This window comes from Taudactylus pleione, unplaced genomic scaffold, assembly GCF_031769625.1.
Source record: "Taudactylus pleione unplaced genomic scaffold, aTauple2 ptg000290l, whole genome shotgun sequence".
Lineage (NCBI taxonomy): Eukaryota > Metazoa > Chordata > Amphibia > Anura > Myobatrachidae > Taudactylus > Taudactylus pleione.
Window position 1 is genome coordinate 9386432 of NW_028284692.1, and position 288358 is coordinate 9674789.

General features: G+C 44.1%; 1 protein-coding gene and 1 pseudogene across 2 annotated transcripts; both read right to left on the reverse strand.

Moving 5' to 3' along the window:
- Positions 1-7936: 7936 nt before the first annotated feature.
- ABCC3 (ATP binding cassette subfamily C member 3) lies at positions 7937-150217 on the reverse strand. Of its 2 annotated transcripts, XM_088482664.1 has the most exons (31): positions 150032-150216; positions 82379-82555; positions 77707-77832; positions 75179-75316; positions 72881-73003; positions 72733-72794; positions 69532-69660; positions 68856-69074; positions 64896-65073; positions 61818-61979; positions 61045-61137; positions 59569-59772; positions 53052-53198; positions 49529-49616; positions 43659-43725; positions 42782-42908; positions 40878-41054; positions 37815-37982; positions 36046-36229; positions 33940-34045; positions 33691-33841; positions 33179-33386; positions 32763-33073; positions 28236-28435; positions 24253-24379; positions 24042-24143; positions 18325-18471; positions 16030-16188; positions 14128-14294; positions 13173-13367; positions 7937-8356 (listed from the first exon to the last, which is right to left on the reverse strand). In XM_088482664.1, the coding sequence occupies exons 1-31, from the start codon at positions 150077-150079 to the stop codon at positions 8248-8250; spliced, it is 4599 nt and encodes a 1532-aa protein (XP_088338790.1). In that variant the 5' UTR covers positions 150080-150216; the 3' UTR covers positions 7937-8247. The 2 variants fall into 2 exon arrangements, with proteins under 2 accessions (XP_088338790.1, XP_088338791.1); XM_088482665.1 differs by lacking the exons at positions 7937-8356; positions 13173-13367; positions 14128-14294; positions 16030-16188; positions 18325-18471 and adding exons at positions 18490-18814; positions 19358-19450 and having other exon boundaries at positions 150032-150217.
- Positions 150218-164158: 13941 nt separating this feature from the next.
- On the reverse strand, positions 164159-164277 carry LOC148511887 (5S ribosomal RNA; annotated as a pseudogene).
- Between the last annotated feature and the right edge of the window lie 124081 nt (positions 164278-288358).

Sequence of the window (288358 nt, forward strand, 5' to 3'; positions counted from 1 at the left end):
CACCTCACACCCCACAATAGTGTTTTTATGTCCAAAAGGTTGCACCGATGTAGCTGGATGACTATGCTAAGCGACACGAGTGGGCGGTACACACATGTGGCCCATCTAGGAGTGACACTGCAGTGGCAGACAGGATGGCAGTTTGAAAAACTAGGCCCCAAACAGTACATAATGCAAAGAAAAAAAAGAGGTGCAAGATGGAATTGTCCTGGGCCCTCTTAACCACCCTTATGTTGTATAAACAGGACATGCACACTTTAGCAAACCAATCATTTCAGCACCAGGGTCTGCCACAGAACTGTGGCTGAACTGATTGGTTTGTTTGGGTCCCCACAAAACAAGCTGGCAATTAATCTGTCCCTGCACAAACTGGCTCTATGGAGGCAAGATGTCGTCATCCTCCTCATCCACCAATTCCTCACCCTCTTCAGTGTTGTGTACATCCTCATCCTCACAATTCGTCCCCGCTGGAATCCACCACCACAGGTCCCTCTGTACGTTCTGGAGGATGGTCTCCCTGGAAGAGTTGATAATTCATTTTTATGAACATCATCTTCTCCACATTTTGTGGAAGCAACCTCCTACACCTTTCGCTGACAAGGTTCCCGGCTGCACTAAACACTCTTTCGGAGTACACACTGGAGGGGGGCAACTCTGGTAAAATAGAGCCAGTTTGTACAGGGGCCTCCAAATTGCCTCTTTTTCCTGCCAGTACAGGTACGGACTGTCTGACATGCCTACTTGGATGCTGTCACAGATGTAATCCTCCACCATTCTGTCAATAGTGACAGTATCATATGCAGTGACTCTAGACATGTCAGAAATTGTTGGGAGGTCCTTCAGTCCGGACCAGATGTCCAAACTTGGTCCTGCCTGCTCTGCATCACCGCCAGCGGGTTGCTTAGGATACCTAAGTTTTTTTCTGGCAGCCCCAGTTGCGGGAGAAAATGAAGAAGGAGCTGTTGACGTGTCATGTTCCGCTTCAGCTGACGGTGTTTTCACCAGCAGGTCTTTGCACCTCTGCAGGCTTGTGTCGGACGGAAACAGAGACACCACATAGGCTTTAAACCTAGGATCGAGCACGGTGGCCAAAATGTAGTGGTCTGATTTCAACAGATTGACCACCCTGGAATCCTGGCAAAGCGAATGAAGGGCTTCATTCACAAGTCCCACATGCCGAGCAGAATCGCTCCATCTTAGCTCCTCCTTCACTTTCTCCAGCTGCTTCTGCAAAAGCCTGATGAGGGGAATGACCTGAATCAAGCTGGCAGTGTCTGAACTGACTTCACATGTGGCAAGTTTGAAGGGCTGGAGAACCTTGCACAACACGGAAATCATTCTCCACTGCGCTTGAGTCAGGTGCATACCCCCTCCTTTGCCTATGTTATAGGTGGATGTATAGGCTTGAATGGCCTTTTGCTGCTCTTCCATCCTCTGAAGCATATAGAGGGTTGAGTTCCACCGCGTCACAACCTCTTGCTTCAGGTGATGGCGGGGCAGGTTCAAGAGTGTTTGCTGGCGCTCCAGTCTTCGGTACGCAGTCGCTGAATGGCGAAAGTGGGCAGAAATTTTTCGGGCCACCCAAAGCGTCTCCTGCACGCCCCTGTCGCTTTTCAGAAAATTCTGCACCACCAAGTTTATTGTGTGAGCAAAACATGGGACGTGCTGGAATTTGCCCAGATGTAATGCCCGCACAATATTGGTGGCGTTGTCAGATATCACAAATCCCCAGGAGAGTCTAAGTGGGGTAAGCCACTGGGCGATGATTTCCCTCAGTTTCTCTAAGAGGTTGTCGGCAGTGTACCTCTTACTGAAACCAGTGATACACAGCGTAGCCTGCCTTGGAATGAGCTGGCGTTTCTGAGATGCTGCTACTGGTGACGCTGCTGTTGTTGCTGTGTAAGGTGATACATCTACCCAGTGGGCTGTCACAGTCATATAGTCCTTAGTTTGCCCTGTTCCACTTGTCCACTGACACTGAGGACACTTTTTCTGACGTTTCTGTACAGTCTCGATATCGCCTGCCTAGTGAAGTGGAATCTAGATGGGATTTGGAACCGGGGACACACTACCTCCATCAATTGTCTAAATCCCACTGCACTAATGGCGGATACCGGACGCACGTCTAACACCAACATAGCAGTCAAGGCCTCAGTTATACGTTTTGCTTCAGGATGACTGCTGTCGTACTTCATCTTCCTCGCTAAGGACTGTTGGAGGGTCAATTGTTTAGTAAAAGTAGTGGTGTTCCTACTTCCTCTCTGGGATGATGAACGACTCCCAGCAGCAGCAACAGCAGCAGCAGTAGGCGTAGCAATGCAGGATCCTCCGGAGGAATCCCGGATAGGAGAGTCAGTCATGCCAGTGACATGGCCTGCAGGACTACTTCTGATCCTGACTAAGGAGGAAATTGACGAGGAGGGAATTGACGGTGTGGTTTGCAAGTGCTAGGATACAACAGGACAACGGGATTTAGGTGTCCCTGGACTGCTTACAGTCTTAGCCAAAGTTTCTGAACTTGACAGTAACTTTTTATGAACGCGCTGCAGGTGCCGTATAAGGGAGGATGTTCCTAGGTGGTTAACGTCCCTACCCCTACTTATTTCACCTTTACATATGGTACATATGGCAAGACAGTTGTTGTCCGGATTTGGATAGAAATATTGCCAGACCAAAGAGGTGGAATGTTTGGTCTTCTGCCCAGGCATGACTGTGATGGGCTTTTTCATCCCACGGACAACAACTGTCTCCCCCGGAGCCTGATTTAAACAAACCGCATCGCCATCAGAATCCTCCTCGCCAACTTCCTCCTCAGCGCCAGCTACACCAGTATCCTCATCCTGTTGTACTTCAACAGTGACATCTTCAATTTGCATATCAGCAAGTGGACTGTGGGTGCTCCTTTCAGCACTTGCAGGGGGCGTGCAAATGGTGGAAAGAGCCACCTCTTCCTGTCCAGTGCTGGAAAGGTCAGGCATCGCAACCGCCACCATACTTGGACTCTCCTTGGGGAATTGCTATATCTTCTTAGAACGCACAGTTCTTCGCTGTGCTTTTGCCAGCTTAACTCGTTTGATTTTTTTAGCGGAAGGAGGGCTTCCATCGTCATGTGAAGCTGAACCACTAGTCACGAACATAGGGAAAAACCTTAGCGGTTCCTTGCCACTCCGTGTCGTAAATGGCATATTGACAAGTTTACGTTTCTCCTCAGATGATTTAAATGTTTTTTTTAAGGTCATTTTCCTGAAATTTGTCATTTGGGATTGTATGTGCCCTCTACTATGACATTGGGCATCGGCCTTGGCAGACGACGTTGATGGCATGTTATCGTCTGTGTCATGACTAGTGGCAGCAGCTTCAGCACTAGGAGGAAGTGGTTCTTGATCTTTCCCTATTTTATTTTTATCGGAGAAAGTTTGGTCCTCCATTTATGTTATATTGATATAAACGTGCGGCTAAGGCGCGCACAAACACAGAAAATAATTTTTTATTTTTGTTGGAGACTAGTGCACTTTGTGGGTTACACCACCCTTTAAGAAATGAGCCAGCCGGCTCTTTACTTATGGGACACAGGCGCATGCTTGGCGCTGTTCCTTTGTTGATGCACGTGCAGCCACAGTGCACACAATTCACAAAGACAGAAAAAAAAAGAATTTTTTATTTTTTGTGGAGCACACTTTGAGGGTTACACCACCCTTTAACAGACAGATGCACCCTTGTCGCTGCTGCTTTGAGGATGCACGTACAGTGCAGACAATTCACAAACACAGAAGAAAATGTTTAATTTTTGTTGGAGTGCACTTTGGGGGTTACACCACCCTTTAACAGACAGACGCACGCTTGGCGCTGCTGCTTTGAGGATGCAGGTGCAGCTACAAGCCCACACAATTCACAAAGACAGAAAAAAAGGAGAATTTTTTATTTTTTGTGGAGCGCACTTTGGGGGTTACAGCACCCTTTAACGGACAAGCCAGCCGGCCCTTTACTTATGGGGCACAGGCGCACGCTTGGCGCTGCTCCTTTGTAGATGCACGTGCAGCCACAGTGCACACAATTCACAAACACAGAAAATATTTTTTTATTTTGTTTGGAGTGCACTTTGGGGGTTACAGCACCCTTTAACGGACAAGCCAGCCGGCCCTTTACTTATGGGACACAGGCGCACGCTTGGCACTGCTCCTTTGTTGATGCACGTGCAGCCACAGTGCACACAATTCACAAACACAGAAAATATTTTTTTATTTTGTTTGGAGTGCACTTTGGGGGTTACAGCACCCTTTAACGGTCAAGCCAGCCAGCCCTTTACTTATGACACAGGCGCACGCTTGGCGCTACTTTGTTGATGCACGTGCGGCTACTGCGCACACAATTCACAAACACATAAAAAATATTTATTTTTTTTGCACTTGGGGGGAGCACCCCTGAAGGACAGAGCACCCCCTGGACAACACTACAGCACCCCTTTAGGACTGGGACACTGCACAGAACTTTGGAGTGGACACAGCCCCTATGGACAACTGACTGCACAACACAGTCCAGCCAGCCCCTATGAACTTTGGAGGAGTGGACAGCCCCTATCGACAACAGCAGCACAGCACAACACAGCCAGCCCCTATGGACTTTGGAGGAGTGGACACAGCCCCTATGGACAACAGCAGCACAACACAGCCAGCCCCTATGGACTTTGGAGGAGTGGATACAGCCCCTATGGACAACAGCAGCACAGTGCAGCACAACACTACACTGCACTACACTACACAGCCCAACCAGCCCTAACTCCCACCCTCCCTCTTCACTGTCCACAGCCGAGTGGGAAAATGGCGCCGACGCGGGTACCTTATATAGAATCCAAAACCCGTGAGACCCGGAAGGCGGGATGATGACGTTTTGCCTCGATTTCAGATCCGAGTCAGGCGGGAAAAGTCGAGCCTGACTCGGATCGGCCTCGGATCGGGGGGGCTCGGGGGGGTTCGGATTTCAGAAATCCGAACCCGCTCACCCCTAGTATTAACATTGTTTGCATTATGAATATAATGATGTATTTTAGGTTTAATGTAGTAAATGCTGTGCTCAGTGCTTTGTTCTGATGGTACTCAGTGGTACTCAGTTCTAGCACCTTCTTTGGTAGGATATTTAATTCTTAGAACAAGAATAAAGAAATATCAGTGACAACATAATCAGAAATGAATAAAAGAAGCATCTTAAAACTTGCTCTGTGTATGGCGGCTACTATAAGTATTGTATCAACTTAATGCTTTGCAAGGTGTTTGAGCAAGATTGCGTGGTTTATGCTACTGGAATTTATATTTTTCTGTAAAGGAAGAGAGGGCATTAGAAGGATGGTCAACATTTTAAGATACAGAGGATATTTTAAATCTGGTGTCCGTGCACTTTGTAGCTTTGTAAGTGTACATGTAGGTGGTAACAGACGTACAGGCAGTGTAGATACAGTGCATGTTCACAATTTAAGTGGTGGAGATCGTGTAGGCTCCGACCCTGTATTGAGTTCCATTTTTTAAGAGCTATAACTTTAATCTATTTAAATCAGGCTTAAGGGGACATTAGATGGAAGGAAATTATGGCACTCACCATGCACGAGTGCAGAGCGCACCCCAACTGGATGACAGAGTGGAATGCAGGGTAACACTGATAGAGTGCAATGCAGGGTAACACTGATAGAGTGCAATGCAGGGTAACAGAGTGTGGAATGCAGGGTAACAGAGTGAAATGCAGGGCAACACTGATAGAGTGCCGTGCAGGGTAACACAGAATGGAATGCAGGGTAACTGATAAAGTGGAATGCAGGGTAACACTGATAGAATGGAATGCATAGGGTAACAATGATAGAATGATATGCAGGGTAACACTGATAGAATGAAATGCAGGGTAACACTGATAGAACGGAATGCAGGGTAACACTGATAGAATGGAATGCAGGGTAACACTGAGAGCGGAATGCAGGATAACATTGCTAGAGTGGAAAGCAGGGTAACACTAATAGAGTGGATTGTACTGTAGGGTGACACAGAGTGCAATGAAGGGTAACATTGATAGAGTTCAATGCAGGGTAACACTCGGAAATTTCTTTTTTCCTTCATAGTTTATAACTGAATATTTGGTTTTCCTTTAATGGACTACCTCCTTTGGTGTCTGTCAGTTAATGTTGTGTGCCCCGTGGCTAATTATCGCGCTGGTTGGAATACAATTAGCGGGGATTGCACGCGCGGGTGTCCCCGAGTCCCCGCTGTCGGGCTTTACCTTGCACCGCATGTAGGTGCGAGGTAAAATCTGCGTGAAGCCGCCCTAATCGGCCTTGTGCGAGAGGAGGAAACAGTGTGTTCCCGCGCTCGAGAGCCGATTTAACGGTGTGGGGAAAAAGCTATTTTATTGAATAGCTTAACCCCGCGCCGTGGGACTTTCAAGCCTCAATTACTCGCGGGAGAAGTCCCGCGGGTAATTGGTTATGCCCCTTTGTATTAACCAGTGGCAAAGTTGAACTATGGCAAACATAACTAAATGGCTGGGTCACCTAATTCCCAAAGTTGTATGTATTTTTTGATAGGTTTGAATACATTTAGCCGTAATTTTAGATGCTTTTTAAAACTAGTTAAAAATATACAAAATGACAAAAATAAAGTTATAGCACTCGATGTGTATTTTGTATTTGACTGAAGAGTACTAAAAGCATATCAGGTGATGTCTCTGCGTCACCCAGCTCTCCCATGTCACACACATAGGGGGGACACAGACACACACAGCTAGAGAGACAAAAATACAGTATGGGCACACAGATAGACATTGATGGAACACACAGCCAGCCACACTTGGGACACACAGATGCAACATACAGGCACACAAATGATAGACACATAGGGGGGAATTCAATTAGCCGAAGAGAGAATAACAACAAGTATACAGAAATCTGTCTCTATCAGTATAGTATCTGGCTGTGGCATATTAGCAGGGCTGGCAACAGAAATCTCGGGGCCCGGTATGCACATTTTTTTATGCCCCCCCCTCAAGGCCTCTGTTGGAGGGTATAAAAGTTGTTATTTGGGTTGGAAGGGCTTACTGGGACGAGAGAGAGGGAGAAAGAGAGAGAGAGAAATACTGTTAGCACTAGAGTGTGACATCAGGCCCCCGGCAACTACAGTGAGTGTCAGAGAGAAGAAGAAGGTGAGAGGGGGGAGGAGACAACAGGGGAAGAGGGGGGTCGGATCACCTCCTCCTTCTTTGCTACAGCCCGCATCAGTGTCACGCAGCAGTGTACTGTAAAGAATCAGTCTGACTCATTACAATACTGCTGTCAATGCCACCTATATGATGGACCATGCAGTGATGGGGCCCTCCGGGGCCCCTAGAGTCTCGGGGCCCGGTACGGCTGTGCCCCTAGTCCCCCCCTGTCACCAGGCCTGCATATTAGTAGAACTCCAGGTTCATTCTGCTGAGGGAAAGCCAGGACGTTAATAGAGTCTTGCCATAACATCAGTTTGAGGTGAATTAACTTCCACTTTCAGTGTGCCCCTATTACTAACTGAGCCATACAAGTGGCAACCATTTTCCCGGAGGCCAAAATGCAAAAGATCTAGGTACCTGTATCACCTTGGCTTCAGCATTAATCTTTACAAGTAAACAACAAGTGGTTAGTAGGAGTAAGTGCAAGAGAGTTCTCAGAGATGTGCCAGTATAGTATTCTGTTGCATACCTGACTGCTTCAACCATTGTTATTAACCTAAAACATATTACGTAGCTCAGTAGTACATAGGTATGTATTAATGTCCAGTTAATTTTTCTTTGAGGTACATGTTGACAATGAAGATGTAATAACAGCATTATACCTTATTTGACCTTGCTCTTACTGTGTCACAGAAATTAAAAAAATGATAATGTCTTATTTTGCAGTTACACAGTCAAATAAATGGAAGACAACAAAAGGTAAAAAAAAGGTGAAAATAATTTATTTGGCCTTTTGTAAATGGATCTGAAGGAGTACAGTATTTTGTACCACATTTAAATAAACATAGATTTGCAAATTTGCACTGATCAAAATACAAAATAATTGTAAAAAAAGTGTTTTCTGTAAATAAAAAATACACACTCCATACAAAATATTTATAGCTTAAAGCTTGCAATACAATTGGAATGTACAATGTGTTACAAAAAAAACATACTTTTAGATTTTCTGTACATTGTGAGTTGTACTTAAGGCAGTCTGTAACATAATAAAATATATATAAGAACATCATATTAAGCTAATCCGGCATCCTTTGCCATTCCATAAAATATTCCTCTTGATGCTATGAGATTGCTTGGTGTATCAAATTCAGCTATTTGTCCTTTGTCAAGAACAAGAACTCTAAAACAGAGGAAAAGAATGGAGTAATAGATAACAAAACATTACATAGATAAATCACTTTTACATAGTTACTTGAAGGATCCTTTAAGGCAGGCATCGGGAACCTCAGGCACGGGGACCGTATAAGGGGTATGCAATCGGGAAGCTGGCGGACGTAAGCCCGACAGTCGGCTTCCCGACTGCTTAATCCCAGCGAGGGTTAAATGGCAGGCGTCTAAATCTAGACGCCTGTCATTTTACCAACGCCGGGAGTCCGGCGCCTGGTATCCAGATCGAAGGGACGCCGGGCGCCGAGCGCGGATAGCTGCGGGGGGGGGGAGGGTTTGGGTTCCCGGGGGTGGGGACTTAGGGCTAGGCACCCCCCGAGAGGTTAGGGTTAGGCTAGGGGGAGGGAGGGTTAGGGTTAGGCACCCCTGGGGGGGACTTAGGGTTAGGCACCCCCCGGGGGACTTAGATTTAGGCGGTGGGGAAGGGGGGGGTTAGGTTTAGACACTTAGAGGGGGGGATTAGGGTTAGGCACTAGGGGGCTAGGATAGGGTTAGGCATCCCTAAGGGAGGGTTAGGGGGTAGAATAAGTTAGTGAATACTTACCTGGGGACGATCAGGATTTTAATCCTTGTCGGGCTGCCGCTGTCGGGATTTGAACCGCCAGGCATGGGACCGGCGGTAAATCATACCGATTCCGTATAAGGCCCGCGCAATCATTTGGTCTGGCCTTCTGAGCTTTTTCTGCTAGCCTCATCTGGCCAGCAGGGTGCCTGGAATTTCACATTGCAGCCAAAATCTATGCAGCAGTGCCGTCTGGAGCGTCCTGAGGACGCTCCAAAGGGTCACACCGCTACCCTTACAACTCCTCCGAGGGGGCGTGGCTTGCACCGGGTCCGCAAATAATGTTATATATATCAAGAAAAAAGGTTCCCCACCCCTGCTTTAAGGTAAATACAAAGTGCGAAAGGAAAGTAAAAACACAAACTAACAATATGCACTAAATTCTCATAACGAGTGTCTAAGGGCCTGATTCCCAGATTTATGCTAATGCAATTGGAACTGCATTCTCTCACGGATGGCAGTTGCTAATATAGCCGAGCATAGGGACACCCACTGCTGCTTGCTCATAGCCGTCCGATGACGTGCAACAGCATAAACATTGGAACCATTGATGCATTGTGTAGTCATGCAGCATGTAGTCTGACCAGCCGCAAACACTGCAGCTCTCCTAACACGCAGAGAGCTCTCATGCTGTGAAGGAGATTGCAATGGCTAATATATGCACACCCATGAAACTGCGTTTAAACAGTCTTGACGCGCCTGCGTTTTTCTAACCACCCCTCCGTTACAATCCCCAACGCTGACTACCTGTCACTCACTTTGTGAGTGGTGATATCTGGCCAAGTACTAAGATTATGGCATTCAAAGTTTGGGGTCTCTTACAAAAGATGTCCAAATGTCAGTATATAATGTGGTATTTGAGGGAATATAGCTACAGTATATTAACTGGAGGAAGCAGGGAGAGAGAATAACATTACAGTGTTTTATAATAACCCTTTAAATCAGGGGCACACTAACGTAGCATTTTGCATGCAGATATAACCGCAGGCGCACACAGAATATAGGAATTCCGCATATCAATTTAATCAGCAGAAGCTGCGTGTGCGTCCTATTCTCATCTCTTTGCAACTAAAACGCAATTAAAAGTTAAAAAGTTGCACGAAAAGAGGATTGGCACTACCGAGTCTACGGTGCTCATGCACTATGTTTAACCAGGGCCGGTGCTACAATTAGGCAGCTTTAGGCGGCTGCCTAGGAACGCCAGCCACTGGGGGGCGGCACAGATGCCCTGATTCAGAGCGCTCACTCTGAATCAGGGCCGGGCTATTTTTTTTTTTGAACGGCCTCCTGGCCGCTTGCATAGCTGTGGGTGACCACAGAATATAGTCATGCCACATATCATTCTAATCAGCAGAAGCTGCTTGTGCGTCCTAGTCACATCACTTTGCGAATAAAATGCATTTGAAGGTAAACTGTCGCACAAAAAGACGCTCAATGCTACGGAGTTGCACGGCACTCACATTTTATGTTTAACGCGACTTGTAGCACACGGAGGTAAGATATTTGTGGACACATCTGTACATCTAGGACTACATATGTGTCCTCGTACATCTTTGCTGCAGTCGCGCCAAACAGCCTCTCTCGTAGCGCCAGGTTCCATGCGACTCTGCTAGCACCGGGCATCTTTTTTGCTGAAAATGTATCTAAGTCGCAATGTGATGTACTAGGACCCACCAGGAGACTGTGCTGGTTAATTTGATATGCAATACTTGTATATCTGTGTGCACCTGAGTCTCAGAATCAGCATATGAAGTTACGAAGTGCTACAATGCAGCCTAGGTCCATCAAGTTCGCACCAACTTCCGTTTACAGACACAGGGCCTGGTTGAGACCCACTCGCAAGCGTTGAGTGCTCGCAAGCGGGTCGATGTTGGCCCAGTGCGCATGCGCACGACGGAGGCGGCTCCGTCGTGCGCATGCGCGAGACCCGGATAGCGACGGGCAAGCCGTTGCTCCGGGTCTCGCTACAAAGGGGGCGTGCTGTCGATGTTGAGTGACAGCACGCTCCCTTTGGTGGGCGGGCCGGGGGCGTGGCTGCCCAGACGGAGGCGTTCCCATGGGAGCACACAGAGGTTACCGTCCGGGAACGGCTACCGTCCAGGGCTGGCCCCACTGACATCACAAGTGATGTCAGTGGGTGAACTTCTTGCTCTGTATGAGCAAGAAGTCCACTGGGACTTGTAGCAACGAGACCCTACCACAAGGGTCTCGTCGCAAGTCCGATGGTCACGATGGTCTTGATGGTCCACAACCATCATCCTGGCCGCTCGCACTAGCTGTGGGTGGTCACCCACAGCTATGCGAGTGGACAGGAGGCCTCTCTAAAAATACAATAGGCGGGCACTGATTCAGAGCGAGCGCTCTGAAAGAGCGTCCGGCTCTGAATCAGGCCCACAGTTGCACAGAGATATACAAGTGTCGCATATCAAATTAATCAGCACAGTCTCCTGATGCGTCCTAGTTGTATCGCATTGAGACTTAATCTGGGTACACACCTGAAAGATATATATGCAGATGATGCTAGTTCATACATACTGAACAACCACTGCCATCTGGCCAGGGGTTGTCGCGCCCCCCCTTCCCGTCGGCGTCTGCAGCAAGTGTTACTCAGCCGATGTGATATGTCCTGTGAAAAACGTAATTCACAGACATATTGCTGGTACACAAATGATATATTGTCCGTTGTAGTCAGCAGTGGACGAGTTTTCGTACACCCGACGCTAGCGGGGTCGCATGAGACCTGGCGGTTCACTTTCTTTTTCCAGTCATATAATTGTATTGGGAAATCAATAACAGATAGACGAAAAACTATACAAAATCAATCCCCGAGAAAGATTAACGGGCAAAATAAAAAGTAAATAATATACATACAAATATAGATAACATAGATAACTAATAACAAAACACAAAACAATTTACTAACATTAATAATTTTTACCAGAATAAAATTAAATCAAAATATTTTTTAAAAAAAGGGGGGCGAATGGGGATGTAGATGAGTACTCATAAGAGGAGGATGTGAGAGAAAACTAGGGAGGAGTTACTACAATAAAACAATATGTAGTAGTATATAGATTATGGAGAATTGTCCACTAAAGTCCCATTGGGGGGAAATAGTTGAGAATGGGAGGAAAAGGATAAAAAAAAAAGAGAATATAAAGAAAATGGGTAGGGAAAGGGAGAGCGAGCTGGGGGAGAGAGAAGAAGTGAAAGGAAGCTATAGAAATGAGGGAAAGAGAGCAAGGGACAGAGGGAGGAAGAAATGAGATTAGAAAGCAGGTAATTAGGAAAGGCCAGGAGGGGTCCCACCCTGTGTTCTGTACCAAGGAGACCAGATTGAATGAAACTTGTCTCCCATGTTGTTTTGGAGACTCATATATTCCATATTGGCCACAAACCAGATGCGGTTGAGAAGCTGTTGACGAGTAAGGGGGAGTGGTTGCTTCCAAGATCTAGCAATTTGATATTTAGTGGCACAAGAGATGTGTAGGGCCAATTTATTCTCATGTTTGGATAGTTGGCAGGCCGGGACACACAGAAGCAACAAGGCAGAGGTACGGGGTGTATCAAGGGAGACCAATGATGATATAGTAGATTGGACCAAAGACCAAAAAGGGGCAGATTGTGGACAAGTCCTCCAGACATGGAAAAAAGAACCGATTTGTCAACATTGTCTCCAACAGAGGTTGGAGGAGTTAGGGTATATTTGGTGAAGATGCTCTGGATCAAAATACCAGTGAGTGTATACCTTATAAGAGTTTTCCCTAATAGAAACGCTAATCGAACATATCGATATATTAAGACGAATTGCCTCCCATGTATCTTCCCCTAGAGAGATACCTAAGTCTGACTCCCAACAGCGCTCATGAGTCTCTAGGAGTGGGGTATCCTGGACTAAGATAGAATGGTAAATTTGAGATATGATACCCTTGTCCGGGGGCCTATAGATACAAAGACGTTTCATGGCCGTGGAGTTTCGTAAAGACTCTAGAGAAGAAAGGGATGAAGTAATAAAGTGACAGATCTGGAGATACTGATAGAAACAGGACTGTGGTATAGAGTATTTCTTCTGTAATTCAGAGAAGATTGTGGGGCAAAGCCACCCAGGATGTGATGAAAGCAGGTGATGCAAGCCGCCGACCATGTAGAGACCATGTGACAAATGTATTTTTTATTACTAAGAACCACATATACATGATATACATACCTGGTATAATCCATGATGGTGTTGAGCCGATGTGCAATGGTAAGCACTGTACAGTCCTCAAACTGTGTTCGGATGGTCATCTGTATGAGATCATCGGTTTCTAAATCTATGGCAGCTGTGGCTTCGTCAAGTACGAGGATGCGAGTTTTGCGAAGAAGAGCCCGGGACAAGCACACAAGTTGTCGCTGACCAACGCTAGGACATAAAAAGCATATATTTTCTAAGAATTGTATTAAGTGATGATAGGAGATTTGCTTAGTATATTTGCTAGTAGACTTGCTCAGTATATTATGAATAGATGCATTTACTTAGTAAGGTGCATAAGTATATTATATCATTGTTACACTTTTGGGGAATGTGATGAGACAGATTAATGTCTGCATTCTTCTTTATGATTGTTTTACATGTAGGAGTAATTAGTTACTTTTTGAATTTATCTGCTTGTATTTAGATAATTCATTATAAAATACTTTGCCTCAGAATATATCACTGCATTGATTCCAAGATAGACCGAGGTATGGGACTTTTTAATCACAGCTAAAGGTGCCCACACACATACCGATGTCCTCATGATACGATTTTATAGCCAATTTCCTCATGAACTTTCACGGGAGCTCCCTTGCCGTCGTGATCACGATTTGGAGTTAAAAATGTCCAATCTGACTAAAGATCTATCTTGCAGCCAATGCATTGTATCCCAGATTGGCTAATCTGCCCTACAGCACGGCAGATCAGAAGATGCGATATACGACGAGCGGGAACACGCATCGGCATCGTGCTCGTGAGTATAAACTCACGATTTGTACTTTTTTTACCCGATTCGTCGTCACGATTCGTCGAAATCGGCCAAATCGTGTAAAATGTTGCTATGTGTGTGGGCACCTTTAAGCACCAAAATTGATGACCTCCCAGGGAAGTACTACTGGGGGCACTATATGTCCTGTCATATTCATACCTTAAATTTTCTCCACCCTCTGAGCATTCATAGTCCAGCTTAGTAGGCTGACTGGACACAAACTTCTTCAAGTTTGATAACTCAAGCGCTTTCCATATCTCATCATCTGAGTATTTTTCAAATGGATCAAGGTTCATTCTCAGTGTCCCTGAAAAAAGTACTGGGTCCTATGAGGAGGAAGCACGCAAACAGTTTTACAAGATATACACAATACTATAAATGTTTTCTTATAAAAAAAAAAATATGCTTCTTAAAACTAACTGAACACAAGATTAACCGGATATACTACGTGATGAAACAATGGGAAAAGCAGGAAATGTTACCATCCAGCTTTGAACAATCAGACAATATGCAGATTGGTGAAAAGCCTTCTTATTTACACCTATACCTTGTTTATATTAGAAGTGTTTGAGACAATGTGCTAAAAGATGATAGACTTACTACAGTTTGATGATATTACAGAGAGTTTCTCAAGAGGACAGTGATCACTGTACACGTAAATTGTGTTCAGGTTGCTGAGGTATATACATCAATTTGTTAGTGTAAGTGGATCCTTATTTGTATTTGTCTGCACTAATCAGGGGCATAGAGAGCCACGCCGGGCCCCGGTAAAGAGGGGGCGTGGCCTAATTTCTGAAGGCGTGGCCACGCCCCCTTGTAAAAAAAAAGAGTTATTGCAGCGGCGCTAAGCGCCGGGGGCGCTGTGAGCCCCTCAGCCCGGCGCAAAGCCAGTGGGGGGCGCGATCAGTGTGATCGCTCCCCCCTTCAGGCATAGGAGATTGCTGTGGCTGCTACTTAGCAGCCGCAAGCAATCTCCCGCTGCAGCAGAGGGAGGGAGGAAGTGAGGGGGGGTGGCGCCAGACCGGGCCCCTCTGGAAGCCCGGGCCTGGGTAAACTGTAGACTACTACTACTGGGGGCACTGCATCTGGAGGGGAGACCTCTACTGGGGGCACAACTGGGCGGGGACTACTACTGGCGGGCACTGCATCGGGAGGGGGGACCTCTACTGGGGGCCAACTTCTGGGGGCACTGCATCGGGAGGGAGGACCTCTACTGGGGGCACAACTGGGCGGGGACTACTACTGGGGGCACTGCATCGGGAGGGGACCTCTACTGAGGACTATTACTGTGGGGAGGACTTCTAATGGGGGATTATATAAAGGGCTTACTACTAGGGACACTGCACTGGGGGGACCACTACTGGGGGCACTACATTGGAAGGACCTGGACCACTACTGGGGGCACTATATAAAGGGCACTGCATAGGGGGTACCACTACTGGGGGCACTGCATAGGGGGAAGGCTACTACTGGGGGCACTATATAAAGGGCACTGCATAGGGGGTACCACTACTGGGGGCACGGCATGGAAGGGAAGTACTACTGGGGGCACTATATAAGGGGCACTGCATAAAGGGGACCACTACTGGGGGCACTTTATAAGGGGAACTAATGGGGGGGCTGCATAAGGGGGACCACTACTGTTGGTACTGTATAAGGGGCACTACTAGGGGCCTGCATAAGAGGGACCACTACTGGGGACATTGCATACTGGGGGTACTGTATAAGGGGCACTACTGGGGTAAAGTTGCATATGGAAAGGAATGTTCAGAGTGATGAGAAAGGGGTGTGTCATGTTGACACGCCCCATTTTTAAGTGACCACGTCCCTTGTGACCTGCACATTTTTTGGCACGTGCACATAGGGTGGGGGTGGGGGACTCCATTTTAAAATTTGCCCTGGGCTCCAAATACCCTATTTATGCCACTGCCCCACCCTCCAATATAACAAACAATAGGAATATAGAAATAAAAGCATTCACAGCATATATGGTAGTCGCTTCTTTCTTCTCCTATGGGATATATTGTCTATATATGATCATTTACAAATAGATAAAGTCACCTGTGGGATTATAGTGAGCATAGACCTGAGGTCATGCAGACCAATCTCTGATATATTTATTCCATCAATTTTGATTATTCCCTCTGCTGCTTCCAAAATCCTAAAGAGACAAAGTGTCATTGACGATTTTCCAGCTCCCGTCCTTCCAACTATTCCAACCTGCAAAATGCATTTAGCAAATCATTAGAGACTTTTTAACTGTCAACCTCGCCCATGAGAGTTAACCCTCCAGTCATTTCCCTGTAACAAGACCCAGTTAGCTAGTATGTGAGCTCTAACATTATTAGAATTTATTGATCACCCATTGTGTAAATAAGGCATATAGGGGTAAGCCTCCACATTAACATACAATTCATAATGATTTCATTGTTTGCCATAGTTAAAGATGTTTATTACACTGAAGTAGAGTAGTGTCTGTCGCACTAGGAAAATTCTTTATACATTGAGCATTATTGTTGACCACTGCATCTAACAGATATATATATCAATTCAAAATATTGTTTCAGAGCAGGGGGTGCTATCACAGAGAGGATTCAATCGGGAAATGCAAGAAAACATGTCTGGAAATTGTGAATTGGAAAATTAAAAATGTGCTTTTATTAAACAATACTCGTATATTTAAAAACAAACAACAATTATTTTTAAATGACAGAAACTGTGTATTGAAATGAAAAAGAATTGTGAAAATAAAAAATGTATCAGCTGTGTGCCTGTCTTGTGTCTTCTCTTTCTTTTTTAGTTTATGATATGCTATGTTTGTAATAGGATAGCTGTACTCTATACTGCTACATAAATATGTATAGAAACACTCAAATGCGCTGTATCACAAATAAAATGGATGGGTATACTCTCCTGACGCTCTCCTGCGACGAAGAGAACACAGATTACCTTTGAGGGCTCATGCCATATGGAGAGTATACCCATCCGATTAATTTATGATTAATTTATGATTAATTTATGATACAGTGCATTTGAGTGTTTCTATACAAATTTATATAGCTGACTGTTTCCTATTTGTTTATTAGGGTGTAACCCATAGAACGTTCGAGTTGTTCTCCAGAATTATATTTTTATATATTGAGAAATCTGACATTAAGCTATCCACATATAGGGCCTCATTCAGAGGCGGTCGTAGGATGCAAGCGGTCACTCAGAAACAGGGCGGCCGCTTGCATCCTGAACGGCCGCCTCCATGTCGGTCGTTAAACCACAGCCTAACACCCACAGCTCTAACGACCGCTAAGGGAGATGGTCGCGATGGTCAAGACCATCGCGACCATTGGGGCTTACGACGACACCCTAGGGTAGGGTCTCGTCAACCTTAAGCCCCAGGGAGCTTCCTGCTCTGTTTGAGCAGGAAGCTCCCCACTGACATCACTGATGTCAGTGGGAACGCCCACAAAACGGCAAGCGTTCCGAAAGGAACGCCTCCGTTTGGCCGGGCACGCCCCCTGCCCGCCCAGCAAACGGAGCGAGCTGTCAATCAACATCGACAGCTCGGTCTGTCTGCTTCGAGCCCGCTAACGACGGGTGATCCGTCGCTAGCAGGGGCTCGCGCATGCGCACGACGGAGCCGTCTCCATCGTGCGCATGCCCTGTGGACCAACATCGAGTCGGTTGCGAGCGCTCAGCGCTCGTGACTGACTCTGAATAAGGTCCCTAGACTCCATTTTGTCACAAGATGGATGGTCAGTGCCTGCAAAGTTGTTCATAAAGTTGATCCTAAATATTATAAAGGAATGATTTTCTTAGTAACCTTCAAGTTTCAGAACCTTGGAATGTGCAGATGGTAGAAATGTTCAGACAGATAGTAGCATGAATAGACTATTGGGCCCATTTATCAAAGTGTATTTGAGGTAAAATCCCTGAAAACACTAGTGTTCGGGGGTTTACCTCAAATACTAAGTATCCCACGGATGTATTAAGGAGGGACCACAGCAGGTTTCTCTGATACCTGCTGTGATCCCTCTCATGCCGCTGGCAGCCGCTTCCCCCCTAGGGTTCTATGGGGGAAGCGATGCTGCCAAATGTATCAATATCCGGAATGCGATGCAACTTTTTATTTTTAGTGACGAATAAAATGTATGTGAATCAATTTGCCAAGCATACACTATTAACCCAGCATTGTGAATTGTCCCAAAACTTTACTTTCAGAATTTATTTTCATTCTTCTCTAGCTATGATAATGCTTTCTCACAGTTTGTAAGTGGTCATATTTATTACTGAAATCTGTTTTACCAGGCATAAGTCCGACAGAGGAGCAGCAATGAATGTCGTCTAAAGTGTTAGATTTACCTTTTCTCCTCCTTTCACTTTAAGGCTTAAATTTTTCAGCACCAGATCCAAGCCAGGTCTGTACCGGACTGAGTAGTTGGACAACTCTACTTCCCCTGTGTCTGGCCAATCTGTAGGAGGTTTCTTATCTTCTATGGTCCATGGAGCCTGAAGACAACACATTTTATAATCACAGGTACTTACATACATTTTGTGGAAGTGTAAGGGGTTAAAACGTCTGTATTCTGCTTTTGAATTATGAATTATTATAAGCTAGGGGTGTGCACCGGCCACTTTTCGTGTTTTGTGTTTTGGTTTTGGATCTGGATCTTTCTTCGTGTTTTGGATCTAGATTGGTTTTGCCAAAACCACCCTTCCGTGTTTTGGGTTCTGGGTAGAGATGTGCGCCGACCCTCGTGTTTTGGATCTGGATCCCCCTGGTTTTGGATCTGGATTGATTTTGCCAAAACCACCCTTCCGTGTTTTGGGTTCTGGGTTTTGTGTTTTGGATCTGTATTTTTTGGAAAAAAAAGCATAAAAACAGCTAAAATCACAGAATTTGTAGGTTTTTCTGCTCCTATGCTATTATTAACCTCAATAACCTTAATTTCCACTCATTTCCAGTCTATTCTGAACACCTCACAATAGTGTTTTTATGTCCAAAAGGTTGCACCGAGGTAGCTGGATGACTATGCTAAGCGACACGAGTGGGCGGCACAAACACGTGACCCATCTAGGTGTGAAACTGCAGTGGCAGACAGGATGGCAGTTTGAAAAACTAGGCCCCAAACTGTACATAATGCAAAGAAAAAAAAGAGGTGCAAGATGGAATTGTCCTTGGGCCCTCCCACCCACCCTTATGTTGTATAAACAGGACATGCACACTTTAACAAACCAATCATTTCAGCGCCAGGGTCTGCCACACAACTGTGGCTGAAATGATTGGTTCGTTTGGGCCCCCACAAAACAAGCTGGCAATTAATCTGTCCCTGCACAAACTGGCTCTACGGAGGCAAGATGTCATCCTCATCCTCCTCATCCACCGATTCCTCACCCTCTTCAGTGTGTACATCCTCATCCTCACAGAGTATTAATTCGTCCCCGCTGGAACCACAGGTCCCTCTGTACGTTCTGGAGGCTGGTCTCCCTGGAAGAGTTGATAATTCATTTTATGAACATCATCTTCTCCACATTTTGTGGAAGCAACCTCCTACGCCTTTCGCTGACAAGGTTCCCGGCTGCACTAAACACTCTTTCGGAGTACACACTGGAGGGGGGGCAACTCAGGTAAAATAGAGCCAGTTTGTACAGGGACCTCCAAATTGCTTCTTTTTCCTGCCAGTACAGGTACGGACTGTCTGACATGCCTACTTGGATGCTATCACCGATGTAATCCTTTAACAGACAGACGCACGCTTGTCGCTGCTGCTTTGAGGATGCAAGTGCGGCTACAGCCCACACAATTCACAAAGACAGAAAAAAAAAAAAGAATATTTTTATTGTTTGTGGAGCGCACTTTGAGGGTTACACCACCCTTTAACAGACAGACGCACGCTTGTCGCTGCTGCTTTGAGGATGCAAGTGCGGCTACAGCCCACACAATTCACAAAGACAGAAAAAAAAGAACAATATTTTAATTGTTTGTGTAGCACACTTTGAGGGTGTCACCACCCTTTAACAGACAGACGCACGCTTGTCGCTGCTGCTTTAAGGATGCAGGTGCGGCTACAGCCCACACAATTCACAAAGACAGAAAAAAGAAGAAGAATATTTTTATTGTTTGTGTAGCACACTTTGAGGGTGTCACCCCCCTTTAACAGACAGACGCACGCTTGTCGCTGCTGCTTTGAGGATGCAAGTGCGGCTACATCGCACACAAGTCACAAACACATTAAAAAAAAAGTTTTTTATTTTTTGGAGCACTTTGAGAGTTACACCACCCTTTAACAGACAGACGCACTCTTGTCGCTGCTGCTTTGAGGATGCAAGTGCGGCTACAGCCCACACAATTCACAAAGACAGAAAAAAAAAGAACAATATTTTTATTGTTTGTGTAGCACACTTTGAGGGTGTCACCACCCTTTAACAGACAGACGCACGCTTGTCGCTGCTGCTTTGAGGATGCAGGTGGAATCTAGACGGGATTTGGAACCGGGGACACACTACCTCCATCAATTGTCTAAATCCCACTGCACTAATGGCGGATACCGGACGCACGTCTAACACCAACATAGCAGTCAAGGCCTCAGTTATACGTTTTGCTTCAGGATGACTGCTGTCGTACTTCATCCTCATCGCAAGGGACTGTTGTAGGGTGATTTGTATAGTAAAAGTAGTGAAGTTCCTACTTCCTCTCTGGGATGATGAACAACTCCCAGCAGCAGCAATAGCACTAGGAGGAAGTGGTTCTTGATCTTTCCCTATTTTATTTTTATCGGAGAAAGTTTGGTTCTCCATTTATGTTATATTGATATATACGTGCGGCTAAAGCGCACACAAACACAGAAAATATTTTTTTATTTTTGCTGGAGAGTAGTGCACTTTGGGCCTGATTCAGACCCACTCGCGAGCGGCTGTCCGCTCGCAAGTGGGTCGATGGTCTGCACTGAGCATGCGCACGACGGAGGGAGCTCCGTCGTGCGCATGCGCCAGACACGACGAGCGAAGGACTTTCCTTCGCTCGTTGTGTCCGATCAAAGAGGGCGTGCTGTCAATGTTGATTGACAGCACGCCCCCTTTGGTGGGCGTGCCGGGGGCGTGCCTCCCTGACGGGGGCGTTCCCACGGGAACGCCTCCCGTCAGAAGCCGGCCCACTGACATCACTAGTGATGTCAGTGGGAGTGATTTTGGCTCTGATAGAGCCAAAATCACTCCGGAGCTTGCGGTTGAAAACCTCAACCGCAGGCTCCGGCTCGCAATTTCGATGGTCGCGATGGTTACGACTTGGCACTACTTTGTTGATGCACGTGCGGCTACTGCGCACACAATTCACAAACACAGAAAATATAATTTATTTTGGTTTGGACTGGAGTGTACTTTGGGGGTTACAGCACCCTTTAACGGTCAAGCCAGCCGGCCCTTTACTTATGACACAGGCGCATGCTTGGCACTACTTTGTTGATGCACGTGCGGCTACTGCGCACACAATTCACAAACAGAAAATAATTTTTTTTTTGGTTTGGACTGGAGTGTACTTTGGGGGTTACAGCACCCTTTAACGGTCAAGCCAGCTGGCCCTTTACTTATGACACAGGCGCACGCTTGGCACTACTTTGTTGATGCACGTGCGGCTACTGCGCACACAATTCACAAACACACAAAAAATATTATTTTTTTAGCACTTGGGGGGAGCACCCCTGATGGACAGAGCACCCCCTGGACAACACTACAGCACCCCTTTAGGACTGGGACACTGCACAGGACTTTGGAGTGGACACAGCCCCTATGGAGAACTGACTGCACAACACAGTCCAGCCAGCCCCTATGGACTTTGAAGTAGTGGACACAGCCCCTATTAACAACAGCAGCACAGCACAACACAGCCAGCCCCTATGGACTTTGAAGTAGTGGACAACAGCAGCACAGCGCAGCACAGCACAGCACAACACTACTCTGCACTACACTACACTACACAGCCCAGCCAGCCCTAACTCCCACCCTCCCTCTTCACTGTCCACAGCCGAGTGAGAAAATGGCGCCGACGCGGGTACCTTATATAGGATCCAAAACCCGCGAGACTCGGAAGGCGGGATGATGACGTTTTGCCTCAATTTCAGATCCGAGTCAGGCGGGAAAAGTCGAGCCTGACTCGGATCGGCCTCGGATCGGGGGGGCTCGGGGGGGTTCGGATTTCAGAAATCCGAACCCGCTCACCCCTATTATAAGCTGCTTTAAATCTGCCCCAATACAGCAAGATACTTAAAAAAAAATGAAATGAAAGTGAAATTAAACTACTGTAGTTATTATTGGTCGCAAACAAAATATAATAGCTGCTTAAATATTGTTTAAACCCTCCCATCTGCCTTTAGGTGAGTCCTGGATAAATTGACATAAGGGGCTAAATGTAATAGGGTACGAGTTGTAAAAATTTTTGAGTTTAGCGCTAAACTCACATTTCTTTACAACTCGCACAAGTAATAGGGTGTGAGAACATGCAAACTCGCTTGTTTCTCGCATTCTAGCAACTCGCAATGGACAAACTCACATCCAGATGTTTTCACATGGAAAACATACAACTCGGCCAATGTAATAAAGTGCAAGTTTTAAACTCATATAAAATTGCTTAAATAAATTTGCAAAATAATATACCTGATTTAGGCTAGCGGGTAGACTGAGCAGGTGTGAGTTAGACAGAAGCATGCACAGATCAGTGAGATCCGTACATGCTTCTGTCTGTAAAAGCTATTAAATAGTTTAAATAAAATAAAAATTACGTGGGGTTTCCCCCTAAAAGCACAACCAGCACCAGGCTTTATTGAGCAGATCCTGGTTCTGAAAATACATGGGAACAAAGACTTGGGGGTCTCCCGTATCTTCATCAACCAGCACCAGGCTTAGTGAGACAGTTCTGGTTGTGGAAATACGGGGGGGCAATATGAGTAGGAGTCACCTGTATTAGCCACAACTAGTACCGGACTCTTTCTAGTGGGGATGTAATGCCGCAGCCATGGGACCTGCTTCACGGGGTCTGCCGGCCACAGCATTCATCACCCCATGCTAGTCAGTCCAGGCTGGGGATCACTGAGTTGGGGACCCCCCAATAAAGGCATCCCCTGGGGCTATCCCCGACACACCAGGTGAAGCTGTGTTCCACTTCTGTTTTTCAAGGCTACTACTTCCTTAGTGACTTATAATCAGGGGCGCCGAGAGGGGGGGGAGCGGGTAGAGATTACCGGGGCCCGGGCTTCCTGAGGGGTCCGGCGGGGGCCCGGGTCCGGCGCCGCTCCCCCTCCTTCACAGCAGCCCAGCACACAGCGTGTGCTGAGCTGCAGTGGATACTGCTTGTGGCTGCTGAGCAGCAGCCACAGCAGTCTCCTAAGCCTGTGGGGGGGAGCGATCACACTGATCGCGCCCCCCCTGGCTTTGAGCAGGGCTGAGGGGGCCCAGAGCGCCCCCCTCCCCAGCGGCGCTGAAAATCTTTTTTTTTTTTTTCCGGGAAGGGAACATGGCCACGTCTCCCGCGATTAGGCCACACCCCCTATTACCCGGGCCTGCTTATAATGCCAAAATTACATTAAGGAAATTAACACATAAACCAGTGGTTCCTAAACTTTTTCAAATCACGGCACCCCAGAGTATCAGCATTTTTCCCACGGCACCCCTGGGCCACAAGTCTCTTATTGAGAATTTCAGAAAAAATTAAAAGAAGTAAATTGTGCTTTTATGTCACCCTTAGGTTATGTGATGGTTGACAGGGCTGCGCTTCCTTTTGTCCGCATATTTTTTTATTGACAGTCATTAGCACTGATTTTGCCTATCACACTGACTAAAAATAATTTTATTTGGTACTGGACCACCAACCCGAGGCACCCCTGCAAGGGCCCTGAGGCACCCCATGATGCCACTGCACCCAGTTTGGGAACCACTGACATAACCTATTAGTCATATTTGTCTTTTGTAGATATGCTGTTACTGAACTTTGCAGTGATTGTTTCCATGGAGGCCTATTCCCAGGAATTCAACTTCTGTACAAACATTGTTATCTTTGCAATTTGTACTATTTATAGTACATAAGTCACCTCAGTTTCCGTCTCTGCATATTCCTTCACACGCTCCACAGCTACAATGTTTGTCTCCAGGTCAGAGGTCATTCTCACCATCCAATTCAATGACATGGTCACCTTAAAAACAACACAGTAATGAGATGGGATGTAGTTGACGTACATTGAAAAACACATCCATTTTAGAAGTAGAGTTTCATTTCACTTAATATACTGAATATAGATGTACCTGTAATGCATAAGATACAGAGAGACCCACGAGTCCAGGACTAAGAGTCTCTCTGCCAATCACAGCAAACAGAGCAGCAAAGAGGACGACACAGTTTCCAACAAACTCAACCCGGATTCCAAGCCACCTGTAACGCAAACAAAATCACCCTCAGTTTATGTTTAGATTTGTTTTCCTTTGTGGAAGGTATGTTTATTTCCTATATCTGTACTGTATTTGTGAGGCGAGAGTGTTAACAAAAAGTTTTATATGCTATTGACATGTAAGTACAACAAAATATTTGCCAGGTATAAGGAGACAGTCTCAAAAGCTCATTATAGAGGGGAACTTAGAACCACATATGTTATTGGATGAATTCAATCTCATAGTAGACTCTAAAACCATTTCTTCTATTACAGCGGACTGCTTATGCATGATACTGTATCATATTTACCTTCTGGAATGTCAAACAACCAGATATCGGGGGGCACAGATAATTTGTCCAAGAGACAATGAACGAGTTGCAGAAAGAGAGAAGCAGATGCGACAGGTCCCTCACACAGAGCAAGAGACAGAAAAGGCTAAACAGCAGCAAAAAAGAGAAAGGATTACAGAAGTCAGGAAAAGAGAAAAAAAAAAAGAAAAATAATATTTTATACAATGTAAAAGTAAATAATAATAATAATAATAATAATAATAATAATAATAATGAAAAAAAAAATAAGCTGAACAAGCAAGTGTGTAATATATATGGTACAAATGCACCCTGCTATGAAACATAATGATAGTGGAAGCAACGCAGCTTTGTTATAAGAGGTACAGTAGTACTGTAGAGCAGTGCTCTGCATGGAGGAGGGGCTGGAGATGGGCCGGTGATATATGTTTTGTTGCCAATGTAATATCCAGTCGAGGTGAATTTGGAAAGTGGTGGAGCACAGAAGCTATAGGTCTGGTTCGAACTTCACACACAGTATATGATGTGTTATTTTGTCTGGAATAGATGAAGTATGTCCTAAAATGGACACTATGGCAAAAATATTATTTTTGATTTCTAGTGATGTCAGAATAAAAACGCCAAGAATATCTTTCACAGCTACTTATATACAGTAAGTATTCAGAACACTCATATATTATATTAGCAGATACAACCTATATAAGGATGCCTACATGTGCAATCCATGTAACCACCTAAGTGTTAATGTTAAGTTTCCCAAATGACCTAAAATATTAAATAAAAACTTTGAATACTACACAGCAAGGATTAGTTGCTTATTACCTAGTTGTTAACTTGCGTAGAGGTGTTTATGAGAGGTCACTCCAATACAATAATACGAAAAGCACAGAGATTTTCTTTAATGATCTCTAGGGTCTATTTACTAAGCAGTGTTAGGAGACAGAGTGAAAAGTGATAAGTATGTGATAAGGTGCCAGCCAATCAGCTCCCAACTGTCATTTTTCAAACACAGCCTGTGAGATGACAGTTGGGAGCTGATTGGCTGGTACCTTATCACAGACTTATCACTGTCTCCTAACACTGCTTAGTAAATAAACCCCCTAGAATCATAACTCAAAGGCCAAATCTCTTTTATGGACAGACATAGCCAGACTCTTCTATATCTAGAGTACCATCCAAATAGATATAACATATCCCACCATGGAGAAAATAATAAAGTCCTCAGCTTAACAAATTTCAATCAACTAATAAACCAAAAGGTACAATGTCTATGGCAGGGATGCAGTTATTATGCCGGTGGACGGGTTGCCGTCAGTCGAAATACCGCCGCCGCAATATCACCTCGTGGGCATAGTGTTGACGCCGATATCCCGATGGACATCAGGATACCAGCGTCGGCATCCTGACCACCGGAATCCCGAACGTCGACGGGTAAGTATGAAGGTAAGCCGAGGATGTGGGTGGTTAGGATTAGGCACCCCCGGGGGGATTTAGGGTTAGGCATTCTCCCGGGAGTGTTAGTGTTACGTGCGGGGAGAGAGGATTAGGCACCCCTGGGGGGAGGTTAGGGTCAGGCACCCACCCGGGAAGGTTATGTTTAGGCACCACTAAGGGTGGGTTGGGGGCGGCAGGGTAGGGTTAGATAACTCACCTAGTCGTGTCAGGATCTCCTGCTGCCGGGCTTCCGATACCATTCCCTATGGCAGTATTCTGTTTAAATACTACTGTATATAGGCTGACCTAAATTCTTATGATTTAATTACAATTTCAGATCTGAACTATAAAGATAACATACATTGTTCAATGTTGCACTGACATTCTGCAGCAACTTTCATATACAGTAAATGATTACCTCCCCATTCCATTGCAAACAGCTGAAATTGTTTATATGGCTTTAGGTAATGTCCGAATGGTAGTGCCCTGTGGGAAAGAGAACACTAGCGCCCTCCTACATCTTGAAAGGTCAAACGGCTTACAGAAGGGATGTTCCTAGCCCGAAGACGATTAACTAACCTGAAACTGCCAAAGTGTGGTAAAGCACCCTCTAACATCTTTCTTGGCCCCTCTGATTCTCCCTACTGTGTGATCTTAATGCACTTTTTGCACTCTGGAGGGGTAAATTGCTAAAGGTTGATTTTAGATCAATTTTAAAATGTCTTCCTGCTATTTATTCCTGCTTTTTCGAAATATAAGTCAAGTAAATGAGTAAATACATCCTTATTATAGTCGGTAGTTCTCCAAGTCACGATCCTCAATTCAGTGTAATAGTACCATACTTCTCCAAGCAAATGGCAGTTTACAGTTTCAACTTTTTCTTCTCCTCCTTCTCCTCAGGAAGTTTAACTCCCAACATGCAAAAGAATAGAGACTAGGTAGCCTCTCTTTTCTTTTGCATGTTGGGAGTTAAACTTCCCGAGAAGAAGGAGAAAGAGTTGAAACTTTAAACTGCCATTTGCTTGGAGAAGTAGGGTTCTATATATCCAAAATGCTACTATTACATTGAATTGAGGATCGTGACTTAGATAATTACCGACTATAATAAGGATGTATTTACTCATTTACTTGAGTTATCTTTCGAAAAGCTCCTATATGAGTTGATACCATTATTGTGTTTGTATATGTATTATCTGGAGTAGTATTGGTGAAACTTCTGGTTTTCATTTTGTGCTGGCTGCTTTTGCGTTAACTGAGTACTATACCTCTGTTTTTTCAGTTTTATTTATGGCTCTGGGATCTGACAGTTCAAAAACTGGGACTCAGCTGCTTTGACATCACTATGGGACATATTTATTAAATACTGCGATAAAGCCATGAAAATTAGCATTCCATCAGCGCAAATCACTGCAATTGGAAGTGTTTATTAGTACTAATTTAGTAGTAGTATAAATCATATTAATTTAATGAAATTATTATTTTTCAAATGACGGAACTCAATGAGATCATTTCTGGAACTGATTGAGCTAATGGGCATGTGCAAGCAGTAAATACCTAAAGGGACCCGAAGGATCCCTCTCTGGAAAAAAGTAGAAATCTAGAGTAGCTCATAGAATTCCCATAAAGTAGGCTAAAACCTCCTAAAGGAAGCATAAGCTAACATGGCCACGTTCTGCTTAGCTAAGCTTTTTAGAGCTAGGTAAATGGGGCAATTTTTCAGTCCCTATAGAAACCTAAAGGAACTGCTTTTGATAACAATTCTCAATAGCCATTTAAGGAAGATTGACCCCATTTTGGGCTTAATAAATAGGCGTTTTGAATTATGAAGCCTTAATATTACTAATAAGTTTCTATACTATTAGAGAGCATGAGCTGTTTGGAATTACATCTGTGTCTTTGTTCTCGGTTATCTGCCTTGTTTAAGTATAGTGATACAAACTGAAGTATCTTCTTGCAGGTTGCACAAAGGGAAAGTCTGGGGTACATGTGAAGCCATGTTTATCTGGAAATAACTAGTTGTGCAAACATTAATACTCAGAAACGTTATCAGTTGTTTAAAATAAGACAATGTTTAAATTTACTTTACTGGTCACCTAATAAACATCAAATCTCGTACCTGTTTGATACAATTCCTGGATAATAGCTTTTTTGATTTTCATCCACTTTTCTGTCACTAAGTAAGACAAAGCTGTTTTGCCTTCCATACGCCCGGATGATACTAGCGCCCGTGATTGTTTCTGAGAAATGAGAGTATATTGGAGACCTGCTGACTGATTCCAGTCTCTTTAGTTGCCGGGATGTGGCCACATAGAACCTCTACAACAATAAGAATAAACACAGATTGCTTTGTATTTAGATCATATTAAACAATGTTTTCCTTATGGCTGTGCTGGGGTTCTATCAGCATAATGTATGCATGACAGTGCACATAGCACAAATACTCACTTATAATACATTACAGCTAGGCAGCAATACTGCTCTGTATACAACTGTTATTATTATTCTATAATAAAATACAAAGTGTTTTTATATGTTGTTGTATATATTTTGGTTTGCTTTGAAAAAAATGAATGTGTCTCTTAGCTGCTTCTATACATGGGCTACCAGTTAAAAAATATATGACCCCTGAATAATTATATAAATGCACATGTAAGGCCTGATTCAGAGATGCATGCAATTCCAACTGCGAACAGATCTCGTGATTTTTAGAAAACTGGACGTGCGTTGTGTGCATATGTAACTTTGCACAATTACCGGACATTCTGAATCATACAGATCTAGGTCAGAGGTTGTTATTAGGAGATAACTGGGTGTTCACATTTGGATTAAGTGTGATATGGCTGTGTAAATGGAATTGCAGGTTATTAGGAAGTGACCGGATGCAGAGATCTGTCTGACTTCCGATGGAGATCTTGCGCAAAAGATTGGGCTGGTGCAAATGTTTGTTGATGACCGTTGCTTTCACCGTTGGATGGATAGGGGAGGCCAACTCTAAATAAAGGCGGAGATTTACATTTACTTTTCAGCACGGAAATGCTTCTGCTTTTTGTGAAACTCTGAATCGGGACCTTAATGTATGGGATTTCTCCTTTAAGGCACACAGGGTAATAGTTATAATATTATTAATACCATAGTCATTCAAGATTTTGTAAATCAGGTGCAAAATTTCAAATAACCACTAGATGTCATCGGAGGATGAGTGCATTGTAAATTATATGATCTTTATGTATAGTATACAGGAACAGCCACAATGCTAAAAGTGACATGGATAAAACTGATGGACAGAAACTTGTATACAGTCATAATCATCTGCATACAATATGACACAGCATAATATGAATAGAATAGATAAAGCATCAAATATTGTTTGTGTAAAAAACCATCTGGATAAAAAATTAGCTGGGGCTGGTTTATTTGTGCCATAAAACAATGATGCTTTATGAAGGGTGGACTGTAGGGAGCATCATTTTTGCTGGGCAACCGTTTTCTTTACGGCCCGGCCATTACAAAATGTTTAAAAAATCAGTTTAGCATAGACAATACTTCCATAGCTTTCTGGTTACACCACCTCCTTCCTAACAGTAACATGCAGCAATGATAATTTGCCCTCTCATTTTCCAATGGTGCAATGGTGACTCAATAAATACAGTATCTAACAGGAACATTTATTTCTAATTAACGCAATTTGCAAAAACGACAGAGTTTATATGATATGAAGTATTACTCTGCTGGAGGGAGCTGCACAGATTCAGTCTTAAGCAGTGTGAGATGCTTTACTGCATGGTGTTTTGACTTCAGGTACCTGGGTTCTGAGGAGGAAGACACCCTAGGTGCTGCATGGTATTGATTGGCCAAAACGCTTCAAAACCTTTTACATACAGTCCAAATTGGATTGACTATGAATGTTACCATGGCCATGGAACTGGTGGGCAAAGCAAATCTGCCTCTAATACCCCTTTCAGACATGCAGAGAATCCCGGGAATTTGGCCTGCCTCAGCAAAATTCCTGGGTTGCCGCGTATGTCTGAAAGGTACCCTTCAATCAACCAGGGAATTCCCTGGGACTTAAGTCCCGGGAAATTACCCTGCTTATGCCTTAATGGTGCTACCCGGGTATTTACTATTCCCGGGCTGCACCAAGCAGCTTTTACATTGAGTTGGCAGCCAAAGCGTCCTATAGGACGCTCAGCGCTGCTACTTTGAGTTGGCATCACGGACGTTCAGCACTGTTGCTTTGAGTTGGCAGCGCAGAGCATCCTATAGGACGTCGGGAACACCCGCCAGCGCTGGAGACTGCCGACAGGTCTCTGCCACAGCGGGCCACCCGCTGGACCACCAGGGCAGTACATTTACGGAAGGGGTTGTATCTCTTCCCCATTGGGGGGGTGGATGGCAAATAGGGGATAAAACAAATAATTTCTTCATTAAAAAAAAGGAAAAAAAAAAGCTGGATTGGGATTGGCCGGCTGCCTGCTGCATTTTGATGACCTCATCAGTGGCAGCCGGAGAGGGGATAGGCTAGGAGGGGCAGACGGCAGAGGAGACGCAGGTAATCTAAAAATCCTGACTTATGTCTGAAAGGGGTCTACCTGTAGTGTGAAAGGGGGGTCTCGACCAAATACCCAGGATTTTGCACAGGATAAATTCCTGCGTCTGAGCAGGAAATTTTCCGAGTCGTATGTCTGAAAGGGGTATAAATCTCCAGCATACATGTTAATGGGAATATAAAGGTGAGTGCACACTAGACGATTTTTTGCACGATTTGGGCGATTACATCCCATTGGATCGTCAAATCATGCAGTGTGTACAAATGATAATTATGCCAATGCGCATTCCTGCTGGTCGTAGGTCGCATCCTCCGATCTTCCCTCCATGCAGGAAGATCTGGCAATCTCGTTAACGACACTTTATCTATAATGACCTATATCGTTAGGTCGTTGGTCAGATTGCAGTGTGTATGCATGATATTGTTGACGACATTGCATCGTTTGCAGGCCGTCTAGTGCAGGCATGTCAAACTCAAAATACCAACCGGGCCGAATGTTCAAGGTCTTAAGAGTGTGTGGGCCGCAACAAAAAAAAAAAGTCTTATATTCAATTTTGAAAGGTTTATTATTAATAAAAACCAATGCAGTGCCCCCTGTAGTAGTGTCCATTATGCAATGCCCCTTAAGCAGTGTCCCTTATGTTGTGCCCCCAGTAATGTCCCTAGTAGTGCCCCAGTAGTGCCCCTTATGCAGAGCCCCCAGTAATGTCCCTAGTAGTGCCCCTTATGCAGAGCCCCCAGTAATGCCCCTTATGCAGTGCCCCCAGTAGTGCCCCTTATGCAGAGCCCCCAGCAATGCTCCTTATGCAGAGCCCCCAGTAATGTCCCTAGTAGTGCCCCTTATGCAGAGCCCCCAGTAATGCCCCTTATGCAGTGCCCCCAGTAGTGCCCCTTATGCAGAGCCCCCAGTAATGACCATTATGCAGAGCCCCCAGTAATGCCCCATATGCAGAGCCCCCAGTAGTTCCCCTTATGCAGAGCCCCCAGTAGTGCCCCATATGCAGAGCCCCCAGTAATGCCCCTTATGCCGAGCCCCCAGTAATGTCCCTAGTAGTGCCCCTTATACAGTGCCCCCATTAATGCCCCTTATGTTGTGCCCCCCAGTAATGCCCCTTATGCAGAGCCCCATTAATGCCCCTTATGCAGAGCCCCCAGTAATATCCTTAGTAGTGCCCCTTATGCAGAGCCCCCAGTAATGCCCCTCATGCAGAGCCCCTTATGTTGTGCCCCCAGTAATGCCCCTTATGCTGTGCCCCCTCCCAGTATAGAACAGGCCCCATTCACCTGTGCAGGACTTACCTTTCTTCAAGATGGCCGCTGGGCACCGCTCCAGCCCATGCCATCTTCACTCCCATCGTCCCGCGTAGACGCTGCCACTGACTGGATCTAATTAGATCCAGAGCGGCAGGTGCAGACTCCTCTCACGAAGTCGCCCGGACGCTGCATCACTGTGAACGCTGGTCTCTGAAGCGATCAGAGGCTTCTGATCGCTTTAGAGACCAGTGTTGCCAGCTTTAAATAAAGTAAACACTGCCTGATCAGAGCTGAGCTTCGATCATGGCAGGGGTGTGGGCCGCATATTATATATTTGTGGGCCCACAATGTCGGGCCCCACAAAATGTTTATTCGGGTCGCATGTTTGACATGCCTTGTCTAATGTGTAGGGGCCTTTAGATATATATAGTGTCTGAGCACATTAATGTACTAAATCCTTGACTCTTGTTTTCCTAGATACACAGTTTTGAAATGGGCAGGGAAGTATACTCATAGTAGCACAAAGCATTTCAGAAGATGGCCTGCCCATTTGTGTGGTGGTTAGTCAGGACAGAGCTGCATATGCATATGTCATGAATGATGTGAGGATGGGAATATAGGCAAGAATGAGGTCTCAGACTGAGGGTTATAAAGGAGCAGTGTAATCCAACATCAACATAGTACCGAAAGATTGTTGTTGGGTGATGTGAACCTAAATGAGACAAAATTCAACTTGTTTGACACAACAATAGACCCCGAGAAGTGAACAGAGTCTTGTTTGTATGCCATAGTAGCAGGCAAAGTTATCTACTTTATTACTAATTCAATGAGTCTGCAACTTACCTGTACAAATACGTAGATGAATGCTAGAGGTATTATAACCACAGCAAACAGTGGTGTGCTAGATACTATGACAATCATTGTGGAGATGGATGTGAAAAAGGTAGCCAGGAACATGAGGATGGTTGGTGGTATCACTTCATCAATCACGTAAATGTCTTTGGAAAACCGATTGATAATACGACCAATAGGAGTGGTGTCATAGAACGACTGTGGTGTGTGCATCTTATTGTCCAGGAGCGCTAAGTGCAACTTGCGGGCAGCAACAATCCCAGCCATTGCTAGCGTAAATGAGGATACCATTACTAAGACACCTGTTCAATAGAGATCCATATTATAACATCATACTGGGTGAATAGAATGCATAAATTCTAATGCAAACATTTACAAATTACTATATTTTCCCAATATCTTCTGACCTTGCAATAATCCCAGTGCTGCATAAACTCCAACCCGCTTCTCTGTGTTCTGCTGGGTTCCATTTATTATAGGCTCATTTGTCCAATCACTGAGCCAAACGTTGGCCCCAATGGCTGAAGCATTTTGACAGCAGTACAGGAAACAAATGAATAATGACACTGCAATGCCGACTGCCTTAATATATTGCCAGAATACTGTCATTTTTACCTTAAAAGTAAAAAGCATTATTAGAAGTGTTGAGAAGTACAGTACATTACAATACACAAATACCAAATTCAACTATGATACTATAAATAACAATGTAAAACAAAGAACAAGAATAATGATATTAGTTTCATTTTGTTCTAAAAACAATAGTCTACAATTAATTTAAACTTTTGTTGTGAAAAAATTCTGACCCAAGCGAAACAGCAGCAACAGGGGCTACAAATCCATGAGCTCCATAGGTTATGACTAGGGTAGGCAACAGCCGGCACGCATGTGACTGGCAATAGTCAGTAAATGAGCATACCCTGCCTGTCTCCGCTGTTTCAGTTTGAATGAGTTTGTCCACTGGAAGCTTCTTTGCTGGCACAGTCTCTGACATCTTCCTTTCACAGAATTTCCTGCGTGTTGACATTGCGTGTGATGGTTCTGTATCTGAAGAGAGAACGCTAATTTGCCTGAGAGAAGAAAAAAGTAAATTGGTTATTTCAAGAGCATATTATATGATTACACGCTGGTGATTGGTGCTGTGGAAAGTTTGCATGATATCCTTTACCTAATAAACTTTTTGCGCGCCTCATCAGCTATGGGCTCATTGTCAACTAGATCTGTGTGGTTACTCAATGTCTCCTCTGCCAATAAAACTTCTTCCTCACTTAGTACTGGAAAAGATATAAAACATAACAAAATGATAAAAACTGTGCTATCTTTTAAGTATAAGATATAATATATCTATGTGGCTGTTTATTTATTTTAATAGGCAGCATATACAGATCTATGTAGCAACTAAAGTTTATACTATTGTTACCTAAAACATTCTTACTAACAGCAAAACTAGACAGCATAAAAACAATACATGTAAAAATATATTCAGCCTCACTAAAACAATGAATAGCGTTAGGAGGGGATAAAAGCTGCTCCATAGGCCAAATATACAAATTCCTATTAATATTCAGAACAGACTCATGGAAAATGTTATTCAAATGACATTATTTTTCCCTCTACAGTATGCAAAGCATGGCACAGGCCAGTGCAGAGATAAAGTTCCCATGGATAGATACTTCAGTTGGAAATAGAGTAAAGCCCCCTTCAGCTGATCAGGCATAGGTATGAGATAGGGGACAGCTGCCAGCAAATAGCCAGTCCTGCCAGCAGAGTAAAGATGGGTATCCTGGTATTGTACACAGTAGTAGTCAGCAGAGGTTCATCACTATTGGCTGTCAGTGAGTAAATCATATGCACTGCACACACACAGCTACGGTAGTGAGAGAGAGAGCTGGGCGGCCATACCGATAGCAGGCCGTGTTACCTGCACTTACTAGCCTCATGTACTGTACACATACAGCTACAGTATAGTGAGAGAGAGAGCTGGGCGGCCACACCGATAGCAGGCCCTGTTACCTGCAGTTACTAACCTCATGTACTGTACACATACAGCTACGGTATAGTGAGAGAGAGCTGTGCAGTCACACCAATAGCAGGCCGTGTTACCTGCACTTACTAGCCTCATGTACTGTACACATACAGCTACGGTATAGTGAGAGAGAGCTGTGCAGTCACACCCATAGCAGGCTGTGTTACCTGCAGTTACTAGTCTCATGTACTGTACACATATAGCTACGGTATATTGAGAGCTTTGCAGTCACACCAATAGCAGGCCGTGTTACCTGCACTTAAAAGCCTCATGTACTGTATCGCTAATGCTCTCTCATTATCTACCAGACTGACTAAAGAGTTGGGGGAGAGAATAGTTTACGGCACTTATTCAGACAAAGTTGAAAACTGGTATATTGACATATGATCACACAGTAAAGTAACTATTCAGTTTTGGCTTCTGATAGCAGAGATCCATAGGAACTATTCTGCATCTTGGGTTAATATATTGTTATCTCTAAAAAAAAACGAAACAAAAAATGAACACTCAGGAGGGAAGAGTGTTATATTCACGTGAAATACTTACCTTACTAAGGAACTACAACCGGACTTTTAGAACTTAGTATTAAGGAGGATATCTACATTGATATATTGTTATTATTTATGCATGATGTTACTGCATTGTTCAGATAAACATATGTATGTCAATGTACAATACAGTATACTGTTATGTCATGTAATGAGGTGAATGTATGTTCTTATTTACTTGGAATTTCATCAGTTTAAAGAACGCTATATCTATATGTAATTGTGTTTACTTACCTGGAGGTGTGATGCAAGCATCCAAAAAGAATAAGGAACAGATGTATTTGTGTTATAATATTGTTTTCAACTAACATGCCCCTTCTACACACTACACTATAGGGAGTAATATTAATACTTAAGTGTATCCTTGGGCTTACACAGGCAAGTCCTTTATATATATAATATGGGTTTTCCCAAGTAGGCCCATACCAACGACCAATACTTGGGTGGAGGCACTGATAAAACAAAGGTACACCACTTAATATGAGGTTACAAGTGGGTACACTAAGCCACGAGGGATTTAGTAACCTGGTGACCCTTTACAGAGGTAAAAGGGGAGTTACAATATATCTACAAGTGTGTACCCAGCTTAAAAGCTTCCTTAGATGCAGAAATGCCACTGAAGACAACACAAGTTTTAATATTGAAAAAAAAAAAAAAAAACCTGTTTCTGGATCAGGCGATTAAAAGAGTAAATATTTACTTGTCAATTGTTCCTCTTCCACATCATCATCAATAGCGTAGTTCCGTAGAAATTCGGCAAAAGCTCCATTTTGTTTTAAAAGTTCCTGGTATGAGCCCATTTCTGACACCTTACCATCCACAAAAACAACAATATGATCAACTTGATTCAAGAAACTGATACCATGTGTGACCAAGAGCCGTGTCTGGAAGGAACATAGAGATGTGTTCAGTATCTAAGCTTCTCTCATTTTTGGACATGAGACAATACAGCGGGATAGCATTGCAACCACAACAGCATGTGTACACATCTTAAGAAAAAAGTCTGTTTGTGCTGATAAGACACCATTAATTTATAAAGTAGAATAGAATAATCAGGGGGTCTGATGTTCAATAAAAAAATATATATATTTAATGATATATTATATATGCAATATATATTTATTCAGACTAGTATATGACTAGCCATATTGCAAACATTTATATTTGAACATGTAACACATACATACAGTATGTACCAACAAATACTGCATATAAAAATCCATAAAACTAATTGAACAACAATAGTGATCACAATGACTCCATGGAGATCTCCAAGTCTAATCTATAAATGACACTGCTATTAAAAGTCCATATATTCATAAAATATCGCTCCTGGTTTTAAGCCACAAATCAGATGCAAATGGGAACATGAAAACTTGTAAAGTCACCACGCTCCACTAATGTCAGTAGTCAGCACTCAGTATGCTGTGCGGGATTAGGCAGTCCTGAATAACTCCCGTGCTGTAAAGAGTGGTGCACGCCGCCCGTATATCCACCTGCGGGGGTCCGTCTGGGCCACAAATGCTGACGATAGAATTGGACATCAGTAGCCTTTATATTCCAGATGGTATGGAGGATTCCCCAAGTGGACAGCAACAACAATGGAAAGTGTATGGCAACCAGTCCCAGCGATGGCGAAGGGGTGAATGCACTAAGATAACGATTGTCCAGAGGTGCATTCACATAGGGCTTTGGAAAAGCTCCCTCTATACCGGAGCGAAACTGGTTAGAGATCCAAATCCCTATGTGAATGCACGTCTGGACAATCGTTATCTTACAGCATTCACCCCTTTTGCATCCATTTGCATCTGATTTGTGGCTTAAAACCAGGAGCGATATTTTATGAATATATAGAGTGAGTCCTTTTAATAGCAGTGTCATTTATAGATTAGACTTGGAGATCTCCATGGAGTCATTGTGATCACTATTGTTGTTCAATTAGTTTTATGTATTTTTATATGCAGTATTTGTTGGTACATACTGTATGTATGTGTTACATGTTCAAATATAAATGTTTGTAATATGGCTAGTCATATCCTAGTCTGAATAAATATATATTGCATATAGAATATATAATTAAATATCTATATTTTTTATTGAACATCAGACCCACTGAATATTCTATTCTACTTTATAAATTAATGGTGTCTTAGCGCAAATAGACTTTTTTCTTTGCATGTCTTTGTTACACCATAGTATGTGATGGTGTAGGTGTGTATTCACAAGCACACATGTCATTTTGCTGCTATTAACAAAAAATATTTTGGTCATTTGACTGCAAGATTATATATGTATATCTTTTTATTCATTAGCGACTAATCTCTTGTTTTTATAATGTGTACACATCTTGTAAACATTATGTTTTTGTGTATACCTCTAGTTGATTGCATGTATTTGAGACATGCATAATTAAGTGGCTCAATTATCTCAAGAAGCATTTTAAATGGACATACAATCAACAATACTTACTTTCCCTCTAAGCAAACCATCGGGGCCAATGACATTGTCAAAAATGTGTTTGGCAACATGAGCGTCCACAGCGGAAAGAGGATCGTCCAGTAGGTAGACATCTGAATTACTATACACTGCACGAGCAAGGCTTACTCTCTGCTTCTGACCCCCTGACAGATTGATACCCTGCAGTGTGAAGAGAAAGTATGTTTTGAATAAATGTCACATGATTCACTATATACAGGTAACCAACTATACTGTTATTTCACTTACTATTTAACATACTGTATAACACTCTTGCAAATTAAATCCTTTATTTGATTAAATTTAGAACTGGACAAACAAGTATATTTTCAGAAATCTGATTTTTTGCCATATTAGTTTCTCTACCTATTAAATAAATTATAGTACATTACATCTTTGCATATTTCCATAAATTGAAATATAAGCTGTAAGTGTTATTTTATTAGCTCTGTAGGGTAAAGTGGCTTCATGCAGAAATAACATAGAACCTCCTACTGGTTGTTTCAAATAAACAATCAAAGAAATATTGCATTACAAAGCAATTACTTTTATCAAAGCATCTTTCACAAATGGGATTTTTCTCTTTTATTAAACAACATGAGTAATGCAAAACATAATTACGTCACAGGGACATTTTTGAAAATATGTGTAAAGGAAGAAGTCAGTGTTGCCCATAAAAATCAGATTGTAACCCACATTTTTTTGTTTGCAGAGAAAATAAGCATGCCATTGGTTGCTATGGGTAACATCTTCTTGTCATTTGCACCAGTTTCCACATATAGTATGTCTCATGTTGTTAAAAACTAATGTTACAAAATAAACTGATTGGGCATGCAGACTTGAACAATAAATATTACATACTGTATTATTTCATTACGGTGATAAACCTAGAATTATGGCATATAATAATGAAATAATAACCAGGACACGTATTTCAATTTCAGACTGTGTTTTATAGACGGTGTAATGATTAGCATTACTGCTTCACATCACTGAGGTCATGGGTTCGATTCCCACTGTGGCCCTAACAGTGTAGAGTTTGTATATTCTCCCTGTGCTTGCGTGGGTTTCCTCCGGGTACTCCGGTTTCCTCCCACTCTCCAAAAATATACTGGTAGGTTAACTGGCTCCCAACAAAACTTAACCCTAGTGTGTGTGTGTGAGCATATAGTAGGGAATATAGATTGTAAGCTCCACTGGAGCAGGGACTGATGTGAATGGTCAAATACATCTGGATAAAAAACAGATTTATTTGTTACAGCTGCGATCCCTCTACATGTATTATGGAGGGATCGCAGCTTATGCGAAGCATTCTGAAACTTGGTCTCCGCAGCTTACGCCTATTGTCTACACATCGCAATACTAGCGACATGTGTGGTCTGTAGAACGCATATGCGCAGGATCCTTGGCACAGGAGTGAAGAGGCCGCTGACATGTTAACTTCACTCCCAGCACATCGCATGGAAGGGCCCGTCACTGCGTGTGTCCTTTAGTACATTCGGGCACTATGATCCCATCCTGCAATGCGATCATGGGTGCTATTATCGTGCCCAGATCGATCATTAAAAAATGGGCCTCTGAGACATATACAACTTATTTTACTTTTATATCAATATCTCCCTTACAAAAATTAAGCAATAATTTATGGTGTACAACATTCTAATTATTTACATACTGTATATTTCCCTTGATCTGGGGATACAATATGATATATCATATATGGGGAACATCTTCACCTTCTCTCACTACATATAGTATGTTACTCAAATATAAGAGCTGGGAGGCAGGTACAAGTGCACAGTCATTTTAATAATCACTTCTAGATTTTTCTATCACTCATTCTCTATTACTGTCTGATTTTATATTGCTATTTTTATATATGTATATGACACGAAGGGGCCTATGTGTCAAGCCATTTTTTACATAAAATTATGCACAAACTGCAGTTTCTGCTAATTTTATGTATCGATCCTATTTACTAATGGTACAATTCAGGAGATTTCACAGAAATCTCCTGCAAAGTGTTAATCAGCACTTCAGATCGCAGTCCCCATTATTATCAATGTGAACTACGATCTGACCCCTACAGTATGTACTAAACTCCAAAAACCAAAGCTTTTCGGAGTTTAACCACGGTACTTTACACCATCTTCAGATGGTGTAAACTACTGTTAGCCTATGGAGGCTCCAGGGGCAGGAGAGAGATCTTTTGATCTCTCCCCCGCAGCCCCCCGGACGGCCCTGGAAGCTGACACTGTGCGCATGTGCAGTGTCAGCTTTCCCCGGGGAAGTCTTTCACTCCTGTGAAAGACTTCTCCTACATGCCGGGGATATAACTCGCCGGGACAGCAACCGCTGGCCCTGCGAGTACACAGCCGGGAAATTATCACGGCTAGTAGGAGTGTTAATAATTGCGGCAGTACTGCGTTTATTAATACATAGACCCCCTAAAAGTTATTATTTATGTTCTACAATTTATGTATGTGCGCCACATTTGACAATATTTTTCTCTTTAGTTGGAATCTTTTATTACTTATAAAGCCAGGTACACACTAGAAGCTGTGTGTATCCAGCGACGGCAGATGTGATGGCACGATATATCAGGTGGTCCACACACACTGCACAATCTGGTGTACGACCGCTCGATATCTTGTTCCTCCGCCACACCCAGAACCATGGTGTCGGCCGCCAGATCTTCAGGTTGGCCTGCACTGCAGGCAGATATGAAGATGCGACGAACAGGAGCACGCAATAGTGTGTACACACTGGACGATGGGGACGAATTGTTGTTCTGATTCGCCTCAAAACAACAAATCATCTAATATCATCTAGTTTGTACCCAGCCGAACTGTTAGTAGTAGTAACCCCCACATTGTACAGCAAGCTTAAAGGAGCATTATGTGATACATACTGTATTAGAGAAATATTTGGTATATGTGTGGCACAAAATTGATACATATACACCATTTCAAGATAATACCTTTTCTGATGGAACAGTTTAAGGTAAAGGTATTTCAACATCTGCAACCACCCCAACTAGAAATTTGCATACTCTACCTTTTCCCCAATCTCTGTTTGGTCTCCACCAGGCAGCACCTCCAGATCAGTAAGTAAAGCGCAGGCTTCCAAAACTTTTTTGTAGTTTTTCTCATTTCCTATCTTGCCAAACAAGATATTATCCTTGAGAGTTGAGTTCTGTATCCAAGCCTGTTGCGGTACGTATGCAACGGACCCCTTGAAATAACAAACACACACAAAAGTTCTTACAATACTTTCGTTATCAGATATGCTACCGTTTTAGAAGCCTATAAAAATATTTTACAGCAATCTACTCCTTGGTTGTACACCCCAGAATTGGATTTTTTGTTTTTTGTGTTTGTGTGTGTGCTTACAGATAAATCTTTATCTCTAATATTGTAGTGGTGCACATAAATTCTAGGTTACTGTACTTCCCTTACATAGAAGGAGAGAAGGCCCACTGCAAAGGCAAAGTAGAACATCACAAAAGAAAATGATTTATCAGTAAGTACAAAAAAAAAATCTCCTTTTTATTCTTCTGCTTTAGGAGGACACAGATGATCGGATGTCCCATATAGAAGGGGACCGATGCCTTAGGAGTCCTGGGATTGCCACCACTGGATGATGTAAAAGCTATTTATTTTGGCTGGAAATACAGCACTGTGCAGAGTACTGCCTTGTGTTTGTGAATTACTAACAGCCATATTTATTAAACACAGGGAATCCCCCGAAAAATTGAAAGAGAAAGATATACATGAATAATGAGAGAGGTATGAGGGAGCAATGGGAATGATATAGAGCAGTGAGAACGTTATAGAAAGGAATGTACAGCACAAGATTATTGGTTCACCAATGCAAGTGACACAATAGGATAACTTTGTAAGTAAAGCATTTATAAGTGAAGAAAAAAATGCATTACTTTCTCACACTGTATGTTAGCATTTTAAATACAGTACATATTAATTTCCTATATATTTAAATGTGGTGGTGGATCTCATTGTGACTGCAAAACCTGAAGGCTCTTAACTACCCTTTGATCCATCACCACATCAAAATCTGGTTACGCCACTGATCTGAAAGAATCAAAAACTTTTGAAGATACAGTAGTCAGACAGTGCTCCCAAGCTGCCTGAAAGACATGCACAATAACCACAAGAGTACACCTTGAATGGCTTCCAGAGTAGAGACCATGATCTATACTACATATATGCAGTACAGGATAGTTAAAAGTAAGATATTGTCCTGAGAGACACTAGTTGGAGAAGTAGCCCAGGAACTTCATTGAAGTCAATAGCACAATAGATGACTTTGGTCTGTTGATTAATCCAGCCTTGAACAAGGTTTGGAGGGAGAGTTTGACTGGCTGTGATGCTGAAGGACCAGTCTCCTGAAATGGTCCTTCACCAGCAGAGCTATAGAGAGCCTAAAGTTCAGTGCAATCATGAGGCGGAGAGGGAGACTTCTGCTGCTCAATGGCAGCAGTCTTCCTGGACCTTCCACTGCTGTGTGCTGGGCTGGGTCAGAGGCTGCTGCCGCTGACAGGTATGGAGTGTTACAGGGGAGCGGGTGCGTGGACACGGGCCTCTCCAACAAGGCAGGGGCCTGGTAATTAGTACCTGCTCCCCCACCTCTCAGCGCTCCTGTTCACCAGTATACTGTCTAGATAAGAGTCAATCAAGATACCCTGAAGATGGACAAGAGCCAACATCGAGGCCATGATCTTGATGAAGGTCTACATTAATAGTTTGTTAGTTTAATTTAACATCATAGTTTGCAATTTCCTGCTTTGTTTTATATTTTAATTCATGATTATTTGGAAAATTATAGAGAATAAGTATTTTTATTTCCACTCTAAACAGTTATAAATAAAATGAGGATAGAAAATGGCAATATTTTATGCAAACTGGTTTTTTATTATTAGACATTGTAGGAATACTACCAACCCGCACTGAGACCTCCCCATCCAGTTTCTCCATTTCCCCGAGAAGAGCTGACACCAGAGATGACTTTCCACATCCAACATGCCCAACAATGGCAACCAGTGATCCAGAGGGGACCAGCAAATTGATACTGAGAAAGAAACAAACATTTATAGAATACAGTATTATTAAGGCATACTTATCAAGCTTATCAGCCTGACATTAATGATAAATTGCCCATTTAATTACTTAGCAGCAATAACAAATATTATTAACTTTATGCTTCATATCTGTAGATGTTAATATACAGGTTTATTGATCCTTTATTAAAAATCATATTACAGAACATTATTAGCACTTGGTTTTCCTATTCCGTTTAGTTGGTTGTTTATCAATAACTCCAAGTAGAATCACCTTTATGTTTCTACCTCTTACAAGATAACAAAATATTAATATTACAGGAATAAACAGCATATGAGCTCCAAGATCTCAGAAGCTTCTAAGACCATAAATGACTCAGATATTTGTGATCCTGACAGGTTTAAGCTTTAAGTTACCTTTTTTTATTTACATTTTATAGCTATACCTACATAATTTCACTGCACCATGGAGAAATTATATGAAAATTGATTTAAGAATATAATAATAAAATTAGGATTTATTAGATTATTGGTCATGATTGTGAAATTCTGAATTAGTTAATTTTTTACTCTGATTCTACAAATCCAGTATATACCAATATCTTTTTGCATATCAAATTGTTACACATATTGCACACTAATCCAACTTTTCCACAAGTGCTCATTTTACCTGCCAAAAATATAGCTAGAAATCCATGAAAACATATATGCATAGAAATTCATGCAGGAAATATGCCAGAACATGTTATGAATGCCCTTACTTTTGTAGAATTGGTTCACTCTTTTGTGCCCAAGTAAATGTCCCGTTCTGTACTGTGATGGCATTGCCTGTCAACGACAAAAGAAAAATCATTATGTACTGTTAACCAGTCCCTGCAAGAGAAACTAGTATATTGTGTTAGCAGTGACTTATTTGTAATTTACTACATGTTTCACAATTTTGATTGTCATAAAATATTCCACTGGTTATAGTTTAATTAAGTAGCACTAGGTGCTAGCACATCAACTACACTGAAATACTTTTTTCTTCTTTGGGTTTCATAGGGTCCACAGGAACTATCTTGGGGGTATGTAGTTGGAGTAATCCATTGCACCAAACAGCTACAGCTTTTCAAGCTCCTAGCATGCACCTGACCTCCTCCCTATGGGCTCTATTTATTAACCTTTTCACTTATTTTTAGTATCACCTATATTTACTAAAGGACAATTGAAGTAGAATTCCTAAAATTCTACTCCAAGCCCTAATTATCACATTTTCCATAATTGTTATGGGAAATGTGATCTGGCCAAAGTTACTGAAAATAAAATGTGAAAAAATACCAGGGGAAACCCTGTGATAATAACGCCACGTGGAGGTGGCGTTATCCAGGGTCTCCCCCGGTTACCGGACTCCTGCTCTGCTAATAGGCAAAGCAGAGCCTTAAGCCGGCCACAGTGGTCAGCTGTTAAAAACAAAAAAAAAAACTTACCTGCATCCAGGGACTGGAGATCAGGGCTCCGGTGATGTCATCATGGGCTCCGGTCAGCTGGTCTCCCATCCTGTACTGTGACCCGATCACTTGCATTAAACTGACCTGACCGGAGGTAAGTAGAAGTAAGGGGGGGTCGCACAGCGACGGCCGGTCGGCGCATGTGCGGTACCTTGTCACTATATTTTTTCTGAAAAGTCCTAGGCTTTTTTATTTACCTTAGTTTATATACTGAGTTGTGTTAGTACTAAGCATCCAAAAGGATGCATGTGCTACGACTCCTACTACCTCTGCAGATGCCGAAATGCCAGCTCCTGAACGGGCCTTGGGGATTCCGGCGGGTCTCAGCGAAGCTTAGCTAGCAGCGACGCTGGGGCCCGGACTGCAATCGGATCCAAGGAGATGACAAGGTAAGACAATTCCTCGCTTGTCGGGGAATCGTGCGCTGCAGTCCTGGCTTCCGGTGTAGGAGACACACCGGAGGCTGCTGCTAATGAGGGCCCGCGAGCCGCGTCCTCACTAAAACCTCCGGGGTCAAATCGTCTGATGCCGGGGATGGGTAGTAGACGCAATAGCAGCGCACTAGTCAGCGTCTACTACTGTGAGGCCAGCGTACCCGTGCCGTTAATGCAGCTTAGAGGAGATAGGCGCTCTCCCGGCTGCTCCTCCCCCAACCCAGATGCAACTTCCTGTGTAGTGGGTTCCCGCGTCTGGTTTGTTATTTCTTATCACCTCGTGTGTTGAGACTCACAGTCCATCTATGGTGCAATGATGAAAGCTGCTGGTTCTCAGAAGGTTTGGGTCAGTCTCCCTGTATACCTCTGCCTTGGGTCAGGTATATAGTGCTCGATATCCTACCAAGCCCCCAGGGGTTTGGTCAGTTGATTCAGCACCCATTTGCATTTGAAATTATATATGCATTGTATGTGACTTTAATGCTAGCTGCTGTTATTTCTAAATTGTCAGATATCTCTATCACTGTGTTTCTTCTCATCCCTCTGTACATGTGTGTGGGGCCTTTCATTGTCTTTTCAAATTTGCTTGTGAAGACTAACACATTGCATTTATACCTTATATGTCTAAGGTTAAGGTCAGGAGGCTGACCCCCTGTGCTGGTATCATTTAAATACTGTTCAGCAGGCCTGTCGGCTCAGGATTTCATGCAAGATGGTTTGGTGCAACCTTTTATAGGAGACAGCTACCTCACCAATCCAATACACCAGCTCCTGCACAATGGGGTTCCCACAGCAGTTACATCCTGCTATGTATATGCCCCCCATGCGCAGAGTATGGTTAACCGTCTACCACTGCTCGGCAGATGGGCAGACGATTAGACCAGTTACTTGCAAGCATAGGCATAAGGGAGTATCCCATCAGGCGCAGACTGGGGATTCTATTGTTTAACTATCACTGCTATTGCTCCATTTTTTACACTCAACTACCAGGTGTGTAGGGGTTAAAATGTATTTCACATTTACTTTGTGAGGGCTTAGCTGCCCAGCCCCCTCTCTCCTAATTAGTGGGAGAAGCTCAGCTGCAGTGGAGTGTTTACTGAGGGGAGATTTGATCTCTTTCTGTTTATACCTTTTCTTCTAGGATCAAAGTATATAGCACTAGAATCCTACTAATTGTTTGGTTTGTATAAGCCGATTCTGTGCTGATTTGGAAGTATATTTGTGTGTATTACACTTATATCCTACCAATGTGATAGTGCCCTCTTGCAAATGTATTTATAGGCATGTGGATCCTACCAAATTTAGGTGTTTAGGTAGTGGATTTTAATGGCCTTTTGCAAATGTATTTATATGCATGTAGATCCTACCAAACTTAGGTGTTTAGGTAGTGGATTTTAATGCCCTTTTGCAAATATATATGCATTTTATGTGACTTATGCTAACTCTGCTGTGGAGAAAGGAAAAAAAATATATTTGTTTTGTTTTCTTTTTGTTTTTTCCTAACCCCCAACTACCTGGTGTATAAGGGTTAGAGAGTACTTTACATTTATTTTTATCTGTGAAGGGGGTCACATTGCATCGTTAACACTACACTTGTTGTAGGTTACTTGCAAAGGTAAACAGGAGACAGTGTCCCTGTGCTGGTTTCATGTAAATAACGTGCAATTTGAATAACTCACTGAGCTTATGGGGGAAGCATGGAACACTCCAGGCAAGCTGTTACAGAGTCCAATAAGGACTAATGTCTTTTTTCCCTCTCCCACAGGGAGAGTGCATTAGGGGTGCAATCCCCAGAAGGTTGTTGGTACAACTCCCTCATCAGGTTCTTTCTATGGCCAGACTTTCCTATGGAGACCATTGCGACAATCAGACTGGCAACAGAATCTGGGGTTTTCAGGGCTCCCTGGACATATAGGATGCATATCTGAATGTACCTATTGCACTATTCCACCATAGGTTTCTGAGGTTTGCTGTGGGTCAGCAACAGTACCAATTTCAGACTCTGCCCTTCGGGATTCCACAGCCCCTCGGGTGTTCACTAAGCTAATGGCAGTCGTGGCGGCTCATCTCAGATGACAAGGAATCAGGATACAACCATATTTGGACAACCTCCTGATATTGGCGCAATCTCCAGAGGTTTTACAACACCATCTCCAAATGACCATTGCCGATCTGCAAGAGCACGGCTGGATAATCATTTGGAAAGTCTTCTCTTTCTCCAACTCAGCAGATGGTACATTTGGGGGTGCTGCTGGATTCCCTGGGGCAAAGGATTCTTCTACCAGTGGAAATTGCTGCCCTGCAATTACGGGTGCACAAACTGCTCCGCAATCAGAGAGTGTCGGTTCACTTAGCAATGCAGTTACTGGGGTCCATGGTATCCACCTTCGACATGGTGGCTTATGTCCAGTACTATTCCAGGTCTCTGCAACGATGGATTCATTGGGGTGGTCAGTATCATCTGATAAAGTCTCAAACGATCCGCATCTGGCCAGAGGTTCGCCTCTCCCTTGCATGGTAGCTGCAGATGACTCATTTAGACAAGGGTCATCCGTTATGGATCCAAGATTAGGTACTCGTCACAATGGATGCAAGTCTGTGAGGATGGGGTGCGGTGACAGGTCATCACACCTTTCAGGTCAAGAAAGTCACCTGCCCATAAATATTTTGGAGCTTCGTGCAGTGCACAGGGCGCTCATTATGGTGCAGGGCCTCCTTCAGGGCAGGCCTGTCCAGATTCTGTCCAACAATGCAACCTCAGTGGCCTACATCAACCATCATGAAGTCCGGCAGCCAGAAGGGAAGTGGCGACAATCTGGTTTGGGCAGAATGCCATCTTCCAGCAATCTCGGCAAAATTCATTCCAGGAATCCTCATCTGGGAAACGGACTTTCTAAGTCATCAGGACATACATGCCGGAGAATGTGCTCTTCATCTGGACATCTTTCAGCTCCTGGTGGACAAGTGGGGACTACCGGACTTAGACCTCATGGCATCACATCACAACCACAAGGTCCCCCAGGTATGGGTTCAGAACAAGGGACCCCTCAGCTGCATTCATGGAGACTCTGGTGGTGAGGTGGGGCTTCAGGTTGGCATACCTGTTTCCTCCAATCTCCCTCCTCCCAAGGGTGGTCAGAAAATTGAAGTAAGAGGGCGGCAGGATGATACTAATAGCTCATGCCTGGTCCAGGGGACATGGTTCACCGATCTGACAAAGACAGTCCGCTTCCACTCCCTCTATGGTTGGATCTACTAGTGCAGGGTCCCTGCCTATATCCAGATCTACCCCAGCTGGCTTTGATGGCATGGCTCTTGAGTCTTCCGTCTTAAAGACCAAAGATTTTTCTACTTCCGTGATTCAGACGATGCTTAGCGCAAAGCAGCTTGCTTCAGCCCGCATCTATCACAGGATTTGGCATTCATTTCTTCTTTGGTGTTCCCACAGAAAATATGACCCTAAGGTTTTCATGGTCTCCTGAGTTCTAGCTTTTCTTCAGGCTGGACTAGCCTTAGGTCTTCGTCTGGCTACCTTGAGGGTTCAAGTTTCTGCATTGTCAGTTTGGTTCCAGCGCAAAATTGGCAGCACATTCTACTCAGTCTGTGGGACCATCGTGGGCGTTTAGATATGGCACCTCTACAAAACAGTTGTGCAAGGCGGCGACTTGGTCTTTGGTCCACACTATCATCAAATTCTATACATTTGATACTTTTGCCTCCCAGGATAGTTCCTTTGGGTGGCAAATTCTCCCCTCTGCTCAGGAGCGTCCCCACCCTTAAGGGAACTGCTTTAGGACATCCTCAAGGTAGTTCCTGTGGACCCGATGAAACCCGAAGAAGAAAATAAGAGTTAGGGTATAGCATACCTTTGTTAACTTTTTTTCTTCGAGGTTCATAGCGTCCACAAGACACCCACCCTGATGCACCTAGCCTCAGTTGGGATCTTTCTTATTGTGTCACTGATTCCCTCTTCGTTTTTTGAGAGTGTTTCTTGTGTATATTGTACTTCCTTCTCCACTTTCCGTCTCTGGCCGTTAGGCTTGTTTACAAACTGAATGCTTGTGGCTGGGGTCGGGATATATAGGGAGGAGGTCCTGTGCATGCTGGGAGCTTGAAAAGCTGTAGCTGTTTGGTGCAATGGATTACTCCAACTACATAGCCCCAAGGTAGTTCCTGTGGACCCTATGAACCTCAAAGAAAAAGAGTTAACAAAGGTATGTTATACCATAACTCTTATTATTTTCCATGTTCTTTGGAGCACTAACTCAACTAGCTCATTAACCATCTCAGCTGGAGGTGCTATGGGTGCTGGCAGGGATAGACTGGTGCCCAAGTGGCTGATCCTAATGTGAATTATTGTCTGCTTTGGAATAAAATAGAGAATAAGACTGATTAAGAGCATGTTATGTCCACGTCACGTGACCAACTCCAATGCAGGGAAGTTACACAGCACAACCAATTTATGTTGAAGGGGGGAGTGCAGTCTACTCTCACTCCTTCATTTGCACCACAGAGTCTGCAGGCTCCAGCTGTAAACATACAGTAAATGGTAGATGTTTGAGAATGCATATGAAGGAGGTAAAAGGCATGGGAGAGGGTCTGATGAACATGTGAGGGGCATGTTAGGAGGTCATATGAGCATGTAAGGGAATGTAAGTGACCTATATGTAAAAACAAACGTACGTACATTATATTTTATGAACTTACCAGGTATTGTTTTATCTTTATTCACTGCGCTCGGGTCTAACTCATCGTTAGCCAAGAAATTCTGGATTCTTTTAATGGAAACACTGGCCTGATATAAAAGCAATGTGACAATTTGTTACATATTACATAATACATAACCATTACTATCTATAATAGTGTATAACACATTGTCTCTTTGGGTTAGATTCATTTACCTTGTGTTCCATGCCCTGTGCTCACAGATGAACACTGCGCACATTTTACGAGATATAATTTCATGAATCGCATTTCCGATTCCTACACTATTCAATAAAAAATACTGTTGTAAGTCGCGGATGTTGCGCATTACACTATTCAATAAAAAATACTCTTGTAAGTCGCGGATGTTGCGCATAAACTCTGCAATGTGTGACTTATGTGAAGAACAAGAAAAAGCGGGGAAATCATGCCGAGCCCCCCAAAAGTGGCAACTAAGATAGCAGCACATTACAGAGAGCTGACTGTTAGTGGCCATAGGCAAAGTAATGGAGACAGTCACACGGTGTCAAACGTTTGTGTATTTCAGCAAATAAAGTGTTTTGGAGTACAATAAAATGTCTTTATAGAGATTTTTAAGTGTGTAGTTTCAAGTGGTAAACAGTAGTAACTCCCATCTGCAAAATGAAAAAACCCTTTCCTATCAATACAACACGTCAAAAGTAGTGTGACTGCAGTGGGTACAGGGGGTGCCGTTACTACGGGGACCAGATTGCCCCCGGGTCTGCCTCACACCGCCTTATTCTGCTGGGAGAGACACCCACCTCCCTATGATTAGTCATGCATTTTGCTAAGACATTGTTTACTAGGACGCGGAACCTTTATTTTCTACTTCAGGCAGGCGGAACCTTTGTGCAGAATTTGTTTCCCAGACTGGGTACTGTGATTCAATGTTGGCATGTGTGAGCAAGAGTAGTGATGGCCATAGAAGGCTGTGCCATCGATTGTTGATGGTTTTAAATCATTGTAGGAAGCCATCAATGATTTAGCCAATGGCAATGAAAAAAACACTTCCTATCGGCCATAGACCATAGACGGTTGCACAACCATCGGTAGTTGACAGTCATCCTAAGGAATATTGAGTCATATTCAATTCCACACTGGAGAGGAGATTCAGAGACTTCAATCAGCTGCCATGTGCTTTGAGACTTCAGTTACTATACATCTTGGATTCCATCTTAACACCAAAAGTTACTTTAGTGCCCGAAAGCTCCTACTAAATACCAGTGACATGCTGTTTACAACTAACCGCCTTTCAGTGCATGATACTAATATATACAAATATAGGCACACCAAACTGTTGCTACTAATTAATACTATTAACAACAGAGCTTGGTTTAGTGCCAGTATATAATCTATTGGATTTCTATATCATCTGGTTCATGTGAAACCTCTGCTTTTAAGAGCAGTGTTGCCAGATACACACTCTTTACATTTCTCTGGTATGCAGATTAACTTATTTATATATCATTTATATCAAATACACTTTATATTATGTTTGACACCCCTGTTCTTTTGTTGTCTCTACAGATCTAACACAATAAAAATAGGTGTATACACACTTGTAGGCATAATGAGAGCTGGGGGCACTGCATTGTGGCATAATGTGAAGTAGGACACTGGGGCATACATTTAACTACGCCACTACTAGGGAAGCCAATCCCCCATCATTTTTTCGATCAGTAAAAAAAATCTAAATCCCAGGATTCCTGGGATTGAGTTGATCAATGAAAATGGGCCCTCAAGAAGAATATAACTGGTGGGAAAAGACTGGAGACAGATGGGACGGGATGGGGAGACAGATGGGATAATGGGACCACGAGGGATAATGAAAACAACAGGCAGAGGCACTCATGGAGAGCAGGGCAGATGCACATACAGGTGGTGATGGGCACACATAGGGGAGCAGATACATACTGTACATGGGTGGATCAGAGGCACACACCTACAAAACTAGAAAGACAGGTTAGAAGACTGAGATAAATGCATAGGGTGGAGGAAGGGGCATGAACAAAGACAGTGAGGAGACAGTGGGGGTGAGTGTCTTTTGATATGTACTTACATGGCCACATCTTCCCTGGACTGTACTGTGCAGTAGCAGAACAACAAAAGACCTGACCCCGCCAAACGAGACGAAGCTGGGTAAGCACTAAGCAGAGCTAGTAGAGGAGGGGGTGGAGTCCATAGACGGAGGCACATTGGGAGGATGGAGTGTGCTCTGCTGCCTGTCCTAAACAGACAGTGTGTGTAGCTGGCTTGGCGGCCCCCTCGCCCATACCTTCCCTGATGGCGGCCCAGCTGCCCACACACCAGCCTACAGTACAGGCATGGCTGAATAAGGAGCAGGCTGACGTGCTGCTGCGTACAGCAGATCCGCAGGAGGCCTGAGGGCGGTTTAATCCCAAAAATCCCAGGATTGGAGGCACCAAATCAAATCGCAGCATTTTTCACGCTAAATCCCTGGATATTGATCCCAGGATTGGCTTTCCTGGTCACTACTATGGGGCACAAAAGAAACAACTGCCAACTGCTGCAGAGCGGGGTGTCCCTCTAGAAGCATTGGGTTGGAGCCCCTTCAAAATGTTGCTATGGGGCCCACAGAGCTCTAGTTAAGTCCTTGCACCTCAACATACATATCCCAAATCATTTAGGCCATTTTACTGGTTTTTAGAGAAAATTACATGCATTTTTTCCGATTTAAAAACCTGTAAATACATTATTATTAATTGCGAGATCTTTGGTACTGCATTGTGTCCTATAATTTTAATATTAAAATAAGAATTTTCCCTACTTTTCACCGCCAGGAGCTGCAAAGTAAAATCTACTTTAACTCCCATTGAGACCCACGTTTACTAAACACAGATTTATAATTGAATAGCAAAAATTTGCAGCCGCAGGTTTTTAACCCACGTTAAGCAATTTTCGGACAACTCGCGGCTAACTGAATCTCTTCCTTTGACATGAGTTTTCATTAACAACTATTATCAAGAACTCACATTGTAATATGTTAAAACAATTACACATAATAGCCTTAGGGTTAATATTTAGTGAGCAGTGATTTTATAAACCGATGATATTGGGTAGTTTATCAGAGGTTTTACAGTTGGATTTAAAGTAAAACTTTTATTTTTAATCCAATGCATGGCAAGTATTGCTTTTTACATTATCTCTGCTTCAAATCCTGCCACATAGGCTTTTGTTTTTAGAACATTTACACCACCTTCAATTTTAGGTATGGTATACTTAAGCTGAGTACACACCATACGATAGATCGCCTGATATATCGTTCCGACGATGATCATATATCGTACACATGGTATAGTGTTTATTCGTCATTCCCGGCTGCATCTACGGGACAATTTAATGAACGACGCGGTATAGTTACATGCAGCATAGTGTATAATGTTACATTGTGCCGACGGACGGTGGATCCTGCAGTGTGTATGGGGCACGAAAAGTGTGTACTCAGCTTTAGAATGGAAAACAGACACAAACTGTACTCTCTTACCTGTGCTAAGTTGCTTATAACTTGAGGAAGCATATTAAGGGGGAATCTTAGAATATTGAATAGAGAGAGGGAAACAAATGCCTTCTCTGCATCCAGAATATTTTGGTCATCAACAGTGACATACACAGCAAAGGTAGTCAGGGCCACCTAAAAATGTGAAAATAATATAATAATCATCATTAGAGAACTTAACAAATATTAGGTCTCTTTTTATGCATACCAAATGACTTTACAATTGTGATAGCTCTTAATTAAAAAGCATGCATCCCAAAGTCAAGTATTTACAGAGAAATAACCAGCTATTCAGGGGTATAGGTTAGTAAGGGTTGGGTATGAAATCCTGGCTGTCGGGATACCGCTGTTCAGAATACCAACAGCGGCATCCCGACAGCCAGAACCCATAGGAAGGGACGTGAGTATTTTCCCTACCACTACCCTAAACCTCCCTCCTCGGTGCCTAAACCTAACCTCTCCTTCCTAGTGCCTAAACCTAACCCCCCCCCTCCCCGCACCCTAAACTTAAGACCCACTCCCCGGTGCCTAAACCTAACCTCCCCCCTAGTGCCTAAACCAAACCTCCCCCTCCCTGCACCCTAATCCTAACACTCCCTCCCCGGTGCCTAACCCTAACCCTCCCCCTAATGCCTAACCCCGCTAGCTAACGCCAATCCTTTCCCTTACACCCCGATACTTACCTTCAGGATGCCGACGGTTGGGATATTGGTGCCGGAATCCCAACCTGTCGGGATTTCGGCGCCGGCATTTGGACTGTCGGCACTACATCCAGTTAGTAATATTCCCGATAAATTAAGCAGTCTGAAAAACTATATAAGGATAGCATGTCCTGAGATGGAAATTTGCAGAGGGAGCAGAGGCACACCTCCTCCCCTCCAACAGCAATGACTCTCAGTGCCGTCATGGAGATGAGACAACCAAGGAAACGAGAGAACAATGCAGGCCCAGGCCTGGCACAGGGTAAGTATAGCAGGGCTCAGATGACTCAGCACATGTCCGGTCCATATTACTAGTTTTTTAATAAACATTTTTATTTGATTAAAACAAAATCTGCTCTTGTTTCAACAATGATTAAATGCATATTTTGATTTTCTATCAATTGCTGTAAGTGGGAATACATTCTTAAAAGCAATAAAGAGACAAAGAGTGGACAGGGCTGGCGCTGCCGTAAGTCAGCTTTATGTTGTTGCCTAAGGAGAATTAATTTGGGAGTGGGCGCTGTAGAAGTGTGCTTTGCAAAATTGACAGTGAAAAGGTCAACTTTCAGAAAGTAAAAATCAAAAGGTCGATTGGTTCTGAATGTAAACAGTCAATATGTTAATATGGTCGAAATTTTAGGACCGTATTCAATTAGGCTGCAAAAAGTCGGAATCGGCTATAAATTATCGCCGATGACGTCATTTTTGTCTGTTTCAATTATCCCAGTATTCAATTTCAAATACTTTGGCAGGTGTGAAAAGTCTTTGAGAAAAAACGGTGTTTAAAAAATGCGGGTGGTAGCGGCAGGTGCATTTTTGAACTATTTTCAAAATGCAATTTAGGGACTTAAAACTATACTTGCACCCATTTAGATGTACCCCAAATTTGATGGGAATAGTTATTTTCCCCTCCAAAAAAATCTAAGTGTTATTCTTCATCACTTCTTCATAGCCGTAAATATGCACCTGCCGCGGCTATTAGAAACCCAGACTTCCTTCAGCAGGTAAAAATGGGGGTACCCATAATGATCCGACATGTCTAGACATCTTTAGGGGGGGCCCCTGGAATATTTCCCGAAAATGCCCGTTTTTTGGCGATACCTTTCCACCGGCTCCCGTTTTCGAATTCAATACGGGGATAAAGCGGGCACGCACCTGATACTTTATCCCTGGAAAACCTGCGATGTGGAGCGAAAAGTCCACCACGGACTTTTCTCTCCCAAATTTAATATGGCCCTTAGTGTTAACATGATAAATGTCGTCCTTTTGAAATAGTCGACCATTTAATCCTGTTAACCTAAATACATGTCTACAGAATGATGGTCGACCTAATGACCATGTCAACCTTTTGACTGTGGACATTCAGAATGTGTCGACCTTCTGAATGTTGACCTTTTTAGTAGAGCTGTGCGGGTTCGGATTCTGCAATCCCGAACTTAGAGGTTACAAGTCAAACCGAGGAGAGTCTCGGGTCTTCACACCTTGTTCAGATCGCAATATGAGGCAAAACATCTTTCCGGCTTCAGATCTCACGCGGTTTAGAGTGCATGTTAAAGTCCTTCCCTTGTGAACAGGCACCATTCCACACTGGAGACCAGAGGGAGAGGGTTGTGGGTAGTATAGGGGCACTTAGTTTGTACTAAATAAAAAACGATTAGGAGCACTGAATGCAGTACTATGGGCTGGCTGCAGCACTCTGTGAGGTACAGAAAAAAAAACTCTATAGGAGTGGACTGCAGCACTGTTGTTGTTTGTTACTAAAAAAAAGAAAGCCTACTGGGGGACTTTTTTTCTAAAAAAGAAAAAAATATTGGAAGCACTGTATTTAATGGGCACTGTAGAGGCATTGTGTGCTGTTGCTGCACTGTGAGGTACACAAATTGCCTTAGGTGTGGACTGCAACACTGTGTTACTTAAAAAGCCTACTGGGTCACTTTGTTATAAAACAAGAAAAAAATATAACGTCATCATTACTATTAGGGTGCCACCTGGCTTATACTTGGGGCACTGTGAGGCAGTTTGTTGCGTGTTTAGGGAATTCCGGCCCTGTTAAAAAATTGTAAGAATATAAAACTTTTGTGTTCAAAAATATGTCATTAGGGTGTCACCATTACTGGGGGCACTGTGAGGCACTGTGCTGTGTGTTCAGGCACTGTTACCAAAAATGTAAATGATAAAAATTGTGTGCTAAAAATACAAAATCATCACTATTACTAGAGGCACTGTGAGGCAGTGTGGTGTGTGTTTAAGCACTGTTATAAAAAAATAAAATGATAACACTTGTGTGCTAAAAAATATGATGCCATTAGGGTGCCACCCTTATACTAGGAGCAGGGGGACCAAGGGGGGGGGGGTCGGGTACTAATTACCCGGATAAGCCGCCCCCCTGCCTCCTACCTGTCAGCAGCCCAGCACATGCCGGGCCGCTGAGCAGCAGCAGCTGCTATCTCCTCTGCCTGTGCCTGATTACGCACCCATCCGGATTTGCGCCTGGCTGGGGGGTTCACAGTGCCCCAGTCCCTGGAGTGAAAGGGGCGTGGCCAGACTTCCCACAATTAGGACACCCCCACTTCCCCAGGGCTGTCTCTCTACTACCCTGACTAGAGCGCTGTGAGTCAAATTGGATCAGTCGATCAGAAGCTGCCAGCAGTCGTGGTAGTACTTCAACATCTACTAAAGGTGGTCCAGGGCAAATAGTTTAAGAAAAAGCACCTGAAATCTAAACAAAGTTTCACAATGTTAAAAAAAACATCACCTCTAATAAGAAAGGGAAGCTTTACTGCCGATAAACGTAAAATTGCCAACATTGATGCCTTTGCTGTAACTCATTCTGAACACTAAGCATCAATAGAATGGTGGAGAATTATTTTAATGACAATGTACAAATAAGCATGTCACAAAGTCCCTTTGAATACTGGGAGGAAAAAAAGGCAATTTGGGGTCCCTTGTAAAACTAGATTTGCTTTACTTAAGCTGCCCACCCTCTAGTGTGTACTCGGATACAGTGTTTAGCACAGCCAGGAACTTTGTGAGTGATTGACGTAGGAGGATACTTGCTAAAAATTAAAAAACTGATGTTCATAAAAATTAACAACAAATAATATGAGGAAGACATATGACCACCAATTACATCAAAGTACAGACTTCTGAAATGGTGGATTCCAGTGGGGATGATGATGTTAACACTGATGAGGGTGAGGAGGATGAGGATGATAATGGCATCTTCCAAGTGGGGAGATGATTAACAATGATATTAGCTGCATTAAGCCCATTGGTAGCTTGTTTTGTGGGGGCCCAAATAAATCAAGCACTTCAACCACAAAAGTCGCAGTCCCTGATGCAGAACTGCTTGGTTTGTTAAACTGTGCATGTCCTTTTAAATATACAACATAAGAGTGTACCGCTTTACATAATGGGTTGCATTTTTGGGGGACATTGGTGACAGACTTTTTTGCATAGACAAACATTTTTATTGGTTATAACACATGACTAATTTGCAACACATTTTCAACCACAAATAATCTGGTGCCATACAAAATCTAAAATAAATTAACAGAATTTGGAGAATATTTAGTATTATTTAGTTATATGAACAAGAAGATACAAGGCCACGACTCAATGTTAATTTTTTTAATTAATCAATTCATCATTCTTTTTCATCTGACTTGAACTACATACACCACCTCCATTTCCCTGTACTGCCCTCGAGCCTCTAAGCTAGTTCCCCTCATACTCAGACTCTCTGGTGCACCTCATAATATACTACAGGGGTTGTTACTTGTTACCCAGTTAGGATGGAGCAGAGGGTAGTATGCCCAGCTTCTCTTGCAACCCTTGTCAGGAATCCACAACAACATTGTATTCTTTTATGGCCTTTTATCTTCTTAGTTGCTTCAAAACAGATCTCGCAAGGCCACGTCTCAAATTAAATTTTCTAAATCAATCAACCAACGCTTTACCTGCCTTCCACTACATACTCCAACTCCATTTCCCTGTACTGCCCTCATGCCACTGAGCTAGTTTCCCTCATACTCAGACTCTATGGTGCACCTCATGAATGTACTACAGGGGTTGTTACCCAATTATGAAGGAAGGAGGGTGGGGTAGTATGGCCAGCTTCTCTTGCAACTCTTGTCATGACAAGAATCATGGGCTATATTAACAACAACATTGTATTCTTGAGGATAATAATACAGTAGGAACAAAAGCAGGCCCAAATTACATGATTTTAGCTGTTTGTTTAAAAAAAATCCAGTTCTAAAACCAAACACGTGAGGATGGTTTTGGGAAAATCAAAACCAAAACATGACGATGAATCAGAACCAAAACTAAAACACGGGGGTTCGCGCACATCTCTACTTTTTATTGTCAACCAATCCACCGGATACCCTACTGAAAGAAACACTCTCTTTCTACTTCATGTTGGCGACAGCTGCAAAATTATAAGCCACTGACATTGCACAGCTTAATGCTCACTTGGGTCTGGCCATTCAGTCAAAGGATGCTCTGGATGGCACTGCTGCAGTAATACCAAGCAACCTGCTAGCCAGAAGCAAGAGCTGTGGGTCAGTGACAGTGCCACTAACAGGGAGTCAGTATGACTTACCGGCGAATGGGATGCCGGCGATCAGAAGACAGACAGTGGCATTCCGATGGTGAAGATCCCGACAGAGGCCGGTAAGTAACCTAACCCTCCCCCTCTCTCCCCCTATCCCTAACCCTCCCCCGGTGGTGCCTGACCCTAACCTCCCCCTGGTGGTGCCTAACCCTAACCCCCCCCCCGCAGCCTGACCCTAACCCTCCCCGGGCGGTCCTAAACCTAACCCCCCCTTCTCGCACCCTAAGCCTAACCCTACCTTAAGCATTGCCTGACCATAACCTCCCCTCGGTGTTGCCTAACCCTAACCCCCCCCCGCAGCCTAACACTAACCCTCCCCGGGTGGTGCCTAACCCTAACCCACCCCGGCAGGTCCCTAAACCTAACACTCCCATCCCCGGCCTAACCCTAAGCTTAACCCGCATACTTAACTAATGGATGCCAGCTGTCGGGATGCCAACATCGGTATCTTGATCCCTTCGGGATGACGACGTCAGCATTCTGACGGAAGGCATCTTAACTGGCTCCCACTCACAGAGCTTTGTGCTCAGTGCGGTGGCACAGCTCGCACACCCCTAGTTACAGTCTTGTAAAATACGTGGTAGCTAAAGAAAGTGCTCACTCAAAACATTCAATGTATATCATGGAATTCATGAATTAAGAAATAAAAAGATAACATATGCAGAATTAAACAAATTTAAATAATTGACTGACTGATCACCCCAATCACATAATGATCATATAAGTGGAGTGACATAATATAATGATGATCATTGTGTGGTCTGACTTCTCCAGTAACACTGATCCTATGGGCTGTGTTGAAGTGACTTTTATCATTTTTCAATAGATTTGTAACACTCATATTAGGCAAATCATGCTCACAGATTTTTGGTAAGGCCCATTTTTTAAATTACAGCACTGCTAGGAGAGACTATATGACACATACTGTAGTCTAGAAGTGTCCTATCATCACCTGCGTTCCCCTTGGAAATTCATATGAACCAGAAAATTTGTACAAAGCCTGAACAAGGTTCAGTTGTCCCCATGTGATACTCCATATAACCAGTCTGGAATCACAGCTCTTCTTTAGTTTTACTTTTACTAATGTCATAATATGCTAATTAAGATAACAGTATAGGCAGTTCTCTTGCATCAAGTTTGTCTAATGTTATTTTTGATTGAGTGATTAGTAAATAGATCATCTTACCAAGAACGGTGCACTGGTCCATGCGAAGGTCGATAATGCGTTGAGATACGCTGATTTTTTAAGGACATTCAATTCCTTACTACGTATTTCCAAGACTTTCTGGGCAAACGATGGCTCCCAAGCATACAGTTTTAGGACCTTGATGCCATTTAAAATTTCATTCATCAGTTTAATTCTAGAATCCTTGTATTGCATTTGCTCAACCTAATGAAACCATAACAAAAAGCATTAGCCAAGAAATTTAAAGGCATCACAAAAATAATGTCATTTTATAGATATGCTGTTCAATTAGCCTCACATGTAAACATAGTCATACTTATGCATACATTAACTTAATTTACAGTAGTTCAATTCTGATGTACTTCATTAGAATAAAATTGAACAGTGTATTTTTTATTAAGCATTTAGTGCTGATGCCTTTTCCCTTATGATGTTGCTATCTACTATTCATTTTTCCATTAACAAGCTATGTTATTTATATCTCAGAGAGAAGGAGAAGCTTTAACGTTTTCTCCTTCACTCAAGTCTTAATATACCTAAAGTTGGAGTTAATAGCAAATTTATAAACACTGAAAGTGTAACTTGCTGATCTAATCCCATGACCACATTTAAAGATAGAATAGGATACATTTGAATAATGAGTTGAAGGTTAATGAAAGATGTAATAGCCAGCTTGTTCTTATTGCTCATATTTCTCTAATCATTGAATTACTTCCTGTCCCATTGCTGCAGGCGAACTCATTAAGCAGAGGCTTTAGGGTGATGGGTCGTAGCTGGAGATGCTCAAATTTCGAAGTGGTTCTCAACGTGTTTCCTGAATTAAAACTTGAAAACTTGCCGAAACTCCTCAGGCTTCATATAAACTACTGTAAATCATTAGCTACATTTAAGCAAGGTGAAGATGTGTATCCATGTTTAAAACTGTTAGTGCTTAAATGACTATGAATATCACCTGCACATGTGTGGCTACCTACCTTGCATGCTCCGAAGGGTATTGGGGCCTCGTCACCACAGACCAGCATTGCCGGGCATGACCCTAAATATTGCTATAGCGTGTACTGCCCCTTATGGTGCGTACACACTACACGATATGCTCCCTGAGCGATATCGTGTAGTGTGTCCCAGGCAGGCTGTGCTCAATGTCGTTCATGACATTGTGCACAGCCGCTGAACGATATCATTAACGATATCGTTCAGCGCCGGGCTCTCTCCCCCATTCCCCAACATGCAGCAACCTGACAAGGTCGTCAGATTGTGCTGCATGTTCAGGCGATGGACAATGTCGGAAACGAGTGCGCATCGCTGGTCGTTTCCGACATAGAAGTGCACGATTTGTGCACGATTACTGAGGGATTGCACGATTACGATGTCGTAATCGTGCAGTCGCTCAGTAATATCACCCAGTGTGTACCCACCATTACTGTATTTTATTTATCTCCCCAAATTTGAGACAAGTCTGTACATTTTAATTCTTACTTGAAAAGCCCTGGTTTTCATGGCAATAAAGGCATTAATTGGGATCAGCAGAACCATTACAGCAACGCCAGCCAGCACGGAAGGTCCCAGAGTCTATATAAAATAAAAATAAAATTTTTTTTACAGCATAAAACAGAAATGGCTAAAATTTAGAGAGGCATGTTTACTAATATTCACCTATTGATCCCAATAATTATAATTTCTTTTTGCTAAATACAGTATCATGGCAATAAGAAATTACTTATCGTCAGACCGTATCATTAATCATATGCAGTGACAGGGACTCTGACAGGAGCAGGTCCCTGCGATGTGTAAAAATAATCACTAATGTGATTGGACCTTGGTACAGATACTGCGCATGTGCGATCATTGGATCCCTCTCCCAAAAAATTTAGAGCAATGAAGCCCATAGGCTACATAGTGTTCGCTATCAGTGCCAATTATCTGGGTAAATGTCACAATTTAGCTTACATGAAATTAACCTATGGGGGCTGCTTTTGAAAACGAAAATGGAGGAACCGCACAAGATATTGGAGATACGTGCTGTGGTCCCCCTACTTAAATCCTGGTGCAAAAATTGTTTTTGTAGGTATCCTCCAAAAAAGGCTGTTTTCAATGATTTCCTGCAAAACACATTTGATAAATAAGCCCCATAACCTCAGATCTGATATTTCAAACAAAGACAGAATTAAAATGTTGTTGGTCCAACAGGTGGTGGGATGAGACCGATTGTATGTGACAACATTGTATTTGTGTTTAAGAACAATTTTTACCTGCCAGAGAAAATACAGTGCCAGGCAGATCTGCAGGGGGGCCGACCATAACATGTTGAGAAAGGTTGTCAAGTCTTGGAAACGTTGAGCGTCTACTGACATCAGGTTAACAACTTCCCCAACTGTAGATGAGCGCTTTGCTGCATTGGTAATCACCAAAGACTGAAGAGAACATAACATGAATATTCTAGTGAGGCCACAGGTCATTTACATTTTTTTAAATCAGTAAATCATTAAATATGTTAAGTCCAATAGGTGAAACATAAGTGCTATGCAATATGAAATAGTTATAATGGCCAATATTGTTCCCATTTCTAATAAATACAGATATATAGAATCTTGTATCCATAAACCTGTCATCTTGGAATATCTGAAAGTAAAGAATTGTTGTATATTAGAGGTCATGTTACAAGCAGAAACATTATGAGCTCTAATTACTACAATCCACATTTTGAATGCAGATTGTAGTGTGATATTACCGACTGAATTCGCATTGCGAATTCAGCCAATATCACAGGCATTTACTAAAAATCCCATGCAGGGACAGAGCTTGCCATAAAGCACTGTCCCTGCGAATCCCCTCCGCACACTTATCATGGTATTTTCGCAAAAAATACCATGACAAGTGCCCACACATGCGCCGACCAGCCGCCGTGAAGCCCCACCCCCCGCGCCCCTACCTCCGTTAATTCAACTTACCTCCGGTGATCGGGACTCCGGTGATGTCCTCCGTGACTCCAGTCGGCTGATCATCCATCCTGCACTGGGACCCGGTCAGCTGACCGGGTCCCAGTGCAGGATGGGAGACCAGCTGCCCGGAGGGAGGACATCACCGGACACCGGAGCCCCGATCTCCGGTCCCTGGACTCTGGTAAGCTTTCTTTTTACTATTTTTTTTTAGCAGTGGCGTTATTATCACAGGGCTTTCCCCGGTATTTTTTCACAATTTATTTTTAGTAACTTGCACACAGATCACATTTCCCATTACAATTATGGGAAAAGCGATCTGATTACTAAAAATAAGTGATAATTAGGGCTTGGAGTAGAATTTTACGAATTCTACTCCAATTGCTCTTTAGTAACTTCAGGTTATACTAAAATAATGTGAAAAGTGTGTGAAAACACCTTTTTTCACTTTATTTTACTAAAAATAATGTTAATAAATAGAGCCCTATGTCTCTTACTACAGGCACTGTGGCCAGCTGCAGCTCTACTACACAAATGTCAAAGACTGGCCCTAAATGTAAACCCAATTTGCAAATGGTCATTAGCATTGGTTCACCCAGGGATGGAATCTAATGGGCACACAGGTTTCTGTAAGGAAGTGATGAGCTTTACCATTGAATGCCCACGAGTTGTGGCTCCCACTTCTATCTCAACACACAGCAGCTGACAAATGAGAGAGGAGGGGAGATGTACTAAGCCTTGGGGTGCCAACCAGTCTGCTCCTGTCACTTTTCAGACACAGCCTGCAAAATGACAGAAAGGAGCTGATTGGTTGGTATTTTATCTCTCCCCTCTTTATCTCTCTCTCCAAGGCTTAGTACATCTCCCCTAGGGACCGATAGGTGTAGGTAAGGAGGACAGTCATTCAAAATTACAAGCTAAAGGTCAGGTAAGACAGAAAGGATTTAGGGTTAGAGGTTAAGCTAAGGTCAAGGGCACTAGCAAATAATCATATACAAATGGTCATGCTGGGCCATGCAGAATGTATAGCACAGAACACAGAAGTAGAAAGTTCCATAGAAACATATTGCTCAGGCATTTAATAGTAGATGCAGTATGAACTTCCCAAGATGCTCCTAATTGGATGGGGTTTTCCCATACGCAGACATCATCACTTAGCGGGCCTGATTTAGAGGTGGACGCACTGCTGAATGTTGCGCATGCATCTAAGTCACGCCGCTCATGCGTCCCGATGGTGTCTGTGCAATTGTAATTTCAGGTGCACACACGGAGAAGTGTACTGAAAATTTAGTGAGTTCCTAGGCGGCGACAGGGAGCGCATGCACGGAGATGGTCCATGTTATAGGATTGTCACAGGTGTCTCTGTGAAAGTGGCTGTGCATACAGATGCTCGACCACTCACATAGGAGGCCATACACGAATAGAGAAAGCATGGAGACATAGGGCTGATGCCGAAAGTAGTGTCTAAGGACGCACCAATCGGTATTACAGAGTACAGACGCTGAAAGTGAGTGTCTCAGCCTGAGAACATCCAGATGCGTGGATGTACACAAGAAAATAACTAAGTAGCGGCCGTTGTATAAAGTAGCAGGTGGGTGGCCGGCAATAGACACGGCTGTGGGCACTCCTATGTCAACCTCTGAATCAGGCCCAGTGCCTTAGTCTTTGTAAGGAGTCCTGCGACACATGGTAATAAGCAGAAGAATGGCAAGCACATAAACCTGATCAACAAGTTCTCCTCCAACAGGCACTGTGAGGAGCACTGCTACACATGGCAACAAGAAGAATGGCAAGCACATAAACCTGATCAACAAGTTCTCCTCCAACAGGCACTGTGAGGAGCACCTCTACACATGGCAACAAGAAGAATGGCAAGCACATAAACCTGATCAACAACTTCTCCTCCAACAGGCACTGTGAGGAGCACCTCTACACAGAGAATGTCTTACGTGAAGATATAATCCATGACTAGATCATCTCATAGTTGCTTTGAGGAGTCTTGCAAAACAGTGCAGTAAAGAAGGGTATGTCAGGGGCAGTAAGGGAAAAGAGACTGGTCATATTTATATTTTATATAATTTAGGTATGGTGCACTAATTTACAAATAAAATAAATAAATCTTTTCAGAAAACTATACTTTCCAGGAATTCTGAATATTAGATCCCAGACTACCTGAATGTTATTTCTCTTTTATTATAAATACGAAGCCTTCAATATCATGATATGGCTGCCATACTGTTACACACATAAAGCATGGGTTAGTTTAACCACTACTAATTTGGGTTGTATACATTGATATAAAAGAGGTGACATGAACCCAGCAAGAATCAGCACCACCCAGTGCCCATTGTTGTGGCCATACAGTCATCATTCCCTGGTTGTAGAGCATACCTTTCTGTATATTATGCCAGTGATTGCACTCCTCAGCCTCATCCCTGTCACAAAGCAGTACTGGAAGTGCTGATGAAGGATTAATGTTTGGGTTACAGATGAAACGAACATCAATACCGCAATGCTGAATCCCCACCAAGATGGTGCTTTGCTGTTTTTGATGAACATTATCAAAATGCTAAAAGACAAATGAAATCACACAGATTTTTAATTTATATTGAGAAAAAGCTTATGACATGTAACAATTATCAAGATGTAACATATAAAAGTGGAATAATTTAACACATACCATAAACAAATGCCTAAGGGGCCTATTCATCATCGAAGGCCGTATGGCCTCCAATGATGAAGTACTGAAGTCGCTGTGAGGGATACTTAAGTATCCAACTCGCAGCGGGGGAAACGTGACACTGGATCAATTCATCATTGCTCTGGTGAGGGGACAACTGCTCCGAAAGCAGTTCTCCCCGTGGTTAGTGTCGCAGCTACTGCACTTCTGTAGCTGCATTACTTACCTGCTCCCCGTTGTCCCGGCTACGCATGCATGACCACGGGTCACATATGCGCAAAGCTGCCGGGGAGGTAGTGAGGAGGCAGCGGAGGGATCCGCTCGGACACCTCTTCATATTCCCAGAAATCCTTCCCATAGGAAGGAGCGGGCTACGAGAGCAAGCACCGTCTGAAGATGGCTCTTGTATTCACAAACAAACTTTCAGTTTTCGGAATTCGCTGAATACCAAGGGGGTCCTATCAGACCCCTAATGATGAATGGCCCGGTAACTTAAATATGCGGAAACTAGCGTTTCCGCATGGTACCGGGCTATTTATCGTTTGATGAATAGGCCCCTAAATCCCTTATGCTGACTACTGTCTTGCAAATCTATAATCCTACCGTGAAATCTTAGATAAAAACATAAAATATATCCAGGGTAACCACATGACTTGAAATGGATTATATGGGGCATTACAGAAAAAGGTGAATTATGCACTGGACAAGAACTGTGTCATTGACTTGTACACTGTAACATTATGGGGTCTATTTACTAAGCAGTGTTAGGAGACAGACTGAAAAGTGATAAGAAAGTGATAAGGTGCCAGCCAACCAGCTCCCAACTGTCATTTTTCAAACACAGCCTGTGAGATGACAGTTGGGAGCTGATTGGCTGGCACCTTATCACTTTTCACTCTGTCTCCTAACATTGCTAATATATCCTGTACTGTTTGTGTACTTCTGCACCAGAATTCATCAGTGAATACATGATGGAAACACAATTTAATTAATTGTTTAAATATTCTCATTAGGCCAGTGTTTATCAAACTCAATGCACTCTAACAGTCCAGGTTTTAAGGATATCCATATTTTAGCACAGATGGTTAAATTAAAATGACTGAGGTACTAATTATGTCCCCTGTTCTCAAGCATTGTTATCCTGTTAAGGTGCTTTGAGGACCAAGTTTGGGAAACACTGCAGTAGGCAAATATCTATTGTTATATAAAAATGAATGTAGGTGCCCAATCTCGGCGACCTAAGAAGAATTAGTGGGTTTCCCAAATTAACCCAAAAGGAATAGAATTGAAAACAGGAGAGTATCTTCAGCCAGGGGCATAACTAGACCTAGGGGGGCCCCATAGCAACATTTTCACGGGCCCCCTAGGTCAATCACACCCCCCACACACAGCTCTCCCCGATAACTCAGATCACCCGCACACACATACAGTGCTGCACCCTTAGAGATCCCCCCTCACACAGATATTCCCCCTTACTCAGATCCCCCTCACACAATCTCCTCACTGAGGAGCCCCCACACAGTTCTCTGCTCCCACCTCACACACAGTGCTTCGCCCACACATAGATCCTCTCGCGCCCTAACACAAAACACATTACCTCTTTACACCGATGTCCCCTCTGATGCTCACTATCGTAGAGCTCACCAAGCCACGCGCTGAGGGGGTAATGGAAGCGCCTGCTGAGCTTGCAATACATTGAGAGATCAGTGCCTCCATACTGGGGGTGAGGTGTGGGCGTGGTGGGAGCAGCGAGTGTCGCTCCGCCCACACCACACCCCCTGCCTGAGAGCACTGATCTCTTAGTAGTGTTTGCAGGCTCAGCAGGTGATCCCGTATTTAACAATGTGTGTAAATGCGGCCGGGTCAGATACATCTGCAATATGACTAATGTGTGGTCCGGTGCACCCCCCAGGCAACCCCATAGCTTTGCCAGTGTAAGGAGGGCCGGGCCCCATAGCAGCCGCACCCCCTGCACTAACGTAGTTACGCCATTGTCTTCAGCGCTGAGTAGGGTACTTTATAGATCAAAACTTCATTGTGACACTTCCGCTATGCAAAACTAGTCCGTTACAATAGAAGACTGTTAAAGGCAGTGTCAGCACTACTTTTAACAGTCCTATATTTCTAGGCTCCAATTTATGGAGAGTAAGGGACTAGTTTTGCATAGCATAAGTGTCACAATGAAGTTTTGATCTATAAAGTACCATACTCGGCACCAATTAAATACCTATTGATGTCTGAACACAGCCCTTACCCATACCAATGCTGCTTATCTCCGACCATTTAGCGAATAAATGTGCTGCAACAACCATGCCCATTTATACCCAGGGCCCCCCTAGGTAACGGCATCCCTACCCCATTTCATTGTTTACATTAACAGGAGGCGGAGGAGAAAGCATCCTCTGCTTCTGGGGCTGGAAGTGTAGAGCTTGGCTGTGATAGCAGAGCTAAATTTCCACACTTGCAGTCACTCACATGGAGCAGCAGCAGCCAGAAGCGTCACATGTAAGAAGTTGCTGACTGATTCTCCTTCATGTCAGCAACCAGCGCTCCATGTGGGGGCGATGTGGAGTGGTTGAGAACACTGGGTGAGTGATATTATGGCCCTTATTCAATTTGAGCTGAGCTGCGATACTTTATCGCCTCCCGGACTCTTCACCTACACCGCGTGTTTTGCAGGCGGAAAAGTATCCCGCGTGCCCACGTATCGCCGTATTCAATTTGAAAGTCGATGAAAACGGGACCCGGCGAAACTTAAACAAGCGGAAAGTACTGTGAGATTTGGGGAAATCAGCCTGACACCCCCCAAAAGATGCTCTGACATGGGGGTTAGCTATGGTTACCCCCGATTTGGCTTGCTGAAGGTATTTGGTGTTTTTAAATGGGCTCAATAGCTGCTAAATAGCGTTTTTGTATAAGTGGTGAAGAATAGTATTCTGGGGTTTTTTTTGCAGAAAATAAGTTATCCCAGCAAATTTGGGGTACTTGAAAATGGGGGTCAGCATATTTTAAAGTTGCTAAAGCGAAGTTAAAAAAATCGTGAAAAATCCACCTGCAGCTGCAGTGAAAAAAACACCTGGGGCATACTTGGGGACCCCCCCAGAGTCCAGTTCGCTAGTTTTTAACTTTGTCCCCCAACATTTTTTTTTTCGCCCCCGAATTCAAAGTGATTTATAGGGGTGTTCTCAAGTGTTTTTTTTTTTTTGACACTGTTTACCTTTGGGGGTCTGTCTGAAGCTGCACGGGGGTTCCCGCAACGTTGCACCCCAAAACCTCAATTCTACACTTTTTTCCGCCTGCTATTCATAGGCGAAACTTTTCCGCCTATTACATTGCATTGACTTTCTGCCTAGGTGAAAAGTCTTCCAAATTGAATACAGAGTTAAATCAAAACAGGCGAAAATGACGTCATCGGCGAAAAGTTTTCACCAAAAACACGCGAAAACGGCTTTTCGGTCCAATTGAATACGGGCCTATGTCATGTAGCCACTGTCTCTCTATACAACTGCCTAGATTCGCTGAGGGTAGCTCTTCTTTGCTCTTCAAGTATACTGTAAATCCAAGTTCGGATGATTTAAAAGAAATGTTCTTCATTTAAGAAAATTTTACTGAACGGCCCTTTGTCTTTTTTGTAATCATGCAAACCATGTACGTATGCGATAGAGCATTACCTTAGTAACTGAGGATTCACAAAAGACAGTAGATCCTGAAAAAGCTTGAAAATTGACCCAATTAAAAAGTATGGTCCAAAACTCTTTATCAAAACTTTTAGGAAGGATGGCTCTGACTTCTTTTTGTTGTTCACAATCAGGACATCGGTCTCAGTTGGCTTTTCATCAACATGATTAAGTTCTGCTTCTTGAGTCTTAATGTATTGTACTTCCCTGCTCCTGCAATACAGCATACAAGTTGTACATGTTGTATAGTGAATAATATGGATAATTTGCAACTAACCACTAAATGAGGACAACAATAATAAAATGGGAGGTCCAAACCAAGATCTACTACTACATTTGTATTTTTACATGGAATTTTTCTAACACATACAAGAATCTGTACATATAAATCTATCAATTGGCACTTTAGTATGGCCAGAATAATTATAAGTAGAGATGAGCGGCTCGGTTATGTTTAGATCTCATAAATGGCAACTTATTGGCTATCCAGCTCTCATGTGTTTTGGATAGCCAATAAGATAAATCCGAACTTGCAATAATTTGGTGAAAATAACCAAGTAGAACTGAACCGCTTATCTCTAATTATAAGGTAACATACATTAATTAGTCTCCATTAAAACTGTGATCACTCAACTTGCAAACAGGCTCAAAAATACTATATAAAAAGTACCTTAACTTGCTTTTTTCTTTTTCCCACTCTTTCATCAGTTTAGACACAACTGACTTAGATGAATCGTCTTCATTCAGAGACCATAGGTCCTTATCTTCAAGAGGTCTTTTGTAGCCCAATATAGCCAATCTGTATAGATATAACATAAGTCATTGCTCCATTTGAAGTCCATAAAAAAAAAAAGACAGAATGAACATATATTGCCAATATTCTTACTTCAGTGTTTTCATAAGGTCATGGGAATTCTTGTCTATCCAATAAAAACTATTTAATCAAATACTTTAAGGATCATTGCCAATACTAAAATAAGCATACTAATGCATACAAAAATGCCATTTATTTTTTTATTACACATAATAAAATAATGTATATATTTCCCAAATATTCTCAAATAATAATATTTATGTTTCTTTGTAATGTATTTCAACCAATGTGTGCAGATGTTGCAAATGTGAAAATGATAGCTGGCACGTCACAATGTAATGAGCTGTGGCAGGGAAATGAAACATACTGCATCATGCAAAATGTTTTGATAGCTAGATAGACAGATATATAAACAGGCATATAAATGTGTGGACATCTGAGAATCACATCATGTGCTTGTTTAACATCTAATTTTACAGCGCTAGACCCCCGCGCCAACGTGGAACTCCGGAGAGGTAAGTAATATTATGGGTGCAGGGTGTGCGGTGCGGGGCCCCCCTGGATCCAGGGGCCAGTGTTCCCTGCACCCATTATAGATACGCCCCAGGCATCAATCCACAAATCCAGCCACTTGCATGCTGTCTGCTCCTTCAAAACATTGCCAGAATACGCAATTTTGTATTCTCTATTGTATTCTCTTTCTGACATCTCCTGCCTTAACTACCACAACCACCTCGTATTTGGCCTTCCTCTCACCCATCTATATCCACTACAATCTGTCCTACATAATGTGTGTTTCCTAACGTTTCACATCTGCTTCACAACTCTGCAAATACCTACAATGACTGCTCATAACCTTCACAATGCAAGCTATTCATCCTAACCTTCAAAGCACTCACCATACCAATACATTTCCCCCTCATACATTACTGACCACAAGATAACCTCTCTTACACCATCTAAGGTCTGACATGAACCTGGCCTTCACACATCTAAGGTCTGACAAGCACCTGGCCTTCACACCATCCAAGGTCTGACCTGCACTTGGCTTTCACACATCTAAGGTCTGACCTGTACTTGCTTTCTCTTTGCTTGTCACTTGTACTCCTCTTCTGGGGCATCTCTTGTCACTGTCCAACAGTAGTGATTCACCTACCCTGATATCTTTGTTCCATTGCTGAAATGTCTTTGTGGAATCGCTCACTATACTTGTCACTCAGTGCACCACAGTTATCTTGTGTGGGTAATCCCATGAATCGCATATATTTGAATAGGGGAGGGGACAAATAATTGATTCATGTAATTGGGTCATTAGGCCCCGCCCCCTCTGCGCGGAACGCAGATTACTGTTAAGATTCTCTCCATTCTGCCCACTTCACTAGGAATACCCCTACATCGTCATAAATGGGCTATATCTCGGAACTCAGAGCTAACTGAGAGTTTTAAATGTCATATTCATTCTTTGCATGCTGAAATCAATTAGAAGTTAATATTTTCACATCGGAAACATTTTCATTGTTGTGCAGTGATAATTACCCTCTCCCTCTAGATTGTAATCTCGCATGAGCAGGGCCCTTTCTACCATCTGTCTCATATCTGCATCTTTCCATCAACTCATCTGTCCTTTTTCTCTATCAATGTGTGGTTTATTTTTTATTTTTTGTAAGATTTTATCAGCCAACTGCACATAGCTGCTGGTTATGTGGCGCCTTGGAAATAACTGATGATAATGAAGATATAGATTTTGAAATATCTAACGTTTAGCTAATTGTTCTGCAGGATTGGTGAAACTATGACTGCAGTTCCATTAATGTGATGCATTCAACATGTAAGAAATGCAATATGTAGTCAAAGTGTAATATAGGGGGGTATTCATGAAAGCTTGGAGAGATATAAAATTGTGAAAGATAAAGTACCAACAAATCAGCTCCTAACTGAAATTTTTCAAACACAGCCAATAACGTGACAGTTAGGAGCCAATTGGTTAGTACTTTATCTCACACTTTTATATCTCTCCAAGCATGCATGAATAGCCCCCTAAATGTATACTGAAACTTGTGTTCCATATGCAGAGATAAACCCATTGCATAGGATTATTAATCTCACCTCTTCTCAGACGCAGTGTTTCCACCCGAGTCATATTCTGTCTGTGAGGTTGTAGCATTTGGACAATATTCTACAGTCACATGCACTAAAGTGGCTAATAATGGCATGTACAGTAAATACACATGATAAAGATAAGTATGGAAAGACCAAGGGACAAATAGGCCGTAGGGAAATGAAACATCCAAAGCAGTTTCTCAAAATTGATATAAAGATCAGGCAGGGTTACATTTATTACTTGTGGAAGAGCTAAAGCTCAAGATGCAGCTGTGAGGCCACACACGGGTTACAGGGGGTTGGAAATTAGGATGGCCAATATAGAGGTTGGGGAACAGGAGCTTCGCCTCTTTCATCTGGACAGTTTTAGTGCCTGTGTGTGAGTTCGCTGGGCTTGTCTTGCGTGGTTGGGGTGGTAAAGCACAGAAAGTTGTAGTTAATAACTATTGGGCATATTTGGTCGAGTGCACGTAGACATTTTATTGGGCCAAATTCACCAGTAAGAAGATTGCGGATACCACCCGCATGGGTAGGTCCAGTTCCAGTCAGATTTCTGGAGGAGTAGGCACTCAATGTCAACCATGTTGCAAAGGGGTGAGTGTTAAGACCTCCCTGTTATATAGATATTGATGATGAAATAACACCTTGGGTCATTCCGGCTTGCTTGTGCTTTGGTTCGCCACCAGTCTGTTTTCTGTTTTCTATTTAATTTAACCAATTGGACATCACAAATTTAAATACATCAGCTAGTACAAAATACAAATTTAAATATATCAGCTATTACAAAATTCAATACAACAGTATTCAGACCAAATAAATCAGTTCAATTCGCCATACTTATGTCTCCTGGCTTTTATTCATTTTAGTCTGTGAAGTATATTTTAATTGTGGTCAATTTTAATTGTGGTCAATTTGGGAAATGTGCTGATGGGGGTACATATACTATTATTAACTTACTTGGTAAACCACCAAAATGTTAATCTTGAAAGAAAACCAGCATCGGATTCTGGGCAGGGATTCTGAGATGCAAAGTAACACACAGTTAGAAGTGTTAAACTACTCCACATTTTACAGTGGGATATACATTAACGGTGATCCTACTCACATGATCAGTGTTGGCGAGAGAGAAGAATGGGCGAGCCTCTTTCAAACAGGATAAAATGAGTTCCACCACGAGTAGAGAGAAATAAATAAAAAATGTAGTGAACCTGAATCGATCTGTAACAGCCTGAACATGAAACAGAGAAGTGCAAAAAATCATGTTAAGCCTTAGAGTATAATTTGCTATTAACAACACTACTGACCTCATAGGATCAAATCAACCTTTACTCCTACCAATAACCATGCTGGAAATGGCTATAGATGAAGTGAATTTAATCAACACAAATGGTTTATGTGCAGTGGAGTAGAGAAAATGCATTGTGTTGTACCCTGACTCATTCCATTCACATACAGTGCGGCTTATGATGAGTTCTAAGCAAGTCGTCCGTAATTGTTCGCACATAGAACTAAGGACCTCATTCAGAGCCGCTCGCAAAATGCAAGCGCTCGCTCTGAATGAGGGCGGCCGCTTCTCTGTAAAGAGCCGGCCTCCTGGCCGCTCGATAAGCTGTGGGTGACCACCCGCAGATTTAGCGAGCGGCCAGGTTGATGGACCATCGCGACCATCGGGGCTTGCGACGAGACCCTTGTAGTAGGGTTTCGTCTGCCGCAAGCCCCAGTGAGCTTTCGGCTCTAATAGAGCCGGAAGCTCACCACTGAGATCATGAGTGATGTCAGTGGGGCCGCAAACAAACGGCAGGCGTTCCTTCGGGAACGCCTCCGTTTGGCCAGTCACCCCCCCACCCTGCCTATAAAACGGGGCGAGCTGTTGATCACCATCGACAGCCGCCCCTTTGCAGTGAGCCCTGGAGCGAGATAATTTTCCTCTTGCTCCGGGGCTTGCGCACGCACAGTGCGGCCGCTGCGCGTGCGCCGGGCCTCAACATCGACCGGCTTGCGAGCACTCAGCGCTTGTGAGCGGGTCTGAATGAGACCCTAAATGCGTACATTCACCCATGTATACTCGTCTGTGTGTACAGTTTTATGCAGCTCTGCGAGCGGACCGCCCTTATCTGTATGCTGGGTTTCATAGCCAACATCATTATTCTACATCAGTGATTCCCAACCTCGGTCCTCAAAGCACACTAATAGTGATGTCCATGCTTAAACACAGATGGTTAAATCAAAACAACTAAGGTACTAATTAATTACCTGTGCTCAACTATGGCTATCCTTAAAACCTGGCCTGTTAATGTGCATTGAGGACCGTGGTTGGGAACCCCTGTTCTACATAGCCTGCAATTATGTAGACACGCTCTCACTGGACATTGCCTAAAATAGAATGACCCACAGCAGCAGGGGACTTTTGCCTCACTGCACCATGTAGCCAGAACATGTGATGTCATGACATCAAAAAGATGGGACTGGAGGGAGGGTTAGGGTTAGGCTAGGGGGAGAGAGAGTTAGGGTTAGGCACCCCCGGAGGGACTTAGGGTTAGGCACCCCCCGGTGGACTTAGGTTTAGGCAGCGGGGAAGAGGGTGGTTAGGGTTAGGCACTTAGAGGGGGGATTAGGGTTAGGCACTTGGGGGGGAAGTTATGGTTAGGCACCCCTAAGGAGGGTTAGGGTTAGGGGGGTTAGGTTAGGTTAGTATATACTCACCTATCCACGATCGGGATTTCCAGCGCTGTCGGGCTTCCGCTGCTTCGAAGTCTGCTCTTGTCGGGCTGCCGCTGATGGGAATCGAACCGCCGGCCATGCGGCCGGCGGTATTTCATACCCATTCTGCCCTGATATGCCCCTTCACTTGCAAGTGGATATGAGTCTGAGATGTGTACGACAGTGCCCCACCTGTTGTGGGGTATACTGTACATCACTTTGGAGAATGCACTGTGTAAAACATGCAAGAAACTCTGTAAATGGACTCACATTCAACTCTGCATTAGGCCCATTGTGTTTGTGACAATACATTGTTTACACTATAGCTCAATTTTCTAGATCTATATGTGTGAGTTTGGATTTAATATCTACACCCAATGAAATATTATTAACGCTTTTTAACTGACTGATGATGGAAATAGAGAACAAGAAAATTATTTTGGTAATAGTAAGGGTTATTCACTAACATTGGTCAAAGGTGCAAATCGGCACAAAACCATAGCAACAAATAACCCTAAATGTGCACTACAGTATATCACAGTATATCATAAAATCCTTTCAGAGATATACAAGTATGGAGAAAGTTAGCATGCCCACTAATATCAGTCTGATAATGAACAAAAAGTAGTATTTATTAATGGGTGAAGCTCATTGTTTGGATGAAGTCAATATAATGACAATATAAAATGGGCAATGAGCTTACCTTATTTACAGATGACATGACCTTAGAGCGGAAGGGAATTATTGCACAAAGTGTTGCTAGGAACCAGAAAACGATTAGGACACCTGAAGACTGTACACCCTTCAGTCTTTCATACTGTAGAAGTATTGTCGCCATAATCTGCATTAATAATTATTAAAAATAAAACCAAACATGTAAATGTAAAGAGAATAATAACAAAAAAAAAAAAACAGTTTTGAAAATTCACTCATTAATGTCAGTGAACACTGCTAAGTACATCGACAGCAGGGATGTATCATAATGGTTACCGGGTACGTGACACACACACACACACACATGGATCAAGGGGGACTCACATCACACAAGCAACACACAAGAATAAGGTCCGATCGGGCTGAAGCTGGGGCCACTTTTTCGGTAATTTCTTCAACAATATGAAGAAATGCTGTAGAAATCACCTGTAATATGGTGCATGCGCAGAAGATAGCAAGGTTCTGTCCCAGGGCCTTTGCTATCTCCCCAGCATGTGCCACTACCATATTTACGATGGCCCACACCAAAACTTGCACAAGTCGTCCGTAATGAAGAGCCCCTTCATTAGTTAATACATCACTGCTTGACAGTGCGTTTTTTCACTTTTTTAACAGTGTATCTGAGCAATATGTCAGTACGTCACTCATCAAAGTCCTCTAAATAATGTACTTGACTGTCGTTGCCTTTCTAGCAACATTACTGTACCAGGGAGGTGATTCAGCTTAGGATGGAATTGCTGCACGCAGGCAGCTTTGCTATTCCGTCCTTGCCAATATGCAAATGCAGCAGGAGGAGTATGACACTCTCTGCTGCATTTGCGATCCCAGCACCAAGGTCGCAGGCTGGGATCACCATCGCAACCATCGGTCGCGATGATGGACGGTGCCAGGCTGCCGGCCAGCTGAGTAATCTGAGGCTTACTCAGACTGGCCATCTTGCAAGGCCAGGAAACTGCATCCGTAGACGCAGCCCCTAGCTTTGCCACTCCCGGAAGACGCTGGGCGTTCCCGCCCTGCACTGCCCCTTAAATGCCTCTGCCTGTCAATCAGGCAGAGACATAGAAAGGTATGCGTGCGATCACGCAGGACCCGTTCTGCCCATTTGCAGAACGGGTCCTGCGCAAGCGAGATTCCTGATAATTGGCCCCTAGTTACAAGTTTTCAGATCATTTTGTACATTAACAGCAAATTTAACAAAAATGTAACGGGCACCAAAATGTATCTTTAAACAAGTAATTTGATCAAAGACCATGCAAACAAATATTGAATTTGTGTTCACAAGCATAAGTTTATCTAATTTAAAATTTGCTTGATTAGGGGTAGTTGTTTTGAGACAGTAAATGAAGGTCCACATGACACATTGTTTGCACTCTCTATAATTGGCATTTCTGGTTTTATTTTGTGTGCCAGGTATAACACAAGATTTATAGGTGACCAGTCACACAAATCCTTTTGATCTGGATTTGTGAAAAGCACAAATTATTTGAAAATAAACACTGCGAGATCTGGTGGAAAAACGAAGTGTGTTCTTGGGAAACTGCGCATGATTCCTGCTCCGATACACTAAACATTAAAGGATGATTACAACAATTATTTCAAATTAGTTTTGGTGGAGTTAAATAAAGTCCTGGGGTGCAGCATTCCCTAAGTCACCCCAGAGGCTTCCATGGTTCAGCACTCCTCTTCTCCCTGACACTACTCGGATGTTTTGTTGATTCCCCTCCCTGAGGAACTGCTCTTAATGCAAATGAGAATTTACAGGGGAGAAAAAGAACTTTGGGCCTGATTCAGACCCACTCGCGAGCGGCTGTACGCTCGCAAGTGGGTCGATGGTCTGCACTGAGCATGCGCACGACGGAGGGAGCTCCGTCGTGCGCATGCGCCAGACACGACGAGCGAAGGACTTTCCTTCGCTCGTTGTGTCCGATCAAAGGGGGCGTGCTGTCAATGTTGATTGACAGCACGCCCCCTTTGGTGGGCGTGCCGGGGGCGTGCCTCCCTGACGGGGGCGTTCCCACGGGAACGCCTCCCGTCAGAAGCCGGCCCACTGACATCACTAGTGATGTCAGTGGGAGTGATTTTGGCTCTGATAGAGCCAAAATCACTCCGGAGCTTGCGGTTGAAAACCTCAACCGCAGGCTCCGGCTCGCAATTTCGATGGTCGCGATGGTCACGACCATCGCGGCCATCAAAATGCACACTCGTATAGCCTGTGGGTGGTGACCCACAGCTATACGAGCGTCCAGGAGGACGCTCCATGAAAAAGGAGCCCGGCCCTCATGCAGAGCGTGCGCTCTGCTCAGAGCGTACGGCTCTGAATGAGGGCCTTTGTTACCTCCACCAAAAACTAAATTTAAGTTTTTAAGTATAATTATGTAATATGATAATGCTACTGAATTAAAGGATTACATTTCACGACTTACCATTTTTTTTAACAGTTTGATCTATATAATTATATATTTATAATGATTCCATGTTATGATCATTTAAAATAGTATAGATTTGGGTGATACAAACCATTGTTATTCCAACTATAAGAGGTGTGACGAAGAACACTGGCGGAGGTGGATCATTCTGAACAAGTTTATGGAAAGAGTAAAATAGGTCTGCCCAACAGACGCACCAGAGCAATACACCAAACACCTGAAAAACAAAGCAATGGGTTTGTAAATAAGGTCTAATAGGATAATAATAATAAGCAAATGAATGAGACAATATAGGATGCACAGGATTATGCAACACCCATGTCATATGTGTCAGCTGATTCTAAGTCAATATATAGGGGACTGCTTTCCTGGGTGACATTCTGTTGCCCATGGAAAAGTACATAGACTGAATTACTTACCATAATTACAGATCCTTTTCCTGGAGCTGCAGATAATAAGCTACTGTTAGAGACAGTGCAATGTAAGAATAGAACTCAACCTATGCTATCTCAACCCCTCCTATTTCCAAGCATTACATAGAGAAATAAAAAGAGTGGTAATAGATTTAGGAAAATAATTCTGAGGAGATAAAGTACAAGTCCCAAATGTTCTGTATGGGTACAGTAGGTCTGCTTAGCCCATTGACGAGAGTGGAACGACTGTACGATTACAACATTGTAATCATTCATTCGTTCCTCATTCTGTGCAGTGGATAAAGTGCCCACACTGAACAATATGTCGTACAGTGCAGGCAGACACCCTCCCTCATCCCCGAACATGCACAACCTGTCAATATCGGCAGGTTGGCCTGCATGTTCAGGCGATGGCAGAAACCAAAAATGACCAGCGTGCACCGCTGGTCGTTGCCGGCATGTTCACTGCATGATTAATGAACGACTGAACGATAACGATGTTGTAATTGTTCAATCGTTCATTTTTCTTGTGTAGTATATATGCGCCTTAAGTTAATAAATCCCCTTTTCACCTTCAGGTAAAGGCCTCATATCTGTAGGGGAGGAAAGACCAGGCATCCCTGAAGTATCTTTCTCATTGAGACTGTGGGGTAAATATACTAAAGTATAGTTTTTAGTAGTGAGTTTTAGAAGAGATGTTGCCCATAGCAACCAATCAGATTCTAGCTATTATCTTCTAGAAGGTGAAAGTTAAATAGAATCTGGTTGCTATGGGCAACATCTCTTCTAAAACTCACTTCTAAAAACTCTCACTTTAGTAAATTTACACCTGTGTCTCCAGAAGCAACAATATTCACCAAGGAATCTTAAGAAGGTATGTGTGCATGAAACCCTTGGTCATTCTACCTGTTCAACTTATTTATTTTTTATTTATTAATAGTTTCTTATATAGCGCAGCATATTCCGTTGCAACATTAACAAAACAAAACTGGGTAATAACAGACATAGAGTTAGGAAGGAATTTAAACCCATTTGCCACCATGACTAAGAAAATCCTGCAGCTCAGTGGTATACAGAGTTGTAACTAGACTTTTTGGTGCCCCGTGCCAGAAAGATCATTGGCGCCCCCCCCTATGTTTTAAATAGGAAGATAACACACCTGAAAAAGAGCCATTGCCTCATGGGGAAGGGCCAAGGAGGAGATAGGGGCGGACGGAGAATAAAATAAGAGGAAACTACAAGTGAGAATGATGATAAACAGAAAATTGACAGGCCCAAACAGCGCCCCCTGCCCTGCGGTGCCCTATGCCATGGCACAGGTCGCACTACCCTAGTTACAGCCCTGGTGGCATATTAGTGAGAAGATGAGAAGAAGCTTGCCTAATAGTGCATAACCTTGTCCTGTATAATGGTTGCATGCACCATTACAAAAAAGATCAGGTACATTTTCTATTACTGTTCTATAAAACTAGTGGATCGAGGGGATTATTTATCAAGCCCATTCTTCAAATACAGAAACAGAAGTATCTGCATAAATGTATGTATTCTCACTAAGGCCCTCATTCAGAGCCGCTCGCTATTTGCGGTCGTTCGTTCTAAAACAAGGGGTGGCTATTCAAATGAACCGTTCGCTAATTGCGGTCTGTTCACGCCTCTAAGTCTGAACGAGCGAGCAAAACTTGCGGTTGTAATTTTGAAAAATACGCCCCCTTGCCGCTCGCACCATACGTCATGTCCGCTATTTATTAGATTAATCGAGTACATCGAACAGCGTATGAACTGCTCGCTATTCTTGTGGCTGGTTTGTTCAACCGCTATTTTGCGAGCAGTTCTGAGTAAAAAAAAACCAAGTGACGTGGTCAATGACGCTGCTGTATTAATTATGCACACCCTTAAAACGCCCGTTTTGACCTTTAAGCACGCCTGCGATCTAATTCCACACCTCCGTTTTCAAGCACCTTCCCCTGTTACCACCCACATACGCCTCTTTCTGTCACTCAAAATAGCAGGCATTTGCTATATAGCGAACAAACGATTTTCGGCCGCACTGACTGGTTCGCGCATGCGTATTAAAATCCATACGCATGCGCAGATGTGCGAACATCGGTCAGAACGAACGAGCGGCCGCTTACGAGAGGCTCTGAATCAGGGCCTAAGTACTAACAGCCTAATGCAGGTAATTTCACAGAAATCTCCTGCAAAAGGCTAATTAGTGCTGCTGACCGCAGTCCCATTATTAGCAATGGGAGCTACGATCTGACCCTTAAGTACAAAACTCCAAAAAGCTAAGCTTTTCTGAGTTTGGCCCCATAGGTTTAACCGTTCTTAGCCTTTGGAGGCAATCCATCCAGTTCCGGAAACTGACAGTGTGTGCATGCGCTGTGTCAGATTCTCTGGAGGAATCTTTAAAAAATTTGAAATACTCCTCCGATATGTCGCAGATGTAACTCACATTTACAGTGGTTACCGCTACCGCTGTCCCTGCCAGCTAACTTTAGTACATAGTGGGGATATTTTAGTTCAAAAAGAAAATATCCATTGCGACACTGACTGTTAATAATCACGTCAGTGACGCAATTATTTATACATAGGCTCCTTACATGAATACATAAACTTAGAAATAATGTTGGCACAGCTTCCTAAGATGAGCGGTTCGGTTTTGGATGTCCCCACCAAGTTCGGATATCAGAATACGGACAAACGTCATCTTCCACAAACAAAGCATCATCTTTGTCCGTGAAAGATGATATTATTTGTCTGTGAAAGATAACATTTTTGCCTCATTCTGAGATTAGAAGATCCCAACCACTCATCTATACTTCCTACAACAAAATGCAGAGAAGGACAGAAGACCTCTAGACTTGTCAGGTTGCTAAGAAAATGTATCAATGATTTCATGCAGTGGCTGAACTTCATTGCGGTGCCCAGAGTAAGGTCTGCTTCAAAGCACTCTGAACCCCCCTTCCCCGGCAACCCATTCTAAAATTGAAGTGCAGGAGGGAGCAGGGATGTACAGCGTAAATTGCAACACACTGCCTCCCTAAAACTACAGGCATTGCACGGCCCAGACTAAAGAGACCAGGCAACCAAGACTGTGGGTCTCTGTATTCAGAGGTGCCATGCCCCCTCTCGGTGCCACTTATAAGTTTAATCTGTAGTGCCCCCGCTTACATTGGCCTTGAACAATAAGCTACTGGTTACATGTGCATGAAAAATTCATTAGACATCCAGCTAAAACAGGCAGGAAATACATACAGTATACAGAACTAGCGACCCGCCCCAGCTTTGCACGGGAGCAATTTAATCTCGCCAAAGCTCCCTGCATCTCATAACAACCTAAGCTATGTCACTGCGGTCCCCTGCATCTCACCACAACCCCGTTTCTCACTCCTGGCCCTGGCAACTCATCAGTGTCGCCACCACCCACACTGCTGCTGCCCCGCAGCTGGCTTGGGCCCGGCCACTGGAATGTGCTGAGAAGGGCAGGAGGATCATGGATGAGAGATTTGTATTGCAGCTACTGTAAACATTATCAGCAGCACGTCACCGGGGCTGGGGACACTGGAGAGGGAGTGCTTCACGGTGGAGGAGTGGTGGCCTGAATCCGCCTGCAGGTTCAGCATAGGGATGGACACTGGAATCCCATGGTTACTAACCATCAATGTTTTTGCTCCGATGGTAGTGTTTTTACTATTTGATGGCGGTCCAATGTTTGCCACCATCATTTGATGGTGTTCTGATAGTTGTTTTTTTTTAGTTTTTTAATTCCTGATAGCTATGCCTCCCCTGACTTCTTCTTGGCTACAGTGTTTGCAATCGGGGGTCTTCATGGGTTTGTTGGAGGCTGTCTCTCATTTTCTGTCTGCCTCAGATGTGACCCTGCTCAGACCCTGACTCCCTCCCCTCTGTAGGAAGCTGCTAAGTAACAGGGCACATTGCTATCTCTGATTGGCTCTCACTGTCTCTTGCTATTTCAGCACCTTGGTCAGCCCCTATACAGCAGCTTGGTGCAAGATTTTCTTTTCTGTGACTTTGCTTCACTAAAATCAACACGCTAGACTCCCTTTTGTCACAGATGTATGGTTCATACACCAAAACATTCATCAGCCAATGCTATACAGAACAGCGAAATCCCCATCAAAATCAATCCATTAAGAGCTTACCCCGAACAAATAGACAGACCCCAAAACCGGAGACTTTTATTTTATATTAGATAGATATATAGACAGATAGATAGATAGATAGATAGATAGATAGATAGATAGATAGATAGATACTGTGGAAAAAGTATAAAACAACAATGCTGAAATATATGTACATACAATTAACAAAAAAAAAAAAAAGCCTTACCGTTTTGGCCTTGCTTAACATAGACAGCACAATGTATCCTCTCTTGTTATATTTTAAATAAATAATATAAAACGGCAGCATGACCCAAAGATAGATACAGGGAATCCAGGCAATAATTGTATTTTGGAAGCATTGAGTTAGGTCTGGGTTGTCTGTATATAATGTGATATTGGAATCCTGTAATAAAATAATAATAAAAAGAATGTTAATTTAATATTTTCAATACATAAATGTACAGCCCATGAATATGATAGAAAGTTATCACAAGTAGCAATTTAACCGGAAATATATATATTTGCAGTATCTGACTGGGACATGAAGGGCTCACCAGGGATTGCAGTGGTAGGGGCCCACACTTAAGGGGTGTGGTCAGCCACCATAGAGTTACTTAAGGCCCCAATACATGGTGCGATTCAAAGTTGGTAAGATGTGTTGTAGGAATGCCCTTGAAATTCTTCATACGATGTGGTCAAATGGTCTATGATTGATCGTTACGATCATAGGATAAGATACATAGAAGTGTATCACATTGTACTCAAAATATCGTAGATCTCTCTGCAAAACCATCTGATCTGCGATCCAACTAGACGACGGCGGGAAGGCGCATCGGGGTCGCAGAACACACAAAAAACACCTATTTTAATACGATTGGTCTGTACAACGCGTCGAAACTGTCCATATCGGGTAAAAAATCGTACCATGTATGGGCACCTTTAGCCAACTTTTATAGAAGACATGCAAAGAATAAAGAATAATATTGTGTAACTTGAGTGCATGGTCTGGACCCTGACTCCTAGAGGAGAGGATGGGGCCCTCAGGCAGTGGAGCCTATCAGGGATATCCTCTGTACCACAGTCCAATGCAAATGAAAAATTTTACTTGCATATAAGCTTATGATGTGTAAATTCAAGATGTAACCTGGGTATAGTACAAATACTAAATTCTTATTTAAAATAACAATTGAAAATGTGAACAGTTTGCATATAAAATACACCATTCATCAGCACTCAATAAACTCAGCAATTTTGCAGTTTGAAATAATATTAAGAGCCAAGCCTATCACACAATCCAAATGGGACAGACATTGTAATTTGTTTTGAGAAGCTGGGTTTTTTGTGCCAGATACAATATCAAAGTCATAGCAGGTGGTTCTGGGACTGGCCAAAATTTTACCATAATTTTTCCACCTACAATATTGGGAGATATGTAATTCATTAGGATCCAGTCCCATAAATGAGGCATATCGTGTTCTATATTTATGAGGCACAGGTACAGTACTAGCCCATGCATAGGCTGTATTCTCAGTGATGTCACTCTTACTTGGGGAATGTATAGGTTGTGTTCTTAGTGATGTCACTGATTCTGAGTGAATTGGCTGAATTCTCATTCTCATTGGTTGGCTGTGTACGAATAATGCTGTGCTACACGTGTCCACATACACCTATTCTCAAATTGCACCATATAGCCCCATTTGTCACGCAAAGGAATTTGCGACTTATTCATGCCATTTTCTTAATATATACGTCTTTGGGCCGGATTCAATCAATGGCGAAATCATCCGTTTTTCGACAAAAAAAAGGTGAAAACGGGCGTTTTTCGACAAAAAAAAAACAGGCAAAAAGTTTTCTCCACCTAAGACCAGAAGAAAAAAAAAATGGCAAAATCCCTATTTTTACTAAATTTGTGGGGATTTCTTTCAGAACCCTTTGGACACTCTCTCCTTAATGATAAATTACCCAAAATTTTTTTTAAAGTTGTGCAATTCAGCGAAAAACGACTGGTCAAATTTTTGGGGTAAAAAAATAAATATTGTTGAAAATGGGTTTAACGTATTGGTCTGGTTTTTCCGTGGGTGGTATGGATGCATCGTGTTTTTAACATCGCACATGGTTGCACCCATTTTAATGAACCCCCAATTTACGTGGAACAGTTATTTCCTGGGGAAAAATAACTTTCTATCATTTTTTAAAAAAAATCTGTATATGCAAATTACCCCCAACCGATGCAATTTAAGTCCAAAAATACTTTTATTATGGCCAATCGTACACTTCTAAAATAATTTCCGTTGTACATCAGCCATCTATTGGAGTACAAATGCAAATTCCTAACTTTTTCACCTATTTTCACTTAATTTTTATTGCCCCCCCCCCCATTTTCGCCTGGTATTTTTTGGCGATTAAATCGGCCAATTTCGCCTCGATTTAGTAAATGAATGATTTTAGTAAACTATTTTCGTTCATTTTTTCAAGGGAAAAATAAACGAAAGTCGTTTACTAAAATCGTTCATTTACTAAATGTAATGAACGATTTTTTGGGACTACAACCGATTTTTGCATATTCCCTTACTGAAAATCGTTGAGTTGGTCAGTCTGACTGAACTACAAACTACAAACGTGAACGCGCATGAACGATAATCGTTCATCGTTTAACTCAGAAAGTGAACGATTTTTTTCAACGATTGAACGATAAACGATATCGTTATCGATAATCGTTCAAAAAATCATTGTGTGTGTATGCACTAGCTACGGCCCTGCTAAGTACTTAGTATGCTATTAGCAACTTAGGCCCTGATTCAGACCCACTTGCGAGCGGCTGTCCGCTCGCAAGTGGGTCGATGGTCTGCACTGAGCATGCGAACGACGGAGGGAGCTCCGTCGTGCACATGCGCCAGACGCGTCGAGCGAAGGACTTTCCTTCGCTCGTTGTGTCTGATCAAAGCGGGCGTGCTGTCGATGTTGATTGACAGCACGCCCCCTTTGGTGGGCGTGCCGGGGGCGTGCCTCCCTGACGGGGGCGTTCCCAAAGGAACGCCTACCGTCAGAAGCCGGCCCACTGACATCACTAGTGATGTCAGTGGGAGTGATTTTGGCTCTGATAGAGCCAAAATCACTCCGGGCCTTGCGGTTGAAACCCTCAACCGCAGGCTCCAGCTCGCAGTTTCGATGGTCGCGATGGTCAAGACCATCGCGGCCATCAAACTGCACGCTCGTATAGGCTGTGGGTGGTGACCCACAGCTATACGAGCGTCCAGGAGGACGCTCCATAATTATGGAGGGCGGCCCTCATTCAGAGCGTACGGCTCTGAATGAGGACCTTAGTAAACTATTAGCGAATTAGCAAAATTGAGGAAAAAGTAAGTCAGGGTGCAAGCGCCACCCAACGTTATGCTTAATCTGTATCAACTGCTTTGCGACAAAAAACACTTTATAATAAATCTAGTACATAGGACCTGATTAAGAGTTGTATGTAAACCCAATGGCTTACGCACATCTCCGATGTTTAATGATTGGCACATGCGCGTGGTGTGTACTTGTGCTGTGATTTGATAATTGCTTAAACAACTGTGATATATTTTAGAAATTTCTGATATTAGTGCCAGGCTATTTGTGTAGCGTTATTTCTTGAAAACAAGGGACATGTTGACCCCGTCTTCAAGGCCAGGGTCTGCGCCTTCTGAGGCAGAGTACTTGGCCCCAGCAGAGTAAAAACACCGGCCACCCTGCATAACCTGAGGGTTACTCAGACGGCCTATGTTTTCACAGATGATCTGATGCTGCATCCTCAGACGCAGCAGTGGCTGACAGAAGTTGGTAGGAGGCGTCTGTTTACACAAGATGCCTCCAGCAGAATTAGAATATTTAGATATAGCAGTGTGGGTACTGCAACCATCTCTGAATCAGGCCCTTAGTACTCTATTAACAATTTAAGATGCACAATTAGGGGGAAATTTACTCAAGCACAGGAATATCTATCCGTGGTGGAGTGTCTAAGTCGCGTCTGGTGTCTCAAGCTACATGGCGCAAAAAGAATAGGTGTATGAGGACACATCTGTATTCTGTTGAGAGACATTAGCCAAACACAAACTCTTCATATATACAGAAGTATCAACAATGATGCAGGTAGCATATCTGCCAATAATCCCAATATTCAGTGGCTAAAAGGGGCATGGCACGTCGGCAAATCATGATCACATCCAAAATGGGTGCTGCTGGGACAGATCTTTGTGTGGTTTTGGAAGATCAGGGCTGTAGCCTACGTTCTCTCTTCTTTTCCAATAGGGCATTTGTAAGGTAATGTGCAGTATGCAGCTGTTTGTCAGAACAGACCAACACAAACAGAAAGAGCATCAAAATGCTAAATGTAAAATTTCTAGTGACGTTAATCTGGATGAGATGAAACATACTTCATTTTCTCAAGACCCACTACTTCATCAAGGCCTTCCAGCTCTCATCCTAACCCACTTCATGCTCTTTCCTCCCTATCTTCCCCTTCTGTGTCGCGCCCGTCTGTCTGCCCCTCCCCTTTAGAATGTAAGCTCTCACGAGCAGGGACCTCATCCCTCATGTGCTTCTCATTACATTTTCTTTGACTCTTTACTCCCCATAAGGGCACCTAACACAGGACTGCCAGCTCCCGGCTGCTTATTGAGAGTGTTTAATCGCTATTGCAGCAAAGTATCTAAATCGTGTCCTTGTCCTGCACTGTAATGTACTGTAAGTTACTTGTTTCTTGTTCACTTATTAGTTCTATGTACGATGTAAGGCGCTGCTGAACACTTGTGGCGCCATATAAATAAAGGATAATAATAATAATAATTTTAAATAGCAAATTAACTATTATTAACAGTTTAATTTTTACGATTATTTGCTTTTAAGGAAATATTAAAGTCTTCATTTTATCCTTGAGGGTACAGAAATACTGTATGCTGACACAGTGACTGTTTGCATTAGCATTCAGTCCCAGACAGTTTTACATTTTATAGGAATATTTCTAGTTTTCATAGCTCCAACAACTGAGAAGAAAAAAGAACAGATCCATTTAAAAAAAAAAAAAAAAAATTAATTTAATGCATAAAAAATGCAGTTCACTTAGAGTAACGAAGAACAGAGAAATGATGTCAGTAAAGTCAAAAGGAATTTCTATTAATCCACAAAGAACCGCAACGTTTACCAGTTAGATTTGTTACATATAACAGACCCAGAACAATCGAGGTACAACAATTAACAGTTCCCTAAATCAAATACTTGCCTACTTTTTAGTTCTCCTCTCCGGGAGAAGCCCTGGGAGGGGAAGCAGGTGGGTTGCGATGGGGGCGGGGCCTGACGGCTAGCGTCATTAAGCACGTCTTCTTCACGGTAAATTGCAGCAAATTTAAATAGGGGTCGGGGCTAAATGACACGATTCATGAAGAATCATGTCATTAAGCCCAACCCCTATATGGGGAACCGCGATCGCCGCAAAGATTCTCCCCAACTGCCCACTTTACTAGGAAGTTACGCGAGAAATCGGGAGAAATTACTACTCTACCGGGAGTGCGGCGGGTTACACGAGAAATCGGGAGCCTCCGGCGACTTCAGGGAGAGTAGGCATGTATGAATTACGCTTGATCACCCACTGCAATACTACTTACTGTTCAATGTCCCTAACTGGTCTATCTGCCACTGTTTATAAGCTATGGTGCAAGATCTGGCCAGTGGAGGGGCTAGTTAATGCACACATGTCTACACACTTCATTTAGTATAATAGTGCAACTGTAACCTAGGACTGTGCCGGCGTCAAGAGAAGAGGAGCAACTTAGGTAATTGTACAGGAGGAGACTATTTAAGAAATTAACTGAAAGGCAAAAACTGTCTGCAAGCCAGCGCATACACGCCACATCTGCAGACACTGGCCCGGAGACAGTATTTTTTTTGTTAAATTGCAGATATAAATATTTTTTTGTTAATGCTGGAATAGTAAACAACAAAGAATTAAACTGTCTCCATGATCAGACTCTAATGATAAATAGGCGCCATTAGTTCTACTTTGCTGTACTGTACATAACAGCTGACCAAAAGAGACAGGAACAAAGTGATTCATCTTTCACAGCAGGATACATTGCTCTAGAGCAGTGTTAGGCCGTAATGATGTCGCGTATGCGAGTCATCGCGACAGCAGCTATTCCTTACAGAAGCCCGAAGTCACACAAAAGTACTCGCAGGCCCAAAGGGCTCCAAGCAAAATTGTGCAAATTCGGGTTCGGAGCGGGCCGCGAGATGCAGTGCCATTGCCGGCGTGTTAATGCCGTGGCAACGGCAACTTGCACCCTTCGCTGTTAATTGGATTGAGCCCATAGTCTTCAGCTGTGGAGGAGTGCTTACAGCCTTACAGAGTTCCACCGGACCTGGATTGTCACTGTTTGCTTTAGGGTGATGTAAATTATTTTAGTGTGCAGCCATTTATTCCGTGTGACAGGACAGGGAAATGTATATACTTAGGGGAGAATTCAATTAGATCTGTTAACTTAACGGGTGCTAATTGAATGCTGGACCCAATTTAATTAGCCCCGCTTATCAGGGATTTATTTTCGAGTCTCCTGCGACCCGAAAAGAAATCTCCGTTAACAGAGCACTTATCACGGATCCTGTGTGTTAACAGCCAATAATTAACCCCTGTTAACACCCGTTAACACATTCAGGCAGAGAAGAAGATACTGCTTTTGCTGCTCAGCGGCAGTAGCCTCCCTGGTCTCCCAGTGGAGCCCAGCACACAGCAGCGTGTGCTGGGATGCTGACAGGTAAGAGGGAGGGTTGGCGGCATCAGACTCGGGCCACCACTGGGCCCCTCCAACATTCCCGGGCAAGTAGTACCCACTCCTCCTGTATTGGAATATTGCTTAAGAATATATCAAATTAAAGGAAAAATTAAGTATCTATAATGTTTTATTCAACAGAATTAACCATATAGAATATTATTTATATTTTCTCAGTTTAGTATACCTTTCAAAAATATAAATTTATGTTGATTTGTTATTAATGATCTTCATACATAATAATGCCACTATTTCTGTATACACCTGTCTGGTACATACAGTGGATGCAGCCATTTCTCTCCTGAACCTTTATGACTTGCACTCTATCACTCCACTAGGAATGTGCCTCCTGAATTTTAGTGTCGTTACTGCATACCTCCCAAGTTTCTTTCAGTGGAGGCCGTGACCTTTGTGCAGGCTGAATTGGGTGTGCCCTCATGACCATGGGTGTGGTCTCATGGTAAATGCTATGCCCATGATCCGCTTCCCCCATTAAATGCTATGCCCATGAGCCGCTTCCCCCATTTTCATCATGGTTGGGGTATGCCCAGCCCTGTGAGTTGGAGACAGACAAACTAAAGCAGTGATGGTTATGGGTATATATCAAAGGTAGTACTTGGCTGTATTTCACTGCACTGGCTTAACTGTGAGGAACTGCAACTGCCACCTAGACTAACGTCAGACATGTCTTGATAATTACATAGGTCTGCGATGAAAAAGCTTTTTTAACAAATTTATGTGATACTTATAGATTTTTGGCTTCTGAACACGAAAATGACTCCCGAATTTGCATATCACATTACGTTTTTCTGCAAAATGTGTATTTATGAAGAAGTAATTTTTTACATATTCTTTAAAGTAATAAATGTATTTTGCCTACATTTATTATAAAACATTGGCCCTCATTCAGAGCCGTACGCTCTGAGCAGAGCGCACGCTCTGAATGAGGGCCGCCCTCCATAATTATGGAGCGTCCTCCTGGACGCTCGTATAGCTGTGGGTCACCACCCACAGCCTATACGAGCATGCAGTTTGATGGCCGCGATGGTCCATCGCCACTGCGAGCCGGAGCCTGCGGTTGAGGTTTTCAACCGCAAGGCCTGGAGTGATTTTGGCTCTATCAGAGCCAAAATCACTCCCACTGACATCACTAGTGAAGTCAGTGGGCCGGCTTCTGACGGTAGGCGTTCCCTTGGGAACGCCCCCGTCAGGGAGGCATGCCCCCAGCACGCCCACCAAAGGGGGCGTGCTGTCAATCAACATCGACAGCATGCCCCCTTTGATCAGACACAACGAGCGAAGGAAAGTCCTTCGCTCGTCGCGTCTGGCGCATGCGCACGACGGAGCTCCCTCCGTCGTGCGCATGCTCAGTGCAGACCATCGACCTACTTGCGAGCGGACAGCCGCTCGCGAGTGGGTCTGAATCAGACCCATTGTCTTAAATGAATCCTGTCGGTAGTATAGAATGTTGCAATTCAGTTCTCGTCATAAAACTTCCCCCCGCCCAGTGCCAGATTAAGGTCCACATGTTTTGGAACTGATTGGATATGCAAGACACCACTGGTTAATAAGTGGAGATCTTAAAATTTTATGCATGGCACTTGGCCAGCAACAAGGTTACACTAAATTCCCATGTTTTCTCTGTGAATGGGATAGCAGAGCTAACAATTTACATTGGCAAAAAAACAATTGGCCAGCTCGAAAAAGTTTAGAAATTGGAAAAAATAATGTAATCAAATCCAGTTTAGTAGATCCAAATACAGTTTTACTTCTATCTCTACATATAAAATTAGGACTGCTGAAACAATTTGTAAAAGCACTGCCTAAAGATGGAGAAAATGTAAAATATATCTTTCCACCAAATTCCCTAACTTATCGGATGCTAAACTTCAGGAAGGCATTTTTACAGGCCCTGACATTAGAAAGTTAATAAAAGATTAACATTTCGGGCGTGTAATGAATATTGTGGAACCTTCAGTGTGGACTTTGCCCTGGTTCAGAGCCGGTCGCTATTTGCGCTCGCTCGTCCAGAAAATAGGGGTGGCTATTCAAATGAACCGTTCGCTGTTTGCGGTCTGTTCACGCCTCTAGGTCTGAACGAGTGAACAAAACTTGCGGTCGTTTTTTGGGAAACTACGCCCCCTGGCCGCTCGCATCCGACGTCATGTCCGCTATTTATTAGATTAATCGAGTACATCGAACAGGGTATGAACTGCTCGCTATTCTTGTGGTTGGTTTTTGCTACCACAATTTTGCGAGCAGTTCTGGCTAAAAAAAAACCCAGTGACGTGGTCAATGACGCTGCTGTTTTAAATATGCACACCCATAAAACGCCCGTTTTGACCTTTAAGCACGCCAGCGTTCTGATTTCCACTCCCCGTTTTCAAGCACCTTCCCCTGTTACCACCCACATACGCCTCATCCTGTCACTCAAATTAGCAGGCATTCGCTATTTTGCGAGCACATGAATTTCGGCCGCACTGACTGGTTCGCGCATGCATATAACAATCCGTACGCATGCGCAGTTTGGCAAACATCGCTCGGAGCGAACGAGCTGCCGCTTACGAGTGGCTCTGAATGAGGGCCTTTGTTCAAACAAGTGATTTCAACATTTTTTTGCAATGTCAAGGATACAAATAAATTGTCAGGGAAATGCTTAATAGTTACAGAAACCTTAGCTGCAATATGAGTTTAAAGGTACATTTTTGAATTCCCATATTGAGCATTTCCCAAATAATCTCGGAGACTACAGTGAAGAACAGGGTGAATGGTTCCAACTAGACGTTAAAGATGTAGAAAGAAGATACCAGGGTCGTTGGGACGTCAGCATGACGGCTGACTACTGCTGGATGATACACAGAAACGACACAGAAAAAGCTTATAAGCGAAAAGTGACAAAACAAAGTTTGAACACAAAAAAAAACACAAGATATTAACAATTTTTTTCAATAATTATGGTTTGATTTCTATTATTGTTTGATTTTTTTGTTATTTTATTATGTAATTAAGACAAAAACACAGTGATATCATCTACACTTCTTCGTATTTCACAATAAATATGTCAAAAACAATTAAACTTCTTGTTTTTTCTTAAAAATGTATGTAACCCTCTTATAGGTAAATGTGATGTGGTAATTTTTTTTAATATACTATTTCTTGATGTACACAGGAGTATAATTAAGAATATAAAAGTGTTATTAAAAAAGCTTTCAATACCTTACATTTCGTAGACTTGTGTTATCAAGTGTCCAATCTAATGGGTAGAATGGACAATATAATTTTGGATTTGCATTTACTGTATCTATTTTTTCATTTTCCTAAAATAAAATATTTAAATAATATGCAAATAAGTTGGCTGATAAAACAACTCCAATTTCATTAGAAAAACAAACACGACAAAGAAGTCCTAGCTGAGCAAACATCACTGAGAACATTGATAATTTGATCAAAAATAGTACAAAATAATTGTATTTTAGTGATCATTTATGAAAACATAGAGGCCTTTTGGTTGGAATACTCTAGTAAACAGAGGAACAATCAATGATTTCACCACTGTATTGTTTATTATTTAGTGTTTGTGCTGCCCCTATAGTGTGAAAAAGGGTAATATACTTCATCAATTTATTGTTGTTGAAAACACAATGCCATCCTGAGATGGCATTAGGTTTCCTGCAAGGCTTGCGGCGTCCAATTATTACCAGATATTTATTACCAGATATTTTATATAGCGCCCACATATTCCGCAACGCTTTACAGAGAATATTCACATCAGTCCCTGCCCCAGTGGAGCTTACAAAATCTATATTCCCTACAACATCCTCACACATATACACTAGGGTTAATTTGTTGGGAGCCAATTAACCTACCAGGATATTTTTGGAGTGTGGGAGGAAACTGGAGTACCTGGAGGAAACCCACGCAAGCACAGGGAGAATATACAAACTCCACACAGTTAGGGTCCAGTAGCATCTTCACCGCCTTCTGTCACATCTGTGCCTTTAGCAGCCTGCATATGCATCATGCACAGACCAAAATGATCTAGAATGTTTTGGGCACATGTGGGGCCTCGCTGGCTCGCACAAGTGCAGTTTTTTTGTGTGCTGATGCCAGTGGGCTTAAACTGCAGCGCTGGAGATGGCGAATGCTGCCGCAGTCAAGTTCTGAAAATATTGTAGAGTATGGGGACAGCAGGCCACATCAGGAGTGAAAGGTTATGTGTTTCCTTTATGATGAATGGCCCCAAAATAAAAAATTTCTTCAAAAGTAGGTTAAAATATTAATTTTCACCTGCTTTTGTAGAAATTAAGTGATAATGAATAGACCCCTTAGTGTATTCTACTGTTCCTGCTCTCCAGCTATTAATTTCCACCCTGGATGAACAATTATCAGTGACTAAAGTCAGCCTTTCTAAAATGTAAAACCGTTCAGTTTGGTACAGTTCAACCTCTACCTGTATGGCACACCCATTGCCTCTCCTAAAGACACACTGGATAGTACATCTACATATCTGAGAAATACATGTAGAGTTGTTAGCTTGCATTTTGTTTCCTCCATTGATTGATATATACCCTATGCTGCAATCCAGGATGTCACTACTCCTGGCTGATTTAGCAACAGTACAGTACAGTATTGAAATCGCAAATAAATATTACCTCATCCACTGATTTCACTCTAAGCTGCACTATGACTGACCCTAAAGCTTTTGCTAATGTGCCCCAGTTCAGTGCCTTTTTCTCATGGCGCACCTAATTGGAAAACCTCCTCAGGTTTCTAGAGTTTACCAAGCACTCACAATGATATCAGAAAGTTTCTTTTATCTCACGCCTTAAAAGTAATATAACTTCTCCTCCCTTTTTGCTACTCTATATCTTATGTAAACAGGGTGTAACCAGGCATAACTATGTCCTAGTCAAGGTTATCATTGTAATGTGACTCAGCTACAGCTACAAGAATTAAAACTATCTTTGAAATGATTGAAATCACTTCAGGAAGTTTATTTCCTAAACTGAACACATTTCTTTACATAATAATTAAGATAATACAGCTTCTCCTTAACCTGTCACCACTATGACCTTAGACAGGGATAATATCTTCCACTCTGCCCCACATAAACTGCCAACGGAAAGACAGACAGCAGCCAACAACCTCCCTACAACCATCTTATCCAGTATGGGCTTCGTGTGGGTGCTTCCCGTGTCTTATTCCGGAAAGAGGGATAGGTCAGCGCCCATCGCTTATAGCTGTATGCCAGGCCATGCCGGGAATGCAACTCTTACCTTCTCCTGCTCCCATACACGCTTCCTAGTCTCACAATATTGGCTCAGCCTAACCTTCCACTTAACCACTGCAAAACCAAGCTGCATAGAAACTAAACACACAGCAGGACCGTGGCTGGCTCCCTCCTCACCCCCTAACTAGATGCAAGCAGCCGTTTTCTAACAAAGTTGTTACAGAACAATGCAAAGCCTTCATCTTGCATGGTTCCTTTAGCTAAGTGTTAATGTATCTGACAGGAATCTTTCCCACTGGCACAGACACTGAAGACGCTGCAGAATAAGCTCCTTTCCTAAGACATTAAGGAATCGAGTACACAGATGCAGCAGAGGCGGCATAAGCAGCTATACAACTCTGAATCAGAGCCTTAAGGGGTCTATCCATTACCCGACTTTGTGAACAATCCGACCAAAACCAGGAGGTTTTTGTCGCATTGTTCACAAAGTCGGGTAATGTGCAGCCGTCAAGGACCAGCGATGCGCATGCACGCATGCTCCTTGCCGACCCCGACTATCTACTGAACATGCCTGTCAACCTGACGACGCTCGTCAGGTTCAGCATGTTCAGGGATAGGAGGCTGGGCTCCTTCACTGAAAGACGTTCAGTGAACACCGTTCAGTGCGGTGCCCGCACCTCGGCGACCTGAAGGTCTGAATGCTAGACGTTCGGTCTTTCAGGTCGCCTAATAGATAGGCACCTTTAGCATGTAAAGGAGTTTGTATAAAGTCACAGATGAAGCACAGTGATGTGTGGTGGGATGCATGGCACTGCTCACCTCTACTGGGCATAGGTCTTTTGTATTTTTACCCAAGTTAGTGTCTGAGTTGCACACAGCAGCTGCATGTAATGCCAGTGCCAGTGTCCTGGTTACTCGTCCATTATACTTATGTCGAATTAATGATAAGATGCATATTCGGTACAAAAGTGTGTGGTAGGATGTATGGAAAGGTATGGTCACAAACTCTGTAGTAGGGCTATTAGGCATGATTTGAGGATAGGTGTACAGTATGTGGAAGTGGCTGTCTCGGTGGTCATCTCACAGCAGTCTGTAATTTGCTTTATAGTAGCCACGTGTCTGTGCACGCATGGAAAAAACTACTGTGATGTAGATCAAAATTGCATAATCCTTGGAGGAAGGGAAGAGTAGAAGAACGTTCCATGTGTACTCTGGATTAAGGAAAAAGTACCCCTCTCCTGCATGCACATGTCCCCTCATTTTTTTCCATTGGCAAGTAGTTTGGCATTAAGATATTTTACCCTATTAATAATGATTAGTTGTATTCTTGTACATAACGGGGCTGCCTCTAAGTTGGGAGCACAAAAGAGAAAGAAACTTTGCACTTAGGTAAAATCATGTTGCACAATGGCTAGAGAGTGGTGGGCCCAGGTGAAACATTCAGTGTAAAGCCCGGTGTGCTTTACACTGAATGTTAGTGCCCTTTAAGTTTTTAGTTACAAAGTGCAGACAAGCAGCTGCTGTCGCTTAGTAAATATAGCCCTTTGTCTTTTTTCTCAGATATATAATAAGCCAAACAGGAAAAATTACATAATATGTGTTGAAGCCACAGTGAGTCTGACATAATTTCACAACGTCAAGACGTCAGACTCAGACATTGGACACTCAAGTATTATTTTAGACTTTAATGCTGCTACTGCCTATCCAGTGCCATCCCCCTGCGTCTCTCCAGCTTACCCCCGTGTCACCACAGTTCATCCCCCTGTGGCACTCCAGCTCAGGCCACTGTGTCACTCCAACTCACCCTCCTGTGTCACTCCAGATCACCCCACCGTGTCACTCCAACTTAGGCCATTGTGTCACTCCAGATCACCCCCCATCTGTCCAGATCATGCTCCCTATGTCTATCCAGCACCAGCCAATGTCAACCCATCACTGTCCCACCGCCTTTTGCATATTTATTGAATTTCTGTCTCCTTCTTGGTTACGAGATATAACCGGCCACAGCGTGTATAATGAGTCAGTCCAAATCATTATTAGTACTGTTCTAATAATGACACCGGCCGCGTGCTCCTTCATTGAGGCGGGTCCCGGGGTGATTCACCAGCTGACCGCCAATAGTTTCACCCCTGATGTTGCACTACAGGTGGGGCAGATTTAAAATGTGCACATAATTACATTTGAGATGGGGATGTCTAAAATCAAATCTAATTGCAAAAATAAAGCTGACCTGTTTTTGTGGGCTACATGCAATAGCAGCCTGTATTTTACCTTACATTCCAAAATATTAAATAAATGTATCTGCACCCCTTGTATTACAGCATGGTTTATTAAAGAAACAAAGGGCTTGATTCAGAGGTGGATGGAATAAAAACATTAAACACAAGCTCCCGATTTTTTAATTCTGTGCATATGTCCGAGACGCACTGCACATGCAGCCTAATGGTTACCACCGTGGGATGCAGATTAAAATTGCATAATCCGATGGTCTTTCCTTAACAGGGACTGAGGGTGTGGCTATCGGCGGCAGGCGTGTTGGTGTCAGGGACGCAGATCCACTGTGACCGGTGGCCATGTACTGTTAGACATTCTGAGCAACCATAGGGTTGCTCTAATGTCTGATGCTGTGGCTGATGTCCAATCAATGGTGCGACTATTTGCGAACCTCATCGGATTAGAGCCACAGCCAGTAGGAAGCCCTCTGAATCAGTCCCACAGTTACTTGCTTTCTTTACTTTGCTCCAAACTCAGAATCAGCCCACAGCGTGCAGTGCTGTACATACAGTATGCCCCTCAGAATTATCCCCACAGCGTCAACACTGTACATACAGTGTGCCCCTCAGAATCAGCCCCACAGTGTGCAGTGCTGTACATACAGTAAGCCCCTCAGAATTATCCCCACAGCGTCAGTGCTGTACATACAGTATGCCCCTCAGAATCAGCCCCACAGTGTGCAGTGCTGTACATACAGTATGCCCCTCAGAATTATCCCCACAGCGTCAGTGCTGTACATACAGTGTGCCCCTCAGAATCAGCCCCACAGTGTGCAGTGCTGTACATACAGTGTGCCCCTCAGAATTATCCCCACAGCGTCAGTGCTGTACATACAGTGTGCCCCTCAGAATCAGCCCCACAGTGTGCAGTGCTGTACATACAGTGTGCTGTCTCTGTGCTTTCTACTCCATCCCCAATGTCTTCAACTAAGCTGTATTTCTAACGCCATCTGAAGATTTTGTTAGTTATAGCAATCACGTTCTGAAAAAAGCTATTCAAAACCTGATACAATAAGAAAGCATTGTACTAACCATACGCTTCTATGATTCCGGCAATGCTAAGCAATAATTTAGGATTTGTTTGCTAACGCAGGAGATATTTATGATACATATGGCGATACTTAAAAATCCAGAAAAACCCTTCATACATTGGGCCATTAAAGCTCTGTCACGGCTTGTACATCACCATTAGTAACAACTTACCCATAACACCTACCTCTCCATCTTACCATGTACCATCTATATCTCTACGCTCATTTAATCTTCTTATTTCCTTCATGACCAACTCATTGATGAATACCTCATATACAATAGAATCCTTTACAAAAAGCTGTCTACATTCAATGCACTCTTCTTGAAGGACATTACTGCTTCCGGAACCAACAACTACATTTTTGCCTATACATAGCAAATAATATGGCTGCCCTTACAGGTATTTAAAGAAATGAGGTTGTCCGGATAAAAAATGTCATATTCATCTCTTTCTCAGTTGTGCAGTATAATCTCAATCAATCTACTCTACCTCTGTTCTGTTTCCAATGATTTGCTATTGAAATAAATGAGTTTTTATTACTCATAATCCAAGAATTATTGGCAGAGCTCCTATTTTAAGAAACACATTTTCCTTGCTTGCGTCACTTTTAAACTGAAATAATATTAGCCTATAAGTAAAACTAGACCAATGGCAGAATGCCCAAACTACAAATGATGAATATACCTGACAACATGAAAGAACCACTCAGAGTTACCCTATTGTCCACCACAAATATGCAATTTGGAATGCACAGGTCTTTGGGATTTTAAGTCCACCTTAATTGGCTGCAATGATTGGAGGCTCCTCTTGTGTTTCTGACAGCACTTTCAGGATATGCCGAAGATATATACATGTTCAACCTCATAAGTTGCTCCCCAATATAATAATGTTATACATTAACGCGTTTCAGACGTAATTGTCCTTCGTTCGAAACGCGTTAAGCGTGGCTCACTTTCTGTTTTGGACTCCTGGTGGAAGCAGTGCTGGTGACGTATCCTGAGTGGTGGACCCGATTATCCGGATGGAGGTCCATCTTTTACCTTTGTGTCATCTGAGACTCGGATCATTTATTCATCAGATGACTGTTGCTGCGGTGTGCCAGTGGGGAACAGTTATATGCGTGTGTTTTTCTTAATCTTGTAAGTGCTACTTGTTATTAAAAATGACTGTTTGTTAAAGGAAATCTCTTCTGTATTGCTGTCGTGTCTCTATATGCCACATGTGGATTATCAAGAGCACAAAGGCTGGAAGGTACAGATGCATTGCAGATCTATTTTATACTAGAAGAATCCAACTGTAGGAGAACTAGAACTCTCACTGAGGGAATAGTGGGTATTGATGTGTATTGACCATCTTTATCAGATTGGAACTATGATTTGAGGGTGATTACTTCAAACAATTAGATGTGTTTTCACCTTCTGGTGCTTATGTATGTATTCATGTTAATTAGAGAGCGCTTGTAAGTTTGTACACATTTTTCTCTCTATTGTTATATATTTGAGTATATTCTGGGTGTATACTTTGTTTGTACTCACTTCAGCTGCACTCTACATTTTATTGCGCACTATCTAAGGATTTTTTTCTTGCACTTTTAAGAACCCATTAGAAAAAATTATATTTGTTTGTGCAGTAAACTTTGAATGCAAAAGGCATCCAGAGCAATGTATTGTAATAAACTACATCTACACTTCTTACCTTGTAGATAAAGTTGCCATCCATGTGACATTGCTAGTACACACTAGGAAATATTACAACATTTACACCTATTTGTAAAGAAAACAGAGAGAATATTTCCATCCTTACTGCACATTGCAGTAACTAACTTTAAGAATGACAAATGCAAATTACATTAGTATATGTGAGGGTGTCTATATACCATGACAGGAATTCAGATGTTTGCAGACATGTTATATACCTATATAATTGTATGTGTATGCTATCATTAGAAATGAAGGAAACCTTTGATTTATTTCAATTTGCCAAAAGTTCAAATTAACTTTTCCATGTTGTTTTGATACATTTGTTGCTATAGTTGGATTGCATTGCTATACACACACAACCCAGGAGTGATATTAACCCTATATATAATCACTTGAATTCCCAGGGGCAAGGAGAACAAAATAATAAATACATTTGTAATATAACAACAGATCTGTAAATCGCCGAAAACACATGTTCAGATATATCCCAGGACACATTTAGCATGAATGTTTCTAGTGTTAGCCAAGTAAAAAAAAGTCCTGTAAAAGAGGAAGTGTGGTAATAGTAGGTACATAGTCTTATCTATGATATTTGATTAGGGCAGCTGAGTAAACAAAGTGGCAAGTCATTGTGGGTATTATAACATGTTAGATGAAAAACAGCCTTGGTGATCAGGATAATGATATACTGAGTGGTTTTTCAATGACATATACTGTATGATTAAGTATACATATGACCCTGCACTCCTGAAAGTTTATCTCACAGGACAATTAGTGGAAAAACATTTTAAAGGACATATCTTTAGAAGTATATCTTATTTTATTTTAAAGATAAATGTGTTTAGAATTTCAAAATGTTTTCAATGCAGCATGAATTTTCTGGACAGAAGCCACTGTCATATGAAAACTAAAATATGCCAAAAGGTTCTTTTCATCTCAGCTTAATACATTTTAATAAAAGGACGTTAGCTACATCTGGGATGGGTATGGGATGCCGGCGTACAAGATACCGGCGTACAGGATCCCGGTGGTCAGAATCCCGACAGGGTTATAATACCGACACTTTGTTGGTCGGTATCCTAACCCTCCCCCCTACCCTAACCCTCCCTGATGCCTGAACCTAACCTTCCCCCCTAGAGTCTAAACCTAACCTCCCCCTCCCCAAACCCTAACCTAACCCTGCCCCTTAGTGCCTATCCCTAACACTCCCCCTAGTGCCTAACCCTCCCCCTTACTTACCTTTGGGATGCCGGCGCCGGGATTCTGACAGGTGTCTGGATTCCGGCGCTAGAATTCTAAGTGCCGTCATTCCCTGTGCCGAGATACTGAACGTATCCCAGGCTGTATAATGTTGCAGAAGATGTGTGTGAGCAGAAAAGCCAATCAGAAGCCACAATCTCTGTGACTCTTGCTAATGATTGGTCTTCAAGCTCCCCCTACCAGGAACACAGTCATTTTTGAAAATTGCAAACTTGAGGTTTTGGTTGTTCTATATTACAGTCTAGAGGGATCCTAGCAAAAATATAACTACTTTTATATTCAGAATTTAATAAATGCATTTAATTGTAAAAGTCTTTCTTTATCAAAATATGTAAAAAATATTTTAAGTTAAGTTCAATAAGTCAATAAAGGTCAACATTTAAGTCACTAAGAAGATATTTCATGAGGCACAGAATATAAAAAGATATGCTGCACATTCACTGCTTGACGGTTTTCAGGACCTGTGAGTTTATGCAGTTATTTTTCTTTGGGATAGTGTTGCTGTAGTAACTGTCTGGGGTGTTTAACGTTTCACCCTGATAAATGTTTTGTTACAATTTAGTGACATTGCTCAGGGAAAAGTATCAAGGTCTTCAGAGAGAAAAACCAACATTTTTCTTTAAATTTTAATTAAATATATGCATATACATTTATGCATGTAATATAATAACTAATCATGGTATAAATTGCTACCAGATTTTTGAGACTGAAAATGTGGTCAGACCTGGATTAACAATTTTTATTTTTTACTCTTTATGGCTGATTTTCTTGGACTGGTCCCTCTCCTTAGCCACAGTGCTCAATGTCTATCACTCTACATGTACCATGCTCACTTTATTAATATACAAAATTATTTTTAATAGTAATTAAAAAGATGACAGATTTTCATTTAATTCTGTTATACTGTATGTTGGTAGTTTGCTATTTTCTTAGTAATTATCTATCTTATTCAGATTGTCTACTGTGCAATCATGTTGCAAATGGCAGTGAGCCTGGCAGGAAACTAATTTTTCAATTTTTTAAATTTTTTATTTAACTGCAGCACATTGTAAATATTTACAATTGCAAACAAATTGTACAGATCGGTTATATTTCATTTAAATGTGTAGCAATCACAAACTTTCAACTGTGTTAAAAATATTCTATTTGGATTTTAGGAAGGAAGGGATTTATGACAGGCGTCGAGATAACGACGCCTGTCATAATCCCGACGCTGGAATCCAAAACGTTGCGGGCCTGAACGAGGTGAATACGAGGCGCCCGTCCTGTTAGCCGTGGGAGGGAGGGGTAGGTTTTGGGCACCCAGGGGGGGACTTAGGGCTAGACATCCCCCCGGGAGGATTAGGCTAGAGGAAGGGGGGTTAGGGATTTGATCCCCTGGGGGGAGATTAGGGTTAGGCACCCCCCCAGGAGGGTTAGGTTTAGGGTGCGGAGAGGGGGGGTTAGGTTTAGGCACTAGGGGGGGAGGTTAGGGTTAGGCACCCCTAAGGGAGGGTTAGGGTTAAGCACTAGGGGGAGGTTAGGCACCCTAAAGGAGGGTTAGGGGGGGGGGGTTAGGGTACTTACCTCAGACTGTCGGGATTTCTATCTGTTGGGCTCACAGTGTTGGGATTTGAACCGCCGGTATTACAATCCCATTCCCCCAAAAATATATACATACACAAATAAGCGTGGCCTCAATATTCTGACATGAAATACACTACAATTGTAATGTGTTACTTTGGAGCCTATTTAACATGCGTGTTTGTAAATGCAGCTGTTTTTATAGATAAGCTTGTGGATTTACATCAGTGGGGGATGAGTCAATGAACCAATGAACATGCATACCAAAAGAAACAATAGATCAGCTTATCTGTAGAATATATATATATATATATATATATATATCGAAATTAAATGGCGGCACTCCGGAGAAATAACAAGTGATGTTATTTCTCCGGAGTGCCGCCATTGGATCTATACACATCAGTGTTTTTCGGCTTTAGAGTCACATTGTGGAGGGCACCTGGACCACTTATTTTCTACGTACCTAAACAGTGCCGGAATTTGGACGTATATATGTATATGTATATATATATATATATATATATATATAATTGTATATATATATATATATATATATATATGCACATATTCCAACAAAAAATGTATGTCCCTTATAAAATACCGAATAGCCTCTACATAACATTTCAAAGCAACAATTTAGTTTACAGATCTCCCTTCACAGAAACTATCCACTGTTTCACCTCTCCAACTCCACTTTACTTAGACAACCCGTCACCTCAGGCTCAGATCTTTCTTTCCGCTATCCTTGCATTGGCATCTTGCACATTACTGAATCTCCCACTCTTTCTGTTCTCTGCAGTGCTTGCTGCCTGGGCTTGGCTCCTCCCCACGAGTGTGGCGGTCTAGCAACAGTAACAGCACAGGGGCTGCAGCATCAATCAGCCTGTACTCAATTGCCTTGCAGGCCGCATCAGGCTGTTTTTTGCCCATCCCTGACCTAAGGTGACAGCGACTTGGACAATTTCACTATGAGCTTTTCTGTTCATACCAAAGTAGGCACGGCTTCAAATACTATGAATTATTCATTTTTATCTTATTTTTTCTTTATGTTCTTATTAACATTTATGTAAGCACCAGTGTATTCAGAGATGAACACAGTAATAAAACTGTGGGCAGCATGGCTGGCATAGTGGTTAGCATTACTACTCCACATCACTGAAGTCATAGGTTCAATTCCCGCCAAGGCCCTAACTTTGTGGAGATTACATGTTCTCCCGTTTGTGCGACTTTCGTCTGGATACTCCAGTTTTCAGTTTTTGTGTACTCCAGTACAATGCTTTGTCTTTATATTTTTTAAATGTCACAAAATCTCTATGTAGAATTGTAATAGCTTTCTTAATATACTTCTATCTGCCTATCGGCCGGATTCAGAGCCGTCCGCTATGCCGATGTCTTTCCCGTGGTGCGAATATATGCTGTCTGAGCATGTGTCTGAGCCACAATGCGCATGTATCAAGGTACATTACCGTAGTCACTCGCAGCTACTATTTATTTACAGTGTGATTGATGGTCAGGGAGTGTTTGGGGGTGGTAATGGGGGAGTGGCGGTTATAAACGCAGGTGTGTTGCAACCATTTCGGGGGCATGTCACATCCTGCATTTGGGATCCCGTATAGGCTCTGGCATCTCAGTTCCCTTTCTGCGTGACCATAGAGTTACTTAGGATTATCTGCGAACGATGCTGCATCTTTGTACGCAGATGCTTGGATTTACAAAGACGCCAGTGGCGTCTCAATACATATCCTGGCGTATGCACAGTGGCATATACTCGCATAGCGGCTGTGTATGGGATCGCAGCTGTGGAGGCAATAGCTTTTATCTATGAAACAAGTCCCTTGATGTTAGAACATAAATAAGTCTGTTTAAACTAAAATTTATCTTTATTTACTTGAAATGTAAGTTTGTGTAACATTCACAATATTGATTTACAATATGCTAAATTAAACATAAAACTGTTCCCATGTCTTTTTGAAGGTGTATGGCAGTCACTAGCTGACGTTTCCTGGAAAATATTTTACAGGTGAGCTCTGTGGACTCAGGGCCTGATTCAGACCTGTTCGCTTGCAAGCGATCACTCGGAGCGAGCGATGTTTTGCAATGTGCGCATGCATCGCAATGCGCGTGTGCGAACTAGGCTGAGCAATCGGGAAGCATTCGCTCGCCCAGCAGAGACAGCCCAGCTGAATGAGTGACAGGGCAAGCCGTTTGTGGGTGGTAACAGGGGCAGGCCACTGGAAATGGGGGAGTGGAGGTGCGAACGCAGGCATGCCTGAGTATCTTAACACTGTTTCAGAGGCGTGCATAATTAATAGCCAGCATCATAGTATACGTCACCTGGTTGAATTATACACTGAGTGCAGTGCTTGCGGTAGGGTATAGTCAACCTCAATTGCTGCGTTTTCTTCCGATGGTACCCGATGTACCGATAGTTGCATACACTTCCTGGAGATGATGTGTGCTAGTGGGCGTCTAAAGACAGGCTGGTGGGCGTCTGCTTACACACCGCCATCACACGCCAAGACATAGTAGGCACATGCCTTGCTGTACGATCACCTGCCTTGCGGTTGCTTAGCCGAATTTGCATACGCTGGGAGCGAGCGTACGCATCTAGCGAACGGGTCTGAATCAGGCCCTCAGTGCCTTATTTAAATGAAACAAACAAAACCCCTAGCAATATATTTTAATTATGTTGTTTAAGCAATGAGAGACGCCAGGAGCTATATTTTTGGAATTAAGAGGGCACCACTACTGAGGCTTCAGTATAGGATAATTTTCATCCTAATTTTGCCTTTTTTTTTTTTTTTTGGGGCAGATCACACTGCCTTTCACAAGACTGTAATACTCATCTCATGAAGTGCTCTGTGCAAATTTACAGAAGCCCACTTCAAAACTGGGGACACACAGACAAGTAGGAGAAGCATTTATCAAATACCCCATGAAAAAAAAGCACTCTTCATTATTATCAAGTTGTTAGTTTACAGATGGATAGATAGATAGATAGATAGATAGATAGATAGATAGATAGATAGATAGATAGATAGATTGATAGATAGATTGATAGATAGATAGCCCTTAAAGCCAAACTAATTAAAGTAGTATTTTCTTCTTTGTATCTGACACTTTGCCAAAATTGTAACATTCTTGGCTATAGTTGAGATGTATAATAGTTTGAGTTACTTAGTTACTGTTTTATAGATTTACACATGGCTGATCAGCACTGTTCAGATCACAGCATCCTCTTCCAGCATTCTATGCTAAGTAACCTCAAGTGTCTGCAGTCTAGTCAGGCAGATCCATGGCACCAGACAGGAAAATAATTTAATTGTGGCGACAATAATCTATAATAACATTTAAAGTTCATGTACTGTGCAACACATTACAACTTCTTTCTATTTGCACCCTAACTAGAGATGAGCAAAACAAGTGGTACATTTCCATCATTGGTCATTTCAGGTGCTATTTTGTGGCTCAAAGTGTAATAATTGAAAATTTCTTAAAATTGTAATAAACAGATTTTTTTATTTCAGAAAAAATATTTGAAAAAGTTAAAAAGGCATAAAAAAAAGGACGTTAATCTCCACAGCTGAAATGTTCAGACACCATGAAGGTAAAATTCAGTGTGAAGCGGACAAGCAGTACAGCGATATTAAAAGCTATATAAAAAATAAACAAAATGTCCTCCCCACTACACTGCCACAATTAAACACATTCAAAGCTCTAGGGCAGTATCCTGATGACAACTCATACAGATCAAAATGCAGTCATCAGTGGTACCATGACATCATTGTTCCTACAATCCAATTAGCACTGTGCATTTCTTCACATAACTCTGCAAAGCTGTCACTCAAACTATGGCCCTGATCCATAGCCCACAGCTATTGCGAGCGGCCAGGATGATGGTCAAGACCATCGCGACCATCGGGCTTGCGACGAAACCCTAGTGGTAGGGTCTCTAATAGAGCCGGAAGCTCTCTCACTGACATCACTGGTGATGTCAGTGGGGCCGCCCACAAACGGCAGGTGTTCACATGGGAACGCCTCCATTTGTGAAGCCACCCCCACGCCACGCATCCAAAACGGTGTGAGCTGTCGATCAAAATCGACAGCCGCCCCCTTTTGGTGCGAGGCCCAGATCGACGGAGCACTCGTCGCTAGCCGGGTCTCGCGCATGCACACGTCGGAGCCGGACTAACATCGACCCACTCGCGAGCGCATAGCGCTTTGGGGCGGGTCTGAATCAGGCCCTCTGTCTGCTAGCAATGCAACTCCCACCTCACATGGTAGAAGGTGGCTTTGTTTTTTAACACTGAAACATTTTGAAATTACTTTTTTGGATGCGTTTGTCTAGGATCAGAGGGTCTGATTCAGAGAAGTACACTATGCCAATGTTTTTCGCAGATGAGCGATCATCGGATGTCTGCGCATGCAACTAAGCCGCACTGCTCATCCGTCAAGGTACATTACCACAGTTCAGTGGTTCCGAATCTGGGGTGCCCCCAGGGGGTGAGAGATGGCATTTCAGGGGGTGCGACAATGCTTTGTTGGCTGGCACTAGCTATGCACACCCCGCCAGTACTGCTGGCCGAAGCCATCCAGCCAGCGAGCCAAGGTACAGCCGCCAGTTACAGTATGCATTTGTACATCTGAGAGTGAGGTGAGTTATCCGACTCTCGTGCTGCAATCGGTGTCTTGCAGTGTGCCACCATTTAGATAGTGTTTTAAATTGTGCTTTGGGTAGTAGGTCATCTTCTTTATTATTGTGTTGTTAACAATGTTTGGACATTAAATTTGTCCGAATGGGCTTTATAATTAGGTCAATTAGCTTGTATTTTTGCAGATTTCACCCCTTCATCATGTCCAAAAGAAGGAGATGGAATTATTAATATGTGCACTTCGGGTTCAGTTGCGCAAACAGAAATTATGTTGTGCAAAAACCCCAGTGTATTCTTTGTAGTGTTGTGTTTTGCAACTCAAATCTGAAGCCGTAAAAGCTTCAGGAGCACTTCAACAAACAAGCATGGCGGAACTGATGTTGAAGGATCATTGAAAATTAAAAGAGCTTGTTTTAATTTTCAAGGAACTCTCTCAAAGATGAGTTTTGTTTCTGTAGAAAAAACACTACTTCTTGTTTCATACCAAGTCGCATATAAAGTGGCCAAATTAAAGAAGCCTCATACAGCTGCAGAGATCTAATCAAGTGATGTGCACTGGAAATGGCTTCAAACATCCTGGGCAAAGAAGCAAGAATTTTTTTTTACTTAGCACTTCTAAATAATGTAATATACAACCGCATCAGTGATTTAAGTAAAGATATTTTGGACCAAGCCATCTCAGATATCAGAGGTAGTTTCCTTGAAGATCTCCAGTTAGTTGGATGAGTCAACTGATGTTTCCACTTGTAGTCAGTTCATCACATTTGTGAAGTACGTCAATGACGGTGCTGTGAAGGAAAATTTCCTGTTTTGTGAGGACCTACAGACAACAACTGCAAAGGATATGATGCAGCAGGTGAAAGACTTCTTGGCTAAACATGATTTAAATATCAAAGTCATTGGTTCTGTGTGCAGTGATGGGACACCTGCAATGCTTGGAAATAAATCTGGATTTTGTGTATTGATAAAAATGGCGATTCCAGACGTACACATTACACATTGTTTTCTTCATCAGCATGCTTTGGCAGCAAAAACATTGCCTCCAAATTTGAAGACAGTCCTTGATACTTGTGTGAAGATCATCAACTGGATCAGGGGGCGTGCTTTGAATCATCGCATCTTCAAATCATTTTGTGAAGATCTCGGAGGTGAGCATTCGGTTTTACTTTTCCACACAGAACTCCATTGGTTGTAAAGAGGAAAAGCTATAACACGCTTATTTGAACTGCATGAAGAAATCAAAGTATTTCTGCGTGAGAGTGAATGTGATCTGATTGAGGCATTGGAATAACAGGAATTCAACCTAATGGCTTACTTGGCTGACAAGTTCATTAATATAAATGATCTGAGTGTTTCTTTTCAAGGACAATGGATGAAAATATTGAAGACTTGTGAAAAATGTAACGCCTTTAAAGAAAAGTTACTCCCTTGGGGTTGAAGAATGGAAGGAGGCTATTTCTCAAATTTCCCTTCACTTGAAGAGATAGTTGGTGATGCTGCAGCCATAATTCCTACTTTGTGTGAAGTAATTGTGTCTCATTTGGAAATGCTGTCAGAATCGTTTGAGGGCTATTTTGCTGCTTGAGACTTGACAAATTCAGAAGAATGGATCATAATTTGGAGAAAATGTCAGATGATGAATAGTTGAAGGAAGATCTTATTGATTTGTGGACAAATCACGCTCTTGAAATGCAAGCTTAAAGCAACACTTTGGAGAAGTTTTGGTGTTCAGCACTAGATATGTTCCCAAGACTTGGTGGAAAATCATTCCGTGTCCTCATTCCATTTGCCACAACATACATATGTCAATCAAGACAAAATTCAGGAATAGACAGAATCCAAAGGCAGACCTGTGGCTCACAGCCAGCAAGAAAGTTCCACATTTTGACAAAATCATGAACAACCAGCAGGAGGACTAAAAGTAATTTAATTTTCACAATTGTGATTGATTTCACTGTTAACCATTTTTGGTAAATTGCTCACTTTGTATTTGCATTTTATGCACTGAATTAAAAGTAAAATTCTAGCTAAATTTTGGACTGCTTACATTTTTTGGTAATTGCTCATGCTCAACTTTTATATGCATTTTATGCAATGAACTTGGGGGATATTTAATAAACATAAATTATCTAATTTTTCCAGCATAATAGCTGGAAAATTTGATATTTTTGATTTCTTCAAATTTAAGTGCAGTGAAAAGTATGGAGAAATCACAGATGTCACAGACTTGACACTCCCTCCCCCTTAGAATCTAATGGGGGGTTTCTCCTGGAGATATTTATATAACTGGAGAAGAGATATTTATCTCTTTTTTTAAAACAAACTTATCTCCATCTCCAGATGGTGAAAAGTAGCCTTTGCCCTCAGTACCTGAGCTGTCAGCACTACATTCCCATACACATATAATGGGACTCTGTACCAGATGGTGATAAGTAGCCTTTCCCGTTCAGTACCTGAGCTGTCAGCACTACATTCCCATATACATATAATGGGTCTCTGTACCAGATGGTGATCAGCACTACATTCCCATACACATATAATGGGTCTCTGTACCAGATGGTGATCAGCACTACATTCCCATACACATATAATGGGTCTCTGTACCAGATGGTGATCAGCACTACATTCCCATACACATATAATGGGTATCTGTACCAGATGGTGATCAGCACTACATTACCATACACATATAATGGGTCTCTGTACCAGATGGTTATCAGCACTACATTCCCATACACATATAATTGGTCTCTGTACCAGATGGTGATCAGCACTACATTCCCATACACATATAATGGGCCTCGTTCAGAGGTGGATGCAGCATCGGATGCAAATGGCCAATGTATTACATCCGCGCGTGCATCTGAGTTGCAATGCGCATACATCCCGATTGTTACTGCCAGTGGACGCAGAACGAATTTGGGCGCAGAGAGAGGCAATTTTGGGGGCATTCCTGGGGTGTAACGGGGGTGGTTTATCAGATACAAGCATGTCACGGCCAGTGACTGCGTCCAAAGATGCAGTTGCATTGGCATCAGTGGCCGTGTTCCAATGGACATACTATGCCTGCACAGGGCTGCTACTGTGTCCGACATTGCAATCGATGGTACGTTGGAGCAGGATTTTCCGATACAGCAAGTGTGTGTCTCAGTAGGAAGCCCATCGTTGTTGCATTAGCATAAAGTTGCAGTCCACCTCTAAATCAGGCCCAATATAGCTATATCAATATATTGGAGCCCATTTATCAATGAAGCATAACCCCTTTAGTGCACGCTAAAGGGGTTATGTCATCCTTTCTTTATTCAACAAACAGCGGTAATCTAAGCTTAGCGCTGTTTGTCACTGGATCTCTCTCGTCATCTTTAGATGCATTGCTTTCCCGGCTTCAGTGAAGCCTTCCAGGCACTGCTGGGTTCCCACCTGCTAAACGCATCATGCACATGCACAGACGGACCATTGCACATGCGCCTTACACACAAGCCCATCGCTGGCAGCATTAGGCTGTTAGCAGTTGAGCGGAGGACCTCACAGATGAGAACGTCGCTGAACCTCGCCAGAGGGGTAAGTATTGATGAATACCAGTGTATTTTTCATTTGTATCACTGCAATACTAAACAAAATATGCCACTGGTGTTTAGTTTTGATGGTAACTTAGATAAATAGATAGATAGATAGATAGATAGATAGATAGATAGATAGATAGATAGATAGATAGATAGACCAAGTACATATTAAGATATATAATTATTATTATCATATATATATATATATATATATATATATATTGTGACACAGTTAGGTTAGGGGGTCCCTCTCCTGGGTAGAGGACTCCTTCCTTACACACACACACAGCAGCAGGGAAGCAGCACACCAGTCTGGATGCAAGTACAAGCTGGTCGGCGCCAGTCTTTATTGTACAATGACAGAAATATAAAGAAAACATAAATATAAATCCTAGCCCTGTCGGGGCACTAACTTCACAGGTAGTTCCCTCACTACCAGAACCTGGCAGGGCCTAATGCCCTCGCCAGCAACAAAGCACAGCACAGTACTCACAAATAGGTTTTTCAAGTGTCTCTGAGCAAACTCCCTGCCTGCTCTCCCAGGTGAAACAATCAGCCCTAAACACACTAGGCTTATATTGGCCACTCTCAGGTGGAAAACTAACAAGCCTGTTACCAGGCTGCGAGAACCAAAACCTGGAGTGGCCGTGGGTGGAGCCCTCCCTCTCCTCTCACCCACAACCCCCAGGTCCCAAACCGGCTTTTCAAAAAGCCGAAACTCAAGCCTGCTACACTGCAGACTTTCTCCTGGGGGTTTAAAACACAAAAGACAGGAATCTGGGACAAATGTACCTGCCACAGACCACTTTACCAGTGATCCTATCACATATCCCCCCCCTTTGTTTCGACCTGTGGGGCGGAACAACTGAAGCCCCTAAACAATGAACGCATGACAACGCGTCAGCATTGGCCAGCTGGCTTCCTGGCCTGTGTTCCACTGAAAATTTAAAAGTTTGTAACGCCAAGAACCATCTTGTAATTCTCACATTACTGTCCTTATTTTCAGACATCCACTTCAGAGGGGCATGGTCAGTGATCAATTAGAACTTTCTTCCGACCAAGTAGTACCTGAGAGCCTCTAACGCCCACTTTATGGCCAACGCCTCCTTCTCCACTGTGGCATAGTTTCTCTCATGTACATTCAACTTTCTGCTAAGATAGAAAATAGGGTGTTCCTCACCCTCCTTGTTCTGGGACAGGACCGCTCCTAAACCTACTTCTGATGCATCGGTTTGTACTATGAATTCCCTTTCAAAATTAGGAGTCATCAGGACTGGTTGGGAACACAATGCTACTTTCAACTCCTGAAAAGCTTTCTCTGCCTCAGGACTCCATTCTACCATGAGTTTTTGTTTGCCTTTGGTCAGGTCAGTCAGTGGGACTGCCATGGTGGCAAAGTTGGGTATAAACCTCCTGTAGTACCCCGTAATTCCCAAGAAGGCTCTCACCTGCTTCTTATTCAGAGGCCATGGCCAGTTTTGTATGGCATCAACTTTATTAAGCTGAGGCTTTATCAGGCCTCTGCCAATGGTGTATCCCAGATATTTTACTTCCTCCATGCCTAGACAACACTTTTTTGGGTTGGCTGTCAAACCTGCCTTATAGATGGAGTCCAACACTGCTTGTACCCTGGGTAAGTGAGACTGCCAATCAGGACTATGAACGACCACGTCATCCAGATAAGCAGCCGCATACCGTCTATGGGGCCTTAGAATCCTGTCCATCATTCTTTGGAAGGTAGTAGGTGCCCCATGTAGCCCGAAGGGCAACATCTTTTACTGAAACAAGCCCTCTGGCGCTGAAAAAGCTGTCTTTTGTTTGGCGCTCTCGGTTAACGGTACTTGCCAATACCCTTTGGTTAGGTCAAGAGTGGTTAAATACTTGCCGTCCCTAGTCTCTCAATCAGTTCATCCACTCTTGGCATCGGGTAGGCATCGAATTTTGAAACACTGTTCAACTTTCGGAAGTCATTGCAGAAACGCACACTCCCGTCGGGCTTTGGAATCAACACAATGGGACTTGACCATTCACTATGTGATTCTTCAATAACCCCTAACTCTAGCATATTTTTAATTTCTTTCAACACCGATTCTCTTTGTGCTTCTGGTAACCTAAAGGGCTTTAGATTAACTTTAACCCCTGGGTCAGTGATGATGTCATGTTTAATGACGAGGTTTTCCCAGGTACGTCAGAGAACAGCACCCTATTTCTAATCAGAAACTCCTTGACCTCTTGTTGTTGAATTGCCGACAGGGTTTTTGCCACTGTCACTTCGGGAACTAAGGGCCCTGGACTTACTGGAGGGTCTCGGACGGCCAACAGTACCGTTCCATCTTTCCAGGGCTTTAACAGATTTATATGGTATATCTGTTCCGGCTTTCTTTTCCCTGGCTGGTAAACTTTGTAATGGACCTGCCCCACTCTTTCTAAGATTTCAAAGGGCCCTTGCCATTTAGCCAAAAGTTTATTTTCCACAGTGGGAACCAATACTAACACTCTGTCCCCAGGAGCAAAGCTGCATAACCGAGCATTGCGGTTGTATACCATCTGCTGTGCCTGTTGAGCCTGTTCCAGGTGCTCTCTCACTATCGGCACTACCGCAGCAATTCTCTCCTGCATTTGAGAAACATACTCAATCACCGTTTTGTAAGGACTAGACTGCCCCTCCCATGTCTCTTTGGCAATGTCTAGTAACCCCCTTGGGTGTCTCCCATACAACAAGTCGAAGGGTGAAAACCCGGTGGAGGACTGGGGAACTTCTCTTATGGCCAACAATAAATACGGCAATAAGTAGTCCCAATCCCTACCATCCTTGTCGACCACTTTCCTAAGCATGTGTTTTAACGTCTTGTTAAACCTCTCGACCAGCCCATCGGTTTGGGGGTGATAAACCGAAGTTCTTAACTGTTCGATTTTGAACAGGCGGCATAACTCTTTCATGACTTTGGACATAAACGGTGTACCCTGGTCAGTTAGTATCTCCTTAGGTATACCCAGCCTGCTAAAGACATGAACTAGCTCTCTGGCAATGGTCTTGGTTGACGTATTGCGCAACGGGATCGCTTCCGGGTACCTGGTAGCGTAATCCATTATGACCAGAATATACTGGTGTCCCCTGGCAGACTTCATTAAGGGTCCAACCAAATCCATCGCTATTCTTTCAAACAGCACCTCTATGATAGGCAATGGAACTAGTGGACCCTTAAAATGTGGCCTGGGAGCATGATACTGACACAGGGCAGGATGCGCAAAAGTCAGATACCTCTTTATGAAGCCCGGGCCAGAAAAACCTCTGCATTATTCGCTCAGTGGTTTTCTCTACCCCTAGATGGCCTGCCGTTATATGACCATGGGCCAGATCCAACACTGTTCTTCTGTAGGCTTTAGGAACTATTAGTTGTTCCACAACATCTTCCCCCTTCTTAGTCACCTGATATAACAAATCCTGCCACATTGCCATGTGGGGATAGGACAAAGGACTATCAGGGTCTACGGGTTTACCATCAACTACTTTTACATTCTTCCTGGTTTTTACCAAAGTAGGGTCATTCAACTGCTCCACGGCAAAGACCTCTCTTCTGACCTCTAAATCAGGCAGACGATCACCTGGCCCAACAACACTTCCCACCTCAATGGGAGGCACATCAGTTGGCGGGCCACCGTCACGCTCCGCATTCTCTAGTTCGCCAATCATAGTAGAAAAAGGGAATAACTCTGACTCAAAAGAAACTCCCTCCTCCACTACATCGACAACCTTCTCAAATGGATCGGGGTTGTTCACCTCTGGAACAAAACGGCTTTCCCACAACTTCCAGAAGTGAGCAAAGTCTCTCCCCAATATTGCATCGTACATCAGACCATGTACCAAACCTACAGAAACTATAGCAGAACCACATGGTGTCTCGATGTTCACCTCGGCAGTAACATAATATCGAGTATCCCCATGTATGCAGGTCACACCAACAGTTTTCCCCTCACGCCGCAAGGGGTTCACCAGCTCAGCTTTTATAAGTGTCACCAAGCTACCAGAGTCTAACAGTGCCTCTACTCGGTTGCCATCTACAGTGAGTACACACATGTGCTTATCAGTCACAGCCTGCCGGTCAGCCGTACAGGCTATCTGTGCAAAGAAAGACCCCCTGCGGTAGACATGAGCAGTATCACATTGCATAGGTTCAGTTGTAAGTGCACAATTAGCGGCAATATGGCCGAAGCCACCACATCGGAAACACTGAGTCATATTAATGTCTAGTCGTTTATGGGGCAAGAACCTTCCCGGCCTGGCAGGCCTGTCTCCAGGTTCTACACCCTCAGTCTTAGGTACATTCCACCGCCCAGCACCCTTCTCCCCTGGAACAGTCTTACCAGTGTCTGTGGGAGTTCGCCAGTGCGCCATCGGGGCTCGGTGGGGCATACTCATCAGCTCCTCAGCCGCCACGAACCTCTCCACCAGCTCGACCAACTGGTCCGTGGACTTAGGGTCTGCATGGCTCACCCACTTGCGCAGAGTCACAGGTAATGATCGCAGGTACCGGTCCATCACGACCCTTTCCACGATCTGTGGTCCCGTCAGCGTCTCGGGCTGTAGCCATTTTGAGGACAGATGGACGAGGTCATGCATCTGTGAACGTGGAGGCTTGTCCTTATGGAACTCCCAGCGGTGGACCCGTTGGGCACGAACAAAGGTGGTGACCCAAGCGAGTTAGGATCTCCTGTTTTAGTTTTTTATAGTCCTTGGCATCAGCCAGGCATAAGTCAAAATAGGCCTTTTGTGGCTCCCCAGACAAAAAAGGTGCCACCAGACTTGCCCACTGCTCCTTGGGCCAACTCTCCCTTTCGGCCGTTCTTTCAAATGCGGCGAGATAGGCCTCCACATCATCGCCCGAAGTCATCTTCTGGAGGAAGTGACTGGCTCGTACGGAGTGAGTGGTGGTGGGAGGACCAGTAGTAACATCTCTGGGCCGGGCGACCAGGTGCTGTACCACCTCTCTTATGGCCCGGCTGTTTTCCGCTAAGGCCTGGCGGGTTTCCTCAATGGCGACCTGTTGTTGCCTCTGGGCTGTCTCCAAGGCCAACAGTTGCACCCTGGTGGATTCCTGCTGAGCTGCTGTAGCTTCCTGCTGAGCCCTGGTAGATTCCTGCTGAGCTGCTGTAGCTTGGAGCAAGGCCTTAACAATTTCCTCCATTTTGTCATAGGGTGTAGCCTGGAAGCTGAACCTTGCCTCTCTGAGCATTGGCTGACGCCTCCTCTATGGCACTCCAAGGACACAGCGTTATTTCCACACTCACAAATTGGGTGTCTGTCCCTTTAATTTTTAAACGTAAAAATTTTTCTTGCTGCACCTTTCAGTGTGTAGATGCCCGCATTCTCCACCAAATTGTGACACAGTTAGGTTAGGGGGTCCCTCTCCTGGGTAGAGGACTCCTTCCTTACACACACACACAGCAGCAGGGAAGCAGCACACCAGTCTGGATGCACGTACAAGCTGGTCGGCGCCAGTCTTTATTGTACAATGACAGAAATATAAAGAAAACATAAATATAAATCCTAGCCCTGTCGGGGCACTAACTTCACAGGTAGTTCCCTCACTACCAGAACCTGGCAGGGCCTAATGCCCTCGCCAGCAACAAAGCACAGCACAGTACTCACAAATAGGTTTTTCAAGTGTCTCTGAGCAAACTCCCTGCCTGCTCTCCCAGGTGAGACAATCAGCCCTAAACACACTAGGCTTATATTGGCCACTCTCAGGTGGAAAACTAACAAGCCTGTTACCAGGCTGCGAGAACCAAAACCTGGAGTGGCCGTGGGTGGAGCCCTCCCTCTCCTCTCACCCACAACCCCCAGGTCCCAAACCGGCTTTTCAAAAAGCCGAAACTCAAGCCTGCTACACTGCAGACTTTCTCCTGGGGGTTTAAAACACAAAAGACAGGAATCTGGGACAAATGTACCTGCCACAGACCACTTTACCAGTGATCCTATCACAATATATATATATATATTTTTTTTTTTTATATTTATTATTAAATAATTATTTTATCATCATTTATATTGCAGCTGGCAACCCCCTCTTTCCTCAGTACACGTCAGCCGTCCCATCTGACCCCTCCACCCGCAGCATACATATGGATATAACAGCCGTCTGATTCCACCCTCGGCAACTAGCACCCTTCACGGCTAATTGGATTGAGCCCACGATACATAAGAGAAAAAAACTGATAATTACATCACACTTGTCTCTTCTCCTGAAATGTCTGGAAAAGACCTGACTTTTGGACAGTCTAAGGGGAGCAGATGACCCTCCCGCATCCAGCCAAATTCCTAGTGAAATGTGCAGCATGACAGGTATAATGACGTAATTCTCTGTGAATCCCACCATCATGGCCTTTCCCTCTCTGCACAATGCCATGATTTGCAGCAATGTGCTGCAGAGGGCAGGTCCATAATGACATTATTCGCCCCACTTCCCAAAGAGGCCCCTGCATCTCACCTCTGAACTCTCCCAGTATGAATTACATCAGCAGATACCTTCTGGATATTTTTAAATAAAATGCTAGGATTCTCAGCTTCTCTGCCAAGGAGGTCAGTGATTACTAAATTCCATCCTCAAAGTACAGGTTTAAGGATATCCATGCTTGAACACAAGTAATAGGGTCTGTTTAGAGATGCGTGCAATGACTGCCACTGCTACAATCCCGTATACAGTGGACTTCCGAAAATATGCAAAAACATCGGAAACATTGTTTGAACGTTAAATCTCTGAGCAAACCTATGCGGTCTCAGAATAAGTGGCTCTCCTAAGATGACGGTGCTTCTCCAGCTGTATACAAATTTGTAGAGGCTCACTAGGACACGCCCATAACACGGTCCCGAGACGACTGTGGTTTTCTAGCCACCCCGTTACCTCCCCCAAAAACTGACTACCTGTCACTATCTGCAAATAAATCCTCTCTGCGACTGCATTCACTAATCAATCACTGAGTGTGTGCAGTGTTGCTGTGGTGCATGCACAGTAGCAAAAAATTGCTCCACTGCATCAGACATCGATATTGGGCTCTTAGGGCCCAATTCATTACGGATCGCAACTGTGCTTGCAATAGCGATTACGCACACGCAGTCTCGCTGCGATAGTATTGCGATCTCTATGCCGTTGCAGCACAACATAAGGGTGCCCACTTTACCTTACACACATCCGTAATCCTTAGCAAGACTGCGAAACCATCAGTAACATTGAGTACCATCGCAGCCTCACGCACACTTGCACAAGCTCTGACCTTACTCAGGAATTGCTAACCTCGTTGCACGCTATGAGTAATCAAGCTGCGTACAGCATCACAGTGGATAATTTATGCACACCTATGCAACAGCTACAACTAACTTAATTTCACACATGTTAAGGGTTACATGGGAAGAATGCTGCCATAGAAATACTGCAGAGACATTTACTAGTGATGACATTATTTAAAACGGAAAAGTCTTTAAGATACAGTTAAACTGTACAGATCCTTTGGAGCAAAACAAAGCAGTTACATATACGATATTTGGTATTTTAAACCTTGACCAGTTTATCTAGACCTATAAATATGCAGCAATCTTGGGACAAATAGACCTAAATGTGTCAAATTAGCTGACAAACTGTCCTGTATATGACTTTACTTGTATTTATTTTGTAATTCAACAAAATTATCTCCACTATGACTGAACCATCTCCACTGAGTATCTCTGTACATTTCCATCTTTACTAAAAATCTCAACCTTCTTTTCCAAGCGTATCTGCCTTCTTTCAATATAAAGTGGACTTCCTTTTCCCTAGCTACCAGGGCCTGATTAAGGTATCCGGCAACCCTAGGCTAGTAGACTTGTAACACCCCACCCCCACCCCTCATCAAATACCACATTTGCGTGTCTCCCCCCAGCCACATAAAAGTATCTCTTCCTGCTCTTATTCCTCTTCCTCCTCCTCTTGTCAACATCTGCCACCACCTCTGGCAAAGCGAAATTAGATCTTGAAGTCAATATACAACAAGTGTGAAGGCCACTGTACAGTTGTACAGTCTTCCAACCTCTTTCAGCTCCTCTACTTAGAAGATGTCTGAGACCTGAAGGGTGTCAGCTCTCGCCCCCTCCTTGGCCCAGCACACAAGGCAGCTGACTTAGCCTAATGGTTGATTAGGCAATGCTAGTTAACAACTCCTTCCCCCCATCAGTCCCCCCCCACCCCGTTGTGCACTCCCATACCCCCCTGCACAGTCCTGCCCTCTCGCTCCATCCTGCTCCCATGCTTACCTTGTTCCTTGCGGCGCATTCCTCTTCCTCTCCTGGCTCTTGCTAGGCTAAGGTGTGTCCTATCTCCCTAGCAGAGGGAGTCGTTGGGGCAAGTACTTGTTGGAGATGGGTCAGACCTTGCACAGTTATAATATAAATAAACATGCAATATAGATTTTCTCCTCCGTCAAGTACTATAGAGTCAAACTCTCATTTCAAGTTTTTTTAAAAGGTCCAGGAAAAAATGGTGTAAGTTATGTGAAAGCAAGTCAGGGATGGAAAATGAAGGTTTGACTGCATGCCAATATTTTCAAAGCCGTCATATACATTTACCATGATTCTTTCTCCAACGTTCTATTTTATTTGATGTTTTACTGTAGATTAAATTTGCCTTTGTTCTTGAATCACCAATATTTGAAAGATATAGCTCTTCTTCTACACATCTTCATCAACCTCTGACATATCTACAAAAACCTGTCAAACTAAACACCAGCATCGTTTAGATATGAGCTAAAAAAAAATCCTGCAAAGAGCGATCCTTTGAGAATTTTGTTATCTAAAGTAAAAGGAAAGTAAGTCAAAATCCTATTATCAGTTTTTTCTCTCTCCTACTTTCAATCTTTACAGCTCCTTCTAATTCCTTATGTGATGGCAGATACACGACAATAGATTTCAGAAATCATATGCATATGCTGTGATATATACAGTTTCAGTGTGATTATTCCTTTCAGCCACAGTACACTTAAGCTATTCATGGCAGATGCTTGAAACCTCAATGAAAATAGATGAGTGACACAGACGGGGGTGTCTATATTCCGTGTTCTTTAGAAATGTTTGTCTGTGTCATCCTGAAGAAACATTGAAAGGCAGTAAGCTGTTTTCTCTCACATAAAGCAAAATAAAAATGACCATCATATATAGTAAAGTGGCATGAGATGATACTCAAACTATTCAAGTCAGATCAAAATTTGTCCAGATTTATCAAATTCAAGAAATTCTTGAGAATCTTGACAATTGTTTTATTTTTACGCTCAGCCACCAATGATATGTATTTCAGAATAACTAAACTGAACTCCGAAATTTGAAGTTTAAGTTTAAAGTTTGGGTTTGCACACTGCAGTTAATAGATTTTAAAATAAACTAAAAAATGTTTCCTTTTCTGTTTTTTTTATGTAGCTTAAGTATTTTAAAGTATTTGTTTTTTTATTTAATAATACTATATAGCTCTTTAACTTTGAACATGTTCGGTCCTGTTTACCTTACTGGAACTTAGATCATATTATTTAGACTGCCTAAAGTTTGAGAATTTACCATGAATTTACGAAATTAGAAACTTCTAATAAATACCATTCCTTGCCTAAAATATTATTTTGGAGGTGATTGGTACCATGAGGGCCCCAAACATTTGCTATATTTAGCATTTGCTCATGCAATCGGAAGCCAACTGTTTGTACAGCAAATTTGGTAGTATTATTGGCACATGAAGCCTCCTGGAGATGCAGCTTCATCACTTCCACTGTTAGTGTGCACTGTACTGAACAACGGTTGTGTACCAACATGTTTCTATTGCATAATAAATTATAATAATACACGCTAAATATATACAACAATTAGAAAAGAAAGTAGGGTATATTGTACTGGAGATGTGCTGAACACACAATGGTATATAATTATAATTCATTCACAAGCAGGTGAGGCACTTACTCTATTATTAGTTATATTGACAGAGAAAGGCAAATATAAAAACTCAGGATATGTAACATCTACTAGTTATAAACATAATTGCATTAATGGTGACATTTTCTGCCCAAAGTGTATTTCCTAGAACGCCCTTCGGTAATTATATCCATGGTAATGGATGCAGTGAGACCACTTATGGGATAACATGATCGTTATTGGTTTTAATTTGTTGCCTATTAAGGGCATGTGATATTTCCATTATAAGTGCAGGAACTTGAAGTAAGCAGACTTATAATTAAGTAAAAGGCAGTTGGTGAAATAATTACAATAATGACATAGGGGTTGATTCAGCTGTGGATGGAATTGCAAAGTCGCACACAAGAGGCTTTGCAATTCAGTCCTGCTAAAATTCTAATGCTACAGGAGGCGTCAGAAGTGAAGAGACACGATCCTAGCACTGCGACCGAGATTGCAGCCTGGGTTCACTATTGCGACCATTGGTGTTGTGTGGCATCGGCCAGCCGAGAAAACCTCAGCTTACGCAAGTCTGATTCATAGTTGTACGATGCTAACATATGCTAATGCAGCTGGTTGCGTCTGGTGTAAATAGGCGGCTCCTGCATTCCTGTATGATCAGCATCTGCGTCCTAGGACACAGCCATCAAATCTCTTGACAATCTGAGTAACCCAGATGACCGTCTTAGAACTGTAGTCAAGACCAGGAAATCTGCGTCGGTAGACACCGACTCTGGCCCCAGCCCTTCCAGAAAACAGGAGTGACTTTGGAAAAGCTGGTTGGCCTCACCCAATCCCTGCCCCCAAACGGCCGCAGCCCGTCAATAAAGTCTGTGGCTTGGGGGCACTGCGAGTGATCTCACAGGACCTGTTCTGAACATAACGGGTCCTACAAAAGCAGTCCCCTCGCCACAGGACATTTGGTTTGCATAAAATTCTGAACTACTGTAGGCCCGCTGCTCATATGCAAACTAGGATGAGTGTTCCTAACCAGTAGTCTCGCTATTAGTGCTAATAGGTTTACTATTTACAGTATGATGCTTTTATTCCAATAGAATGAATATCAATATCACAACATTAGAATGTTAAGAGGGTGATTCAGTAAATAAGGTAACAAGACCTCTCATTGCATAAATGTATTCTATTCGTACTGTACATATTTGTATAATCAATAGTATGGCCTTTTTTAATTTTTCTACATACTTTTCTAAGCATTTGTTCCAATGGAACACCAAGGCATCTCTCCGGCCATTGAAGAAATCAGTGTCAAGCTCCTGAAGCCAGGACATGATGGCTTGCTGCACTTCACCATCAGTTGCGAATCACCTTCCTCTTCAATGGTCCAAAGAGATGGACCAGCTCAGGGCTGTAAGGAGGATGGTCTAGTACCTTCTAATGGTAGCGCCGTAACAGCTCACATGTGCAGTTGGCTGAGTGTGGCCTGGCATTATCGTGCAGCAATAAGATGCCTGTTTGCAGCAACCCAGCTCATTTTCAAGTACTGTAATTGCCCTTCGTAACCAGCTCAATGTGTCACAATGGCAGACAGCATTCACAGTATATCTATATATATGCTTTATCGCGTGTGTATTGCTTTGGGGTTTCAGTTGTTCCAGCCCACAGGTCAAAACAAAGGGGGGGGGGATATGTGATAGTAGCACTGGTAAAGTGGTCAATGGCAGGTACGTTTGTCCTAGGTTTTTGGCCTATGTGTTCTAAAACCCCCAGGAGAAGTCTGTTTTGTAAACAGACCAGAGTATCGGCTTTTGATAAAAGCCGGTTTGGGTCCTGGGGGTGTGGATGTGAGGAGAGGTAGGGCTCCATCCATAGGCCACTCCAGGTTTTGGGCCTTTCAGCCTGGTAGCAGGCTCATTAGGGCTTACAGCTGGAACTGGTGGATATAAGCTGTGTTCAGTTGTATCTGAGTGTCTCACACCTTGGGAAGTATACAGGTTAGCATGTCCAGAGACACTGTTATGACAACCCTGTAAGTACTGTGCACGTGCTGTTGTTGACGGTGTGGGCAGTAGGCACTACCATCCTGCTTGTAAGGGTACCTACTGTTTAGTTACTGCCCAGATGGGCTAGGATTTTAGTTTATGCTTTTTATATTCATTTGGCACAATAAAGACTGGCCCCGACCAGTTTGTACGAGAACCCCAGACTTGTGTCCTGTTTCTACGGCTGCTGTGTGTGTAAAGAGGGAGTCCATCTACCCCAGGAGAGGGACCCCTATCCCGACTGTGTCACATTTGGTGGAGAATGCGGGTATACACACTGAAATTGCAGCAAGGAAAAATTTCTATGTTTAAAATTTAAAGTGACAGACACCAATTTTTTGTGGTGGATATAACGTTGAAGCCCATGGAGGTGTCACCCACAGATGCTTAGAGAAGCCAGATTTTGCTTCCAGCCCGCACCTAAAAGCAGCATGGAGGACATTGTAAAAGCCTTGCTTCAGGCTATGGCCGCTCAGCAGGAAGCTACCAGAGCTCAGCAAGAGTCCATCCAGGTGCAGCTGTAGGCCTTTGAGACAGCGCAGAGGCATCAACAAGTCACCATCGAGGAAACCCGCAAGGCCTTAGCAGAAAACATCCAGGCCCTAAAGGAGGTGGTACAACACCTAGTAGCCCGGTCTGGAGATGCTCTCAGTGGTCCTCCCACCACCACTCGCTCCATACACGTCAGTCATTTCCTACAGAAGATGACTTCGGGTGATGATGTGGAGGCGTATCTCCCCACGTTTGAGAGAACAGCAGAGAGGAAGAGTTGGCCCAAGGAACAATGGGCAAATCTGGTGGCACCTTTCCTGTCTGGAGAGATTCTAACTCACCTAGGAGTAACCATATTCGCTCACGCCCAACGAGCCCACCGCTGGGAGTTCCAAATGGAAAAGCCTCTACGCTCACAGATGCATGACCTTGTCCATCTTACCACCAAATGGCTGCAGCCCAAAACGCTAACAGGACCACAGATTGTGGAAAGGGTCGTCATGGACCGGTATCTGCGATCGATACCTGCAAATCTGCGCAACTGGGTGAGCCATGCGGACCCTAAGACAGCAGACCAGTTAGTTGAATTAGTGGAGAGGTATGTCGCGGCTGAGAAACTGTTGACTGTGCCCCACCGAGCCCCCGTGGCGCAACGGCGATCTCCCATGGACACGGGTAAGACTGTTCCCAGGGAGAAGGGTGCTGGATGGTGGAATGTACTTAAGACTGTGGGTTTGGGACATGGAGATAGGCCCGCCAGGCCAGGAAGGTTCCTACACCATAAAAGACTAGATAATAATGTAATTCAGTGTTTCCGATGTGGTGCTTTGGGCCATATTGCTGCTAATTGTTCACTTACCTCTGAACCCATGCAATGTGATACTGCTTATGTCAATCGCAGAATGTCGTACTTTGCACAGCCAGCTTGTTCTGCTGGTCGACCGGCTGAGACAGATAAGCAAATGTGTATGGTCACTATAGAAGGCAAACTAGTGGAGGCTCTGTTAGATCTGGTAGCCTGGTTACACTTATGAAAGCGGAGCTGGTGAGCCCCTTAAAGCGTAAGGGAAAAACTGTTGGAGTGACCTGCATACATGGGGATACTTGGTATTATGTTACTGCAGAAGTGAACATAGAAACACAATGAGGTTCCGCGATAGTCTCTGTGGGTTTGGTGCATGGTTTGATGTATGATACAATATTGGGGAAAGACTTTGCTCACTTCTGGAAGTTGTGGGAAAGCCGATTTGTTCCAGACGTAAACAACCCCGACCCATTTGAGAAGGTTACTGATGCAGTAGAAGGGGGAGTTTCTTCAGAGTCTGTGATGTTCCCTTTTTCTAGCATGGTTGGCGAACCTGAGAGTGATGGTGGCTCACCAGGCGGTGTGCCTCCCACTGAGGTGGGGAGTGTTATTGAGCCCGTGGATCGCCTGCCTGATCTTGTGGTCAGAAGAGAGGTCTTTGCCGTGGAGCAGTTGAATGACCCTACTCTGGTAAAAGCCAGGGAGAAAGTAAAAGTAATTGATGGTAAACCCATAAACCCTGATAGTCCGTTGTCATATCCTCACATGGCAGTGTGCCAGGATTTTTTGTATCAAGTGACTAAGAAGGGAGAGGACATTGTGGAACAATTAATAATACCCAAGGCATACAGAAGAACAGTGTTAGACCTGGCTCATGGTCATATAACGGCAGGTCACCTAGGGGTATAAAAAACCACTGAGCGGATCTTGCAGAGGTTTTTCTGGCCCGGGGTCCATAAAGAGGTGTCTGACTATCCTATCCTGAATGTCAATATCATGCTCCGAGGCCGCATTTTAAAAGTCCACTTGTCCCGTTGCCTATTATTGAGGTTCCCTTTGAAAGAATAGCTATGGACTTGGTTGGACCATTAATGAAGTCTGCCCACTGCCATCAATATATTCTAGTGATAATGGATTACGCTACCCAGTACCCGGAAGCGATGCCATTGCGCAATACGTCAACAAAGACCATTGCTAGGGAATTAGGACCTTATTCAGAGGCGGCCGTACGGTCTACGACCGCACGGCTGCCTCGATGTTTTGCCAGTGCACATGCGAATGAGGGAGCTGGCTCCCTCGTGCGCATGCGTGAGACCCGCTACGACCGACAGCGCCGGTCGTAGCGGGTCTCTTTCCAAAGGGGGCGAGCTGTCAATGTTGATTGACAGCTCGCCCCGTTTGGAAGGTGGGCCGGGGGGGTGGCAGCCCAAACGGAGGCGTTCCCGTGGGAACGCCTACCATTTGGGGGAGGCCCCACTGACATCACTAGTGATGTCAGTGGAGAGCTTCCGGCTCTGACAGAGCCAGAAGCTCTCCAAGGCTTACGACAAGTGAGACCCTACCCTAGGGTCTCGTCGTAAGCCCCGATGGTCTCTGACCATCACGACCATCACCCGAGCGGTTGTTAAAGCTGTGGGTGTTAACCCACAGCCTAACGACCGCAACAGAGGCGGGCAGTCAGGATGCAAGTGGCCGCCCAGTTTCTGAGCGACCGCTTGCATCCTCCGACCGCCTCTGAATGAGGCCCTTAGTCTATGACTGACCAAGGTAATCCATTTATGTCAAAAATCATGAAAGAGCTATGCCGCCTGTTTAAAATTGATCAGTTAAGAACTTCTGTGTATCACCTCCAAACCGATGGGTTAATGGAGAGGTTTAACAAGACTTTAAAACACATGCTAAGAAAAGTAGTGGACAAAGACGGTAGAGATTGGGACTACTTATTGCCTTATTTGTTGTTGGCCATAAGAGAGGTTCCCCAATCATCCACTGGGTTTTCACCTTTCGAATTGTTGTATGGGCGACACCCCAGGGGGTTACTAGACATTGCCAAAGAGATGGGGGAGGGGCAGTCCAGTCCGTATAAAACTGTTATTGAGCATGTTTCCCAAATGCAAGGAAGGATTGCTGCTGTGGTGACGATAGTGAGAGACCACTTGGAGCAGGCCCAACAGGCACAGCAGAGGGTGTACAACCGCAATGCTCAGTTACGTGTCTTTGCTCCAGGGGACAGAGTGTTGGTTCCCACAGTAGAAAGTAAACTTTTTGCTAAGTGGCAAGGGCCCTTTGAAGTCCTAGAAAAGTGGGGGAAGTTAATTACAAAGTTTACCAGCCTGGGAAAAGAAAGCCAGAACAGATATACCATTTAAATCTTATAAAACCCTGGAAGGAGAGAGCAGCTCTGTCAGCCATCCGAGCCCCTCCAGTAAACCCAGGGCCCTTGGTTCCCGAAGTGACAGTAGCAAAAACCCTGTCATCAGTTCAACAGCAGCAAGTTAAGGAATTTCTTATCGGAAATAGGGTCTTGTTTTCAGACATACCAGGGAAAACCACTGTCATTAAACATGATATAATCATGGACCCAGGGGTTAAGGTAAACCTAAAACCTTATAGGTTACCAGATGCCCAAAGGGAGTCAGTATCTAAAGAAATTAAAAAATTTTTAGAATTGGGTGTAATTGAAGAATCGCATAGTGAGTGGTCAAGCCCCATTGTGCTTATTCCAAAGCCCAACGGGAGTGTGCGTTTCTGCAATGACTTCCAGAAATTGAACAGTGTGTCAAAATTCGACGCTTACCCAATGCCTAGGGTGGATGAATTAATTGAAAGTCTAAGAACAGCCAGATATTTAACCACTCATGACTTAACCAAAGGGTATTGGCAAGTCCCGTTAGCTGAGAATGCCAAAGAAAAGACAGCTTTTTCAGCACCAGAAGGGTTGTTTCAATACAAGATGTAGCCCTCTGGGTTACATGGGGCACCTGTGACCTTTCAAAGAATGATGGATAGGATTCTAAGGCCCCATAGGCAGTATGCTGCTGCTTATCTAGACGATGTGGACATTCATAGTGCTGATTGACAGTCTCACTTGCCTAGAGTACAAGCAGTGTTGGACTCCATCTATAAGGCAGGTCTGACAGTCAACCCAAAAAAATGTTGTCTAGGGATGGAAGAGGTGAAATATATGGGATACACAATTAGCAGAGGTTTGATAAAGCCACAGCTTAATAGAATTGATGCAATACAAAACTGGCCAAGACCCCTGAATAAGAAGCAGGTGAGAGCCTTCTTAGGGATTACTGGGTATTATAGGAGATTTATACCCAATTTTGCCACTGTTGCAGTCCCACTGACTGACCTTACCAAAGGCAAACAGAAAGTCATGGTGGAGTGGAGTCCTGAAGCAGAAAAGGCTTTTCAGGCGTTAAAAACAGCAATGTGTACCCAACCAGGTCTGGCAACTCCTGATTTTGACAGGAAGTTTGTGGTGCAAACTGATGCATCAGAAGTAGGTATAGGGGCGGTTCTGTCCCAGAGCAAGGAAGGTGAGGCACACCCTATTTTTTACTTAAATAGGAAATTCAATGTACATGAGAGAAACTATGCTACAGTCGAGAAGGAAACGTTGGCCATAAAATGGGCATTAGAAACTCTCAGGTACTATTTGGTGGGAAGAAAATTCAGGTTGATCACTGACCATGCCCCTTTGAAGTGAATGTCAGAGAACAAAGGGAGCAATGGGAGAATAACGAGGTGGTTCTTGGCATTGCAAAACTTTAAGTTTTTGGTAGAACACAGGCCAGGAAGCCAGCTGGCCAATGCAAATGCTTTATCGCGTGTGTATTGCTTTGGGGTTTCAGTTGTTCCAGCCCACAGGTCAAAACAAAGGGGGGGGGGGATATGTGATAGTAGCACTGGTAAAGTGGTCAATGGCAGGTACGTTTGTCCTAGGTTTTTGGCCTATGTGTTCTAAAACCCCCAGGAGAAGTCTGTTTTGTAAACAGACCAGAGTATCGGCTTTTGATAAAAGCCGGTTTGGGTCCTGGGGGTGTGGATGTGAGGAGAGGTAGGGCTCCATCCATAGGCCACTCCAGGTTTTGGGCCTTTCAGCCTGGTAGCAGGCTCATTAGGGCTTACAGCTGGAACTGGTGGATATAAGCTGTGTTCAGTTGTATCTGAGTGTCTCACACCTTGGGAAGTATACAGGCTAGCATGTCCAGAGACACTGTTATGACAACCCTGTAAGTACTGTGCACGTGCTGTTGTTGACGGTGTGGGCAGTAGGCACTACCATCCTGCTTGTAAGGGTACCTACTGTTTAGTTACTGCCCAGATGGGCTAGGATTTTAGTTTATGCTTTTTATATTCATTTGGCACAATAAAGACTGGCCCCGACCAGTTTGTACGAGAACCCCAGACTTGTGTCCTGTTTCTACGGCTGCTGTGTGTGTAAAGAGGGAGTCCATCTACCCCAGGAGAGGGACCCCTATCCCGACTGTGTCACATTTGGTGGAGAATGCGGGTATACACACTGAAATTGCAGCAAGGAAAAATTTCTATGTTTAAAATTTAAAGTGACAGACACCAATTTTTTGTGGTGGATATAACGTTGAAGCCCATGGAGGTGTCACCCACAGATGCTTAGAGAAGCCAGATTTTGCTTCCAGCCCGCACCTAAAAGCAGCATGGAGGACATTGTAAAAGCCTTGCTTCAGGCTATGGCCGCTCAGCAGGAAGCTACCAGAGCTCAGCAAGAGTCCATCCAGGTGCAACTGTTGGCCTTGGAGACAGACTAGATGGGCCAAGTGGTTCTTCTTATATGCTGTCAAATTTGCTTCTATGTTACATTCTAATATTGGTAATTCTAGGTGTCATGTGGGTGTTTTTCTTGTTTTATCTTCTCGTGCAAGTTAAGATCAAATAGACCACATTTTATATTTTATTGTAAAGCGTTCCGTTTAACTTTGGCTGCTGTGTTTGAATTCAAGCAGAACATACCCACACATCATAATTTGACAGAGATTCATTTTGAGGTCCTCAAATCAGACAACTTCTATAACATTTCAAAATGGTTGGAACACTTTGATAATTTATATGCAAGTATTAACAAGTATCCATTCATATTCTTGTAACACAATACCACAGTGTTGGAATATATGGGAAATAACCAGGGTACGTAGAGTAAGATATAGGGGCAGATTACCCATTAGGCAACCATGGTCCCAATTTGGGGTGCATGTAGACCTAGGACAACTAGCGCGTGACCCACATTACATTGCTGACCATCTTCCGCTGGCTGGCCACTAACCCGGGACCAGCCACCAATTGCACCACGGAGCAAATATTATTATCATCAGCCTTTATTTATAATGGCGCCACAAAGGTTCCGTAACTCCTTAAAAGGTACATAAACAAATGAGCACACAAGAAAAACAGTTATTAAAAGAAGAAAACAAGGCAGGACAAGGACATAGTAAAATATCCATTTTATCTCTTCCTTCTACACAACAACAGCACATTGCCTAAATCAGTTCAGCACACATGACTTCTCAGTGCTCATATACCGTGAGGCAAGCAGCCTCGCTGGACTTGGCAGGCCCCACTTGGCCAGCACTTAAATGAGCACTCACATGACTAAAAAATAGATGCATAGGGGTAGATTTACTAAAGTGAGAGTTTTTAGAACTCTGTTAAGTAGAATCTGATTGGTTGTTATGGGCAATCTGATTGGTTGTTAAGTAGAATCTGATTGGTTGTTATGGGCAACATCTCCATTTCTAAAAACTCTCACTTTAGTAAATACACCCCATAGAGTAACCAGATTTCCCTAATCAACCAACAGCCCAGGTATGGCATGTGGAAAACAAACTCCTAGGCCATACTTGCCAGCTCTCCCTGAATGTCAGGGAGACCCCCCAGAAATAGTAACAATCTCCCCGACTCCCCGAAGAGCCCAGCAATCTCCCTGATTACACCTTACCACCATTATGTAGCTGTACTTGGGAAAAAAAGGAAATCAAAAATATATACATTCAAATGGTATAATCAGTGCCACTTCCTTGCATGGGCAACATCTCCACTTCTAAAAACTCTCACTTTAGTAAATTTACCCTTAAAAATCAGTCTGCACTCAGCACACCCTCAATGGGACACGTGTACAGTATACTGTACACTCATAATGGGCAGGTGAGTAACGAGGGTGGTTCCGGTGGAGCAAAATGGACAGAGGGTGCCGTCTAGGGGTCTGGAATTTATGGGGCACTGCACAGTATGATAGCCACCTGTTAGTTTTATCTCGGTTTGTTTGCTCTATATCCTACATAAGTTATGGTTCTGAGATCCGTTTCTACATTTAATGCTCCCTCAAGCTGCCCAGATTTCCTCCCCTCCGGCCCCCCCTCCTCTGTGATCATCTTCTGTCAGATTGATTACATTCACTTCTCGCCTCTTTAATTCCCTCCCTTATCTACCCCGTGATCAGCTCTTTACCCCTGTCCACTCCTTTCTTATTGCCATCTGTCACCACCCCTCTCTGATAAACTCTTTGCCCCTCCCCTCTATTCTCTTTGATCCCCTCCCTCCTTCTCACCTCATTCATTCATTGTGCTTCAATGGATTTAAAAGTGACACATCTAAGGTAAAGTCCTAAACTTCAATTAATTGGTATGAGATTAAGCAAAGTCACTGCTGTGCTATTTAAATAATGAGGTGTTCCCAGGCATGACGATAAAAAAGTGTTGTTTGAAAGGTGTTTTAAAAAATATTAGGAAACCTGAAATAATAATAATGGTGGTAGACAGAACATGATTAGTAGTACTCACATTAATATAGGTGCAATGTATATTTGAGAGGTAGGAGCATAGCTGAGAAGGGAGCTTCCCATATGTGTTACCATTCCAGTGAAAAGGTGCTTAGTGCAGTAACTGCAGTCATATGCTGTGCACCCTAGGGAATTTCACTCTAGCACATGTACTCTGTCAATTTAAGTTAAATGTTCAGAATATATAATACAATCTCCTCTAATGACTAATAACAATGATTCAAAGTAGCAAAAGTCAGATCCTAGGTGCTATACATAAATAAAGCAGTGCCAAAGGAGCTACCCCTTAATGTCAGATAGTGTATCACAGAAGCATTCTATTCCCCTAGTGGGACCTCAATGCCCAGCATGATACTGCCACTGTTTGCTGTATTCACCTGCAGGCTGGCCATACCCCAATGGCACAGTTCAGTACAGGCCGGAGGGGTGGGGGAGGTGCTAAGACATGCACTTTCTTCAGGCGCTATGGTCCCATGCTACTCCTCTGATAATGGAACACAGACATACTGTATACAGAGGGGACAGAGATCTGGGTCAGTAACTAAAATGTTTATAGTACTGCCAAATCCCCCAGTGTCATGCCATGAATCATCAATAGCATTGAGTAATGTAAAAGAAATAAACTAGAGGACTCTTGGCCTTGTTCACCTTACGGTGAAGTTCTTAAATACCCCCAGAAGATCAGGTGAGTTAACTTAACTTACAGTGTGGGGTATAAATTTAAAATCGATGAAAATCAATCAACATCGATGTTTTGTTTGTGTCTGGGGCTATATCACACATTTACTAACAGACAGTGTTTTTATTTCGATTTTTAAGTATTAGTAAATGTGTGATTTAGCCCCAGAAACATTGATGTTGATCAATTTTCATTGATTTTAAATTGATCAAAATTGACGAAAATCTACCATTAGTAAATATATCCAGAAGGTATGAGATAGATATAGATAGGTATAAGTATATAGATATATAGTCAGTTTGTGTTGGGAAGGAAATGTGAAGGGCTCCAAGACACTACTTTGCCTATGGCCTATATTACATCTGATAGCATTTGGAAAGCACAGAGCTCTTATTGAGCAATGCTAGCTTACTCCTAAAAGTAATCAACATATGTTTATAGTATTTCCATGCCTAGATGACTAAAACATCCTAATGTCAGAAATGACTGCCAGTTTTCCACTATTACGCTTTCAGACTATTTACAAGAGATTTGTTTATAGTTAAGTGCAATAGGCGCAGATGTTTGTCTGCAAGGTTTATATGGGGGCCTTGGTGGGGCTGATGATAAGTTCTGTAATGATAATACAACATTTTTGTTTTTACAGATGTAGGATTATTGTGATGTAGTTGAGCTGTTGTAATCTTGGCATATATTACGGGTAGGGAAGGTCACCAGTGGAGTACCCCGGGGATCTGTACTTGGGCTGGTGCTTTTTAATATCTATGTAGGTGATATTGCAAATAATATTAAATGGAACGTAAGCTTTTTTGCAGATGACACAAAAGTATGCAACAGGGGAGACACACCAGGAGGGGTAAAACAAATGACTGAGGATCTGGGTAGACTAGATGAATGGGCAAGAACATGGTAACTACAGTTTAATGTAAAAAAATGCAAAATCATGCAGTTGGGTCTCAATAACCTAAAGGCTAAATATAGTATCAATGACACTATAATGGAAAATACAGAAGAGGAAAGGGATTTAGGAGTCACCATTTCAAATGACTTAAAGGCAGACAAGCAATGCACCAAAGCAATGAGGAAGGCAAGTCAGATGCTTGGTTGCATAGGGAGAGGAATCAGTAGCAGGAAAAAAAGTAGTGATAATACCACTGTATAGATCATTGGTACGTCCTCATCTAGAATACTGTGTTCAATTCTGGAGGCCATATCTCCAGAAGGATATAGGGTCTCATTCAGACCCGGTCGCAAGCGCCGATGCGCTCGCAACCGGGTCGATGGTCCCCACAGAGCATGCGCATGACGGAGCCGGCTCCATCGTGCGCATGCGCGAGACCCGGCTAGCGACGGGCGCTCCGTCGCTAGGGGTCTAGTAGCAGACGGGGCGAGCTGTCGATGTTGAGTGACAGCTCGCCCCGTTTGCTGGGCGGGCCGGGGCCATGCGCGGCCAAACGGAGGCGTTCCAGTCGGAACGCTTGCCATGTGGGGGCGGCCCCACTGACATCATTGATGATGTCAGTGGGGAACTTCCTGCTCAAACAGAGCAGGAAGTTCCCTGGGGCTTACGAGAGCCCAGACCCAACCTTAAGGTCTGGTCGTAAGCCCCGATGGTCGCGATGGTGATGACCATCGAGACCATCACCCTGATCAAAGCTTAGCTGTGGGTGGTAACCCACAGCTTAGCTTACGACCTGGAGGCAGCACTTCAAAACAAGAATTGCCCGCCCTCATTCAGAGTGAGCGATCGCTTCTTGTGATCGACTCTGAATGAGGGCCATAGACACATTAGAGACTGTACAAAGAAGGGCAACTAAAATGGTGCATGGCCTACAGCACAGAACTTACCCAGAAAGGCTAAAAGATCTTAATATGTATAGTTTGGAACAGAGAAGGGACATGATAGAAACTTTCAAATACATGAAGGGTTTTAACAAGGGACAGGGGGGAAGCATTCTTCAAAGGAAGAGATGTACAAGAACACGAGGACATGCACTGAAACTGGAGGGAGACAGAGATCTGGGTCAGTAACTAAAATGTTTATAGTACTGCCAAATCCCCTCAGAGCAAATTTGAGGAAAAATTACTTCACAGAAAGGGTAGTGGATAAGTGGAATAGCCTCCCATCAGGGGTGGTTGAAGCTAAAACGGTGGAACAATTTAAACACGCTTGGGATAGGCATAAGAATATCCTTAAGAGAGCTGTAAGGAGCAAATAGGGTTGAAGTTGCCTAAAGGATACATGAAAAGGGGCAGACTAGATGGGCCAAATGGTCTTATCTACCACAAATTCTATGTTTCTATGTTTCTATTATGGCAGTCTTATTTTTTTAAGTTATACTACTCTGCAATAAGGAGGTAGCTACAGTCAGTATATGCACACTACTATTTTCCTTGTTTTTTTTTTACTGATGACTCAGATAAACATAATTGAACTCTGGGGTGTGGCACAGTCATAGTGTTCACAGATGTTATACCTGAGCTGATGACAGAAGATAGAGCATGCATTAGCCTCCATTTAATAGGGAAGTAGAAATGTGAAACAAAATTCTCAATACTGCCCAGCACTTTCAGCAAGTTCGGTAATTTATTGGATATTTATCCTATTCATTTTTGGGAAATGTATCAAACCTTCCAGAGAGAAAGTCCAGAAGTTACCTAGAGCAACCAATCAGCTTCTCACGGTCATTTCATAGACTGTGCTAGATAAATTACAGCTACAAGTTGATTGGTTGCTATGGGCAACTTCCACACTTTATTGCTCTCATTGCTACTGCTGGGTACACACTGGCCAATATATTGGGCGATCAATTGATCTGTCAATATATATCGGGTGCCTGTCGGCCAGGGTGTACCAGCGATATGACTGAACGACATTGTTCACAGACATATCATGTCGGCTCTGCTGCACAGCCGATGGCAGATATACCTGCAGATATATCTGCTCGTTGTGCTGTGTGTATGGGTAGTCTGCTGACTGCCCTTACACTTGCTGCAGAGGCCACGGGGAGGGGAGTGCGACATGCCCCCTGGCCAGCGGGATCCGCTGCCAGAACACAGATGATGGTTGTTCAGTGTGTATGAACAACCATCATGTCACGCTCTGGCTAAAATGATTCTCCAGCACGAGATTAGAAGACGTGGACCCAGGTTGAGGGGGGAACAGGAGGCGAGGGGCCTGGATTAGTGTCTTCCTCATCCACCAGTACCGGATGTTGGTGAGACCTGACTAGAGGCGGAGTCTAACCTACTGGGAGGTGTTCACCAGTGATCCCTCCAAACGGGATTTGGGCTTAAGCTGCACCCAGTAGGCAGGTCGCGGCCCTTTGGTCAGGTAACTGGCACTAGTGGGAAAAAAATTAAAGAACACTATACCACAGGACAAGCACAGGGGAAAGATATTGGAGGATTGTAGTGAAGTGATGTACACTGGGCCTGATTCAGACCCGGCCGCAAGCGCACGCAACCGGGTCGATGGTGGCCCAGAGCGCATGCGCACGACGGAGCCGGCTCTGTCGTGCGCATGCGAGAGACCCGGATAGCGACGGGCAATCCGTTGCTCCGGGTCTCGCACCAAACGGGGCGTGCTGTCGATGAGAACGCCTACCGTCTGGGTGCGGCCCCACTGACATCACTTGACCATCGCGACCATCATCCTGGCTGCTCGCATTAGCTGTGGGTGGCAACCCACAGTAATGCGAGCAGCCAGGAGGCCGCTCCATAAAAAAAAAAAAAAGACGCCCTGATTCAGAGCGAGCGCTCTGTCAGAGCGTCCAGCTCTGAATCAAGGCCAGAGTACACACTCGGCTTCAGATGCAGAGTTGTCCCTGGAGAATTATATTTAGGAGGTAGTACTTGGATAATGTACTAGGTACACACACTGTGGCATCAGACGCAGCACAGGAGAATGGTATCACAAGACGGTACTTGAATGATGAACACACGTTGAGGATTCAGCAGCGGAGCTAGCACAGAAGATGACTCTTAATAGATTGTACTCAGACGACGTTCTGAGTACACACACCGTGGAAAACACTAGGAAAAAAGTCACTAGAAGAAAAGGAGCTTGGAACCAGGAACGTTGCAACAGCAAGTCAACACTGGAAGTAACAACATTGTATAGGCAACTACCGGTTGTACAGAACCCAGTTATATACCCTAAGGTTTCAGTCCATTGGAGGACGCTACCATTGGGTAAAGGGCTAGTCAAATGAAAACAGACTGTCATGGCTGTGTCCATGACGGTAACCGCAGAAACCAAATCACAGAGCAAGCACATGGATGTCCTAGCAGACCCCAGGTATAATCCTCAGTGCGTCACTCGCCGCCGCACCTGGCGTCTGACCGCTCTAGAAATCAGAGGAAGAGTAGGCAAACATGGGGGAGATGTAATAAGCATTGGAGAGAGATAAAGTGGAGAGAGATAAAGTACCACCCAATCAGCTCCTAACTGCCTGTATGTATGATATGAATTTTTACATAAATTACATTTTCCATTGCAAGTCATTTTATTTCTTCTTCTGTTGCGCGATGACTTCTGATGAGAGGCAATGTGCAATAACATTTATACAGCTGCTTAGTGAGTGGATAACATTAGCTTTATTGTAATTTGCCCTACATTAATAAAAAATAATCTCTAGTTGCTAAAATATCTGTTCTGCAAATATTTGCTTAATGAGCATATAATTGCTATATGCCTTTTAATGTAAATATTTTTATAATGTAAATGACAGCTATGCTCTGAGTCAGCCCACTAGACTACATGAATTTACTAGTGTCTCCTTACAGTGAAATCATGTACCTCCCCACTAGCCACACACCCTGCACATTCTACAAATGCTAAAGGGGAACTGTAGAGGTCATGATTGAACTAATCTGAGAAATGTGCGCCCATCCAGATGAGTGCCCTTTCAAAACCGTAATGTACAACCAGACATGTCCGCACAGACTCTGGGGTCACCGCTGTGCTGTGTATGTCATTACTTTCCATGCACGGCAGCCGCAGAGAGCAATACATCCAAAGTCGCTGCCAATGGAACTTTTCTGTGTTGTACTCATGTTGCAGGGATTTGTAATACAACACACAAGTGCTTCCTGAGAGGGAGGTGATCCTGTGCTTATACCATACATGGCATTGCAATTTATATTGCAACAGACAATGCAATTTATCCTGCAGTTTTCTCATGTTGCATGTCGTTCTGTTTGGATGAGTCCTGCCATTTTTTTAATAATGTTGAAACAGCTGTTTCTTATGGTGTATACACACGGGATGATCGTCATCGATAACTATATCGTTGAACGATCTCCCAGGTGTGCTGGATGATCGATAGCATATTTTCACAGCTGGTATGTGTACATAATCGCAGCTGCGAACGCAATAGCGATCCGTAGTGAATCAGACCCAGAGTCAGCTTTCTGGAGCCTCCACAAGCTTAAAGCAGTTTACACCATCTGCAAATGGTATAAACTACCAGGGCCTAACTCGGAAAAGCTTCACTTTTTGGAGTTTGATAGAAGTCAGATTGTAGTCCCCATTGATAATAATGGGGACTGCGATCTGAGTGCTAATTAGCACTTTGCCATTAGTACATAGCTACAATACATATAATTATGCAGAAACTGCAGTTTCTAAATAATTTAACATAAAAAAACAGCTTGATACATAGGCCCCTATATGAAGGAGAAGGCAAACTGTGGAACTGCACTGAAAGAGGCAAGCAGACTTATACCCCTTTCAGACATACTGAGATTCCCGGGATTTTGGCCTGCCTCGGCCAAAATTTCCGGGTCTCATGTCTGTGTGAAAGGTACCTACCCGGGAACACGTTCCCGGGTAGCCGTCCCTGCAATCGACCAGGGTTTTTCCTGGGACTTAAGTCCCGGGAAATTACCCTGCTTCTGTCTGAATGGTGCTACCCGGGCATTTACTACTCCCGGGCAGCACCAAGCAGCTTTTGCATGTAGCTGACAGCGCAGAGCGTCCTATAGGACGCTCAGCGCTGCTGCTGTGAGATGACAGCGTAGAACGTCCTATAGGACGCTCAGCACTGCTGCTTTGTTTGAGCTGACAGCGCAGAGCGTCCTATAGGACGCTCAGCGCTGCTGCTCACCACCCCCAGCACCGGCCGGCTGTGCCACAGCGGGCCGCCCGCACTCCCGCTGGACCACCAGGGAATTAAAATAAATGCTAAAAAAATGATAATAATAATAATAATAATAAAAAAAAAAAAAACTTCATTATGATTGGCAGGCTTTTGGCTGCTGAATGATGACGTCATCATCATCAGCCAGAGAGGGGATAGGCTAGGAGGAGCAGACGGCAGAGAAGAGGCAGGTAAACAGAAAATCCCTGCTCTTGTCTGAAAGTGGTCTACTTGGGAATTTCCCAGGTAGACACTGTAGTGTGAAAGGGGGTCTCGACCAAATACCCGGGAATTTGCACAGGAGAAATTCCCATGTCTGAGCAGGAAATTTCCCGGGTTGTATATCTGAAAGGGCTATTACAAGCACTATCATAGGAATACGTTTGAAATCAAGAGCATTTGTATGCAGTCATTCCTTAATATTTACATTAGATAAAAACAATCGGAAAATAGCGCCATACATAGAGGATATAACATACAACAAAATTACATAAATACATTAGAATGTTACAGGCAATTATACAAATTTACAAGTATATTTACATAAATGCAACTTGCAAGTTAATTATGTAGACATACCTCCCAACTTTTGAATATTATGAAGCGGGACTTCTTGCGCGCCCCTGTTTCTCATCACACTGGGTTCGAACCCAGCATTCTGGCAGCTGCTGGGATGCCCAAGTCTCTCCTGGCACTAAATCAGGGGTGGGGAACCTTTTTTCTGCAGAGGGCCATTTTGATATATATCACATTATTCGCGGGCTTGGTGCAGATCAAATCCCCTCTGTGTGATTTCACACCAAGGGACGGGGCCACAATCGCCGGTGATTACAGCAATGCCCGGAGCATGCTGAGGATGCTCTGGGGAGCTGTAAGGGCAGCGGTGTAACCGTCTGAAGCGTCCTAAGGATGCTCCTGGCGGCACTGCTGCATAGATTTTGGCTGCAGGGTGCTATTCTGGGCACCATGCTAGCCAAATGAGGCTAGCAGAAAAAAGCTCTGAGGGCCAGACCAAATGATTCCGGGGGGCCTTATACGGCCCCCGGGCCTGAGGTTCCCCATCCCTGCTCTAAATGTAAGCCACACACATGCACGTGCCATCCATTCACTGCTGCTCTGCAAATTGAGTCGTGACAGAGTGGCACCCCCTACCTCCCCTCCTCCCCTCGTGAGACACTGCGGCCTGCTGGTGGGACAACAGGACAGTGCCTAAATGCGTGACTGTCCTGCTGAAATTGGGAGGTATGTGTAGAGGATGCAATAACTGAAAGAGGTCTCTGCTCACAAGAGCTTACATTTTAGAGGGGATGTGGGTGGACAAAAACTGAGATGGGAGCAGAATAGGGGAATGCAGTGGCTGGGGAGGCTAATCTATGGTCTGCGTCCCTTTTAATGAATTACAGCTAAAGATTTCAATGATTACAGATTGTTTTACCATCAGTAAATCCATCATAGTACTGCTCACCAAGTGATAAATCATCTTAATTTCAGTCCCGAGACAGCAATAGCTTAGGTAGTATAACTGGGATAGACCTTTATATAGTAACCATCAATCATTTCAATTAATAAATGAACAGAAGCCTCTGATGAGGTTTTTTTTTTTAAGTGCACCAATTCACAGGGAGGCAGACATATTGTTATCTGAACCAACATTTATGGTACTGCAGACTATGGGGCCTATTCATCAACACTAAAATAACGTTTTTAAGGACATTTTCCTTAAATAACGTTATTTTGGTATTCATGAACATACTTAACACAGGAGATATCACAGATATCTCCTTGCTAAGTTCACCTGCGTTAATTTCCACACTCCCCATACATTAGTACATTAGTATGGGGATGTGGAAATTATGGTATTCATCAAATTCCGAAAATTATCAATTTTCGGAATTTGATGCAGTTACTATTCGCCACTGTGAGGTGGCGAATAGCAGAATCCACTTACCTGTATCCGCGTGTGCAGGTCCCCCGACGAGTCCCTCCGGCGCTCTGCTCCGTCCTCAGGCTCCAGAGGCTGGTCGGACATGTGTGCTCCCCAGCAGAGCACAAGAAAGTTTAGAAAAAGAAAAAAAAAAATATTTTTTTTTCTAATCTGTCATGTGGTCTGCTGGGAAACCACATGACAGACCAGCCGGAGGCTGCTGCGCGGACAGGTAAGTCAGGGGGGGGGAGGTGAGCGGAGGGGGGAGGGGGGTATCGGGGGGGGGTACGAAACTTAATGCATTTGTAGCCAGTGCTGCGCATGCGCTGGTTTTACAGATGTAACAGCGCATGCGCAGCACTGTTTCCAGATGCGATAAGGTAGTGTAGGCAGGGAAAAGTATCTATTTCCCGAAAAGCTATCATCGCAAAAATGACAGCTTTTCGGAATAGATACTTATGGAGAGGTGGAATGATGAATGCCACCTATAATTAGGTAGAACTCCATGAGAGTTCTAAAGCTAATTATCTCCATTGAATTTTTATGTTTAATGAATAGGCCCCTATGGGGTAAATGTAACAGCCTGCAGGCATCGTCGAGTTCCGTGCGAGACTGCCTGATGTTTTAAAGTACCAGTCACTTATAATGCAAAATCAACTTGGTATTGCCTTTTAAATGACTGCTTCTTTAAAACATCAGACAGTCTCGCACAAAACTGGATGATGCCTGCAGTCCACAGGCTATTACATTTACCCTTTACATATGCCAGAAAGCAGTGCATTCTGTACATGCAAAAATCTCTACCATCAATGGCTGCACCAGCGATGCTTTTCTAAAGATGGTTTAAAACTATTGGCCATCAATGGTACAGCTGTTGATGGCCATCACTGCAGTATTCCATAAAAATTGCTAATGGTATACCGTGTTTAAAAATAAAAAAAGCCAATTTCTAAGCAGTTTTTAGAAAATATATTAGCCAGTTAAGTAGTTACGCTTCACTGCGTTTGTGTCGAGGTGATGGATGGTACTGGCACTGGCAGAAAACCACCATTGTGAAATGTGTCCCGGTAATGGCCTCCGGCTCAACTCGGTACCCTAATCACAGCACACAATGCAAAGGTGTTAGTTCCGCCATTGAGCACGTGTTAAATTTCGACTTGTTTAAAGGATTATTTTTCACTTAGTTATAACTTAATTGTAAGATTAGTCTTAAAGTGCGTATCCACTACGCGACCTTACAGAGCGATTGCACGATTACGACATCGTAATCGTGCAATCGCTCAGTAATCGGCAGCAAATCGGGCATTTAAATGTCAAAAACGACCAGCGATGCGCGTGTCCGCTGGTCGTTTTTGACATCTATCATTCCTCATACATGCTGGTCATCCGGACGATCACGTCAGGTTCAGCATGTACGGTGATGATGGACATGCCTACAACTGAACGTTCAGTGTAGGCACATCACAGACGGACAAACGACAGCAAGATCACAATGTTGTAATCGTGCTCTCGTTTCTCCGTCTATTAGTGGATACGCACCTTTACAATATTAATTGTTAATACGGGGTATGGACAAAACTAATTTTAAGATTCCCCAAACTATTAATGTGCACACACACAGGCAACCAAATAAGACCAGAAACCATGTATACAGCTAATAAGCTTTTTCCCTACTGTCCCTTATTTCTCACTATTTCTATTGCTTGAACATTTGTGTTGCATTTGGATCAGTCTGGAAGATGGAGTTTGCTTATAGCACAAGTAAGATTGGCATAGCTTCAATATCTATGTATTATAACTAGGGGTGTGCACCGGCCACTTTTCGTGTTTTGTGTTTTGGTTTTGGATCTGGATCTTTCTTCGTGTTTTGGATCTGGATTGGTTTTGCCAAAACCACCCTTCCGTGTTTTGGTTTCTGGGTTCTGTGTTTTGGATCTGTATTTTTTTTAAAAAAAGCATAAAAACAGCTAAAATCACAGAACTTGTGGGTTTTTCTGCTCCTATGCTATTATTAACCTCAATAACCTTAATTTCCACTCATTTCCAGTCTATTCTGAACACCTCACAATAGTGTTTTTATGTCCAAAAGGTTGCACCGAGGTAGCTGGATGACTATGCTAAGCGACACGAGTGGGTGGCACAAACACGTGGTCCATCTAGGAGTGACACTGCAGTGGCAGACAGGATGGCAGTTTGAAAAACTAGGCCCCAAACAGTACATACTGCAAAGAAAAAAAAGAGGTGCAAGATGGAATTGTCCTTGGGCCCTCCCACCCACCCTTATGTTGTATAAATAGGACATGCACACTTTAACAAACCAATCATTTCAGCGCCAGGGTCTGCCACATGACTGTGGCTGAAATGATTGGTTCGTTTGGGCCCCCACAAAATAAGCTGGCAATTAATGTGTCCCTGCACAACTGGCTCTACGGAGGCAAGATGTCGTCCTCATCCTCCTCATTGACCGATTCCTTGGATAAAACAGGAAAAAGGGATTTAGGTGTCCCTGGACTGCTTACGGTCTTACCCAAAGTTTCTGAACTTGACAGTAACTTTTTATGAACGCGCTGCAGGTGCCGTATAAGGGAGGATGTTCCTAGGTGGTTGACGTCCCTACCCCTACTTATTTCACCTTTACATATGGTACATATGGCAAGACAGTTGTTGTCCTGATTTGGATAGAAATATTGCCAGACCAAAAGAGGTGGAATGTTTAGTTTTCTGCCCAGGCATGACCGTGATGGGCTTTTTCATCCCACGGACAACAACTGTCTCCCCCGGAGCCTGATTTAAACAAACCACATCACCATCAGAATCCTCCTCGCCAACTTCCTCCTCAGCGCCTGCTACACCAGTATCCTCATCCTGTTGTACTTCAACAGTGACATCTTCAATTTGCATATCAGCAAGTGGACTGTGGGTGCTCCTTTCAGCACTTGCAGGGGGCGTGCAAATGGTGGAAAGAGCCACCTCTTCCCGTCCAGTGCTGGGAAGGTCAGGCATCGCAACCGCCACCACACTTGGACTCTCCTTGGGGATTTGTGATATCTTCTTAAAACGCACAGTTCTTCGCTGTGCTTTTGCTAGCTTAACTCGTTTGATTTTTTTAGCGGGAGGAGGGCTTCCATCGTCATGTGAAGCTGAACCACTAGGCATGAACATAGGGAAAGACCTTAGCCGTTCCTTGCCACTCCGTGTCGTAAATGGCATATTGGCAAGTTTACGTTTGTCTTCAGATGATTTAAATGTTTTTTTAAGGTCATTTTCCTGAACTTTGGCAATCATTCAGAGCCGTTCGCTATTTGCGGTCGTTCGTTCAAAAACAAGGGGTGGCTATTCAAATGATCCGTTCGCAAATTGCAGTCTGTTCACACCTCTAAGTCTGAACGAGTGTGCAAAACATACGCTCGTTTATTTGTTAAAAACGCCCCCTGGCCGCTCGCACCATACGTCATGTCCGCTATTTATTAGATTAATCGAGTACATCGAACAGCTATGAACTGCTCGCTATTCTTGTGGTTGGTCTTTTCAACCGCTATTTTGCGAGCAGTTCTGAGTTAAAAAAAACCAAGTGACGTGGTCAATGACGCTGCTGTATTAATTATGCACTCCCTTAAAACGCCCGTTTTGACCTTTAAGCACGCCTGCGTTCGAATTCCACTCCCCCGTTTACAAGCACCTTCCCCTGTTACCACCCACATACGCCTCATTCTGTCACTCAAAATAGCAGGCACTCGCTATATAGCGTACAAACGATTTTCGGCCGCACTGACTGGTTCGCGCATGCGTACTAAAAACCGTACGCATGCGCAGATGTGCGAACATCGCTCGGAACGAGCGTACGGCCGCTAGCGAGCGGCTCTGAATGAGGGCCTTTGTCATTTGGGATTGTATGTGCCCTCTACTATGACATTGGGCATCGGCCTTGGCAGACGACGTTGATGGCATGTTATCGTCTATGTCATGACTAGTGGCAGCAGCTTCAGCACTAGGAGGAAGTGGTTCTTGATCTTTCCCTATTTTATTTTTATCGGAGAAAGTTTGGTCCTCCATTTATGTTATATTGATATATACGCGCGGCTAAGGCGCACACAAACACAGAAAATAATTTTTTATTTTTGTTGGAGACTAGTACACTTTGTGGGTTACACCACCCTTTAAGAAATGAGCCAGCCGGCCCTTTACTTATGGGACACAGGCGCACGCTTGGCGCTGCTCCTTTGTTGATGCACGTGCAGCCACAGTGCACACAATTCACAAACACAGAAAAAATATTTATTTATTTTGCACTTGGGGGGAGCCCCCCTGATGGACAGAGCACCCCCTGGATAACACTACAGCACCGCTTTAGGACTGAGACACTGCACAGGACTTTGGAGTGGACACAGCCCCTATGGACAACTGACTCACAGTCAAGCCAGCCCCTATGGACTTTGGAGGAGTGGACACAGGGGTCTATTTATCAAGCACTGAAAAGTGTGGAGAAGTGGACCAGTGGAGAAGTTGCCCATAGCAACCAATCAGCTCCTAAATACTATTTTATAGACTGTACTTAATAAATGTTACTTGAAAGCTGATTGGTTGCTATGGGCAACTTCTCCACTGGTTCACTTCTCCACACTTTTCACTGCTTGATAAATAGACCCCACAGCCCCTATGGACAACAGCAGCACGGCGCAGCACAGCACAGCACAGCACAACACTACACTGCACTACACTACACTACACAGCCCAGCCAGCCCTAACTCCCACCCTCCCTCTTCACTGTCGACAGCCGAGTGAGAAAATGGCGCCGACGCGGGTACCTTATATAGGGTCCATAACCCGCGAGACCTGGAAGGCGGGATGATGACGTTTTGCCTCGATTTCAGATCTGAGTCAGGCAGGAAAAGTCGAGCCTGACTCGGATCGGCCTCGGATCGGGGGGGCTCGGGGGGGTTCGGATTTCAGAAATCCGAACCCGCTCACCCCTAATTATAACACAATCACGTGTTTTGGTTTTGGATCTGGATTAGTCTTCGTGTTTTGGTTTTGCAAAACCAGCCTTACATGTTTTGGTTCTGTATTTAAAAGAAAAACAGTCCCGCACATCTCTGTATACATACTACAATCTCACCCTAACCAAGCACATCCTTGTGAGACACTATTTTCTTCTCACATACTAACAAAGCACTGAAAACAATAATAGTATTGGTGAAGTAGGTGAAAAAAAAAGTCATTCTAAATGGAGCGGACAAACGTCATACTTAAAATTTTGCTTGGTCATACGGGAGGGGGAAATCCTCTTCTTATAAAGGTTACTATATAAAAGCACACGGGACACAAATTCATGGTGTGCTTATTTACATGCCCCTACCCGCATCTCCCAGAGGCATGACCTATATCATGGTTTTGAGTATAACCAGTTATGTAGCTCACTGGAAACATATTTTGTATTTTAAAAGCATTTTATTAATAGACCATAAAGAAGAATGATACAAATAAGAAAGTCACGGCGATCACCAGAAAACCCTAAAATAGCAGATTGTAATTTCACGTGTGAGATACTGTATACATAAGGGAAAACATGCAGAAAATGTATTACAGTACGGAAACTCAAATATTTGAAATTCTTAAATGAACACTTAACCAGGTATATATAAATATTTCAACAATTCAAATACACACAAGATTAGAAACCGTTTTGCTTATGTGTATACACAAAACTCCAATCATTGGTAGTTCTCCTAAAACACAACTCGCTATGTACAGCTACAAACACCACAAAATAACTAATTGGAGTAAACAATTTTGACTCGCTAGTAAAAGCATATAAATGTGTATGAGAATGGATTATAGTCTTTCCAATGACCTCATACCCACTAGGCTAGCATTTGCACATGCAGATGGGAGCATCTACATTGTATCGCCAAATATCAGTGCAAGTTGCCAAAACAGACTGTCACCGCAAGTTAAAAGAACTGATTAATCACTGAATGTTAAACGCAATTGGGTCGACATGCAGAATCAGTGGCAATTAATGCAAAGTCAGTGACTAATCAGCCAAGCACGCAAAAGTTAAAAGTGTACATTGCGTAAAGTGCAAGCTCAGGTGAGCTAAAGCAGCCTTCTAGGGCAGGAAGTTTAGTGACTGTGGACTGAATTTTGCTGTACTGCATACAAATCATATAGCTAAGTATCTGCATTTCCGAGTATATTAATGTTTGAAGAGGAAAACTTAAAGTTAGACTCCTGTAAATATGTGTACATTTATCAACATAGAACTACACAATAGGTTTTTTAATTCAGTACTCAGGCAATATGTATCTGTCCGTGTCACATGCACATTCTTGATGAATTTTACATAAAATATATATATAGGTATGCATGTGTATATGTATATATATATATATATATATATATATATATATATATAGGCAGCACAGACTGTGTAATGGTTAGCATTACTGCATCACAGCACTTCAATTGCCACTACGGCCCTAACTGTGTGGAGTTTGCATATTCTCCCTGTGCTTGCGTGGGTTTCCTCCGGGTACTCCGGTTTCCCACACTCCAAAAATATACTGGTAGGTTACTTGTCACCCAGCAAAAATTAACCCTAATGTATATGTGTACGCGTGTACATGTAGTAGGGAACATAGAATGTAAGCTCCACTGGGGCAGGGACTGATGTAAATGGCCAAATATTCTCTGTAAAGCGCTGCGGAATATGTGTGTGCTATATAAAGAACTGGTAATAATAATAAACATGCCAAATTATTTTCCAGACATTCAAATAATGTTAAAATTAGTCACTAGTTTGTACAATTAATAACTCTTTTCCTGAGTACACACTTGGCAATTTATCGCTCGTTGTATCAGCGAGCGATATATAGCGATTGCATCGGCGGGTGTGTACACCCGATATCTCTGTAAATTACGTCATTCACAGACATATCAGGTCTGCCCTGTAGCACAACCGATATATCGGTGCATCTGTATGCGTGTACGGGCAACCCATCGACCGCCCGAACACTTGCTGCAGGGACCACTGACATTGACATCTCAATTGGACGGACAAATTTATATGCCTGCCCAGTTGTGATGTCAGCCCAGACATATCGAGCGGCCATTTGGTAAGTGTATATAGCTTACCAATCGGCCACTCTGACGGCCGATCTGCCAACCAATCCATCGTCTCAGTGTGTACCCAGCATAACAAGTAAGCAGAGTGTGCAAGTATGAAACCAGTGCTAGCTACATTCACAGAGCAATATAAAGAATTCAGGGCCAGTAGTATTGGAAAAGAGATTTACATCTGGTGATCATACAATCTATATGATCTATTGCAGCATCAATGTTTCCCATTGCCAATTTTAGCAATTGCATCTAGCTTCCAGCACCAGGGTCGGCACACGCACCCTGTGCGCCTCTATGTAATTCCCATCATGCACTGCCCTGCCCCCGCCCTCCCTGTTTATCTTGTATTAAGCAGGAAGGTTATGACAGCATCTTCTGCTCCTGTCACGCTAGTAATGTTGCGCTGAGCTGTGACATCATAGTGCGCCACAATTCCAGCTCATCACTGACACTGAGGAACAGTGCTTTATCTCTTTGGCAGTGGCTTGTGCTCAGTGTAGATGCAGGGACAATAATGACACGGATTAAGTGGCATTATTTGTATTTAATTACATAGTATATGTTAAATGTGCCTTTCAAATTTTCCTTTCAAATTTACTAATGATGGTGAAGACACTTTTTACTTTCTAGGGTATATGACACTTTATTAAATTATTATATTGTGTTCAAACTGGCACTCTCAAACTACAGTTCTATGGGCCTGAATCAGAGCCAGACGCTCTGACAGAGCGCTCGCTCTGAATCAGGGCCAGCCCTCTGTTTTTTTAGAGCGGCCTCCTGGCCGCTCGCATAGCTGTGGGTGACAACCCACAGCTATAGTGAGCGGCCAGGAAGATGGTCGCGATGGTCAAGACCATCGCAACCATCGGGCTTGCGACGAGACCCTTGTGGTAGGGTCTCGTTGCCGCAAGCCCAACAGTGCTTTCGGCTCAAACAGAGCCGAAAGCACTCCCACTGACATCACTTGTGATGTCAGTGGGGCGGGCCCCAGACGGTAGGCGTTCCCATGGGAACGCCTCCGTCTGGGCAGCCACGCCCCGGTCCGCCCACCAAAGGGGGCGTGCTGTCACTCAACATCGACAGCACGCCCCCTTTGGTACGAGACCCGGAGCGACGGCTTGGCCGTCGCTATCCGGGTCTCGCACATGCGCACGATGGAGCCGGCTCCGTCGTACGCATGCACACTGGGCCACCATCGATCCACTTGCGAGCACTCAGCGCTCGCGAGCGGGTCTGAATCAGGCCCAATGTACTCCGTATCCTGTTGTGCAGTTTAAGCATACACTCTTGAGCAGCGATCGAGCAGAAATCTGCTAGTTGTGGGTTTATTGTGCGGGTAATTGAAAAGCTCTAGGCACTTAACCCGGGATCTGTCCACACGAAGATGATTTAATTCCCCCCCATTATCTCAAATATCTTCAGTTTGATAAACTGCTGAAATATTTACATATACTGTCAGGGCCGGTGCAAGGTTTCCGGGAGCCCTAGGCAACATTTCACCAACAGCCCTTGCTCCCTCCAATTCATAATATGCCACGCATCAGTCTCCCCAGTTAAATAACATGCCACACAGCAGTGTCCCAAATTCATAATATACTATATAGAATATTAAACAAAGCAGAGCTCCAAAATCATAATGTACCTCATAATACTGCCGCAAATTCATAATGCGCCACACAGCTGTGCCAGAAATTCATTATATGCCACTTAGCCATGAATTAAGCCATTCATTTTTTTTTGTGGACTCAGTGGCGCCCTCCAGTGGCCGGAGCCCTTAGGCGGTTGCCTAAGGGTGCCTAATGGTAGCATCGGCCCTGTATACTGTATATTGTTAGTCTGTTCACCAACTAGTATGTGTATTAATACAATTCAGAACTCTGCACCACATTTGTCATTTGTATGTCCTTTGTCTAAACCGTCTTTGTATAGTGACTGATGGTACTGTAGCTTAACTCCGGTCATGTCTGGAGATGTTACTAAATATTCATCTGTCAAGCTGTGAAACTCGAGCAAAGCATTTGTTGTATAAAGTAAGATTTCTGGTTCTACCACAGCAATATTACAATACAAAGTTATACAGGTGGAGTCTCCCATATCCAAATTGCTTGGGACCAGTGGTATTTTGGATATCGGAATATTCCGTATTTTGGAACATTTGCATACTGTAATGAGATATATTGGGACTAGGACCCAAATCTAAACACAGAATGTATTTAGTGTTATATACACCTTATATACATAGCTGAAGGTAATTTTATACAATAGTTTTGAGGTTCAAACAAAGTTTGTGTACATACATGAAATTAATTTATGTTTCATATATACCTTATACACACAGCCTGAAGGTAATTTTATACAATATTTCTAATAATTGTGTGCCTTAAACAAAGTTTGTGTACATTGATCCATCAAAAATTAAAGGTTTCATTATCTCAGTCATGCTAAAAAAAAAATTATCTGTATTTCTGGCTGCCCTTTTAATCGGTGCAGAGGGTAACGCCAGAAAAACCTGGCGTTACCCTATAGAAGCCTATGGGCTTCTTACTGCATCCCACACCAGACGATTCGCCGCCCATCACTGGCCTCCCTCACCTTAATGTGACTGGTCGCCGGCTCGCGCTCCTCCTGGGTCCTCCATCTCCTCCTCCTAATCTTCTTCCGGGTGCAGGGAGGAGGAGGAGGAGCCTGGGGCTTCCTGCACAGGTGACCAGCAGGAAGGTCCCGGGGCTCGGAGGGGCCGGGGTCCCACGAAGACCCCCTCACTCGGCATCGGCTGCTTCGCAAAAGGGCAGTTCTTATCGCAAGAGCTGTCCTTTGCGATACTAATCGCATATGTTAGTATATATGCGATTACTAAGGTTGTGGTGACTGGTGGTAAGTACACCGCAACCTTAGTACATCCCGGCCTATGGGTCCTATGTACTAATAATGGTGGTACTGCCGTGATTATTATGTACCTAACTCGCTGGGGATATTTTCATTTCTACTAAAAATATCCCTGCTATGTACTATGGGGAACTCGCAGGGACAGCGATTGTGGTAGCCGCTGTTCCTGCGAGTTCTGTCCTCGGCATTTAGGAGAAGTCTTTCACAGAAGTGAAAGACTTCCCCAGGGGAAGCTGACACTGCGCATGCACACAGCGTCAGCTTCCGGAACTGGTCGGGGGCTGCGAGGGAGAGATCAAAAGATCTCTCTCCTGCCCCTGGAGCCTCCATAGGCTAACAGTAGTTTACAATCTACCAGTGCTAAACTCCGAAAAGCTTTGCTATTTGGAGTTTAGTACATAAGAGTCAGCTCGTAGTCCCCATTGATTATAGTCCCCATTGATTATAATGGGGACTGCGATCTGCAGCGCTAATTAGCACTTTGCCAGAGATTTCTGTGAAATTTCCTGCATTGAGCTATTAGTACATATGAGCGATACATAAAATTATGCAGAAACTGCAGTTTCTGCACAATTTTATTTAAAAAAAAATGCTTGATACATAGGCCCATATGTATGTGTGTTCTAAAACATTTTAACATTTATATATATATATGTATATATATATATATATATATATATAAATAAAACAAGGGTGCACTCAGACTTAGAAAAACGCAGCACAGTTTATTAACAAATATATATACACATATATATATATATATATATACATACACACACACACACACATCTGTATTTTGGTAAAATACATGCGTCTTGCATGTATCATCTATTACGATTTTAAGGAAAAATAAATAAGCCACATGGGAAAATAAAGTTACATTACAGTAGACCTAAGGTATAAGTCAAACAAATGCTTTTAGGGTTTCTTCAAAAGCAATAAAACAATGAAGATTTTTATAAAATTGCTAAATCCTTACCCAGAATTTGGAGCCCAGATTCCCACTGGTACCACAAAATGTGTCCATGTTGCCTCAGACTCCGTGGATGATGTGTAGTGAAAATTGGTCCCCACGGTGTACACACAGGCAGCTCTACTTCTAGCAGACAGTATATGTCTCTGCCTAAGAAGCTGCACAGACTGTGCTGAAACAGAATGACATTCTCTTCAGTGGAAGGTAGTGAGTGGGTGGGTGTATTTTTTTTTTTTTTCAGCTTTGGTGATGCGTGATGACTGCTGAAAGCTCCAGGCAAAGAGGAAGGTCTTCCTGACTTCTGTTTTTATTTTATTTTTTTTGTAAAGCTCGTTATGGGAGTGCAGAGGGTGCAATTTCTGCAAGCATTTCCTGGTTTCACTAACCACCCTCCCCCTTCTCAACCCTTAAATTAATAGTCAGAATTTTGTAGTGTTTTACGCTCCTCCCTTTGTATGACATTTTTCCACTCCCTGTTACACACACATTCAGGCACAAACTGGAAACACATAAAATACCAGAAGCGGAAGCTGGCAAAAATTCTTCTCTTTTCCGCTTTCAAAATATTTAAGAATAGCTTATAAAAATAATTTTAAAATGAAATTGAACTGCTGAGCTTTGTAGGAGCAGATGCTACATGTAGAGTTTACAGCAGATGGTTTAACTGATTAAATAAGTTTATCAGTGTATAGAGATAAGTTAAATAGTATAATGCTGACCATACACCTACACGACCAGCATAAGATAAGATTCATCATACGATTTCCCTTCAATTCCCCGGAGCTCCCTGGCAGTCCCAGCCACATGATTGACACATGATGTACATACGATCTCACAATACGATGCATCGTGCGTCCGTCATGTGAGCGGCTTCATTTGTTAAAATAAAAAAGACTGATACACGCACGGGTAGATCCGTAATGCATGCATCTGTCTGTAATAAAATAAGTACAGATGCGGGGATGGTTCAGTGTGAACCATCCGTGCATCTGTGATAAAAAAAAAAAGTGTTTAAAAAAAAAAAAACAGCGTGCAACTTATTTTATTACAGACAGATGCATGCATCACGGATCTACCCGTGCGTGTATCAATCTTTTTTTTCTTCTTTAAATGAAGCCGCTCAGACCCACGATGCATCGTATGCTGAAAAAACAGGGCACGATGAGCATACGAACACGACGGACAAGAAGTGCTGCACATCTGATCATACGATCCAATATAGGAGCTGCGGGACCGAGCATCGGATTGTATACGGGAAAAAAAATGCACGATTTTCTACAGGATTGAGCGTACGGCGCGTCGAAAATCGTACAATCGGACAGAAATCGCGTAGGTTTATGGCCACCTTAACACAGCTGTCCTCTTTTCTCAGCCTTGCTGCCTGTTTAGACAGAGAAAAGGAATAATCTGAGCATCATCTGCAACTTGTGAACCATGCACAGTGCAAAGCTCTTTTCTGTAGTGTACATCGCTTTGAATAGGTGCGCCCATTTGTGCTAAATCGCATGGGTTTATTACAGAGTAACGTTAAAGTGCATGGTGAGGACCAGAAGTTGGCACTGGGATGAGAGGATTTGGGCGGAGTGCAGGGGCTGGCTGGCAACTTTCAGCCATGGGGGCAAACCAGAGCAAGCGGCCCAGCTTTTCTACAGGCGAATGCAATTTTAAAAATTGGCGTGACAATAATGTTGGGAGTGTGTACCACGGCCTGATGACAAAGTAAACTACTACATGTCTGATTTTTGATCCTATATGGTACGCATAATAATTACTTTCTTTACTTCAATGACATTGAATATATTACACTATAAGGCGCTTGTTTTCCACCTCTTGTCAAATATATATATATATATATATATATATATATATATATATATAGTGCTTGTATTTCATGCCATCACTTCGGCACCCGTCCAGCACTGGGACTGTCACTGTCCCAGTGCCAGTCAACAAGCAGCTGCTCTCTGTTTGTTTAAATTTGATTTTGGCCCGCAAATCAAACATGTCTCGCGGAGCGGCAGCCAATCAGGGGAGGCCAGCACTTGGACTATCACTGTCTCTATGCCGGTCACCAAGCAGCTGCATGTCTAAATTTGGCTGCCAATCACGGTTAGCAGACCGGCAGCCAATCAGGAGCGGCCACGTGGCCGCCCCTGATTGGCTGCCGGTCCGCAAGCCGTCATTTGCTCACAGCCGGCACTGAATTCAAAATGCTAGTGCCACCAAGGACAAAGATTGGTGGAGGGCCCAGGGACGAGAGCACGGTCACCAGAGCAGAGCAGGGTGAGGTGGGCAGTGTGAAGTATGCTATGAGCTATGGTGTGTGGTGTGCTGTGTTGTGACTGTGAGGGAAAGTGTGCTATGGGTAGGAGGAAGTAGGGGTATGGAAGTATCAGGGGGCTCAGGATTTAGGCCTACCCAAGTAAAGCCCCCCTGATATTTCCATACACCCACTTTGACCACATATATTATATTATATATATATAAATATATATATACACACACACAGACACACACATTTTAAATAACAAAGCAATGCAAACTTTATGCCATGGTTACTCACTAATATAAATGATATATAAATATATGTATATATATATATATATATATATATGTCCCACTCCACCCTCCACTTACCTGGTATGGGCAGGGGCGTCGAGAGGGGGGCGGAGCGGGTACAATTTTGGGATGCAGTGGGAGATTGCTCACGGCTGCTAAGTAGCAGCCACAGCAATCTCCTATGCCTAAGGGGGGGAGCAATTACACTGATCGCGGCCCCCCCCTGGTTTTGCACCGGTTCCCCCCCGGTGCGCGGCGCTGCGAAAGTATGGGCTTCTGTTGTTGTTGTTTTCAAGGGGGCGTGGCCACGTGTCCCACGATTAGGCCATGCCCCCTCTTTACCGGGGCCCGGCAGCGCTCTCTACGCCCCTGGGTATGGGTGTAGAAGACAGGAGGCAGGAACTCCCATTCTCTGCCCTCTCTCCTCCATGGGTGCCATTCAGCTCCTTTTAGGCTCTTCCCACTCCCCCGATAAGCCACACCCTTCTCCCATTCTCCAGCCTCTTGGAATTGTGGGTAGGGAAACCTGGCTCCCCATTGGTCGACAGCAGCCATCTTTTTGTAGCCTGATATGGGGGCAGCCATTTTCATTTAGCCCCTGTTATTTGAATTAGATCTCTCTCTGGGCAGCAGCACGGGAGCAGGAGCATCGCATCCTCAGCCTGCCTGCCGCAGCCTGGCAGCCCTGGAACACGAGAATTGTACCGGCCTGGGGGGCAGATGGCACCCTGCCCAGCCCGCCACTGGCGTAGTGTATTTGTAGCAGAGTACAGAGAAGGTACACCAGTGCACTGAATTTTGTGGAGCAGTGAAAAATGGTCTAAATTTGCCAACGTTGGGGTTGGCCACATTTGGCTTTTGGGGATCCAGGAACATTGTGGCCCTGTTTGGAGGGAAAAAAAAAGAAAGGATTAACTTTCTGGTAAAACAGAATAATGAGGACTCCCTCCTCCTGCCATAATGACTTTCCCCAAGCCAAATCTACATAAAATTAATACCTTTTTTTTTTTTTTTTTAATAAATAGGCCTCCTTTCCCCATCCCAGCACCCAAATTACTAGCATTCACATTACCAAAACCAAAGGCAATCACCGTCATTCTCTAACTACTGTAGTCCCAACATACTGTAACTTACAGCGCAAACTTCTTACCTATTTCCACTACAGCACTAGATTTGTCTATTTGCAGGTGGTAGAGAGAGTATTCATGACATATGTATCTGTAGGTAACCTGGGTACTCCAGCTGCTGTGGAACTACACATCCCAGCATGCTCTGCCACAGTTTTGCTGTTAGGGAATGATGAAACAGTGACAGGGCATACTGGGATATCTAGTTCCATAGCAGCAGGAGTGCCACAGGTTGCCTACAGTACCTCTGATGCATACTTGCCTACTTTTGAAAGAGCACTGTGAAAGAAACAGCTATGAGTGCAGCGGTAAAGTGGACGTGTACTGCTACATCTGAGAGGCGCGTCATACAATTGACTTACATTTGCATTTGGGCAGCACAGATGGTGTAATGGTTAGCATTACAGTTTGAGTCTCCCATATCCAAATATTCAGAAATACGGAATATTCAGAAATACAGAATTATCTTGGCATGACTGAGATATTGAAACCTTTGATTTTTGAAGGTTCATTGTACACAAGCTTTGTTTAAGGCACAAAATTATTGAAAATATTGTATAAAATTACCTTCAGGCTGTGTGTATAAGGTGTATATGAAACATAAATGAATTTAATTTCTGTACGCAATCTTTGCTTGAGCCACAAAATTATTGAAAATATTGTATAAAATGACCCGCAGGCTGTGTGTATAAGGTGTATATAACACATAAATGCATTCTGTGTGTATATTGGGGTCCCATCCCAAAATATTTCATTATGATATGCAAATATTCCAAAATACGGAATATTCCGTTATTCAAAATACCCCTGGTCCCAAACATTTTGGATATGGGAGACTCAACCTGTACTGCCTCACAGCACTGAGGTTGTGGGCGTTCGATTCCCATCATGGCACTAACTATGGAGTTGGTATATTCTCCCTGTGTTTGCGTGGGTTTCCTCCCACATTCCAAAAATATACTGGTAGGTTAATCGGCTTCCAACAAATTTAACCCTAGTGTGTGTGCGCGCGCATGTGATAGGGCAGTGGTTCTCAAACTTGGGGCCTGATTCAGAGCCGGACGCTATTTGCGCTCGCTCGTTCAGAAAAAAGGGGTGGCTATTCAAATGAACCGTTCGCTCTTTGCGGCCTGTTCACGCCTCTAGGTCTGAACGAGGGTACAAAACATGCGGTCGTTTTTTGGAAAACTACGCCCCCTGGCCGCTCGCATCCTACGTCATGTCCGCTATTTATTAGATTAATGGAGTACATCGACCAGCGTATGAACTGCTCGCTATTCTTGTGGTTGGTTTTTCCTACCGCAATCTTGCGAGCAGTTCTGACTATAAATTAACCCAGTGACGTGGTCAGTGACGCTGCTGTATTAATTATGCACACCCATAAAACGCCCGTTTTGACCTTTAAGCACGCCTGCGTTCGGATCTCCACTCCCCGTTTTCAAGCACCTTCCCCTGTTACCACCCACATACGCCTCCTCCTGTCACTCAAAATAGCAGGCATTCGCTATTTAGCAAACAAACGATTTTCGGCCACGCTGACTGGTTCGCGCATGCGTATTACGTTCCGTACGCATGCGCAGTTGTGCAAACATCGCTCGGAACGAACGAGCGGCTACTTACGAGCGGCTCTGAATCAGGCCCTTGGTCCTCAGGACCCCACACAGCTCACATTTTCCAGGTCACCCAGCAGATGCACAGGTGCATTCATTACTCACCGACACATTTAAAAGATCCATAGGTGGAGCTAATTATTTCACTTGTGGTTCTGTGAGGAGACATGGAAAACATGCACTGTTTGGCCCCTGAGGACAGATTTTAAGAACCTGTATGATAGGGAATATAAATTATAAGCTCCACTGGGGCAGGGGCTGATGTGAATGACCAAATATTCTCTGTAAAGCACTGGGGAATATGTGTGCGCAATATAAATAACTGATAATAAATCTAAATGTAAACAAGCCCCAAAGCAGTTAGTAAGATGATACTTTCCAGGGCTTGCTCAAGTATTGTTTATTACAAGGAGTTCATATAAGTGTCTAAAGTTGGGTACACACTGGCAGGTATATTGGGTTTCAATTGATCGGCCAATATATTTTGTTCCCCTTGACCAGAGTGTACCAGCTATATGTCTGAATTGACGTCGTACACAGACATTTTGCGTCATCTATGCTGCACAACCAATGGCAGATATACAGTACTGTACAAAAGTTTTAGGCAGGTGTGGAAAAAATTCTGCAAAGTAAGAATGTTTTCAAAAATAGAAGTGTTAATAGTTTATTTTTATCACTTAACAAAATAGAAAATTAGAGTTATGGTAGACTTACCTAGATAACTCCTTTCCTTCAAGGTCCATAGGGTCCACAGAGATACCATGGGGATATTGTGGTCCTCCTCTCTATATATCTCGCTCCAAGCTGCAGGCATTTAGTTTTGTTAACAAGCCTCAAGGCAGGAGAAGGAAAGAGGAGAAGGAAGAGCAGTTGTACACCAGAAACACACTTACACAAGATGAGGGTATCTGTGACCGAAAGAAAAAATTACCCATGCAGCCAGGTGCATCTAGGTGGGTGCCCTGTGGACCTAGAAGAAAAGAAGTTATCTAGGTAAGTCTACCATAACTCTAATTTTCTTCTTCAGGGTCCATACGGATCCACATGGATACCATGGGGATGTCCTAAAGCAGTTCCCCTAGGGTGGGGGATGCTCCTGAGCAAAAATGAGAACTCGTCGCCCAAAGAAAGCATCCTGAGAGTCAAAAGTATCAAAGGACCTAAGAAAAGTGTGGACAGAACACCACATGACTGCCTTACACAACTGTTCAGCCGAGGCACCACGGCTAAATGCCCACGATGGCCCTACAGACTGAGTAGAATGTGCTGTCGCCGTGCTTGGGACAGGGAGATCAGCCTGTGTGTACACCTGAGAGATAGTCATGCGTAGCCATCTCACCAGAGTCTGCTTGCTAGCTGGCCATCCTCATTTGTGAAAACCATATAATACAAAAGAGCATATGATTTTCTAACAGAGGTTGTACGCTCCACATAGATACGGAGAGCACAAACTACATCCAGGGAGGCTTCACCTACAGAAAGATCTGGAGCCTGAAAAGCTGGAACTACAATCTCTTCATTCAAATGAAAACGGGACATTACCTTAAGAAGGTAACCCTCCCTTATACGAAGAACAGCCTTATCCTGGTGAAAAATAAAAAATGGGGAGCGACAAGAAAGCACTGCCAAATCAGATCGCTGTATCAACTAGCTGGGTATGGTGGCCTCATGGCAGCAGAATTGCATCTGTTGCCGATCCCCGGCGTCAGACGATAAGGCCCTGGCGGTTTAGTGAGGATGCGGATGCTGTCAGGCCCTGACTGCAGCGGCTACCGGTGCGTCTCCAGCGCCATAAGCAAGGACTGCTGCACACAATTCCCTGTAAGCAAGGAAACGCCTTACCTGACATCTCCGTGCTTCCGGTTGCTGTCTGGGTCCCAGCATCGCTGTTTGCAAACTCATCCGAGAATCAGCCCTGTTACTGGTGTTGCGGCCAGGCAGAGGTAGATGGAGTCGCAGTATACTCGTCTTAATTCAGATTCTTAGTACTGCCAACCCAAAAACATAGAAATAAAATAAAACAAAATAAAAGCTTAGGACTGCCTGAGTAGTCCCCTGTTACAAAGGTGCATCTTAATTCTGCTGCACCAAACGAACAACGGAATGCGTGTGGCTAGGGGCGGGGTACAGGGCCGCCATCAGGGAGGGACCGTCGAGCCTGGAATCCCGGGCCCGGAGAGAACAGAGACAGAGGGGGGCCCGGGTGGCTGCGGTGCTGCACCGATGATTTAATGCCTGACAGTGCCTGCTGTATTACAGTTACAAATATGGTGCCGGCCGTGAGTCAGCCAGAGCTCGCGGACCGGCAGCCAATTAGGAGCGTCCAATCCTGATTGGCTGCCAGTCCGCGAGCTTTGATTGGCTCGGGCTCGGGCATCATACATGTGCCACTCTACATGTATGATTCCGGCTGCCTACTGAAGAAGCGCAATCCAGGTACTACATAGTGCCTGACTTTGCCCTGTGCTCTCCCTCCTGTTCCAGCCAGCCCTCCCTGCCCTGTCCCCCCTCTCTACCCTGAGCCTCCCCAGCTAGTCCAGACAGCCTTCCCTGTCCCTCTCCTAATCTTAACAGCCTTCCCTGCCATGCCCCACCACCCTGGCCAGACAGTCCTCCCTGCCCTGTGCGTTTCCCCTCTAGTTCTTTCAGCCAGCCATCCCTGTCCGACCCCCCCCAGTCCAGCCAGCCCTCCCTACCCTGTCCCCCCCTCTCTGCCCTGAGTCTCCCCCCTAGTTCAGCCAGCCTCCCCTGTCCCCTCCTAGTCCAGCCAAACTTCCCTGCCCTGTGCGTCTCCCTCCTAGTACCGCCAGCCGTCACTGTCGTGTCCCACTTCTCAGCCCTGAGCCTACCCCCCAACCTCCCCCCCCAGTCCAGTCAGCCTTTTCTGGCTTTTATGTGGGTCTAGCTTTTTCAACATATCTTATGTGGCTACGGCTTATTTATGTATAAATCCATCCCCTCCCTCCCCTGGGGGAACCCTATGTACTTTGTCAGTACCGGGCCCCACAATTTCTGATGGCAGCCCTGGCGGGGTATATATGGAGGAGGACCGAGGCATTCTTGGAGCTGAAGCTTTAACTGTTTGGTGCCTGGATCTCCAATTTCTCCGTGGATCCTTATGGACGCTAAAAAAGAAATCTAAATCAAATCAATATTTGGTGACCACCATTTGCCTTCAAAACAGCATCATAATGAGGGTAAAGTACAATCAAGGAGATTGCTACTATTTCAGGGAGTCTCCCTGATAATTAGGAAGTGTTGGCAAGTATCCCCTGATGTACACAAACAGACATGACCAGGGCAGTTACAGTTCAAGGTAGTCTCCCAGTCACAAGGTTGTGAGCTACTTGCAGGTGTCAAATCTACCACACCTAACCACCGCCATTGCTATTTTTCTACAAAAGTGTGTTTAGTTGAGTGTTAAGTATAAAAATAAATGATTAGATGTTAAAAAAAAACACCTAATATGTTTTACAATAATGTGCCCCTGGTTCACATTATGCCACAGTGTTCCCATACACAATATTCCACAGTGCCTCCAGTACACAAGATGCCACAGCGTCCCCTGTTCGCAATTTACCACTGTGCCTCCTGTTTACAATATACCACAGTGCACTCTGGCCCTGATTCAGAGACAGACGCTCTTTCAGAGCGCTCGCTCTGAATCAGGGCGTTTTTTTTTGTTTGGAGCCGGCCTCCTGGCCGCTCGCTAAGCTGTGGGTGACCACCCACAACTCTTGCGAGCGGCCAGGTGATGGCCAGGTGATGGTCACGATGGTCGCAACCATTGGGCTTGTGACGAGACCCTTGTGGCCTTGTGGTAGGGTCTCATTCCCGCAAGCCCCAGTGAGCTTCCTGCTCTAATAGAATGACCACCAGCAGCTCATGTGTTGTACCATAAGCAGAAACCTGCTTGAGTAGGGAGAAGTTTGTGAGAACTCACGTCGTGTAGATAAAAAGTGGGGGCCCCCCTTGTTCTCCCTTCCTCCTTATAGCGCGCTGGGTTCCGGAGCGTTTTCTCCCACCATGCTGGATGTGGAGGCTGGTCCTTGGATCACGACAGTGCTCTTTGTAATGTACGTGTCAATGCGTGGACCTGGATGGAGCGCTGGATGGTTCAAGTGGCAACAGTGTAGCAGTGAATAGTTTGAGCGTCCCGCCTAACGCGTTTCATTACTTGGCATGTGACTTTATCATCATTATGCCCAAGCTGTATGGTACTTACCTGATCTACGTTTTTGCCATACTGCACTTTTAAAGTTGTTTGCAAGGGCTTGATATTCAGCTGGGATGGCCGATTACATATGAGATGTGAATCTACTACCAGGAGCCTATACATTGTTTCAAGTATACAGAGACTGTTACACAGAACGCTGTAATATTATGACAATATATTTATTGTGTCATTTATGTTGCTGCTAAGAGCCTGATATCTAGCAAGAACAGCTGAAAGCATACGATATACGATTCTGTCATCAGGAATCAGTACATGACTGTGGTTTAAAATATGGAGATTGCTACACGGAAGGCTACAATAATAATCCAATTGTCATTTGTTTATGGGCAAACCACCACTGATATCAGGATATCCCTGTATAAATCAGCCAAATCCTGCTTGCTACATCACTCGCTGCCAGGAGTGGTTAGTAGCCTAATTTGAGTGATCATTCTACAGCCGTACAATAGAATCAGTCTCTGCATTACTTGCAAAAAGAGCACAGTGGTCAGTGTACATTTTGTTGTCAGCCATATGGCAAATTAATCATACTTACATTTTATACATTGTTTGTTTATATATTCAGGTTATTGTATGTTATATGTAATGTTTAGTCATTATATGTTTTTGTCTAGTCATTTGTCTCTTTATGCCTAATTTATGCCTAATGGCTATTAAATAATTGTTTTTCTATATATCTATTACACATCTCATTGGTATTTTTTATTTATTGATCACACTGATTGTACTGTAGTGTCAGCGCGGAGTATCGTTCCTTTTATTTTATCATTTCTATTTTGCAAACGCACACAGTTTGCTTACTCCGCTGCATCACTTCAGTCACATATCTTAATAGGTTCCAGCGCCAGATATCGATTGTTGTACATTTTCCTGTAACTATCTACAGGACTCCAATGTTCCGTGGCCCGTCCATTCACCTTCTGGCCAGCCACTCCGAGTTTTGAAGCCCCGTTACTCAACCTCCCTCCCCCTCACCAACGGGCTCCACCCCCATGCCATCTGAAGCCCCGCCCTCAGTTGCTCTAAGCCCTAATTCATGGTCCATCCGCAATTGTGTCCCTGTGCATGGCAGCAAAGCTTCGGTCGTTTCCCTGCTCATTCACCCCCCCCCCCCCCCAGAGATTTATATGTCTCACAGTGGTGACCACTCCATGCTCTCGTCCAGGCTCCACCATCAAGAGGTACTCGGTGGCAACAATAATTAGGTACTGTACTGTTAGAGGGGAGCAGAACATCAGGAGAGGTAAGAGATGGGGGAGTTGTGAGCTGTAACCTGTGACACTGAAACAGACCAAAAGAAACAAAAAAAAATACTTTAATGCTTCTGTGTTTGTACCTGTGTTCATGTGTGCAAAATGTGTGTTTGTTTGTTGAGTGCAAAATGTGTGTGTGTGTAGCTACCTCCTGCGCTGGGATGAAAGAACATTGATAAAGAGTTCTGAAACACTAAAGACTACTTTTGATATCCTGTGTTTGAGTACTAGGGGTCTGATTCAGAGATGAACGCAATGGTAATTACAGGCACAGATCGAGCGATTGTTTGCTATTGCGCATGCGTGTAAGCCATACATGCCTACCCCCCCGGTTTTCGCGGGAGGCTCCCGATTTTTTCAGGGAATCCCTGCACCCCTGGTAGGGTAGGCATTTCTCCCGCATTCTGCCCACTTCCACAGCGATAGCGGGTCCCCGTGTAGGGGGTGGGGCTTAATGACGCGATTCCATGAATCTCGTCATTTAGCCCCACCTTCTACTTAAATTTAATCCATTTGTGGCAATTTCCCGCAAAGGGGCGGGGCTTAATGACGTGACCCATCAGGCCCTGCCCCCATCACAGCCCACCTGCTTGTCCTCCCCAGGCTTCTCCCGGGGAGGACAAGCAAAAGGTAGGCAAGTATGGTATAAGCCGCACTGAGCGTGCGCAGAGACCGCACTGCAATTATGGACACACAGTGGAATCCATCGCACAGTGAGTGACAGGCAGTCAGCGTTTGGAGGCAGTAACGGGGGGTGGTCAGAAAACGCAGGCGTGACTGTTTAAAAGCTGTTACATGGGCGTACATAAATTAGCCCCTGGGACCTCCTACGCAGCATGAGAGCTCTCTGCAACCCAGGAGAGCTGCTGAGTTTGCGGCTGGTCATACATGCCGCAATGGCAAGATAGGCGCTGGATATGCGTCAATATTACTTATATTTATGGAGGTGAGCGACATCGTACGCATATGAGAATGCAGCAGTGGGCGTCCTCATGCTTGGGTGATCTTTGGAACCATTAGCATAGCTTAGCGTCTATCTCTGAATCAAGCCCTAGATTTCCAGAGTGGTGCTCTGTGCCCCGGACGTGAACCCCTTAGTGTAGGGACTGCTAGTGACAGAGAAGCCGTGACGAGGCCTAGCAGATTCTCATGTATTTGCAAATGCATGCAACCAATATCTCTGAAGTTCTATTACCATATAGTGTTCATATATTGTTGCAATTATAATTCAGTGTGCTGAGGAACAATAAGGGGTTAAACCCCCCTCCCTTTTCTGCCAGCCATCTATTCCTAATATATTATAGATGTTATAGATCTGCCAGCAGTTTGCTGTCTGATTTATCCAATTCCATGGGCCATAGTGTGTGGCAGTGAGGCCCTATGTACTTTGTGATGGTCATTGGAGTCCCATCCCCTCCCCCCTCACTAGTCACACAGCTGCAGCGCTTGTCACAACCCCCTGCAGCAGCACACAATAAGCCCTTCACAAATTTCAGCTCCAGGCCCATGTGGACATTAATCTGGCACTGGGTATAAACTGTTTTAAGTCTATGGAGGCTCCAGGAGCAGGAGAGAGATTTTTCGATCTCACTCTCGCAGCCTCCGGCTGGCTCCTGAAGCTGACACTGTGCACATGTGCAGTGTCAGCTTCCACAGCAGAAATGAAAATATCTCCTCCTCAGACTGCACGAGATTGTTTCATGATTTTTCTCGGGTGAAATAAAGTGAAAAGAAAAAGACACGCTCGCCTCTAGTTCCTTGCCCAGCTTTTTCTTTCATTTACTGTAAGCTAATCTAGCTATTGTTTTTTTTTTTTAAATAGTCAGAATTTATAATTAATTTTAAATAAAGAATTCATAAAAAACAAGTAGATATTTAATTTAAATAGAATTTCAATTTCAAATTAATTGAACATCTTGCTATGTGCCTTGTGTTGGAAATGCTTGTGTACAGGTGGGGTGGTGTGGCAGAGTTATGTGCTCACCATCAGAATGCCTTATCACTACAGACAGCCCAGTTGCTTAACAAGTAGTAACACGTTTATTAAAGGATAAGTGGTGTACAGCCGTCCTCCCTGTGAAACACTGGTTTAGATGGAACGGAGCTTGTACTGAGCGGGGTGTGATACAGATCACCAGACAGTGAGTGTATATAGCTTACAGGTAGCGATGAAGAATGCTAGAACAGTGGTAAAACAGCTTCACAGAACTAAAGAGTAGACGTTTGCAGTGGAGGTTCCAGAGGTGGGGCTGCAGCGCAGTCCAAAATTCAAATATAGGAGCCACACCAACTGTCACCTCAAACACTGCCAAACATAGCTGGCCAGGACTCACTGGCAGTTGCTGTGGTTCCCCTATTTGAATTTTGGACTGTGCTGCAGCCCCACCCCTGCAGCCGCCACTGGACGTTTGTCTCCTAATTGTGTCACTGGCTCAAAGTAACAAGATAGCACCACACATGCACAATACTGACCGCGGTGGCCATCTGGGATCAGGGACTGAAGCCTCCCTGGAGGTACTTTAAGCATGGAACCTGTGCAGTAGCACACTCCACTAACAACACATTGGTCAATATACAGTATATGCCCCAATCCAAAATCAGAAATTCAGAAATCATTTGGGCCCGGATATGTACAAGTTTGGGCCCGGATAGATACTCAGTCACGTACATCTGGCCTCAATTGTTAGAACTACAACATATGTACATGGCGTGCAGGTGGGCCAAGGAACCTTTAAAATCTCAATATTTGTAGATGATGCTTCTCTGGATGTCTCTCCCCAATGGGATGTAGTAAAAAGGTCAACACTGATAATGTTGACATTCATAATGTCGACACCACAACATCGGTACAAAGGACAAAGAAAGAAAGAGAGGGCTATTCGCTGGGGCACTCTTCATGACAAATTTCCACTTTCATTTATGTATGTTGATTGATAATAGAAAATGATATCAATTACACCCTATATAACCAGATGTTACACAACCTTATATGCACAGCCAATAGAAAAAGGATTGGTGTTTGGGCATATTAGCAATAAATGATCCAACCTATTTCCTCATATTAAAAATTAACTTTTAATCAGAGTTGTATTAAAAATTGAAAATGAATATCCCTTCAAACAAAATGAGAGTTATTAGATAAGGGCGAAAATAGAATGTATTGAAAAATAAGATAAAATCTCTACATGCGTTCATACATACATGTGGATAGGTAAATACCCTGGTCGTACATAAATAACCATTGAAATAAAATATCTTGCCCTCTGAATATATGTGGGTTGTTATAATGGTACTGAGTTGCCACTCTGCTGAGTTACCAATCATCCTAATCCACCTCAGGTATTAATGACCTACAACACCTGGTATTCCCAAGTGGTCTCCCATCCAGGTACTGACCAGGCCCATAACTGTATAGCTTTCAAGATCAGACGGGATTGGGCATATCCAGTATGGTATGATTGTAGATAATTCCCAACTGGGGAGTATGAATACCCAGGTACACACAGCGTAAGAGTGTATGTAGGACTAACTCACCAGAGAAGTCCATTTTGTTAAATAATACACAGTATCAATAAAAGTATTGCATGAGCGTACTTTAATTGCAATTATACAGTAAGTCACATGGTTAGACATATAAAGTAGAACAATCAAGTATAATTGTCTGACTGATTACTAATGTATTTGATCAGTCAAATAATATGTTCCAATAGGCTCTTAAATATGCTGTTCATGTGACAGTGATATTTGTATATTAATCTAACATAACATAAATGCACGTAATACGGTCTGTATGATAAATGATTAGATTCAATCCTATTAATAGGCAGTTTGTAAATAGTGCATTCTAACCACTAAATCGTACAATAAGTAGCGTAACAAGTGATTCCATTCAATCCTGTGAGTAGGCAATAAGTGATAACACTTTCCAAAAGCCTAATCATAAATGGTTAGCACAGCAGCCAGAATAAAGTGATGCGTATTGTAATATATCTCAGACCTCATAAGGCTCATAAGGTACGCAGAAAAAAATATAGGTTGTCAGTATAATACTTATCCTCCACTATAAACAGACAGAGTATGTGCTCGTCTAATGAATAAGTAATGAGCATATAGATATATGCAATCATCCAAATAATTAGCTCACATGTTATTCAGCATTTCCTTGCACACTTATAAAATAAACAATAGACTGGAACAGCACTATAAATAAGTGTATGTCACACTGAAATAAGGGAGTGAATTCCCCCGCTGGATCAGCAAAAAAAACGTATATTCAATATAAACAACTCTACGTGTTGCTCATGAAAAAAGTATCTGTATTGACACGGAGGTCATTTACAGGCTCACATATAATCCAGGGCAAAGATGTCTGTAGTGACACAAAGTCAGTTACAGGCATACATATGAGGAAATAGGTTGGATCATTTATTGCTAATATGCCCAAACACCAATCCTTTTTCTATTGGCTGTGCATATAAGGTTGTGTAACATCTGGTTATATAGGGTGTAATTGATATAATTTTCTATTATTTTCTATTATCAATCAACATACATAAATGAAAGTGGAAATTTGTCATGAAGAGTGCCCCAGCGAATAGCCCTCTCTTTCTTTCTTTGTCCTTTGTACCTATGTAAACATTGGGCTGTGGGAGCACCACCAACAACAACTATTGATACAGCTGTATCTAGATTATATAACGGTTGGTTTCTATTAATAATTATCATCATCTTTGTTAGTTCTGTGCGGATTTCTTTTCTTCCTTTGGACACCACAACATCGACAGTTATGATGTCAACATTGTTAAAATGTCAAAAGGCAATGTGTTGACAGAAGGGATAGGGTTAGACTGTGGGGGGGGGGGAGTTAGGATTAGGATCCACAGGGCGAGGAGTTAGAGTTAGGTATTATTGATAGGGGTTAGGGATAGGGGAGAAATACTTACCAGAGTGCCAGTGGATCACACCTCTGACCCGGAAGTCACAGTCCCAAAGCCGTGCTGGGCTTTCCGCAGTAATTGGGAGCAAGGTAAGTCACAGACTATGCCATCAGGGACGATATGTAGACATTCTAACTTGTTGACAATTCATCACTTTCTACATGATGAATGCCAACATGGTCAATGGTGACATTATTACCAAGGTGACATTATGACTGTTGACTTATACCACACTTCTTCCCAATCTCCCAAAGATTTTGTATATAGGTGGAAAAATCTCAGCACCTCATTCAGAGTCGGTCGTTGCGGCCGCACGGTCGCAAGGTAAAAGGGGCCGGATATGCAAATGAAGCGCTCGCAAGTTGCGTCGTTAAGATCGGATTGTTAGCTGGACGAGCGAGGGGAGGATGCGGCCGTAAGACTAAAAATACGCCCCCTTTTCGTTCGCATTACACGTCATCTCCGGGCATATAAGGATTAATTGAGACCATCGGGAACCATCGGAGCTGGTCGTAGAGCTTAAGGTTGACCATACCCTCTCTTAAGAACTACGATCAAGTCAGTGTAAAAAACTCCCATGTCACATGTGCCATGACACTACTTAGTTAATTATGCACTCCCATAAAACGCCGTTTGCATAGTCAGGCACGCCTGCGTTTGGATCTCCCCTCCCCCGTTCACAAGCACCTTCCCATGTTACCACCCACAAACGCCTCATCCTGTCACTCAAACTAACGACCTGGCCAAGTTGAAGGAGAGAGCAATTTCTGATCGCAATAGCTAGTTTGCGCACGCGCATTGCGAATTTTACGCATGCGCAGTTTAGCGAACATCGGTGGCGTACGACCGTGCGGCCGCAACGACCGACTCTGAATGAGGTCCTCAGTGTGCAAAATCATTTTCTATAGTGGAAAACAATTTTCGGGCTTGATATTGAATCTAGGGGGTATATTTACTAAACTGAGAGTTTTTAGAAATGGAGGTGTTGCCCATAGCAACCAATCAGATTCTACTTAACATTTAACTAGCACCTTCTAGAAGATAAAAGCTAGAATCTGATTGGTTGCTATGGGCAACTTCTCCACTCTTCACTTCTAAAAACTCTTACTTTAGTAAATATACCCCCTAGATTCAATATCAAACCAGAAATAGTTTTTCACTATAAAAGATTATTTAGCACACAGAGATTTGAATTTAACTGCGCTTTCATCTGTCTGGGTTCTCCATAAATTACACATCACCCCAAATTGCCTCCTTCCCCTGGTTAAAAGTTAACAATGAAATCTTGTATACATACCCGCCAACAAATATATGATCTCTGAATTAAATAACAGAATCTTTGATTCAACCACTTTCTTTCAGGGGTGCCACGCACATGAAGGGGAGAAGGATCTGGGACACCCAGTGGAGGAAGATGAACTGCAAATTTCTCAATTTTCACACTGTTTAAAGGGGACACAGGCAAAATGCCGATGGTCGTGAGGCCGTCTGTCTAAATCCCGGCATCGAAATACCGTTGCGGGACTTAAGACAGGCGCTGAAATCCCAATGCCCGTCTAAATCCCAACGTCGAAATCTAGACAGACGGCTTCCCTAACAAAGGTAAGCCGAGCAGTGTTAGCGCTTAGCCGCGCGTGGGGGGGGTTTAGGGACCCCTGGGGGGACTTAGGGATAGGCACCTCTCTGAGAGGGTTAGATTTAGGATGCAGGGAGGGGGGGTTGGTTTAGGCACCCCTGGGGGTAGGTTAGGGTTAGGCACCACCCCGGGAGGGTTAAGGTGCGGAGAGGGGAGGTTAGGTTTAGGCACCCCTGGGGGGAGGTTAGCGTTAGGCACCACCGAGAGGAGGTTAGGGTTAGGCACCACTAAAGGAGGGTTGGGGTTAGAGGGGGGAGAGGGGAGGGTTAGGGTACTTACCAGCCCCAGTTGGTATTTCGAGAGTTCGGGCTTGTGGCGTCGGGATTTAGTCAAGCGGTTTCCCGGCTGTTGGCATTTCATACCCAACCCGTTTAAAGAAATGACTAGAAAACTGTATTGTGGGTGGTATTACACTTTTGACAAGTTGAGCAGGATATTTTCTAGTTCCAATCCCTAGAAGCTGGTGGAATTGTGGCCGCAAGTGAACTACTGTATCTCTCACATATTCTGCCAGTATCGATGGGGAGCTGAGCATTGCCTTGTTCTGAAACCTAACATTTTCGATCAGCAATTTAGAAATCCTGCAGCAGAAGTGGAGCCTAGACAACATTCTGCATCAATTGTATATGATATTGGTTTAACCAATCGCAGAGGACACATACTTGTATTAGAGTATATCAAGAAATACCCCTAATGTATCAGTTTGATCTTTTTTTCTGACTGATATTGAAAGGGGGTGCTACACGGACAACTATAGAATATTATAGTGTACAAAGGAGAAAGAAAGAGTTGTGCACAACGTAATATAAAACATAACTTTGTATTAATTTAAAAATATATTAAAACCAGCTAAATAAAATTCAGACATAGAGTGAGTGAAAAAAGAATGAATATGGGGCCTATTCATCATTACTAAAAAATCGACTGAGGTAATTAGGTTTAGAATTCACATGGAGTTCTACCAAATTAACGGAGGAATTCATCATTCCTCCTCTCCATAAGTTTCTATTCCGAAAAGCTGTCATTTTTGCGATGACAGCTTTTCAAAAAATAGATACTTTTCCCTATTTGCTCTAACTTACCACAGCTGTAATCAGTGCTGCGCATGCGACGTTACGTTCACAAAAGCGCCGCATACACAGCACTGATTACAGCTGCGGTAATACTGTGTCTTCTGGGATCCAATGTTACCACTCTGTGAAGTTTTCATCCAAATCCATCCAGTGGAAGGCTCAGAACAGGCTACCCGGGTCAAAGTTCTGCCCAGAGTACACCAACGGGAGGTCCGGGCGGTACACTAACCCCCTAAAACCTGGCCATGATTCATCTGTACCACCTCATATTGGTTTCATCACAATCGGTGCAAAGGGTGTACGAATCCATAACCGGTTATACAAACAAACAGACTAATGAATTTTATATATAAGATTTGTCGCTCTGTCGCATTGTTGCTCTATGGTCTACTAGCTTACTTTTTCGATAGCAAAGGTAGTAAGATTTGGCAGCAATACCTTGAGAACTGTGGAAGATATTCGCTAACAAACAAGCAAACAAATTGTGTATATATAATATATATATATTCTTGATATATATATATATATATATATATGTATATATATATATATAAAAAAAAAAAAAAAAAGCACTAATCCACGGCACTCACCATTCCTAGTTTTGGGGTGCAACATGGTATGTGACCACATTGTTTAAATAGAAATCACAGGGGCTCTGCACTCACCATAATAACTAATAATAATAATAATAAACATAATAAATCACGGGACTTGCAGTAAAGTGGGGTCCCGTGATGATGGGCTGCAAGCTTAAATGCATTGATCAATTCATGAACCAAAACCCCACTGTTTATTATGTTTATTATTATTATTATTATTATTATTATTATTAGTGATTATGGTGAGTGCAGAGCCCCTGTAATTTATATATATATATATTTATATATATATATATATATATATATATATATATACAGAGAAAATAATCGTCACTCACCAGATATATGAAAAAAGACTTATTTATGTATGCAAAAACAGGTTTTGAAATACCCATAGCAGCAAGAAACAGGGGTTCAGTCCAGTCGACGTTTCGATCCCAGTCCAGGATCTTTATCAAGACTTCAGCGACCATGCAACAACAATTCCAAATGAGCAGCCAAGTGCAGGATATACACCATCACCATACTAGCCAGACTAAATACCCCAAACAATTAACACAAGGTGCCACCCCCAGCCACACAGCCTGATGGGTACCAAAAACAGTACAAACACAATAGTACCATTAGACTCTCAAGATAGAACCACTTACTTTAAGTAGAGCATTCCTGCCTGTGTGCAGATCCTACGATAGGACCAGCGCTATACACACCAGCTCTAAAGCTGTAGTATTATTGAAAAAACGCGATAACCGGAAGTGGCATGCGCTCCACCACCGTGGAACGCACGCCAACACCGGAGGTCACGTGTCAGATCCATATTAGAAACAACAGTCAGGTTAACAAGCATTCTAAAACTAAAGGAACGCGACCCCCGGAAGTAGCATGCGCTCCACCACCGTGGAACGCACGCGAAAACCGGAAGTCACATGTCCGGACCATATTAATGGTCAAAAAACAAATTAGACTGCGTGCCATCACATAGGAGCGCATAGCCAATGTATAACTTGGCCCATATAGACGCCATCTACTGGGTTACCAGCATATTGCACAAGCAAGAAGATTTCTTTATTACTATTCTACTGGTATACTTGAAATATGGTTAATCGTTGTGGGTAAATAGTATGGCTATTAATAAACACCAATACTGAAAACATAAAAAATAAAATAAAGTAAACTAAAATAAAAAAACTATATAAATGAGAAAACATACAAAAATTAGTATCCTCATGTGCAAGGTAAAAAAATTCAAAGAAATTTTTTTTTTTTTAAACAAAAACACTATATTACTTCTAAAAGATATTATAAGAGTTGGACTCATTAAGTCCTCTAGGGGCCAATGTATCAAGGTAAAAAATCCACCTAGCTTCACATTTACGCAAAGCTAATTCACGATCTGCGCCACTAGCAAGGGCTGGTATGTGGTCAATTAGCATACACTTGAGACTTGCCACAGAATGTCGTGGGATGAATGTTGCTAGTGAACTTAATGGAGGAAGCCAAACCATTAAGATAATGGACCATGTCCATGAACTGGGTTTCTGTACCTGACCAAATCATAAAGAGGTCATCAATGAACCGTCTATAAAATACTATATTCTCAATAAAGTTTGGCAAGATGTGTGTCTGTTCATACCCCGCCATGTACAAATTGGCGTACGCCGGAGCAAAATTCGACCCCATGGCGGTGCCGGTATTTTGAATATGGAAGCTACCGCCATACTGAAAATAGTTGTTGGTCAAAACCAATTCAGTGAGTTCAACCAGAAACTCAATTGGTGGGCCACAATGATCAATATTAATCAACGCTTGTCTGATAGCATGTAGTCCACCTTCATGTGGAATTACGGTATACAGCGAAGATACATCCAATGTGGCCAACAAAATTGGTCCTGCAGGTAAACTCACTGATCTCAAATTTTTTAAAAAATCATCAGTATCTCTTAAGTAGCTAGGCATCTGTACTACTGCCACCTGGAGAAAAGAGTCAATAAATTGAGCCACTGTCTGTAATGTTGAATTGCGTGCGGAGATAATCGGTCTCCCTGGTGGGTCTACCAGTTGCTTGTGAACCTTGGGAAGGGTGTATAAAATAGGGCACACTGGATGTTCCACCACCAAGCAACTGGCAACTCTAGCATCAATCCACCCCTGTTGACATGCACGTTTAATAGTTGTATCAACTTTACATTTGACGGAAAGCAGCGGGTTAACGGCAACCTTGGTATAAGTAGAAGTATCAGATAGTTGGCGTAGTATCTCCTTATTGTATGTAGTCCAATCCTGAACCACTGTTGCCCCACCTTTATCAGCCTGTCTCACAACTATTTTATCATTTTTGATCAAAGACTTCAATGCCAATCTTTGAGCAGGACTCAAATTGTCATATTTAGGCTTACTGGTAACCAGCGCCATATCCTGTTCAATGAGTCGCAAAAAAGTTTTGATACTAGCATTAGTACTCGGAGGATCAAAATTACTAGGAGATTTAAATAGTTGATCTGGTATAGTATTGTTATTATTCCCAAAGAACTCGTGTAGTCTCATTTTTCTACCAAGTTTATAATGATCAACTGTACATTCAAACCTGTCATGTACCAGTGTAGGTACAAACGAAAGGTGTATATCCTGCACTTGGCTGCTCATTTGGAATTGTTGTTGCATGGTCGCTGAAGTCTTGATAAAGATCCTGGATTGGGATCGAAACGTCGACTGGACTGAACCCCTGTATCTTGCTGCTATGGGTATTTCAAAACCTGTTTTTGCATATATAAATAAGTCTTTTTTCATATATCTGGTGAGTGCCGATTATTTTCTCTGTATATAAATGGACAGTTCTGCTGCCTTTAAATTGAACACCCCGCCCGTATTCCTGCTATATTGGAGTGTGGACACCCTGGAATATATATATATATAATCCACAGTCTGCCGGCACTCCCAACATCATCACAGCTGCCTCTGGTGCACAATCCACGAATACAGATAGGTCCAAAAAAAACGACACTCAGAGAATTCAAAGCAACAAATAAATGTATTGTGTCAGGTCCAATACATTTATTTGTCTCTGAGTGCCGTTTTTTTTTGGACATATATATATTGTGACACAGTCGGGATAGGGGTCCCCCTCCTGGGGTAGACGGACTTCCTCTTTACACAAACTGCAGCCAGAGAAGCAGGACACAATTCTGGGGTTCTCGTACAAGCTGGTCGGAGCCAGTCTTTATTGTACCAGGTACATAAATAACACAAAACATAAACAAAATCCTAACCCGTCAGGGTTCTAATTAGACAGTAGGTTCCTTCACTATCAGAACACTATAAACAAGTTCACGTCCACAGTACTTACAGGTCAGTATCAAAACAATGTCTCAGAGCAAGCTAGCCTGCGGGCCTGCTCTCCCAGGTGTGAGACACTCAGCCAGAACTAAATCCAGCTTATAACAGCCATTTCCAGGTGCAAGCCCTAATGAGCCTGCTACCAGGCTGAAAGGCCCAACACTCGGAGTGGCCTGTGGATGGAGCCTTCCCTCTCCTCACATCCACACCCCCAGGACCCATTCCGGCTTTTCACCAAAGCCGACATTCCAATCTGTTCAGCAGAACAGACTTTTCCTGGGGGTTTAAAAGACATATGTGAGAAATCTGGGACACACATATATGCCATCCACAACTTTTCCAGTGCTTCTATCACAATATATATATATATATATATATATATATTTCCACACTCCACTGTGCCTGAATAGCAGTAATACATTAGACAGTTATAAGTAGTACTATTTGGCCACAAAGCTCATGATGGTGAATTGAGAATACTTTCTTAATATTCACTCATGTATTTATATGGCTTGACCCCAGTGTGTATTACCAATAACGGGATGTAGTCAGCATCCCGGCATGCGATATGCCGACAGCCAAAATACCTGCGCCGAAATCCAGACAGTGTTGGGTTCCCGGCACCAGAATCCCGATCTCTGGCATCCCGACGGTAAGTATCGGGCGTTAGGGGGAGAGTTAGGGTGCGGGGTTAGGCATTAGGGGGGGTTAGGGTTAGGCACTAGGGAGGGTTAGGGTTAGGCACCGGGGAGGGAGGGTTAGGTTTAGGGTGCAGGGAGGGGTAGGTTAGGTTTAGGCACTAGGGAGGGTTAGGGTTAGGCACCGGGGAGGGAGTGTTAGGTTAAGGGTGCGGGGAGGGGGAGGTTAGGTTTAGGCAGTGGGGGAGAGGTAAGGGTTAGGCACCGGGGAGGGGTATGGGTAAGGGTTAGACTTGCCTTCTGTCCTTATGAGTGTCGGAATTCTGACTGTCGGGATGCCGATGTCTGTATTCTGGCCAGCGGCATCCTGACCGCCGGGATCTCATACCCAACCCAGCAATTAGTATGTTACATTTGGGAATTAGATATAATACATAGTAATGAAGATAGTGCCTACCAGTGCTTCACAAACGGAAATACTATAAATCATTGGTAGAAAGATATGCAATTATTCTGATGAATGTGCAGCCACATGCATACTGTACACTATATAAATTCCTTGAAGGTCAAGCCCACTTACTATCTATCTGTTCAAAAGACAGAACTGAGTTCCCACGTATGTCAAAGCACACTTTTTCCTGTCCAAAATTAGACACACATAATAGTACAAGTATCAGCCTCCTCAGGCCAGAGCCGGCTCTAGGCATAGGCATTCTAAACAAACATAGGGGCATCCCACGGCTTTGTGGTTTCTGGCTGCGGCATAGTGAATACACACCCAGCCCGGGCATGACCAGCCACGGCCACTCCTCCCATGGGCCTTTGCTGAACTGAGTCATGAGTGACAACTCATGGCTCCGCCTTCACTTGCTACCCACCGCCGCCCAGCACCTATCAGGCATCAGGACAGGAGAAGCTAGGCATCAGCACTGTAGCAGGGGTGGTCCCAGCTCCTACTTCTAGGCCTGAGACAGTCAAACCACCACCAGATGAGAGTAAGTCTGTCTCTAGTAAGCTAGCTCAGGCTAGGAGAGTGGAGGTCACTGGGCAGAGAGGGGTGCTGCTGCCTTAGGCTGCTGGATCTGACTGAGTCTGCTTGACTCTGAGAGGCTGGGGTGCTGACAGGCACTGGGCAGAGGGTCGCTGCCTGCCTGCTGGATGGATCATTGGTGACCTGGGGCCCTCAACACAAATAAATAAATAAGGCAGACAACGACCCTCTGATTGGTGGTGGGATTATCTGCTAGGGGGTAACAGCCAAAATACTGTATATAGTGCACAAGTGTAACAATAAAACCTTCTGTCTGGAACACTCTTTTATAGACGTTACTGTAGATCACCCATTCATCCTCCCATCTTCCCCGTCCTTATCCCTTTAGCCAGCCTTTATTAAGGCTGTGCACTGTTGTCTTTTTTTATGAGACATATGTTCCATTTTTATCTTGTTCTTTTTTTATGATTACTCCAGGTTGTGATAATGCAACATTTGTGGTCACTTCTGTTATATTTTTCATGATTATGTTAAAATTAATGGCCAGGCAAAATAAAGAAAATTATAAAAAAAATTGTGCTGCCCAAACCACCATGCTGTATTGCTGCAAAACCCAGAAGTTGGTAAGGAAATATTCCGTACATATTTATAATATGTTTACACACATTGTTTTACCATCCCAGCAACCTTTATAGCCTGATTGCTGTATTAGTTTCACATTCTGTCAAACATGTTGATTAATTAATGGTACCTTTTGGTTTATATTTCTTCTGCTTTGTGTATATTTTTAGTTGATAATCTAAATGACTTTTTCTTTATAAAGCCTGCAATTCTGTAAATTCCCTGAAATATCCAGGAAGGGAAAACCATCATGATGACTGACTTGTTCCTTCCTATGTGTTTCTTTTCCGTCTGATGGGAAGGGGTAAAGTATTATTGTTCAATTACCAAGGCATGGATTCACGTGGCAATTACTGCAAGATTACAGACTGGGTTATCTTCTGTAATATATTTTACATTCCCATTCTGGTAATCCCCAGGTGCTTTACATGTGTGTTTATCCATAGTAACACCACAGCCAGGTTGATGAGGTTACAAAGTCCATGATTCCAAGATGCCATCTTCGTCTCTTTTATGACACCATTATTATGTTAGAATGGAAACGTATTAGGAGTTATAATGGGGATGTTTAAGGATCACTGCTCTCTCTGTGTAATGCTGGGAAGTAGGTACAAACTAGACCACAGGTTCTCAGACTCAGTCCTCAGGACCCCAAACAGTGCATGTTTTCCAGGATTCATCATAGAATCACAAGTTAAATAATTAGCTCCATCTGTGGATCTTTTAAAATGTATTAGTGAGTAAGGAATACACCTGTGCACCTGCTAGGTGACCTGGAAAATGTGATCTGTGTCAGGTCCTGAAAACCGAGTTTGAGAACCCTTGCACTAGATGAGATGTCGTTCAATCTGGCCGGATCGGACGATATATTGGGCACATCGTCTAGTGTGTACCCTCAATGTCACTGACGATACGCGCTCCTGTGCATCATCAGCGACATCGCCCCCTCTGGCGACATCGTTAGCAAGGGCCATGCTCCCGAATGCCGCATGGCCCCCACCGTCGCTGCTGGCATACCTCTTTACAAAAAATAGCAAAGTGACGCCACATGCTCCACATGTGGGAGCTGTTGTGCCCCTCAGTCAAGAGTAGATCCAGGGGGGAGCGCAATCAGTGGGATCGCTCTCCATTTCCTATATGATGCAGGCAGAGGAGACTGCTGCTGCACTCAGCGGCAGCAGCCTCCCTGTAATTACTGTGCTGCTCCGTTGACAAGTCTAGGAGGGGGAGCGTCGGACCCGAGCCCCCAAAGGGCCCCTCCTGCAAGCATGGGCCTTGGTAATTAGTACCCACTATCCCCCCCCTCGGTGCCCCTGATCCTTCCGGGTGCTGTCATGAATGGGGTCGGTACACACTAGACATCATCTAGTGTGTACCGGCCTTAAGACCGTTCTGGGCAGGGTAGACACTTAGAAGCCTATTTATTAATGCCTTTCCCCCTGAAAATCATGTAGATCAGCAATTTCCATATGCTTTAAGTCTCCCTGCTATTTACCAAAGGCTGCATGCAATAGATACCGGTGATATATCCTTCTTTCAGCATAATAATGCAAGATACTGCAGTCCCCATTTTTCTCAATGGTCATTTTGGTTTCCCCATTTTTGTCAAAGATCAAATTAGAAAGCTGAGAAAAGCTTTGCTTTTCGGAGCGTGGCCACAATAGTTAAAACTATGGGGGGGAGGTTAGGGTTAGGCACTACGGAGGGAGGTTAAGGTTTGGCACCACTAATGGAGGGTTAGGGTTAAGGGGAGGAAGGGTTAGGGTACTTATCCTTGTTGGGATCTTCATCTACCAGCCTTCCGGCATCGGGATTTCATCTGCCAGGCCTAGATCTGGCGGTGTTACATACCGATTCCGAGAGACACAGGGCATAACCTCCAACTCTACCGTTTTAGCCGGCACAGTAACGGTTTTTAAAGGGCTGTACCGGCAAATGGGCTGTACCGATTTTACCAGGTGGGTACAATCTCCTGATTTCTTAAGCAGTGCTGCTTAACACAAGACTCCCGCAGCGCTGCTGAGTGACAGCCGGCTCTTCTCCATCCTCTGTGGTTCTCCACAGTCTGGCTTGACGCTTGCGCCGGTAAACAGAACTTGCAGTATAACACTTATACTGCAAGTTTGAAACCCGCCAGCGTCAGCTGCCTCAAGACCCCCGTGGACACGCCCCTTAATATTAGGGGTGAGCGGGTTCGGATTTCTGAAATCCGAACCCCCCCGAACCCCCCCGATCCGAGTCTGATCCGAGTCAGGCTCGACTTTTCCCGCCTGACTCGGATCTGAAATCGAGGCAAAACGTCATCATCCCGCCTTCCGAGTCTCGCGGGTTTTGGATCCTATATAAGGTACCCGCGTCGGCGCCATTTTCTCACTCGGCTGTGGACAGTGAAGAGGGAGGGTGGGAGTTAGGGCTGTGTAGTGTAGTGTAGTGTAGTGCTGCTGTTGTCCACTACTTCAAAGTCCATAGGGGCTGGCTGTGTTGTGCTGTGCTGCTGTTGTTAATAGGGGCTGTGTCCACTACTTCAAAGTCCATAGGGGCTGGCTGGACTGTGTTGTGCAGTCAGTTCTCCATAGGGGCTGTGTCCACTCCAAAGTCCTGTGCAGTGTCCCAGTCCTAAAGGAGTGCTGTAGTGTTGTCCAGGGGGTGCTCTGTCCATCAGGGGTGCTCCCCCAAGTGCTAAAAAAATAATATATTTTCTGTGTTTGTGAATTGTGTGCGCAGTAGCCGCACGTGCATCAACAAAGTAGTGCCAAGCGTGCGCCTGTGTCATAAGTAAAGGGCCGGCTGGCTTGACCGTTAAAGGGTGCTGTAACCCCCGAAAGTACACTCCAGTCCAAACCAAAAAAAAAATATTTTCTGTGTTTGTGAATTGTGTGCGCAGTAGCCGCACGTGCATCAACAAAGTAGTGCCAAGCGTGCGCCTGTGTCATAAGTAAAGGGCCGGCTGGCTTGACCGTTAAGGGTGCTGTAACCCCCGAAAGTACACTCCAGTCCAAACAAAAAAAAAAATTATTTTCTGTGTTTGTGAATTGTGTGCGCAGTAGCCGCACGTGCATCAACAAAGTAGTGCCAAGCGTGCGCCTGTGTCATAAGTAAAGGGCCGGCTGGCTTGACCGTTAAAGGGTGCTGTAACCCCCAAAGTACACTCCAGTCCAAACCAAAAAAAAAATTATTTTCTGTGTTTGTGAATTGTGTGCGCAGTAGCCGCACGTGCATCAACAAAGTAGTGCCAAGCGTGCGCCTGTGTCATAAGTAAAGGGCCGGCTGGCTTGACCGTTAAAGGGTGCTGTAACCCCCAAAGTACGCTCCAGTCCAAACCAAAAAAAAAATTATTTTCTGTGTTTGTGAATTGTGTGCGCAGTAGCCGCACGTGCATCAACAAAGTAGTGCCAAGCGTGCGCCTGTGTCATAAGTAAAGGGCCGGCTGGCTTGACCGTTAAGGGTGCTGTAACCCGGGAAAGTACACTCCAGTCCAAACCAAAAAAAAAATTATTTTCTGTGTTTGTGAATTGTGTGCGCAGTAGCCGCACGTGCATCAACAAAGTAGTGCCAAGCGTGCGCCTGTGTCATAAGTAAAGGGCCGGCTGGCTTGACCATTAAAGGGTGCTGTAACCCCCGAAAGTACACTCCAGTCCAAACCAAAAAAAAAATTATTTTCTGTGTTTGTGAATTGTGTGCGCAGTAGCCGCACGTGCATCAACAAAGTAGTGCCAAGCGTGCGCCTGTGTCATAAGTAAAGGGCCGGCTGGCTTGACCGTTAAAGGGTGCTGTAACCCCCAAAGTACACTCCAGTCCAAACCAAAAAAAAAATTATTTTCTGTGTTTGTGAATTGTGTGCGCAGTAGCCGCACGTGCATCAACAAAGTAGTGCCAAGCGTGCGCCTGTGTCATAAGTAAAGGGCCGGCTGGCTTGACCGTTAAGGGTGCTGTAACCCCCGAAAGTACACTCCAGTCCAAACCAAAAAAAAAATTATTTTCTGTGTTTGTGAATTGTGTGCGCAGTAGCCGCACGTGCATCAACAAAGTAGTGCCAAGCGTGCGCCTGTGTCATAAGTAAAGGGCCGGCTGGCTTGACCATTAAAGGGTGCTGTAACCCCCGAAAGTACACTCCAGTCCAAACAAAAAAAAATTATTTTCTGTGTTTGTGAATTGTGTGCGCAGTAGCCGCACGTGCATCAACAAAGTAGTGCCAAGCGTGCGCCTGTGTCATAAGTAAAGGGCCGGCTGGCTTGACCATTAAAGGGTGCTGTAACCCCCGAAAGTACACTCCAGTCCAAACCAAAAAAAAAATTATTTTCTGTGTTTGTGAATTGTGTGCGCAGTAGCCGCACGTGCATCAACAAAGTAGTGCCAAGCGTGCGCCTGTGTCATAAGTAAAGGGCTGGCTGGCTTGACCGTTAAGGGTGCTGTAACCCCCGAAAGTACACTCCAGTCCAAACCAAAAAAAAAATTATTTTCTGTGTTTGTGAATTGTGTGCGCAGTAGCCGCACGTGCATCAACAAAGTAGTGCCAAGCGTGCGCCTGTGTCATAAGTAAAGGGCCGGCTGGCTTGACCATTAAAGGGTGCTGTAACCCCCAAAGTACACTCCAGTCCAAACCAAAAAAAAAATTATTTTCTGTGTTTGTGAATTGTGTGCGCAGTAGCCGCACGTGCATCAACAAAGTAGTGCCAAGCGTGCGCCTGTGTCATAAGTAAAGGGCCGGCTGGCTTGACCATTAAAGGGTGCTGTAACCCCCAAAGTACACTCCAGTCCAAACCAAAAAAAAAATTATTTTCTGTGTTTGTGAATTGTGTGCGCAGTAGCCGCACGTGCATCAACAAAGTAGTGCCAAGCGTGCGCCTGTGTCATAAGTAAAGGGCCGGCTGGCTTGACCGTTAAGGGTGCTGTAACCCCCGAAAGTACACTCCAGTCCAAACCAAAAAAAAAATTATTTTCTGTGTTTGTGAATTGTGTGCGCAGTAGCCGCACGTGCATCAACAAAGTAGTGCCAAGCGTGCGCCTGTGTCATAAGTAAAGGGCCGGCTGGCTTGACCGTTAAGGGTGCTGTAACCCCCGAAAGTACACTCCAGTCCAAACCAAAAAAAAAATTATTTTCTGTGTTTGTGAATTGTGTGCGCAGTAGCCGCACGTGCATCAACAAAGTAGTGCCAAGCGTGCGCCTGTGTCATAAGTAAAGGGCCGGCTGGCTTGACCGTTAAAGGGTGCTGTAACCCCCGAAAGTACACTCCAGTCCAAACCAAAAAAAAAATAATTTTCTGTGTTTGTGAATTGTGTGCGCAGTAGCCGCACGTGCATCAACAAAGTAGTGCCAAGAGTGCGCCTGTGTCATAAGTAAAGGGCCGGCTGGCTTGACCGTTAAAGGGTGCTGTAACCCCCAAAGTACACTCCAGTCCAAACCAAAAAAAAAATTATTTTCTGTGTTTGTGAATTGTGTGCGCAGTAGCCGCACGTGCATCAACAAAGTAGTGCCAAGCGTGCGCCTGTGTCATAAGTAAAGGGCCGGCTGGCTTGACCGTTAAGGGTGCTGTAACCCCCGAAAGTACACTCCAGTCCAAACAAAAAAAAAAAATATTTTCTGTGTTTGTGAATTGTGTGCGCAGTAGCCGCACGTGCATCAACAAAGTAGTGCCAAGCGTGCGCCTGTGTCATAAGTAAAGGGCCGGCTGGCTTGACCGTTAAAGGGTGCTGTAACCCCCAAAGTACACTCCAGTCCAAACCAAAAAAAAATTATTTTCTGTGTTTGTGAATTGTGTGCGCAGTAGCCGCACGTGCATCAACAAAGTAGTGCCAAGCGTGCGCCTGTGTCATAAGTAAAGGGCCGGCTGGCTTGACCGTTAAAGGGTGCTGTAACCCCCAAAGTACACTCCAGTCCAAACCAAAAAAAAAATTATTTTCTGTGTTTGTGAATTGTGTGCGCAGTAGCCGCACGTGCATCAACAAAGTAGTGCCAAGCGTGCGCCTGTGTCATAAGTAAAGGGCCGGCTGGCTTGACCGTTAAGGGTGCTGTAACCCGGGAAAGTACACTCCAGTCCAAACCAAAAAAAAAATTATTTTCTGTGTTTGTGAATTGTGTGCGCAGTAGCCGCACGTGCATCAACAAAGTAGTGCCAAGCGTGCGCCTGTGTCATAAGTAAAGGGCCGGCTGGCTTGACCGTTAAAGGGTGCTGTAACCCCCAAAGTACACTCCAGTCCAAACCAAAAAAAAATTTATTTTCTGTGTTTGTGAATTGTGTGCGCAGTAGCCGCACGTGCATCAACAAAGTAGTGCCAAGCGTGCGCCTGTGTCATAAGTAAAGGGCCGGCTGGCTTGACCGTTAAGGGTGCTGTAACCCCCGAAAGTACACTCCAGTCCAAACCAAAAAAAAAATTATTTTCTGTGTTTGTGAATTGTGTGCGCAGTAGCCGCACGTGCATCAACAAAGTAGTGCCAAGCGTGCGCCTGTGTCATAAGTAAAGGGCCGGCTGGCTTGACCGTTAAAGGGTGCTGTAACCCCCAAAGTACACTCCAGTCCAAACCTAAAAAAAAATTATTTTCTGTGTTTGTGAATTGTGTGCGCAGTAGCCGCACGTGCATCAACAAAGTAGTGCCAAGCGTGCGCCTGTGTCATAAGTAAAGGGCCGGCTGGCTTGACCGTTAAGGGTGCTGTAACCCCCGAAAGTACACTCCAGTCCAAACCAAAAAAAAAATTATTTTCTGTGTTTGTGAATTGTGTGCGCAGTAGCCGCACGTGCATCAACAAAGTAGTGCCAAGCGTGCGCCTGTGTCATAAGTAAAGGGCCGGCTGGCTTGACCATTAAAGGGTGCTGTAACCCCCGAAAGTACACTCCAGTCCAAACCAAAAAAAAAATTATTTTCTGTGTTTGTGAATTGTGTGCGCAGTAGCCGCACGTGCATCAACAAATTAGTGCCAAGCGTGCGCCTGTGTCATAAGTAAAGGGCCGGCTGGCTTGACCATTAAAGGGTGCTGTAACCCCCGAAAGTACACTCCAGTCCAAACCAAAAAAAAAATTATTTTCTGTGTTTGTGAATTGTGTGCGCAGTAGCCGCACGTGCATCAACAAAGTAGTGCCAAGCGTGCGCCTGTGTCATAAGTAAAGGGCCGGCTGGCTTGACCGTTAAGGGTGCTGTAACCCCCGAAAGTACACTCCAGTCCAAACCAAAAAAAAAATTATTTTCTGTGTTTGTGAATTGTGTGCGCAGTAGCCGCACGTGCATCAACAAAGTAGTGCCAAGCGTGCGCCTGTGTCATAAGTAAAGGGCCGGCTGGCTTGACCATTAAAGGGTGCTGTAACCCCCAAAGTACACTCCAGTCCAAACCAAAAAAAAAATTATTTTCTGTGTTTGTGAATTGTGTGCGCAGTAGCCGCACGTGCATCAACAAAGTAGTGCCAAGCGTGCGCCTGTGTCATAAGTAAAGGGCCGGCTGGCTTGACCGTTAAGGGTGCTGTAACCCCCGAAAGTACACTCCAGTCCAAACCAAAAAAAAAATGATTTTCTGTGTTTGTGAATTGTGTGCGCAGTAGCCGCACGTGCATCAACAAAGTAGTGCCAAGCGTGCGCCTGTGTCATAAGTAAAGGGCCGGCTGGCTTGACCGTTAAGGGTGCTGTAACCCCCGAAAGTACACTCCAGTCCAAACCAAAAAAAAAATTATTTTCTGTGTTTGTGAATTGTGTGCGCAGTAGCCGCACGTGCATCAACAAAGTAGTGCCAAGCGTGCGCCTGTGTCATAAGTAAAGGGCCGGCTGGCTTGACCGTTAAGGGTGCTGTAACCCCCGAAAGTACACTCCAGTCCAAACCAAAAAAAAAATTATTTTCTGTGTTTGTGAATTGTGTGCGCAGTAGCCGCACGTGCATCAACAAAGTAGTGCCAAGCGTGCGCCTGTGTCATAAGTAAAGGGCCGGCTGGCTTGACCGTTAAAGGGTGCTGTAACCCCCGAAAGTACACTCCAGTCCAAACCAAAAAAAAAATTATTTTCTGTGTTTGTGAATTGTGTGCGCAGTAGCCGCACGTGCATCAACAAAGTAGTGCCAAGAGTGCGCCTGTGTCATAAGTAAAGGGCCGGCTGGCTTGACCGTTAAAGGGTGCTGTAACCCCCAAAGTACACTCCAGTCCAAACCAAAAAAAAAATTATTTTCTGTGTTTGTGAATTGTGTGCGCAGTAGCCGCACGTGCATCAACAAAGTAGTGCCAAGCGTGCGCCTGTGTCATAAGTAAAGGGCCGGCTGGCTTGACCGTTAAAGGGTGCTGTAACCCCCGAAAGTACACTCCAGTCCAAACCAAAAAAAAAATTATTTTCTGTGTTTGTGAATTGTGTGCGCAGTAGCCGCACGTGCATCAACAAAGTAGTGCCAAGAGTGCGCCTGTGTCATAAGTAAAGGGCCGGCTGGCTTGACCGTTAAAGGGTGCTGTAACCCCCAAAGTACACTCCAGTCCAAACCAAAAAAAAAATTATTTTCTGTGTTTGTGAATTGTGTGCGCAGTAGCCGCACGTGCATCAACAAAGTAGTGCCAAGAGTGCGCCTGTGTCATAAGTAAAGGGCCGGCTGGCTTGACCGTTAAAGGGTGCTGTAACCCCCAAAGTACACTCCAGTCCAAACCAAAAAAAAAATTATTTTCTGTGTTTGTGAATTGTGTGCGCAGTAGCCGCACGTGCATCAACAAAGTAGTGCCAAGCGTGCGCCTGTGTCATAAGTAAAGGGCCGGCTGGCTTGACCGTTAAAGGGTGCTGTAACCCCTGAAAGTACACTCCAGTCCAAACCAAAAAAAAAATTATTTTCTGTGTTTAGCCGCACGTATATATCAAATCGATATAACATAAATGGAGGACCAAACTTTCTCCGATAAAAATAAAATAGAGAAAGATCAAGAACCACTTCCTCCTAGTGCTGAAGCTGCTGCACTAGTCATGACATAGACGATAACATTGCCATCAACGTCGTCTGCCAAGGCCGATGCCCAATGTCATAGTAGAGGGGCACATACAATCCCAAATGGCAAAGTTCAGGAAAATGACCTTGAAAAAGACATTTAAATCAGCTGAAGAGAAACGTAAACTTGCCAATATGCCATTTACGACACGGAGTGGCAAGGAACGGTTAAGGTCGATCCCTAGTATGTTCATGACTAGTGGTTCAGCTTCACATGACGATGGAAGCCCTCCTCCCACTAAAAAAATCAAAAGAGTTAAGCTGGCAAAAGCACAGCGAAGAACTGTGCTTTCTAAGAAGATATCACAAATCCCCAAGGAGAGTCCAAGTGTGGTGGTGGTTGCGATGCCTGACCTTCCCAGCACTGGACGGGAAGAGGTGGCTCTTTCACCATTTGCACGCCCCCTGCAAGTGCTGAAAGGAGCACCCACAGTCCACTTGCTGATATGCAAATTGAAGATGTCACTGTTGAAGTACAACAGGATGAGGATACTGGTGTAGCTGGCGCTGAGGAGGAAGTTGGCGAGGAGGATTCTGATGGTGATGTGGTTTGTTTAAATCAGGCTCCGGGGGAGACAGTTGTTGTCCGTGGGATGAAAAAGCCCATCACGGTCATGCCTGGGCAGAAGACCAAACATTCCACCTCTTTGGTCTGGCAATATTTCTATCCAAATCCGGACAACAACTGTCTTGCCATATGTACCATATGTAAAGGTGAAATAAGTAGGGGTAGGGACGTCAACCACCTAGGAACATCCTCCCTTATACGGCACCTGCAGCGCGTTCATAAAAAGTTACTGTCAAGTTCAGAAACTTTGGCTAAGACCGTAAGCAGTCCAGGGACACCTAAATCCCGTTGTCCTGTTGTATCCAAGCGCCTGCAAACCACACCGTCAACTCCCTCCTCGTCAATTTCCTCCTTAGTCAGGATCGGAAGTAGTCCTGCAGGCCATGTCACTGGCATGACTGACTCTCCTATCCGGGATTCCTCTGGAGGATCCTGCATTGCTACGCCTACTGCTGCCGCTGCTGCTGTTGCTGCTGCTGGGAGTCGTTCATCATCCCAGAGAGGAAGTAGGAACACCACTACTTTTACTAAACAATTGACCCTCCAACAGTCCTTAGCGAGGAGGATGAAGTACGACAGCAGTCATCCTGAAGCAAAACGTATAACTGAGGCCTTGACTGCTATGTTGGTGTTAGACGTGCGTCCGGTATCCGCCATTAGTGCAGTGGGATTTAGACAATTGATGGAGGTAGTGTGTCCCCGGTTCCAAATCCCGTCTAGATTCCACTTCACTAGGCAGGCGATACCGAGACTGTACAGAAACGTCAGAAAAAGTGTCCTCAGTGTCCTGAAAAATGCCGTTGTACACAATGTCCACTTAACCACGGACATGTGGACAAGTGGAACAGGGCAGACTAAGGACTATATGACTGTGACAGCCCACTGGGTAGATGTATCACCTTACGCAGCAACAGCAGCAGCGTCACCAGTAGCAGCATCTCAGAAACGCCAGCTCGTTACAAGGCAGGCTACGCTGTGTATCACCGGTTTCAGTAAGAGGCACACCGCCGACAACCTCTTAGAGAAACTGAGGGAAATCATCGCCCAGTGGCTTACCCCACTTAGACTCTCCTGGGGATTTGTGATATCTGACAACGCCACCAATATTGTGCGGGCATTACATCTGGGCAAATTCCAGCACGTCCCATGTTTTGCTCACACAATAAACTTGGTGGTGCAGAATTTTCTGAAAAGCGACAGGGGCGTGCAGGAGACGCTTTGGGTGGCCCGAAAAATTTCTGGCCACTTTCGCCATTCAGCGACTGCGTGCCGAAGACTGGAGCGCCAGCAAACACTCTTGAACCTGCCCTGCCATCACCTGAAGCAAGAGGTTGTGACGCGGTGGAACTCAACCCTCTATATGCTTCAGAGGATGGAGGAGCAGCAAAAGGCCATACAAGCCTATACATCCACCTATGACATAGGCAAAGGAGGGGGTATGCACCTGACTCAAGCGCAGTGGAGAATGATTTCCGTGTTGTGCAAGGTTCTCCAGCCCTTCGAACTTGCCACACGTGAAGTCAGTTCAGACACAGCCAGCTTGAGTCAGGTCATTCCCCTCATCAGGCTTTTGCAGAAGCAGCTGGAGAAAGTGAAGGAGGAGCTAAGACGGAGCGATTCCGCTCGGCATGTGGGACTTGTGGATGAAGCCCTTCATTTGCTTTGCCAGGATTCCAGGGTGGTCAATCTGTTGAAATCAGACCACTACATTTTGGCCACCGTGCTTGATCCTAGGTTTAAAGCCTATGTGGTGTCTCTCTTTCCGGCCGACACAAGCCTGCAGAGGTGCAAAGACCTGCTGGTGAACACACTGTCAGCTGAAGCGGAACGTGACACGTCAACGGCTCCTTCTTCATTTTCTCCCGCAACTGGGGCTGCCAGGAAAAAACTTAGGTATCCTAAGCAACCCGCTGGCGGTGATGCAGGGCAGGCAGGACCAAGTTTGGACATCTGGTCCGGACTGAAGGACCTGGCAACAATTTCTGACATGTCTACTGTCACTGCATATGATACTGTCACCATTGACAGAATGGTGGAGGATTACATCGGTGACAGCATCCAAGTAGGCATGTCAGACAGTCCATACCTGTACTGGCAGGAAAAAGAGGCAATTTGGAGGCCCCTGTACAAGCTGGCTCTATTTTACCTGAGTTGCCCCCCCTCCAGTGTGTACTCCGAAAGAGTGTTTAGTGCAGCCGGGAACCTTGTCAGCGAAAGGCGTAGGAGGTTGCTTCCACAGAATGTGGAGAAGATGATGTTCATCAAAATGAATTATCAGCTCTTCCAGGCAGACCAGCCTCCAGAAGGTACAGAGGGACCTGTGGTGGTGGATTCAAGTGGGGACGAGTTAATACTTTGTGAGGATGAGGATGTACACACTGAAGAGGGTGAGGAATCGGTGGATGAGGAGGATGAGGATGACATCTTGCCTCCGTAGAGCCAGTTTGTGCAGGGACACATTAATTGCCAGCTTGTTTTGTGGGGGCCCAAACGAACCAATCATTTCAGCCACAGTTGTGTGGCAGACCCTGGCGCTGAAATGATTGATTTGTTAAAGTGTGCATGTCCTGTTTATACAACATAAGGGTGGGTGGGAGGGCCCAAGGACAATTCCATCTTGCACTTCTTTTTTTTCTTTGCATTATGTACAGTTTGGGGCCTAGTTTTTCTAACTGCCATCCTGTCTGCCACTGCAGTGTCACTCCTAGATGGGTCACGTGTTTGTGCCGCCCACTCGTGTCGCTTAGCATAGTCATCCAGCTACCTCGGTGCAACCTTTTGGACATGAAAACACTATTGTGAGGTGTGAGGTGTTCAGAATAGACTGGAAATGAATGGAAATTAAGGTTATTGAGGTTAATAATAGCATAGGAGCAGAGAAACCAACAAATTCTGTGATTTTAGCTGTTTTTATGCTTTTTAAAAAAAAAATACAGATCCAAAACACAAAACCCAGAACCCAAAACACGGAAGGGTGGTTTTGGCAAAACCAATCCAGATCCAAAACACGAAGAAAGATCCAGATCCAAAACCAAAACACAAAACACGAAAAGTGGCCGGTGCACACCCCTACTTAATATGTGAGGGGAATGTGGGGGTGTGGCACTGAGAGACAGAGGGAAATGTGGCAAGGGGGGGCCTGGCCTATTTTGTCAGTCCTAGGCCCCACAATTTCTGATGGCAGTTGTACCTAGTACTGAAGCAGTTAAGGGATCTTTCTCCAGCATTTGCACTCTTTTTTATCTTTAGTATTGTATTTGACCATTTGACATATCATATTGCTTTTATGCATTGTTTGTGTTAGCTTTATGGTTTGATAGATTTAAAAAATAGAGCAATTCATTATAAAGTTTTATATTGGGAGAGCCTTTTTTTCTATCATAATCCTGGCCCACCAATCTGTCTGTTTATCTCTATGTTCTCAGGGCTTGATTCAGCAAGGAACACTGGGCCTGATTCAGACCCGGTCGCAAGCATTGAGCGCTCGCAACCGGGTCGATGGTGGCCCAGAGTGCTCCGTCGTGCGCATGCGCGAGACCCGGATAGCGACGGGCAATCCGTCGCTCCGTGTCTCGTACCAAAGGGGGGCGTGCTGTCGATGTTGAGTGACAGCACGCCCCCTTTGGTGGGTGGGCCAGGGGAGTGGCTGCCCAAACGGAGGTGTCCCCATGTGAACGAGTGATGTCAGTGGGAGAGATTTCGGCTCTGTTATAGCCGAAATCTCTCTGAGGCTTGCGGCAACGAGACCCTACCACAAGGGTCTCGTCGCAAGCCCGATGGCCGCGATGGTCTTGACCATCGCGACCATCTTCCTGGCCGCTCGCTATAGCTGTGGGTGGTCAAAAAAAAAGACCGGCCCTGATTCAGAGTGAGCGCTCTGTCAGAGCGTCCGGCTCTGTATCAGGGCCACAGTTACATATATGCACGCAATCGGTCGATTAATTTGCACTGCGCATGTATATGCATCGCAGAGGCTACGCAGACTGTGTACAGAGTGATTGACAGGAAGTGCTGTTTGTGGGTGGTAACAGGGGGGTGGTTGGGCGAACGCAGGCATGCCAGTGCGTTTTAACGCTGTTGCATGGGCGTGAATAAATTAGAAACTGCTCTACCAGATGCAGACTGAGAACTCATAACATGCATTGAAGTAAGCAATTCCTGAGTGAGGTCTGGGCTTCCTTAACTGTGCATATGGGTAAGATGTTACTGATTGTTTGGCTATGTTGCCCTAGTATACGGATGTGAGTAAGGGAAGTGGGCGTTCTTATGTCAGGCTGCGTTCGCAATGTGAATGCACACATTTAAATAGCACCGCTGATATTAGGAACTGCGGTGCGTGCATATACACAGAATTGTGTTCCTTGCTGAATCAGGCACTCAGTAAACAGTTCCCTTTCAGTTTAAGATAGCTAAATTTAGTTTGTATTAACTGGAAGCAATAATCACTGCTAGTAAAAAAAAAAACACATCAAGACATAGCTATATATAGATGGAAAGCAGACTTCCAATCAATAAGTAACTCAATCTATCTATAATTTCCAAAGGAATGAAAAGCAGATGGAACAAATGGCAGTTAATCTAAAACTCAGCTTTATTTATACGAGTCAGCATGCAGAAAATATAATACAAACATTGCATTTCTTACATACAAATTGTGATTGGCAGTTATACACCTGATATTGATATTTTGTAGCATAGGTACATTCCTAATACAGACAAAGAAATATCAAGTAACACACATCAAATTATCATCGTAACTGTACACACATATATATACCTGTATGTGTGTGTATGTATATATATATATATATATATATATATACATACACTGTATAACCAAGTGATATTGGCTGAGTGCCGCCGATACCGCTTAGATTTATTTGGATTCCCTGCGCCCTACTGGACTGTATATATATATATTTCCAGTCGTCAGAGAGCCGTCTACAATATCCATATATATATATATATATATATATATATATATATATGTGTATATATATATATATATATCAGTGACGTGCAGTGAGGTAAATGGCTGGGAGGCTCTGACTAGTATCAGAGCCAGATTTACAGATACATACTGTATATGAACAAGAGGGTTCATGTGCACATTATACAAAGGTGCAGCAGTATGTAGTGCTGGAAATGTGGTGGTGTGTTTTGTTTAGGGATGTGCGGAAAGTGTAGACAGGGGAGGCAGTGCCTCACCTGCCATACACTTTTTACTCCAGAGTTTTGACTATAAAAATGATTAGAATAATACAAAGAATATATTTATAATATTTTCTTAAATTTTTCTTATAATTTTTATAGTAAAAACATTAGAGTATACCCAGGTCCGGGTTAAGGCTTGTGGGGGCCCCAGGGCAACTAAGTTGCAGAGGCCCCCTTCAAGCTACAGCCATGCCCCCAGTAGCAGTCTGCCCCAGCAGTGCCCCCAGTAGCAGTCTGCCCCAGCAGTGCCCCCAGTAGCAGTCGCCCCTCAACAGTAGTCCCCCCAGGAGTACCCCTAGTAGTAATTCCCCTCTATGCGGTGTCCCCCAGTAGTTGTCCCACCAGTGTGCAGAACCCCCAGCAGTGCCCCTAGTAGTACCCTCAACAGTGTTCCTAGTAGTAGTCCCCCCCCCCGGCCAGACACACCCGAAAAAAAATCCTCCACTTACCTTAATCCCCGCTCCGTCATCTGCTCCTCCATCCGGCGTCCTCCGGGGCTGGCCCACTCTGCATGATGTGAGAGACGTCATGACGTCTCTCCCATCAGCCACTGCGGGAGCTGGAAGATAGCCCGGCTCCGGCGTTGGTCGCAGCAGCCGATGAGAGTCTGTCTGACTCTCATCAGCTGCTAAAACAAACACACAGCTGCCGGTGCCGGTGGCTGTGTGTTTGTGCTGTGTAGTGTAGTGCGGACGGCACTAATGTGCCATCCACACTACCGCCCTGCCCCAAGCTGATGCAGCAGCACTGACTGTGCTGCTGCATGCAGTAGAATAGCCGCAGATTCAGAGCGCCCTCCTCCCGGGAACAGGTGCCGTTGGCACCTGTTCTCGGTAGGGTCACATTGACCCTGTGTGGGGGCCCAGGGTCGACCGCCCCTGTCGCCCCCACCTTAATCTGGCCCTGAGTATACCTAAGTATGACAGGAACAGCTCTGCTAACCTGCTTCACCTGACTGCACATCATATATATATATTTATCAGGATTTTGGTACTTACCGATAAATCCCTTTCTCCGATTCCACAAGCGTGACTGGAGTCTCAATACAGTGGGGTATAGCAGTGGGTTAACCGGGAGCTGGCACTTTAATAAATTTGAATGGTAGCTAGCTCCTCCCCCTCTATATCCCACAACAGGTCAGTCTTAAAAAACTGTGCCCGAGGAGAGCTGGAATATAAGGAGAAAGGAGAAGAAAAGCTACAACAGGCATGAACAAATAAGAAAACTCTGCAAAACAGCACAGCCATACTGCGAGGCAGAGGCTGCAAAAGTGTCAAAACGGTAAAACTTTACAAAGTATGCCTGCCTGACCAAGTGGCCGCTCGACAAAGAAACACCACAGGCAGCCGCCCACAAAGGACCTACCGAGCACGTTGACTGCCAGTCTGATTGTCAGATGAATTCAACGAGAAATAGTTTGCTTTGAAGCCGGCCAACCTGGCCGCGCCATATCAAAGCGAACAAAAGCACATCCGATTTCTGGATAGATGCTGTCCTATCAACATAGATCCGAAGAGCTCTAACAACATCTAATGATTTGGAGGCCGGAGAATCTTCTTTAAACATTGGAACCACAATTGGCTGGTTTATGTGAAACACAGACACCACCTTCTGAAGCAAGGACATCTGCGTACGAAGCTCAGCCCTATCCTCGTGGAAAATGAGGTAAGGCGGGCGACAGGATAGAGCCCCGAGCTCCGACACACGCCTAGCGTAGGTGAGCGCCAAAAGGAGAACCACCTTCCAAGTTAAAAACTTAATCTCCACCGTCTGTAGAGGCTCAAACAGAGCAGACAGGAGAAAAGAAAGGACCAAGTCAAAGTCCCATGGGGCCGTTGGTGGCACAAATGGAGGTTGTAGTCTGATTACTCCCTGTAGAAAGGTTTGGACATCCGGCAATAATGCTAGTTTTTTCTGAACGAAAATGGACAGCGCCGACACCTAAACCTTCAAAGATCCTAGACGAAGGCCTGCTGATAAACCGGACTGCAGAAAAAGACGTGATACCTTGAAATCAGACGGAGGTGAACAGCGGCGTTCACACCAAGATACGTATGTCTTCCAGATACGATTATAATAATGTTTTGATGTTTCTTCCTTTCCGAGCTGGAAATATATATGTATATATATATATGTATATATATATATATATATATATATACATATATATATATATATAAATCCCAGTGTATTTGGATGAGCTAGAAGCTTTTTTATCAAAACATATCTTGATAAATAAAGCTTATAGCTCTGAAACATTGGTAATTCAATACGTACTGGCGTTGCCTGTGTTTTATTAACGTTGCTGAGACCCCGAGTACCATCCGAATACACTGGGATTTACATTAACACTTGGAAAGCCAACCACGATGTAACTGCCGGAGAGAGTGCACAGTGCTGCGTGATGGCTCTCAGCGGACTGGTACACAAATCAATAAGCTAGGAGGCTTCCTGTAGTCCAACTGTGGCCATTATACAGTAAATATCCTTGGGCCAATTTTAAGGTTCCCCATTAAATTTGCTTCACTTATTTTGCATTTAGTGTATAGAAAAGAGTTTTATGTCATGGAGCTAATCAGACAGGTGGCAGTGATTAAAACAGGAACGGGCAAAAAATTTTAAATCCACAAATCTCAATAACAGGAGCAGGAAGAGAATAAATTAGTTTATAGTACATATATTTAAGTGAAAATAGTTTGTCAACTGAAATGAGTTCATTTCCAGATACTCCAAAGTATTGTTAATTTACTGAATTGAACTTGATTGCTGCTTTTAGGGGTATATTTGCTACAGGGAGACAAACTATAAATCCAGTGAAATCTTTCTATATAACAAGTCCCCCCCAGCCTGCAATCATAGACGAAACTAGAGATCTGGTAATGGGTGTTCCCAGTTTTAGCACGTCAGATATTGGAAAAAATACATCAGAGGCGTCCTTCCCCATGTTGTCACCAGGAGCAGGGAGGTATGTTGTGCGCCACAAATAAAGCGGGCGAGGCCTCGTGAATGGGGGATGTGGTCACTTGAGAAAGAGGAATGACCTCAAGGCCCAAACCCCAGTGGTCTGGTGTGTGGAAGAAATACGGGTGAGCACTGTGCAGTGCCGGCTCCCTCACACTGTCAGGAGCCAAGTGCTACAGTGCAGCACCCGGTTCCTGTCACCTTGGTGTCACCCGTAGGCGGGATTTTAGGACCCCAGTCAGTTTGAAAGTATTTTCTTACCTATATGGTGGTTTCTCTGCAAAGGGGAACCTCTGAGGAATTTGAGCCTCACTGGGCAGCGTCTTCAGCCGATATTCACTATTCATGTAGGAGATAACATTGTCTGGAAGATGCCTGTTTATGTAGAAACATAACCCATGTCATCATCATAACCAGATAATATATATACTGTAGTAACAGAAGCTTTTGTGCAGGAAAAATTTGAATTTCTCTGATCAAACTTCTGTGTCTCTCCAGGCTCCCCTGTGTTACTCCAGACCCCCCAATGTCTCCATCCCCAGGCCCATCTGTGGTTCTCCAGGCTCTCTGTGTCTCTTTATCTCCAGGCCTCCATGTCTCTCTATCTCCAGGCCCCAATCCCAGTGTGTGTCTCTCTGCCCCAGTGTGTCTCTAAGCTCCAATTCCCCGACCCCAGTGTGCATCTCTCAGCCCCATTCCCCCAGCCCCAGTGTGCGTCTCTCAGCCCCATTCCCCCGGCCCCAGTGTGCATCTCTCTGTCCGATTCCCCCGGCCCCAGTGTGCGTCTCTCTGTCCCATTCCCCCGGCTCCAGTGTGCGTCTCTCTGTCCCATTCCCCCAGCCACAATGTGCATCAGCGTCATTCCCCAGCCCGTGTCACCCCAGCCCTGTGTTAACTCCAACCCCCCCAGCCCTTTGCAGTCAGCTCCAACCTCCCCCCCAGCCCCCTGTGCAGTCAGCTCCAATCCCCCACAGCCCTGTGCAGTCAGCTCCAACCATACCCCCCAGCCCACTGTGCAGTCAGCTCCAATCCCCTCCTCAGCACTGTGCAGTTAGCTCCAACCAGGGCCGCCATCAGGGGGGGGACTGTCGGGACTGGAGTCCCAGGCCCAAACACTCGGGGGGCCCGTCCGGCGTCTGCTGCTGCCTGTGCGCCTGCCTGCCACTACCTCCCTGCAGTGAAAGGCCCGGAGGGGGGTTATGGACGCTCTTACCAGTATGCTGCAGGCCTGCAGCCGCCCACGCAAGTGCCCACCACTATCCCCCCTGCTGCACAATACAGTGAGTGAGTAAGTGACTCGCTGTGAGTCACTTCTTACCCAGCCCCAGCCGCTCCGCCCTCCCGCATTGGCTGCTGTGCCCGTTATCTTGCCCCCAATAAAGTTTTTTTTATTTGCACTCAAGTAAGCGTGGCATGACATCCCCCCACGCCGCTAAATGAAAAAGAGGAGCCGCGACGGGCGGGTAGTGCAAGGAGCTGGCGTCCAGAGCATAGAGGCTGAGACAGAAGAAGGAGCAAAATAGGTAAGTTAAGTGTATGTGTGTGTCTTTGTCTGTGTTGTCGAAGCTGGATAATTGGCTAAGACAAGATCAGCATAAAATAAGATCGAAATGACGCCATCTTGCGAATGGCAACCAGACTCCATCTTAAAAATAAGAATCTGCAAGACGCCATTTTGCTACCAGCGCCATTTTAAGTTACAACTCACGAGCTAAGTACAGATGGCAATGTTTTTGATAATCTTTTTAGAAGCCATGACAGGCCCATTCTGGGGACAACCTTGCATAGAGAAATACCAAAACAAACACAGTATCAGTTAGCAACTAGAAAAACAGCTTCCTGAGAAAAGGAATTAGAAAAGAACAATACACCAGAAACTGTGGGTGTTTTTGCATGTAAATGGAGAGACTCCACATGTGGACAGGTGTAGCTGTGGCAATTGTAATATGGCCCAGACACTTGAATTAAATCTGCTCTTTTTCAGACAGGCTGGCACCAACACGATTGGGGGTCTCCACCCTGTTTGAGAGTGAAGCTCACTGCCCATAACACATTTGCATTGCAGTTTGAAAATGTTAGTAAGAAATGATATATATATATATATATATAAATAATCCGTCATAAATAGAATCTCATGCATGAACACCGCACATTACGCACAGTTGCGCTGCTAACATGACGCACATTAGCGAATGCACAATATCCTGCATGCGAACGCTGTTTATTAGCTGCATGCGTGCACATCTGCCCCAAATCAGATAAACCTAACTAGCGTCTTTTCCCAAACCCCTAATACTTACATATTGCACACTCACACAAAAGGTTCCATAGCTTTAAAGTATAAGATCCAAGTTTTATTCATTTATTACAAATGCTGTGAAATAAAGACTATTTTGGTATCTAAGGTTTAATACGTGACCAGTAAGCCGTGTTTGGTATTATACTAATCTGCACTTTCTCAACAGCTTCCCGGTATCATCGGTGTGAAGATCGCAACATGCATTCTCAACTTATGGACCGTAGAGATATAAAGCACCAAAATGTATTTTGTGAAACTAACAGCTAAGATTTGCATGAGGCGGGAAAACGAAGCTGTCAGAGGCTGTTCTGTGTCCATTTGAATCAACCTGTTAAATGCCCTGTAACAAATGCACCACGATGGGGAACCAATGGGATCAGCAACAAACCTCTCTATTGTGTTGTCTGTTTCTGTAAGGGTATAAAGGTGTGTGTTGTGACCCCAGTCTGGAGTCTTCTTGATGATTGCTGATTGACGGAGGTTTCTTGCTGATGCCGGTATCTGGTCCAGAGCGTGTGCGTATGTATGACTGTATCTTGGGTATGTATAATTCTTTGAGCTAAATTGTACTTAGATCACAGCGTGTAACGGACTGTATTTTACTTGAATAATACTTTGTGCTTTGGAAACACATGTTCAAGGTCTAAAGTCTTTATTTTACTGTATGACTGCGTATGCAAATAGCATCAATTTTAGAGGTTTATAGGCAGGTTTTAGAAGGTATAGGTAGGTGCGTATAGAGGTTGAAATCCAGTATCCTTAGTTGGGGGCTCATAGTGTGAGGTCACTTACCTGTTCACTCGATAAAATACAGTTATCGATATCTTTCCAAGGGGTGGATAGTGGCCACACATAGTTTTCCCTGCAACCACTCGATGCTGAGAGATCGCTATCCGTTATCGTGTGAGTCAAGGTACGCTGACTAGAATCCAGGGACAAGAAAGGCAAAAGTTTGTTTTCCTTTGTTGATAGTATTTTACGCTAAAAAGGCGCCGCAGTATTGCGCACGCGGCTGAGTCGCATTTTTGCGCGCGTAATAGAGACGCACTTTTGCTTACGCAGCTAACGTTAAGTTGTGTAGTAGTCGCATTATTGTGTATGCGACTAGTCGCACAATAGCGTATATGTACTTCTGGTAGTGCTGCCACGAGGTTTAAACAAAGCCATTGAGTTTACATTTTTCAATTGTTGCCAATAACCGGGTTAACGTGTGTTTTTCTGCGCAGGAAAAAAGTGTGTAACTGTGAGTACTTGTTTAGGGTGTAACACGGGACCTAAATGTTAAGGGTATCGTAGGACCCTTAAGTGCTAGGCGCAGGATTTGCCTAGTGACTCGGTAGCAGCTTACCGTTTACTTTACACAAAGCAGGTGTATGGGTTGTTATTTTTGTTAGGGTTCGGCTCCCAGCGTGATTATAGCGTTCAGTAATCAATGTGTGTGATCTGTTTGGCTTATTTGAACATTATAATTGAATCGCATAATTTTGGTTAGATTATGATTGTGAGCTGGTGAGAAGGTGGACGAAATCAACTGGAAAATAAAGGGTACTTTGCTACCCCCTAGCAGTTGAAAGGTAGTCAAAAAGGGATTTTCTGTGTGGGAGCAGCTTTTTTCCCATCTAGAAGTCCTCCATAGGGTTCGTGGATACACCCTTTTTCAAAGGCGTCCGCAGGTAAGTGAAAGTATCTTGATTGTCTTTCACCAGTTAAAATTTTTATTGAAACACGTAGGAGTTGTCCCAAGATGGGAGCCATGCAAACAATAGAAATGTTAGGCAATGATATGCTGCTTATGGAAGCGCCACTTGGTTCGGCCCATCGTATTATGCATACTAAATACGGTACTTATGCAATAAGGTATTGTGACGTATGGTTTAAAATAACGATGAAGAGTGTTAGACCGATTCCCAGAATTGGTAGTTTTGATAAAGATGTATTAGATAATGTCCGGGATCACATCAGTATGATGCGCTCTCGAGAGAAAAAAGTAAAATATTATGAATGTTTAAAGTTGTGGCAGCATGAAGGGGATGCATGGCTTAAAAATGTGCAAGCGATGCAAACTATCGGGAGTCACAATAGATACCCTCATAGAATCCGCCATAGAACATGATAAAAACATCTCTAAGAAGAGAGAGACACAGAGCGAGAAACTAATGGCTGTCGGTATTCAAGCTCTGGAAGGAATGACGGTAACATCATAGCCAGCAGACACACCTGCACCCACACACACACCTGCACCTGAACAGTTATACGCCCTCACTAATCCTATACCACAGCAAACACAGCCCTATCCCTCTTATCCTACACAACCACAAGTCCCATACTACCCACAAACTTCATATCTCCCACCATATCCTTTCCCTCAATATCCCTACCCATACCCACCACCTCTCCCTCCTGCTCAACCCACACGACAATCCTTTTCTTCATCCAATCCACGAACGTGTTTTAATTGTAACCAGCCAGGACATGTAAGTAGAAACTGTACGGTAAAAAGGGTAGGACCCCCAAATCAGGGAAAACCTGGATATCCCCATAAGGGATATGCACAGAGACCAGCAAATGTCATATAGGCACCAGCTCCAATTGTGGCCGTTAATGCTTTATAGGAGAGTGGGAGCCAACGCTAGGGGTCAGGTCATACCTGTAGTCTATAGATAGTCAGGTTAACGGGAGGTACTAGGGAAGAGCCAGTCATGATGGTTGAGGTAGCTGGTACTAAATATCCTTTTCTTGTAGACACAGGGACTACCAGGTCAGTGATAAAATCTCCCGTTAATTTACAGGTAACCAACGAGACAGTACCAGCAATGGGCGTAACGGGTAAAGTGCAACATTATCCTTTAACAAAATCAACAGAGGTTACTATCGGGCCGTTGCATACCAGGCATTCTTACCTTCTGGCTGCTGCGGCTCCTACTAACCTACTGGGAAGAGATTTGTTATGTAAGATGGGATGTGTCATATATTGCACCCCTGATGGTGTATTTGTAGATATCCCAGAGAGAGTTGCGCACGAGGTGAGGGATATGTTGGACACTCCCCAAAGTATAATGTATCACTCTACCAGTGTAAATGGAAATCCATCTCCGGTAGGTCAAATGTTATCCCAAATTCCAGATTCACTTTGGACCAAGGATGGACAGGACACTGGATTAATGGCAAACGTAAGCCCTGTAATGGTAACTTTAAAAGGCGGTAGGCAAGCTCCAAAAATTCCCCAGTACCCACTAAAACAGGAGGTAGAATTGGGGGTTTATCCAATAATTGAGCGAGTATTACAACAGGGAATTTTAGTTCGCACAGCTAGTGTATCCAACAGTCCCATCTTTCAGATAAAGAAGAGTGGTGGGAGGGGTTATAGGCTGGTACAAGACCTTAGAGGTGTTAATAAGGTAGTAGAGAGCCAATTTCCCATAGTGCCAAATCCAGCTGTCATTCTTATGCAGATCCCACCAAATGCAACCCATTTCACTGTCATTGACCTCTGTTCTGCTTTCTTCTCTGTGCCTCTTCATCCTGACTGTCAGTACCTATTTGCTTTCACATATAGGATGTACAATACACATGGACACGACTGCCCCGAGGCTTCATAGACAGCCCCAGTATCTTCTCCCAGGCCTTGCAGAACTGTTTACAATCTTTCCAACCTGCCAATGGATCTGTTCTAATTCAATATGTGGATGATTTATTGCTATGTTCTGATTCGATTATGTCATGTTTAAATTATACTAAACTTTTGTTGCTTCACCTCTCGCACACAGGACACAAGGTTGCTAAGGACAAACTACAGCCGTGCCAATCCAGAGTAAAATATTTGGGACACTGCCTAATCCAGGGGTTACGACATCTCACAAATGACAGAATTCAAGCTATACAGAACATGAATAAGGAGATTGGAAGATCCGCGCTAATTGTTTGTACAGTATGTGTGTTGATTGCAATCGTGGATATAAATGGATAAACCCTACAGAGTGTTAATTTATTTTATTATATTAATAGGATGAATGGTGTTAATTCTTGGAGACACAGTGCTCCCTATGCAGTTAATTACAAGTTAATGGATTAATAGAATAATGTTCTTGGATAGCTCCAAGGTTGAATGATACCCTGACCGGGATTTTGTCTTTGGATCAAATGTACCCTAACCGGGTGAATTATTACGGTTTATGGATTCCCTGATCGGGTATAAGTTTAAATGGGTCAGCTGTTGTGCAGTTAACTACTGTTGCTGCTTAAAATAGATATGGGATGGTGAAGAAATGTTCCAATAGGAAGTGTGGGGGTAGAATGTTGCTGGGGGCTGTGTCTGGTGGAGCGGCGTCCCGTGTCCTGCCAGGTGCACAACTTACCCAGTGCAGCGCTCACCTCCTGGTGAGCGATAGGATTGTCTTCTGTTCTCAATGTCCTAGCAGGTGTCCCTCTGTCCGCTAGTGCTCTGGGTTGCTATACTCACCGGTCCGTCGCATTCCTCCAAAGTCCCGCGCTCTCGCTAGATTGCGCGGTCCTTCGTGTTCACGCTTCGGTTTGGGATCTGGTCGCTGGAGCGAGGAGACTGGGTGTTGTAATACTCACCGGTCCGTAGCGTTCCTTCTGAGGTGCCAGGCTCTCGCGAGATTGCGCGGTCTTTGGTTTTCACGCTCCGGGAGCCGGTCGCTCGACTCGCTGAAGCGAGGAGACTTACGGGGATGATATGTACTTCCTGGTTAAGTAGTGTATGAGCTCCGACGCATATCGGCCGCTTGGCCTTCCTCAGGGAGTTGAATAAACTTCATCTTGGTAGTGGTGTCTATATATAGGGAATGAAAGTCCTGGCGCCATCTTTGTTGTGGTATTGTACCATAGTTCTCACATCCGGAATCCCTGGCTATGTCTTAATGGGGGCCATATTATTAAAGGGAAAAAGCTCTGTTTTGCCAGTCTCTTGTTTTCTGTGATGTAATCAGTGGTCTGCCTAATTGGGCAATCTCTTAGTATTTAACCCATTCTGGATTATCTACCCTTAACTTATATATTGTGAAAATAATTTTTTATTTTTTATTTTTTGGGTATTAATATGTGGTAATTGGTGTTAATTGTATATTGTGCTGTCTTGTATTTGCGTAGTCGCTGTTCATTCATTCAAAATACAGCTTTGATTTCGTTATCTACGTTTAGACCTCGGGGTTTAAATGTCTTTAGGGTGAAAATCCATTTGAGTTCATTGCGATTAAGTGCCTTCTCAAAGTCTCCTCCCCTCCAGTTCTTTTCAATCAAGTCGATCCCTATGAATTTCATACCCTGTGGGTTCTGGTTATGTTTCTCCTTAAAGTGAGATGAGAGGTTGTGTGTGTCTAGCCCTTTTCTAATGTTGCGTATGTGTTCTGATACTCTCACTTTAAGTGTACGGATAGTTCGGCCTACATATTGCAGACCACATGGGCATTGGATGAGATATATTACCCCTGTGTTATTACAAGTTATATGGTGTTTGATCTTGTACGTTAGATTGGTGGATGTGGATTGAAATTGCTCTACCTTCTTGGTGGTGACTGCACTGCTCTTGCAATTCGAGCAGGTGCCACAGTAATAGAATCCTTCCCTCAGGGTACTTTGATGTAATGTGGTCTGGATGGATCTATTTCCTGTTCGTGTATGGTTTTTTACTAGTTTTTGTTTTAGGTCCTGAGCTTTTCTGTATATCATTCTAGGGTGATCTGGTAGGATATCTGCAAGGGTTTCATCCTCCATTAGTACGTGCCAATGTTTGTTAAGTATCTTCCTTAGTCTGTTTGTATCTTGATTGTACTTGGTGATGAAGGCTGTTTTATACTGCGTATTGTCTCCTTTTTCTCTCTCCTTGTACTGGAGTAATTTGCTTCTATCCTTTTCCCTCACTTTCTGGCGTGGTTCATCTACCAGTTTACTATCATACTGTTTGTCTAAGAACTCCTCTCTCATCCTCTGACTTTGGGTATCATAATTCTCTAATGTGGTGCAGTTCCTTCTCAACCTAGTGAATTGGCCCATGGGTATGCTTTGGAGCCAATTCGGATGGTGCCCACTGCTAGAAAGGATGGAACTGTTTACATTTATAGGTTTGAGATAGGTTTTTGTGTGTAACTGGTTGTTTTCAATGTATATGGAGATGTCCAAAAAATTTACCTGTACCTTACTGTAGTTTGTCGTGAATTCAAGATTAAGATTATTGTTATTGATGTGCTCTAGAAACTTCTTCAAGTCCTGTTCTTCCCCTTTCCATATGAAAATGACATAGTCAATGAACCTCCTCCAGAGGACTAGGTTTGCGCCAAAATCATGCCCAGACCAGATGTTGCGGTCCTCCCATTGGCTCATGAATAGATTTGCATAGCTTGGCGCAAACCTAGTCCCCATTGCAGTACCTGTCACTTGGCGGAAGTATTCTCCTCCAAACCAGAAATAGTTGTGTTTCAATATGAATCTTATGGATTGTATGATACATTGGGCTTGTTGTTGTTGCATTGTGTCATCTTGCACCAAATAGTGATGTATTGCCTCCATACCTTGTTCGTGGTCTATGACTGTGTACAAGGACATCATGTCACTAGTACACAGCCATAGATTATTCTCCCACTGTACCTGTTCAAGTGTTCTTAATATGTCAGTGGTGTCCCTTATGTATGATTTATGTTTCTTCACGTGAGGCTGCAAGAAGGTATCTACATATCTTGACAGATTGGAGGTTATTGAGTCTATCCCCGAAATTATGGGGTGACCTGGGGGGTGTGTGGCATCTTTGTGCACTTTTGGCAAGTAATAGAACACTGGTATCACCAGGTGTTGAATATCTAGATACTCATTTTTTATTTAGGATCCCTTGTTGTAAACCTTCTTCTAATAAACATCTTAGGGTTTTTTGGTATGTTGCTGTGGGGTCTTTTGGCAACCGTTCATACCGTGGTGTTGTCCCCTAACATTCTGTTGGATTCTGTATTATAGTCTGTGGTATTGAGTATAACTATGTTCCCCCCCTTGTCCGCCGGCTTTATTATGATATTTTTATTCTGACTCAATTCCTCCAGTGCTGCCCTTTCGGCTTTAGTGATATTCATACCCATACCATTCTTTTTGTCCTGTATTTTGTCCACATCCCTAGTTACCAATCGTTCAAATGTATCTATGAATTGTCCTCTTAGATGTTGGGGGGTCCCCTTGTGCCTTAATAACATTAAGTGATATATATAAATGTACGCCTAAATTAATTTTAAATCAGAGTGTGATAGCATGTTGTTCGCTATCAAAGGGTGGACTGTTGAAGCTGGATAATTGGCTAAGACAAGATCAGCATAAAATAAGATTGAAACGATGCCATCTTGTGAATGGCAACCAGACTCCATCTTAAAAATAAGAATCTGCCAGACGCCATTTTGTGACCAGCGCCATTTTAAGTTACAACTCACAAGCTAAGTACAGATGGCAATGTTTTTGATAATCTTTTTAGAAGCCATGACAGGCCCATTGTGGGGACAACCTTGCATAGAGAAATACCAAAACAAACACAGTATCAGTTAGCAACTAGAAAAACAGCTTCCTGAGAAAAGGAATTAGAAAAGAACAATACACCAGAAACTGTGGGTGTTTTTGCATGTAAATGGAGAGACTCCACATGTGGACAGGTGTAGCTGTGGCAATTGTAATATGGCCCAGACACTTGAATTAAATCTGCTTTTTTTCAGACAGGCTGGCACCAACACGATTGGGGGTCACCACCCTGTTTGAGAGTGAAGCTCACTGCCCATAACACATTTGCATTGCAGTTTGAAAATGTTAGTAAGAAATGATATATATATATATATATATATATATATATATATATATAAATAATCCATCATAAATAGAATCTCATGCATGAACACCGCACATTACGCACAGTTGCGCTGCTAACATGACGCACATTAGCGAATGCACAATATCCTGCATGCGAACGCTGTTTATTAGCTGCATGCGTGCACATCTGCCCCAAATCAGATAAACCTAACTAGCGTCTTTTCCCAAACCCCTAATACTTACATAATGCACACTCACATAAAAGGTTCCATAGCTTTAAAGTATAAGATCCAAGTTTTATTCATTTATTACAAATGCTGTGAAATAAAGACTATTTTGGTATCTAAGGTTTAATACGTGATAAGTAAGCCGTGTTTGGTATTATACCGATCTGCACTTTCTCAACAGCTTCCCGGTATCATTGGTGTGAAGATCGCAACATGCATTCTCAACTTATGGACTGTAGAGGTATAAAGCACCAAAATGTATTTTGTGAAACTAACAGCTAAGATTTGCATGAGGCGGGAAAACGGAGGCAACAAGCTGTTAGAGGCTGTTCTGTGTCCATTTGAATCAACCTGTTAAATGCCCTGTAACAAACGCACCACGATGGGGAACCAATGGGATCAGCAACAAACCTCTCTATTGTGTTGTCTGTTTCTGTAAGGGTATAAAGGTGTGTGTTGTGACCCCAATCTGGAGTCTTCTTGCTGATTGACGGAGGTTTCTTGCTGATGCTGGTATCTGGTCCAGAGCACGTGCGTATGTATAACTGTATCTTGGGTCCGTATAATTCTTTGCGCTAAATTGTACTTAGATCACAGCATGTAACTGACTGTACTTTACTTGAATAATACTTTGTGCTTTGGAAACACATGTTCAAGGTCTAAAGTCTTTATTTTACTGTATGACTGCGTACGCAAATATCGTCAATTTTAGATGTTTATAGGCAGGTTTTAGAAGGTATAGGTAGGTGCGTATAGAGTTTGAAATCCAGTATCCTTAGTGTGTGTCTGTGTCCTTTCTCCCAGACCCGGGCCAGGCCATTTTGATGGCAATGGATACAGACAATGGATACAGTTGATGGGACTGAGGGAGAAGGGGTGGGGGTCCTGCCTTTTTTGTCAGTCCCCGGGCCCCATTATTTCTGATGGCAGCCCTGGCTCCAACCATCCTTCCCAGCCTCCTTTGCAGTCAGCTCCAATCCCCCCCTCAGCACTGTGCACAGCTCCAACAATTCTCCCCTCCCCCCTCAGCACTGTGCACAGGTACAACAATCCCCCCCTCAGCACTGTGCACAGCTCCAACCAGTGGCGTAACTAGGGTATTTGGAGCCCAGGGCAAATTTGAAAAGGGAGCCCCCCCCCATGTGCGCGCCCCAACGGCGCGCGCGGCAAAAAAAGGGCGTGGTCACTTAAAAATGGGGCGTGTCAACATGACACACCCCTTTATTTTCAAACTGAACATTTCTATCCATATGCACCTTAACCCCAGTAGTACCCCCAGTATGCAGTTGTGGTCCCTCTCATGCAGGCCCATAGTAGTGCCCCTTATACAGTATCCCCAGTAGTGGTCCCTCTTAAACAGCCCCCAATTAGTTCCCCTTACTCAGTACCCCCAGTAGTGGCCCCCCCAAATGCAGTGCCCCACGTAGTGTTCCCCCTTATGCAGTGCTCCCAGTAGCAGTCCCCACAATGCAGTGCGCCCAGTAGCGGTATCCCCTTATGCAGTGCCCTTTTATATAGTGCCCCCAGCAGTAGTCCCCCCATGCAGTTTTCCCAGTAGTGGTCCCCTTATGCAGGCACCCTGTAGTGATCCTCCCTATCTAGTGCCCCCTGTAGTGGTCCCCGCAGTGCCCCTAGCAGTAAGCCCCTTATATAGTGCCCCCAGCAGTAGTGTCCCCCCCTCCCATGCAGTGCCCCCAGTAGTGGTCCCCCTGATGCAGGCTCCCAGTAGTGACCCCCCCCCTATCCAGTGGTCCCTGTAGTGGCCCTTCCTATTATTGCCCCCATTAGTGGTCCCCCGAGTGCAGTGCCTCTAGTAATACTAGGCCCCTTTTAGAATGCCCCCAGTGGTAGCCCCCCCAAGTAGTAGTCCCCAGTAGAGTAGCCCCCCCCAGTAGAGGTCCTCCCAATGGCACCCCCAGTAGATGTCCCCCCCAGTAGTAGCCAACCCCTCCCCCGTTGTGCAGATAGGTAAGGTTTAAAAATAAATAAATATATATAAAAATATACTTACCTGATTCCACGCTGCTCCTGTCCGCGATGCCGATGCCGATGCCGCTCCCGCCCTCCAGTCCGCCCGGGCTGGCGCGCTCAGCATTATGGGACTGACGTCATGACGTCAGTCCCATTACCCACTGCAGGAGCTGGACGGAAGTCCGGCTCTTGCAGTGGGTGCTGCAGCAGTCAATGAGAGTCTATCTGACTCTCATTGGCTGCTGTTTAACACACGCATCGCCGCCAGCACTGGCGGCGATGCGCGTGTTTTGCACAGCCTGAGCCCGCCTCCTAGCGCTATTGGACAAGCGCTCAGGGGGAGGGAATGGGCTCAGGCGTGCAGCACAGGACCGGCGCTGGAAGCCTAGCGCCGGTCCTGTGCAAATGTGTAGCGCTGACCGCACTCATTGCGGTCGGCGCTACACTGGCTATCTAGGGCGGGCGGGCCGGTACCATTGCCGGCGGCGCCCCCCCGCGCCGCCGGTCCAACGGCGCCCAGGGCACGAACCCCGCTCGCCCTGCCCTAGTTACGCCACTGGCTCCAACAATCCCCCCATCAGCACTGTGCACAGCTCTAACAATCCCCCCCTCCCCCCCTCAACACTGTGCTCAGCTCCATCCCCCCTCCCCCCTTAGCACTGTGCACAGCTCCAATCCCCCTCCACCCCCCTCCCTGCAGTCGCCGCCAGCACTTACCTGCTGCTCACCTGTTTTGCTGCTTGTGTGAAGAGCTACTGTTGGGCATGCGCAACAGCTCCCCCGGTGGCCATTTTTGTTTTTAAGCGAACTGGGCTAATGGGTGGTCCTGTGCACCCCCGGATCACCCCCCAGTTTCGCCTACGCCTGCAATAGCTATAGTGCTCTACAGCTGGCTTCAGCTGCCTCTAGCTGTAGCTTCCCCATGAAAAGCATGTTGAAGTTTATTGAAGAAGTACATGTACTGTACCGTCACAATCAGGCCTGGCGCAAAACTGTCAGCCGGCCCTGTGCAGCAGGGCGCACTGCATAAGGGGCACTACTACTGTGGGCATTGCATAAAGGGGATCCGGTCAATATCCCAACAGTCGGGATGCCGGCACTTAGAATGCCGGCGCCAGAATCTTGAGACCTGTCAGAATCCTGGCACCGGCATCCTGACGGTGAGTACTGCAGTTAGGTGGAGGGTTAGGGTTAGGCACTAAGGGGAAGGTTTAGGTTTAGGGTGCGGAGAGGGCAGGTTTAGGCACCAGGGGGGGAGGTTAAGTTGAGGCACCGGGGAGGGAGGGTTAGAATACTGAACAACAAATGTCGGTGTCCTAACCCTGTCGGGATGTCAGCATCAGGATTCTGATCGCTGGGATCCCGAGCGCCAGCATCCTTACCTGACCTGCAAAAGGGGCACTACTACAGTAGGCATTGCATAAGGGGCACTACTACTGGGGGCATTGCATAAGGGACACTGCTACAGTGGGCATTACATAAGGGGCACTACTACAGTGCACATTGCATAAGGAGCACTACTACTGTGGGCATTATGTGTAAGGGGCTCTACTGCTGTGGGCATTATGTGTAAGGAGCACTACTGCTGGGGACATTGTATAAGGGGCACCATTACTGTGGGCATTATGTGTATAAGGGGCACTACTACCGTAGGCATTGTGTATAAGGGGCACTACTATGTGTCATAACGTGACTAAGAGACACTACTATGTGGTTAATGTGAATCAGTTGCACTGCTCACTGGGGTTTGTGGCAGAAAAGACCCTACCACAAGGGTCTCATCGCAAGCCCGATGGTCGCGACCATCACCTGGCTGCTCGCAAAAGCTGTGGGTCGTCACCCACAGCTTAGTGAGCGGCCAGGAGGCCGGACACCATAAAAAAAAAATGCCCTTCAGACATGCGAGCTGCCTCTGGCAGCGAGCGGGTCTGGATCAGGGCCTATGTGCGGTGTAATGTGAATAAAATTGTGTTACTGTGTGGCGTAATTTTAATTGGGGATACGATTGTGTGACCAGGCCCCTTTTTTGTGAGACAACACCTCTTTTTGCTCTGTCCGTTTATAGAAAAATTGGAGGGAGGGTATAAATTTATAGTCTGTAGGGGGACGCCAAACACCCTAGCACCGGCCCTGGTCACAATCCTCTTATTGTTATCACCAAATAAGGAGGGACTCTTACCGAAAAAGTGCTTATTATTTAAATAAAACATTTTTTTTATAAAGTATAGATTTAAAAAAAAATAAAATAAATATTTTGCTATTTTTCATATTTGTTACCTATTAATTTAGTTTTTACAGAAGTGGAATTAGAAGCCGGAGGCTGAGCTTCGAGTTTCACATCGCAATTAAGAGCCACCTTATGTGCTAAAGGCCCAAGACTGGCTGGCGATGGGGTAATTGTTCTCTAAAAGCTGCCAGTCAGTTTTGCCAGGGAGTGGAGTTTCACTAATATCTGCCTCAGTGAAATTTTATTGATAATAGTGAGAGAAGACTTTCCATTGCTGTGGTTAGACACAAAAAGGATAAGGCTAAGGGACAAGGTATAATTTACCACCTGACTGGGCCACTTGTTGCAGATGTGCACAAGTGATTTTACATTTGCACATTAAAAAATTAGCTTTGTTCAAATCATTTTTTTTTCCATTGTTTTTTTCTGTCACCCTGAGATCCCGAGTACCACAGCAATACTTGTTAAACAGGATTCCCAATGCAAAGGTATCAGGAATCCATCGCCATTAAAGCTGGCAAGCAATACATGCCATCAGTAGGGGGTATTGCCAGTGTTATTACCAGTGGTAAACCTTTGCTGTATAGTGCAAAACAACAACAACAACAACAACAACAACAACAAAAACCCTTTCATTGTGTATGATAAATGGTGCTCCAGCCAATCAGCTCCCAACTGTCATTTTTGAAAGAGATGACAGTTGGGAGCTGATTGGCTGGAGCATCATTGTCATACTCAACAAGTTTTATCACTCATTGTGATAAATGAGGCCCTTAGCCTGCAATAGGATTTTTCACATATGATAAATTGGCCCCTCAGTTCCAGAAAATGTGAGAGCTAACCTGTCTGTGAAATGTTTATTGTATGTGTTATTTACTAAGCTGTTTTAGGAGATAAAGTGAACGGTGATAAGGTACCAGCCAATCAGCTGACATGGCAGTTAGGAGCTGATTGGCTGGTACCTTATTGTTTACTTTATCCCCTTAACATAGCTTAGTAAATAAACCCCCTATTCTCCTCCTGCACCAGAACAATTATTCCATCCTGCAAAACGGACTAGTTGAACTGAATGTATTTCTATTGTTTTAAATAAATAAAGACAGAACATTAACTTTTTTTTATTATAATAATAGTAATTATAATAATAATTATAACTAAACTCATGCCACCACGACTTTTATAATCACCCAGTTCTGCTGACCACCACCAAAAATATATAAATAAAAAATACTTTGCATATTAATAAAGCAATATTCCTGAGTCATACGTCATATATGACAATGGCGATATATTATACATTGATACATATCCGTATCATATCCGTATCATATCCGTATCATATCCGTATCATATCCTTCTAAAGTGTGCTTTGAAAAGAAAAATATCTTCTAATTCATATTACTTATAATTTCTAAATAGAAAGTTATATCTGATCATATGGCCCCAAAATTTTCTTTTTGGGATGAACATATTCCAAAACTAATACAGGGCCTGATTCAGACCCGCTCGCAAGCGGGTCGATGGCCGGGCAGTGCGCACACGCGAGCCCCAGAGCGAGCGAGAAATCACTCGCTCTGGAGCTCGCTACAAGACGGACGGCTGTCGATGTTTTGTAGGCGGGTCGGGGAGGTGGCTGCACAAACTGAGACGTTCCCTTAGGAATGCCTGCCATTTGTGGGCGGCCCTACTGACATCACACGTGATGTCAGTAGTGAACTTCCTGCTCTATTAGAGCAGGAAGTTCACTGGGGCTAGCGATGGACGAGACCCTACCACAAGGGTCTCGTCGCAAGCCCGATGGTCGCGATAACCGCGACCATCGCCGGCCGCTCGCTAAAGCTGAGGGTGGTCACCAACAGCTTAGCGAGTGGCCTGGAGGCCAGGGTTAAAAAAAAAAACGTCCCACCCTGAATCAGAGCGAGCGCTCGCAAATAGCGAGCGGCTCTGAATCAGGGCCAGAAGTCATTAAGCAGGATTTTCATATTTGACTGATAAGGAATCAGTGGAGTTTAAGTCAAGCTGAATTTGGCTGTGTGTATTAATAAATATTGGGATTTAGTTGTTTAACTTGTAGTTGAGCTATTTTTTGTTTTTCATTAAACCATCTCTCAGCCAGAAACTGAGAAACGAGGACAAAAAAAAAAAAATACTTATTGGACTGCACTATACTGATGTGTAACCGGCCTTGACAGTAATACAAGTGTAACAGAATAAAAGAAAGACTCCCCCTCAGTTGCACAGTAGAGTATTTGACAAAAAGAATAGACGGCATGCCAGTCATGTTAATTAGGGCTCTATTTATTAACATTATTTTTACTAATTTTCACATTATTTTAGTATCACGTATAGTTATTACAGGGCAATTGGTATCACCTATAGTTATTACAGGGCAATTGGAGTAGAATTCGTAAAATTCTACTCCAACCCCTAAGTATCACTTATTTTTAGCAAAGCAGATCGCATTTCCCATAATTGTAATGGGAAATGTGATCCGACCAGAGTTACCTTAGAGGCTAACCTGTTTGCTAGTGTAGCCATACTGATGTATGGCTAATATAATATTTAATATAATATTTATGTACAAAAATATAACTATTGAGATAATTCACCTATTTACATCATTCTAGGGAATTTATTATAGAAAGTAAATATATATAATATATGTGAAATAAATATAAATAAATATAAATATTTAAAACGTGTATTGTCTTTCATAAAAAAATATTCGTCTACGTATACATATTTAATGGAATTTATAATATGCATTTATGTTCTTCATATGGGATGTAGTCAGGAAACCGGCGGTCAAAATGCCGACCGCCGACTTCCCGACACTGAAAGCCCAGCATCACTAGCCCCGTGCCAAAAACCTGATGCCCGGCATACCGCACGTAGGTAAGCCGGGCGTCGTGAGTGGATAGCCGCTGGGGGGGAGGGTTAGGTTTAGGGACTGCCTGGGGGACTTAGGGTTAGGCACCCCCCAAGAGGGTTATGGCTAGGCTAGGAGAATGGGGGGTTAGTGTTAGGCACCACTGGGGGGAGGTTAGGGTCAGGCACCCCCCCCGGAATGCTAGGTTTAGGGTGCGAGAAGGTTGATGCACCCCTGGGGGGAGGTTAGGGTTAGGAATTAGGGGGAAGGTTAGGGTTAGGCACCACTAAGGGAGGGTTAGGGGGGGGAGAGGGGTAGGGATAGCATTTTTACCTCCCCTGTCGGGATCTTCATGGGTGTCAGGATTTCCGTCCGGCGGTATTACATACCCAACCCCTTCATATGTATGTGGACAAAGATTATGAGAAGTCTATCAGTTATATTACGTATAGATACAGTATGTGCAGGCACGGATAGGTTTGGATTTTCCCACCAAGTTCTGATTTTTCCCACCAAATTTCGGGTCTCAGAAAGAAGCAAAATGTTATCTTTCATGGACAAACTTCATCTTTCATGGACTTTTGTCCATGAAAGATGATTCTAATCATTTTTATAGTCAAAACAATGGGGTAAAAAGTATGGCACTGCCTCCCCTGTCTACCTTTTCCGCACATCCCTGATCAAAACACACCACATTTCCAGCCCTCGGGTTCATATATGTATCTGTAAATCTGGCTCTGATACTAGCCAGTGCCTCCCCAGCCATTTACCTCACCGCACGTCACTGGTCACACTTCATTGTGAGTACGCTGTCTTCTTTGCCACCCTTTACAAATTAAAATCTGGTCATACAATTAATAAAGATGTGACCTTAACCCAATGCAATGGTGTTATTGTCTTATTTTTATCTGTATAAATTAGCTTACGGTATGGTAATACTGTAAAGTATAAGAAATTGATGGATGCCTTATCAAAATAAGGTGTGCAGCAGTTCGAAAGCTATTTTTCCATTAGATGTTTTGTGCTTTGTAAATTACCTCCTGCTTCTCCAAGTTCATCCTATATTGAGCCTTTTTGAGTAAAATCCAAATTTTCCCATTAATTAAGTTTCCCCATTATGTGTTAAGTTGGTACCTCAGCAAATATTGGAGATATTTGCTGTGGTCCCTCTATGTTCAATTGCAAAAAATCAATGTAAACGGGTTTAGATTTGGAACTTAAAGTGGTCATGGGAAAAACTTGTGGAAACGGCCTCATGTAGGTGGGACCAAAACAATCAGTAGCCAAGGCCAACACAAAGGAGGCTGAGTTTGAATACCGCTGTTGTAGTGGTAAGCAGAGCCAAGGCATGAGTTAGCGATAAAAGATCAAGTATTGCAGTGGTAGAAGTACCTTTGTGATACTTGTTAATTAGGCTTTCCCATTCAAAGGCAATCTTTTTGCCGGTTTGAGTTACAGCCAGCAGTCGGAAAATGATTGCCAGTAGTAACCCTTTAGAGTGAGAAGAAGCCATATTATTTCATTATATGACTTTGCTTCGTTGAATAAATTGGCCCCTTAATGCATGCAAAATCCCTGACCGGCAGTGTCTCAAAACCCATTAGCAAGTACATTAATCAGACAGTCAGGGGCATCATTTTTAGGTTGGGGGGCCAAGATATAATTTAATTTTGGTGCCCATAAATTGCCCCAAATCAATTAATTTATTTCATAGTCATTAACCCCCCATTACATACCTCAGTATAAGCAAAATAACTCCTTAATGTTAAATCCAATAAAAGCATTGGGTTGGGTATGAAATCCCAGCTGTCGGGATGTCGCTGGTCAGAATACCGACAGCGGCATCCCGACAGCCAGAAACCCGACACCCATAGGGAAAACAGGTAAGTACTTTTCTAACCCCTACCCTAGCCCTCCCCGGTGCCTAACCCTAACCTCCCCCTCTAGTGCCTAAACCTAACCTCCCCCTCCCCGCACCCTAATCCTGACACTCCGATCCCGATACCTAACCCTAACCCTTCCCCTAATGTCTAACCCTAACCCCGCTAACTAACCCTAACCTCCCCCTAACACCCCGATACTTACCTTCGGGATGCCGGCGGTTGGGATACTGGTGCCGGGATCCCAACCTGTTGGGATTTCGGTGCCGGTATTCAGGCCGTCAGCATCTCGCACACCGGGATGCCGACTACATCCCAAAGCATATTTACATCCCAAAGAATATTTTCTGTCCGGTCTGTTGTCATGGTGATGCTCCTGGGTCTTGTCTGTCTTGTTGCAGCTGCCAATGAAAGCCTGTGTTAATTTTAGCAACTGCGGGGAACAGGGTCCAATACATTTTTTTGCATGCAGGGTAAATACTAGCTGCTTTTGAATGTAGCCGACAAATGCTAGACAGCTTTATTTTTACACTGCTATTTAGATTTCAGTTTGGACACACCCTCCCAAATCTAAATCTCTGCACATTTTAAATCTGCCCCACCTGCAGTACAACATGGTTTTACCAAGGTACACAGTTACTTGTTCCTTCTTACTCTGGGCCTCATTCATTACGGATCGCTATTGTGATTACACATGCAGACTGACGATTGTTGCGTAATGCACAAGCGTATGCATCACAGTGCGCGAAGGCATGCGTTCGCAGAAAAGATGCAAACCCATCGCAGAGTGATTGACAGGAAGTGAGCATTCAAGGTGTTGACGGGGAGGGGGGTGGTCAGCGGAGAAATGCAAGCGTGTCTGTCCGTTTGAACGCCATTACAGGGGCCTGAATAAATTAGCCACTGCGATGGCATACGCAGCTTGAGCTCTCACTCAGGAAGGTTAGCAATTTCTGAGTAAGGTCTGACCTTGTGCAACTATCAATGAGGCTCCGATGTTACTTGATGGTACCGATGTTTTCACAGACTTGCAAAGTATTACGGATGTGTGTACTGGAGAGTGGGCGTCTTTATGTTGACTGCGATGGCATAGCGTTTGCAATCATTAGCATATTTTTGCAGCAGGTTGTGTGCGTAATTGCAGCTGCGATCGCAATAGCAATCCGTATTAAATCAGGCCCTCAGTTCCCAAAGCTGAATCAGGCCCCAGATCAAGCAGACAATGGGCCAAATGTAATAGGGTGAGAGTTTAGAAAATGTGAACGTTTTCTCACACCTTTTAAACTCTGGCCCTATGTATGGAGTCCGAGAACATTCAAACTCGCATGTTTTCAGACTAAAAAAACTCTCACGATTTAAACTTTCATCCAGATGTTTTCCCATTTTGAAGATAAAGATCGTCCAATGTGAGAGATTACTGCTAAACTCTGACATTTTCTAAACTCTCACCCTATTACATTTAGGACCTCATTCAGAGCCGGACGCTATCAGCCGTTCGCTCGTACGCATTCAATTGTTTTAATCCACGCATGCGTCCGGATCTCATTGCGCATGTGCGGCCGGATCATTGCGGTCATTTCTCGATCGCTCGTATACACAGCGAACAGGAAGTGACCTATGTCATTTGATTGACAGAATGTTCCGTTTATGGGTGGTAACGGGGGTGGAAATGAGAAAATGCAGGCGTGGCAAGGCGTTTTTTGGGCGTGCATGTATTATCTTGTGCGAACGTCCAATGTGGACGCTATTTTGTACACTTCACTGTGTGATCCATTTTCCATTAAGACTGCTCGCTCAGCTTTAGGTCTGGTATAGTCTACCGCAATGACGATGGTCTCCTCGTACTTCCCCGAACTCATCGATGGTGTTGTGATTAATCAAGTGAGGCAACAAAACAATTAACTTTTAATTGCTAAACAGCTTCTAAGGTGTTTAGAAAATAGACCTTTTTTAGTAGCTAAAAACCGAACGCAGGTGAACTACTCAGCTGCTAATTTCTGGGGCATACAATCAATTAGTTAACAAATGTTTGGGTTTTTTGAGTGCTTTTTACATATTTGTAAGTGTTTATTTTGTAGGCAAACAATATTGTACGCATGTTTGGTTTTTTTCTATTTTATTTTTTGACCAAGAAACCAATTGTCCTTTTGTTTTTTGATAATTGGTAATTAAAACTCATAAATTGATTTTAACCCTTGTTTTTTAGGCAAAATATGAAATATTTCTATTTCCGTTGTACTGTTTGTAAGTTTGTTAGAGGGAATACCTTTTAACCAGTTTGTGAATAAATCAACAATAGAATTTTGCCATTTTGTTTCCAAAGTTTATTAATATATATATTTTTTTTTATTCAAGTTTTTTTTAAAGTAAACATATTTTTTTTCATGGGCCAAAATCGAGAAATAATTTTGCCCACACACCAACAAAATAAGTGGCATTTGAACACAAATAAAACAAATAAAAACAATTCACAAGAAAGGAGAGGGAGGTTTTTGCCATGCAGGAATATGGGGCAAACACAGAGATGGATTGTGGGGAAATTAGCCAGTGCTGTCATCGCCTTTTAGGCCGTTTGACCGGGGGTTGGAGGGAGCCTGAACGGGTACGGGAAGTCCTTCGGCTGGCGTGGCCAGAGGCAGATGTTGTGGCCTCTGGACTAGGCATGGAGGGATGGCTATTGTTGTGCCAGAGGTGGAGGGTCCTGATGTTCCGGCAGGAAGGGAGGCCGGCTCCAACATGTGTTGGCGAACGAGCTGCTCCAGGGCATTTGCTATTCGCACGTTGGCCCCAGTATTTTCCGCAAGGGCCTTAGCAATGGTCACGATGGCCGCAGCACTTTGCTCCAGGGCGTCCGCCACCCGTAGCAGATTGGTGTCCATCCTCAGCAGAATCTCGGTCTGCTGATCCGTTTTACCATTGAGGTCTGTGAGGAGTGCCACTGCCTGCGAGGGGGATTGCCCTGGACTGGCTTCTGCAGAGTCCCCAGCCGGATCTACTGCTTCCTCCCCTGCAGAGCCAGAAGAAATTCTGCGGCCAAAGCTCACCTCTGGAGCACACTCATCCGCCTGTGTCTCTGTGAGAAAAAAGAGAAAAGAGTAAAATTATAATCTAGATATTGTCAAAAACACATTTCTGAGTTGGTAACCTTACAACATTTACCTGGGGCAACATGAGGAGCCGCAAAGTCTGGCATGTCGGTATCCATGTTCGACACGCCAAACACCTCCTCATCCTGCACACACCCCTGGGCCAGCTCCTCCAAATCTGTGAGCTTAAGTGACACAGGGGTGGGACCTATCAGCCAGTTTTTGTTTAAGCCGATATTTGAAGTCACTCCATCTCTTGATTTTAAATTTGGCATTATTCCTGCAGTATTTTGCCCTGTAAACACTTTTTACTAAAATGTAGTTTTTACGTACCGGCGTTTGACCTCCCGGGTTGAACGTTCAAACTCACCCACACCATTGACACCACTGGCTATGTCGTCCCACAGTTTCCATCTCTGGGTTGCACCCATATTCCTTGGTGCCTGTGCCAGGTTGTCATTGCACATTTGCACCAAAACCTCCATCTCCTTCCTTGTGAATTGTGGCTGCCTTTTTTTTTTGGCCCTAGTTTGCCTACTAGGGCCAGCAGCCTCTTCCATGGCATTCTCCACACCTTTTTTAAAAAATTTTAAAAATGATTTTTAGTAAAATGTTTTAAATGTGTTAAACATACGCATTTTCCCATAAAAAAAAAACACTTACTGTTGGCTAGTACTTTGCTGCTCTGTACTCATTTTTTTTGGTCAATGTAGCAGACCGATTTTGGCCTTCAGTGACGTTTTTATACATGCATCAGCGAATAACGGCCGCATCATTCCTTGTGTGCTCCTATTGTCCGTCCTTAATTTGAGCGGGAAAATAAAGCCTATTTATGGCTTGGTGTGACTCGAGTCGAGGTGGCATGTTTTGATTGTTGGAGGTTTAGCGTTGGAGTTGATTGTTGGCGATTGGTTTGGAGAAGGAGGACTGGTTTATTTTGATCTTTTGGTTTTTTTTCTTCGTTATTTTCCGTTCGCATTTTTTTTATCTTATTCGGCTTTTTGGATTTGCATTTTTGAGTAAGTATTTAAAAAAACCACCGTAAATAATAATAGTAAATAGTTTACATTTGTTTCTAATTTTTTATTTGTTTTACAGTTATTTTGGCAGTGACCGAGTGAAGTTTTTGAACTTTGGGACATTTGTCTGTTTTTGGTAAGTGTTTTTGGTTTCATGATTTTACAAATTTGATGTGTTGGTCTTAGCATATGTTTCGCTAAGTAATGTTGTTTTTTTTCTTTGAACAATCATGTCTTACCACTAAATGTAGCGTACTATTTAGCGAACTAATGTTACCTTATTTAACTGTAAAAGTAGCGTACTATTTAGCGAACTAATGTATCCTTATTCAACTGTAAAAGTAGCGTACTATTTAGCGAACTATGTATCCTTATTCAACTGTAAAAAGTAGTGTACTATTTAGCGAACTAATGTATCCTTATTTAATTGTAAAAGTTGCATACTATTTAGCGAACTAATGTATCCTTATTTAACTGTAAAAGTAGCGTACTATTCAGCGAACTAATGTATCCTTATTTAACTGTAAAAGTTGCGTACTATTTAGCGAACTAATGTATCCTTATTAAACTGTAAAAGTAGCATACTATTTAGCGAACTAATGTGTTTTCAATTTTTCTGTGTAAAATCATGTCTTCCCACTAAATGTAGTGCTCTATTTTGAGAACTAATGTGTGCTCCCTTCTCTATTTTTTAGAATAACAATTTTTTTAAAAATCCTAGTTTTTGAAATTAATATCTTTAAAAATTTCAAATTTTGAAATGTAGGTTGATTTGCCCATGACACGTCCCAGGCCTGTAAGCATCTTTGGTTTTCTTGGAAAAGATAAGTATATTTTTCTTAACACATTTGTCTAAACCTATAACTACCTTGCTTAACATTTCAGGTTGATGTTGGTCGTATTATATTGGCCATGGTTCCAGAACCCGACCAACCTCAACTTCTTCCCAGGTGTAGGCCTCGTAGGCGTGCAAGGCCCCAGATATATAGAACATGTGTCACCCTTTTTGGAATGCCAGATGATGAGGTGTTAAGGCGCTACCGTCTTCCGCCACAACTCATCATAGACACTCTCTCATTAATAGAGAGTGATCTTGAATGGCAAATTGACAGTCCTACAGCAATACCACCACTTACGCAATTAATGTCGGTGTTACATTTTTGTGCCTCAGGATCCTTTCAAACCACTGTGAGAATAGTCGCTGGAATTTCCCAATCCTCCTTTTCAAGGATCCTGAGGGCAGTGATGGAGGCCCTTTTCAAACACCTCCATCATTTTATTAAAATGCCATTGGATATGGGTTCCCTTAAAAGCTAATTTTTATCAAATAGCTGGCTTCCCACACATCATAGGGGTTGTGGATGGCACTCACATACCACTTCAGCCTCCAGCAAGGCTGGAGGCTATATTTAGGAACCGCAAACACTTTCACTCGATGAATGTAATGGTGGTATGTGATGCCTCCCTCCAGATCCTGTCCATGAATGCCAAATTCCCCGGCAGTGCACATGATTCCTTTGTCATCCGGCAATCAGGGATTTAGCACAAATTAAACAACCTACAAGCTGGTGATGCGTGGCTTCTGGGTAAGTTGACACCTTCTGTTGAAACCAATGCAAAGCTTGTTACACAATGGTCCTGATGTTTTTTTATATATTTTCACAGGAGACAGTGGTTACCCTTGCACGCCCTAGCTTCTCACTCCTTATTTGGCTCCCACACCAGGGCCACAAAGTGAGTATAATTCCACACTTACAGCCACCAGGCAGGTGGTGGAGTGCTGTATCTGCCTTTTAAAAGGCCGATTCAGATGCCTCCACCGCTCTGGTGGCGACCTCATGTATTTGCCGGCTATGGTTTCGAAAATTGTGGTCCTGTGTGGGATATTTCACAACATCGCCATAAGGAGTGGTGTCCCAATGCAGCCAGAGGATGCCTTGCCTGAGGACGGCCCCTCCGAGGTTGGTCGGAGGACAGTATGTGGGGGGGCCATACGCGATGAAGTTGTGGCCAGATTTTTTAGGTAATTATTTCCTCATAATGTTTAAAAATGCCACAATGTAGACATGTAATATTTTAAAGTACACTTTTAACTGATTTTTTTTTGTTTTGTTTTTAATCCCTAAAATGACCATAAAAAACCATGCCTACTACCTGATCAACACAAATGACTTTATGTGGACACATTGGATATAACTTCGGGAACAATGATTTCTTCTCCTCATTTGTGGATTCATTTTGGCATGCTCCTTCTTCAAACAGTTCCTGATTTTGTTTTATTGGGGGTTTTGGTGTGTTTTTGACGTGTGTGTGTGTTTTGAATTTTTGTATTTATTGTGTGTATTCACTTGGTGATTATTATTTGTGTGTATTAAAATTTTATTTTACGTTCACCAACGATTTCCGTCGTAAATTACAACCAAGTGTAACCTGTTTCTAAAAATGCATAGTTGCTTAATGCCTAATATTGTAATTTCTTATTTGGAAAAGTTTAGTACCCTGCTTTGTTGCTAAAAACAAACACCAAAGATATTATGGTGAATCAGTATGTTTGCAATTGTAGGCCTAAGCAGGTAGCTTTAAATTTAACATTACCCACACCAAAAAAAAATCTAATTTTGAGGTTACTTCTCCAAACCTATTGGTATTGTTATGTGTTTAATGTGCAAGCTTACATACTTACTTGAGCTTTCGACAAACACATTTACATTTCTTAAAAAATCATGTGCAACTCTTTCCCCCACATTGCATGTGAGCATCTCAGTCTCTGATTTTGTATGTGTGTATTTATCTCTGTAACCCCTTTTGTGTGTGTGTAACACTAAACTCCTTTAAAATGTGTGCATCACTGTCCCCACATTTGTATGTGTATCTGATTATCCTCATTTGTATATGTGCATCAGTGTCCCTGGATATGGGGTAAATTTACAATGCAGAGCTATTCAAATCCACTGTGTATCTTTATATGTGAAAAAACAACTAAAAAATCATACTATACAAAAAAAGTGACAAAAAAAACTACAAAACAAAAGGAATGCCAAACGAAAAGATTGTCGAAAAACAAAGCCAAAAAATCTTTGGCAAAAATAACATAAAAGAGAGTTACAACTACGCAAAAATACAACATTTGTTGGTACCGTAAACAAGAAAGACACAAGTATGAGTGTTTGGACATGTGTCATATGTGTAAGGGGAAAACATCCTAGACATTGTTTCACAAAGATATATATCAAAAACATTAGAAATACTTTACAATTTTGAACTGCACAGGCAAAAGGACAACATCAACCAAAATCAAAATAATGAAAAAACAGCCATAGTATTAAAGCGAAACATACCGGTCCTAAATGATGTTGAAAAATTTATATTATTACATATTTCATTTTTTGCTTCAACAATTTACACACCAAAAAACAAACAAAAAAAACCAGGGCTATACGGTAAACATGCACACGCAGGTATGTCCAAAATAAAGAAACAGGGCTATACAGTAAACATGCACACGCAGGTATGGCCAAAATAAAGAAACAGGGCTATACAGTAAACATGCACACGCAGGTATGGCCAAAATAAAGAAACAGGGCTATACAGTAAACATGCACACGCAGGTATGGCCAAAATAAAGAAACAGGGCTATACAGTAAACATGCACATGCAGGTATGCTTACATTTTAAATATAATTTAAAAAACACTTACTTTCCTGTATTTGCTGACGCAAATTGGCCAACAGGCGTGGGGATCTGTGCCCCAGATCGGACCACCTCCTTTCCATTTGGCCGATATTCCTGCGGTAGCCGATCGTACGCAGGCAGCGCCGCACCTCCGCGTAGGCCAGCCGCTTGCGGAGGTTAGTGATGGGGTGCGGCTGGTGTGTGATTCTCCGGTCCATCACATCAGTGAGAACCAGGAGCTCACGTCTACAAAAAACTGCGGCTCTCATGATGGCAATGATTTTTTTTACACAAAACAGTTTTAATAAAGGTCCTAGAAAAATTTTGATTGGCTAATGTACTTTGTAAATTAACAGAAAGCATTCTGTTGGTTATTGTATGAGTCATGTGACCTACACCCTCACAAATATAATGTGAGTTATGATAGGCTGGATGCAGTGACATGCGTAAGCTAATTTAAATATTAATAAAAAAGATGAAAAATCGGACTAGAAAAAAAATGCAAAACAATACCAGCATTCAAACAAACTTTTAATTTTGAAAAACCATCCCCTTTGTCCAACCGTACGTATTCTGCGGAAGCAATGACACACACTAACAATAATAAAGTTTATTGACATTGAAAAAAAAAAAAGGATTGCAAACATGTGAATAACAATTAAGCTAATTAATATAGTGATTGCTATTAATCAATTCAAGTATGTTTGCTGAATGAAATAGCAGGCAATCGAAAACTGACAGGGCCACTTCCGGATTTGACTTGTGCGAGCGTTCCCTGCAACCAAAGAGGAGACGGACGGACGCTATTTCGAACATTTGCTAGCTAGAGGAGGGGTTGTGAGAATATGGGGCGGAAGATTAGCTGCGAGCGAACATACGAGCGAGCGCTTGAATTTAAATTTTTTCGCTCGTACGGCGGACGAGCGAACGGCCACTTGCGTCTGGGTCTGAATCAGGCCCTTAGTCCAATGTGTCAGAGGCTTGTTTCAAACATTTGAGCAGAGTGCTTGTCAGTGTACTGTACAAATGTTTGGGAGGGGCAAGTTGCTCCTTTGCCCCTCTCCCCCATTCCGGCACCCCTGCGGACAATGTAATGTAACAAAAGTTTACTACTGAGACACTGAGCAAAAATAATTAAAATCCGAGAATGCTTCTTAACTGCCATCTTTAGGCTCAGTTATGTGGTAATGGAAATAGTTGTGCAACTGTACATCCACATCATTTATGATTGTCAGCCACCAGCACTGATTCTTCCACTCAGGCAGGAAGAGGAGGAAGCAAAGCCATAAAGAAGGCCAAAGTGGAAGATGAGGGGGGAGACAGTGTGGTACAAGTGTCTCCTGGTGCAGTGGGTTATTTTCTCCCCATAACCACAAATGGGGAGAAAGAAAATGACAGACATCCACAATGTGGAGTGAGAGACACAAAACAATTGGGGACCACGGGCAGAGTAAATCACATATGCGGAGACAGAGACAGATGAGGAGAAATTCGTACATTTAACAAAATGAGAGACATACAAAGGTGGGGATGGAGATGTACACACACACAAACGGCAGGGACAGAGACACACACACAGAGTAGAAATGCACACATATGAAGGTTGAGATTCACACATACAAATGTGGAATTGAGATACACACATGGACAGAAAGGTAAATTTATTATGTGTCACTTTCTAAAGCAGTCACATCTTTGGTGGTTTTGGGGTGTCTTTAAAGGGGCAAAAATATTAAATACAAAACATGCCTGGTTTTGTATTTAGTATTATTGTCCAGTTAAAATTAGCAGCTGAAGACACAGTGGATTTGAATAGCTCTGCATTGTAAATTTACCCCATATCCAGGGACACTGATGCACATATACAAATGAGGATAATCAGATACACATACAAATGTGGGGACAGTGATGCACACATTTTAAAGGAGTTTAGTGTTACACACACACAAAAGGGGTTACAGAGATAAATACACACATACAAAATCAGAGACTGAGATGCTCACATGCAATGTGGGGGAAAGAGTTGCACATACACAAAAGGGGTGACGAATATTTAGAAACTCAAGCTTAGGCAGATAAAGAAACTCATTTAGAGACAGAGAGGGAAATTAAATAATCTGTGCTGTACCACCAGACATCTCTGTGATGTCCATCTGCACAAATTTTATGGAAGGAATATTTTCTCAGTTTACTCCCTCACCTCTATGAGATGCGAGGAGAAAGATACTGTACATCACCACTGATTGCCTTCAAGACTGTTATGGAAGCACTCTGTGTTACACACCTGAGGATTGAATTGTTCTCTCTCAGAGACACACAAAAAAGATAGACTGAGATGGGGGGTAATAGAGACAAAATTATGATGGGTGGGGGGGGGGGAGCATGTGGTGCATAATATTCTTAGCCAATACAGGAACCTGGAAGAGAAAGGAGGGGGGGACGAAGCATGAAAGCAGAGGTGTGTTTGGGCAGGGTGTATATACGAGCCACAATAGGCAATTCTACCAGTGTGTAGATAGCCACAGGCTGGCTCTCTAAGGAAGAAGGCAGGCTACATTCTATGGAATGCCTTACCACGCACAATAAGACTTACCTCTTGTCTCCAATCCTTCAAGCGTTCTCTGAAAACTCACCTCTTCATGCAAGCTTATCAGATTCCAGAACCACCCACATAACCTTCATAGCTTCCATGTCTAATTACATCTCCTCTCACAGTCCATACATAACCTTACACATTGTCTTTCTTTCACATCCTCCTGACATTTGGCCGACATTCCTGTGTGACTGGATCATGCAGCCAAGCAAGAAACTGTGCATTCTGGCTGGACCAAGTTGCAATATATAGCACATATCCTTGTGTATCAATGCCTATTTCCCTATAGATTGTAAGCTTGCGAACAAGGCCTTCCTACCTATATACCTGTCTGTTATTAACCAGTTTTGTTCTATAAATGTTTAAAATTGTAAAGCGCAACGGAATATGCTGTGCTATATAAGAAACTGTTACTAAATAAATATATAATACATATATGCTGGCCAAAATAATTGAATATGGGACTGAATTAGCCGGCCCTGCTCCAATGTGGCTCCATGACATCATGATGAGGCCATCTACCTACAAGGAAAACTCCCAGTAAGGCTGATCACCAATTGGCGACTGCATGTAAACAAGTGAAGGAGAAAAGAAACTTCAGAAATCATTGATAACAACAGTGCAATATGTTTATTTATGCAAGTCAGTGACTTGTGATGAGGAATGGTAATTCAAATAAAAATTTCAGTTTTCACTAAACAGAGATCTTTTAGTAATTTTAAAGCAGCTGATATTCAAGATTAAGTAAAATAACACAGTTCATCCATTGCATAACTATTTGTATTTGGTTTAATACCTAACAGTACTAAACATTTTTTTTCAGCTTTGTTGATTAAGTTAATCTGTTATATACAATCGTAGCTGTTGCCCATGGCTTCGCTCACGATGAAATCGCTTCTGCCAACATTTTCTTGTCCTGGGAGTGCCCACGTGACCAGCAGCACTATACAGACGGGTGACAGCAGCGCCTTCACCCACCACTCACACCAATGTCACTGTGTGCCTGATTCAGAGGTGGATGCTATTGCAATTCGCACGCAGACTGAGCGATTGTTTGCCATTGCGCATGTGTATGCATCGCAGTGCGCGAAGGCAGCTGTGCGATCACTGTGCGAGCCCGCAGACCACGGAGGCCCACTGGAGATTGATTGACAGGAAGGGACCATTTGGGGGTGTTGACGGGGGGTGGTTAAGGAAACGCAGGCGTGTCTGGGTGTTTGAATGCCGTTTCATGGGCGTGCATAAATTAGCCACTGCAAGTGCATACGCAGCCCTGCGTGGCAGAAGAGCTTCCTAGGATGCGGCAGGTCAGACCTTCCGCAAGGGAAAAATGGTCACCGTTGTACTTCAATGTTTCCGATATTTATGCGTGTTTGCGATCGTGCATGTAAGTACGAAGGCAGCAGTAGGCGTCTTTATGCTTGGGTGATCTTTGCTAAAATTAGCATATTTACACAGCTGCGAGTGTGGGAATGTACGGCTGCATACGCCTTACCATTCACCTCTGAATCAGGCCCTGTGTGCCCTGTGCACAGACTGCTATGTTGCCTCTTCTATTCAAGGGAACGTGGGCCCAAAGCTCCTCTCCTCCCACCCCTTACCGGCTGCGCGCAAGGGTCCCGATTCAGAGCAGTTTGCAAGCGCTGGCTGCTCGCTGTGAATGTTGGCGTATTTTTTTATTTTTTTCCTCTGGCCGCTCGGAAAGCTGTGGGAGCCCACCCATAGCTTGTGCGAGCGGCCAGGAGACCATCGCGATAATCGCGACCATCGGCCTTTCGACGAGACCCTGCGGTAGGGTCTAGCTTCCACAAGGCCGAGTGGACTTCCTGCTCTAATAGAGCAGGAAGTCCACTGCTGACATCAGTAGTGATATCAGTTAGACCACCCTACAAACACCAGGCTTTCCTAAGGGAACGCCTGCGTTTGTCCAGCCACCCCCCCTGCCCGCCCACAAAACCGGGGGGGAGCTGTCACTCACCATCGACAGCCGCCCCGTCTTATTGAGAGCCCCATAGCGACTGAACTTCAGTCGCTCGGCGGGGCTCGCGCACGTTCACACCGGACACGGTGCATGCGCAGCTCCTAAACATCGGGCCGCTTGTGAGCGGCTCTGAATCAGGGCCATGGTGCCCTACCTATCTCTTGCAATGATGGCAATACATTTTGTGTTTGTTATTGCTCAGCTTTATCTTGACGGATTAAGATAAAACAAAGTGCAGGTTATTTCTAGGAGTTTCCACTACAAAATGATGCAGTTTTCATGAAAATTGGTTCAGAAGTTTTTGCTCCAACTTGGAACAGACAGACAGTAAAAAGTAAATGGAAATAATTACTCATGATTTTTCTGTAAGAGAAAAAGATGGTGGAGAGTCAAAGTGTATATTGTATGTAAACCAGTTTGTAAGTGTGTAGTCTTAAAGCTTAAGGGGTGAGGTGAGGTTGAGTGGGGCGGGGATGGAGTTGCAGGAAGGCATTGTGGGAAGTAGCAGTACACAGAGCATAGAAGTACACATTCAAAACACAAAGCAGAACAGGAATTTCTGTGTTTAGATATTAACAATAGAAAGAATTACATTACAATACCACACCTTGGTTCCTCATCAGCCAACAGATTCTATAACCTGACACGTCTTAAGTCACTTTCTCTGTAAGCTAAAAGTTTAACGCATGCAGCATACATCCACAATAACACAACCATGTAGATCACATATGTCATATACAATTCATACAATGTATACATTTGTTGACTTAAGGCCAAACACACTCAACGTAGTTAACTAATGGCCTTGGGGTTTGAACTCTCTGTGAACATGTTGGTGGTTTCCGTTTCATGCTGTGCTAATAATTTAGGAAGTCAAGTGGTTAAAATTCTCTGAACCAAGAGGATTGCTCCTCAAGTCATCTTGTGTGCTCAGCCACTGACTGAAGAGATGACTCAGAAACACTGCACTAGCACAATTTTGACCTAAAGCTGGGCACACTCTTGAAAGATCAGACATACACAGTGCAAGATTCGCTGTACAATGACACAATTTATAATGTGCAGGACCCAATTAAGGTCGTGTGGCAACAAATGTGTGGGAGGGCCCTATCAATATAATTGTCAAAGTGATATACCAAAATATACGCGTGTGGGATGTAGTTGACATCCCTTCGGTCGTGATGCCGGCGCTCAGAATGCCGGGGCCGGAATCCCCAAACCAGTCAGAATCCCGTCTCTGGCATCCTGGGAGTAAGTATTAGCTTTAGGAGTTAGGGATAGGCATAGGGGGAGGGTTGTTAGGCTGTGGCGGGGGGGGGGGGCGTTAGATTTAGGCTGCGGGGAGGGCAGGTTAGGTTTAGGTGTAGGGTTATTGGTTAGGGTATGGATACTTACCAGGAGGTGACAGCATATTAAGTTTTAATCCAGTCTGGATGCCGGCATCGGGATTCGGAGTGTCCCTTACTAAATCCATGTTTGTGTGTGTGTGTGTGTGTATGTGTAAACGTGATATAAGGGACTATATATAGGCAGGCACACTATCTGCCCCTCTGTTTTGAATTCAACCAATAATCACCAATACAGTAGATGACACAACACCAAGCAGTGGAGATAATATGGACACAATAGGAAAATGGTTGGTTAGGATGTGCTTCGCAGTGGGGTATGTGGTTGGAAATGTCTGGGGTGGGGGAGGGGGGATAGGGGCTGGTGCTGCAGCGTATTAGTAGGGGTACCTGGTCCTACTTTGGGTTTGCTTGATACTGGATGGGTTACGTGCGCTTCTGGGTAGTTGTGTGTAGGGGTGGGGGTGGGGGGATGGAGGTAGGGAAGTGGTGGGGGAGGTTGGGTGGTCAGTGTGTATTGTGGTAGGGTGCGAAGAACACACAGAAGGCTGGGTGAGTGAGTAAAGGTGATATAATTTATTCATGTTAATTGTGTTGACACAAGTTATTATTATTTATTTATTAATTAACAGTTTCTTATATAGCGCAGTAAATTCCGTTGTGCTTTACAATTTGAATCAACATTAACATTATACTGGGTTGTAAAAGAAATACATACATACATACATACAGTCAGGTCCATAAATATTGGGACATTGACAGAATTTTCAGATTTTGGCCTCTATTTACCACCACAATGGCTTTGAAATGAAACAGACAAGATGTGATTTAACTGCAGACTTCCAGATTTAATTTGAGGGTAATTACATCCAAATCAGGTGAACGGTGTAGGAATTACAACGGTTTCTATATGTGCCTCACACTTTTTAAGGGGCCAAAAGTAATGGGACAAACTAAACAATCCTAAATCTAACTTTCACTTTTTAATACTTTGTTGCAAATCCTTTGCAGGCAATTACAGCCTGAAGTCTGGAAAGCATAGACATCACCAAACGCTGGGTTTCATCCCTGGTGATGCTCTGCCAGGCCTCTACTGCAAATGTCTTCAGTTCCTGCTTGTTCTTGGGGCATTTTCCCTGCAGTTTTGTCTTCATCAAGTGAAATGCATTCTCAATCGGATTCAGGTCAGGGGATTGACTTGGCTATTGCATAACATTCCACTTTTTAGCCTTAAAAAACTCTTTGGTTGCTTTTGCAGTATGCTTCGGGTCATTGTCCATCTGCACTGTGAAGCGCCGTCCAATGAGTTCTGAAGCATTTGACTGAATATGAGCATATAATATTGCCCGAAAAACTTCAGAATTCATTCTGCTGCTTTTGTCAGCAGTCACATCATCAATAAATACAAGGGAACCAGTTCCATTGGCAGCCATACAAGCTCACACCATGAGGTGGTATGTTTTGGATCATGAGCAGTTCCTTTCCTTCACTTCTATTCCCATCACTCTGGTACAAGTTGATCTTTGTCTCATCTGTCCATAGGATGTTGTTCCAGAACTGTAATGGCTTTTTTAGATGTTGTTTGGCAAACTCTAATCTGGTCTTCCTGTTTTTGTGGCTCACCAATGCTTTACATCTTGTGGTGAACCCTCTATATTCACTCTTGTGAAGTCTTCTCTTGATTGTTGACTTTGACACATATACACCTACCTCCTGGAGAGTGTTCTTGATTTGGCCAACTGTTGTGAAGGGGTTTTTCTTCACCAGGGAAATAATTCTTCTGTCATCCACCACAGTTGTTTTCCGTGGTCTTCCGGGTCTTTTGGTGTTGCTGAGCTCTCCGGTGCGTTTTCTTTTTAAGAATGTTCCAAACAGTTGATTTGGCCACACCTAATGTTTTTGCTATCTCTCTGATGGGTTTGTTTTGATTTTTCAGCCTAATGATGGCTTGCTTCACTGATAGTGAAAGCTCTTTGGATCTCATATTGAGAGTTGACAGCAACTGATTCCAAATGCAAATGTCACACCTAGAATCAACTCCAGAACTTTTACCTGCTTAATTGACAATGAAATAACCAGGGAATAGCCCACACCTGTCCATGAAATAGCTTTTGAGTTGATAGTCCCATTACTTTTGGCCCCTTAAAAAGTGGGAGGCACATATTGAAACTGTTGTAATTCCTACACCGTTCACCCGATTTGGATGTAATTACGCTCAAATTAAATCTGAAAGTCTGCAGTTAAAGCACATCTTGATTGTTTAATTTCAAAACCATTGTGGTGGTGAATAGAGGCCAAAATCTGAAAATTCTATCAATGTCCCAATATTTATGGACCTGACTGTACATAAAAAACATACATAAGGGTAAGAGGACCCTGCTCGCAGCTTACAATCTATAGGGAAATAGATGTTAATACACAAGGATAGGTGCTACATATTGCAAATTGGTCCAGCCTGATTGCGGATGTTCTTGGTGGGCTGTATAATCCAATCACACTTGAAAGTTGGCCTAGGGTTAGGAGGATGTTAAATTGAAGAAAGAGAAGATGTGATAGGTGTTTATTATAAGAAGAGAGTTAGATAGGGAGCTATAAAAGGTTAGGTGGGCGGTCCTGGAATCTGATAAGCTTGTCTGAAGAGATGAGTTTTCAGAGAGCGCTTGAATGTTTGGAAACTAGTGGAAAGTCTTATTGTGCGTGGGAGGGCATTCCACAGGGTGGGCGCAGCCTGAAAAAAGTCCTGTAATCGTGCATGGGAACAAGTAATGCGTGGCGATGAGAGACGCAGATCTTGTACAGAGCATCTCCACATGTTCAGGTTGGAAGATATTTTGAGATAAGTGAAGAGATGTATGTTGGTGTGGTTTGGTTAACAGCTTTATGTGTGAGTGTAAGTATTTTAAATTGAATATGGTAGAAGACCGGCAGCCAATGAAGGAACTGACAGAGTGGATCAGCAGACACTGAACGTTTGGTGAGAAAGATCAACCTTGCAGCTGCATTCAAAATGGATTGTAGTGGGCAGAGACTGTTTTCGGGAAGACCAATAAGTAGACTATTACAATAGTAAATGTGGGAAATAATGAGTGCGTGTATTAGAGTTTTTGAAGTGTCTTGCGTAAGATATGGTCACATTTTAGCTATGTTTTTTAGATGTATGTAACAGGATTTAGAAACAGATTGAATGTGGGGAACAAAAGACAGTTCAGAGTCAAGGATGACATCTAGGCAGCGAGCTTGTGGGGTGGGGTTGATTGTCGAGTTGTCAACAGCAATAGAGATATCAGGTTGGTAACTGATGTTGGCTGGTGGAAATATAATTAATTCTGTTTTGGATATATTAAGTTTGAGGTGGCAAGATGACATCCAAGATGAAATAGCAGAGAGACATTCACTGACACGTACCAGCACAGATGGTGACAAATCTGGGGAGGATAGGTATATTTGAGTACCGTCCACGTAGAGATAATACTGAAAACCAAAAGAGCTGATTAGTTTGCTAAGAGAGGTGGTATATATTGAGAAAAGCAGAGGACCTAATTCTGAGCCTTGTGGTACTCCAACTGATAGAGGTAGCGAAGTGGATTTAGAATCAGGAAAGCGAACAGTGAAAGAGCGATTAGATAGGTAGGATGAGAACCAAGAAAGGGCTGTGTCTTGAAGACCTAGGGATTGTAGTGTTTGTATGAGAAGAGAGTGGTCAACAGTATCAAAGGCAGCAGAAGAGATATAGAAGAATTAGAAGTGAATAATGGTCTTTAGCCTTGGCAGTGACCAGATCATTTACTACCTCAGTCAGTGTTGTCTCAGTGGAGTGTTGGGAATGAAAGCCTGACTGAGTAGAATGAATAAAGTTCAGAGTATGATTGCAGGAGGGTGGATATCACATACCTGAGAAATGAGAAAAAGAAGATGGTTAGATCCAGATAAATGTAAATTTTTTTTTAACTGTTCATTTTGGATACTTTGTACATAGGATACGTCGTGCATGGGATGCCCAGCTCTCTTAGATGTGACTAGTAAGATATACTATGGCTGATTAACACAGGCTACATCTGAGTCATGTCCAGCTGACCTAAGGTGTTAAATTGCCTCAATCTTGTTCTTGAAATAGGAAGCAAGATCTGGTGCACTGATAGTAACAGGTGGGTTGGGTGACGGAGGGGTAAGAAGTGATTTAAATATATTAAAAAGTCGCTTGGGGTTAGAGGCTTGGGCAGAGATAACAGATTGGAAATATGTCTGTTTGACATTGGCCAGTGCATTACAATAAGAGTGGTAGATCGTCTTATATGTGAGGAAGTCACTTGGAGTATGAGACTTTCGACACTGATGTTCTACTTTACGTGAGAGTTTTTGTAGGTGTCTTGTGAATTTGGAATGCCACGGTTGACGTCTAAGTCTACGCGGAATGTGATGGGTAGCTGGAGCTACTTCATCAAGGGCTAGTTCTAGGGTCTGGTTCAAATGTGATACAGCAGTCTCAGGAGAAGTGAAATTAGAAATAGGTAAGAGTGATTGTTGCAGAGAGGTGGATAGTTGTTCAAAATTAATAGCATTAAAATCTCTGCGGGTTTGAGGAGCTTTGGTTGATTTGCTTGGCATTGAGGTTGTCGTAATGGAGGAGAGTGATAAGGTTATGATCGGAGAGAGGGAAAGGAGAATTAGTAAAATCATAGACTGAGTATAGTCTGGAAAATACAAGATCAAGGCAGTGGCCATCTTGATGAGTAGAGGAGTCAGTCCATTGGGAGGGAGGATGTTAAGGAGAGTAGTTTGGAGGTATGAGGGGATTGTGGACTGTCAATGGAGATACTGAAATCACCCATAATAATGGTGGAGATGTCAGAGGATAGGAAGTGAGGGAGCCAGGCAGAAAAATGTTCCAGAAATTGATTGGGTGGTCCAGGTGGACGATAGATAGCAGCAACACGCAGAGAGAAAGGATTGAAAGTCCTAATAGAATGTACTACAAATGATGTAAATGTAAGGGATCTTACCTGTGGAATAACTGTGTATGTAAAAAATTGGGACAGTAGTATTCCTACTCCACCTCCTTTACTATTACCAGGCCTGGAGGTGTGTGTGAAGTGTAGACCACCATGTGAGAGCATTGCAGGGGAGGAAGTGTCTGTTTGTGTGAGCCATGTTTCTGTTAATGCCAGAAGATTGAGGTTATTTGAAATAAAGAGGTCATGGACGGATGTTAGTTTGTTGCAGACAGAGCGTGCATCCATAAGACACATTTCAGTGTTTTGGAGGGTGATGGGAGGCATGTGATGTGTCTGGGGTTTGCTGGATTTATATTCCGTTGTGAGTAGGGCATGTGTGTAGGTCCTGGATTTGGTGATATGTCACCAGCTAATAGAAGTAGAATGAGAGAGATATAAATATAGTTCTGGGTTTTGTATGTAAGTTTTTTTTACAGCAACAGGTTGTGGATGTTATGGTCAATTTAGAAAGATAAGTAAATAGCTCATGTGTGTTCACAAGAGGGGAGCAGATTATTGAGGCTGCAATGTGTACAGAGGGGTGAGCTGCAAGGAGAGTAAAGGATGCAATAGCCTTAGAGGACATGAAATAACGTGAAATAAGAATGAATAATTTTTGGTACATGATGATTTAGAATGAAAATAGAAAATCCTTAGAATACAAATACTTATAGTTTACATTTAGAAATTACCTGCTTTTTGATGTTGTTCAACTGTTTTTTAAACTGTTCATTTTGGATACTTTATGCATGGGATGCCCAGCTCAGTCGAGCCCAGTTCTCTTAGATGTGACTAGTAAGATATACTATGGCTGATTAACACAGGCTACATCCGAGACATGTCCAGCTGACCTAAGGTGTTAAATTGCCTTGTGTTTGACTATGTAAACAACAGCCCAGTATGCCATCATAAATTATGCTTCACTAACAACATCACAAAAATAAGTAATGTCTATTGCAACATTTTAAGATATCACATACTGTACATTTAAATAAGTTGAATGAATAAAGTTCAGAGTATGATTGCAGGAGGGTGGATATCACATACATTTCAATAAGTTGAATGAATATAGTTCAGAGTATGATTGCAGGGGGTGGATATCACATACCTGAGAGATGAGAAAAAGAAGATGGTTAAATCCAGATAAATGTAAATGATTTTTTAACTGTTCATTTTGGATACTTTGTACATAGGATACGTCATGAATGGGATGCCCAGCTCTCTTAGATGTGACTAGTAAGATATACTGTGGCTGATTAACACAGGCTACATCTGAGACATGTCCAGCTGACCTAAGGTATTAAATTGCCTTGTGTTTGACTATGTAAACAGCCCAGTATGCCATCATAAACTATGCTTCACTAACAACATCACAAAAATAGGTAATGTCTTATGCAACATTTTAAGATATCACATACATTTAAACGACTTCAAAACAGCAAGATAGTGTCACTAGCGCAGTCTGTATGGAGAGGTCTACAGGATGTCCATCTTCATCTCACAGAGTTTCTTCACCACTGTTTCGTTTCAAGATATGGAACCATATATCGGATCGAACTCACCACTGGCACTCTAATAGCGTTCACTGAAAGGTTTCTTTAACACCTCCTTTTTCTCTAAGCACATCACACTTCTTAATGGTCTATCAACAGACACTCACTATAAATCCACCTTGGTTCATGCATATAAAGGTTCCTTGTTACGACTCCCCTTATATATCCAATTGATGTAAAAAAAAGTCTGTTTCCTTAAAACAATTCTTTATTCCAAATCGGAACCATAAAAAGTCAAAAATAATCACATCACATAAAAAACAGCACATGTAGCAGTATTAGGACTATAGGTGGCAATAGGATATTCACAATATGGCTTCCAAGACTCCATCCTCTGGCCCGTCAAGAAGTGACAGTCCAAATCATCTTTTGGTGCTCACATCGGAAACGAAATGGACAGCATGGCTAAAGACCAGCTGGGACATTTCAAACACATAATATATAGCGCTATGACACTAGCTCAAGAAGGTAAACTTCAGGAGCATAGTAATATAGGGTTATATATTATGCCCCAGCCATCCCATTGCCTTCTTACAATTTTCCCTATCCCACCTCATAGACCGACGTCCCAACTAATGCCAATTCCTCCTCCGTCACATCCCCTCACCTATCATGCAACGGGCAGCCCACAGACACCAGTACCCATTCCCAGCACATCCAGCAGTGACGTACGCTCATCATGAATGAGTGCACATGCCACGCTGGAAGCCGATGATGATGAGTATTGGAATTATTACTTTTTTTTTAATTAACGTTTTTTTCAGTGGTTCAAATATTTGCCACTTCTTTTACTTTGGCTCTTTGTCAAGGCTGAACTTGAGCATGTACATAGTGCCTTAACTTTGGCCAATGTACTTCATTTGCACCTGTTTTCCGAAAGTTTTGGTTTCTGCATACTTCTTGTGCTCCCATGGACACTGTTTTTGAACCCTATTTCTTGGTCTTCACCCTGCTTATGTTGACATCACTGTTTAGCTCCCGACTGTATATTACAATTTATTTCAGTGCCAGAAGCTTCACATTTTTGGGTAGTCCAACTGAGGAGGCACTCATTGGTCTGGTAATATTCAATGAATCTGGAACAGATATTTATTTTTTTTATATTTATAAATTTTACAAAGTTCAATACTCTGGTCTTGTGTCTTTCTTTATTGATGGTGCTTTCATGTAGAATAAATGGTGGGTTGTGGGAGTGTTTTTCATTAATCAATGTATGTGTCAGCAGCGCTTATGGAGGGCAGGGCACAGTTCTCTGCTAAAACAACCTAGCAGGAACGCTACTGATCTCTGCCGGGACTGGCTGTCCCAGGATGAGGAAAGACCTCCCCCGGGGCTGGCTGACTTCACCATAAGTTACATAGTGTTTATATATATAGAGAGATATATAAATTATATCTAGATCTAACAAAACTTTTTTATTTTTTTAGAGTACATAAGTTTGAGGTGAGCGTAAGGAGTCCGTGGGGACCCCAGCTAGGACTGCATGGAGTGTAAAGTGATTAGGAAGAAATCACGTGCCCTCCATTCATCCTATATATACTGAACCTGAATAATTTGTGAACACAATTTTCACTCATAATCATAACTTATTACCCATATTATTTGATGTTGGTCTAAAACCACAAAAAAAACATTTAAAAAAAATAAAATAAATAAAAAACACTTTATAATATTTACCCCGCCCCCCCCAAAAAGGAATAATTCAAAATGAATTTATCTAAAAGCATAACCAACTTTTAATTAAGAACATTATTGTAAATAATCTAATGTCATTTTAGAAATTTTATTTCAAATAAGTATCCAACACTAAGTGCATGAAAAATCTTTTATTTTAATTTTTAAATTATTGTGTTTGGGTATAAAAAACAAATGTAATTTTCTTGCCATTCCACGGCACCGACACCATTGAAGAAATGGAAGTATTCCTCCCTGATTGCTTTTGCACGCAATGACTCAACTATGGGGACTCTGGATTGGGATACTGATGGCAAGAGTTGTTCATTGTTCACCATTTGTTCGGGCCGCTCCAAAACAGAGATAGGTAAGTGTGTTTGCAATGTTGCTTTACGCCGTAAAAAGTTGTGTAGAGCACAGCAGGCCATTACTACCCATTCGATTTTTGTAATTTGTAGATTAATAGGAGTATAGAAAATTCTAAACCTGCTGCACATGATGCCAAACGAATATTCAACAGTACACCTAGCCCTTGAAAGGCAATAGTTAAAGATACGCCGCTCTTTGGTTAAACCCCTTTGGGGATAGGGCTTCATTACATTTTCCTGTAAGGCAAAGGCTGCATCAGCTACAAACACATAGTTCAATTGATGCTTGCATTGTGAAATAGGTGGTAAATTGAAAGCTCCAGAGATCACACGATGGTAGAATTCTGTGTCCTTGAATGATCCACCATCAGATGAACGGCCATTTTTACCCACATCTATAAAAATAAATTCATAGTTGGCGTTCACAATGGCCATCAACACAAGGCTAAAATAACCTTTATAGTTATAGTAGAGTGAGCCACTATTAGCTGGTGGGACAATGCACACGTTTCCCATCAATTGCCCCACCACAATTTGGAAAGTTCCATTTATTTTCAAATTCCTGAGCAATTGTTTGCCATTCCTCTACGGTAGATGGAAACTAAAACAAAATAATATAAAAAATAAAATAAAAAAACTCCAAACGACATTAAAACACATAATATTAAAAATTAAAACAGATTATTAAAAAAGGGTATGTGAAGTGTGTTTTATGTACGTACACATTTCAGGGGGGGGGGAATAGTGGGGTCCTGCAGCATATAGTAGAGGGGCAGCACATGATGTGTGACAGATTAGGGCAGACTGTGGGGAGCATGCAAGTGTATACTAGGAGTCCTGCACATACACATTTCAGGGGGTGGGATAGTGGGGTCCTGCAGCATATAGTAGAGGGGCAGCACATGATGTATGACAGATTAGGGCAGACTGCGGGGACCATGCAAGTGTATACTAGGAGTCCTGCACATACACATTTCAGGGGGGGGGATAGTGGGGTCCTGCAGTATATAGTAGAGGGGCAGCACATGATGTGTGACAGATTAGGGCAGACTGTGGGGACATGCATGTGTATACTAGGAGTCCTGCACATACACATTTCGGGGGGGGGGGAATAGTGGGGTCCTGCAGTATATAGTAGAGGGGCAGCACATGATGTGTGACAGATTAGGACAGACTGCAGGGACATGTATGTGTATACTAGGAGTCCTGCACATACACATTTGGGGGGGGAATAGTGGGGTCCTGCAGTATATAGTAGAGGGGCAGCACATGATGTGTGACAGATTAGGACAGACTGCGGGGACATGCATGTGTATACTAGGAGTCCTGCACATACACATTTTGGGGGGGGGGAATAGTGGGGTCCTGCAGTATATAGTAGAGGGGCAGCACATGATGTGTGACAGATTAGGGCAGACTGCGGGGACATGCATGTGTATACTAGGAGTCCTGCACATACAAACAGGAGAGGGGGGTAATGGGTTCCTGGGTCACTTAATAAATGAACAGTATAAAATGTGATTACCTTAAAATACTCAGCCTTCAAAACCATAAATATGGCTCGACACGTCTCCAGAATTATGCGACCTAAAGTTTGCGCAGAGATGAGGGTGCCAAACTTTAAGTCAGCAAGGGATCTGCCAGTCGCCAGGAACCGCAGGGTAGCAATCAGCCTCTCCTCAAGGGGTATGGCCCTTCGGATCCTTGTATCCTGCCTCTCGATATAGGGCTTCACCAAACTCAATAACTCCTGGAAGGTGACGTCATCCATCCTCAGATAGTTTCGGAAGTCATCAGGGTTGTTCTTACGAAGTCCCATCAGCAGTGGCATGTGCGACAGAGTATCCCTCTGCAGCAACCACTCCCTGGTCCAGCATGAGTGCACCCTTCTGTCTCTCAGACCTCTCCCTATCAGCTAAAAGCACGACTCCAGCATATGCTGTCATCACACTATAGCGATAAGAAGGATCCATGAGGAAGAGAAATAAGTACAGTTTGTATAAAGACAAGTCAAAAACAAACCACAGCAAATTAGCAATGCAACAGCGTTCAGCAGGTATAAACCAAACCAAACTAGCCACAGAGCATAAATGCATTGAGTAAAATGGCTGCCACCTCTATATTCCCTCATTATAGCCACGCCCACCCCTCTAAAATATTGTCTGCCCACTATAGCTGAAAGCTGTCAATCACAGATTGAAACAACATTGTTTATCGTTAGATCGTTTGCAAATTTTTGCAAATCATTCAGAGTGGAAGATCAAATTTCAAGGGAAAATTGAAGGGAAAATCGTTTAGAGATTGAACAGGGATAAAATCGTCTAGTGGATGCCCCCCTTAACCCTAACCCTCACCCTAATACTTACTACTTACCATCAGTTTGCTGGTGGTTAGGATGCTGGCGCCAGGATTCCGACTGCTGTCTGGAGTCCCGCGCCGGTATTCTTAGTGCTGGCATCCCAACTGCTGGGACAGTGACTACATTTCTCAGGAGTACTACAAATAGGGTCTGTTATACAATTCTTTCTAGATATTATAGAGGTGCTGATTCTGAGTATGATGGATCTGTTTGCATGGATCAAGTATTAGCATACAGCGACATGGTAGGCTCTTCATGGTAGCCATGGTGACATTCTGAAAGACTGCACATGAATGTGTCAAGGATACACAAAGCAAGTATTCTATGGCAGGGGTAGAGATTGGACATATAATGTGTTCCTGAGCCACTAAAAATGACCAGGAGATGAAACCACATGAGAGATGGCTACTGTAATTAATTATATGTATATACAGCTTTGTATACACATAGATCATATTGGTAAATGGAGTGCGCTACTTAGCTTCCTCCATGATGCTCTATACTTGGAGCATCAGGTTCTTTACCAGGATGGCAGGTTTTCTTTAATCTGCGCATGTGCGGTGCCATATTGTTACTGTGCTTAATCATCATAGTGGTACACGGATGAGTACTACTTAGCTCCATATGGGAACCTGGTATATTCTGCAATCTGCCCACATAAATGACTGTATGGTCCGCTCCATCTCCACTAACCATGTACATAACTGTGAGTATGAATAGACTTTCCTGGTTAAATCTATCTGGCTGGTGTGCCTACTTCAATACTTTCCACTGTTATCTGCTATTAACAGCTAGTACACAGATATCAACAAATCAATGTATTTGAAAAAGAAAATTAATCATTTGGTACTTGAAGTAAAAGCATCTCTGCTGTCCCTTTACTGAGAGACATTGTATGAATGAGATTCTATTGCACAGTATACAAGGATTAGCTTGCTGCACAAAGGCCCTGATTCAGAGCCGGACGCTCTGACCAGAGCGGTCGCTCTGAATCAGGGCCCTCCTCCATAATTATGGAGCGTCCTCCTGGACGCTCGTATAGCTGTGGGTCACCACCCACAGCATATACGAGCGTGCAGGATGATGGTCGCGATGGTCTTGACCATCGCGACCATCGCCACTGCGAGCCGAAGCCTGCGGTTGAGTTTCTCAACCGCAAGGCCCAGAGTGATTTTGGCTCTATCAGAGCTAAAATCACTCCCACTGACATCACTAGTGATGTCAGTGGGGCCGGCTTCTGACGGTAGGCGTTCCCTTGGGAACGCCCCCGTCTGGGAGGCACGCCCCCGGCACGCCCACCAAAGGGGGCATGCTGTCAATCAACATCGACAGCACGCCCCCTTTGATCAGACACAACGAGCGAAGGAAAGTCCTTCGCTCGTCGTGTCTCACGCATGCGCACGACGGAGCTCCCTCCGTCGTGCGCATGCGCAGTGCACACCATCGACCCACTTGCGAGCGGACAGCCGCTCGCGAGTGGGTCTGAATCAGGCCCAATATCCCCATTAAAGTCACCTTATACTGTATCGGACCTTTACTCATAAACAAGGTTTCAGGAGAGCCTAGTACAATAACTCTGATTAACCTGCAGGAGGATATGGCTACTGGCTCATTGTGAGCTGCTCTATTGGCCTGATTCAGAGAAGGACGCTAATGCGATCGTAGCTGCCATTTTTTACACAATGCAGCAGCAAAAATATGCTAATGTGAGCAAAGATCACCGGCTTTGGGAGCTCTTCAGACACGCATAGGTGCGTATGCACTCACAGTGGCTAATTTATGCACGCCCATGTAACAGCGTTTAAGATTTCTTCTCTTTCATACAGAAACATGGGTGTATATGTGTTTCAAGTGAACAATTGTAGCAGAGGTTTTATGTGCTAATCAAGCAGGTGTTTTATAAAAATGATGTGCTCAGTTAGTGTATCTATGTATCCCAGGCTCACAATTAGGGCTGGTTTCGACATGCCCAGAACCCCTCCCCTCATGCGCACCTTTAGCTCGAATTAACGCCACCTGATGCGGCTTTATAACCCTTTTTTTGTTGCTTGAAAACAAAAAGTGTACAGATCTTTTACTTCCCTCCTCACCTGTTACTGTGATGGTCATACAGGTAATTACAGTTGTCTTGTCTTGTAACTTCCTGCAGCGGACCTCAACCCCATTCATCTGCATTGTGATAAATGGAGTGCGTGGTAGGAATGACCTTTACAGGGGTCGGCATTGAATGGTTGCCACATTCTTGCCATTGTTATATGCTTAACGACGACATGTATCCATCATTGGGAAACCATTCTAGCTATCGATGGTACGCTCATGTTCATACACAAAGGAGAGATGTCATTTGCATATGCGCAATGGAGCACTGCCGCTGAAACTCAGTGTTTCTACATGTGGTGAAATATTGATAAAAATCTATCAGCAATAAGCACAAGATATGCCCCATAGAGTGTCAGGAATTGGGGTTTTGTTTGTGTGACCACAGGGACTGGGATCACTGGGCGGTATTAATGGAGCTGACATTAGGGATGACTGTGTATGTGTTACTTAAACTGTAGAGTGAATAAGAAAGTCCAGACCAGGCTGGAACCTGAAGATGACTGGATTGGGACAGGTATCGTAGCTGGATGGAACTGGAAAATGACCGAACTGGGACTGGAAAATGAATGGACTGGGACCTGTATTGGATCTGGACTGGAAATGGAAGATGACCGGATTCAACCGGTAGTGCTGGATGTTGGGCTGGGACGATATGAATGCCGGACTGGGGCTTGCTAATGCTCACAGAGACTGGGCTGCAGGGCCGTAACTATGGTAGTGCGACCAGTGCCATGGCACAGGGCACCGTAAGGCAGGGGGCGCTGTTTGGGCCTGTCAATTTTCTGTTTATTATCATCCTCACTTGTAGCTTCCTCTTCTTTTATCCCCAGCATCTCCTGGCTGCCCCAGAAGTAGCCCTATCTCTTCTCTGGCCCTTCCCCATGGGGCCATGGCCCTTTTTCGGATGTGTTATCTCCCTATTTAAAAAATTGGGGGGACGCAAATGCTCATTCTGGCACAGGGCACCAAAAAGTCTAGTTACGGCTCTGCTGGGCTGGGACCGGTTATGCTGGATGCCAGGCTTGGACTGGCTTGGACTGGCAATGCTGGATGTTGTAGCACTGCAGAGCTGATAAATGCTGGAATTAGGAGTAACCAGACTGGGACTGGTATTTACTGGAAGCAGTAGTGTTGCAGAGCTAATAAATGCTGGAAGCAGGTGTAACCAGACTGGTATTTGCTGGAAGCAGTAGTGCTTCAGAGCTGATAAGCTGGAAGCAGGAGTAACCAGACTGGGACTGGTATTTGCTGGAAGCAGTAGTGCTGCAGAGCAGGTGAACACTGGAAGCAAGATAAACCTGGCTGGGAGTCTCTTGGAGAATTAGCAGGCAGCATGCTGATTAATTAGCTAACAGAAAAAAGGGTGGAAAAGTGCTGCAAACACATACAACTCAATCACTATGATATAGTGATAATAGTAATTATTTTTAATACATAATCTAAAAATTTACAATAAAATAGTAAGATCATACAAATAAAATGCAGTCATAAGCATCATATAGCAAATGTTCTGCAATGAATTGACATATAAGTGTATAACTAGAAATCGGCTTTGAATGAATACAATGATGCAGAAACCAACTTGGAATTTTGTATATCCTAAGGGCAGCAATGTACCTCGTAATGGCTACTGTGTATTAAGAATAAAAAATATCCAATGGACTGAAAGTCAAGTTATATAAGTCAATACCTGCAAGATGAAAAAATGCAACTGAAGTCCACTACTGCCAGTACTAATAGTGTTGTGGATATGTAGTGATTACTCATGCACCGAAAACTGGAGGTATTCAAACAAGTTTAGGCAATATATGTAATTCACACACAGGTCAAGTTACCAACATTAAGATTGCAGTTCTGTTTGCTGTAACAAATATATTCTTCACAATCTGTCGCTCCTACGGCTCTACTGTGGATAGCTGCGCTTGTAGAGCTGCGGCCTGGTGGCTTGTTGCAGCGTGAATTACACTGAGCTGGTAATTTCGATGATGTGACCAATATCCGTCAGAGTGATCCGTCCTTATGGTTGCACTAAGTTAGTCGCGGCCCTGCGGCTTAGTTAGCGTTCCTGCTAGGCTGTTTTAGCGGGGTGCCGTACCCAGCCCTATTTCTGAAGGGCAGAAAGCACCTTGCCCTCCAGCGTGGCTCTCTGCTGAGACAGCCTGCGGGTTCTGTCTCCACCCGCGGGTCACAGTGTCCCGTGGGTGGTCAAAATGGTGGCATAGCGGTCACCGGCGATGAATGGAGCGCTTGGGGGCTGCCCAGCATGTCCATAAGTGCCAGGCATGCCCCCAGGAGTGATGAAGAGACATTCCCCCTTTTATTTGGCATGCCCCCTATTCGGGCGTGCGCATAAGTGCTATAGCTCTAGGTCTGGCGCCCTGCCTGCTGCCGGACCTAGAGTGAACACTATTAGTGTAGCATAAAGTTGCACTGTGCCTGAAACTTGAATGGTGTAATCACTACCCGGCAATGTGCCACATCTTCATTTGCATTTTTTCATCTTGCAGATATTGGCTTATATAACTTGACTTTCAGTCCATTGGATATTTTGGATATTTTTAATTTCCCGTACCCAATCTGGAGGAATACAGGAGTAACAAGGAATAACTGTAACTTGCAGAGAGAATCCAGCAGTACTAGGTAACAAGGAATGCAGGAACCAGGAAGTCATGAATGTGACTTGTTGATCTGGCAATATGCTGGTGAACTGGCAGGGTTTAAATAGGCTGTCCTGGGAGAGGATAGGATGCAGAGATCATGTGGAGAATTGCATGAACCAGATTGGTGTAGGAATGATCACATACTGTTGGGCCTAGTCACATAGTCTAACTGGAGGCAATGCAGAGAATGACATGCACAGGGATATCAAGGAGACCTGGCATGTACAGAGGACCATAGGACACACCAGGATACCACATGAGCAAGGTGATCTGATCCAGAAGAGCGGAACATGACATAGAGACAACAACCCGCTGTGAGGCAGCCTTGCCACTAACTTGACCCAGCCAAGCCCTCTCTTCACAAGACAGTGGCCGTATGCCAATTTTACATTTTGTATCACCAATCCAAACATTAAAACATTCACATAATTAAACCAACTTTTAGTTACTGACCCTTTGAGGAAACCGCTTCATGACGGGGGGTACAAAGTACACTACCCTTGAAGAAGTCTAGGTGAAGGACGAAACGCGTTGGAAAAGCTCCACTCCAGCCGTATATGAACTTGCTGGGAAATTTTAAATAAGATAAGCATTTGGCACTTTATCCTTACTTATTTTCCCTTAATTTCCCTTTGCAAAAAACGCATTTATTGCTTTAAAAAAAAAAAAATTCTTTATGAATGTTTAGGAGACTATGGGCCTCATTCAGAGGCGGTCGGAGGATGCAAGCGGTCGTCAGAAACTGGGCGGCCACTTGCATCCTGTCCGCCGGCCTCTGTTAACACCCACAGCTCTAATGACCGCTCCGACCATTGCGACCATCGGGGCTTACGATGAGACCCTAGGGTAGGGTCTCCCTTGTCGCAAGCCCCGGAGAGCTTCTGGCTCTGTCTGAGCCGGAAGCTCTCCACTGACATCACTAGTGATGTCAGTGGGGCCGCCCCCAAACGGTAGGCGTTCCCGTGGGAACACCTCCGTTTGGGCTGCCACCCCCCCGGCCCGCCTTCCAAATGGGGCAAGCTGTCAATCAATTGTGCGCATGGTCTGTGGGGGGCCATCGACCCGGTCCGAGCGCATCGGCGCTAACGACCGGGTCTGAATGACCCCCAATATGTATGGATTTATTATTGACCTTATCCCTTATTCTTTGTGTTTTCTATGTCTTTTAGTCTAATAAACTTTGTACCCCCCTTTTTATACTGAATGTTCACTTCTTATATATAATTATTTTTGATCTCATAAGCCATTGACATATGGAGATCTAATAAGCACTTTTTTACTGCACAGTCACTTTTCACTATTATATTATAGGGAATGTTATTATTGTTTTTGTATTACAAATTGCTAATTATTAACATCAGAATAATTAATTGGGTAGCAGCAACTATATGCACTATACAGACAACTTTATCCAGTGATAGTAATATTGAACCTAGTTAGTGATTTTATTTATAACTTTTAGTTAATGGTCAACCTGTATCAAGGATATTACAACATTCACAGAATTAGATCAATTTGTACAGCACTAGAATTACACAGGACTAGATCAACAAACTGTCGAAGCCGGATGATTGGCTTAGGCAGAATCTGTTTACAATCGGAATCTGCAAGATGCCATTTTTTCGACTGATCTCCCAGCGCCATTTTAAGTTACAACCTACGAGCTAAGTACAGATGGCAATGTTTTTGGTAATCCTTTTAGAAGCCATGACAAGCCCATTCTGGGGACAACCTTCCATAGAAAAATACCAAAACAAACACAGTATCAGTTAGTAACTAGAAAAACAGCTTCCTGAGAAAAGTAATTAGAAAAAACAATACACCAGGAACTGTGGGTGTTTTTGCATGTAAATTAAGAAACCTCACATGTAGGCAGGTATAGCTATGGCAATTGAAATATAACCCAGACAATGATCTGCACAATTGAATTTGTAAATAGGCAGAAGAAAACCTTTAGTTTCACTGTCAGACAGGCTGGCACCAGCAAACAGCTGGGGGTCTCCACCCTGTTTGGGTGTGAAACTCATTACTAATAACACATTGCATTGCAGTTTAAAAATGTTAGTAAGGGATGATGTATATGTGTATATATATATATATATATATATATATATATATATATATTAAATCCATCATAAATAGACTCACATGCATAAACACCGCCCATTACGCACAGTTGCACTGTTTCACGCTACAAATAAACGCACCAGGCATATTAGCAACTTTATGCAATATTCTCTTACACTTACACATACACAAATTCCATGAAAGGTGCCCTAGTATTAAAGTGTAATATTCAAGGTTTACTCAGTGATTATTAATGTTGTGAAATAAAGATTATTTGATATCTAAGGTTTAGCACATGATAAGCCAACCATGTTTGGTAGCGTACTGATCTACTCTGTCTCAACAGCTTTCCGGTGTCATCGGTGAGAATATTGCAACATGCATTCTCAATTTATGGACTGTAGAGAGTTAAAACACCTAAATGTACTTTGTAATGTTAGCAGTTGCATGCAGGGGGAATAAGGAGACAATAGGGTGTCGGAGGCTGACCTGTGTTCATTTGAATCAACCTGTTAAATATCCTGTAACAGATGCACCCACACTGGGAACCAATGAAACCATGCCAAACTTTTCTATTGTATTGCTTATCCCTGTAAGGGTATAAATGTGCTTACAGACTCCAATCTGGAGTCTTCATGCTGATGCTGTTGATGGAGGTTTCTTATGGATGCCGGTAACTGGTCCCAGTGCGCGTGTGTATGTATAACTGTACCTTGGGTCTGTATAATTTCTTTGCGCTAAATTGTCTTTAGATCACAGTGTGTAACCTACTGTTTTTTATACTTTGTGCTTTGGAAACACATTTTCAAGGTCTGAAGGCATTTATTTTACTGTATGACTGCGTACGCAAATAGCGTCAATTTTAGAAGGTATAGGCAGGACTTAGAAGGTATAGGAAGGATTGTACCAGAGGTTTAAAACCATTATAACAGATGGGGGCTCAGAGTGAGGTCACTTACCAATTCACACGATAAACATACGGTTATCGATCTCTCACCAAAGGGTGGAGTGGCCACACGCAGTTTACCTGCAACCATTTGATGCTGAGAGATCACTATCCGTTATCATGTGAATCAAGGTACGCTGACTAGAATCCAGGGACAAGAAAGGAAAATGTTTGTTTTCCTTTGTTAATAGAATTGCATGCTAAAAGGGGTGCCGCAGTATTGCGTACACGGCTGGGTCGCATTTTTGCGTACGCAGCAGACGCATTTTTGCGTATGCAGATAAGGGTAAGAGTAATACAGTTGTGTAGTAGTTGCATTATTTTGTATGCGACTAGTCGCACAATAAAGTATACGTATTTCCGGTCTTGCTGCCAAATGTTTTAAACAAAGCCGTTGAGATTACTTTATCAACTATTGCCAATAACTGGGTTAATGTGTATTTTTCTGCACAGGAAAAAAGTGTGTAACAGTGAGTATTTGAGGGCTTAGGGTGTAACACGGGTCCTAAATATTAAGGGTATAGTATGATCCTTAAGGGTTAGGTGCAGGAGTTAGCCTAGCTGCTCGGTAGTAGCTACCGTTCTATACACATCAGCAGGTGTACATATTGTCTTTGTTGTAGGGACCGGCTCTCAGTGTGATTGATTAGGTTGGGTTACTTGAGCATTGTAATTGAGCCGCACTGGAAACTTGTGATTGTAAACTGAGAGATAATGGGTGAGTGGAGGCATCTAGAAATTTCTTCCATAGGTGAGTGGGAGCATCTAGAAATTTCTTACATAGGTGAGTGGGAGCATCTAGCAATTTCTTCCATAGGTGAGTGGAGGCATCTAGAAATAACTTCCATAGGTGAGTGGAGGCAATTAGAAATTTCTTCCATAGGTAAGTGAGAGTATCTACTGTCTTTCACCAGTTTAAATATTTATTGAAAAACGTAGGGTTCTCCCAGGATGGGGGCCAAGCAAACGGTAGAGATGTTAGATGATTTGCTGCTGTTGGAAGCGCCGCTTGGGTCGGCAAGACATATTATGCATAATAAGTACGGTGCCAATGCAACCAGGTATTGTGATTTATGGTTTAATATGACGAGGAAGAGTGTTAGGCCGTTTCCTAGAATTGGTAGCTTTGATAATGAGATATTGAATAATGTCCGAGCTCACATCTGTTTGATGCATTCTCGAGTGAAAAAGATAAAATATTACGAATGTTTAAAATTGTGGCAGCATGAAGCGAATACATGGTTTAAGAATGTGCAAATGACGCAAACTAGCATTGCGAACGCATTACCAGAAAATATACCCGCAGCGCTAAATTGCAATGCGTGCAAGCCGCAAAATAGCGCGCATGAGCCTATTGTTATGTCTGCCATTTCCCATGCTGTACACATGTTAGATGCTCCACCACGACAATCAGAAGTGGTGCCGCCATCTCCATCAGTGATAGTACAGCAAGTGTTAAAATCCACTGCACCCGTAGAGGAAGTTGTTAACCCTATACGTAGCAGTAACAGACTAAACCCCCAGCCAGGTAATAAGGTCAAAAGTAGCAGTGCGGCCAGTCTGCATCCCATCCGGACAATAACTGAGTAGTGCCCACAAGGGAAGTAGTAATGCATTGTCCTTGGACAAGAGCGGGGCTAAATTCCATAATGAATGATTTCCCCGAACCCTAAAAGGAATTAGCCAAATGTCAAAGATTTTTGAGAAATTTGTGTAGTTCTCACGAGCCAACCGACAAAGATTGGCGAGTGGTGTTAAGGGCTTGTCTACCACGCAACACCGACGTGACAAAATTTATCACGGATTGTGTATTGGATGGAGATGTTCCTTTAACAGACGAAATTAATAAAGGAAATATTTCCCATATTGTAACTCAATTGGGGGTATATTTTCCAGTAGTAGTTAACTGGAACAAAATTTTCACCTTAAAACAAAAGGAGAGTGAATCTGCAGAAGATTATTGTGACCGGGCTCTGCAGGCTATCACCCAGTACACTGGGTTAGAAGATATTAAAGATAGCACTCACCACAGGGGAATGATTGTCATGGATGGTCTTAAAGAGAACCTAAAGACCCGGGTTCAGACCTCACAGATGCACCCACACTGGGAACCAATGAAACCATGCCAAACTTTTCTATTGTATTGTTTATCCCTGTAAGGGTATAAATGTGCTTACAGACTCCAATCTGAAGTCTTCATGCTGATGCTGTTGATGGAGGTTTCTTATGGATGCCGGTAACTGGTCCCAGTGCGCGTGCGTATGTATAACTGTACCTTGGGACTGTATAATTTCTTTGCGCTAAATTGTTTTTAGATCACAGCGTGTAACCTACTGTTTTTTATGTTGAATAATATACTTTGTGCTTTGCAAACACATTTTCAAGGTCTGAAGGCTTTTATTTTACTGTATGACTGCGTACGCAAATAGTGTCAATTTTAGAAGGTATAGGCAGGACTTAGAAGGTATAAGAAGGATTGTACCAGAGGTTTAAAACCGTTATAACAAAACATAAATCAATTCTGTGCATTGGATACAACTTCCTAGGAGAAGTTTTGTTCTGTATGTGATACCAATGGTCTCTTCCCCCTATGATTCATGAAGATTTCGGAAAAGATAGAAATATAGGGGCACGGGATTTGGTATTCTGGATACCAGTTCTACCCTTCTCATAATACGGTTTATATATAGTACATGTGATCTGTCACTGAAGACATAAAGGAAATGACCCCTGTGAGGAAAGGATAATCTCATTACAGACATCTGTGTTGGCTTCAACTCTGAAATAACGTCACATTTTGTTTCCTGAATGTGACAGTACAAAACGTTAGAAAATTAGAACACAGTACATTATCACAGTTTAGCTGAAAGGGAAATGTAGACATGAGCAAAGTTGGAATGACATTTTGTGCAAACTGTCGCATAGGAATATGTAATTTTGAACAGTTGCAAAGTTTAAGAAACACAATCTTTCCCATTACTTTTGCAAATTCGTGGTATGTGGAATAAGTAAATATCAGATGTAGTGGCACATCCCTTAAAGCTGCATTAACAGATTTTTCTAAGGTGCCCCTCTTCCTTCCCATATTTGGCTAATCTACCAGATATCCAGTATGTCATGAGAGCAGTTTGAAGCGTCTCCTTTGGTTGCCCCGTATGCAGGGGAAATCTTGGTGGTTAAGGCAGAAGTCATGGTTGCCTTGTGGAGGTAAGCTTGAGGAACATAATGAGCAGTAAAGTCCTGTACAGACAGAAGCGATGTCATGTTTGGGGCCTGTGTGGAATATACGAGGTCTGTCTAAAAAGTTTGGTGAATGGTCTGGATGCTGTCGGTAGAAAATGTGTGTTCGATTGGTTTGCATGCTTTCGCAGTGGCAAGGAATCGGTGGAAGACTTGCTCCATTGCTGTTTGACGCACACTGCTCAGGGCACAATGTTGAAATTAATGCAATGGCAGTGCGGTGGCGGCCTCTGGCATACCCCGACTGGTGGCAGGTCCAGACATGCCCATGCATGTCAGTGTGCATGAGCGACCTTGTTGCAAGCATTGCATAAAGATATATCAGACCATTCACCGAACTTTTTAGACAGATCTCGAATTACTGAAGCTACTTTCCGATAACACACATTGATGTAGCTTCTGGCAATTACTTTGTGTTGTGTACTTGTTAGCACTGGGCAGAGAACATGGCAGCAAATTCAAGAACACGCCAGGAGGAAACTTTGGATGCTATCAGAGCTGGAATCCAGGATCATCTGCTGAGATGTTCATCTTTTTTACTGCCTTGTTTTTCACAGACTAAGGCCAAAATATTATTTAGCCATTTAACACACAGATCCCCATGATATGTATCACAATATAGGTTTTATGCTTAATGTATGTCTTAATCCCATTCATTTATTGTGTATTTGTGCTAACCAGGTTGAATACTATTATAAACTAGGTGGGATACCTGGCGTTGCCCAGGTTGAAGAATGGACCTTGAAGTACATCTACAGCATTCAATTTCTACATTGTCCTCGTCTATAATCCCATTCCATTGATCCTGAAAATGTGCCCACTGTTTGCTAACATGGTTTTAGCTCTGAAAAAGGACCTACCCGTCCATTTATATAGAATATTTAGATATTGTTACCTCAACACTGAGATATAAACAATTTTGTTTGTTTTTCCATTAGAAGCCATTTTGAAAATGACGTTGGAAGCCCCCACTCTTGCACATGCCACATACAACTGCCCATGGGAAAAGCAAGGAGTTTGCAGATCAATACCTGCTACCTTCAAAGATTGAGCTTGGGCCTTGTTGATGGTCATTGCAAAAGAGAGTTGGATTGGAAATTGCAGCCTCTTGAATTCAAATAGCATGTCTGTTGGTATGAGTGGGATGCGAGGAATTAACACATCTTCTCCTGTACTCCATCCTGTTATGATAGTGGCTTCAATGTATGTAGAGCAGTGGAAGCTCCAGGGGTGGGGCTGCAGCACAGTTCAAAATTAAAATAGGGGAGCCACACCAACTGCCAGTGTGTCACAGCCATCTATATTTAGCAGCGTTTGAAATGGCAGTAGGTGTGGTTCCCCTATTTGAAATTTGGACAGTGGTGCAGGCCCACCTCTGGAGCCACCACTGAAGCAGAGGCATCCCTAGTGCTTCCTGGCAATTTAGAAATTCAGTTGGATAATGCACAGCTTAATCTTTAATTAACAAATTCACCTAATGCTTTGGAATTTAAAAGACAAGAAATCTTAGAGCTCTAGCCAGCAGTAAATGACCAGGAAGTCATATATAAATGAAGAAGGTTGTACTCTCTCATACCAGTTAAGTTTTAAATTCTACTCATAATTTATGATTGGTGGATTAGTGCACCTAATCTTTATCTGCTTTCTGAATTTAGGGTTTTCACCTTGGGGCTGCTCACTCCGGATTCACTGTGCATAGTGTTACACACTCTGGGCAGCAGCACCCAGGGCCGCCATCAGAAATTTTGGGGCCCGGGACGGACCAAATAGGCAGGGCCCCCCAGCACCCATTATACAGAGCCTCACAGCAACCCCCCCCAAATGAGGGGCCCACCCGCCCACTACTCCCCCCTGCCAAATTTAAAATTACTGACAGGCTCGGCCCCGTGGGTCCGCTCCTACCAGCAGGCAGCCGCGGCCACCCGCACACACTACTATATCCCCTCCTTACCTTACCTCTCACTGACAGGCTCAGCTTCCCAGCTGCCTGCGCCCACTGCTATGTCCTTTAACTATCTCTTCAATCGCCTGCCGCTGCTGCTGTGTATATGGCTGGCTGTGGGAGGCAGGCAGAGAAGATGCTCCTGGCTGCTCAAGCAGCACAGAGCAGGCTGGGAGCATCCACTCTGCCTGCCTCCAGCAGCCAGCCATATACACGGCAGCAGCGGCGGGCGATTGGAGATAGTTAGAGGACATAGCAGTGGGCGTGGGCGGCTGTGGACGCCCAGCCGAGCCTGTCAGTAAGTTTGGCAGACGGGAAGTTGTTGACAGGCAGAGCGGGCGGGCCTCCAGAGTGTCTGGGCAGGGGACTCCAGGCCCGGCAGTCCCCCCTGATGGCGGTCCTGGCAGCACCCTAACCGATTTAAGCCTTCCTTCCTAATTTTTTCTAAAATCTTATTTCTGACACTCTCATTGTACTTTTATACCACCACACAGCTGTGTCTGCAATACTTTGTATCTGACACGCTGCGGAGGTGTCAGTCCAAAAGCAGATGCCATTTACTTTCTTCAATACCCTGAAACAATCATAGCAGATCACGTGTCATTCACTGCAGGTGCAAATGACCTGCAGCAGCCACCTGTGGTCTTTTGGCTGCTAAGGTTATCTCTGCACTCTTTTTCTGAAATTATCCTGATCATATTGATCACTATTTATAAAAATGCACATTTCAGGAGCAGAATTTTTATGCAATATTGATTATATTGTTTGATATATCAGTTTTTTTGTTCCATATCGACCTAGTGTATATTTGGATTCCTTAGCTCTTCATATTTAGACATCACACTGATTGGATTTTGTTATTAAATTTGTGTTTTTTGTCTTACATGTAACAACATATGTGTTATCTGCATAATAATAAAAGATATGTTTTAAATTCTACTCGTAATTTATGATTGGTGGATTAGTGCCCCAAGAAAGAGAGTATCTTTTCTCTTGTGACCGCCGTGACAACTATATTGTTATTGACTGCTCAACTACCTTGCAACTTGAATTCTGTCTCTTTTGGATCTGCTTCTCCTCTTCAAAGAGGAATTCTGTGATTCAGAGTGTCTTAAAAACCCATCAGCATAGGGGTTTGAGCAGTGGTCGAAGTGGGAAATTTGAAGTGGGGGTATGGGGATGCACTATGTGCACGCGCCGCAAAAATGGATATAGCCACGCATAATGAGGGGTGTGGCTATGTGTCATGAGGGGTGTGACGAAAAATGGGAGGGGGGGGTGATACATCCATCTCTCATTACTTCCTTTCGTCTCTCACCGTTTGCACCTACACTGGGCCTGATTAACTACAGATTACTATTGCGATTGAGCATGCAGGATTTCTGTAAAAATATGCTAATGTTTGCAACCGCAAAGCCATCGCACAGCCAGCATAGAGACGCCCACTACCCCTATCTCACATCCGTAATACCTTGCAGTCCTACGTATACATCGAGAACATCGGTCCCTCGTGCACAATTACAGCAGGTATGACCTTACTCAGAAATTGCTAACCACATTGCACACAGTAAGTACTCTAGCTGCGTATGCCATCGCAGTAGCTAAACTATGCACGCCCATGCAATGGCGTTTAAATAGACTAGCATTCCAGCGTTTCTCCGAATCACCACCCCCAAACGCTGACTACCTGTCACTCACTCTGTGATGGCTTTCTGAAGTCTGCGTGATTGCAAGGCGATTACAATGCTGCCGTCGTGCATGCATAGTAAGGTGCATGTACAATATGCAACAATCAGCTATGTGCGTACGCTACGACAGTTGCGAGCCGTGCTGAATCAGGCCCACTGTCCACTTTACTAGTATAATGCAATAATACATATTATCAGGCTGCAGCAAGTGCCACCTTACCGCTGCTTCTATCAGAAGTCAGGACTGATGGGGAAAAGCAGCACATCACCCAGCCCAGCGGAGCCGCGTGAGGGGAGGATTCGGCTGCAGTGCATGCTATGGTGACTCCTGGGGGGTGGTGGCGTCTGTTATCGACCAGCGGCCGCAATGCTCTCTTTGGGGGTCCGGGGAAGGTAGCAGCTGGCCAGCGGCAGGGGGTTGTGGCTGTTAGCGGCTGCAGTGCACGTTACAAGGGCCGGAGAGTGGCGGCTGCTATCGGCCACGGCAGCAATGTAGAGGGATGGCACCCATCATACTAAGAGATGGCCCTGGGTGGGGAATGGGAACCGGCGGGAGTACAGGCATGGGTGGGCTGGAGGACTCCTGCATTTACAGTGACTGACACACTGCTCACGGGCTGTGGGTACTGAATTGGTTGCAGCTCCCAATAAAATAAAAATTGTGCGATCTTTCCAAAGAAAACTATGTGCTGCGCAATCCTGTAATTATGACCCAACAATCTCGCTATATATTCAATGTATATTTATTGCAATGTTAATATAAGAAATAGGGGTGAGCGGGTTCGGATTTTTGAAATCCAAACCCCCCCGAGCCCCCCCAATCCGAGGCCGATCCGAGTCAGGTTTGACGTCATCATCCTGCCTTCCGGGTCTCGCGGGTTATGGATTCTATATAAGGTACCCACGTCGGCGCCATTTTCTCACTCGGCTGTGGACAGTGAAGAGGGAGGGTGGGAGTTAGGGCTGGCTGGGCTGTGTAGTGTAGTGTAGTGCACTGTAGTGTTGTGCTGTGCTTTGCTGCGCTGTGCTGCTGTTGTCCATAGGGGCTGTGTCCACTCCTCCAAAGTCCATAGGGGCTGGCTGTGTTGTGCTGTGCTGCTGTTGTCCATAGGGGCTGTGTCCACTCCTTGAAAGTCCATAGGGGCTGGCTGTGTTGTGCTGTGCTGCTGTTGTCCATAGGGGCTGTGTCCACTCCTCCAAATTCCATAGGGGCTGGCTGTGTTGTGCTGTGCTGCTGTCCATAGGGGCTGTGTCCACTCCTCCAAAGTCCATAGGGGCTGGCTGGACTGTGTTGTGCAGTCAGTTGTCCATATGTGTCCACTCCAAAGTCCTGTGCAGTGTCCCAGTCCTAAAGGGGTGCTGTATTGTTGTCAAGGGGGTGCCTGTCCATCAGGGGTGCTCCCCCCAAGTGCAAAAAAATATATATTTTTTCTGTGTTTGTGAATTGTGCGCGCAGTAGCCGCACGTGCATCAACAAAGTAGCGCCAAGCGTGCGCCTGTGTTATAAGTAAAGGGCCGGCTGGCTTGTACGTTAAAGGGTGCTGTAACCCCCAAAGTGCACTCCAAAAAAAACAAAAATATATATTTTTTTGTGTTTGTGAATCGTGTGCGCAGTAGCCGCACGTGCATCAACAAAGTAGCGCCAAGCGTGCGCATGTGTCATATGTAACGGGCCGGCTGGATTGACCATTAAAGGGTGCTGTAACCCCCAAAGTGCACTCCAAACAAAATAAAAAAATATTTTCTGTGTTTGTGAATTGTGTGCACTGTGGCTGCACGTGCATCAACAAAGGAGCAGCGCCAAGCGTGCGCCTGTGTCCCATAAGTAAAGGGCCGGCTGGCTTGACCATTAAAGGGTGCTGTAACCCCCAAAGTGCACTCCAAACAGAATAAAAAAATATTTTCTGTGTTTGTGAATTGCGTGCACTGTGGCTGCACGTGCATCAACAAAGGAGCAGCGCCAAGCGTGCGCCTGTGTCCCATAAGTAAAGGGCCGGCTGGCTTGTACGTTAAAGGGTGCTGTAACCCCCAAAGTGCACTCCAAAAAAAATAAAAATATATATATTTTTTTGTTTGTGAATTGTGTGCGCAGTAGCCGCATGTGCATCAACAAAGGAGCAGTGCCAAGCGTGCGCCTGTGTCATAAGTAAAGGGCCGGCTGGCTTGTCCACTAAAGGGTGGTGTAACCCTCAAAGTGCGCTCCACCAAAAATAAAAAATTCTCCTTTTTTTTCTGTCTTTGTGAATTGTGTGGGCTGTAGCCGCACCTGCATCCTCAAAGCAGCAGCGCCAAGCGTGCGTCTACCTGTTAAAGGGTGGTGTATCCCCCAAAGTGCACTCCAACAAAAATAAAACATTTTCTTCTGTGTTTGTGAATTTTCTGCACTGTACGTGCATCCTCAAAGCAGCAGCGCCAAGCGTGCGTCTGTCTGTTAAAGGGTGGTGTATCCCCCAAAGTGCACTCCATCAAAAATAAAACATTTTCTTCTGTGTTTGTGAATTGTCTGCACTGTAAGTGCATCCTCAAAGCAGCAGCGCCAAGCGTGCGTCTGTCTGTTAAAGGGTGGTGTAACCCTCAAAGTGCGCTCAACAAAAAATAAAATATTCTTCTTTTTTTTCAGTCTTTGTGAATTGTGTGCACTGTAGCTGCACGTGCATCAACAAAGGAGCAGCACCAAGTGTGCGCCTGTGTCTCATAAGTAAGGCTGGCTCATTTCTTAAAGGGTGGTGTAACCCACAAAGTCCACTAGTCTCCAACAAAAATAAAAAATTATTTTCTGTGTTTGTGTGTGCCTTAGCCGCACGTATATATCAATATAACATAAATGGAGGACCAAACTTTCTCCGATAAAAATAAAATAGGGAAAGATCAAGAACCACTTCCTCCTAAGTGCTGAAGCTGCTGCCACTAGTCATGACATAGACGATAACATGCAATCAACGTCGTCTGCCAAGGTCGATGCCCAATGTCATAGTAGAGAGTACATACAATCCCAAATGACAAAGTTCAGGAAAATGACCTTGAAAAAAACATTTAAATCATCTGAGGAGAAACGTAAACTTGCCAATATGCCATTTACAACACGGAGTGGCAAGGAACGGCTAAGGTCTTTCCCTATGTTCATGACTAGTGGTTCAGCGTCACATGACGATGGAAGCCCTCCTCCCGCTAAAAAAAATTAAATGAGTTAAGCTGGCAAAAGCACAGTGAAGAACTGTGCGTTCTAAGAAGATATCACAAATCCCCAAGGAGAGTCCAAGTGTGGTGGCGGTTGCGATGCCTGACCTTCCCAGCACTGGATGGGAAGAGGTGGCTCTTTCCACCATTTGCACGCCCCCTGCAAGTGCTGAAAGGAGCACCCACAGTCCACTTGCTGATATGCAAATTGAAGATGTCACTGTTGAAGTACATCAGGATGAGGATACTGGTGTAGCTGGCGCTGAGGAGGAAGTTGGCGAGGAGGATTCTGATGGTGATGTGGTTTGTTTAAATCAGGCTGCGGGGGAGACAGTTGTTGTCCATTGGATGAAAAAGCCCATCACGGTCATGCCTGGGCAGAAGACCAAACATTCCACCTCTTTGGTCTGGCAATATTTCTATCCAAATCCGGACAACAACTGTCTTGCCATATGTACCATATGTAAAGGTGAAATAAGTAGGGGTAGGGACGTTAACCACCTAGGAACATCCTCCCTTATACGGCACCTGCAGCGCGTTCATAAAAAGTTACTGTCAAGTTCAGAAACTTTGGCTAAGAACGTAAGAAGTCCAGGGACACCTAAATCCCGTTATCCTGTTGTATCCAAGCGCCTGCAAACCACACCGTCAACTCCCTCCTCGTCAATTTCCTCCTTAGTCAGGATCGGAAGTAGTCTTGCAGGCCATGTCACTGGCATGACTGGCTCTCCTATCCGGGATTCCTCCGGAGGATCCTGCATTGCTACGCCTACTGCTGCTGTTGCTGCTGGGAGTCGTTCATCATCCCAGAGAGGAAGTAGGAACACCACTACTTTTACAAAACAATTGACCCTCCAACAGTCCTTAGCGAGGATGATGAAGTACGACAGCAGTCATCCTGATGCAAAACGTATAACTGAAGCCTTGACTGCTATGTTGGTGTTAGACGTGCATCCGCTATCCGCCATTAGTGCAGTGGGATTTAGACAATTGATGGAGGTAGTGTGTCCCCGGTTCAAAATCCCGTCTAGATTCCACTTCACTAGGCAGGCGATACCGAGACTGTACAGAAACCTCAGAAAAAGTGTCCTCAGTGTCCTGAAAAATGCGGTTGTACCCAGTGTCCACTTAACCACGGACATGTGGACAAGTGGAACAAGGCAGACTAAGGACTATATGACTGTGACAGCCCACTGGGTAGATGTATCACCTTACGCAGCAACAACAGCAGCATCACCAGTAGCAGCATCTCAGAAACGCCAGCTCGTTCCAAGGCAGGCTACGCTGTGTATCACCGGTTTCAGTAAGAGGCACACCACCGACAACCTCTTAGAGAAACTGAGGGAAATCATTGCCCAGTGGCTTACTCCACTTAGACTCTCCTGGGGATTTGTGATATCTGACAACGCCACCAATATTGTGCGGGCATTACATCTGGGCAAATTTCAGCATGTTTCATGTTTTGCTCACACAATAAACTTGGTGGTGCAGAATTTTCTGAAAAGCGACAGGGGCGTGCAGGAGATGCTTTGGGTGGCCCGAAAAATTTCTGGCCACTTTCGCCATTCAGCGACTGCGTACCAAAGACTGGAGCACCAGCAAACACTCTTGAACCTGCCCCACCATCACCTGAAGCAAGAGGTTGTGACGCAGTGGAACTCAACCCTCTATATGCTTCAGAGAATGGAGGAGCAGCAAAAGGCCATTCAAGCCTATACATCCACCTATGACATAGGCAAAGGAGGGGGTATGCACCTGACTCAAGTGCAGTGGAGAATGATTTCCGTGTTGTGCAAGGTTCTCCAGCCCTTCGAACTTGCCACACGTGAAGTCAGTTCAGACACTGCCAGCTTGAGTCAGGTCATTCCCCTCATCAGGCTTTTGCAGAAGCAGCTGGAGAAAGTGAAGGAGGAGCTAAGACGGAGCGATTCCGCTCGGGATGTGGGACTTGTGGATGAAACCCTTCATTCGCTTTGCCATTCCAGGGTGGTCAATCTGTTGAAATCAGACCACTACATTTTGGCCACTGTGCTCAATCCTAGGTTTAAAGCCTATGTGGTGTCTCTCTTTCCGGCCAACACAAGCCTGCAGAGGTGCAAAGACCTGGTGGTGAAAACACTGTCAGCTGAAGCGGAACGTGACATGTCAACAGCTCCTTCTTCATTTTCTCCCGCAACTGGGGCTGCCAGGAAAAAACTTAGGTATCCTAAGCAACCTGCTGGCAGTGATGCAGGGCAGGCAGGACCAAGTTTTGGACATCTGGTCCAGACTGAAGGACCTGGCAACAATTTCTGACATGCCTACTGTCACTGCATATGATACTGTCACCATTGACAGAATGGTGGAGGATTACATCAGTGACAGCATCCAAGTAGGCATGTCAGACAGTCCGTACCTGTACTGGCAGGAAAAAGAGGCAATTTGGAGGCCCCTGTACAAACTGGCTCTATTTTACCTGAGTTGCCCCCCCTCCAGTGTGTACTCCGAAAGAGTGTTTAGAGCAGCCGGGAACCTTGTCAGCGAAAGGCGTAGGAGGTTGCTTCCACAAAATGTGGAGAAGATGATGTTCATAAAAATGAATTATCAACTCTTCCAGGGAGACCAGCCTCCAGAACGTACAGAGGGACCTGTGGTGGTGGATCCCAGCGGGGACGAATTAATACTCTGTGAGGATGAGGATGTACACAACACTGAAGAGGGTGAGGAATCGGTGGATGAGGAGTATGAGGACGACATCTTGCCTCCGTAGAGCCAGTTTGTGCAGGGACAGATTAATTGCCAGCTTGTTTTGTGGGGGCCCAAACGAACCAATCATTTCAGCCACAGTCGTGTGGCAGACCCTGGCGCTGAAATGATTGGTGGATGTCCTGTTTATACAACATAAGGGTGGGTGGGAGGACCCAAGGACAATTCCATCTTGCACCTCTTTTTTCTCTTTGCATTATGTACTGTTTGGGGCCTAGTTTTTCAAACTGTCATCCTGTCTGGCACTGCAGTGTCACTCCTAGATGGGCCACGTGTTAGTGCCGCCCACTCGTATCTCTTCCATCCAGCTACCTCGGTGCAACCTTTTGGACATAAAAACACTATTGTGAGGTGTGAGGTGTTCAGAATAGACTATAAATTAGTGGAAAATAAGGTTATTGAGGTTAATAATATCATAGGAGCAGAAAAACCCACAAATTCTGTGATTATAGCTGTTTTTATGCTTTTTTAAAAAAAAATACAGATCCAAAACACAAAACCCAGAACCCAAAACACGGAAGGGTGGTTTTGGCAAAACCAATCCAGATCCAAAACACGAAGAAAGATCCAGATCCAAAACCAAAACACGAAAAGTGGCCGGTGCACACTCCTAATAAGAAACTACAATAGAATCTATAACAGCATCTGCTGTAAACTACTTGTTAAAAGAATAAAGCACATGACACGATATAAAACACATATGTTGACTTGACTCACACATATAAGAGTCCTGTGTAGCAGGTGAGTTGTTTGATATTGAATTGCAGCAAAGTTTAAGTACTGTAATCTCCAATTTGTGGGAATGAGAGATAAACACGATGCAAATATTCCAAGTTTTAAGCTCAAACGTTAGTTACCGTCATCCGTGGATACATTGGAGACAAAAGATTGTTGATTGGAGTTCTGATGGTAAATCCTAGTAACCAGAGGAGTGAGGATAGGAGCTGGGAAAGCTATTTCTTGTAATCAGGTCAAATACCTGCAGCTTTTTTCTCCCCATGGTATTGTGGATATCCTCCAACAACGCTGAAAAAAGGGGGTCTCTGTAAGAGGCTGATAATTACAGTCTAATGATATCCTTTGTGTACCAGCCTGAAGGTATACTTTGGGTTCTGACTTGTATTTTGCTTTTCTTTGGCACCAAATGAATCTAGATTGTGTCAGGATGGTTGTCCAGAGAAATACAAGAAAAACAAGTAAACAAATACCTGAGTTTTGGTTGTCTAGATTATGTCAGGCTTTTACATTAAAATTCCATATATTATCTCTCTGAGGACACTACATTACTGCCTGAACCAGCCTATAAGCAAGGAAAAGATTTTGTCTATTTAAGATACCTTGAAAGGAGAAATAACATTTGTAACTGTTTACTACAGTAAGAAATATATATTTCACACCTTATTCTCTGTAGTACAATTGATCCAATAACCACTTTGCAATCGTATTTTTCCTGCTGTAACAGTATTGAATTTCTTGGTATCTCTATAACTTGGTACATACTAAACGATGTGTGTACCCAGCAATGCGTCACATGACCCTGCTGCCGACGGGCCAACATATCGGGCGTTCCGTAAACACTGGGCGATCCGGTGCCCACGCGCCCAATGTACCGCCCTCCCCACATAGCGCTGTATGGGATCGTCAGCCACATCGCCAGATCTTACATGCTGCACATAAGATCAGGCGATGAGGTTGACGACCCCACAGGAGCACGCACTACACGATATAGTATATACACAGTACTCATATTTTAACGATTTGTCATTTTGATGTGGCGGAATTGGTAAAATCGTTAAACATAACGTGTAGTGTGTAGGGGCCCTTGATAGACTTTTGCAAAGAAAGCTACTTAAGTTGCTTAAAATTCACATGCACCACCATGTAAAAGGTTGGTTTGCCATTTAATAGCATTTACGGTCATCATTAAACTTCTTCTCTCTTATTTCCACTAGTTTGATCTGGAGAATGCAGCCAACATACATCAGATAAGTTTGAAACCATAGCAGTCTATGGCCCTCATTCAGACCCACTCGCAAGCGGGCGCACGTACGTTAGGCGTACGTACAAAAATATTTAAATTCAATGGCTCGCTCGTATTTTCGTTCGCATCTAAAATTCCTCCCAAAACTCTGACGACCCCTCCTCTAACTAACGAGCGTACGAAATAGCGAGCGTACATCCCCGAAATGCCTTGAAAGGAACGCACGCACAAGTATAAACAGGAAGTGGCCTTGTCAGATGTCGATTACCTGCTCCTTTATTCTGCCTACCTCCATCAATCGTATCATGCCAATCAATGTATCAATTAGCTTAATTGTTTGTTTTTTTCAACACAATGCAAGAAACTTTACTCTTGTCCGTGTTTGTGTTTACCCGCAGAATACGTACGGATGAAACATTCGCTTTTATTGTTCAAAAAACATGTGAACCACAATTAAACAATTGTACTATTGCTGTGGATCCCCGCATATTTCCCTGGGTTCATTTCTTTATTTAAATTTGCTTACGCATGTCACTGCATCAAGCCTATCCTAACTCTCCAGAGATTTCTGGCCCTGTCGAACACATGACTCATACACTAACCAATAAAATTGCTCCTGTTAATTTCCAAAATACATTAGCCAATCAGAAAATTTTTACACACTTTATCAAAAATGATTTTTAAGAAACACACCATTGCCATCATGAGAGCCTCCGCATTCACCAGGCGCGAGCTGCTGGTGCTTACGGAGGTCATGGATCGCCGGATCACCAGCCAGTCTCAACCCATGACCAACCGGCAGAAGCGCTCCGCGTATGCGGAGGCACGGTCCCGCCTGCGGTCCTTCGGCTCACGCCGCAACATCGGGCAGCTGGAGCGCAGGTGGTCCGACCTGCAACGGCGAACGCCCCGCTTGCTGGCATGCTTTCGCATGCAGATCCTGGCAAGTAAGTGTTATGTATTGTGGTTTTAATGTTTGTGTTTGTGTGGCAAACTGCGTGTGCATGTTTTCCTGTCTGTTCTATTTATTATTTGTACTCATATCTGCGTGTGCATGTTTTCCTGTCTGTTCTATTTATTATTTGTACTCATATCTGCGTGTGCATGTTTTCCTGTCTGTTCTATTTATTATTTGTACTCATATCTGCGTGTGCATGTTTTCCTGTCTGTTCTATTTATTATTTGTACTCATATCTGCGTGTGCATGTTTTCCTGTCTGTTCTATTTATTATTTGTACTCATATCTGCGTGTGCATGTTTCCCCTCTATTTCTGATTTATTAATTCTACTGCAATTTGGCTTTTTATTTTTTTTTTATTTTTTTTAGTTTGGTTGCCCGGATTTGTCCATAAACTAAACGCAATTTCTTTGACATATTTTAGGGGGACAGCCAAGACTCCGCCGTCACCGTCTGTCCAGACGGCGTTCCCGGCCACTATCCCCAACCCCCAGCCAACACTCCACCCCAAATCTTTCCCCTATTCCCCACTTCTCCCCATCCTTCCCAGACCCTCTCCCGGAAATGTCGGGCCTCCTTCCCCTCCGTCCCACTTCCCCCTCTCCTCCACCCACCCCTCTTCCAATTACCCCCTCCCCGGAGTCCATCATAACTCCGCCCCATTCTTTGGGTAATGACGGATCCTCCGAGGAGGATCATGGAGGTTTGCCCGGAGCTCCCGTTTTGTCTCCCGGTATGTTTTTTTTTTGTTTTTTTTTAAAGCACAAACTGTTTGTATGTAATCATGTGTCGTGCCTTTCTTCGTGTTTTTGTGGCTTGACTTTTGGTGATTGTGAAGGTTTGCCTTTACCTCTTCCTGGTGATTTAAACATACACATATCATACCTGTGGGAATTTGTACCTAGGCCTTGTATTTTTGCCAGCCCCCCATTTTTTTTTTTGGTTTTGGGTTTAGGAGTGATTTGGTTGTGTTTTTTTTTTTTTATGTGGATTCCCTATTGTTGTATTAACCCACACACTTTTCTCACCCACAGAGGAACAGAGGCGTCGGCAAGAGGTGGCGGATGTTGTGGGGCAGATGCGCCAACATGTCATCGGCATTCTGGTGGCCCTCGACCGGCTGTCTGGCCTCCTTCGGCATTAGTTTTTTTTTTTTTGTTATATTTTCCAATTAAATTTATTAAGACAAATATACGTTGTGGCTCATTTTTAAAAACCCAAACCAAGATAGTTTAGCATGACATAAGTAGACTGTTCCTGCAAGGATTTCCCTTTTTTAAAAGTTAGATTGTGTTTTGTCTTTGTATGTCAAACAGACACAAGAAACACATAACAGTAACAATGTCATTTCCCTTTTTGGGTGTAGTGTCAGTTACATATTTCTACATTTTCCAGGTTCCTACTTGGTGCGCAAGCTGCTTAGGCCAATCTTACAAATCCCAAGGTTGGGCCAGGCTTCCTTTTGGTGTGGATTGGGAAGCTGAAAACATATTTCAGTTTAGCTCAACTGGCGTCAGTACTGGTTTACCCCTTAGTCAAATGTAACTTGTGTTAACCTGGTTACACTTGCTGTTAACGTCCCAAAAAAGGAAGACCATTTCACTCTCCAAACATTTATTCACAACATAACAGAGAAAACAAAGTGGTCACTCCCAAAAAAAAAACACAGTGATAAATTCAAATACAACACATACCAAGAAATAATTAAATAAAAACACAAAATCAAGAACTGGTTGACGAAGGACCATGCCAACATGATTCCACAAACATGGCGTTGCGATATGGGTTCCAGAATATATGCCCAAAAGGACCAGATCCAGGTTTGGTAAGGGTAGCAGGAAGTAGTGAGCGTTGGAGTGCCAAAGATTATGTGAACAAACAGAAGATGGTGAGAAAAATAAAAATAAATTAGATGTTCGCAAACAAACACAAACACATTAGGTATAAACACTGGAGTTTGGTTCAAACTTACCTAAAAAATCTGGCCACCACATCATCGCGTATGGCCCCCCCACATACTGACCTTCGACCAACCTCGGGGGGGCCATCCTCAGGTAAGGCATCCTCTGGCTGCATTGGGACACCACTCCTTATGGCAATGTTGTGAAATATCCCACACAGGACCACAATTTTAGACACCATATCCGGCACATACATGAGCTCGCCACCAGAGCGGTGGAGGCATCTGAATCGGCCTTTTAAAAGGCCGATACAGCGCTCCACCACTTGCCTGGTGGCTGTAAGTGCGGAATTATACGCACTTTGTGGCCCTGGTGTGGGAGCCAAATAAGGAGTGAGCAGCCAGGACATGCAAGGGTATCCACTGTCTCCTGTGAACAAAAATAGACCACATCAGGAACACTGTGTATCAAGCTTAACATTGTTATGTACTAAAGGTCTCCACTTACCCAGAAGCCACGCATCACCAGCTTGTAGGTTGGTTAATTTCTGCCATATCCCTGATTGCCGGATGACGAAGGAGTCATGAGCACTTCCGGGTAATTTAGCATTCAGGGACAGGATCTGGAGGGAGGCATCACATACCACCATTACATTCAGGGAGTGATAGTGTTTCCTGTTTCTAAATATTGCCTCCAGCCGTGCTGGAGGCTGAAGTGGTATGTGAGTACCATCCACAACCCCTATGATGTGTGGGAAGCCAGCTATTTGGTAAAAATTGGCCTTGGCCACACTAAGGGCACCCATATCCAAAGGCATTTTAATAAAATGATGGAGGTGCTTGAAAAGTGCCTCCATCACTGCCCTCAGGATCCTGGAAAAGGAGGATTGGGAGATGCCCGCCACTATTCCCACCGTTGTTTGAAATGATCCTGAGGCACAGAAATGTAACACCGCCATAAATTGCGTCAGTGGTGGTATTGCTGTTGGACTGTCAATTTGCCGCTCAAGATCACTTTCTATTAATGAGAGAGTGTCTATGATGATTTTGGGAGGTAGACGGTAGCGTCTTAAAACCTCATCATCGGGCATTCCAAAAAGGGTGACACGTGTTTGAAATATCTGGGGCCTTGCATGCCTACGATGCCTACGCCTGGGACGAGTTTGAGGTTGGTCGTCTTCCGGGAGCAGGGCCAGAACAATTCGCCCCAGATCTACCTGAAATTCAAAGTTTACAATGTAAGGCTTTTGAGCCACCCCAAAAGTAAGAAAAATCAACTTAGCTTTCTGATACCATCCATAGCTGCTTACATGCCGGGGTATTGTCATGATACGTATAAACTGTAAAAAAGCCAAAAATGAGACTTCAAAAATTTAGAGGGTGAATTTTTTTTTTTTTAAATTGTTGCAAGCCAACACAGAAAATAGCCGAAACACACATTTGGCCATCGATGAAAACGACATTGCACACCGTACGTCAAATAGGGTTCAAATGGACCCCAAAAATGGAAAAGGGAAAAGCAAAACTGGATTACATGATGAATAAGCCGCCAAAAATGCGTTAATTAGTTCGCAAATGCAAGTCACTACACCAACAGTCAAAAATGCGGTAATTAATTCGCAAATGCAAGTCACTACACCAACAGTCAAAAATGCGGTAATTAATTCGCAAATGCAAGTCACTACACCAACAGTCAAAAATGCGGTAATTAATTCGCAAATGCAAGTCACTACACCAACAGTCAAAAATGCGGTAATTAATTCGCAAATGCAAGACAAAAAATGGACTTACCCAACTCGAATATATAAGATTTCCAATAAAAAGGTCTTTGGGTCCGAAAGCCAAAAAAAACTAAAAAAGATGAAATTAGTGTTAAAAAAATTAACTAACCAAAAAACAGAAGAAGACACCAATTGGCCACAAATTTGACTGCACAAAACTTACCAAATCAGGAAAGGATGTGGAAAAAAGGAAAAAAATGCGAACGGAAAAACAAAAGAACTGTAGCAAAAACAAACAAAAAACCAACTCTGCCAAATCCTCCAACCGCAAACAACCAAATCCAAACAACTTAACCGCCAACAATCCAACAACCCCACCTCGACTCCACACACAGCAAGCCATAAATAGTGTTTATTTTCCCGCACAAATTAAGGATGAATCATAGGGACGCACAATCAATGATGCGGCCGCAAACAAAGGACGCATGTATAAATACGTCACGAAATCACATTGAATTTCTGGTTGATTTCATTCTGGAAGCAGAAACATGGCTTCAGACCAGGGAAACAATGGCCAAAAATCCGGCGGTAAGGCCTTCATGCATTTTGTCTCCATGATTATTTTAAAACAAATATATTGTGCAAGTTGTGAAGTGGCTAAATCTGCATATTTACCCAAATAGGTGAGGAGGATGACATGGAAGAGACTGCTGGCCCCAGTCAACCCGCCAAAGCTGCCAAAAAAAAAAGGCAGCCACATTTCACAAGCAAGGAGATGGAGGTTTTGATCCAGAAGTGCGTTGACATCCTGCCCCAGGCAGCCAGGAATATGAGCCAAAGCCAGAAGTGGAGAATGTGGGAGGAGGTCGCCGTTGCTGTCAATAGGGTGGGTGATTATGTCCGTCTAGCCCGGGATGTCAAACGGCGGTAAGTAAACACTTTCCCATCCTATAAACAAACCCCATTGTAAAAAAAAGGATAATGGTTCCAATTTCATTCCACAGATGGGCAGACTTCAAATATCGTCTCAAACAAAAACTTGCCGACAGGGCTAGGCATGCAAGGGGGACAGGTGGGGGTCCCACCCCTGTGTCATTGGAGTTGACAGACTTAGAAGAGATGGCACAGGGGTGTGTGCAGGCTGTGGAGGTGTTTGGCGTGTCCAACATGGATACGGACATGCCAGACTTTGCGGCTCCTCATGTTGGCCAAGGTAAGTCTTGTGATGTCACCAACTCTGAAATGCTATTGTGCCAATATGTAGATTCTAATGTGAGTCTTTTCACAAATTTCCTAACAGAGACAGAGGCGGATGAGTCTGCTCCAGAGGGGAGCCTTGGCCGCAGAATTTCTGCTGGCTCTGCAGGGGAGGAACCAGTACATCCGGCTGAGGACCCTGCAGAAGCCAGTCCAGGGCGTGCCCCCTCGCAGGCAGTGGGCCTCCTCACAGAACTCAATTTTAAATCGGATTTCCATACGGAGATTCTGCAGAGGATGGACGCCAGTCTGATACGGGTGGCTGAGGCCCTGGAGCAAAATGCTGCGGCCAACGTGACCATTGCTCAGGCCCTGGCGGAAAATACCAGGGCCAACATCCGCATCGCCGATGCCCTGGAGCAGCTCGTTCGCCAGCACATGGTGGAGCCGACCTCCCTTCCTGCCGGAACATCCGGATCCTCCACCTCTGGCACAACATCAGCCAATCCTCCAAATGTGCCTAGCCCTGTGCCTAGTCCAGAGGCCACAACATCTGCCTCTGGACAGGCCAGCCCGATGGCATCCCGGACCCGGTCTGGCGCCCACCCTCACCCAGCCAAACGGGCGAGAAAACGGTGACAGCAATGGCGACTTTTCCCACACTCCTTCTGTGCTTGGCTCATATTCCTTTCTGGTCAAAACTTCCCTCTCCTTTCTTGTGAAATGTTTTTAAATTTTGTATTTACGCTTATGTTATCAGTTATGGTTTTTTTTTTTTTTGATCAAATATCTTTGCCACAAAAAAAGGCAACAAAATATTAGGCCAATTTGTTTGTGTTTAAACAATAAATTAAAATAAAAAAACTGACATTGTATTGTGACATTATTGTACAAATGGGTTACATTTAATCCTGGCCCTAAAGGCAAAAACTGACCCTCTTAAAACAAAAAAAAGGCCTCTTTAAGGAACGTTTCAAAAATCACATAGCGATGCAAATTCCACAGTAAACCAAAAAAAAGGGGAGCTAATTAAAAGATGATGACATTATTGTTACAATAGGCCATAACCAACAAATTGTGGCCAAAATAAAACCCCAAAAATGTACGCTAATTGATTGTGTAATCATGACATTAGCAGCTCTGATTTCCACCTGCGTACGCTTTTGTGCTATCCCAATAAACTGCTTTCCAAACACATACCAAGCCGGATTTCAATCCAACACTAATTACTTTACTGACCAGCCGCGATTAATCGCAGCACCATCGTGGAGTCCCGGGACGGAGGAGAAGGCCATCGCCAATGTGGTCGAGTAATCCTGACCCTAAGCTGTGCGAGCATTTTGAAGGGAAAGCGGATGTTTCAGTGACGTATGAGACGGTCCGAACAAATTTGACGTTCGCATCTGCTAATGTATGTACGCCCCAAAAACGCCTCGCCACGCCTGCGTTTTTTCATCTCCACCCCCGTCAACACCCAAAAACGCCCTGTTCTGTCAATCACATTTGACATGTCACTTCCTGTACGCTATTTTAGGAACGAGAGAAAAAAAAAACGCAATCTGCCGTACGCACATGCGCAGTGTAACACCGACGCATGCGCGGTTAGTCAACATCGGAACGCAACGAGCGTACTGTTGTTAACGTGCGGCTCTGAATGAGGGCCTATGTTCTCACATCTCACACTGTACTTTTCATTAAAATAGAATGTGGAAGGCAGCCAAGACCACAGTTGTCTCAGCCCCCCTTGTCAAGGTAAATATACCACTGTTGTCCCTCCTTCCATCATTCAGGACTTTAACATTGTTCTGCTGGGATAACATTGTTAAACCAATAACAAGGAGATCCCAGCGTTGGATGGAGAGCTGAGTGTGTGCATGCTTGTCTACCGCTCTTTAGTTCTATACTGTAGGCCAGAGGAAAGCAGCAATAATTCGGGGAGATTCCTATATCCTGCAGTTTAATGTTAGCCTTGTGCTAAACTTAGAGGGGCTGATACAGTTGAATGACAGTCTGTTTGGGGTGTGTATCTTGCTCGTTTTCGTTCTGTGCATGCGCCAGAAACAAATCTCTGAAATGCGGGGTGAGTCTAATGGTGCATACACACGATCAGATTTTTCCTTCAGATATGAACGATAACGATTTAAAAATCGTTCAGTCGTTCATATCTGAAGGAAAATCGTTCATATCTGACATGCCTGAACGATGGACGATCAACGATGCGCGTTCCCGATGGTCAGATAACGATTTCTGATATCTGATGTGTTTGCAGTCAGACTTGGACGATTCCATTCATTTTAATGCAGTCAAAAATCGTTCAATCGTTCAAATCGTTCAAATCGTTCAAAACTTTGGTAAAATCGTTCAAATCGTTCAGATCGTTTAATCGTTTAATCGTTCATCTGACAAATCTGACAAGTCTGACAAATCTGACCGTGTGTACGCTCCATAATGGTGCATACACACGGTCAGATTTTTCCTTCAGATATGAACGATAACGATTTAAAAATCGTTCAGTCGTTCATATCTGAAGGAAAATCGTTCATATCTGACATGCCTGAACGATGGACGATCAACGATGCGCGTTCCCGATGGTCAGATAACGATTTCTGACATCTGATGTGTTTGCAGTCAGACTTGGACGATTCCATTCATTTTAATGCAGTCAAAAATCGTTCAATCGTTCAAATCGTTCAAATCGTTCAAAACTTTGGTCAAATCGTCCAAATCGTTCAAATCGTTTAATCGTTCAGTCGTTCATCTGACAAGTCTGACAAATCTGACCGTGTGTATGCTCCATAATGGTGCATACACATGGTCAGATTTTTCCTTCAGATATGAACGATAACGATTTAAAAATCGTTCAGTCGTTCATATCTGAAGGAAAATCTGACATATCTGACGATGGACGATCAACGATGCGCGTTCCTGTTTGTCAGATAACGATATCTGACATCTGATGGGTTTGCAGTCAGACTTGGACGATTCCATTCATTTTAATGCAGTCAAAAATCGTTCAATCGTTCAAATCGTTCAAATCGTTCAAAACTTTGGTAAAATCGTTCAAATCGTTCAATCGTTCAGTCGTTCATCTGACAAATCTGACCGTGTGTACGCTGCATTACACATCTCCACTTGCAGGGATATAACTGGTCTGTAACAGGATGTACTCATGTAGGCAAAAAGAGGGCATGTCAAAGGTATTGCAGGCATTGCAGAGTTATGTGTACATTAAATTGTGCTTGTGTTCAGATGGATCTTTTGCGCCAGGCATGTGGCTGTGTAAGTGCACATTGATAATGGTAACAGCTATAAAAACAAATGTATGAATTATGGAGCGTACACACGGTCAGATTTGTCAGATTTGTCAGATGAACGATTGAACGATTAAACGATTTGAACGATTTGAACGATTTTACCAAAGTTTTGAACGATTTGAACGATTTTTTACTACATTAAAATGAATGGAATCGTCATACACACACAACGATTTTTGAACGATTATCGTTTAACGATATAGTTTAACGATAATCGTTTGAAAATATCGTTCACTTTTTGAGTCAAACGATGAACGATTATTGTTCATGCGCGTTCACTTTTGTAGTTTGTAGTTTGTAGTTCAGTCAGACTTGTCAACTCAACGATTTTCATTAAGTTAATATGCAAAAATCGTTTGTAGTTCATAAAAATCGTTCATTACATTTAAATGAACATAGTAAATGAACAACTTTAGTAAACGATTTTAGTTCATTTTTTCAAGGTAGAAAATCGTTTACTAAAATCGTTCATTAACTCAATCGTTGTGTGTGTATGCAGCTTGAGAGATAAGCTGTTCGGATTCTGTGAATTCTAAAGAAAAACAAACTTGTGGGTTCTGAGTTGAACCTAGGCTTGGCTTGGTCCCTCCTAGCAAATTTGGGTCTCAAAACAAGGCAAACTGTCATAATCCCCTCTATTTTCCAATACCAGACCGGACTCAGACGACTGGGGCTGGTTGGGGTGGGACCGTGGGAGAAAAGACCCCACACATTTTTTAAACTATTTTGCTGCTACTAGCAGCATCCAAACTAGCGGCTTTGAAGAAGTGCATTAAGAAGTAGGCAAGTGTGATCCAAAAACAAAAAACTTGAGGGTGGTACCAAAACCAAAACACAATGATGATTTAGGAACAAAACCAAAACACAATGATGATTTAGGAACAAAACCAAAACACAATGATGATTTAGGAACAAAACCAAAACACAATGATGATTTAGGGCTCTATTTACTACAATCCGCATATTGAATGCGGATTGTAGTGTGATATTACCGAGTGAATTCGCATTGCGAATTCAGGTAATATCACAGGGATTTACTATAAATCCCTTGCAGGGACAGAGCTTGCGATAAAGCTCTGTCCCTGCGGATCCCATCCGCACTCTAGTCGCGGTATTTTCGGAAAAAATACCGCGACTAAGAGCACGCGCATGCGCCGACCGACCACCGCTACTACCCCCCCACGACGCTAAGCCCCGCCCCCGGCACTAAGCCCCGCCCCCGCGACCGTGGACCCCCGCGACCTCCCCTCCCCCCCCCCCGCGACCCCCCCCTCCCTTCATTACACTTACCTGCATCCTCCTGGCCTCCGGTGGTCTTCTCCGGGCTTCCCGATCAGGTGATCTCCCATACTGCACTGGGGCCCGATCACCTGATGACCGGGCCCCAGTGCACTGTGGGAGACCAGCTGACCGGAGAGGAGCCATCACCGGAGGCCCGATCACCGGTCCCTGGATTCAGGCTTAGCGCCAGGGGCAGGGCTTAGCGTCGGTGGGGGGGTAGTAGCGGTGGTCGGTCGGCGCATGCGCGGGCTCTTAGTCGCGGTATTTTTTCCGAAAATACCGCGACTAGAGTGTGGATGGGATCCGCAGGGACAGAGCTTTATCGCAAGCTCTGTCCCTGCAAGGGATTTATAGTAAGTCCCTGTGATATTGCCTGAATTCGCAATGCGAATTCACTCGGTAATATCACACTACATTCCGCATTCAATATGCGGATTGTAGTAAATAGAGCCCTTAGGAACAAAACCAAAACACAATGATGATTTAGGAACAAAACCAAAACACAATGATGATTTAGGAACAAAACCAAAACACGGGGGTCTGAGCAGAGCACATCTCTAGTAGCGGTAGGATAGTACAGCCACAGAGAAGCAAACAACTCTGCATTCAGGCAAATATACATATTTACGAGCAGTTCCATAAACGTAATACAGCTGGCTTTCGTTCAATTCTGCATCACCCCACTGTTCAGTTGTCTGCAGGTCTCCACACTAGGGTAGTGCGACCAGTGCAATGGCACAGGGCACTGCAGGGCAGGGGGCGCTGTTTGTGCCTGTCAATTTTCCCGTTTATTATCATTCTCACTGGTAGCTTCCCCTCATTTTATCCCCAGCATCCCCTGCCCTCCACTATCTCTTCCCTGGTCCTTCCCAATGAGGCCATGGCCCTTTTTCGAGTGTGATATCACCCTATTTAAAAAATGGTATGCAGTCGGGATGCCGACGGTTTAAATGCCGACCCTCGGTATCCCGACTGTCTAATCCCGGAAAGTGTCTAATGACAGGTGACAAAATCCCGAAGCCTGTCATTTGACCTACGTCGGGAGCCCGATACCCGACTTACCGATCGAAGGGTGCAGACAGCCGCGGGGGGGGGGGGGGGAGTAGAGAGTTAGGTTAGGGGCTCCAAGGGCGGACTTAGGGTTAGGCACCCCCCCGGAAGGTTAGGGTTAGGCTAGGGGTAGGTGGGTTAGTCACCACCGGGGGGGAAGGGTTAAGGTTAGGCACCCCCAGGGAGGTTTAGGGTTAGGCTGTGGGGAAGGGGGGTTAGGTTTAGGCACTTAAAGGGGGTTAGGGTAAGGCACTTGGGGGTAGGTTAGGGTTAGGCACCCCTAAGGGAGGGTTAGGGTTGGGGGGGGTCAGGTTAGTAAATAGAAAAAATACTCACCTGTCGGGATCTGCACTGCCGGGTTTCCGCTGTCGGGATTTGAACTGCCGGCCATGATTATAGGGGGATCGCCAATGCTTTTTCTGGCACAGAGCACCAGAAATTCTAGTTATGACTCTGGCCCTCATCACTTTCAGAGGCTGAGCTAACTTTCCATAATGGTCAGTGGAGCATGGAATCACAACCACAGGTGAGAAATTACTGTAGGGAAGCAATGTTATTTTGCACAAGAGTGGGAGGAGAATATATGTCCAATGACAGCTAGAGTTTAAATAAAAAGGGTTTTCTGCATAGTTAAATGTTGATGTTCACCCATAGATAGTAGAAAAAATAATATAACAATTGCAGATGATGTAATATTTTAATCAAATGGGCAATATAATTAAAAAAAAAAAACCAATTGTGTAGACATGACCTTGAGGTTTGAAAAAAAAACCACTCAAAATACAGGGAACAGTGTACTTTCAACATTCTGCATTACACAATTATTCTCAAATCAGTATCAATATTTCACAACATTCCTGGGAACTGAATTGTTATCTATCTATTTATTTAATTCAAACTAGGGGTGTGCACCGGCCACTTTTCTTATTTCGTGTTTTGGTTTTGGATCTTTCTTCGTGTTTTGGATCTGGATTGGTTTTGCCAAAACCACCCTTCCGTGTTTTGGTTTCTGGGTTCTGTGTTTTGGATCTGTATTTTTTTTAAAAAAAGCATAAAAACAGCTAAAATCACAGAACTTGTGGGTTTTTCTGCTCCTATGCTATTATTAACCTCAATAACCTTAATTTCCACTCATTTCCAGTCTATTCTGAACACCTCACAATAGTGTTTTTATGTCCAAAAGGTTGCACCGAGGTAGATGGATGACTATGCTAAGCGACACGAGTGGGTGGCACAAACACGTGGCCCATCTAGGAGTGACACTGCAGTGGCAGACAGGATGGCAGTTTGAAAAACTAGGCCCCAAACAGTACATAATGCAATGAAAAAAAAGAGGTGCAAGATGTAATTGTCCTTGGGCCCTCCCACCCACCCTTATGTTGTATAAACAGGACATGCACACTTTAACAAACCAATCATTTCAGCGCCAGGGTCTGCCACACGACTGTGGCTGAAATGATTGGTTCGTTTGGGCCTCCACAAAACAAGCTGGCAATTAATCTGGCCCTGCACAAACTGGCTCTACGGAGGCAAGATGTCGTCCTCATCCTCCTCATTCACTGATTCCTCACCCTCTTCAGTGTTGTGTACATCCTCATCCTCACAGAGTATTAATTTGTCCCCGCTGGAATCCACCACCACAGGTCCCTCTGTACGTTCTGGAGGCTGGTCTCCCTGGAAAAGTTGATAATTCATTTTTATGAACATCATCTTCTCCACATTTTGTGGAAGCAACCTCCTACACCTTTTGCTGACAAGGTTCCCGGCTGCACTAAACACTCTTTCGGAGTGCACACTGGAGGGGGGGCAACTCAGGTAAAATAGAGCCAGTTTGTACAGGGGCCTCCAAATTGCCTCTTTTTCCTGCCAGTACATGTACGGACTGTCTGACATGCCTACTTGGATGCTGTCACCGATGTAATCCTTTAACAGACAGACGCACGCTTGTCGCTGCTGCTTTGAGGATGCAGGTGCGGCTACAGCCCACACAATTCACAAAGACAGGAAAAAAAAGAAGAATTTTTTTATTGTTTGTGGAGCGCACTTTGAGGGTTACACCACCCTTTAACAGACAGACGCACGCTTGTCGCTGCTGCTTTAAGGATGCAGGTGCGGCTGCAGCCCACACATTTCACAAAGACAGAAAAAAAAAGAAGAATTTTTTTATTGTTTGTGGAGCACACTTTGAGGGTTACACTACAATTTAACAGACAGACACATGCTTGTCGCTGCTGCTTATGGGACACAGGCACACGCTTGGCGCTGCTCCTTCGTTGATGCACTTGCAGCCACAGTGCACACAATTCACGAACACAGAATTTTTTTTTTTATTTTGTTTGGAGTGCCCTTTGGGGGTTACAGCACCCTTTAGCGGTCAATCCAGCCTGCCCTTTATTTATGGGACACAGGCGCACGCTTGGCACTACTTTGTTGATGCACGTGCGGCTACTGCGCACACAATTCACAAACACAAAAAAATATATTTTTTTATTTTGTTTGGAGTGCCCTTTGGGGGTTACAGCACCCTTTAACAGACAAGCCAGCCGGCCTTTTACTTATGGGACACAGGCGCACGCTTGGCGCTGCTCCTTTGTTGATTCACGTGCAGCCACAGTGCACACAATTCACAAACAAAGAAAAAATATATTTTGTTTAGCACTTGGTTGGAGCACCCCTGACGGACAGAGCACCCCCTGGACAACACTACAGCACCCCTTTAGGACTGGGACACTGCACAGGACTTTGGAGTGGACACAGCCCTATGGACAACTGACTGCACAACACAGTCCAGCCAGCCCCTATGGACTTTGAAGTAGTGGACACAGCCCCTATGGACAACAGCAGCACAGCGCAGCACAACACAGCACAGCACAACACTACACTACACTACACTACAACACTACACTACACTACACAGCCCAGCCAGCCCTAACTCCCACCCTCCCTCTTCACTGTCCACAGCCGAGTGAGAAAATGGCGCCGACGCGGGTACCTTATATAGGATCCAAAACCCGCGAGACCCGGAAGGCGGGGTGATGACGTTTTGCCTCGATTTTCAGATCAGAGTCAGGCGGGAAAAGTCGAGCCTGACTCCGATCGGCCTCGGATCGGGGGGGCTCGGGGGGGTTCGGATTTCAGAAATCCGAACCCGCTCACCCCTAATTCAAACAGGAGAGTTAAAGACTGGGGGATATGTAACACTGCTACTTTCTCTTTTTCAGCTTATTGGCTCCAAGCAAAATATTATATTATTATAATATTATAAATAGTTTTTTATTTTTAATACATTACTGGATCAATCACATGCATTGCGGAATGCCCTCAATCAGTTTTAGGGCTCTATTTATTAACATTATTTTGACTAAAATAAAGTGAAAAAGGGTGTTTTCACACCCTTTTCACATTATATTAGTATCACCTATAGTTATTACAGGGCAATTGGAGTAGAATTCGTAAAATTCGATTCCAACCCCTAAGTATCACTTATTTTTAGTAAGCAGATCGCATTTCCCATAATTGTAATGCGAAATGTGATCCGACCAAAGTTACTAAAAATAAATTGTAAAAAAATATCGGGGAAAGCCCTGTGATAATAACGCCACCTGTCTCCCCAGGTTACCGGCCTCCTACTCTGCTCTAACGGGGAGAGCAGAGACGGGAGTCGGTCCCAGTAATCAGCTGTGTGGTCTAAACAGACTGCAAGCTGATTACTGTAAAAAATAGAAAAAAAATTGTCAAAATTTTTTTTTACTTACCTGACTCCAGGGACCGGTGATCATGCCTCCGGTGATGTCTCCCCTCCGGTCAGCTGGTCTCCCATAGTGCACTGTGGTCCAGTCATCAGGTGATCGGGTCCCAGTGCAGTATGGGAGATCACCTGACCGGAGGCATAGAGGACATCACTGGAGGCCTGGATCTTGTAGGTAAGTGTAATTAAGGGAGAGGGGGGGTTGCGGGTTGTCCGTGATTGCGGGGGGTGGGGATTAGCACTGGGGGGCGGAGCTTAGCACCGAGGGGGGGTAGCAGCGGCTCTAAGCGGGCACTTTGTCACGGTAGTTTTTGCGAAAATACCGTGACTAGTGTGCGGAGGGGATTCGCAGGGACAGAGCTTTATCGCAAGCTCTGTCCCCGGAAGGGATTTTTAGTAAATCCCTGTGAATGCGAATTCAGTCGATAATGTCACACTACAATCTGCATTCAATATGCGGATTGTAGTAAATAGAGCCCTTAGTCCCTACAAAACTGTTCTTTATAACACTGTCTGTAATCACACCACCAATTATGATTTATTCTTGTTCCAGCTCTGCTTAAATGACTATAACATCTGCAAAATGTAGAACCTCATCCAGAGTTAGACTACCCTCAGGGCCGGATTAAGGTCTGTGGGGGCCCCTGGGCAACAAACATGTGGGGGCCCCTATTAAATGTGATGAACTGGGGGTATGCCCTAGTAGTGATGCCCCCTGTATAAATGCCCCCAGTAGTAATACCCCTGTAGTTGTGTCACGGTAGTAATGCCCCCAGTAGTCACGCCCCCTGTTGTAGTGGCCTCAGTAGTAATGCCCCCTGTGCCCCCCCAAGTAAAGTCCCCAGTATAAAAGCCACTTGCACAAAAAATAAGCTAATACTTACCTTAAGCCCCGCTCCCACGTCCGCTGCTGTCCACGTGTCCACGTCCAGTCTGCACGGCTCTCCCATAGTGCACTGCGTCAGCCGGAAGCCAGAGCTCACGAATGAGCTCCAGTCTTCGGCTGCCACTGCGGGCACCTGGCAAATAGTGTCTCCCCACGGCATCGAGGTTAGGTAGGCCGGAGGATGCGGAACTGACTCAGTCTCCTCCAGTTCACTTTAACCCCCCTGATGGGTGTGGGGCATACTTGCTTACTTTTGAAAACAAGTTTCAGGGAGATTATATTCAGTAATAGAATTCGCAGCGTGCGCCGTTGAGGAGGCATGTCATGCGCCGCCCAAAGGTCCAGCTCCACCTATGTGTGTATCTATTGCCACTCAGGGGTGTTTCCTGCAGTGTAATTTTCCTCTTTAGCCCCCACTCTCCAGGTCTCTGTCCCCCCCTAGCAGTGTCATCAACCCCGGAGCCCTCACTCTCCATACGTCTCTGCCTCCCACCTCCTCCAACTCATATCCTGTTTTCCGAGTCCCATACTTTCAGTGTGTGACTGTGGCAGGTCTTTGTCACCCAGCACTATATCACCTGCATTCAGTACAGCACCCCTTCTCTGTCAAGCAGTGCAGCTCCCACTCTCCACCCTGTGTGTCACCCAGCACAGCACACCCTGAGTCACCCAACACAGCACACCATGTGTCACCCAGCACAGCACACCCTGTGTGTCACCCAGCACAGCACACCATGTGTGTCACCCAGCACAGCACACCCTGTGTGTCACCCAACACAGCACACCATGTGTGTCACCCAGCACAGCACACCCTGAGTCACCCAGCACAGCACACCCTGTGTGTCACCCAGCACAGCACACCCTGTGTCACCCAGCACAGCACACCCTGACTCATCCAGCACAGCACACCATGTGTGTCACCCAGCACAGCACACCCTGAGTCACCCAGCACAGCATACCATGTGTCACCCAGAAAGGAGACGGAGCCAGTTCCGCATACTCCGACCTACCTAACCCCGGCGCCGTGGGGAGGCATTATTTGCCAGGTGCCCGCAGTGGCAGACGGAAACTGGAGCTTATTTGTGAGCTCCGGCTTCCGGCTGACACAGTGCACTATGGGAGAGACGTCATGATGTCTCTCCCAAAGTGCAGAGGAGCAGCCGTGCGGACTGGACGTGGACGGCAGCGGACGTGGGAGCGGGGCTTAAGGTAAGTATTAGCTTTTTTTTTTTGTGCAAGTGGCTTTTCTACTGGGGACACTACTTGGGGAGGGGTACAGGGGGCATTACTACTGAGGTCACCACAACAGGGGACGTGACTACTGGGGGCATTACTACTGTAACACAACTACAGGGGTATTACTACTGGGGGCATTTATACAGGGGGCATCACTACTAGGGCATTACTATTGGGCACACATGGGGCATTACTACAGGGGGCATGACTACTGGGGGGCATTACTATTGGGGGCACAACTACAGGGGAATTACTACTGGGGGCATTTATAAAGGGGGCATTACTATTGGTGACACTACCACAGTTGTATGACTACTGGGAGCACTACTAATGGGAGTATTGCATAGGGCGCACTGCATAAAGGGCACCACTACTGCGGGCTCTGCATACGGGGCACTACCACTGAGGGCACTGACACTACTGGGGTCCCAATTGCGTATACCCCCAGTTCATCGCATTTAATAGGGGCCCCCACATGTTTGTTGCCAAGGGGCCCCCACAGACCTTAAATCCGGCCCTGCTTGTGGGGGCCCTTCAGGTGTGGGGGACCAGGGATGACCGCCACTGTCGCCCCCTCCGTTAATCCGGCCCTGACTACCCTCCTTCCCCCATTCAGGAGCCTAGTGTTGGTGGAACAGGCGGAGATCTTGCTACGGGCATCTGGGCTGGTAGAGGTCGCCATCTGGGATGCATTTTTTTGTGAACAGACTGCTGGAGAAGGGGATTAGCCTTAGTAGTTCCCTGTCAGAATCGTATTACTCCCTGGGGCAAAGACTCAGCTTAGCACCACCCCCTGCGCATGCTTTGTTACACCTGCCCCTTTTGCCGCAGTGTAATTGCATCTATATATTAATGCTGCAGCTGATGAAATTCATACAGAGACGACTACTGGCTGTGCCGCAAAGCCGCCACTGTGCATATGAAGATGCACCATTGGTCGCACCATCTGAGGCACAAAATCTGTGTCTGTGCAACAGACGAAGTTGCTCATTGCCACGAAATTCCTGTGTCTGGCTAGCCACCCTCATGTTATCTCACAGGAACGCTTACTGAAATCCCAGATCTTGCATCCAAATTAGAGCGGTAACATTCAGGAGGCATGCGCAGTATGACTCGGACGCATGAGCAGACACAAAACATTGATCGCTTGCGTGCAGCATGTACATTACATGCACTTCTGAATCAGGCCCACTATGTCATTAGCTGTGTTACGGTTTTTCTAGGATACCCTGCGTAAACCCCAGAACGCAAAAGACGAGGTCTTCTGCCACTAACACCCACCCGTTGTTCCATTAGAGCTAGGTACGTTCACTTAGGCGGCCGCCTGGACTTAAACTCGGAGTAGTAGGGGCTTACACAGATGCCCTAGGAGTACCAGAATAAAATATGACACCAATGAGAGCTGGTAGCTGAGCTGCGGCTAATGTAGCACTGGTAGTATAGATGCGGCTAATGTAGCATTGGTAGTATAGATGTGGCTAATGTAGCACTGGTGGTATAGATGCGGCTAATGTAGCACTGGTAGTATAGATGTTTCTAATGTAGCACTGGTGGTATAGATGTGGCTAATGTAGCACTGGTAGTATAGATGTGGCTAATGTAGCACTGGTAGTATAGATGTGGCACTGGTGGTATAGATGCGGCTAATGTAGCATTGGTAGTATAGATGTGGCTAATGTAGCACTGGTGGTATAGATGCGGCTAATGTAGCACTGGTAGTATAGATGTTTCTAATGTAGCACTGGTGGTATAGATGTGGCTAATGTAGCACTGGTAGTATAGATGTGGCTAATGTAGCACTGGTAGTATAGATGTGGCTAATGTAGCACTGGTGGTATAGATGTGGCTAATGTAGCACTGGTAGTATAGATGTGGCTAATGTAGCACTGGTAGTATAGATGTGGCTAATGTAGCACTGGCGGTATAGATGTGGCTAATGTAGCACTGGTGGTATAGATGTGGCTAATGTAGCACTGGTGGTATAGATGTGGCTAATGTAGCACTGGTGGTATAGATGTGGCTAATGTAGCACTGGTGGTATACATGTGGCTAATGTAGCACTGGTAGTATAGATGTGGCTAATGTAGCACTGGTGGTATAGATGTGGCTAATGTAGCACTGGTGGTATAGATACGGCTAATGTAGCATTGGCGGTATAGATGTGGCTAATGTAGCACTGGTGGTATAGATGAGGCTAATGTAGCATTGGTAGTATAGATGTGGCTAATGTAGCACTGGTGGTATAGATGTGGCTAATGTAGCACTGGTGGTATAGATGTGGCTAATGTAGCACTGGTAGTATAGATGTGGCTAATGTAGCATTGGTAGTATAGATGTGGCTAATGTAGCACTGGTAGTATAGATGTGGCTAATGTAGCACTGGTGGCATAGATGCGGCTAATGTAGCACTGGTAGTATAGATGTGGCTAATGTAGCACTGGTGGTATAGATGCGGCTAATGTAGCATTGGTAGTATAGATGTGGCTAATGTAGCACTGGTAGTATAGATGTGGCTAATGTAGCACTGGTGGTATAGATGCGGCAATTGCCGCTGGTGGAATAATGCTGCTGATACAGTCTGTGGAACTGATGCTATTCGTAGCTGGTAGAATTGATGTGGCTGGTACTGCCTGTGGAATTGATGCAGCTAATAGCTGGTAGAAGTGACGTGGCTGGTATAGTCTATGGAATTAATGCAGCAAGTAGCTGGTAGAATTGATGTGGCTGGTACAGCCTGTGGAATTGATGCAGCTAATAGCTGGTAGAAGTGACGTGGCTGGTACAGCCTGTGGGATTGATGCAGCTAATAGCTGGTAGAGGTGACGTGGCCGGTATAGCCTAAGGAATTTATGCAGCAAGTAGCTGGCAAAATTGATGTGGCTCGTACAGACGTTACTTACCTGTTACTGGGGACACAGACGTTACTTACCTGTCCTGACGATCGGGATTGCAGCACTTCAAGATGCCGACGTCAGTATCCTGTTCACCTTCGGGATATCGGCGTTGGCATATTGCCGGGTGGCGGGAGTCAGTATAATTATCGATGCCAGGCATTCTGTCCACCGGCAATATGACTGCATCCCATTCTACAAGCTACTAGTTGCATCAATTCCATAGGCTATACCAGCCACATCACTTCTACAAGCTATTAGCTGCATCAATTCCACAGGTTGTACCCCCGGGAGAGTTGGATTTAGGATGCGGGGAGGGGGAGTTAGGATTAGGCACAAGGGGGCAGGTTAAGGTTAGGCACCCCTAAGGGAGGGTTAGGGGGGGAAGGGGTAGGTTAGAGTACTTACCTACCGCTGTCGGCATTCTATACCATGCAGGCTTCCATTGTCAGGATTTCAAACGGCAGCTATTCAGCCACCGGCATATCAAGCCGATTCCGGTAGAATTTATGTGGCTGGTATAGCCTATGGAATTGATGCAGCTAGTAGCTGGCAGGATTGATGTGGCTGGATGTCGAGGTGCGGCTTGGTTAGCCGAGGTGTGGCTACTACATCCGGAGGATACGATGCGGCCTGAAGACCGAGATGCGGGGGAGCAGGTAAGTAACGCAGCTACTTCTGTAGCTGCGATACTAACCATGGGGACAGCTGCTTTTCGGAGCAGTTATCCCCTCACCAGAGCAATGGTGAATTGCTCCGGTGTCTCGTTTCCCTCGCTGCGAGTTGGATACTTAAGTATCCCTCACAGCAAGTTCAATATTTCATCATCGGAGGCCATGTGTCTAGCATAACCCTAACTAGGGCTTAAAATGGTCCTAGAGAGGAGGTGGAACTCACCTCCCCAGCCGAAAAGAGTTCTCTATCCCACCGTCTCTTCAGCACCATCTTCATGTGTTTCACAAGCATCAGCACCTCATTCCCATGTCTTTACTCCAACACCACCCCCCTGTGTCTCTCTAGCTTACCACCTTGTGTCCCTCACCATCAGTTCCCTGCCCCTGTGTCCCCCACCAGCAGCTCCCTGCTCCTGTGTCTCCTCTCCCACCAGCAGCTTGTCCCTCCCATGTCCCTCTATCAGCAACTCCTTGCCCCTGTGTCTCCTCTCCCACCAGCAGCTTATCCCCCTTCATGTCCTTCTAGCAGCAGCTCACCTTCGTGCCTGCCCTGGCCCTTGCTCCTCTTCATGGCTCCTCAGTGCACTATGCAGCAGCAGTGAAGGCATGATGTCACATACACTGTGCTGCAAAAGGAGCTGCCAGGACGCAGGGCCACAAAGTGAGTGATAGGGAGGGGCAGGCCGTGGGCGAAGGAGGAGACGGAACATGGAGTCGGAAACCAAGGATGGGGGAGGCGGCCGCCACCAGACAGTGGTACTCTGTCTGTAGGACTTCTATTCAGGGACGTGGCAGAGGGGGAACTAGTTCCACCTACCATTAGGGGTAACGGAACTCAGTTCCACCCCGTTCCTGCCCACTTTAACCCCTGACCCTAACGCTCCTGGCTGCAACTGGAAACTCATGTCAACCTACAGTATATCTGCTATTCATCCTGTGTTACCTGTTTCTGTTTCTGTTAATAAACCTTCCCCTGGTTAAGTCATCTGCAGTGTGGACTTACATCCCTTTGAACACCGCTGCCACCGTATTGTCTACCAATAAAGTTACATTAAAACAAAAAAAAGGTTGGTGAGGCTGTGTTTTCATCCAGCCTCTTATAGAAGAAGGTGTTCCTCCATGTAGAAATCAGCATGTTAAATTTGGAGCATCTGATTGTACCTGTTGGTACAGAAATAAAGAGTTCCTGTTTGATTATACTTTTTACTGCTCCTATACAGTGTATCTGCTAACAGGTTATAGGCCCGAAGGAAAAGTCAGAACCTCAGTGAAAGTAAAGACAGAGGGGCTAATTCAGAATTACACGCTAGATTATTGGGAATATGCATGTGCGCAGGACCCTTTCTGCGCATATGCATGATCGCATGCAGCCCCTGCTATGCTTCTGCTGGATTGCACAGATCTCACTGATCTGTGCATGTTTCTGTGTAACTGGCACCTGCTCATGCCAAAATCGCCAGCATGAAACAGATCTATTATTTTAGGGATTTTATGTTTGATTTGGAGCTCTATCTGGTGTTCTATTTCAAATTGAATATTAGTGAATCAGGGGTTTCTATGTTGGTCTATGTAAAAGTACTGGGACGGCATATCAGGCGGTTGGGGAACCGGATCGCTTAGTGTGTGGGGACCGCCCGATATGTCGGCCGTCAGGTCGTGGATCTCATCGCTGGGTGCACATCGTACCGTGTGTACCCAGCTTAAGTGTAATTTGAGCGTTTCTAGTTAAGATATGTCCATCTACTTTACCACTAATCACCACTTTATCAGAGAGCTGTAATTGGAGAGCCAATATCTATTATCCTTTACTTATAACAAATTACGCAGCAAATGAAAGGATCTTTTACTCACTCACAATTAACTCGCTGCCCTAGTGGAGCTTGCAATCTAATTTTTTTATTTAAAAACCAATGGTAACATTGCTTCTATCAACATTGCCATGGGTTCACACACCAACAATAAATATAGTGCCCTGGTGGGAATGGAATTCAAGACAACAGCACAGTGAGGCACAAAGGCAATCCATTTTGTCCATTATGACGTTCACAGTAATACAATAAAAGCATAAAACATAAATTGAATATTGACGGATTCTTGAATCTTCAGCGACTTTCTATGTCTGTAAATTTTAAGGAGTATATATATATATATATATAAAAAAAAATAATATATATATATATATATATATAATTATAACAAGCACAAGGTATAGTTATTAACAAAGAAATGTAAGGGTCATTATCACAGTTGGCCAGGGAACACAGCAGCAAGCTGATTGCATGATGCCCCAACCAATCAACATGCAGGTGGGCATATCTATCTTCTTTAATCATTTGATCACAGTGTCTTAAGGTGCCCATGCACTAGACGATTAAGTTGAGCGACTGAAAGATAACAATCGTTCAATCGTTCATAAATCGTTTGCAAAAATGTCTAAAAGGACCAGCGATGCGCGTGCCCGCTTGTCGTTTAGACATCTATCATTGTGCAAACATGCTGGTCAACCTGACGATAACGTCAAGTTGAGCATGTTTGCAGATGATTGATGAGCCTGCACTGAACGACTGCTCATTCAGTGCAGGCTCATCACAGACTGACAAACGACTGCAAGATTACAATGTCGTAATCGTGCAGTCGTTTTCATGTCTGCTAGTGGATGGGAACCTTTAGAAGTCCACAGAAAGTCATTATTTGGTAGATTAAATTATCATCATCATTAAAGCTACCTTTTACCTACAGCTTCTATTTAAACATTCTGATTTTTGTTCAAGCCATAATCATTCACATGTGCTTCTCAACACTGGATCTGTTCTTGTATAATCCTACAAATATTTCCTAATTCTCATCTCCAAAACCAGTTGACATTGCAAATTTTTCCCTCTCTGCAATCTTTTTACTAATGTATTTTTACTGGCTTTTCTTGACTTATTACACTTTTGGTTATTTTGGCATGAAATGAATGGAAAGATTTCAAGTAGGTGAATTCAGAGCGTTTTTTTTAAAGTGTAAGACTTCTGGAAACCGTCAGTTTTGGCATACAGCATATCACCCATTTATCATTGACAACGTTTTATGCTCTCTGAAATACAGAAAAACTTTAAAATAATATGTAAATTATACCCAAACAGGCTATCTTGATATGTTTCAGTGGGGGATTTTCTGTGATGTTATTGCACAGGAAAGGAGAACGGCACAGGTAGGTGGATCCAATCACTATGTCATATACCAGTAGTAATGTAAAATACAATACAATACACTATTTCATTATGAAAACCCTATTAACACTTTAATTAATTGAAAATCAAAACATGCACATGTACGGGACAATTATTTGTTTCAACCTAATATAGGGCCTAATTCAGCAGTGCCGAAGGGGTCTGCAAGCCCGCACGTAAACTGGCAGCAGACTGTCAGTGATTGACAGTCTGCTGCCGTTTGGGGGAGGTGAGGGGGCAGCGATGGCCTCCGTTTCCTGAAACTGAGGCGTGTCACTGCCGTTGGGGGGGAGGGAAGAGGCCAGGATCTTCATCGGCTGACGGACATTTCCTGGCCTCTTCCTCGCAGCTGCGACGGCTGGCTGCGTGACCAGAGTATCCGATGCTGCATTGACAAAGTATCCGATGCAACATTGGACAACGCAGCTCGGATACGTAATGCAGCAGGAGGCGTGATGCCTTAGTTATTCCATCTAAAGCTGAATCAGGGCCATAGTACATATAAAAGAATTTAAAAAGCACATACATGCAACATGTAGTCAAAATAAAAACTACACAAGTACATTAGGTACAATATGCTTAAGTATATTGGATATCTTGGGGTACTCTACTGTATTATAGTAACTCCATCATTAAGAATGTGGTAAGTCTCTCCTAACATATTAAGGTAGAAAGATGCCGCCAGTGCAGGGGCGGATTGGGCCACTGGGATAGTTCCCGCTGGGCCGGTCCAATTCACCCCTCTGCCGGGCCGGCTGACATTACCTGTCCGGCCACCTGACAGCACCTGCCGGCACAGGCTAATTCCCCTATGTATGCGACTAGGTCTAGACTATACAGCGCTGATGGACCTGTGACGTCACACCCAAGGGACCCGGCCTGAAAGGGGGAGGGGCGGGGATGCTAAAGGGGGACCAAAAGTGTCCCCTCGCGGGCTTGCTAAGCTCGCCACGCTTCGGGCAAATATTTATTCCACCTCTATGCACTAGTGGATGGTAACACAGGAGCGGTCCAGCCTCCTGCAGCGGTCACGTGGTGCATACGTTACAGAGGCCCTTTAGCCACATAGGAAATAGCAGCAACCCTATGTATGCCTGTGCCGGCTGCCCGCACTTCCTGGATTTGCGTTCTACTGTAGAACACAAACAGGAGGCTGTCATAGGCTCTGGCTAGTGGGCATTTCAGAGTGCCACTAGCCAGGAGCTGCAGCGCTGACAGTCAGTGTATATGGAGCTTGTGCTCCAACCAGGGAACCACAGCGGGGGCCGGGAAACAAACAACGCCAATGTCGGTCAGGAGTCGGACCACCCACAATTACCACAGTCACAAGCACTGGTGGATTTAGGCTCCCCTTTGCAGCGGTCCAGCGAGGTCTATCCCCTGTCACCACAGTCAGCACACAGAGGGCCTGATTCAGAGCTGCTCGTAAGCGACCGCTCGTTTGCTCCGAGCGATGTTCGTACATCTGCGCATGCGTATGGGTCGTAATGCGCATGCACCAACCAGTCATTGCGGTCGGAAATCGTGCGCTCGCAAAATAACGAGTGCCTGCTAATTTGAGTGACAGGATGAGTCGTTTGTGGGTGGCAACAGGGGAAGGTGCTTGAAAACGGGGAGTGCTGATCAAAACGCAGGCGTGCCAAACGGTCAAAAAGGGCGTTTTAAGGGTGTGCATAATTAACAAAGCAGCGTCATCGACCACGTCACTTGGTTGTTTCTTAGCCTGAACTGCGGTAGGAAAATCCTATCACAAGCACTGCGAGCAGTTCAGACGCCTTTCGATGTACTCGATTAATCAAATAAATAGCGGAGATAACGTAGGATGCGAGCGGCCAGGGGGCGTCTTTACAAAATAGCGAGCGCATGTTTCGTTCGCTCGCTCAGACATAGAGGCGTCAACAGACCGCAAAGAACGAGCGCTCAATTTAAATAGCCGGCCCCTTTTTCTGAACGAGCGAGCAGGACCCTGGACCCTGTGGCAGCTGCATTTAAACAGCTCTACATTTAAAGGTAGCAGAATCTATGTGCAACTAAATCATTGACTACCTATCCAGCTGTGATGAGACTACAAGTCCTAGCACACTTTGTCAACTAGATGTGCAGGGACTTGTAGTGCCATCACAGCTAAAAATGCCCTGAAAAGACAAGTGTGTGTATATATGTATATGTGTGCGTGTATATATAATATATATATATATATATATATATATATATAATTTGTGTATACATATATACCCTCATTGTCCTTGCCCTCGATCTCCCTGTAACTCCCCCATTACTGTCCCTGCCTTCACCCTCCCTATTACTCCCCTCAGTGTCTCTACCGTCACCCTCCCTGTAACTCCCCCTCAGTGGCTCTACCGTCACCCTCCCTGTAACTCCCCCTCAGTGTCTATACCGTCACCCTCCCTGTAACTCCTCCTCAGTGTCTCTACCGTCACCCTCCCTGTAACTCCCCCTCAGTATCTCTACCGTCACCCTCCCTGTAACTCCCCCTCAGTGTCTCTACCGTCACTGTCCCTGTTACTCCCCTTAGTGTCTCTACCGTCACCCTCTCTATAACTCCCACTCAGTGTCTCTACTGTCACCCTCCCTGTAACTCCCACTCAGTGTCTCTACCATCACCCTCCCTGTAACTCCCCCTCAGTATCTCTACCGTCACCCTCCCTGTAACTCTCCCTCAGTGTCTCTACCGTCACCCTCCCTGTAACTCCCCCTCAGTGTCTCTACCGTCACCCTCCCTGTAACTCCCCATCAGTGTCTCTACCATCACCCTCCCTGTAACTCCCCCTCACTGTCTCTACCGTCACCCTCCCTGTAACTCCCCATTAGTGTCTCTACCGTCACCCTCCCTGTAACTCCTCCTCAGTGTCTCTACCGTCACCCTCCCTGTAACTCCCCCTCAGTGTCTCTACCGTCACTCTCCCTGTTTCTCCCCTTAGTGTCTCTACCGTCACCCTCCCTGTAACTCCTCCTCAGTATCTCTACCGTCACCCTCCCTGTAACTCCCCCTCAGTGTCTCTACCATCACTCTCCCTGTTTCTCCCCTTAGTGTCTCTACCGTCACCCTCCCTGTAACTCCCCCTCAGTGTCTCTACCATCACCCTCCCCGTAACTCCCACTCAGTGTCTCTACCGTCACCCTCCCTGTAACTCCCCCTCAGTGTCTCTACCGTCACCCTCCCTGTAACTCCCCCTCAGTGTCTCTACCGTCACCCTCCCTGTTACTCCCCCTCAGTGTCTCTACCGTCACCCTCCCTGAAACTCCCCCTCAGCGTCTCTACCGTCACCCTCCCTGTAACTCCCCCTCAGTGTCTCTACCATCACCCTCCCTGTAACTCCCCCTCAGTGTCTCTACCGTCACCCTCCCTGTACCCCTCAGTGTCTCTACCGCCACCCTCCCTGTAACTCCCCCTCAGTGTCTCTACCGTCAGTGTCTCTACCGTCACCCTCCCTGTAACTCCCCCTCAGTGTCTCTACTATCACCCTCCCTGTAACTCCCCCTCAGTGTCTCTACCGTCACCCTCCCTGTAACTCCTCCTCAGTATCTCTACCGTCACCCTCCCTGTAACTCCCCCTCAGTGTCTCTACCCTCACCCTCCCTGTAACTCCCCCTTAGTGTCTCTACCGTCACCCTCCCTGTAACTCCCCCTCAGTGTCTCTACTGTCACCCTCCCTGTAACTCCCCCTCAGTGTCTCTACCATAACTCTCCCTGTAACTCCCCCTCAGTATCTCTACCGTCACCCTCCCTGTAACTCCCCCTCAGTGTCTCTACCGTCACCCTCCCTGTAACTCCCCCTCAGTGTCTCTACCGTCACCCTCCCTGTAACTCCCCCTCAGTGTCTCTACCGTCACCCTCCCTGTAACTCCCCCTCAGTGTCTCTACCGTCACCCTCCCTGTAACTCCCCCTCAGTGTCTCTACCGTCACCCTCCCTGTAACTCCCCATCAGTGTCTCTACCATCACCCTCCCTGTAACTCCCCCTCACTGTCTCTACCGTCACCCTCCCTGTAACTCCCCATTAGTGTCTCTACCGTCACCCTCCCTGTAACTCCTCCTCAGTGTCTCTACCGTCACCCTCCCTGTAACTCCCCCTCAGTGTCTCTACCATCACTCTCCCTGTTTCTCCCCTTAGTGTCTCTACCGTCACCCTCCCTGTAACTCCTCCTCAGTATCTCTACCGTCACCCTCCCTGTAACTCCCCCTCAGTGTCTCTACCATCACTCTCCCTGTTTCTCCCCTTAGTGTCTCTACCGTCACCCTCCCTGTAACTCCCCCTCAGTGTCTCTACCATCACCCTCCCCGTAACTCCCACTCAGTGTCTCTACCGTCACCCTCCCTGTAACTCCCCCTCAGTGTCTCTACCGTCACCCTCCCTGTAACTCCCCCTCAGTGTCTCTACCGTCACCCTCCCTGTAACTCCCCCTCAGTGTCTCTACCGTCACCCTCCCTGTAACTCCCCCTCAGTGTCTCTACCGTCACCCTCCCTGTAACTCCCCCTCAGTGTCTCTACCGTCACCCTCCCTGTAACTCCCCCTCAGTGTCTCTACCGTCACCCTCCCTGTACCCCTCAGTGTCTCTACCGTCACCCTCCCTGTAACTCCCCCTCAGTGTCTCTACCGTCAGTGTCTCTACCGTCACCCTCCCTGTAACTCCCCCTCAGTGTCTCTACTATCACCCTCCCTGTAACTCCCCCTCAGTGTCTCTACCGTCACCCTCCCTGTAACTCCCCCTCAGTATCTCTACCATCACCCTCCCTGTAACTCCCCCTCAGTGTCTCTACCGTCACCCTCCCTGTAACTCCCCCTCAGTGTCTCTACCGTCACATTCTCCCTGTTACTCCCCTCAGTGTCTCTACCGTCACCCTCCCTGTAACTCCCTCTCAGTGTCTCTACCGTCACCCTCCCTGTTACTCCCCCTCAGTGTCTCTACCGTCACCCTCCATGTAACTCCCCCTCAGTGTCTCTACCGTCACCCTCCCTGTAACTCCTCCTCAGTGTCTCTACCATCACCCTCCCTGTTACTCCCCCTCAGTGTCTCTACCGTCACCCTCCATGTAACTCCCCCTCAGTGTCTCTACCGTCACCCTCCCTGTAACTCCCCCTCAGTGTTCATACATGACAGCTATACCATGGCTTTTTTTCCATATTTAGAAACAACTATGTAAAAATTTGGTGGTTGCGTTGATATATCACATGATACAAGTCTGATCATGTGACCATATATGGGTGTTTATTATAATAAAGGTGGTGATATTATTATTATTATTATACATTCTGCTATTGGGAATACACATTGTATTTAAAAACAAAAGGGGACACATGATTACTATCATTATTCTACTACAGGGGACACACATAATATTAGTAAACTAAAGGGGTACAGATTGTTGTTATACAATTAAAGCGCACACATTAATATTAGACTAAAGGGGGCACATATAATTATCAGTATACTAAAGGGGCACATGTTACTGGAGACCTGCACATAAGCAGTAGACTCTGGTACAATGCCAGT

What these genes read in the sequence shown, in the direction of transcription:
- ABCC3 (XM_088482664.1), bottom strand. Translation starts at nt 150,079, where the DNA reads ATGGACACATTTTGTGGTACCAGTGGGAATCTGGGCTCCAAATTCTGG. An exon ending in ACATTTTGGTGGTTTACCAA is followed by an intron (nt 69,661 to 72,732) that starts GTAAGTTAATAA and finishes ATATCTATACAG; the next exon opens with ATTGGCTATATTGGGCTACA. An exon ending in ATGGGGAGGTCTCAGTGCGG is followed by an intron (nt 41,055 to 42,781) that starts GTTGGTAGTATT and finishes TGTTATTTCAAG; the next exon opens with GGGTCCGTTGCATACGTACC.